Source organism: Python bivittatus, unplaced genomic scaffold, assembly GCF_059951505.1.
Source record: "Python bivittatus isolate LINGU-HERP-01145 unplaced genomic scaffold, Pbiv_v1 ctg000220_np1212, whole genome shotgun sequence".
NCBI lineage: Eukaryota > Metazoa > Chordata > Lepidosauria > Squamata > Pythonidae > Python > Python bivittatus.
Window position 1 is genome coordinate 6,779,439 of NW_028277048.1, and position 285,661 is coordinate 7,065,099.

Consider the following 285,661-nt stretch of genomic DNA (forward strand, 5'->3'; position numbering starts at 1 on the left):
GGCCTTTAGAAGGGGAATAACCCTATTGACGCTAATAAAATTAATTTTTGATAGGAATGTATACATCACATTTCTTTCACAGCTAACTCTTTTTCAACATTGAAAATTGTTCATGCACACTAGCATATAAATCTCCTTTTTCTCTAGAAAGTTCTTCCCTCAGAATCCCAAACAGCTTTTTTGAACTCTGGATACGTTGGAATTCTGTGAGGCTTTTTCTGAGAACTAAACATAGTTTAGTGGATCCACATAGTGGATCGTGCACATATTATAATAATTTAGTAAAACTATAATATTTTAAAAAAGGATATACCATCCCTGGTGATACTGTGAAAAGTTGTTCTTTCAAGTCAAAGAATAACATTAGGTAATTGTGTATTATATGGTTGCAGCTTCTAGAATCTATAATACAAAATATTAGAAGACCACAAACATACCCAGTATAGAACAAGCTATCAAAATTGTGGAATTATGCCATTTGTGAAGTGCCTACTGTTACATCTTTGATGTGCTTGTTAAAGACCCTTCTCTTTACACAAACCTTCCCTGTGTGAATATCAGCTGAATATTACTGCTTTGTTCTACTTCTCCCCTTTCCTTTTAAAAACTATAGTTTTTTTACATTTTTAATTTATTCTTCTTACAACAAATTTGATCTTTTATAAACTGCTCTGAAATGCTTTTTTATAGGAAATGATAGAAAATATATTAAGTGATAGAGATGGCAAAGTTATCATATTATAGACGTGTGTGAGAAAAAGTGGCAACCACTGAATAATTTGTACTGTTAATTGATCGCCACTGTTTTATACTATATTTTCCTTTGCTTTGAAAGATTATAGAATTCTTGTTGTTTTTCAAGTTTTCATTTCATAAATTTTGTAAACATTCTTTCATTTTCATTATTTATATATTAATATTGTATTTAATTGATGGGTGTTATTCTTTTTTAACCTGTTACATAGTAAAAATGCAATTGTAGTTCCTTATGTTAATAGAACCTCTATATTCTTATTGTGTTAGGCATATATATTGTCTTCCAGTTTAGATTTCAACTCTGTCTTCTAGTCAGTATAGGCTGAAGAAGCAGCTTTCTATTATTCCAGGTATGGATTGTCCCTTCCTTATATATGGGTGCCAGGGAATGGTAAGCAAGCTTGGACATTTTGTAAGCAAAGCACTTTCTTCCTTCCAGGAGTAGGGGCCTTCTATATTAAGCAATATAGACAGCTACATTCTGTCGTACAAAATAAAGAAAATCAGATATTACTTTTTAATTAAAAGAATATTTAAAGATCTTTTTACATATGACTGTGCATTTAAATCCCTTTTATCTGCATGTATCTTTAATTTTTTTTAGAGCTGAATATGATCTAAAAATATAAGTAACTTTTGCTAATGCAGAAGAGGAAATTAAAAGATGAGACCAAGTGTGAATATAGGCAATTTTACAATAGATTATGGCAGTTCTTCCCAGCCATTTCCTTTATATTGATCATGACATCATAATCAAAATATTTTAAGAGCTACCTAATAAATTAAGGTTTGGCAATGTGCACTGGTACTGTGGAACATGTTATTTCCCAGTTTTTGTTGCCAAGACGTAAAACACAGAATGGAATTGCATGATTTTGCCAGGTTTCATGAGATTTTAGTATTCCCCCTGAAATCTTGCAAGATTTTGGATGAAAAAACTCAAATCCTGAGAAAACTGATTATCCAAAATTTTAAGCATTAAATTTTTTTTTTTTTTTACTGTGGCCTTGTGTCACAAGTGATCTCTTGTACTCATATGGAGCACCAGTGGTCCCTGGGGAAGAGACAGAACCATTACATTACAGATATGGGGGAAAAAAGCAAAATGCCATTGTCCCAATACTCCTAGCTTTCCTAAATATATCTACACAAAAATAAAAGATGCTGATTTTATTACTATATGGGGAGATTACTTTAAGAGAGATAGATGGACGTTGAAACAAACACAATAAAAAGTCTTGTGGCACCTTAAAGATTAATACATTTATTACCATCATCATAGAAATTTACACAAAAACATTTTAAAATTCTTTTTTAATGGGGATTCAGTGTACACATATTCATGTTGTACTTAGGAGAAAGACCCTCTGAACTCAGTGAAACATCTATTAAAATCTGAATAAAATCATATTACAGGTAGTCTTCAACGTACGATCACGATTGGGACCAGAATTTCCATAGCTAAGCGATGCAGATTTTTAAATGAGTTGGCCTGATTTTACAACCTTTTGTTAAGCAAATCATCACATCATTAAGCAAATCACTTGGTTGTTAAGTGAATCTGACTTCCCTCATTGAATTTGCTTGTCAGAAGCTCCCTGGGAAAGTCGCAAATGGCGATCATGTGTCCCTGGGATGTTGCAACTGTTGTAAATACATGCCAGTTGCCAAGTGCTTGAAATCTGATCAGATGTCCTCAGGGAAGCTGCAATGGTTGTAAGTGTGAGGACCGGTTGTAAGTAACTTTTTTCAGGACTGTAGTAACTTCAAATGGTTGCTAAATGAATGTTTGTAAGTCGAGGACTACCTGTATTAACATATTGGATTGTGTAAAGACCTTTGAATTAAGATTGCATGTTCATATAAAGCACTTATTCAAATTAAAGCCAGTTATTTAAAACAATATTTCTAATTAAATATTAGCAATTATGTTGTGTGTGAAGGCCTACATATATACCTACATATAAAGAATATAAATGCAGACAGCTGTTACAACACTTTCTTGAATAACACTTGCTTGGACTGGACTAGAAATGGGGCTTCCAAAAAATGTTGCAGCATGGAATATTCCTTTTGAGTTCCAACCATTCACATTTCTCCCTTTTTAGCACATTGTATGACTGGATATTATGAGGGAGGACATTAGTGACAAATATATTTAAAAAAAAACCTTAATCCACAGGGTTAGGGTTAGGGTTAGAAAGCAAAAGAATAAATCAGCCCAGAAGAAGAATCTGAGAAATATGTATACATTAAAAAAAATGAAATACTTAAAAAAAACAGTTTTCCAAATCTATGGGGAGACAGTAAAATATAGATGCAATTATGTATAAAACTTTGAGGTATATGTAAGAGGTATTACTCATGTGATTGTATCAACATATTAGAATTCACAGAGCGTGAATCATATGAGTTTATGTAAAAATAGTGGTTTAGGGAATATGACTCCAGTTTGGGAGAGAAAAATCTATTTATCTGGCCACATTGGATTTGTAAATATATGACACTGCACTAATGTATGTGAGATTAGGGCATCTTTGCTATGATTGTGAAAAGAGGTTGTACCTTTTTTCTAGCAACACTTGTATGATAGGCTGCAATGTATCCAGCGTTTCTGTGAGGCATATATATTGATGAAAAAGTTTCTCCTGCTGGAGAAACATTTGTCCATACACCTATTGCTTTGTCATACACCTATTAGTTATAAAACCTTGTAAAAAGAATCTCTGGTGGTGTTGGACACAAGAGAACCAGCAAGCAAAGAAAATTATTAATGACAAATGATGAATAGAATGGGAAAAAAATAAAATAAAAAATAATACAGTATTTACATTTGTGTAAACTAGTAGTGGAAAATCTATTGTAAACCCCAGTAATTTTTTGTTATTGATTTATTTACAATTTTTATACACTTCTAGATACTGGACTGCATGCAATTCAGCACTGACGTAAAAGTAGATCCCACAAAAATAACCATATCCCATACAGAAAATTATCATTAAAAATTGGTCACCAAATATTCATCAACCAGGTGTCAAATGCCCATCTAAAAAGAAAGGAGCTTTCCTGAACACCAAAAGTGACATTACTGCAATATTCAAATTGCTACAGCATCGTATGTGAGATTCAGTAGCTGTTAAAACTTGACTTAGTAGTAATACTACTAATATTAATAATAATAAGATGAAATGAGCAGCTTTATGTGTTTGTCTCTCTGAAGAGGATGAGAAGAAGGCCTTTGAAGAAAAGATGGGATAGGCTTTATGTAAATATGTTTAAGAGTTTTGCATAAGATATATAGAATTCTCCCATATGGTTCCAAATCATTTCTTTTTTTTGTGGTATTTCTGTCTACAAGGTGATTTACTCAAAAGTCCCAGTTTCTCTCTAATTGGACTTGCCAGTCTAAAAACTTGCATTGCTTAGCAAGAAGCTGTAAAACAAGCTGATAAGAATCAAACTTTTAATTTTTTGTGCACTTTTGCATTAGCATCACTAGGGGGCTGATGCAACTGTAATTAATGCGCATGGCAAGTCAAGGATGTGGGAGTTATAACTTCCTGCTGTTTTCTGCACCTTTTTCTTTTTTTCCTTTTGGCAAGCTGTTATTTCCTGACATGCCTTATCAAAGTGAGGCTCAGATAACTTTCATAATATAATGCTAAACCTATCTACAGGGCCAGACAATCCTGCTATATTGGAAGAAGGTAGTAGCATTCAGCACAGCTGATAGCAACAGCAGCTCCTGCAACCTGGAGGAAGGTCAGAAACCATGCTTTTCAGGCTTTGTATCGATGGTGAAGAGCACAGTCTGGATAATTTATAATCCATGTTTCTGTTCTGAAAATAATACTTGATTGGATGTTAATTATAGCACACATGCATGTTTAAAAAAGCTGGCTGGGTGACTTTGGGCCAGTCACTCTCTCTCAGCCAAACTTACTTCACAGGGTTGTTGTTGTGGGGAAAATAGGAGGAAGGAGTATTAGGTATGTTTGCTGCCTCAAGTTATTTATAAAAACAATAAAGGCAGGCTAAAAAAATCTAAAAAAAAAATCCATTTCCCATAATTAGAAGTGTTTGCTGTAACAATAACATGAGTTCATTCAGAAATAAGCCTTACTGAGTGCAACAGGACATATGGCTAGAAAACAGTGTACAGGACTTCCGCCTGGATTACATTTTAAAATCTGAGATCCTATGCCTGTTTATTTGGGATTAAGCTCCATTGAACTTGGAACTTGAACCACCTTCTGAGATGCCATGAATGTATAGGACTCTGTTCTACAAACATAGGCTCAGTGCCTGATTGTACTGATTATAAAGCTTGTGACAGCGGGCATTCTTCTGTAGCTGCTGAATAGAATAATTTGATTCACGCAACTAGACTAAGTTGTATGGTTTAATTTAGTGTGCTGTGTCAACCCAGCCCTAGTGGCTGGTAAACTCTATTTTTTTAATTTATTGTGCAAATCCAGTCAATTGTGGTTTAAATAAACCATCGTTTAGCATGATGTTAGATTCTAGTCAATCACTGGAATCACACAACACACCAAGTCCAAATGTGGTTTGCTTGTGGTTTAATGTGTTCATGAACCTAGCCAATGGGTTTGTAAACAATGGTATATGGTTAGTGTGTTTTTAAACCTGGCCCTTTTGGTTTATTCAGTAAGCTATGTTTAAGAAAGCCAGGATTGGTGTTTTCTGTTCACTACCCATGTTTGATATCACATGATGAATGGTTGAAACATTTTAGTTATAAAATCAAAATTTGAAATGTGTATGTTCACATTTTTTATTATATGAATAGCTTAAATATTTTTAATAGTACAGAGAAGTGACAAGGAAAGCTGCAATAAATCTAAGTTTTTAAAGCTATAATACAACTTTTTTGTCTTCACCTCTCAAATGTTGCTAGATATCCATAAATAGTCTTTTCCTCATCTACAACTATAGTAGTTATTTTGTACAGTATAGCACCCAAACATGAGAAGGCCCAACTGAAACCAACATTTGGGTTCAGCATATGAGAATTTGAAACTCTTCAGCTGTTTCCCCCATTTATCAGACTTGCAAGCTGGAACATAACAGGCAGGGCAGATGAAGCTTGTGTAGACCTACATGCTACCCTTTACTATTTAATACAAGGGGTTTTAAGGTAACCTTTATGTGACAGGATGAGATATTGTGGGGCTGCACAGTGTGGAATTGACACTCTTGTACTGCATTGTAAGGTGTTAGGTAGCCCAGCTTGGGTGAAATGTCAAAAAAATAAATAAATCCCAGAACGAAATGAAAAACCCCTTCTGTATTATACTAAGAAAGCTGCTTGGACCCATTCATGTAAATCGTCTGGAGTCACGCTGCATCGAAAGGCAACTTTACTTTTTTTTGTGGTCAGGACCAATTGTGTAGTGATTGGAAAATCATGACCTTGGTATCACTTGGGTACACTGCACTGGACATGAATGATAGGACTGCCTTCTCGGTATAAATTGAAACATTTTATTTTTACGCTAAAAAACATAGAACCTTGGGAGCCCACAGCGGAGGAACTACTAAGGCAGTTTAAAAAAACGTTAGATCCTTTACATTTCAAAATCCTTAAGCCCGCGATTCCGCACCACCTTTTTGTCCAGTGACTGATAAGCCAACGGGCCTATCGTCAGGCAAACAACCTTCATAGTCCAATCAGAAACAGAGTGGGCATTTGTCCCCTGCCCACTTCGTATCGTCGTAACTGACAGCGCTTCCCGCCAATTCTAACGGACGCCAAGAGCAGGGCAGCCTCGCCCGTGTAGAGGAACACCGGCCAATAGTTTTGTGGTGGTGACCTGAGTGATGGGCTCCAGCATCCAATTGCAGCGAGGTGGGCGGGGCCTGGGTGTCCGGGTTTCCTCTCCGGCTCGGTTTTCCCCCTCCCCCCGCGCGGGTTCTTCGCTGCGAAGAAAATGGCGGCGGCGCCGAGCGGAGATGAAGAGAGACTGTGAGTGACCCGAGGAGAGGGGGTGGGGAAGACCTGGGCCGGACCATGAAATTCCTTGCGTGGGGGCCCTAGACGGGACCATTTGAAGCAGTTCAGAGGGTGGAGAGGATGCGCGACCGTGATGCGGCCGTTGGTTTCTTTCCGCTCGTGGGTTCCCCTCCCCTTTTCTCCTGCGCGCCCAGGGCCCCTGAGTGCGTCACAGCAATCCCCTCTGCCCAGCAATGGGAGGGGCTGCTCCTCCTGCCTAAGAGGGGAGGAGGAGTGGGTGAGGAAGACATGGGCGTGCCCCCTGAAGAGAGGGGGGTGGGCTTAAGGTCAGAGGTGACTTGATGCTCCTTGATGCTCTCTCGCTGATGTCAGCTCCCCGGGATTACCTCTTATTGCTGCTCCCTTACTGACCATCTTCTCCAGGTTCTAGCCCCCAAGCTATATGTGGTCCATATGCCTTTACCTTCATGCAGCTGATCACACCAACTTCCTTGGGCTTCCTTTTATCAGGATTTGGTCCTGACTATTGGGAACATTTGGTAATATGCTTTTGGGGGAAGGATCTTTCTCCTTCCAGTCAGTCCAGTCATACCGAATGCACCCAAGGGAGAGACATGGCAAGGAACTGGACAAAGTTACTACGGTATTCTCCATGGGCTGCACTGCGGGGAGGATTGGGTTCCATTGTGCTCCCCTGTGAGTGGAAGCGGCTGTCTTTGCCCTCCTTTTTCTAAATAATGCAGCAGGAAAAATTGGGCCTCGTTCCTACTACTGTGGCATCTAATGGGTATGAGGAGTCAGGCAAATGAGCCAAGGTGGCTGTTTGTGCATGGACAGCATCCTTTTGCCTGCTCATTTGATACAGAGCTGTTATGGGACTGAAGTTCGCTATTGCAAATATCAGAAGGTGGGGCAAACAGGCAGAGATGGAAACTCACTTGTTTTGGGTCTCTGGGCCCAGGAAGAAAAGTTGAGCGTGCTGACCGTTCAACCAGATAGACAACTAACTGGGACTAGCAAACTTCATTTTTTGCAACTGTCACTTGTCCAAACCTGATAGATAAATAAAAGGGTAGGGGCAGTAGCTTCCCTGTCTTCTTAAACAGAGGCCCAGACTTTCCATCCTAAGAAAAAAGAGAGGCAAGAAAGAGAAGATGGCAGTGCATCTTGGAGGAGCAGTCTTTGTATTTGTGCATTCACTTCCTTTCCAGTCACTTCTTTGCTTGGCAAGAAGAATTGAATATATGATGGTTAGAAGTAGCAATCACTACTGCTGACTAGTATCTTGTGTGCACTTTGAGGAACCTTTGTTTCTTACTCTTCTACCACTGTTTGATTACTTCAATGTGGAGGATTTGGTGGAGGGTGGTTGCTCAGAGTGAATCAGTGAACAAAAACTAGTACTGCTCTTAGAGTCACCATCAGCTTTTCTTTGCTTCCTTTTTCTGTCTGGAGTGGTACAAGTGAATGGATCAGATATCTTCAGTTTTAGGATGATCTGATACTCAATTACATACCTTTGCTCTCATCTATTTTGTGCCAATTTTTCTGCACTACTCCATTGATGCTCACTTTCCTCTTTCATTTGAGCTTTGTTGTTATTAATCCTCTAATGCACTTTCTCCAATCTGGTATTTTCAAGACTACAGTAGGGATCAGCAACCTTGTTGAGTAGTGGTTATCATCGTGAAATTTTGTGCATTGCTTCAACTGCCAAATAAATGTGTCTGTGTGTGTTTTTAAGTTTTAATTAAAAATATCCCAAATCATGCAAGATCTTATTTTAGCCATTTCTATTATTTATATAATTTTAAGGTATCTGAGTGCCATCTAGTGATGTTGTAGAAGTTATGCCCATGAGCCCTGTGTTGATGATCTTTGGACTAAATTGCCACAAATTCAGCATAGGCAGTACTGGCAAAATATGAGAATTGTAATTGGAAATATCTAAAGAGTGCTGTGCTGGGAAAAGATGCTTTAAAGTTGTGGCATTTTGGCCAATTATTTAATTTTCTGCTACCAACTATTTTTTGTAATCCTAGTACTATTCTAGCATTTACGATAGTTGTTTACTATATTGTTGTAACTCTTCTGCCCTAAGTAGCCTATAACCCTAAATATGTGATCTTGTTTATTTGATAGTCTTCTGTGATTCTTATGCACGTATGATCTATTCCTACTTATTCTGCCACCAAAACTAGGATTTAATTTCAGAATCCTAGTCATCAGCACACAGGAATCAAGTATCCTCCCATAGTAGACATCAGCTCTGCCAATACTGTAGTATCACCACTTATCACCAATATGGGTTTCCAGTGGTTATTGTATTCTTGTTTTACAGTTTTTTGTTCCTTCAGCAAAAAGATGTTTTTGACCATATTATGCCAATGTGGGTGTGTTTATGTGAGTTGCTGGAATGGTATCGTAATGTTTGTCACCTTTAGTTTGTGGTCATAAGTAGCATTGTGGACTATTTGTGTAGCATTCCAAAAATTGTAGTGCATCTGCTATGTGCTTTGGTTATGTATCAAACATACATTAACTATAGATTTATGCTCCATCTGCATCCGTTTCCCTATGGTTCTGCCACTGTTTGTCCTGGGATCGTAATTTATTGTATAGATAAACTTCTGGCATGAAATTGCAAATGTGACTTCTATAATGATTTTTGTTTAATTCATCTGATTTTTAAGACTCTCAATATTTCTACCCGAGTGTTGCAGAAATAATGTTGTAAAGATGAAAATACTGGGTACTTTTAATAGTGAGACAGGGATGGTATGTTTTAGTTGAAGACTCCAGTGTTTTAAAAAATAGTTTTCTTTTGGAAATAATTATAATTTAGCATGAAATCTGTTCAGGTTATGATTTTAATGTCTTTTAGACCAGTGGTTCTATATGTTTCATGTCTTAAGTTCCAAAAGTCACTCTGTCAGAGAATTGAATTTGACCACAGTAGGACAAAAATGCTACTTTTTCAAGCATCTGTTGTAATTTCATAATCTACACTCTATGTGTCTTGAACAGTAAAATTTTGTTTAGATTTTGGCTTTTATTTGAAATAAACTTAAACTGTTATTTTAGAAAGTTGCTACATAATTTTCAGCATGTGGCAGTGGAAAAATCTTAAGGAGGTATACAGAAAATTATTAAAATCTAAATACAGTATAGTAAAATTAGAATTATAACTCAAGAGCTGTAGAAACTATGCAGCTAGGAAACAAGCAAATTGATAACATTAAATAAATAAAATATTTAAAATGTCTTGGGAAACAATATTTCGGTTTGGCCCAAAAAGAAAGGAACCATGGTGAAATAAAATGTCATTTGTAAGGGCATTCTAAAGTTTGGATGCCACCACACAGACAACTATTATGTCAGGTGTCTGATATTAGTATATTTATTTAATAAACTTATAGGCTGCCCATCTCATATAAGTGACTCTGGGTAACTAACAATTAAAACAGATTTTATTGTTTTATTGTAAAAACAATAAAAATATATAGTATAGTTTGAAGAAAGTGGTAATTCATACTTATTTTAGAGTGATATTAGTCTGTTTCAGCAAGAATAATGTGTATTTTCATTGACTAAAGTTTGCTATAGTTGCTGTTCAAAGTCTTGCATTTAAAACTGAAGTGCTAATCATGCTAAATTTTTATTTCAGTTCTGATTGTTTAAATAATTATATCTGCAAATATGTCTTTTTTTAATATCCTGTTCCTTGGAAAAGTAGGCTATTAGTTCAATGATGCAGTTGTTAATCATTTGTCTGAAATATGGCCAAGTTATTGCATGTTTATGGTCTATAGCATAGTCCACGGAGTGCTCAGAAATCATGCTGTTGAATTTAGACATTAAATTGTTAAGAAACAAGGGAGTGATTCCCCTGTCATTTTTCAACAGGGAAATGCTAAAAAATGGGGTTTAACCTCCATAGTTTCTTCCAAAGCAAGCCCCTGAAAATCCTGGCCTGGTTTACTTAAGTGACATCACTGCAGCCCTCCGCTGCCTCCAAAAATTAACCCCGCAACAATTCCTCTGTGAGTTAGATTGGGCTGTGAGATAGTGTCAGCCAGTGAGCTTCTGTATCTTTTATTTTCTTTGTCCTAGTCCGAGGTCTAGGGCCACTGTTCTATATGGTTACTAATCCTTAGAAGTCTTATACATAGCTGTACTCCAGATATTGGTGTAAAATTTCCTGTGATGGCACGCTGTAAGAATTATTTTGTTGCTCACTTAGCCATAGTTATGAACGCTATGTATATATCTTTTATAGGAAGAGCTGCTTATTTACAGCAATTTACAAGAGCAATTTGACTATGATGTTAGAGAGTACTGGATCTTCTTATGAGTTAGCGTGAATTAGGAGACCAGTTTTCTCTCATGATACGGTAGTTCTTTCCCTAACTCCTTGTTTCATAATGAGATACGTTCTTTTATGGTTGTTACATCTTTTCATAGGTTGAAGTTCAATTGCTATACAAATAATCTTTTCTGCCATTCCGCTACAGCAGATTTAGGGATAATGAATAGAACACAGAATAATACATAGATATGGATTTGAAATATAGCAAGGATGATTTGCATTCCTTTCAAAATGGTCCATATAAATATTCATCATTGGCATAGAAATATTTTTCTGATTTTAATAAAAACTGTGTCTGAGCAAAGCCAGGGTAAAACATAAACTAGGTTGAGCAAAGCTAAGATAGAACATAACCTAAGTTATGGTTGGATTTATACATCACACTAAGTGTATCTTTTAAACTTTGCTATTATGATTTGTTTAGTCAATTATAGTTAAGTAATTCATGGCTTAATGTTACATTGAAATCAGTTTAGTATAATTTTATTTTGGACATAGTTAGACTATACCCATCTGAAAGGATAAATGTATTTCCTGAAAAGTCAAACCAGCTGTTTCAGTATTTATATTTTGATATTTTTTAATAAGATAATCATAATCACTAGAAATATTGAAGCTTTAATAATGTAGTTATAGTTGTGGTCACTAAGATGAGAATTATTTAGGATAATATTGAGTGCTTGATAGATTTATGCTTTTTGCTAGGAACAGCAGTGCCCTAAACTATGCATTATGGGTGTTACCAAAACAGTGCTTGTACAGTATCTCCTCCAATGCTCTGTCCTTCAGAACATTTAGAAAATTTGGGTTTGACTTATTTTTATAAGCCGTGATATTTCTTTCGGTATACATGGACACACACTTCTCTGTCTTTGTTTATATCACTCAGCTGTGTCAAGAATCTGAAACACCCAGCATGTTAAACAGAATGTATTGCTTAATTCATCTTCTGATGTAGTTCAAACCTAGTAATCTGCTCTTTTGCTAAGTGACCTACCTGTTAATGCATGTTACTAATAAGCATGTACATTTTTCCTAATGGAAGTGTCACCAAGTGTTATTTATATATTCATTTATTGGGTTTTATATGCTTCTCCAATCCAGCAGGGCTCTTACATTCCATTCTTATGGTAACAGAGTTGAAATACAAGGATAGTATAATAAAAAACAAACTACAGCACTAGAATGTTCACCTTAAGCAAACCATATGACTAAGACCACTAAAGAGGGGGAAAAAAAAACACATCCAGACACAACCCATGGTGGGGTTTTAACTTACACCAGATACTGCTCTGTTGCTTTCTTTGAAAGCTAGGTTTCAGTGGCTCTTTTAAAACACAACAGTGTGAAAGCTACTCTGATCTTGGGTGAGAAGCCATTCCAAAGAAGTGGGGCTGTAATACAGAAGGCTCAACTGCTTGGTCTCTATAGATGATTACCCTAAGTAAAAGGACATGGAGCGAACCTATCTTACTCAATCTTATTGGATAGGCAGAATCCATTGGAAGTAGATAGCTCTGTAGATATCTGGGCCCTTAGCCATGTGGTTTTTGGCAGCCTAGCTGATATTTCAGTAGAATCCACTGTGGATTAACTACCTACAATCTCAGAATGCATGTGATTAGGCAAAATGCAAACATCCAGATTGTGAGCCTCAGGCATGAACTTGCTGGATAGTTGTAAGCAAACTATCCTCTCTGTTCTAGTTCATTGACTGGCAGGGTTGGTGAACTGATGCTGGATATACTGAAAAGAAGCATTAAGTAAAATAATGTGGCCCAATCCGCATGTAATGCTAAATTGTATAATTAGCCATGGTATATTGTTTTAAACTGTTAAGATCCTGAACATGAGTAATGGCTTAATTTGGCAAACTAAACTCTGCTTTTGGATAATAAAGGTGAGATACATCTGGAAGCCTGCAGGTTGTCTGTTCCCGATATATAGTGTTGTAGCCTTCAGTATTCATTCACTGTTGATCATGATTATATTTGCTAAGGACTAAAGTGTCAAAATTGTGATTAACATGTCAGAAAACTTTTGTACACAAAAGTGGTAGAAAAATGATGATGATGCCTTCAATGCATGGAATAATCCGGGCTTTCTTTTAGTATTCCTGGTGTACCTCAGTTTTTAAATTGAATATAAATATTGTATTTTTAATACTTCTGCCCTTTAGGTATGAGTGGATTTTAATACAGTAGGTGACTTGTCTTCCAGGAGTGATTTACTGTTAAAGGAGACCTATTAGCATGGTGATTTTTTTTTTTTTATGTTGATAGATGAATATGCATGTGATCCATTTTTTTTTTCCAATGATAATGAAGTGATCTGCAAGAAACGGACTGGCTGACCAAGTTCACTGTTCTTGCATAGGTCAGATTACAAATGATATTTTGATTCATTTAAATTGTTAAATCTTAAAAATTCCTTTTTAATTTTTTATGCAAAAAAAGGATAAGAAAGAAAAATATAGATGAAAAAATATTTCATTACATACAAAACTGTGTCAGTTAATTCTTAAATCATTAAATCTTATCTACACAAAATAATATTCATCAGTCTTTCCATTGAGTTGGTAGAATGCCAGTTCATAAAAGGAAAATGAAAATATATCTATAATCCAAAATTGTAAGCTGAAGTAAGTCTGTCCTTCCAGCATTAAATAATTCCTTGCTACCTCTCATGTACAATAAATCCATAATTCATATAAAAATATTGGTATATACTTGAAGAGCACATTCGCATCCTTAAACAATGATCTTTGTAATACTATATTAATAGTTTTGTGATTTTGAAATGGAGCATTAATTGAGCAAGGCTATATCATATGGGTAAGTGTTCCCTTATCCATAGATAGATAGAGTACTGTAGTTGGTAACCAATCTTTTTTGAACATTTTCTGAAGAGTCTAATATACATAGAAAAAACTTTTGTTGAATTTGTGCTTCTTAAAATCATATGGGATATAATTAATATTTTTTCAAATGCTTTGTCATTGATAGTATAGGCTATTTTAGTTCCCTTATTCCATTGCTCTTAAAGATAACATCCATTTTAATAATAAACGTTACAAGTTTATAAAAATTTGATGAAGGTTGGATGTAAGTGAAATATATTTAAGTTGTGATACTAGTTCAGGAATTTTAAATGTAGCCAGTGCATCACACCAAACTGAATTTAAGAGGTATTTTAGTTTAATATATGACTATTTTCTGTTTTACATAGTTTAAATTCCTCCGGTAATAATTCAAATGGCTTGATTTGTGTAATAAATTGATTTAGAGTATTGCTACTGTTAGCAGCCCATAACTTCCTCCCCGACTGAAGCTTACTAGTTTCAAGCTGGGATTATTCCATAGTGTAAATTTGTTGTATGAATGGGGGTTGAAATTATACTTCCATTCCAGCATTTTCTAAATATGCCTTCAGGTTTTAATTCAGGAAATACAATACCACTATACTTAAAATTGGAGTTGAGCTCCTGTTATGACATCATGGGGATCACTTAATTACTTTCTTATTATGCATGTAATGGATTTTGTATTTGATCACCTGCATTCCAAAGGAAAATCAAGATGAGATTCAGCCCAGTGATAAAACTGGAAATCTGAAAAATTAAATCCCCCACTGCTTTATGATAACTAGTTTAGTCTTAAAAAATCTAGGAGGCTTATTATTGCCATAAATAAATTCTTAATATTTTATTAATCTGTTAAAAATAAGTTTAGAACTATTGACATAGGAAGTACCTCTACAGTAAATACAGTATATCAGTCTGGAAGTGATATTCATTTTAATTAAATTCATCTTTTTCTATAAGTTCATAGGGAGTCTTAATCTGTTTATATTGATAACCATTTGTGATTTTAAAAAAGTTTAGATAAATTTAACCGGTGAATGAAGAAAGTTTCTTTGAAATGATTATTTGCCAAAATTTAAAGGAATTCAAACAATAAAAACCATATTTATTACATGTTTCAACAAACCTGTAGTAGTTCATGGGATTTAGTCCAATTAACTATGTAATCTGAGACATTTCTGAACTGCTGAATAATATCAATACGTTTTGATGTAGCATTATCAATAAAATATTATCTTACCTTGCATATATTTTATGCTCAATTCCAGCCACAATTATACACCAAATGTTTGTTTAATAAGTTAAATGGTTCCAATACAAATTAAAGATAAATATTGAGAATTCTTACTAGGCATTATTTATATGAAAGGCTATTTATCACTGTTTCCTAAGATACTTTATGTCTACTCCATTTGATATTGGAGTATAAGACTGCTTATAAAAATCGCTTACTGGAGGAGAGGAAGTTTTACTTGTCTCAAATTCATAATTGAGTTTCGTGGATGAAAAGGAATTCAAGTCTTACCTATCCAGTTCCAATATTTTCAATACCATACCTATGCAACTTTTTAAAAAATGGTATGGTACAATCGTGTTCAGCAGTTAGAAAGTTAAGTAAGTCCACAAATAAGTGCCATAGCTTAACCAATGTCTGAAAGAAGTTTTACACCTGCTGATTAAAATTAAGTGGATATTTTTAGAATGGAAGTTTCTAAGTTTGTTTCATTCTAAAAATGGTCCTATTTCATGTTTCCCAATATTTTATTCAATGCACAAATAACCATGCCTATCCCACTACTTTTAGGAGGAATATAGGAAAGCTTGTTTCATAGAGTTCAAAGGGCTTTAAAGCTAAAAAGGGGATATTTAGGATTTTAGTTTAATAATCCTTATTGTTAACATGGCCCAGAAGTAAAATGAAGTGTGAATAGGTGTAACTTAAGTTGCTTTCATATGGGACCATTTTATCAAAAAGGCAGTCATTTATTTAGTTTTTAGGATGTCTTTATCATCAGTCTGTTGCATTGCTATGTTTGTCATATTACCCCTTTGAATGGAGGGGAGGAGGTTTACATCTGAGTACACTTTTCTGACTTTAAATGCAGCACCAGCTTATCCAATTTGGAGGGTAAAAAATTGAGGCACCTGCTGAATGTTGTACCCTGGTGCTTTTATTTCCCCCCCGCCTTCCATAAACATGCAGTTGCGCTCAAAAAAGAGAAGACACCTAATGAATAATGAAATGGTGGGATTTCTTTTGACTTCAAAGAGGAAATTGGTAATGAAAGGGTTAGCAGTTAATAAGTGAGAGGAAATAATTAATTAAAGGGCATATTTCAAACTAGTGACCTTTACTAATTTAAAAATGAATGGGGCTGGCTGGATAATAGTATTTAAGATTTAAGATCACCAAGGAAAAGTGTATATAATGCTCTGCTTAGTAATATGCGTTGATTTACAGGTTTATTTCTTGATGAAAAACATTTTAGCATTTGTGGGTTCCTTGTGTGGAATGTTATCCGTAGGTTGTCCTTCTTTAAAGGTGGTGTACAAAATTTTGTGTTGTTTTTCAGGATAGCTCCATCTAAAACGTTATGGTAGTTCAATTAGAATTGACTAAAATAATGACAGTGTTACTCTAGTGTTCTGTTGAAGGCACATGTGTGCATAATTCAACTGAGACTTTACATTATTGATCTTACTTCAGGGGTCTGTTCTAAACATACTCATTATGTTTGTTTGCCTATTGCTTTATCTACTTGTTTAGACTATGGTGCTCTAAATGCTTTTTAGACCAAGAAAAACTGCAAGGCTTAACAGTAACAATAAAATCCCCTAAATATTGGGGGTGGCAAAATACATGTTTTCTTTGGGAAACAGTTTGTTAGTAGTGTAACTTGTGGCTAATATGGCTGGCTGATATACATATTGTGATCATTCTTTCTGAAAGTTCCAGTTGCCTCTTTTTTCTGTTGTTTCTTTTCCTTACCTCATCATTTCCTCATTGCCTTTGGACTTGGAATGTATTTAAAATAATAATTTGTAGCAGCCGTCTGTCTTTGTACTGGACAGCTTAAATGTGATGTGAAGAGAAGGTCATTTAAATGTTACTGCTTGTCCCTGAAAGGTTCAAATGGAAAGAGGTGGTGGATTTGACTTCTAATTTAGAACATTCCTACTGGGTTGTTTTGACACCTTTGTCTACATGTGTGACGCATGTTTCTTGTGTTCACTTCTATAGCCAGAAGCTCAAGAAGGGCATGCTAACATTTAGGAGCTTGCTCTTTTGAAACCTGGGACTTTAAGAGGCTGCAACTGAGAAAATGGCTTTAGAATATTGCTGGGAAAATTTCCATGTACCTAAAATTTTGATCTTGGCACATAAGAATAAGAAAATAGGGACTTTCTCTATTGCCAGCATGGGCAGGTGTGAAATGTAAACACTGATTCTGGTGCCTAGTGAGAATTAGTGTAGTGTCATTGTAATGGCCAAATTAGATATGAGATGGTAAATCATAATATTTAACCGCAGTATTCTCTATCAAAGAAGTTAGATGAAATTTCCTTAAAAAGAAAGGAGCACATGAGGTAAAAGCACTGAATATTTTTACTTTCATTTAATCCTTACATCAAGTATTTTTCTCTTGGCCAAGATTGCTTCTGATACTAGAATTCTTTTGGTTGGGAGAAGAATTCAAATGTAAAATCTACTATAAGGGAGTTGCATTCTCAACATACTCTCTCTTTTTAAAATTATAACATTTTCTATGGGATTTGGATTACAAGTAGTCCTCACTTACCAAATGCAACTGAGATTGGCAACTCCGGCACTAAGTGATACAGTCATAAAGTGAAATGTCATGTGGCCATGCCAAGTTACATCAGTTCTAGCTGTGGTTCTTAAGGGAATCACCATAGGTTGTTAAGCATGACATCATATGACTGCGACTTGCAACTTCCTGCTGGCTTCCCCATTGACTTTGCTTGTCAGAAGCCGGCTGTGAAGGTTGCAAATGGCGATCATGTGACTGCAGGACACTGCAACTATCGTAAATGCATGCCAAATGCCAAGCGCCTGAATTGCGAACACGTGACCGCGGGGACACTGCAATGGCTGCAACTTCAAGGACTGGTAGTAAGTCTCTTTTTTCAGTGCCGTCATAACTTCAAACAGTTGCTGAACAAGCGGTTGGTAAGCTAGGACTCCCTGTATTTTGTGCTTAAATGTGAGGGTTTGCATCTATTTTTATTTTATTTTTAAAATGCAACCCTCCCCCCTAAATAACTGAATTAACCGTTTCTTAAAACAACAACAACAACCTGTAATTCAGTTGTGCTCTCTGGGAAGGTATTCAAAGGTGTGGATGCACATAGGCCCCCCTCCCTTTTGTAAATAGATACCAATATTTTGAACTGAGAATGGCTGTAAGTACAAGGGTGTATATTTCAGGACTCTAATACAGCTTTGTATAGACAGACTGACCAGAATTGGAGCAACTGAATACTGTGGTGGTTGAAGCTTCTGAATTGTTTTAAAGGACAACCCTGTGTATAACACATAATTCAACATGAGCAGAGCATGGATCATTGTAGTCAGAATGTTCATGTCCAGGAAAGCCTGAAGCTAAAAAGCCATCTGAAGCTGATAAAAAGTGCTCTCAAGCTACTTTGGGCCCATAGTAAGGATTTGAGAAATGTGAGTTCTGGGAGCTACTTACATCAGTCACAAATTTACTAGGTAACCATTAGCATTTTTCTTTCAGCCTTGGTCCAAAATTGTATTGTTAGGATAATATTGACCAGGATAATTCTACTGGAAGGATTGTTCAAATAACAGATGCTGTACTCAAGTGAGCCTGTGATACTCAGCTTATATAATATCACTTATCGCATACATTTGCAAAAAAAAGCATTACCATTGGAATGCTTGGATAGAGATTAGTTTCCTGTCTGAGGCCAATGACTATGTTCACAACAAACTCATACTTGCAAAAATGAGTAGTGGGGATGCAATGCTGTGTTAGTGAGTAATTTTAAGAAACTGTAGGGATGAAAGTTCAAACAGAAGGAAGAAAGGAAGAAAACAAAGCCAGCTTGGAACAGAGATGAAGCAAGGCCTAGATTTACCTGTTATGATGTATAGCTTATCTTTATATTTACATCCATCTTTCTAGCCACAATGACTCATGCTTTTATTACTATGGATTTGGATTAATACATGTACTGTACATAGGGCTGCCTCTGAAGTCTGTTGGCAACTGATACAAAATGTGGTGACTCATATATTAGCAAACAGTCATTCATATAACTTTTTTTTTAGGCTCTGCACTGTTGATCAGATTTCTAGGTGCAATTTAAAGTGGTGGCTTTAACCTATAAAGACCTATATGGCTCAGCACTGAGGTACTTACAGGGACACTTTTTCTGCATAGAAGCAGCCCACTTGAATGACCCAGTGCACACATGTTGCCAACATCTCTTAATGGTCTCCCAAGTACATGAGGTGAAAGGGTGAGGGCTCATAGACAGCGTTTTCAGTTGCAACCCCAATATTATAGAATACAGGTCCTTCACTTATGACCACAATAGGGACTGGAAAGTTTGTCGTTAAATGGTGTGGTCATTAAGTGAGGCATCATGTGATCGCACCCGATTTTGTGACCTTTTTGCTGTGGTTGTTAAGCAAATTACCATGGTTGTTAAGCAAGATATCCCATGATCGTGACTTGCAATCTTCTCTGCCAGCTTCTGCATTGACTTTGCTTGTCAGAAGCCAACTGGGATGGTCACAAATGGTGATCACATGACTGCAGGATGCTGCAACTGTTGTAAATGCGCTACAGTTGCCAAGTGCCCAAATCACGATCACGTGACCATGGGGATGCTGTGATGGCCATAAGTGCAAGGACCGGTCATTGCCATCGTAACTTTCAGTGGTTGCTAAACAAACAGTTGTAAGGCAAAGACTACCTATCTCCTTCTCGAAATTAACAGCCTCATTGTTGGTTTTCTGGAAGCTATTAAAGACAAAGCTGTTCGAGAAGGCCTTTGGGGAGTGAATAGTCACCATTGTGCCTATTGTATTATTGCAAATTTGTGTTTTGAGTCTGGCAGTATAAAACTATAATAAATATATATAAAAATACGATGAGCATCCTGTGGTAGAGGCATTTGCTCAGCCCTGCAGTGAGCTTTTCTCTGCTTGATAAGGGCAGTTTCCAAAGCTGTACTAAGAACTTGGATCCACAGAAATGTTAACTTGGATGGATCACAGAGAAATGTGTATAATACAGAGCATTGTAACTTAAAGATCATACAGGTGCTTATTTTACTCAACATTTGCTTATTTGAAGTCCACAGTGTTGTAGAGATTACAGTGGCATGCTTCTTTCACATGTGATCATTTTCTTAGACTCATATTTGCAAACATCTGCACAAAAGGCTCTACAGGAAGTTCATTTGAAAGGGGTGGTGTGTTTTGAAGTGGATAATGATGTAAGCTTTCAGTGTTTGTGATATGATTTGCTTAAGGTGAACATTCTAGTGCTGTTCTCTTGAGTGTGGTTGGTCAGAAGAAACGTTTATCAGTGGTTTCTGTCATAGCTTTTATATTTTGTAAAGGCATCCTTTGAACCACTAGAATAGAAGCTAATAGTTGTTACTGAAGTTGGGAGAGAAGGAAGAAATGCTTAAAAGGAAATTGTAAAGCTGGCTGTGCAAGAGTGCTTGATAAATCAGGCTTTCAGTTGGTTTTGGCAGCGTAGTGCGGATTGTATTTTTGCAGGCTGACTAGATTCTTAACAATTTCTCCTCTGTACTGTGCACCAAGCTTCCAGTCTCGGTGTCTGTTTACTGAAAGGATCATATTGTTGTGCCATCTTTATCCCGCTGTTTCCCCACCTTCCTTTGCATCCTTTCTTTCTGAATACCCACAATTATAAATGGGGGTGTAATTGACCCATTCATTACAATAATACCCTGTAAAAGGTGCATGTTGGAATCTTAAGTTTCCACATGTGGAATTATTAAGATATTAACAAAATCTCTATAATTGCAATAAGAAAAGCAACTATTACCATTTTGGGGATTCTCTGCGAGAAAGTAGCACTATTTTGTGAAAGCTGCAAATTCTCTAGCTTCAGTTAATAAGTTGCTGTAAAACTCTTATGTCAATTCAATATGCCATATTTTGAATTTAGTCAGTTATATAGTGTTGAGCTGGTCCAGGCTTCCTATCTTAAATCTGCCTTTTTTATGAGTAGACACATTATAGTTTGAACTATTGGAGTGATTTACAGAACAGCTTAGCTTTCCTCAGTGGAACAAAATTATACATCAAATTAAACTCTATTGACTCTGGAAATGGAACTGTAAAATAGTTTCATCCCCATTAGAAGGGTTTGAGATATTCAGGGTAGAGATTTCTGTTGTGTGACTTAGGAATAGGGACTTTATCTTCAGCTTTTGAAGCAGCAGCTATCTTCTGAAGACACTCGTCGTACAGTAATAGTTCCTGATTTTTCAAAGTGATTTGGAATCAACCCTATACTTAAGTTCCATTGGCTGAGGAATTATAGGATTTGACAGATCCCTGGTATGCTAATAAATCTACCACAATACTTTACCAACAAAGATATGCTGGTAAAGGTAAGTCTACTACTGTCCTGATTTTAAATTCTTTGCTATATGAAGGTTAAAGTTTATTGGTTGTAAAGTAATGGTGTTATCCTTCTGCGTGTGTCACAATTACTTTTCAGACAGGTTGCCTGATTTTGAAACTATGAACAAGGCATGTGCATTACAGATAGGTTTATTGTGCTAAGGATGTTTCAGATTCCTAAATGCAAAAACTATATTGCTTTGTTTAATTTTGCAGACAGATGCTTAAATGTTAAAGCGCACATTGTGCATATGGGAACATATAAAATCCTCAAGCCAGTATAGCTGAAAAAGTGTATTTTTGCTTTTGTTACAGTGTTCATGAGCTGAATTGAAGTGAATCTATTGTTTCTTTGCTGGGCTTACTTCTGTGGCTGCAAATGCAGGTAGAAGCTGCAGAAAGCATTATTTCAAATTCCCATTATTCTCTGTGACAGAACACACAGAATAATTGGGTTTTGTTCTGGTGGAATACAATCCACTCAGTTCTGATGGAAAGATCCAAGGATGTTATTCTGTACCAGATTCAAAAGAAAACTTTTTTGTTTATTTGTTTCATATACTTTCTTATGGCATAGTGGTGGAGCACACTCAACAGCATATTCTGTTTTCCTCTGCATTATGCTTGTGCTTTTCCTGAGACCACAGTCTTACACCTGCTTTGGGTCTAGTACAGGAAATTTCTCTCCCATTGGCTTAAATTAAAGGGATTTAAAAAAAAATTTAACCCACTGCAGACAACTCCACTTCCATCAAGATGATGGGAAATGGTAAAATTATAATTCAGTAACCAGTCATGTCATGATTTTGTTTAGTCGTTAAGTCGTGTCCGACTCTTCGTGACCCCATGAACCATATTGCGCCAGGCCTTCCTGTCCTTCACTGCCTCCCTGAGTTTGCTCAGTTTCATGCTCAAGTCATGTCATACCATGATCATTATATAACCCACACATGGGGAGACTGACAGAGCCTGTGGCATGAGGCTGCATCTTTTGCCCTATATTTTGCCCAGTCGCAGCTCACAAAAGGGAGCTTTGGTAATGATAATAGGGTTAAAGGACAATTGGTACATAAGTTATTTTGGAATCAAAAAGCCTGTCCAAAGATTCATAACTTCCTTGGAATGTGAGCACTTTGCTAACAGATAACTAGTAATACCTTGGATTTTAATTTATCTATTTGTGCCTTTGAGTCAGCTTTTTGACTCCTGGCGACTGCCTGGACTAGTCCCTGCAGTTTTCTTGGCAAAGTTTTTCAGAAGTGGTTTGCCATTGCCTCCTTCCTAGATTGACAGATAGTGGCTGGCCTAGGGTCACCCACCTGGCTTTGTGCGTAAGGTGGGACTAGAACTCATGGTCCCCCAATTTCTAGCCTGATGCCTTAACCAATACACCAGACTGACTCTAAAACCTTGGGATTACAGACACAAATGGACAGCATCTCCAAATTCTGTTCATCTCCAACAATAGAGACATGTTTGAACCGAACATCCAGGAAGATAAAGGGAAAGGAAATATAGGAATCATCAGTACTCTGCCTATATAAACCAGAACCTATTGGCCCTCTAAAAGCCCTTCCTTGTTCTTTCAAATAAGATTTTAAAGTTGCTGAAGTTAGGGATGTACAAAATTCTTCAAATTTGAAATCATCTATTTGAGTGTGAAACTGAGTCTTTCAAAATGAAAGATTTTGATTCTGGAGATCTTGCAAGATTTTGGCTTTTATGGGAAAAGAATAATAAATGATGTTTGACTCTTGGGGAAATATATACTATATAATATGATATTGCTGTCACAACTTTCTCTGTCCCCCAGTCCCCCACTTGTTTTGGTCAGAAGTGAATATTGTCTTTTATTTGAACTCTATTGACCTAACATTCTGTTCCGGCAGACCACACAGAGTGAAGAACAGGTGGATGAGCTAACTGCTTGCAGAGACCAGACGCTGCTGGCTGAACGTTCAGGAGTCCTTTTATCTTCCAAGGTCTCAACCATAGCACCCACACAGCACTCATACTCTTCCATTACAACTCCAGTCAGGGTAGTCTTCCCTACTCCAGTGAATGATGAGGTTGAAACATGAGGACTGGCTGAGTTCTCAGGTCACATCATTTCCTCTTTTCTTTGCAAAGTTTTCTGAATATTCAGGCCCAAATGCTGCTGCTTGTGACAAAAGCTCATTGCTGTCTCTTTGCATCTCCCCACAGCATAGACAAGGGATTAATCTTACATCCTATTCTGTGCTGACCAGGAAGGAAGCCCTCTTCATAACCAGTAACAATGGCCACCAAAAGAGTGGTCTACCTGAGTGTGCCAGGCTTCAGGGAGTTAGGTTAGAAGGTGGGTGGGAGGAGATGATGTGTAGAATGGGCAATGAATCTTGTGGAATTGCAAGGCTAGCTGTCAAGTGATACAGAAGGTGGTGGGATTGATAACATGCCAGGAAAAACATTAAATCACAATGGTTGATTGGCCCATGAAAATGTCCAGAATATCAGACTTTGAAGACTCATGGGGAGTCCTCATTCCACTTTTTGGAGAGGATGACTGATGCCCCTTTCTGTTCCGTTCTGGGTTTATTTTCTTTGCCATTGTTGTTCTTCTGTCTTGTGCTGTTTTTGTGTTTTGTGTTTTGTTTTTGTTCTTTGTTTTTAAACGTTTTAATGATTGTAAGCCACCAGAGTCCCTGGGAGTCGAGTGGCATATAAATTTAATAAATTATTATTATTATTATTTTCCTATGGAATTATTTGCTGAATTTGAATTTTGTGAGGAAAAGGAACAACCATAAGAAGACATTTGAATTTGAATTTCAAGCTCCATATATGTGAGTGGTTCCCACCTGCTTGAACTCCTCTTACAGCACTTTTAGTTTGTCTTTTATCACTGGACTTTGGGGATGATTTCATATGCCATGATGAGTTTCTTCTATTGTAGCTAGAGAGTTGCTTTCAAGACTCAGGAAGTTTTACTCTGATATGCTTGTCTATTTTGATCATACTAAAAGTGATCAAGGATATTACCTTTTCATGGATAGCAGGAGGAGACAGCCTTCCAATTCTTAATTTTCAGTAATTATTTTAAATACAAAGGTTAAATAGGAAGCTGGCATGCTCTAAAGCAGGAGTTTTCAAACTTTTTCAGGCTGTGAAACCTGTTAAAAAATTCCCAGAACCCCTGATCAAGAGGCAAAGCTACTACTAGAAAAGTAGTGAACTTTTTCCCTCCCCTTTGGTCTCTCATGGAGAGACGTTAGGGTTCTGCAAAATACAGTTTGAAAAACCCTGTTTTAAAGAAAGACATCAGCCTCTTAACATCTTATTTATTTGCATAAATGTCTGTGTGTCCCACTTAGGGATTAGCTTGCCTTCTGATAAATTGCTGTTTTCTGACTGGCTGTGCCCACCCTGGCAGCCATTTTGTGATTAGGGAAAATCTATATTGCAACTATTTGGCAAAAGTGCTCACATTATGCAGTACTCTCAACATTTCAAATGTACTCTCAGCATAAAAAGAAAGCCACCACTACACACTGACAGTTGCCTGCTCCTGTTCCAGGAGGGTGCTACTGTCAGCGTGCAGTGGTGGCTTTCTTCATTGGAAGTTTATCAAGGGAGGGTTCTGTTGCCCATTGGAAGTCTATTGTTCAGGGAGTTCTGCTGTGTTCTGTTATGAAACTTTTTCTTTTTGGGTGTGTGTGTGTCTGTTGCGTATAACATGATATTTATAAGGTGGATGAGGGGATCCAAACTTTTGCCTGTATAGATGTCTAGGGAGTGGCTATAGCAGAGTTGTTGCTTGGCTGAGTCAGTGAGGCTGATGAAGTCGGAACATTCATTCTGTTGAGTTTATGGATGAATGTCCTGGAAATTTGGCGTCATTGTCGTGAAAACTTTGTTTCTTCCATAGGTAGTCTATTTATTTAGGAAACTGTTGGAAGGACATATTTCTCTTTACATTTCAATGCTTATCTGCCTCTCTCCCAGTTTAGAAGCTCTTGTTCTGAAAGAGAATTGCAAAGCTCACTTTTCTGTAGAATAAATAATAAAAATGCAGAATATATAAAGAATATTGGCACTAAATGACTTAAGTAGCATTACATTGTCAAAAATGAGGAAGAAAAAGAATGATGTAGAATTTCTTTAGGAAAAAGAATGATGCAGATTTGCAAGAATTTCTTACCACAGAAGCACTGGAAGAATTCTATAGCTTGAGATTAATTTATTCTCTTTCTCTTACCTGCATCAGTAACAGAGATCTGCTAGTCACTGAAGCTTGGTCTGCTGCACTGTTAATATGATGACATAGCTTCTAAAACTGCACCTTGTACTCAGGAAAGCCAAAGCGTTTCTCCAGGTAGCTCTTGAAGCCATTTACAGTATGTTAAGTTGATGGGGTAAAGAAAAGGATTGCAGTGGCACCACTGAGAAGTGCCACAACTTGTTTGCTATATAATAAACTTGTTTAGATTTTTCAAGAAAAGTAAATGTTTCTAATGGTAGTATACTTTGGTGTAGAATATTGTTGGCAATATATATTAATTGTTTTATTGTTATTTTTTCTTATTAGATTGTAATCTGATTTATATTCAATCAACTCAAGGCTGCGAGCATACCTAATGCTCCTGGCTCCTATTTTACCCACAGTAACAACCCTGTGAGGTGGGTTGGGCTGAGAGAGAGGTGCTGGCCCAAAGTCCCAGCCAGCTTTCATTTCTAGAGGAGGCTTACACCTCACAGTCTCCTAGTTTCTAGGCTAGGACCTTAACCACCACACCAAACGGGCTCTCAGGACTGTGTGTGTACACGCATAGACATATAGACAGTCAGTCAGTCAGTCAGTCAGGGCTGTATATATTGTTTTTAAAGGGGAACTGAATTTTTGAACCTTTAAAATATGCATAACTTTTTACATCCAATTTGTATAAGTTACTCTACTTTGATAGCTGTTTAAAAAGAGAATGGGTGATTCAGGATATTGCAGTCTTATTTTCAGGCCATTGGAAATCATACTGAGCCCACTTCTGGTTTTGGAGATTTTAGCAAGCAATATACTGTGAAACCTGTCTTCACAGTTATACATGAAAGCTTGATTTTTAAGAAAAGTAATAATGGAAATCTGAGGTTCATATGAAAATATTCAATGCCTGGGCTTTTCTACATATACACAGAATATACATACGCTGTACTTAGTGTATTACTTTTACCTTTTTATATGAATCAGTCTCTGAAGTTGCCTTCCTTCTTAGTCATGGTGTTACTTTGATTTCTGGGTGAAAATATTTTAAAATGACAGCAGTCACATTTTCCCTTCCTGAATTACAGGATTTCATTTTGTCAAATAAATCAGTTCCATTTTCCTGCAGTTGATAGCCATAAAAGAAACCAATTAATTGTGTCAGAAGTATCATATCTAAAAATTAGAGTGGGATATGTACAGTTTATGAATACATTGGCAATATTTCCCTGTTAAATAAAACATTACTATTCAGTCACTTTAAAAAGAAGAGTTTTTTTAAAGAATCCAGCAATATTTCAGACAATTTCAGAGTCAAGGAGAATCCAGTTACTAATTGAAAAACATTTTTTTAATGGCTAATGAAACAGAAATGTAAACGTTTAGAAACAATATGCTGCATTGCCTATATATCCTTTTTAGAACAGGTGAAGAAAACAGAAGCTGAAACCTTTAGCTTTAAAATTGTTATGTTTCTGTTTAATTCTGGTACATGCTGAAATACTGTATGTATGTATAATACATTTTCTACATTACATTTTCTCACCTCTCTTTGACATTTTTAAAGGTAGATTCTGTGAATCAAATCACATAGCCACCAAATGAACAAGTATTTCTGTGACTGATTTTTGTGAGTGATCATTCCTGTAATTTACATCATCTTAATTTCAAACCAAAATAAAATGTGTCATTAACAAAATACTATTTATTTTGCACTTCACACACTGTTATATCAACAACAGGAAACATTATGAGGAAGTTTATAGATTCCCAAGCCTTCTAATTATAAACCTTAGGATGCTAAGAGTACTGAAGCATATACTATTGAAGAATGGTAAGAGATCACAGGCCTCAGTCAAATGACAAGGCACATAAAGGAGGAAGGGAAGTAAAATTTTGAATGGAGGGGATGAAGATTAATTTGATATTCTAGGATAAAATAGTGAGCTGTAAATAAGCACTTATACCTGGATTTTGATCAGGTTGATCTTTCTGACAGTTTTGTGTGATCTTTGCTGTAGTCCTTTGTGCTCATTGGCTGGTCATTGGAAAATCAGAACAAATGTATTGCTTACTGAGCAATTATATGAAATACTGTGTGCATATCTTTTTCTCTATCTCTACATTTTGAAATGAGAATTGGAAAAATCAAGGCACAAGGCTGCTTTTAACTTCAACCTACTGTACATCTCAATCTGCAGTAGCTATATCTCATTATCCCAGTATGAAATAATGGGTCTTAACACTTGTAGATTTAATCAGACCCAGAATAAATCTTCCTAAAAAGGAATGCAAAGCATGTATGAGAATAGCATTGATTTTTGCATATGAGTAACCAAACTATTTTTAAATTAAATAATACATAATCCTTTTTTATTCAAGGATAAAGAAGAACAGTATTTAGTTAAGCATAGTAATTTGTGTGGAATAAAAATGAATTTGTTTAGAAAGCACTGAATATTATGATCTTCAGCTCATAAGGCATAGCTTCAGAGAACATTATAAACTTGAAAACAAAATGTGACCCTAGTCAGGAAACTATAGCTTGAGATTTAAGGCCAATTGATTTGCTGAAAGAAAAAAGTTTTAAACATGAATTAAATGGAAAAATTTAGCTACTTTAAAAAATAGCTGCTTTAAGAATAATGCACAGTAATATTTGGGTTCTATAGAAATGTAAAAGTGAAGAAAAATAAAAATAGACCAAGTTTTGTTTTCCAAAAAAGTTAACTTGAATAAATTTCCTAAATATTTTCTTTTTCCAGGATACAGAAAATGATTACGAAAATGGTTGCCCACCAAAAAGATTTCTAAAAGTATGTAGTAGGAAGATTGTTCTATTTATAGAAACAGCTTGTTGCAATTCCCATACTGCAGAAGGCAAGCTATAAGTACAATTCATGTTTGCAAGGACAATAGTACATTTTTTCTTCCAAGAGATACTGAGATTGGGTTTCAAATAGAAGGAAAGACTTGGACCTTCTTTGCTCATGGAGTTGCTTCCTCTGGTTTTATCTCAAAATTAGTAGAGCTCTTCTTGTTCTCCCTTATACTTCAGGGCATTGGGATTGAGTGAATGGGATGTACATTGGAAGCAGCATCCTTTCATTCATATCTATAAAGAGTGCTTTAAAAAAAAAACTCTTACGTGTTTCATTTTTTCCCTCTGATTTCCCCTATATTCCTCTTTCCCAATGCTTCAGCATTTGCAAATGATTTACATTTGTTCAGTGCTATAATTTTTCTTCCTCTTCCTTCTGGATTTAAGCTGTTTACTTCTGTTCCTAAAATCAAAGCACAAAATGAAAAGAGAAGCTAAAGTACAGAAGGAAGAGGTTTTCCTACAGATTTGGAACTGATATTTTCAGCTGTCATTTCCAGAGGTGTTCATACTGTATTTAGTTTTGGTATTTTGCCATAAGCTCTCATTAAAATTTTATACTTTAAACTGTACTTTGAAATATCCAGGCTAGTCTCCATAAGGAGACTAGTATTGTAGCAATATGACTCTGACACCAACACCTCTTGCCCATGAATGGGTACTTAGGTAAATCCATGCATATCCACATTTTGTCACCGGTAAGTAGACTAGGTTTTAGTTGCAGTCAGAAATGGAAGTGGAGGGTGGGCAAATCAGCTTTATTTCCCCCCTTACTCTTTACCACCTCTCACAATTTCAGGCCCCCATTTCCTTCTCTCTGTATGTATACAGTAATTGTACATTGCTGGTTCTGGTTTTCTTGCCATAGGTTTGAAAGTTTTAAACAAGTCAGATAAGACCTAAAATCTACAAATAAGATGTGTATGATTTTCTACTGTACCAGAATTCAGTTAAATCAAAGGTGATGTGGAATTAATTATACCCTGCCTCACATTTTTTGCCAATGTAAATAGCTTGCCCTGCATTGACTTTGCTTGTGGGAAGCCATCAGGGAAAGTCGCAAATTGTGATCATGTGATGATGGGATACTCCGACAGTCAGAACTTTGAGGAGGTTGTAAGTACCACTCAGTGCCATCGCAAGTTTCAACAGTCACTGAACAAGTGGTTGTTGACCAAGGACCACCTGTACTAGCCTGCCGGATGAATCTGAATCCATTCTCTTGGCTTAATCAAGGTATAAAAAATAAAAAATGACTTGTTAATATAATTTTGAAATCAAATATTAGGTGATTTTTGCTAGGAATTGGCATAACATAAAATTTAAATTTAATATAAATATTTTAAATCTGATTTCTCTCTTAAAACTCAGTCCATTAACTCTTTATCAAATACAGTGAAATAAAGTTTGTTTGAAGTAATAGAAGTCTCCTTGGAGAAAATCTTGATTCTGAGTCAAACTTTTTGCTACAATAGGAGGTACATTCTATTTCTTATCACAGCAAATTGTAAATATGACTACAGATAGTCCTTGTTTAGTGACTGCCTTTTTTAGTGACTGTTCGCAGTTACGATGGTAATGAAAAAGTAACTTTATGACCAATCCTCGCATTTACAACTTTCGCAGGTCTGTAAAGCAAAGGGAAGCTGAAATAAGATAATCAGCACAGTTGTGGTTTCACTTAATGACTGCTTCGCTTAATGACTGAATTCTGGTCCCAATTGTGGTTGCTAAACAAGGACTACCTGTAATAATGACAGCATGGACATAATTGGGGGCTTTGAATTCTTATGTTTAAAGGATTTATTTAGTGCCAAAAAAGATTGTTACTTACTGAAAGCAGTTCATAAGCATTCTTGTTCAGGACATGGAAGAATTACAAAAATGGGAACTTATTTTAAACCTATTTTGAAATCAGTTTTTTTCATGTAATTTAATCCATTATTTAAATGAATTCACTTTGTAGTCAATTATTAGAAATGCTAGTTACTTCCCAGCTTTAGTTCTATTGTGAATATGTCTCTACATCTCCAGTTGCAGTAGATGACTTGGTGCAAATAAGGAAATGATGAATGATGATATCGCAGAATGTGTGTGTAGGTTTGTTTGTTTTGTTTTTAAGGCTTTAATTGTTCTTGAAATGCATCAGTTGGGTAAATATTCATCCTGAAAGATTAAAGAAGAAAGAGAGAGGCTTTGCTTGGAATACACACACATACACACACTCACTTTAGTAATGTCTGTAGATGCGTTTGTGTACAGACTTGTGCTGACTTGAACCATGAGCTGAGCATCTATTAATTTTGAAGCACAAAGGTAGGTTGGTCGTCTTTGCTCCTTGCTTGGGTACAGGTAGTCCTTACTTAATAACCACAATTGGGACCGGAATCTCAATCATTAAGTGAGATGCCCATGTGACTGCTTTGCTCAACAACCACAATCTGGTTGCGGTCATTAAGCGATCTCCTGGGTTGTTAAGCGGATGGAGTGAAAGAGCTGCCTGCTAAAGGATTTCAGTTCCACAAGGAGCTGAAATCCTCCCAGCAAGCAGCTCTTTCGCTCCTCATCTGCAGCCCACTGAAGGGTTTCCCTCCCCTCCATGCATGGAGGGGAAATCCTTTATGAAGCTGGAGGAACGGAGCTCAAATCTTCAGGATTTGAGCTCTGTTCCCGCAGATCTCAGAAGGATTTCAGCTCTCTCCGTCCTCTCCGTTTGCAACCTTTCCTGCCAGCTTCGCCATTGACTTTCCAGGGAAGCCAGCAGAGAAGATTGCAAATGGCAATCCCATGATCATAGGGCACTTGACATCCTGTTGTAAATGCAAACCAGTTGCCAAACGCCTGAAATGCGGCCATGTGACTGCGGGGGGGGGGGCAGCAGAATGTTTTACAATGGCTGGAAGTGCTTTACGTGTCGTAAAGCATCCTTTTTGAGGCCTTCCTAACTTCGAACTGTCATTAAATGAACAGTCATTAAGCAAGGACTACCTGTATTTGTTCAAGACCAGGTCAGGTGGTCTTAACTATGTTCACTTTCAAAACTGAATTGAATGTTTGTCCCCTTCAATTTTAATTTCAATGTTTTTTCTGTTTTGACTAATGTTGAGGGTAATGTGACAGGTGGAGTACTTTATGTTTAAAAAGCAAAAATAGCATTCAATATATGCTGTAGTGCTTCTCCCTGTAAAGATTTACATTGTTCCAGCTGAAGTTTGGCTGAGGATATTTAGTTAGCACTGTGTTTATATCTTTGTTTTGTTAAAACAAATGTGATTACATATAGGCCATAACTCAGGTTGGAGATCTCCTAATTACTAAAGTATGTGCTTGCTCTAATTTTGAAATTCTCCACCTCTCACAGCAGTGAAACAAAACTGCTGCTTTCTTTACACTCTCAGTCTTGAATTTTAAAAGAAAGGACACAAAAAGTAGAGTGTATTTTTCTCCTTTGTTTTGTAGGATGAATTCAATAGTGTGTGCGCGCGTGTTTGAGTGTGAATTGCACTTGAGCAGCTAATTGGGCTCCCACTCTCTCTCTCTGCCTATACAGTAATGCTATCAAAGCATTCAGCAGTTTCAAAGAACTAGCAGGGCCTCTGTTGCACTAATCACCCCAGGCATTCAGCAATCATGAATTCAGCTTATAAATCACGAGTCAAACAGTACATTCTGTCATCTTGTTGGGTTTCTGAGTTTTAATAATAATATCTGCTGATATTAAGCAGGCATTTTGCAGTGTTTAGAACTAGAACTTTAGTTGTAATATCTTTCCTGTTAATAATAGCTGAAAAATATGCAAATATATTTGCTTCATAAACAATGTAATATATTGTTATATTGTTCATTATTGTTTATTGATTATTGTTACATATATTATTTATAAACAAAATGCACATATTGCATTAACAAATATTAAAAAGTTTTGGTGATGAAATAGAAATTCTAAATGACTTGTGATTAGGCTAGTATTCCTGATTTGGTCATTATAATTATCATAAAAAATGATTTTTTAGAAACTTGCTGTTTTCTGGCTGGAGGAGAGTTAAACCCAGTTTGAATGGAATGCTGCATTTCCAGTACATTTCTTGCAGACTTGTTTACAAGCTGCAGTAATTTTTCAAAACAAATAATCAAGATAATTCATGGTGTGTATTCTGTAACAAGTATCAAAACTCAGCATCTTCTGCTGGTGGCTGTCAGTCTGTTTTCTAAACAACAGAAAAAGTCAGTCCTGCTAAGAGAACTAATTTCCAATAGTATTTTCAGCTGATTTCAATTTGGTAGCCTTGGAATCTGCAGTTGTAAAATATTCCTGTGTAAAAGACTTCTTTCGGTCTTATACTTAGCAGTAATGATATTGAGTAAGGTTTTTTGGAAATGACATGAAACTAGAAAGGAGGGGTACGTATGGAATAAGAAATGTTTTAAGTGGACTTTGTGCTGATGGAAAAGGTTGATGCATGCTTTTAACTTGGAACGTGAAAAGTTCCAGACATATTTCATCTATTACCGGTGTAACCAGTCAGCCAGTGCAGATGTTTTTGTTTGTTTATTCTAATTATACACACATATGTTAAGTTGTTAGTTGTTGTGAAGTTTGGCCCTTTACAATTTGTGTGGGCCCACCAAGTTTCCTATAAATCCCTTGCAGGCCTGCATACAAAAAACTATGTTCGGCATACTTTGGTGACAGTGAACTGTAGTGACGTTAAGCGCTATAGACTAAATTTCATTATGATCATGTTGTTTTTTTAAAGCAAAAGACATTTTGTAGAGCCCAGAGTTTTTTCAACAATCATTTGAATATTTACATAAATTCCCGAGTTGGGAACAAGCCTATCTGTGGAATTTCTTATTTCTTAGGCAGTTTTATGCACAAGAATAGTTGTTGGAAGGTATTAATTTCATAACTAGTTGAGTGTGCCCACAGGGGCTTTAAATTTGTGTTTCATGAACAGTAGTCTGCGTATTATAAGTAGAGTAGTTTAAAAAGTAGTCTGTAATATGGCTTGTTATTTGGGGGTGGGGGGAATTAAACACTTCTATGATCATAATTGCATTTTTGGGATGCCTTAATATTTTGGATTCTAGACATTAACTTAACCATTGGTATATGCAGTACATTGCAGAAGTTTGTCTCAATACAAAATGAATCTGGCTGTAAAATATGTTGGGATAGGAAGTTTAGATAACATTATCTTGTATTTGCTTAGGCTTTTTTGTGCCGATTCCTTTACTTACAAAGTATTTTTGCTACTTTTTAAAGATTATGATTGTATATCCAGATGTGCGTATCATCTTCCCTCTCCCCCAGCCTCTAGTGCCAAAATACTTTGGGTTATGCAAGGTCAGATTGGCTTGCCTTTACTATGTTTGTGTGGAGCTGCCCCTTTACAGCTCTATTGAAAGACCGACTTCCTCAGAATTTATGTTGGCAATGTGGATACAAATTTCCACAAATATATAAATGGAGAAAGCAAAAATAACATTTCTATTCAAAGAGAAAAAAGGAAAGAAAATCTGCAGCTGACCAGGTGGAATACAGTTAGACTGCCTTTGGCAGGTTGGAACAGAAAAAGAACAAAATTATAGAGATAGCATATGTGGACATCCTTCCAGGGTAGCCTTGGTGGAGTCACAGAATTATTAAATTAGCCACTAGATGCAATGTATCTAAACAGCATTCTGTATTTTTGCCCCCTTATTTATTCAGGATAGAAATGTTTTTGAATATATATGGTGTGCGTGTGCGTGTATGTTGTGATTATTTCAAATGGAATTCGAATGTAAATCCATGGTACAAAATACTGCTCCAAGCAAATCTCAGATCTGTGAATGGACACAGGTAATATGTTAAAATTCTTAATCTTCATATTTATTAATAGTTTCAGTTTTTAGTAGTTTGTTATATCTGTGGCAATGACTGGAAGCCAATCTCATTTTAAACCAAAATGTATTAAATCAGAATATGACTCAGCAACAACAGCCATCTTAGGTAGTCATTACTCTTTTTTCTTCATCATCGTTTCAAATTGAGTGAGCTCACTTTTTAAGGACAAAGGTACTCTTTCCCAAACTCATGATATGATTTTCCTGGCAGCAGCTTTTTTTCTCTCTGTATTATGTAGTACAGTAGTGATTTTCAAAATGATGCAACTGGTCTTCACTTGACAGAGAAATGGCTTGAATTCAGATTGTCAAAATGGAAACATAGTTATGTTGGTAGTTGGAGTGGATCTTGAAAATTGGATTAGATCTGACGCAAAAGATACCCAGGAAGTAAGAGAACACTGTTTCTACTGAGTGAATGTACTGTTTGCAGCTGTCCATTAAAGTTATTTGCAAGGAGGAAATATTTTCTTTTACATACAGAAGGAAAACTGCTCTAATATAGGGGAATGTTGCTACAAATATGGGAGAAATGTTAAGGTGAAACAAACAGATGGCTGCTTACTGCTATAACATAATCACAGATTTATAGTGAATAGTGTATTACCTTAGTTTTTCATTAAACATCAGATGTTAGGAAGAGGTAGAATTCTGTGATTCCCAGCTGGTATTAACAGTGCTTATGAATAAGGATGCACTGTTCTGTGTTGGAGAGGTCTGGCTCTAGAACATCCAGTTTTTCCTCTGAAATAAATGTATGGAGGATTTAGGGATGGTTTTGTACTGGGCTGTGAGAATAATCTTGGGAGACAGGAAGAGCCGTAGTCTAGACAGCGGTCTGATAAGAGAAACCTGAATCCAAAGGAGGGAAGGGGGTGGAGAAGCCTCTCAGAAAGGACCCTCCCTAGTTCTCTGGAAAGTAAAGGCAGGGGAGGGGGGAAGTGCTTTCAGACTTCCAAGATTCTGTTACTGTAACTTTACAATAAAGGTAGTACAGTAGGTTTTGGTTTCCTGTCTGTTCTACCTTGAAGGGCTGAGAGGTCTATATATTTCCCAAAGTGGATTATATGCATCGAAAAGTAGCTGTGGTGTTTGACACATCCCTGCATATGAGAAGTAAAATGCTCAAAACTTTTAAGATTATTTGTAGTCTATGAAAGATAAATATTTTTCATTTAAGTTGTTGAAGTGTAGGCCTGAGCGCTTTTTATTTTTTAAAAGAACTGGCCTGCTTCCAAACAATATCTTAACATATTCCATGAACAGAGGGTGTTCAGCTACATATAAAAAACAGAAAAAAATATTGCCTATATGAGGGCATCAAGAAGAGAAGGGATTGATTATTTATTTATTTTCTAATATTTATATCCAACCCTAATCTTGACAAACTCTGGGTGGGTAACAATTGTATAAAATGTATTGATGATACCTTACCCCATGTTGACAGATGACCTCATCCAACAGCTTCAGGTAGATGTTAAATAGGAGGAGGGAGAAAGTAGAGCCTTGAGGCCCCATGCAAAGCAGGGGTCTTGGGCTTGATCTCTCCCCCTACCAATGCCAACTGTAACTAGCCCTGGGAAAAGTAGGAGAGCTATTTCAATATTGTGCCTCCCACTCCAAATTTCCTGAGCCAGCCCAAAAGGATACCATGATTGATGATATCAAAAGCTGCTGAGAGATCAAGGAGGGCCAGGATGGATTCACTACCCCATCCTGAGCCCACCAGAGGTTTGGGTGTTGCAGTGAGCCATACCCCAGGAACTTCATGGAGTCTCCAACAGGCCCTGACTAGGTGACTTTAGCAAATAGGCAGATTCTGTGTTGGGGAGAGTGAGGACAAACATGTTTAGATTACTGAATGTAGAATACCCACTCCAAAAATAAAAATAAAAATCACCCTATGCATAGGGAATGTTTAAGAAGACAGCAGAAGGGGAGAGAGGCAACCTGAAGCCCCCGTCCCCTTTTTTGTAACCCTTGAATCCCCTACATTTGTTAATTGTGGTCCTTGGCCAACTGGTTGGCAATTTTTTTCTGTAAATGGCTGAATCCCACCCCTCCCCTCCATCTGACAGGTCTGCAAGCCAAGGAGTGCAGCAAGGAGGCCAAGGAACTACTAGCAAGGAGGCTGTTGATAGGCCGCCACTGCTGCCCAGGATGCTCTGGCCCTTGGCCCCACCCTTCACCCTGGGAGCTTGGCTGAGGCTTGGGACTGGCAATTTGCCCCCCATCCATTCTTAATTCACAGACCATGCAAAAACAGGCAATGGGCTGGATTTGGCCCCCCAGGCATAGTATGTCAATACCTGCTGTAAGGCAACCTCAGTATAGGATTATTGATAATATAATTGTCTGTTTAACTCATTCCTTTCTCTAGATTTCCTTCCATGATGACCCATTTTAAGATCCATCCAATTGTTCCAGGAGCAGATGGTTGATGGAATCTTAGTCTCCTTCTCTCTGTTACAATCTGTGCTTTGGCCTTCCAGCTGTAATTACAGCAAGTTATTAGCTGGGAACTCTTTCCAACACATGCTATTCTCCAAATATAATTTTCTGTGCCAGTGGAGAAAAATACAGCTAGCTATTTACATTATCTGTTTTAGCCCCACCTATCAGTAGCAAAAAGCCAAGATGGTTAAATAAGTGCTGGGGAGTTCCAAGGTGAAGTCTTCTTTGGACCGTGAAGCTCACTAGGTGACTTTATCTATTACAATCACTCAGCCTAGCCTACTTTACAAGATGATTGTGAGAAAAAAACAAGTGTTAGTGTGTGTGTGTGTACGTATAGGATATAAATGCAATAAATTAATGAATACATAAGGTTACTTTTCCACTAGTCATCTTTTATTTGGAGTGATAGGAAACCGCATTCTGTATGGTGCACTAGAAGCACCACATTTTGAAATGTTGTGGCAAAGTAGTTTCAAGGGAATTCATCCATCTTAGTTATATTGATTTACCAAACTGCTTTGAAGGAATCTTTTTATTTATTAGGTTTTATATACCATTGACTGTTGAAGTCTCTCACTTGTTTACAGTGTGCTCTTGCAATTTGCATAAGAGGCTTGATAAAATTTAATCATATTTGGATAGACCTGCTGTCACTGAGTCATTGAGTTTGTAATCCTACTTGACTAATTTAATACATATCCAACTTAGTTTGTTAAGTAATTCCTGTAATTGGTGAAAGCCTATTCAAATTAGAAAATTAAAACCTTTAACTGTTGGTGAAAATAGTGAATGATATTAGACATAAAATTAACATTTTAAAAGGTTTTGTTAAGTCAGATATGATTTTTAGGGCACTGAAGCTTTTTAGTAAAATTTCGAAAAGAAAAGAAAAAATTCTACCTGGAAGACCTCTAGTCTCCGGTAAGCACTCTTAGCTGGAGAAGAATTTTACAGCCACAGTAGATGAAATCATCACTGCCCAATCAGCATGTTTCTCAAAGTTGCTTACCTATAGATCTCACAAAGAGCCCCCAGAGGTTTGTATAGTCTAATTTGCATGTTCCTTTTTGGGGTGATAACAGAGCAAGCACAACATGTTTTCAGGAATTTTGAGTTTTAAATGTATGCAAATACTCTATCTTTTCAACATTAACATTGACAGTTGTTGCAACATTTGATACAGTTTTCTTTCCCAGTGTAGTGTAAAGAATCAAAAATAGTCACTGGATTTCTTACAGGTTTTTTCATAATACTGTACAACTTTCTTTTTTTATTTTACAGCAGAATCTCTTTTAATCAAACAGGGATCTACAGGGACAAACATGTGGAAAGATGTTGCTTATTGCGCTCATTCACTTTTTACAAGGCATTCTAATTCATTATTTCTAATGAAATAATATCTTTGTTTTTCCTTATGCTACTTTTACCATATTTTTAGATAATAAGTTAGATCACCATAGCAGAGATAATTTTTTTAGTACTATGTATCTTTTTAAGAAGATATTATTTTGATTTGTACAATGATCTGTTGACCCTTTCTCTTACTGCAGTACATCTGCATTATTGCCTTTTTCAGAACAAACTCCATTGTGCATGTATGTTTTAATGTATTCTTTAATTTGCATTCAAAACCTGTCTGTATCTGCTTCTTGTCATTTCAGCACTTCAACATTTTCCACTCCCCCCGAGAAATAAATGTTGGAAAATGTTTTTAGTCTACCTTTAAAAGAAAAAAAGAGTAATTACACAATAGCACTTCAAAATGCTTTTAACCAATTTACATATTGAATTAAAAACAACATGTTTAAATGAATTATCCCTTCTTTATTCATCTCTGTAATATATGTATGTGGGCTTTGCCTCTGTGCAGTGTCCCATTTGGAACCTCCCAGGGTTCGGAAGTTTTTGGTGGAAGTTCCACCCTCCCTGCCTATTGTTCATTATCCTATGTGCGGCTTTCTTCAAGTGCTCTGCTCATTTGTCATATCTGTATTTTCCTATTCTCCAGTCTGTTCCCCCCCCTTTTTTTCCCCTTACTGTTACTGTGTGGTTAAGAAAAAGTCATTGTTTTGGCTTTGAAAGCTCATTACTAAACTGAAGTAGTAAACTTCTCTCTTTGGAGAAACAGCAACATTATAGCTAAGCAAAAACTAAACAAGGCCTGTCATAAGATTGGTGTGAAAAGTTTCAGAAGGCTTCAGTTCCACCTTCCCATCTTGCTCAAGTGGTGAAAGTATCTGACCCAGTATTTCTGGGACAGTAAATTGGAGCAAGTATTAGCAGTACCAGTGGCGTAGACATATGTGCTACAGTGGCACTGCAGGTATGATATCTCCACTGTATTCCACCCAGATAGATACTAGGTATCTCTGCTCTCTGCTCTAATGCCAAGGAATGTCTGCAGTAGTGTCTGGCAACAGAGAACCTGGCCAAGGGAATAATTTGTATAATCCTCCCCCCCCTTTTTTGTTTCTGATAGGTACTTGCTACTGATGCATCTGTGTTGAGGTGGGAACACACCTCTTCTCCTTTTGCATTCAGGTTATCCTGTCAGTGATCAGGGTGTTCTGGCACATCAACAGACTGGAGATATTTGTGATTCCTAAGGTATTTTGAATACTTAAACATTTCCTTTGGTGTCAGATAACATTAGGGTGTCATATTGGCAAGAAATGTGCTTTGGGTATGAACCTTTGGTTGGCAGCCATGCATCATGTTACAGTGGTTCTTCAACCAGATATTTACTTATTTTACTGAAGCTCAAGTTGCACCTAGCATTGTTCTTCTAGTTTTTTCCCCTATCCTTCAATATAGATAGAATCTTACATAGTCCTAATATTTGGATGGCACTGATTTTTTATTTTTAAAGAACTGCCACATTTTTATGACCTGGACAAAATTCAGAACTGTCATCTCAACTGGTCTCTAAACAGATAATTTAATTCTGTTATGAGTTATCTAAGCAGTATTGCCCATTGTATATTTAAAGTCATCCAAAAGAGTGGAGGTAACCTCTGGAGTCTTTCTTCTAAACATCCCTGTGCAGTTGATCTATCAAAGAATTACCTGGACCCTGTCTTTCACATTTATTAATCACTACTATCCATTCTCAGAGAGAATGCAGCTTTGATAAAACAGTTTTCTGTTGCCTTATGAAAATCAACACACCTCCAAACCAACTTGACTACACATCCATATGTGAGAACAACACAGATTATGATGAAGACCATAATTCATAGAATCCATCCATATTTTATTAAGTGATATCCGTTCTTCTCTGATTCCTGGAAGCTCACTGTGTCAGAAACTGAGCGGATTAGTGGGAATTATGTCTAGAAACATCTGTAAGGAGCATGGAACTTGCACCAGAAATCTCTAAGCTGTAGCAGATATTGCATAGGTTCAAAACTTCTATAGTTGGCTTCACAGATGACCAAACAGCCTCTTTGCCACCCCTGAGTACAGACAGAACATATTTTTTGTGTGTATGTACATGTGTGTGTGTATGTGTACACGAGTCATGTAAATTCAATGTTATCTGTCACTTGCAACTGAGAGTCTATACAATTCCTTTTTGTTGAATTCTATTAGAACTAGTTGCTTCTTAGCCCAGCTCTCTGAGCACTATTTTGTACTTATCGTAGCAGGCTCCCAACTCAAACTACACCCACGCCTCGTTTAGTGACCAAGTTCTGTTCCGGTGACCAGGTCATTAAGTGAAATGTTCACTAAGTGAACACGTGACACAGAGAGACTGCGGAGATCACTGGTTGCTGCCATCTCATTTAGATAAAGTTTTCTCATACAGCTATGCCAGTATTATTCTCACTCCAGCGTGCATTATTGTCAGGCACACAAAATTTGATTGTAAATGCATGCATTGGTCAAAAAATGATTTTTTTATTATGTTGTATTTGCAAATGGTTGCTAACCAAGGTAGTTGCTAAGCAAGGAATGGGTGTAATACAGGTTGTCCTTGCTTAATGACTGCCTTGTTTAGCAACAGTTCAAAGTTACAACAGCGCTGAAAATGTAACTTTATGACTAGTTCTTGCGCTTACAACCGTTGCAGTATCCCTGTGGTCACATGATTGACATTCGGGGGCTTCACAACAGGTGGGCGTTTATGACTGTTGCAGCGTCCCTTGGTCACGTGATTGCCACTTCCACACTTCACAGCTGGCTTCTGACAAGCAGAGTCAATGGAGAAGCTGGCAGTAAAATTGCAAATCATGGTCATGTGATGTCTTGCTTAACGACTGTGGGTAATTTGTTTAATGACTGTGGAGGAAGTAGATTGTAAGACTGTCATGGTCACATGATGTCTCACAAAATGACCGTGTTGCTTAGTGATGGAGTTGGCAGTCCCAGTTGTGCTCATTAAGTGAGAACTACCTGTGCGTACTGAGCAGAGGTTGTCAATCCACCAGCCACATACCTCCCATCTGAAACTCTCAGAATCCCACCAGTGCTGGTACACTGTTTGGAGGGAAGGAATTTTAGGTGGCACAATGGGTGCTGTAAGCCTCATACTTGTAGCATCTCTGATATCCACCCCCCTGGTTAGGCCGATTTTTCCTATGGGGAGTTTAGTGGCAAATACAAGGCTTAAAGTAAGAATTTTGTCCCTTAAATCTGCAGAAAATGACACCCCCACCCCCCCACCCTCCCAAAATTCAAGTATCTTCCTCCAGTATCATCATAAGGTTAATGTCCATATTCCTTTCAGACTTCAGGCAGAACAGAAGAAAAGTGCTATTAGGCTAAAAAAGCCTGTTCTATAGTCACAGCTGCTGTTTTTGAGTCTTGAATCCACTATTCCTTGCCACCATCGTATTTCAATGGGGCACCTTATGAAGATTTACTGTTCTACAATAAAAGTTATTCTGTTCATGTTTACATTTCCTAAGTGAAAATTATGTTAGTATTTGATTCTTTTGGGATCTTTTTTTTAAAGTACTGCTTCTGTTTTATTTGAGGGGGTGCAATTTTACTTTGTTTTCCCATATTTGTATCTCCTTAGCTTTTAAAAAGACATTTAAAACACAACTTGCAAACTACCTGACCGCTCTGACCACCACCTCTAGGGAAAGAATTCTTCAGAGCTAGGGATGATTTATTTATATTTATTTATATTTCAGATTTAGACACCACCCATCTCACAAGGAAGTGATCTGGGCAGTTTACAATAAAATCATGATGCCTTACTTCTGCCCATATAACTGGTAGATATAACAAAATCCCTTTATACATGAACATTTATGCTCATGTGACTCTGGAAAAATAAAGTCCTGTGAAAAAGTAAGTACACCCCATTGAAATATTTGGTTTTTTTCAACATATTTCAATATATAGATATTTGATCTTCATTTCAACAATATTGATAAAGGGATATAATATAATAAATATCATGCACCATTTACATTTTGTAAATAAACATCAGTGCAAATTTTGCATGTGGAGAAAGTAACTACAGCCACTCTTCGCATAGCAGCTAATGACTATTTGCAAATACCACTGTAATAAAAAGAAATCATTTTCCAACCAATGCACTCATTGACAACCAAATTTCATGCACCTAACAACAACACACGCTGGAGTGAGACAACAACAAATTTCTCTGACTAATTTTAATTTCATTTTATAATTCATATTTCAAATTTTCCTCTTAGTAAACTGTATCTTATTAACTGAAATTTATTACCTCAGTGTTTTTCTTTTTTTCATGTTGTGAATAACTTCTGATCTTCTATCGTAATAAAGATTTGATTATTATAATATTTAAGCTTATTGTCAGAGCTATTTTGTCATTCTTTATTGATTGTGCCACACCTTAATGCTTAAATGCTTAATAAACAATGTATTGAATTCATCAACATAGCTGACAGATTATATGGGGAAAAGTTATGTGTGTAAGTACAAGATGAAGATAATTGTGTATGCAAAAGGCCTTCAATCAAGATTTGGGGGTTATAATAGGTAATGAGTATAATATCTAACAGTTTGATGCTATAACACAAACAGTGCTATTGGAAGCTATATTGATGTGTTCTCTGCAAATCTTGGGAAGTTGATTAATATTTTGAGCCTAAAGGTAGTCCTCGCATACTGACCCTAATTGGGACTGGAATTTCCATCACTAAGCAAAGCCGTTATTAGGTGAAACATCATGTGACCACACTGCTCAGAGATGGCAGTTCTGGTAGTCCCAGTTGCGGTCATTAGGCCAGGACCATGCTGTCAATAGGTCAGGACCTCACAGTTCTCCTGTCCTGCTGCGCTCACCTCTGCTTCAACTCCCCCCACCCACCTATCTCCCCACCAATCTCTGCCTTTTAGTCATCCTGCATTCTACTACCACCTACCCCTGTTGCCCCCCACTGGCCCTAGCTGACCTTCATTGTCTTGGCGAAGTCCTCGTGAAGGGCCAGCAGCTGCCTTGGCCAGGCATGCCTAATCAGCAGTGGGAGGAAGAACACAAGTTGAAACACACGCTGTGGTCATAAATGTGGGCAGGCTGCCAAACTCCCAATTTTTGGTCACGTGACAATGGGGGTGCTGCAATGCCTGTAGCTTTGAGGACCAGCCATAACTACCATTTGTTCAGTGCTGTCATAACTTCAAATGGTTGCTGAACAAATGGTCATTAAGCAAGGACTACCTAGTAGAACATCATCTAGATCACAATGTAACTGTGAACTGATGGTACTTCTGCGCTATCTCGGTATAGAACAGTAACGGCTACACCAATGTATATGAGTTATAAGGATTTTGAATTTTAGCAGCAGCATCCATAAAACTACCAGTGTTGATACTTCAGATGCTGTAATACCAGATGTAGCTATTTAAGCTTTTTACACTTCGTTAACTGGTATTTGCATAATTTTCTAAATTTACTTAAATTTGTTTGCCATAGGATGACCAGTAGACCAGATAAAAAGGATATATATATATATATATAAAACTGGTTATGATGATGACTTGCAGAATCCAAATAAACCTCAGTGGTTTGCTGGGCTGCAGGTAGAATAAGATAACTGGAAGCTACAAACTTATGCAGTTCTGTATGTGATAAAGACTGAGGGGAAGCAGCCCTTTAGGTACAGATGGGATATCTTCAATAATCTTTAGGGTATTCAAGGGTATTTTCATGGCTGAAAATAAGGAAATGTAGGAATACGTGATTTGGTGGAATATTGAATGAACAGGAATTAGTAAAGTGTATGTAGAACTGATCACCAAGAATATAGAGGTAGTCCTCACTTACCTATCACAGTTGGGACTGGCAAATCACGTGACTGAGCTGGATTTATGACATCACTTCTGCTTCTTTTAAACGAATCACATGACCACAGGACGCTGCAACAGCCCTAAATGCGAGGATTGGTCGCAAAGCTGTTTTTTTTAACCGTTGTAATTTTGAATGCTAAACAAAGCAGTTGCTAACTGAGGACTCCCTGTAGTGTAGTAGAAATATTCTAGAAAAATCCTTTTCCTTCATGCTTGTTATGCTGCAGTTTTCCCTCTGTATTTTACTATAAATCCTAATCTTCCTTTTATACAGTGTTTTTACTCAAGCAGCAAAGCTCTCTTAGTACCATACATACCACTTCTGAACCTCAAGTCTTTTATTTCCCAAAGTCCTCTTCCACATTTTAGCAACTGCTGCAGTAACACAGGAAGTAGCTGACTTGCTTTTGAGTCAAGCTAAGCAGGTCAACAAAGCCCTTGGCTCAGAATCTGTACATTATACAGCAGCGGCTAGGAAGCTTGCAACCAAGCAGTAGAGCCTTACTTTGAATGTTTTGATGCTGTGTCATGAAGAGACGTGGTGGATGCCCTACAGAAAGGCACCCACGTTCTGTTTCTCTGTGTTGCTTTTGCTATGCTCCAAGTTGCATAGGCAGCTTAAGGCAAAACAAAGAGTAACAAAACTCTGATAAGCGCCTCATATCTTCTAACTGTCTCTTATTTCCTCATGGTAGCCAGCTGCATTGTCCCAAAAGATGGTCTGAAGGGGCCATGTGTTCCTTACATGAGGTGGCCTGAAGTCTGAGGTCTTCTGTTGTCCCTTTAGTGCCATGGTCTTTTGGGGTGTTGCTGTTAATCACCAATGAATTCTGAGAATTATTCTTACATCTTGGGGGCAGCCAGGTTGGGGAAACATGTATTAGAGAATGCCTATGTTTACCATATTATCTATAATATGGTTTGATTGTGACTTCTTAGTATTTGTGTGAACCATCTATTCAGCTGTGGGAACTATGAGTTATAAATTTGTGTTATATGCAAAGTCAATTAGTTTTGGTTTATTCGTCAAACTGTGATTAAAGTATACCTTTGTATGATACGTAAATCAAGGCAATTTGTATATTTGTTTCAAATTATAGCTAATGTCCTGGTTTTAACTCTTAGATTTGTATATCTCTGTGGCATAATATGGAAATATTAGGCCATACATTTGCAACAGAGCATGAAGCCAGTTAGTCTCTGGTTCAGTGAATTTAGAAATTCAGACCATTATTATTAAATGTTCTTGAAATCCAGTGTAGATGTTTGAATATGCAGCTTTTTCTACTTTAGAAGACTTCTAATACCTGCAAGGAGATTTGCTTATAGAGAATGAAGTTCTGTGTCAAGTTGCAGAGGTATGTTTATTATTCCTTCACCACCCCAAGGATGCACAACCTGTAGCTGTCTAAGAATCCAACCTTACCACTCAGGTAATCTTTTTTCTTGCAAAAGGAAAATGGGAGCTATTATATTAACTGTATTTGTTATTTTAAATTTAAAGTACTTTTAGTCTTGGCCATACACATTGTTTGTCCTTGTTCTACTTTTAAGGGGAATATGCCCCTGGCAACTGTGACCTTGACTCCTCACCCCGCCCCAAAAATGCTGCAATTACAGCAGTTATACCTTGTAAAGGATTTAATATGTTTATTGCCTTAATACCATTGTGCATGAGGCTGTATGTTTCAGTTTTGGGCCTTGATCTTTTGGTGTACACACATGAACAGAGGCAGTTTTTGAACAAAATCCAAGTCCAAGTTGCTAGATAATTAAAATTATGCAGTTATATTGAACTTCTTTTTATTTGAAGAAGCAACTTTCTTTTTCAGTACAGAGAAGCTATTGTCATACGTAATTGAAACCCGCATGGCCTTGTGAACAGCACCTACTTTAATTACTGCTTTTCAGCAAATTGGTTCCTTTGATGAAGGAGGATTATGTGTGATGTTTCTTGCTTGAATGGGCCAGGCCATGGTTGTCTTGAATTTCAGCATGCACAAATTATAGAGTGCTTATACTGCCTTTGAGGTTTCTCTCTTCCTGTTGTCCAGTGATTTCAAATTGATTGATGTACTAAATCTGTAGCACTATATGATGGGGTGCTGAATTAAACATTGCAACCATCTTTGTTTTTGGACAAAGCCAGGAATGCCCTTTTGCTCCATTTTTGTATACTAAATCACATATTTGATTCTTCTGCACATCACTTGCTGGAAACAAAGCTGCTAAAGTTGTAATTAAAGAACTGGTTAACCTTAATTTGCGTCTCACTTTCTGAACTGGGAAGCCATTTGGACCAAATTAGTTGGCTTATTTATCTAACTGTATAAAATGAACTTGGTTTGCTTGACTTCTAGTCATGTATTGACTGGATTTTAGTATAGCAGCAGGGTAGAGGCTGTTACAACCAAGCTGCCAGTGAAGCAAAGCAATGTGATGGTGTATAGATTTCTGCACAAGTTTGTCTGTGTAGGGATGAAAAAGGAGTATGAAGAAAGTTAACCCTGTGTTGTGGTTTATAAAAACAGCAGCAAAACCTGACTAATTTTTTTTTTAATGTCGGGAGTCAGAAATCTCAATTAGGCCAAATCATTGTTTTGAGCAACACAAGGAAAATATTATTTTCTCTAGCAATCTGTTGATAAGCAAATGGTCTGAGCAGGACCAAGGACCCTCACTTTTCTTATACTGTGTATTGGCTGGGGGTGTATACTCAGTGATTTTATGGATATATGTGGACTAAAACTGCCTTCAAATTGAGTTTAACTCTTGATGACTTACGTGGATGCATGCACTCAGTTTCTTTGGCACAATACAGAAGTGATTTGCCATTGCCTTCTTCAGAGATGCTTTTTTCAAAGTATTTACCACAGCCAGCTGCATGGACTTGTCCAAGTAGTTATCAGGAATCAAGAATGACTCAAAAGCAGCCCAAAACCCCCACAACTACTTAGCTTTCTTTTTTTAATAACAACTTTATTATTTTTTTAAAAAAAGAACAGTAAAAACTAAGAAAAACTAATATAAGAAAGAGAATAAGAAAAAGGAATTGGAAAAAGAAAAAATAGTAAAGATCAAAAGTGCAGAAAAGAAAAAAAAAGAAAAAAAAGCATTGACTTCCGACTCTCCCCACAGATATAAGTAACAATATACATCAAATTCTTGCTTTAAATTTACAACATAATGTCTATTATTTCTATTAACCTGTATTATTTCTAATCATCAAGCCCATCCAACATTATTTCACTTTTTCTGTATTCTGCAAAAAGTCCAAAAAGGGTTTCCAGTTACGCAATGTCTTATCTTGAATCAAATCCGTCAATTTCACCATCTCAGCCAATTCCATCTACTTCACCAGCCATTCTTCCACTGCAGATAATGTCTTCTCTTTCCACCTCTGTGCATTTAAAAGCCTTGCTGCTGTTATCATATATAAAAATAAAGTTATAGATAACATAATATCCTTCCACCTTTATACATATAAAAACCTTACTACTGTTATCTATAAGGACAAAAATTCCATAAATTTAATAAGAAATATATTTTAACTCTGTTGAACTTTATACACAGATCCTTAAAGGATAGTCATTCAGTCCTGGTCACAAAAAATCCCATTAATAACTACCAGAAGTCTCAGCATAATCAAACAGCCTTACTTTGTAAACCTGTTTATTTTTAAAAAGCTTGAACTTTAGTCCTTTAATCCTTAAATAATGTCCCACAAATTGATTCCCCATCGTCTCCTTGTCTGCTCCCATCCCCAGTAATTTATCTTAGTCTCTTCCCAGGGACAGCCTTACTGATTCAACACATTCCTTTTGCAAATCCAAGATAAAAAATCTTTCCAAGTCACTCTTCTCCATTATTTGTATGTCCCCTTTCTACATTGTAACATCAGTTTCCATTTGTGAATCCCTTTTGGCATTTTTTTTCCATATCATTCTTATCCTTTGGCCATTTTAAATCCATGTTTGAATCCATAACTTCTTTGTTCATATCACCTTCATAGTCCAACATTTTTTTGGACTCCAACTCCACACTCAAGTCCACCTTTTTTTCGAAGTTAACCAACTTATCCACTCTTTGCTCTATCTTTTTTTCAAAAGACTTGAATTAATGCTCTATTTCTTCTTTTGAAAGTATAGTCCCAAAAATAAGGATAAGCCCCAAGAGAATTACTTATCTGTTGCTAAGGAAGGTCTCTCTTGTTGCAAAATAATTATATTCCACAGTGCTTAGAAATGAGGGTCAGTCAGCTCTAGTCCATAAAAAGGCTGCACCGCAGCTTTGAACAAAGATGGATCCCCCACCTACTGGCCACTCAACTCAAAAGCAGTTTGGAGAAGCTTCTGTCTCCACAATTAGCTTTCGAGGAACAGCTGTCCGGAGACTGTATGGGTCGATTTCCTTGCTTCCTCCTTGATCTGGATTAAGTCGGGTGGCCAGCACTTGCTGCCAGCCACTGATCCAGCTGTGGTGTCTTCCCTCTCACGGAGAGATGATTAAGCAGTCATTGTCCCCATCGGAAGTCCCACAACTGCTTAACTTTCTAGATCAGTTAAGGTGCGTTAAGTGCTGTCACCTGCTTATGGTTGTGTGTGTGTGCACACACACATCTAGAATGCTCAAAGCTAAAAATTTCACTGGTGTCATGAACATACCTATGCATTATTACATGTCCAAATATCTAAAGATTTCTGTATATTAGTCCATAAGTGTGTACATTTCTTTTATAAAACTGTTCAGGATGTTTCTTTTAGTGACAGTTGACTATTGAAAGAAAATTGTTTTTTAAAGAGTTGTGTAAATTTTTGCTAGAACTTCTGTCTTCTTCTTCCTAACGATGGGATTGAGGTGGTGGAATTGATCATTCTGACTTGAAGATTATTGATGATGATTACATGCTGTTAAGTTGTTGTTGACCCTTAGTGACCATATAGATAGATTTTCTCCATGATGATCTGTCCCTAACCTGGTCCTTCACTTCTTCCTTTATATATATATATATATATATATATATATATATATATATATATATAATTTATAATTTTATAATATTTTATAATAATTTTATATATATAATTATAATTTTGATTATAATAGTAAAATCTAATATAAGCTAAACTTAAAGAAAAGAGAATAGAGTGAAGGAATAAAAAACTGCAAGGAAAAAGAAAGTCCCTGGGTTAAGAATGCCTGGGTTACAGCCAACCCATAGTTGAGAACAGAGCCTATTATAGCAAAATTTGAGTTAAATACACAATGGTTCAAGTTCACTACACAATACTACTTATACAGTATTATACAATAATACTGTTCTGGCTTACATACAAATTTGGCTTAAGGACAGATCTTGGGAATGGAACTGGGGACTACCTGTACATAAAGAAGTAACTTCCCACCTTCATCACAAGTATAAACAAATGTAGTGACTGTTTACCCCCTCTAAGGTTACAAACATTTATCTCTTCATCCCATATCCCATCTCTTATCTGTAAACAAATTCATAAAATATCTTTTCAGTCCTGGTGTCAGCAGAAAGTCCATAAAGGTTGCCAGAAGTACAACATACAGTGGGGCAAAAAAGTATTTAGTCAGCCACCAATTGTGCAAGTTCTCCCACTTAAAAAGATGAGAGAGGCCTATAATTTTCATCATAGGTATACCTCAACTATGAGAGACAAAATGGGGAAAAAAATCCAGAAAATCACATTGTCTGATTTTTAAAAAATTTATTTGCAAATCATGGTGGAAAATAAGTATTTGGTCAATATCAAAAGTTCATCTCAATACTTTGTTATATATCCTTTGTTGGCAATGACAGAGGTCAAACGTTTTCTGTAAGTCTTCACAAGGTTTTCACACACGGTTGCTGGTATTTTGGCCCATTCCTCCATGCAGATCTCCTCTAGAGCAGTGATGTTTTGGGGCTGTCGCTGGGCAACACGGACTTTCAACTCCCTCCAAAGTTTTTCCATGGGGTTGAGATCTGGAGACTGGCTAGGCCACTCCAGGACCTTGAAATGCTTCTTACGAAGCCACTCCTTCGTTGCCCGGGCGGTGTGTTTGGAATCATTGTCATGCTGAAAGACCCAGCCACGTTTCATCTTCAGTGCCCTTGCTGATGGAAGGAGGTGTTCACTCAAAATCTCACGATACATGGCCCCATTCATTCTTTCCTTTACACGGATCAGTCGTCCTGGTCCCTTTGCAGAAAAACAGCCCCAAAGCATGATGTTTCCAGCCCCATGCTTCACAGTAGGTATGGTGTTCTTTGGATGCAACTCAGCATTCTCTCTCCTCCAAACACGACGAGTTGAGTTTAGACCAAAACGTTCTACTTTGGTTTCATCTGACCATATGACATTCTCCCAATCCTCTTCTGGATCATCCAAATGCTCTCTAGCAAACTTCAGACGGGCCCGGACATGTACTGGCTTAAGCAGGGGGACACGCCTGGCACTGCAGGATTTGAGTCCCTGGTGGCGTAGTGTGTTACTGATGGTAGCCTTTGTTACTTTGGTCCCAGCTCTCTGCAGGTCATTCACTAGGTCCCCCCATGTGGTTCTGGGATTTTTGCTCACCGTTCTTGTGATCATTTTGACCCCCCGGGGTGAGATCTTGCGTGGAGCCCCAGATCGAGGGAGATTATCAGTGGTCTTGTATGTCTTCCATTTTCTAATTATTGCTCCCACAGTTGATTTCTTCACACCAAGCTGCTTGCCTATTGCAGATTCAGTCTTCCCAACCTGGTGCAGGTCTACAATTTTGTTTCTGGTGTCCTTCGACAGCTCTTTGGTCTTGGCCATAGTGGAGTTTGGAGTGTGACTGTTTGAGGTTGTGGACAGGGGTCTTTTATACTGATAACAAGGTCAAACAGGTGCCATTACTACAGATAACGAGTGGAGGACAGAGGAGCCTCTTAAAGAAGTAGTTACAGGTCTGTGAGAGCCAGACATCTTGCTTGTTTGTAGGTGACCAAATACTTATTTTCCACCATGATTTGCAAATAAATTCTTTACAAATCAGACAATGTGATTTTCTGGATTTCCCCCCCCCCCATTTTGTGTCTCATAGTTGAGGTATACCTATGATGAAAATTACAGGCCTCTCTCATCTTTTTAAGTGGGAGAACTTGCACAATTGGTGGCTGACTAAATACTTTTTTGACCCACTGTATCTTGTTTTAACCTTGATCAAATAGACCAACTTAATATTCCTTCCTTTTACTTCTAGCAGTCTTAATCTTTTGTTCATTCAAATATCATCATAGGATTTGATTTCTCTTCATTGTCCCGTCGCACAGAGTTCTTCAAGGCTTTAGCAAGCTTCTTTTGTAAATTCAATAGGAAAAAATTATCCAGGTCACTCTCTTCGTTTGTCATTTGTATTTCCCATTTAAATTTTAAAACTTTAGCCAGTTTCTTTTGTAGTTCCAGTAAAACATCCTTTTCTAAGTCATTCTCTTGTAAATCCACTTTCAATATCATCTTTATCTTGTCAGATAAAATTTGTTCTACATCTGTCATTTCTCCAATAGCATCTTTTGGACAGTCTGTCCACAGAACCAAACATCATTACTGATATTGTTGATATTGTGGCTACTATTTTCTTATTCCAATTTTTCAAAAGTCTCCTTCAGTATTTTTATTGTTACAATGTTTTGCATCATTTTACAAACCTGTATATCTTTCCTCTACCTGAAATCTTTAGTCCCCTCTAGTGTCCAATTTTTGAAATCATGAAGTTACTTATCTTTGTTATGTCTTGTAAAAACCAAAACAGGATCTATTTCCCATGAGAAACTGTTTGTTCGTTATAATTAATTCCAAAACCTTATTGTAAAAGTTTCAATATTCCAATTTTATATGGACCCTTAGTCCGTTTATAACTTTCTCAGATCAAAATCTTATTTAGCTTTTTGCTGTTATTTCAGATTCTTTAAATTCTTAAACGTATGATTAAAATTTTCTTTCAGGATTGAAGGCAGACTCACTTGACATTTTCAAAAAGGTCTCTAATAGCTTAGAAGTAGTTAATGATCAATTTCTGAAAATAATTAGAAAGTGAGGTTTCTGAAATTAGTATCTTTTAAAAGTTTCTGCTGCAGTTGCAAACAAGATGGCTAATCTGATCATTTCCCAGTACTCAAACCCATGGAAAACCACTGTTCTGTAGTGTCCTCATGAGGAGTAGCCATCTGGAGCACATGTGGACGATCTCCCATCCTCTCCTTATCCAAAGAGGTTCCTTGGTCTTTGCCACACTCATTGGCTCTGCTTTTGTAGAGGCATCTTCAGTTCACCATACCTCCCCCGGAAGCCTTGGTCCTTCACCTTTTCCAATGGTGCATGCATCTCTACTGTAACTGAGTATATCCACTTGCCGCTGGTCATCCTCTTTTTCTCTTTTCTTCCACCTTCCCCAGTATTAGAACCTTCTCCAGAGAGCTAGGTCTTTGCATACTATGTCTGAAGTAAGATAATTCTATATTATTCTAGTCTTCTATTTTTGAAGGAGTACTTTACTTCTGGAAATCCTTCTTTGAGGACAATTTAAAAATGTGCACTGCGTATATTGGGTTTTATGTTTAGCTTCTCTCGTTTTCTATCATATGAATTGACTTAAATGTTAATAATCAAGTGTAAGATAGAGAGATGTAAGAATTGCCTACATATAAGAGCTATGCTTTTGTGAACTTCTTTAGTTTTTCATACAATAAAAATTAAAATAGTAATTAAAATACCCAGTATGCAACTTGCCAAGAAAGATAAATTCCACAGGTGGAATCATTAGGAAAAGAATTGAAAAGAAAATTGCCAGTACAATAATTCCTTTATATATCTCAATGGTGAGATTGCCCTTGGAATACTGTGTGTAGTTCTGATCACTATATCACAAAAAGTCTATTGTATTACTAAAAATATTGTCAAAAAGGGGACCAAATACTTTAGGGATTAAAGCAGTTGACCTTTGAAGGAAAAATACTATTGCTGGAATTCTTCCATGTAGAGTGAAGGTGGATAAAGGAAAACATGGTGCATTAAAGGTGCATTAAGTCATGCATGATATGGTAATTATGGGAAGATAAAAGTTATTTTCTCGCAAAGTTAGAACTCAGGGTTATTCATTAAAATTAAATGTGGAAATAAAGATATAAAAAACTCTTTTCATAATGCATAATTAAATTGCAGAATTTGCTGTGATCAGATGAGATAGGGAGCAATTTACTGCTTTTAAAACATTGAATGGACAGAGTAATAGAGGATTGTACTAATTGTTTACAACTTCCTCAATCATAGGATACATACCAGCTGCTAGAAAGCAACAGTGGAGAAGGTGATCACCCTTCTCCGTGATGAACCAGATGGTTGTCACAGAAGGTTGGAATAGACGATATTTTGGCCTAATCCAGCAGGGCTTTTGTAGAGGTGTGCAATGTTCAGATCCAAAGTGGAAAATATGCTTTGGATCCAGCATACTTGTCATACATGTCAGTATACTTTAAAGAAGCTGCTGCTTTTCTTGGTCTCAAATAGTTAATTTGCAGTCCCAGAAAAATTCATGTTTGAATTTAGGAGACGGTGGCAGAGTGCTATCTCTATGAAGCAAGAATGTAGATTTCCTGTTCATACATATGCAGTACATTTAAAATATCAGGAATTCACCAAAATATATATTGAATGGATTTGTCTTTTAATGTGGAAATAAATTGGACAGTGTAGAAGAAATTGTAAGAACCAGGATTACATCAATATGATTGCTAGATACCCAGTGGTGAATGATTTAACTGAATTGTGGTGGCAACTAAATGACACAAATCTGTGGCTATTATACCAAATATGAAATCAATTGTTCAGGCTAGGCAGGATAGAAAATATGCTGCCAATATATAATTACATCTTCTTTGCTCCTCCTCTCTAAAAACTATACCTTCCCAAATATTTGGTCACAGTTGTTTAGTAATTACCTTTGTGAAGCAAAACCCAAAATGGATGGGTTGTAGATTTCCCTGTTTGTGATAAATACATCTAAAATGATGGGAAATCACTAAAATATACTTTGAATAGATTTGTATATTATTATTCTCTGCTTTACTGAGATAATTTAGAGTTAATGTGGTTTTTCTTTCCTTCTTTCTCAGAAGATGAATATGGATTGTTCCACCCATTTCTAATTTGTGAACAGCAAGATTCTTTTCAGCAAAATTTGGAAAAGAGAGGTTGGGGCTGTAGTTTGGTGCTAATCAGGCTTTGGGCCTCAAATGGCTTCCTTTCAATTGGCCATTATCTCTTGTTTAAGATTAAGATTTATTAACAGTGCCTCTACTTTGGAGATGGATAATTTTAGAATTACCTCTTCTTTTTAGTTGTGCTGCATTCCTTCTGTTGTGATGCTCAATTTTGTAATGATTTAAAAGGTTCTGTTTCCCTTAAAACATTTATTTTTCGCATGTGCTTTTCAGAAATTTTGACTTTTGCTTTGATGTGGCAGACTCCTGTACCATAGTGTTTATATGTCTATGTGAATTGCAATCAGATCTTTGTGCCTTATCCTTTCCTTGAGGTTTTATTATTTTGTCTTTATACAATTATACAATTTCTATTTCATTTTGGTCTAAACAGACTCATCAGTTAACAATATCCATCTAAATTTGGTGCCGTAACATAAGCGCTCTCTCCAAGCCTTCCAAAACAGCCGTATCTTTAGGACCGTGAGAATGGGAACCCAGTGTGTCTCAGTGGGCAAGCTATCCCAAAGGGGCTCCCACTTCCATCGCCCTCAGCTCTGTTACACTTCACAGTAGGTCACCCTAACAGGCATTTTCTCTTCACTCTGATGGGGGGGGGGGAAGAATCAAATTAAAAAAGCCTCAGCATTTAACAAGAAAAGTGTTCATTTGCTGTGTTTTTTCTTCTTTGACTATATAACTGTGTGAAAAGCAAACTATAATTGTTGCTATTTCATTTTTAAATTAAAACCAAATATAACAGTCCATAATATTGAGCAGAGGGGGAGCTGAGGGAATGGGATATTTAAGTCCTCCCCTGTCAGCTCTTTTTTAACAGAAAAAGACATTTTTAAAATCTCCCTCTCTGTTTACATTCCCTTCCAGCTTCCAGGTATGTTTGAAAATAACTTGGAGGATCATACTGTTGCTGAAATTTGATCTGCTTTTTTATCTTTTGGAGGCCCTTGTTCCTTTTTTGCCCACCATTAGTGTTAAAATCTCATGTCCAAAAAGGTTTTGCCCACTCTAGACATAATCAGTTGGTGCGATATTCTTGTGATTATGATGTGGGTGGATAAATTTGCAGAAGTAACTCTCAACCATTGTTCAATATCCATATGCCTTACTCTAACCCATTTGGTGGGGGAAAAAGCATGAGACACCCAAAATAAATGGACATAATAGATTGGTGCATGGAACTCATTGGTGGGCAAAAACCTTTTGGTGGGCAAAGGAACAAGAGCCATTTTGGATTGTATGGTTGGAATTGTTCATATTTAATATTGGATAGAAATAACAAATCTGCAAAAAATAAAATTTTAAGTAGTTTTAAGTATTTTTTTCTGACCAGAGTGCAAGGATGCTGAATGAAATACAGTGAGTTGGTCACTTATTATGTAGCTGTAAGTTTAAAGAAATGAGGCAAACATGAATAGAGATTATAAACACTGATTCCAATACAATGCAGATTCTCTTTAGCTTCCAATTTGGCTTTAAACAATTATTAAGAATAAAACATTAATAATTTAAGTATCTTTTGTGAGAAGCTTAGATCCTGCCTATATGGTAATTGTACTTACAGGCAATTATTAAGTGGTGAGAGATGTCACTATGGCTTGATGTATGGATAGGGTGAAAGGTGGAGAGCCCATATTTATCTAAACTTTGGCTAACTGAATCAGGATTGGAGTAGCCATAAACTCTTTCAAGCGTTCTCCATTGACACTTAAACCATTTGTGCATCTTCCTTCCTTATTGTAAGGATTCCAGGTGTGTTGCAGACAGGTGCACAACAATAGAATCTCTGTTTAGAAAAACAGGTGGGAGAAACTAGGCCTACCTTGTCTCTCATTTCAGCAGCAAATTTAAATAGAGAATTATCAGGTTGCAAAGCTAGATGATTTACCAAATATTTGGGGGATATATATTACTCATAGATGTAATTCAGATTACAGAATATGACAAATATGCCCAAAATACAGTACGTTTCATCTCATAATTCTGAATTCTGTCCAATATAGTTAAAACTGAAGCAGAACCAAAAAATTGGAGAGATTGTATCTGATTGTTTTCCTAGTGAAATTGAGAAAGAAAGGGAGTTGAATTTGTATACAGGTTTAGGATCCTGGTATCAAAATGGAAATCTGATTTAAAAGAATAACTTTTGGTATTTGGAGGCATAGAAAAAACAGTTTAGAGCCAAATAAGGGATTAATTAATTCAAACGATTGAGAGATGTGTGTACTTAACTGCTGAGGAAGTTAGCAGATATTCAGTGGGAGGAAAAGTAGATCCAGGCTGACTCTTCTCTACGTTCTTCTTTTTAATATTTTTATAGGTAGACCTTGCTTAACGACTGCCCTATTTAGCAACTATTCAGTTACAGTGGCATTGAAAAAGTAACTTTATGACTGGTCCTCACACTTATGACCATTGCAGTGTTCCTGGAGTCACATAATCAATATTTGGGTGCTTCGCAGCTGGTGGGCAATTATGATCATTGCAGCATTCTGCAGTCACATGATCACCATTTGCATGCTTCACAGCTGGCTTCCAACAAGCAGAGTCAATGGAGAAGCCGGCAGTAAAATTGCAAGTCATGGTCACATGATGTCTTGCTTAACGACCCAGGATGATTTGCTTAATGACTGCAGTGGAAGTGAAGTTGTAAGTCTGTCATGCTCATGTGATGTCTCGCTTAATGGCTGCTTAGCGATGGAGTTGCTGGTCCCAGTTGTGGTCATTAAGCAAGGATTACCTGTATTTATTAATCATTTTAAAGGAAAAACAAAAAGGGAACAAACAAGCAAAAAGAGAAAAGAAAAAAATAATTGGTAAAAAACAACATTTATTTATTTATTTATTTATTTATTTGATTTCTCTCCCGCCCATCTCCCCTACAATAGGGGACTCTGGGTTATAGATATATATAATATCTATATATTTGGGTTATAGATATATATATAATATAATATCTATAAGTGGACAAAGGAATTACCAAGATTGTACAGTTAGTGTTCAATGTATCTTTGGTTACAGATTAATCATAGAAAACATTAAGTTGTATTTAAGTATATTAAATTGTTTTAACAATGCAAGTAAGAATTTAACTCTGATCTAAGTGCCAAAATATCCAATATTTGTTGTTTAAAAATACAAAAAAGGGGGGGGGAACCACTAAAACATTATAAATATTAGTTTCTAATTTCTCCTTTATCAAACTTCGAATGATGTGCAATATATATAGACACTGGGGGGGAAATTGTATGTGTGTGTGGTATGTATGTGTGTATTTAATTTCAATTCTTTAGTCAGTTCTTTTTCCCTTTAAAAACTATATTCTAGATACTTATATTTATCTTGCTGCATAACATGTAGTATGTATGGAAGCCAATCTTGCTTAAATTTGGTTAGACTTCTGTTGTAAATATATGCTCTTAATTTTGGCATTACTGTATATTCTCCAAGTTTAAGTTCCCAGTCTGATATCTTTGGTAACACACCTCTTTCCCAATGTTGTGCTAAATTTATCCTTACTGCCATAAACATGTATCTTAGTAGATGGTGATGCTTTTTCTTGATATTTTTTGGAATTATGCCTAGTAAAAAGAATTATGGTTTCATTTCAACTTTGATTTCTAAAATTCTCTGAACAATGCTGTGTATTTCTTTCTAGTACTTTTGAGGTTTTTTACATGTCCACCACATGTGGCAAAATGTTCCTTTTATCTCATGGCACTTCTAACATTTATTGCTATATGATTTGTCTATCTTTGCAATTATTGATGGAGTTGTATACCATCTATAAAACATTTTATACTAATTTTCTCTTAAGTTATAACTTGGAGTAAATTTTATATTTTGGTTCTCTTCAGATTGTATAAATCTGCCTTCTTGCCTGTTTTTTCACCTTTACTCCATTCCTTTCCCTCAATGAACTTTATTCTGAGCTGGAAAAGGTTCAGCAGAGAGCAACCAAAATGACCAGGGACTTGGGAAAAAAGGCAACTGAGCAGGGGGCTCACATATGGCATGGAGAAAGTGGACTTCTTTCTTTCTTTCTTTCTTTCTTTCTTTCTTTCTTTCTTTCTTTCTTTCTTTCTTTCTTTCTCTCTCTCTCTCTCTCTCTCTCTCTCTCTCCCTCCCTCCCTCCCCCCCTCCCCCCCTCCCTTAAAATACTAGTACCAGGGGCTTCCATTGAAGCTGACTGGAAAATATTTAAGAGATGAAAGCAGGCACTTCTTCATGCAGAATATAATTAACCTGTAAAATTAATTACTACAAGATGTGTTGATGGCCAATAATTTAGAGGGCTCTAAAAAAGAGAATGGGTAAACTAATGGAGGGCAGGTCCATGAAGAATTGTTGATCTTGAAGACTTTAAGTTCTCTCTGGTTGGAGACAGTGTGCTTCCAAATACCAGTTGAGGGCAACAACACTGGGAGTGAGGCTTAACTCTGTCTCCTACTTGTGATCACACCGGAGGCATTTGGTTGGCTACAGTGGGGAAGTACAACTTGCATAGATGAGTGGAACCTCAAATTAGGGAGTGGAGATAACAATTGGATTATATTAGCAAGTGAGCAGAGTCTGTATCTTCAATAGAGATATAAGCTTTGAGTAAGGTGGCTCTAATAGAAAAAGTTACTCATAATGTGCAAAGACTACTTGAAAACTAGTCAGTTATTGAGGAATGCTCAAATATCAGCCTTTGTATCATTATCAGCAATTTAGTTTAAACATGGCATTTATTGTTTTCACTTAGAAATTAGTGTTCAAAATTCCCTCTCTGCCATCAGTAGAAGAGACATCAGAAACACCTTCAAATCGTGCAGAATGAAAGAGATCCTTGTTGCCCTCAGATTATTCCAATTAGTAAACACTTAATTGTTCTAGATATACTCCTGTTTCAGTCAGGGACAATTTGTCTGTACTATAAGTATGTTTAAAATAATTAAGAGAAGAACAGAATTTTAAAAGGCAAGCTTTCTCAAAACTGCTGCGCTGTATTGTTTGGTCACATACATTTCTGACTGCTAACAGTTTTTTCTCTTTGGTAGCAAATAGGGATGAGGTACATTAGCAATCTTACTGAAGGCCACAGAAAACAGCAAATAATACATTTATGTATGTCTATATATGTTTACCCTAAGGTTGACAAACCAGAAAAAGATGCAAAAAGTGTACCAATAAAGGGCAAAATGTCTGTGAATTAGACTACAGATTTGTTTACTGTGCTAGGACTCAGTTTACAAGCCTTTCACACAAAAACCTTGTTATCCTAAGCCATGCCTTGTTATCCTAAGCCTTTTTTTCCTTATCAGCAGAGGTTAGGTGGAAAAGTCAAGATTATGATTTTAATATTCCCATATTAAAAAATGGGAAACGAATATACTGCAGATCGAACAGAGAGATCTACAATTAAATCCTGATTTACTCTGTAACCACCCTGTGGCTAAATCTCCTGTTTCAGCCATTAAGATATAGCTGTGAGGTAAGAAAGAAACTTCCTCTACTGTTTTGTACTAACCACACTATAGCAAATTGTCTGAACTTTAATGTGTCTAAACTCTAATTTTAGCTATGGTTTGGTAAGATAAACCACAGTTTGTCAAGTTCATACCGCACAACTAGCCGTAGAAACTCCAGACTCTTCTTTGTAGCTGTACTGCCAGGAGAAAATGGGAACATATGAGCATGGGGCTGCTATGGCTTATTCTTGTAATTTTATTTTATTTTTTTTGTCTGCGCTCAGTCATTGCTGACCCTGCAGTGACTGCTTGGACGAGTCCTTGCAGTTTTCAAGGCAATTGTTTTTCGGAAGTGGTTTGCCAGAGCCTCCTTCCTAGAGCAGAGCCCAGCTGGCGAGTGCAGGAGGCGGGGTTTCCGTTGCTTCCCGCCGTTTTCAGGCGCGCGCGGTTTTTTGCGCTTACCAGCAACTGCTCCCAACTCCTTTTTGCAAGGCGCCGCCAGCATTTTTCCTCCCACTGGAGTGAGAGTACCCATTTATCTACTCATGTGAGTTTTCGACCTGTTGGGTTGACAGGAACTGGGGAGGAAACAGGAGCTCACCCTGTTTAACGCGAAGGCTGGACTCAAACCGGTGAAGCGTCGACCATTTCTGGCCGGCAACTTTCAGCGTCATTAAGCCGCTGCGCCACCGCGTCCCCCATTCTTGTAATACTGAACTATATTTTAGTCTTAGAAACTTCTCTCTCATAAGTTCACACACTGTACTTTTCTTTTAACTTATCTGTGAATCCTGGTATGGTTTATGAATTAGCTTCTGATTTGAAAAAATAATAGCTAAGACAAATAATAATTTAGTGTGAAGTGTATTTTCTGAAGCTCAGAGTGATGCCCCACTGAGAAGTCATTTACAATATGGATACTTGGGAGCATGTTTCTTTACTTGACATTCTCCTTTCCTCCTTAAGAAATAATGGATAGGTTAGGAATTTCCATTTTACAACTAGGAGCAATTATATATAACAGTGCTTCCCAATGGTGTCTCAACATGAGATGCAGAGAATGGTAGGTGAACTTGGATTATAGACCATAACAATAATCAAAGCAGTGACTTTCAACTATATTGTAAGGTCACAGCTTCAGTGACAGTTTTCCTTGCTTGAACATTTTTTGAATGAAGACATGAAATGAAAAAAAATCAGAAGTGTTCACACAGCTAAAAGATAACATGTGAATTAGGCGCTATTTTTCTGTTTTTTTTTAAACCTCTGTAGGTGGGAAGGATTTCTGCCTCTAATGTAGAGACACCCACTTCTTTTAACCCAGTTGCTAAATTTTATAAGCCTCAGTTTGTTTGTTTTTTTAATAATAGAAACTTGTCTGTCCTTTATAGTTATTTACTTATGGAGCTGCTAATGCACTTAAAAATGAATGGGAGGAGAAGATACAATCCTCCAATCTTGTCATTCTACTTTGGGCCTGAATTCTTGAATGCTGTAATGTTGCCTAGGAAAAAGACAGAACTGTTTCTTTATGACTTCAGTACCATCGTGTGGTATAAAATGTGAAGTGCAACTGTTTAGGGAAAAAAGGACATTATTTACAGAGTAAGATTCTTCCCATTCAGTAGCCTGGTTGTCCAATATTTATTTACTGCTATATCATTTTTTATGACTGCTTGAATGTTGTTGTGTCTCTTCAAAAATGTAAATAAAGCTATTGGGACACTGAACTATCTAGGAGAATATATGTATTTGTTCATTTACGCTGGAATTCTAGGTCTTGGAGAAGATGAGTGTTAACAGTGCCATAAAAGTATCTGGTAAAAGACAAATGTGCTGTTGTGATAGTGGTAGAGCCAGTCTCAGGGTCTATTCAACATCTGCTTCCAAAATAGCATTTTGCCAGAGTTTAACATGGTAGAATTGGATGCTGATTGCTTGGTGTCTATGATGTCCTTAATCTCTGCATCTCTCTCCCCCCAGGGCACAGTGCAATCTAACATAAATGGGACTCAAATTGAAGAAGTGTGCACCTATAAATATCTTGGAGTGCAGTTCCATGCTTCTCTGTCCTGGAATGCTCTTTTTTTTTTTTTTTTTTACTAGGCAAGTGTCACCCAGCATACCTCTACAACTATCATAAGATTTTTACCACTCAAAAAGAGCCCATTACATCCTTGCAGCTTGCAAGGTTTTCCAAGCTAAGGTAGTCCCTCAGTTTCTTTATGGCTCCCAAATTTGCTCTTTTGCAAAGCTTAACATTCTTGAAACTATTCAAAATAAGTTTATTCAAGCCATCCTGATGGTTCCAAAAAGTATCCAAAATGCGATCTTGCATGTAGAGACAGATATAGTCTCGTTGGACACTAGAGGATGGTTTATTCTTATTATCTTTTGGCTAAAGTTAATCCTACTTCCTATAGGTTTGGCCCCATTAGTACTTAGAGATTGTTTTAAATCATCATGGCTTAAAAAAGCCCTAGATAAAATTCATTTACTGGGCTTCTCTATGGAAAGTTTGTGCTTATTAGGTTTTGATAATGCTAGAACTGCCCTCAAACAATGAATTTGGGATATAGATCTCCAAACACATTTAAGCAAGGTATCACACCCAAATATTTATCATCTTCCAAAAGGGTTTACTCCAGCCTCCTATTTATCATCCATTATGATTCTGAAATTTCATAAGGCCTTCACTTTAGCTAGGATAGATGCATTGCCCTCAGCAGTCATTTTTGGACATTTTAAGGGTACTCCTGTGTATCTTCAGTTATGTCCATGTGGTGATGGCTCAATAGAAACTCTAAGCCACATGCTTCTATGCTGCTCCCTATATAAGGACCTTCATTTATCTGATCTTGAAGAAATTTCTGGGTAGGGAGTGTGATTTCTACTTAATGTTACTTTCAGACAAGGACTCAAAAATATATTTTCAAATCTCCCAGTTTTATGCTATCATCTGTACAATATGCTCCACCATTAATTAAGTTTGGAACTTCTTATAATACTGTACTATTTTTATTGTTTTATTTAACAATGACTTGCATTAGAAATTCTTAAAAAGAAAAATGAAGAGGAGTTTGTTGGTTTATTTGCTTTACTTGTATTCCTCCTTTCTGTTCAAACTGAACACTAAGTTGATAGTTCCTTCAGAAGTTCAACTTTCAAAGTTGGTAATAAATTCAGCTACTTATATCACAACTGTCTCAAATGTTCCTCCTTCAAGGAAAACTGCTTGCGAAAGCTAGTCAGGAAAACTTTCATCAGTGATTCACTGATGGAGAGCAATAATATACTAGAATTACGACTGCTGAATTATATATAAACTTACTGCAATTATATGCTATGCTTCTTTCTATTAATAAATTAGTAAATTTCTATATGTGTTGTTAGTTTAATATTTTACTTATGTATTGTTTTAGGAATCAATGTTTAATTTGTTTACGCTATTAAAAACAACTTGGATAAATGTGTGTTGCCAAGGTATAAAAGAGAATCAAGTTTACATGGGTGCCTCTAACTGAGGATTATGCTAGACCATAAGCAAGAGCCAAGAGGTTTTATTTTTATGTAAAGAACAAAAGGGTAATGGAGGATGGCCTTTAGAGAAGATACAGTACTCCTCAATTTTACGACACATCCTGTTGGTATATGAATATAGGATTTCATAACATTCATAACTCCATGTACTGTGTACAGCAGGCCTGGCATTTGTCCCCACCAATGCCTAAGAGTTAACTCTGTTCTCCATTGCCTGAAACCAGAATGACAAGACACTTCTCAAAGAAGGCTGTAAGAACTATTCTTCCTTTGTTTACTCCACTTACCCTGTAAAAGACTACTGCATTGGTCTTTGATACATTAATTTTTAGATCCATATTCTTCATTGCTTCATATTGTCTAACATTTGCTGCAAAATATTTGGATTCTGAACCAACAATATGACATTTTATGCATAAAAAGGTATTCACAGGTTCAGCCAACACTTCTCTAAAATCTCCCCAAGCATTTCTTATACATTTATTCATATGAAACATCATTTATCCTTGTCTTACTCTTGACTCAGTATTGAGCTACTCACTCTGCATTCCATTTTTTCTTAACATGTTCTTCCATTGTATACTGCTCTCATCACATTTGGCAATCGAAGTCCAACTCCAGATTCATACAAATAGTTTCCTAATTCAAGTGTATCCACTCTGTCATATACTACAGCCAGTCCTTGTTTAGTGACTACCTCAGCTAGTGACTGCTCACAAATATAACAGTAGTAAATGGTAGTAAATAAATCATTCTCCAACCAATGTGCACACTTATGACCAAATTTATGTGCCTGACAGCGCACACCAGAGTGAGAGTAATGGTGGTGTTGCTGCATGAGAGAACTTTATCTAAATGAGATGGTGGCAACCAGCAATCTTCACAGCATCTCAGTCATGTGGTTCGTTTAGCAACCATTTCCCCGGAATGGATTGCAGTCACTAAATGAGAGACTGTATCTCTAAATCAACAAAGGTGCAGTAAACTCTCAAATTCAAGCATTTTGCTGAAAAGCAAAATCTGCCGAAGACCAAAAATAATTTCTCATTTTTCTTTTCTGAAGAACAAAAATCCTCTGTACAGCATAAAGCCACACTGCGCTTTCCAAATGTTGCTCATGGCCACCCCTTTCAATCTGAATTCTGCCAAACACTTTAGCAAATAACTAATCCTTCAGTAGTTGTTGCATGGCTCTTGTTTCTAACATTGGCTGTTGATCCTGAAACAATTTCCAACATAATCAGATTTTCCCATCAGCTTTCCTTAAGAATTTGGAAACATGGACCTGAAATTTTTGATGTAACTAAACAAAAATGACCTTTACATCTGATGGAACCTGAAAAATAAGACTGTTAACGTAGCAACAAAAAGCTGCTAACTGTTAGGAGTTGTGTATGTGAGAGAAAGGCAAAGCATACATGAATAAATAAACAGATACCACATCAAGGAGTTGAACAGTACCTCCAAATAAAGTTTATATGCTTGATCTCATAAGGGTTTTTTTTACTGTTCTTGCATTATTTCTTATCACTCATCAAAGCCAATCCTTTGCTAATACTGTAAGTACTTGCCACACTCCACACCTGATGCACAGATTTTCCTCTAAGAAAGTGAAAAAGTTAAATGCTTTGGGAGATGCCACTGCCCTAACTCAGGCAGAAATTCATGGAGGGTTGATAGTTAATCTGAAATCCTCCAGTTGTGTGACTAGCCAAATTCCTTTAAAGCACCCATGCATGATGAAGGAATGAGGTGGAGGAGAAAAGCCTGTATTTCAATTGGTGTTGGGATGCCAGGATAAACATTGGTTTGGGATAGCAAGTGTTGCAATGTATGCTTTGTTTTACGTTTATTTTATTTTTATGTTTCATTTCTTCTAAGACACCTGCCAGCAAATAGGTCAGTGGTTTCTAATCTAAATTGTGCTTTATGTCAAATAATTGTCACAAACCTCTTCAAATTATTTGAAAAGCCACGGTTAATTACGGTGTTTGTCCCATTAACAGTAAGTGGGTTTAATTACCATTCATCTTCACTTAAGGTAAATTTTTAAAGCTTGGTAAAATGTTGCTTCATATATAATATATTAATTCAGGATATTTGAGTGTGAGTTATTTGACAATCTACGAAGACACTGATGGAAGTCAGGTGAAAAGCCTGAATCTGAAATATAACATTGTGCCAAACCTGGGCTCAGAAGGAAAACTTGTATACAAGCCCAGCTTTCTTTTCCTGCAAAGCACAAGGAACTCATATGTATTTTCACCAGCATGTATTTTGATAAAGTTGTACGTTGCTAATGCTGAAATCCCCAATTGCAGAGATAAAGACTTGGAATGGTAAAAAAACATACCTGGGCTTGGAAGCCAAATGAAATTGGGTCTGATTTTGAGAGTTTTTAGCACCTTTGCAATTGTGGCAAGTTATTGGTACTAATTACAATAGGAACATATTTTTCCAGCATTGAAAGTTATTAGATATATTTGGGTCTAATTGGGCAGAAAATTTAAATCTGATTTTCCCTCTCATGAGAATTGACACTTTGGAGCAATTCTTTGTTAAAAATGATTGGTAATAGTTTTTTTTTAATGGGAACGCCATGAAATTATTATTCGTAGTTATTAAATAACAATGCAATACCTTTAAAACTTTTGAGATTCTATCAAAGGAATGCAGTTTACCTAAACAAGCTGAATGGCAATAACATACAGTTAAAACACTTAATATATACGCTGTTTGGCCCAGTTCCCTTGTGGCCTCTGAAATTCCAGGGGTGATGATTGTGTTGAGGAAAATCTTTACTGAAATTAAACTGATAATTTATTACCAATTTTTTTAAAAAATCAAAAATGAATTTGGACAATATACCAAAAAAAATTACAATAGAGAATTGGAGTATTTTATATTACCCAAGCAATGGTTTCAGGTTTTTTAAAAGAAGTTTGATATGTTTCTTACAACCTAAAAATTTTCAGCAAAAAAAAAAATCTCTTTACCATCTATTGGACCCATTAAAGAATGTTTAGAAAAGGTTGGCTCTCATCCTTTCTGTGCTGCAGAAACTAATAAATTTGAAGGAACTTGGTATATATGTTAATGGCTGTGTCTGCTTGTAATAGGAATTAGGAAATTGGATGGATATCATTATGGTGAATCAGGTTCTTGGAAGGCAGTTAAGGATGAAAGATGCTAATATTTTGTTCAGCTGTATTCTAACACTCTGGAATTTTTGAATTTGTGTAGAACATTGGGTATATCAAGCTTCAACTGTTGCAAAAAGGGTCAAAGAATTATAGAACTGGAAGGGACCACAAGGATCATTTAGTCCAACCTTCTGCAATGAGCTGGAAAACCATTTAAACCATATATGAGAGGTGGCAATCCAATCTCTTCTTAAAAACCTCTAGACATGGAGAACCCTTCATAGTACTCCATAAGTACTCATGGAAGAATGCTTGTTAAGGATGCTTATTAGGTTGGCTTAATAAAATCTGTCAACTTACAGCCTTTGAGTTAGCTTTGTATTGAAGGAGAAGCAAGACAACATGATTCTGTATAATATAGTTATATTGCTATTTATATACATTACAAGCTAATAACACAGTCATTTAAAAATGTTAATTGTAAAGTTTTTATGTTTAATATATTTGTGTGTGCAACGTCAGGCTCGGGCGACAAGCCAGTTGGTCAATTCCTGTTGCAACCAATGGATCAACATTCATTGTGCGTGTGTGCGTATTTATTTTAAAAAGGACCAGGTCTAGTTAGTAGTCGGGTGGGAGAATATCAAGGAATATCAGCACTATAGGCTACTCTGCAAAGTTGAAAAAACATCCTGAAAGAAGGCAGTGGCTGCATAGTTTTGTCCATGTAGTCATCAGGAATTGAAGTCAGCTTCATCTTTACCAGACTTGGAACATAACTGCTTTTCAGAGTTATATGACAATTCCTAACATCCTCCAGTTTGGGAAACCTGACATAATGCATTATTTTGCTTTTCATTAGGAACTGTCATCATCATCTTTATTACGGTCACAGACTAGAATTACAAATAAAAATACATTGAAACAGATTAAAAATGCATTAAATGAAGTGAACAGAACATTATAATATATTTACAGATTGGTGGGATCATCAGTCAAAATCTGCCTAATTTTGCAGACAGTATAACAAAATTTAGCTACATTCAGGGAAACTCAATCATTCTGATCAGATAGCAACAACTGGATGTAAAAAAGATCAGAATTCCCTGGATATTTTATCAGATGAGGAGTTATTAAATGGGTTCGTGAGTCCTTATAGAAAATACAGTATAACAGGACATGTGCTATAGTTTCAATAGCCCCTTGTCCACAGGGGCACAATCTCAGCTTATATGGGACTTTTTTGTATCGGCCCTCCAAAACTGCTACATTGGGAACTGTAATGGCAATAAATAGTGTCTATGCCACAGATGAAAGACAGAATATTGAGAAATACCATGAATCTACATTCAATAAAAACTGGGTAAAGTATGCTCTTACATAGAATCTAACAACTGACTGATATTGTGATATTGTGATATTGCTGTGTATGAAATTAGCAAGAACTCCTGCTCTTTCTCAAACCAGAAAAAACAGTAATTTCTGGCTTCCTCTGGTTAATTAAACCAGTGTAGAATTATAATCCTGTCTGTGAGTTGGAATTCTTCAGGGAAGATATTTCTGGAATGCATACGTAGAAAAATATAGTTATGTTAGTATGTGACCTCTTAGTGCTGTTTAACTAACAAAAAGAGCACAGCAGATCATTGTAGTCCTACAGAGATATACCTATGGCAGCACTGAACCAAATGTATACCTCTGCTATTGCGAGAAGTATGCAGCTCTCTTTTGTGTACCTCCACTATCATTTGATATATGTACTGTCCCACTTATTAAAAAAAACAACCTCCCCTGTTTTTTCAGTCTTTAGTGTTGTACTGTTTCTGTTAAAAGCGAATAATTTCTGTCAAAATTCTGTCAAATTTGCTTCCCTAATCTATTCACAAACAATTTGAATTTCTGTACTAGTAATTATAGCGTGGAGGATCTAGACATGCAGGGGCGGGGGAGAGGAATTCCGAACGTATTTATCATCAAATGGTATATTAGCTGAATATATTATAAGGTCTGTAAGGTCATGTATATTTTGTCTTCCAGCGACTGGTTTCCTGTGTTATCTCATTAACAAATATTGAAAAGAAATATATTCCTAAACATTGGCTATGGGATCTTAAAATCGATTGCTGTGTAGATTTTCCCTTTGTATAGAGGGAAACATAGATTCCTAAAGCACTCATGTGCCCAACTGGGATATTTCCAGCCTTTTGTCTTAGATCCCTGGACATTTTTTCTCTTTGAACTGCTGCCTGTGCTTTCATCCTCTGTGCCAGAAAAATTGAATAAAACAATTGAGATCCTAATCAACCATGCAGGCTCCAGTAATTATCCTGTTCCTTTATATAGAATATACCTATTGTGCCTTGTGTATTTCCAAATTTCTGTCACATACCTGGTATTTCCAAATAGAGTGTATGGAGTATCAGCTATAGGATCAAGCGTTGCTGTAGGATTAATATTCTTTGTTATTTGATCTTTCCTATGCACAGAAGGTTGTAAAAGTAATAATTGAGAGCTAATGCTTTAAACATTTATCATATCTGCTAAAAAATAATCATTATAACTGATACCAAAGCATCCTGTATTCTAAATAAGGCTTTACTGGTACCATATACAATGGCTTCATATTGTTGTTACAGAAAACAAATAGTCTGTTTTAGAAGTGAATATCACTGCTTTATAGGTCTCCTGTAACATCTGTTTATATACCAAAGTTCCCCTATCTTTTTTCTACTGAACCTTATTTCATATATTTGTATTTGTACACCGAAGTTTTGATGTCTCTTTTTGTACACCACTTCTTGTTTCTTTTATTCTGTCCAGTCCAATGAAATATGGAAAAGAAGTATGTACCTATGGATAGATAGATAGTTCCCCAGAAACTGAATGGAATGGGACCAAATGTAGTATGTGGGGAGAAGCCTGCAAAATAAAGCTCAGGTTTGAAAATGGGCCATCTGAGGCCAGAGACTGTAGACAGAAAATCCAGAAAAATTCTCCCGTTGCATCCTTGTGTCAAAGGCAATGGGCAGTGGCTTGGAATGTTGGCAGCTGCTCCATCAAACCCCCTTCCCTCCGCCTTTCTCCGTCACATGACTCAGAAGAGAGCTATTATTTAAGGGGTTGGAAAGAATTTCAAAAGTCACACTCTGCTTTCCCTTCTTTCTCTTGATCCTCCCAAGATAGTGTTCCAAAAGGTATATATGTATGCGAAAGACAGTTTATCAACGTGGCTTTGGCTGTAGGTGATTTCTTATCTCACCGACCAGTCCTGCTCATATTTTGTTGTATGACGTGCTAAACATTCAAGACTTTTTTTCTCTTTCACAGGGAAGAAAAATCTGAGGACCAAGATTTACAGGGTCTAAAGGACAAATCCCCCAAATCTAAAAAAGTCAAGAAAGAGCGGAAAGAAGAAAAGCAACATGAGCATGCCCAGCCCTCTGCGGAGCCAGCTGAAGCAGGCAAGGCAGAGATGTCTGAAGGAGCTGGGACTGCTCCAGCTGTACCTGAAGCCTCTGCATCTCCAAAACAGCGCCGCTCTGTCATCCGAGATCGTGGTCCCATGTATGATGACCCCACTTTGCCTGAGGGCTGGACTCGTAAACTCAAGCAGAGAAAATCTGGTCGCTCTGCGGGGAAGTATGATGTCTATCTTATCAAGTGAGTGACAATGGCCCTTCTGTGTGTCGTGCATTGCTCTCATCATGTGCTGTTCATGTGCCTACTACATTCTGATCCAAGAGCTTGCTTTGGTCAGGGTTCAGCAATGGAGTATGTGAGGAGAAACATATTGAGCATGTGCTACATTCTTTTATCACTATGTAGTCATAGCCAGCCCTTGTATTTTTCTGGGCTTTAGGAGAGAGTGAAATTATAAGTTCATGGCTCTCACTTTCTGCATGTTATGGTCTAATCAGTTGTATCTGGTACTCTTATTTTTATTTCATTATTCTATTTATTATTTATCCTATTTATTTTAATTGATACACTGTATGTCTTTCTGTGCACAATTTCACTCTAATTTTAACACCTCTCTTTGATTTTGGACAGCAGGCATTATGCTATTTTCTGAAAATAGAACTGCAATACACCAGGCTGAAAATGTTCTGTCCAGTGTGCTATTTGCTTATTTTGAGTGTAAATGTGGGAAATGGATATAAAGTGAAATATGGGTGTTTCTACACCCCTACTTTCTGGAATTGTTAGTCTTTGTTCTTTGTGAGATTTCCATATTACATAATTTCTAAATTATTGATAACTATTTTCTGCAATCCTACCTTTTTTTCTCCTAAGCTGAATAGTACTGTTATCTGTGAATTGGTCCATTTTTCTTTCGTTCCTCATAGACTGGATAATTCTTTACTTAGTAACATCTCTTCCTTTACATTTTTTACTGAACAACAAGTAACATGACATAGTTGATAATGAAAAGTCTTCCATACTAGGACCAGGCAGTATTTCAGATGTGAAAGCAAAATCATACTTTAGGGCATAAGGGAGTGCATATATAGCAATTCCTTAAGCCAAACAACCAGGCACATTTTCCCACGATTGTATGGCAACTGCACAGGGGATTACTCTCAGGAAAAGAGTAATTAGTGTAATTAGTAATTAATGTAGCCCCCACCCTTTGGAATATCTTGCCCCTGGCGGTGAGATTGGCCCCTTCACTCCTGGCCTTCCGGAGGGATCTGAAGACCTGGCTCTGCCCCTTGGCCTGGGTGGGGAGGGAAGACAACAAATGTGGGATGGCTAGCCCCTTAGAGGCCTGTCATCTGCAGCTCTGGAAACCATCAGCCTCTTGAACTTTTTCTTTCCTTTTGGTAATGCTTGCATAGTTTTCATGTTTTATGTGGTTTAATATATATTTATTGTTTTAACAGATCTTGTGAGCTGCCCAGAGTCCCCCATTAGGGGGAAATGGGTGGAGATAAATCAGATAGATAGATAGATAGATAGATAGATAGATAGATAGATAGATAGATAGATAGATAGATAGATAGATAGATAGATGACATGCTGCTTTAAAAAAATTCTGACAAGTGCTCTGTAACTGTCCCCATGTGCTCTTTGAATCTGAAGCATTGTGCAGCTCTGTTCCCTGCATGTAGGCATACACGTATGGAAAGAAACTAACAAAGAGTAATTTCACAGGCTGTTCAATTTCAAGAAATTACCCATTAATCTTCTAATTGGGACTTTCAAGAAGCAATAAAATAGCTGAATATGAAATCAACAAACGTTTAATTGAAGATGTCAGGGATTTCTTAAAAGTTACATATGAGTAAATGTAACACAAAGAAGAAAAGGCATTAACAATTAATATAGTTATCTTAAATGCTATGTAGAACCCCCCATTTTAATTGTGCTTCCAGAGTGGAAAAATGCCTCCGCAGCTCTAAATATTTATATTTCACCCCTAGTCAGGAAGGGGTTAATGTATTATTCTGCTTCTTCCTCTCTTTTGCTACACGGACATAGGGCTTAGTCTCCCCAACTAGAGGCTAAGCTATTACTAGCTTTTTAAAAAACTTACTTTTAATAATGAAATTAAAACGGAAACACTACAGAAATGCCATATAACTTGGATATGAACAAGTTAATTAGTAAGATTTAACTGTTCTAATGATTTTCATACTCGTTCTCATATTAATATTGCAATTCTCAAATATTTTTAAAAATGGCTTCTATATAAACTTTTTCCATTTTTTAATTGTTTTTAAAGTGGCCTTTGAGGGTAAAGCCTTTCCTCTTTAAGTTGCAAATGGTGTGTTCATTTGAAAATTTTTACATTTCTATGATTTAGAAATTATCCTTTATTAGTAGGGAGTACAAAAATGTAAAGGCTCATTCAAGTCGAGCTAAACTCCTGGTGACTTCATGGACATGAGCATGTAATTTTTTTTGCAGAAGTACAGAAGTGGTTTGGCATTGTCATCTTCTGGGATGTTTTTTCAACTTTGCAGTCTAGCTTGTGGTCCTGGTATTCCTAGAGAACTCCTTGTAATTAGCTATTTTTTGCTGCCATAAATAAATAAAATCACTGTTGAAGAAATTTCTTCATACAGAACAAGAATCTTGACAAAATGTTGAGTTATTTAGCAGGTGGTCTATCATCCCCATCCTATGTGAATTTTCATACAGGGTGGTGGTGGTGGAGGGAACTTACCTGTGTCTGACATACGTGTCTTGTATACAGGGAGTCCCTAGGTTAAGAATGCCTGGTTTATGGATGACCCATAGTCAAGAATGAAGCCTATTGTAGCAAAATTCAAGTTAAATACACAATGATTGAGTTCATTATACAATACTACTTATAAAGTATTATATAATAATACTGTTCCAGCTTACATACAAATTCGACTTAAGGACAGACCTTGGAGATAGAACTCGTTCTTAAACTGGGGACTACCTGTATTTTAACACATTACAAATTCAGGCACTAGGTAATACTGTTTTTGACCAAGATCATATGACAGGAACCTGCTTCTTTTCCCCATCTTTTTCTGAAAACATTAGATTTTCTGCATCATTTTCTTTGTAACATCTCTGATCAGTCCCTCAGGAAAATGGTGCTATTTTAGATACTGGACTAGGAACCGGGAGTACTTCCAGACAAAGCTTTGATAGTGGGGTTCACCCTATTTTATTCACAGAATTTTATAGGGGAGCTCAGATGTTATGCTGCCCTCCATTTGGTATTTCTGACTCATTTTTCTGATTAAAGAAGAAAAGGCAGAACCATGGTGTAATATCTTCTGATTGGTACCTCTAGGAGCCATCTTTCGAAGCTCCCGTGTTTAAAAGTGTGAGGCGATTGGTGGGATCTGAAGTAGTAATGTATTAATTACTCTCCCTTATATTTCCATTAGCTTTCACGTCAGAGCTACACATGATACAAGAGTGGGGGAAAATAAGGCTCAACACAAAGCCAAGTAATCTCAAAACTTCCCCTTATCGATGGTTATTTGCAATCTGATGTTTGATGTACAAAGTGTAGACTACAGAGTCATGCACACAGAACTCTGGCAACTTCCTCCAAGATAAAGGTTTTTTAATTCATGTGATAATTTAGCTTGTGTATCTCTGGTGAACCACCATTAATTTTCTCTCCCCCCTCCCCTTCCTTGTTCTTTCTTGTATTTCTGGTTCTGTAACTGCAGCCCCCAAGGCAAGGCCTTCCGCTCTAAAGTTGAGCTCATTGCCTACTTTGAGAAGGTGGGAGACACTTCTCTGGATCCTAATGATTTTGATTTCACGGTGACTGGACGTGGGAGCCCCTCACGACGAGAACAGAAGCCTCCTAAGAAAGCTAAAACTCCTAAAACTCCTGGCACAGGCCGTGGACGGGGTCGACCTAAAGGTAGTGGTTCTGCCAAACCCAGAGGAACTGCCTCGGAAGGTGTACAGGTGAAAAGGGTAATTGAGAAGAGTTCGGGAAAGCTGCTAGTCAAGATGCCTTTGCAGTCGTCTTCAGTGGGAGCAAAGGCAGAAGGCACAGGCGGGGCTACCACCTCAGCACAGGTCATGGTTATCAAGCGTCCTGGACGTAAACGGAAACCTGAATCAGATCCCCAGGCTGTACCTAAGAAACGGGGACGAAAGCCAGGCAGCGGTGCAGCAGCAGCTGTTGCTGAAGCTAAAAAGAAAACAGTCAAGGAGCCAGTCATCCAGGCAGTCCGGGAGACAGTATTGCCCATCAAGAAGCGCAAGACACGTGAGGCTGTCAGTATAGAGATCACCAAGCCAACTCCTCCTCCTCCAAGCAACACAGGGGAGTGGAGTTCCAAAGGACAGCGAATGGCTGCCAAGAGCCCAGGGCGCCGCAGCAAAGAAAGCAGCCCTAAAGGGCGGGGTGGCAATGCTGTGTCAACCCCTGCCCCTTCCTCTTCTCCCGGCAAGAAGGATCAGCTCCTCCCTCCCCATCATCCATCTTCGGAGCTCCAGGGCACTTCCCCTGCTCAGTCCCCTGAAAGCCCTAAGGACAGCAAGAGCCTTCCAGCTGAGCCCCAGGACTTGAGCAGCAAGAGCTATAAAGAGGAGAGGGCTCCAGAAAGTGATGGCTGCCCTAAGGAGCCACCTAAGACTCAATCTGGTGGCACGGCAGTGTCCTACAAACACGAGCGCAAAGATACTGTGTCGTCCTCCACGGCCTTGTCCCGGCCCACAAACAGGGACGAGGCCGTGGACACCAGGACGCCTGTGTCAGAGCGGGTCAGCTGACTTTGCGGGGAGTGAGTGAGCAAGTGAGCGCCAGAGGTAACAAAGAGAGGGACAGGCACTCTCAGCCCCACACACCCAAATGAGACTCCAGGCAGCTGCCGGGTAGAATTCCCCTTTCCCACAATGCCCCGGCTTTCAACCAATCAGCTTACCCCCAAACTATCCTTTCTCTGTGTCCCTCATCTCCCCCCCCCAATTTTTAATACAGACAAGCACAGTGTGGGGTACAGAAACATGCCTCCCAGGGCTGGAAGCCACTTTGCACTTTTTCTACAGAATGGGGGCACCCTCTTCCCTCCTTCCCTTTCCCCATCTGTCTGGCCCCTTCTGCCATGCTTTGCTGAGAATACTACTGACAAGGCAAGCTGTTTGGCAGGGGAGAAATAGCTTCAAACTCTGGCTTGTTGCCCGGATCCTGTTTGCCCTCCACATTATAGAGGCCCCATCAACAGATCAGGTGGAGAGGGGCCCACGTGTGTATTCCACTCCACCTCCCTAGTGCCATGTAATGTAGTCGTCCAGTCTTAGTTGGAGTTCTGTAGTTTTCAGTAGGGTGTGTGCGCATGTGTACACATGAGAGAGAGAGAAATAGGGTTGTGGTGTGTTGGGGAATTAATATCCCTCATCTGCCACTTAGGCCAGCAATTAGGAAGAATATCCTCTCCCCACAAGTACAGCTCTGCTGCTAAGAGACCACTGGGATACTAGGTGCAGCTGTGTATTAATGTCCTCCTTTCCTATGTCAGTCCTGAAAGGAGAGGCCGTTGATTTCATTGAAACAATCTGAGTGTGCTGAACAGCATGTGTGTGTATGCTTGTCACAGGCTAAGAGTTAAAATGAGAAGTTCTTCCAGTTACTGTCAATGATGTTAGCTTAGGAAACTGTTTGCACTAATGGAGGCCTTTGTCCACCTGTTGGGGGGCAGTGGTGTGAAAGATGTACGAAGTGTGCCTGTGTGTATTAGATGGAGCATTTGGACTGAACACTGGCTCACCTCTCCACCTTACTTCTGGGACAGGAAAGTAGCCCAATGTGTGTAAAACTACCTGTAATTCTTTGTGGGATTGGTACATGGCAATGGCTGAATTGAGAAGCCCAGTTGCTTCAAATAATTTCCCTATGGTTGGCAGCGAAGCTCTTCCAAGGCTGTTGAGCACATACAGTATCTCCTCACTCCCCAGGAAAGCAGGGCTCAGCAGAAGTGTAGCGTTTTATTGTGTATGAGACTCTGTCTGCAATTAAGGTCTATTTTTTTTTCTTCCCAAAAGCAGAAAACTGCAGCATTCAGTGGGGGAAGGGGAAGGGCACTGGCCATTCTAGCCTGCTTGTTTTTGTTTAAGTGAATATGTAGCACAGAGGTAATCTAATGTCTCCCCCCACCTTTTCTGGACTGTAGCAAATAATTCAATACGAAGAAGGGAAGCCTGGGTCCAAGTCAGAACTCTAGGGAGGAAGTAGCTATCTTGAATAGCTTTCATTTTTTTGCAGTGGTGTGAAATGATAAAACAAGCCCCATCTTGTTTCATGGGTCCTTGAGGACCCTAATAGACATACATCCTGCTATCTGTGGTAACATTTTTTATATATAAAAAAGTTAGTATACTAAAAGGAGTCACAGAAGGTACTATTGTTCATAGCAGTAGCATTTCTCAGTCTAAATATGCCCCCTCTTCCGCTTCACAAGCTGTTACTGGGAGAAAAATAGAGATTCCTGTAATGGCTTTTTTCCCTCTCTTTCTGGTATAGCAGTTTGCCTGGGAGAGGACAAAATTTAGAACAGGAAAATTATTTTGAGGGGGAGGAATATTAAATTATTTGTTTCCAAAGCATCATTCTTCTAAGCAAAATTTGGAGTTCCTGCAATTATTCTCTCTCTCTCTCTCTCTCTCTCACACACACACACTCTCACACACACAGACACACACGGAGATTGGCTCTCAGGAGTCACCTTGGAGAGCCACATTGGCATAGAGGGTGACTTTTCTCCTCCACTCTTGTCTATCTACCAGACGTTGGAATAAAAATCCTTCTCTGTGTATAAGCAGCTGTAGTGACGTTATTAACCTTAGCATATGTTCTGTTCATAAGAGAGATTTAATTTTCTCTGCAGGAAGACAGATGAGGATTAGCCCTGCAGCAACACAGGGATTTGTTTTTTTCTGAGCTGCTTACACTGTAATCAGAGCCAAAAGTTTGATGTTTTCTTCTCCTTCTCCTTGATTTGCAGTAAGGTTGGAGCTGCCTTCTCATTTTTCTTTACCAAGAGTAAAAGCAAAGCCTCCTACTGAACCGCTAGAATTTGGGCTACAATCTGTGGCTAAATGGTGGATTCTGAAATATACTCTCTCTACCTGAAAGCATAACCAATCTGAAAACTAGCTTATTATTTATTAGAATGGTGTCTCTGTGCTGAGAAGTACATACGGAAACCTGATAGAAAATGTAAAGAAGCACGCACAAGGAAAAAAATGAAGGAAATTACTTTGCAACAACTTAAACTCTTAAGGGCTTTTCCTCAGTATTAAAAAAAAAAAAGGCACAACTTTATTTTGGCAGGGGAGGGGGTCTCCTATCCACAGTTTTCCAAACCACAGTGAATATCCTAGTCTGTGGGAAACTAGAAATGGGAAAAATACAGTATACTTTGATAATCAGCTGCATTTTTGGATTTTTAATATAAGGCTTTGTGCTTGACTGAGAGATCTAGAGTGAATTACTGTCCCTCTTGCTCCAACTTCTAAGTCTGCAAAGACAACCTTCCATCGTTTATTAATTCTTCTAAGTTACAAGATGGTTTTAGTAAATGGGATAGAGCCTTACATTTCATTCCACTTTGGGGTCACTTCTGATGTGACTTTTTTTTTTAACAGTAAACATATACAGACATCCGTCAAAATTGAAAGTGTGACAGATACAATTTGATGTGGCTGAGATTTGCAGAGCACTGTCTTGGAACTCAGAGTTTAATTGTATAGATATCACATCATGAAAGTTTCCACAGAGGAATATCATGGTAAAGCAGCACCTTAGTGTGTCCAGCTTGAAACACAGAGCCACATCAAGAATAAAAAATGGTGGTAGCAGTCTTTGCCATTGGAAAATTGATTTTCTTTGAAATTTCAATTAGCCTGGCTTATAACTGAAGGCCAAGCTGGATGTAATGGTAGCAAATCAGTTTATAGTTTTAAAAAATCATGTAAAGAGGACAGATTAAAAATGATTTCCTGTAGTTTACTCCTACAGCCTGAAAAATACAAGTATTTGCAGGATGAGAAGCATTCTGAAACACGGCTTAGAGTGCCATTGTTGCAATGCAAGCTCCACCCCTTTCATGTATGTGAGCAATATCACAACACCTGTACATAAGGAATGGAACTGGTGTCACAAAGGTGTGACAATGCCTTCATCTTTTGTTCCCCCAATCTCCGCTGTGGATACCTGCTGACACAAATATTTTCACTCGTACACACATTATTCTTGGAAGAACTCTAATAACAGGAATTAGATTGGATAGAAAAATGTGCCTGGGGAGAGGATGATGGAGGAATTAGCAGACATGGAGAATGTTGCTTTCTATAGCTGCCTGCAGCTTATGCTCTAAAACATGGACCCACTCTTCCAGTTCAGACATAATAGAACACGCTTATGGCTAAGCAAACAAGTGTGTTGTGTCAGTTTAGTCCTATTCCCTATAGTACATTGCTGCATTCCAGTATCTTTTTAGGATTCATAATACTGTAGTATATAGCTGAGACTACAAATGGGGCTGTATTCTGCAGGAAATATACTTAGCATTTGAAGTTTTTAGCATTTGAACCTTCTGAACTTAACATACCCATAGGCAGATCTCCTCTAGTTTACTATTTGGAGTACTGAAAGCCTTATGCTTTCCCGGTTATTTGGCAAAAGATCATTTAGAAAACACAGCTTTTGCTATCATAAGAGGAGCTCTGGCACTTTCCCAGCCATGTACCTTCAAAAAGGTATAGGTGGCTGCTTTATGTAAAAAGTTGGCAACCCTTTGCCATGTCCTTTCCCAGCTGTCTCTCGATGGCCATTGTTGAGGCAGACAGTTGCCCTCAAAATTGAAATACCTCTCCCTCCCTTTTTTAAAAAAATGTTTTCATGGGGGAGAATAATGCACTTTAAAGCCAAGAGAGAATATTCTTTCTTGCTTTCTTCCTATTTGGGTGGACAATAGAGCCACAAGCCCATTGAGACCACATGATTTTGACAGTGTCTTGCAAATAGTGTGAGAAGAATGGGTTAAATTTAATATGGAGTCAGATAGGGACATTAAAAGGAGCTTCAAAAATTGAGATTTTTGTCAATTGAAGTTGGATATCTTTAATTTTAAAGTATACCTATGAACGTGTATGGAATTTGAAACATAAATCCTAATTAGAATATCAGTACCCATATATCAGCTAAAACCATTCTCATATTGTAATTATTCTAATCTACCATTACCTGGATTTGAAAAGCTTGTAAGACCACAGGTTTTTTTTTAATCTCATGTGTCTCTACATTCCAAACAAGTCAAAAGGTGGCACCTTTATACCATTTCCCTTCCTTGGGTTGTGATGTAAGGTGGGAAGTTGAAGGTGCATTTTGTCAGGAAGAGCCAAACTAGATGCTTGTGGGCAGACCAGGATTGCTGCTAGACTGCTACAAAGTGATCATGAGAGGGGCAGTTTTGCACCAGAGTAGCAGCAGGCAAGCAAAAAGTTTTAATTCTGCTTGCTTTTTTTCTAGTTCCCCCTGCCTTCCTCCCAGCACATGAACATTTCTTTGCTGCATCTGGCATCCATCTTGCTCCACTTTGCAGTTGGTTACAGACCTGGGTCTTCCACCAAAATCTAGTTCAACCCAAAGAAAGGATTGAGAAAGTAGAGCAGGAGTATGGACAAGAGGGAGTAATAGAAGTCTGGCCTCTTCCCACCATTCCTTCTAAAGATGCTATTGGAACTAACTGCTTTTCCAGAGTGAATTACATCAGTAGTAGCTTGGCTGGCAATCTGATTGCTTATTTACAGGGATACAAAGTTTTGTCTCTGAAGTGAATATCTTTGCTCCTAGCTCTGCCCACTTCCACCCAGCTCATCCTCAAGACACATGTGGATAGTGCCTGGAGTTTGAGAGACTGTGCAAGAGGGATTTACCTTGTTAGCATTGTGAACCACCTGATGTTTCTGTGTCAAGTGAAAATAAACTTCTTGTCAGTTTCAATTATTATCCAATAATGTGTAGAGTTTAACGTTAGACCTAAATCTTTTTTGTTTGGGGATTTAATTTCTGTTTTGTGTGTGTGTGTGGTGTTTTTTTTTTAAGGCACCAAGTAGACACAGAAAAAATTGTCTAATTTTATATATCTGTATATTGCATTATAAATGAGGGGTAGCTTTTTTTTTCTGCTTATTGCACCACTACCAAATAAGGATAACAGACTGACAAGCAAGGAATGGTATGGTCTGTTGAGAATTATTACATGTTATTTTCTTCACTACTATTCCTAATGTTCAGTATCATAGGACGAGGGAAAAGAAAAGACCCTTCACAATTGCCTGCCAGTAAATTTTTGTCTATGCCAGAGCAGAAGATACATTTAGCTGGGCTGTGTTCTTACACTTTTGGAAGGGGATTTCCTTTTTTGCCTCAATGAGTTGGAAAAATAACAGGATGGTTGCATATACAGTAGCCAACATTTTGATTTTATTTTTTTGCACTCAAATCAACTTGTGGGGAAGGGCAGTTACTTGGGTTTGGGACGATAAAAGTGGGGAAAACATGGAGTATTTGGTCTGTATTGTGACTAAACTCCATTAAAAAATATTTTCAGTTGAACTTGAGCCTAACTAATGTTATTGGCATGATTTAGCTCTGTCAACTATGGCTACTTCAGTGGTGAAACAGCTTAGTCTGGTAGTGTAATTTTGGGAAAACTACTATTGGTCCTAAACTGAACTTCTTAGTGCTCTTCCTCTTTTTCTTCATAACAAAGTTCTTACCTGGTTTCTCCTTCCCCCCACTTTCACTCTTTTCAGAGCTAGTATTTCTCCTACCACTCCTTTTAATTTTGTGCATTGCATGCCATCTGGCATAAATTGGAAGCACTCCACAATAACATGTTCCTTCCATTAGCTGAATACCTGCCCTTTGCTTCTCTTCTCTCCCCTCTCTTCCCTGCATGTTTAGCAAAAGTCTAGGTCTGATTTCCAAAGACATCATGTCTGGTTTTGATGTTGTACCTTCATGGGTCAGTATCAACTGCATTCAGATGTCGCTCCAGGAAAGAAAAGGGTGTGAACAAAGAAGGGACATGGCAAATTCTTGGGTGGGGGACGTGAAGTATTGAATTTGGCTTTCACTACTTTTTCTACTAATCAGACATGTTTCACAGTCAGTATTTTTAATTCAGAGAGAATGAATTATCTGTTTTTCAGATTGGACTTTGCCCTTTCTCCTCCTCCTAGTGCTGCTTATGCTTGCATGAGTGATAGCTGAGATGTTCAGTTTGTGTCACACTTAATAATTTTGTATTAAAGCTTTCAAGTTTTGTTGGCATCTATGACATTAGGGCCCAGCTAGCATTCATCAAATCAAAGGCTGATGTGTTTGGAAGCAGATCATAAAAAAAAAGCTTGCTAGCACTTTACTGATACAGTTCTCATCATATCCCAAAAGGAACCATTAGAAAGAGGACCAAATATGACAGTTTCCTGTCTGCCAGTTTTCACTTGCAAGTTATGGAAATCAGCAATATCCGCTCACAGTAGCAGCTTAAATTTGCCGTTCTTCCAAAAGCAAAGACCGAGCACAGATTACACTTCTCTGGGGACAGTGTAACTATATTCTTCCTAACTGAGGTTGGGAGAGAGAATTTCCCAGTCCATAAATTGACATGCATAGAGTTTTCTTCCAATTATGGTTTTCCTTCTCCAAGCCATGTAGATGGGCAGTATTTACTGCGGTTGTGTATTATCTCTGCATTAAGTGGTGGATGAGTTGGAAATTGATCAATTGATTTTCTTTGTGAGTGCAAAAAAAAAAAAAAAAAAAAAAAGCAAAGTCTTTCCTCCTTTATTGTACAGGGGGAGGGATGAGGGGGGAATTCCCTTCTCCCGCTTCCATAAATCAACATGCCGCTAATAACAAACCAACTTCCTTCTGCTTCACAATTCAGTAGTGATCACTATATGACCAAATATTACAAGGACTGTTATTAAATGTATGCTGAGTGCTTACTACCGTGTACAGCTCTTAATCCTCACATAGCCAACTAACTCTCTAGCCAGTGGCATTTTTTTTCTTAAAAAAAAAAAAATTCCAGAGACACAGAATTTGGGGGTGGGGGGTGGGAGTTCTCTTCATTTTCTTTCAAATAGTGTTTTTTTTTTTCTGGGAGGGGGGATGGGACAGAAAAGAACTGTGGTGTTTGAGACTCTCATTGTGTGTAGGGTTTTATCTCCCCACCCTGAAAAAAAGGAATGTCAATGAAAACCTTTTGTGTGTGTGTGTGTGTGTGTGTTTATTTTAATGGTCCACGAGTATGTATCGTGAACATTTCTATAAAGTAATTGTTCCAGGCCCAAATGCTTCAAATGTGAGTGTGTCAAATATATGTATATATTTTAAAAGGGAGGAAAGGTATATACTTTTATTTTTGTCTTACTATTGGCAGTAGGGAGAAAAGGGTAGTTTAGGTAAATTTTTTTTAACAACTTCCCAGGGTATTTTGTATGCTTCAATTTCTAATAATCTACTACCAGAAGTCAGTGTAGCAAAGAAATTAGAATATGCTTAGATTCCTTCATTGAAACATTCATTTGGCTGGAATGCAATGGTAAAAACAAACGAAATCCAGGAGGAACTTGCATCATAAAACTTATATTTTTAATAATCTACCACCAGAAAGCAATATAGGAAAAAAAACGAGGTGGTGCTGTAGATTCCTTCATTGAACACTTATTAGGGGAGGAGGAATAAAATAGCAAATCAGGAGGATCTAGCATCATAAGTGTATTAAAGAATGCATTGAATCTCTCCAAAATCCATAGTTAGCACTCTCTTAGTTGGGCTGTATGTGTTCTAAGGATCACCCCACTAATATTTTTAATGCCAAGAAATTACTATTGATCCATAAGAATGATCCCTCCACACTAAATCTCTAATTTTAGGAAAATAAATATCAAGGAACTTTCCACTGAGATTAAAGAGAGCTTTCTTGGCTCTTTTGAAGAATTTGAAAAAAATATACTTCATTGTATACCCTCACCCATATTTCCTGACCACACTTTGCATTTGTTTGATGGGTTTTTGGGACAATTACTTTTAAGAATTCTGAGTAGATTGTTTAATAAAACTTAAAAATTGATTGCTCTTTTTGTAGGTTTTGTCTACAGCCAAAAAATAAATAAATAAATAAAAGACTGAAAGCACTGACTATATTTAAAAAAAAGAAAAAAAGAAATTTAATAAAGGAAAATTTGTATAATTTCAGTAAGAAAATAACAAAATCCGTCTGAATGTACATGTATATGTTTAAAAGAAATCCACCAAAACCCCTCCCTACCCTTGTATCCTATTTATTATATAAAACGTTTGCCTTATAAATTTACAAGAAAAAGTCCTTTCTTTATGAGTGTCTCTATTTTGTTGTTGTTGTTAAAACAAGCATTTTCCTCTTCCTTTTGGGGAAAAAATACTGTGGAAACTGCATATATATATGCATTCATATAAAAGAATAATTTATATTTTTATGTTAAAAAAATACATGCAGGCCCAATTTTAGCACTCAGCATGCATTCTACACAGTAATCTAGTTGCATCTCATGTTGGTAAGTACTGTATTCTGTGCTAGAATTGGATTATAAACCTATGTAAATGTTACAGATCTGTTTGAGCCTTTTATTACCAAGGTAGAAATGTTCTGCCCTGCCATTAAAATATAGTATTTTTTTCTCCGTTGTGGCCGAGGATGTCTTTTAGCTTTTGAGTTGATTGAAAGGTGGCCATCTTGTTGACTGGCCAGGTTTCACTGATGCAAGAATATTTCTTTTAAGAAATTAAATCCTGCCCTCTCCCCCCAAAAATTCCCAGGATGCAGTGGAAGCTTTTGAGTTTCATAAAACTCTAGGCTGAGAGAATGGAGAAGACTGTTTTCATCTACACTGTTTCACATTATTTATTAATACAAATGATTGTCACTTTTTAGATTCCTGTCACATGGCATAAAACACTTTATATGTCAACACAGACAGACTACATATAATATCTTTTGTATTTCATTTTTTAGTAATAGCATGGTAATGAATGCTTACGTTACAGGAAGTGTTTTTTCAACATCTGTTCTAGGTCAATATTTCTGAAACTACAGTCTGTTATAAGATAGGTTAAAGAACAAATATAGTGATTAGCTGTATCATATCTGATGTCCATTCACAAAATATGCCAAGTTATACTGTAGCTGGCTTAGGATAATGTTGGAACCTGGCCTACAGTTGATACTCTGATTAAGACTAAGCATATTAATCATAATCTGTGGCCACTGCTTGTTTTTGGCTCACCTGGTCAAATGTGGCTCCATATATCATGTGAATCTAGCATAAAGGTTTAGCTTATCATTAATCAACCATTTGCCTATCCCAAAAATGAGGTGAAGACTAGGAGCAGACATAAATGGAGATGCCCCTAAAGCAGTATCTCCATTACTAAAGCTGATTTTTCTCATCTCACAAATACGAAGGAGTTACATTGAAAAATAGGCTGGCGAAGTCTCCCATACTTCTGTTGGTAGCGCTGGTCCCAATTAGTATGCAAGCTCTTTAGGATCAAAGTTAACAATAATGGTATAGAGGATGGAGACCAGGAAACTGCTGCCAGTAGAGGTTTCCCATGCTGGGTGGGCCTCATATATTAAGTCTCTTATCTGCAGTGAATGCAAAGTAAACTAAATGAATGCAAATAAGCCCACCTATTCAATAAAAGAGAAAATACTTTTCCTTATGGGAACACGATACAAGCTCACCACTATTACTTCATACTGAACATTTTTCATTAGGACCAAAAAGGAATTCAGATATGTATGGTACCTTAAATGTCTGCACAATTCTGAGACATTAGCGGTTTCTTTTCTAAACTCTTCCAAAATGCCAATCCATTGAAAATGTCATAAAATTTGAAATGTTATCCTTTCTCTTAATGTTAGCATCTAGCTACACTTGTCTTTACAGAGATTCAGTGCAAATGCATTACTAAAGTTCTTCAGCTTGGTCTTTGTGATTATGCACATGCAGCCACCCCCACAACCTGAGATTATACTGCCAGAATTCAATGACAAAAATGACAGAATTTTACTGGCACAAATTCAGCTGTTTGAGGACTTGGGGGAAGTTTTAGGGTGGAAATGATAGCAGTATGCTTTCCAGAATCATCCTGCTCCCATTCCTATCCTAACACCCTCCCTCCCAAAAAAGGGTCTAAAATTTAATCCAGTCTTGGGGGATCTCACTGGAAGGTCGGTGGATCTTCAGAAGATCAGGAGGCTGAGTTGCAGCTTTCAATTCCAGGAGTTGCACACTGCTAGGTATAGCTCTGGCTAATTCTCTCAATTTCTTCTAAGCTTCACATTTCAAATGCTATCTGCATTTCTTGTAAGTATTGAGTTTTTTCCTGTATTTGTTTTCTTCCCTCTTTCTATTTGGTATTCAGTTTCTTTCTTTTTTAAGAATGAACAGAATATTGTTTTGGCAATTAATATGTCATCTTCATGGACCTGCATGGCTTTGAAAGCCAGAATTTCCCAGTTCTGGAAATACTGGAATTATGAGAGAAAAATCCTCACTTGATGACCCAGCCTCTTCCTGTACCTGAGAAAGGAACTTATAAAATCTTACCCATATGTCAAGCTTTCATGACACAGGCTCAAGGGGATCAAGCTTTGGACTCATGAGCTCTAGGAGCAGACCTGAAAGCAGCTAACTGCAAGAACACTGACATGCACATACAGTTGGTTTCATTTCCTTCTTGGTTCTGAGTAATGAGCATGTCACAAATGAAAGAAGGCGCAACACTACCTGAGATTAGCCTTAGCCTTGAATGGCTTCCCTGGAACTGCCATGTGACATGAGTCAAATGATGATGTTCATCTGATCACTGGGCAGATGGATTGGAAAACCAAGATGGATGTCAAAGTGGAACTCAGCTTCTCCTGCAGGTGCACCCAAGGAAAAAAAATGACAAAGTGCAGCTAGCTCAAGTCTGAGGCCAGCCTATTCCTTAATGATATCTGAAGTTCATCTTCAAGATTCCATCATGGGAATGCAGACTTTGACACCAATGAAGTTGCTCCCACTACCACCTCTCAGCTTCTGAATCTAGATGACAGAGATGATCTGATAGGGAGAGATTCCATATCTAAAGTAGAAATTCAGAATTGGTCTCCACTGGCTACTTTTAAATAGACAGGACTTCTGTCTCAAAAATCTAGTAGGCTGCCTAGGTATCAAGCTTCACCTAGCTACTTCATAGCAAACTTGATCTGCTTCTTTTCAGTTGGCATCTTCATGTATTTTCAGAGCATCAGAAACTCCATATCAAACTCATCAACATTGCTTGAACAATATCCTTTTGCAAGATCTGATAGTTATCAGGACCAACAACAGTACTGTGGCTTGTGCCGACAGGAATACTGACCTTATCTGCCATACACTCTCTCCATTGCATATGCATTCTTGGCCACATTCCCCACAATAATCTGGACAGATATAAGCAACATTTTTATCATAGGCCATCCTGATCACAAAAGCCAGTGATAATTTCCCATCTACTGGATCAATCACTGCACCAAGACCATTCCCCTGCAAATCATTACAAAAAACCCTCTGGTTCGTAGGAGGCAGCATTGTATCATTTTTCACTCTTCCATACAGTACTGAAATCCAGGATTGGTGGGTAGGGAAAGGCTGCACCTGGATCACTTCCAGATTAAAGAACCTGGAAACACCTCCATTGTCCAGACACTCAGCAGAACTGCCCTTGAGATCACCACAACACACTTTCATTGTTTGGAACTTTCAAACTTCATGCCCCAAAGATGCTATAGTAGGGAAGATCATACTTCCTTTTCTCATGTTATAAACACAGATACCCTCAGATACATGGTTTGCTATTCATATTATACAGGAATAAGTATGGTTCTTTGGGTGAACATCTATACATTCCCAGAACTGACCTTCCTTCCCCATTGAAAACTGGCCCAAAACTTGGTGGGGTGGGGGACCCTGGCCTTTCTACCATTTCAGTTTCTTCCAAGCCAAATGTGAATGTGTCCCTAGGTCACCTAAAGGTTGCACACTTTTTTACTCTATATATTGGAAGTCCAGTTGTAAAATTGTTCAATGCCCCTGACAAAGGATGCTAAATACCTCCATTTTATTGGCTTTTTACTCTAATTCTGCCTCACCAGAAATCCTGAATTTCTGCTACAGTGTAACTTGTTTTACCCTTTTATTTCTTGTCCTGAATACTGCATGATTCTGTTTAGGATTGTAGGATATTGTCATCTGGGAGAAGGTAAGATAAGGTGTGTGAATGCCTGCTGCTAAACAGCTATATATGTGATCCTTGGTGTGAGAAGAAATTATGATCTAATAAAAAGGTAAGCTATCACATAGCTGTTTTTGACATTCTGCAGTATTTCAGCTAACAAGTGTCCCAGTCTTAGTTAGGTATCATATATTTCTTCAGATCTCATATGTCATTGGAAAAGTAAGTTCCTCTCAGAAATGATATGAACTCTGATATATTAATGCTGGCTTTAAAAAATGAGAGATTAGTAAAGTTGTCACCTGTACCAAGCAGTGAGAAAATGCTGTTAGTACCCACCTTATAGAAAGTCGGCAGATACCTATTCTTGCCATGTATATTCATTGATATTCAGGCAGCTGGTGCAGTGAGGTAGAGTGAGAGTCAGATTTCAGACCCTCAAAGTCCTTGGCATGCACTAACAAGCTAGATTTAGAAGTACTGTACAAATCAAATAATACTTATGTTTTCCACAGAATCAGTATTTCTATTAAAATAAAAAATGTGTTATCACAATCTGTATTTATCAGGGAACATCCAAATGGCATCTTTTTCTTCAAACAGTGAACAACCGTGAACCGCCCAGAGTCACTTTTTGTGAGATGGGCGCTATCTAAATTTAATATATAAATAAATAAATAACAATCAGAATTTAATACCTAGAGCAGCAGCCTCTGCCTAATAGCTTAAGTAGAGCTACTCTAACTGAGCTGCCAAATTCCAATCATTAAATGGCAGCAAAGAAATACAGAAAAAATATCTCAGCCATCATTGGATTTGTTCAAGACAGATATAGTAATCCTAATCTTAGGCCTGCCATGAATTGGGCAGGAATAATTTATACCAGAGTTCATAAATCAGTGTATTTTCTATCAAAATAAACTAAAACAGAAACATTCGGTGCATGTTTGTTCAAAAGACCAGTTGAGTTCTTGTGGGTATGTATTTTCCCTGACATTTTCTTCCAACTATGCAGTTCTACTTTTTAGAACTGTTCTGCTCCATGGAATGGAAAGAGGGCACCTGAATAATGACATAGGCTGTAAAGCAGATTTCACAAGAGTATGAATCCCACTGACAGCTATGAAATTTGCACCCAAGCACATGTAGGATTAGAAAGGAGAGAATAGTGCTTTAGCATACTTGAATGGAGTGACAAGTTTCCTGGGTGGCATTCTGTTGTCTGGGCTTCAGCTTATTTCGTCCTGCTTCCATCAGCTATCTGGTCTTCTCTTTCCCTATTTTTTGACAGTCCTTCCCAATCTAAGTACTGCGAATGTGAAATTAGTCTGAATTGTCATCTTGACAAACTGCCCCCAGCTTAACTGCCCTCATCAGACCTCGATTTTTCACTTATTCTGCCATCAACCTGGGTAAATTTCAGGCCTATATGCTTTGCTGCAGCAGAAAACAAAGATGAAGGCATTCTTTCGTGTAACTCCATGCTACCCAAGTTTAGCGGGAAACGGTGCCGCCAAGTCGAATGGAGTTTACTCCCAAATAAGGGCAGCAGAACATCGTCTTGCATGCTTAGATTCGTAAGCCTCACCTCTAGGAAGGACCTGCAACGTCTGGGCAGTCTATACAGCGTCGTTTCGTGGTGTCCCCAGTGTGTGATAACGCAGCGATTGGGTGTGGGTGTGTGTGTGGCATGACATCATTAACCCTGCCGTCGAAAGCTGTGATCCCGCCATTCAGCATCTTTCCTAGACTATACAGTAAGTAAAACCGGGGAGACCGATGACTCCTTAAACTACAGCCTTAAATGACCTCTCTTACTCGGAGCAGGTGGGAGGGGGGCCAGTACATAAAAAGCCGGAGAGGAACACCCAGTCCTGTCGTCCAAAGACGCCCGCCACATCCAAGATGGCTCCTCTGCGTAGGACGGCGGCGCGCACACGGGGAGCCCGCGTGAGGAGAGAAGGCGCAGGTTGCCGTTGGCACATGCGCAGGAGGATGAACGGGAGCCTGCCGAAAGGACCCTTTCCTTCCTCATCCTGAGTGCTATTTAAAGGGGAAGTAGCCCCTTTTCTTTTCTCACCCCCCTCTTTCTTCTTTTTTTCCCTCCCCTTGTCCAGCCTCTCCTATGGCCCGGCCTGGGCGGTGGAGGGCGGTAGTCATAGCGAGGACCAGGGGGTTATGGCCGGTTCCGGATCGACCCGGCTCCTTTACGATTTGCCGCCCGCGATCATGTGTAAGTTCTACGAAATCATGGACGCGCTGGACCGGGCCGAGTGGGAGCGTTTCGGTAAGTGGCGGGAGAGGGGCTGAGCTTGCTGGCCGGCCGTGGGGGGAAGAGGGTCCCTTGGATAAAGCGGAAGGGCAGCGCGTATGATAGGCGTAGGCAGAATCTAGGCTTGGCCTCTGCTGCCCCGTCTCGTGGTGTCTTACGGGGCCTCTGGCTTTATCTTTTTAGCCACGGGTACCCCCTACCTGTCTTTAAATCTAGGTTTATGGGTGGACTGTTGTGCCAGCGCTTGGTTCGAGTTGGTGGATATCTAGGGTAAGGCACCCACCTGAACACGCTTCTTCTGCCCCGATCCTCTGGATCCCTTCAGGTGGATTCGTCCTCTCTCAAATGCTGGGTGTGTGTTGTTATTGTGGCCAGGATTTTTTTTTTTATTCCTTCAGTTTATTTATTTGTTAAACATATTTCTTTGCCGCTGTAAGCAAAACGAATGTCTCTCTCTCAGCGGTTTACGTAGAAAATGACCTATTTTTTCCCCTTACCAAATCTCAAACATCAAATTGGCTTTTTTGGTTTCTTTCTTTCAGTGAATATCTATGGGTAAAATGGAGTAACAGCAGTATTGTGTTTAGTGTTGCAAATAAGGAAAGTGCTGCCGAGAAAATATTTTTAAATATATACGGTAATTCCCTGGCAGGAGCAAAAATCTGAGTGGCTGAAGAAAGAGTTAAAACCAAAAGGTTTAGCATTTATGTAAAATTGGATATAGGAAATGTGCGACATATAACTGTAAAATGGGAAAAGGATAAAAGTATTTTTTGTTCACCAGCAGAACTAAAATTTCTCTCCAAATGTAGTGGAGCTAGAACAGACTAAAAAGAAATACTTGTTCAAACAGTAAATAGGAAATTTATGGAGTTTGCTATCCCAAGATATAAAATGTCTTTAAAAGAGGATTGTTATGCCTCAGTGGAGAAGGGTTCTAGTGCCTGATATTTTCCATTGGAGCTAAATGGAACTAGCATGTTCTGTTACCTTCCCATTCTATTTGGGGGCTTTTGAGAGCAACTGGCTGGCCATGTTGGAAGTAAGATGCTAAATGGAGTGGCCATGTAGTTTGATCCAGTGGCACTCTAATATTCTTAGGAGCATGATCTCAGCAAATGAACAATGGTGTAATATTTTTCCAATGACTGTAACTTCCGTGATTATGAGGCTCTGAGGTACAGCTCTAAATGGGCTCCCATCTAGCCAGAAGTCGTATTGGCTTGCTTCCTTTGGCAGCCCTGAAACAAAAATAATATATAATATGGGGGGGAGATGGGACTTTCCAAAATTTAGTTTGAGGATTTAAAATGTGCACCAAAAATCAGAATGGGGGAAGACCATGGACAGAAGGGAAGCTTATTCCCATCCAACCTCCAGAAAAAAGGAGAAGCAACTGCTTGAGAAGCAAAGGGTGGCTGAAATGATCCAAGGATAAAGAATGCTTTAAACTAGATAACAGAAGAGCAAGCAGTAAACCATCAAGCATGTGCTCCTAACTTGTCCTCCGCTCCAAGGTAGATTTTATCTTTCTTTCCCTTCTATGCATACTCAAATTTTGCATAAAAACACCATATGGTTTAGACAGGAAACCCTGCTTGATTTCATACGTTAAAAGAAAAAAAGGAAACCCAACCAGATATGGTCACCTCTGGAAACCCAGTGGCAATTGGGCTGAGATAGCAGTTGAATAAGTCAGTGCTTCCATAGGTAGGATGTACAAATTGTCTTCCCAGTTGGTACAAAGATAATTGTACTTTGGGCAAATGGCAGCTATGCTCCAGGCTTTAAAAGTAAAATTTGATCGGCAAAGGAGTTTTTAATCTTAAATGTAGCTGAAACAAAATTATACAAATAAATGTGGGGCTGAGAGAGTGCCCACAATAATAGCAGTATAGATTCCAATTCCAGAATGAAATCATCTAGGAAGTAAGACAATCTTCTTAGGCCCCTGGGTACTTTTGAAATGTTGAGAGTGTCAAGTTTTTATTTTTTCTATAGTTTATTAAAGTTTACAAATACAAAGATAAGAGAAATACAAACTAAGAGAAATATAAAAAGTGAAGAAAAGGAAAAAAAGTGCAAAGAGAGGAAAGAAGAAATATAAAAGTAACTCCCCCCTGTCAAGTGTGAACAACTCCTGTAACTTAACACATTCTCTAGTATTTCAATCATAAAAAAACTCTTCTTCCCATAACTCATTTCTTATCAAAAAAGAAATTATAAAAACTCATCATTCAGTTCTATTTAGCAAAAGTCCATTAAGAGCCACCAGAAATAATGCTCTGTGTGTGTGTGTGTGTGTGTGTGTGTGTGTATATATATATATATATATATATATATATATATACACACAGCATTATTTCATTAAGGTTTATATATATATATATATATATATATATATATATATATATATATATATTAACCTTAATGAAATAAATCCATTTTATGCTCTAAGTTATCACTTTCTCTAAGAGATAAAGCAAAAGAAATCTCTCCCCAGTTGTAAACAAATCTTTAAAGCATTGTCACTCAGTCCTCGTCATAAAGAAGTTCCATTAACAGCTACCAGAAACACCCCCCTCTCACCCCCCTCCCTCCCCCTCCCTCTCTCTTAACCCTGATCGAATAAGTTCACTTTGTAGTCTTTCTGTTTTCTTGGTCTTTAATCCCGACAAATAGTGTCCCACAAGTTGATTTCATATCTTTTTCTCTTTGTTTCTTCTCAGAAACAGCTTCAGTAGTTTAACGGATCCCTTCTGTAAGTCCAAAATGAAAAAGCTATGCAAGTCACTCTTCTGATTTATTATTTGTATGTCCCCTTTAGTTATTAAAACATCAGCCAGTTTGAGTTGTAAATCCACTGTGGCATCTTTTTCCGTGTCACTCTTATAGTCTATCATTTTTAAATCAGTTTTAAATCCACATCATCTTCTGTATCACTCTTATAGTCTGGCAATTTTTAAAAATCTGTTTTCAAATCCACATTCAAATCAACCTCAGTCTCTATTTTATTCCATAAAAATCTTTTCCTCTTCTATAACCTCTGTTATCTATCCTATGGTGGCAGACAATCTTAAAAGTAATTTCTGAGTACATTGTTGAGAGTGTCAAGTTGATGATCTCACAGGTGCTATCAAAATGAGTATGGTGACTCACAAAATGCTATCTTACCAAAAGTCAAACGAGAGAGGTTGTTCTCCACTATTTCCCCCATCTTGTATGATGTTCTCTGTCACAGCTTACATCTGACATTTTTCTGGATGCACTTTCCAACAGCACCGGACTACTGCTACTCTCTTTTTCCCACCAGGAATGCCAATGGGATCAGAAAAAAATTGAAAGATGCTGTGCTTTGCAATATGTCAGCTTCCCATTTAAAGCCAGTGGGGGAAAACAGCCTATTGGGTGCTATTTGAGGAGTCCATGGGCACACTGAGATACATATACACCATTATTCTTATTCTATCCCAGGAATAAGTATATTTCTTAGTGATGTTACTTGATAAGATGGGAATGGGAACAGTAAATAGCAATGGAGAATAGAACCATAAAAACGTCTGGTTTGGTGGTTCATCCTTATCTAGTATCAATTTTAGCTCCTGTATGTTAGTTAATGTTTTTGGCCTTTAAGCAGCAATACCAGGCGCATCCTGGCTATACATATTCAAGATAGGAATAAACTGAATAGTGTTTGTTAAATTTCTTACACAGGTAGGTGTTTAGCAACCAAAGGCGAATGCAAGTCTGATGTTGAAATGAACCAAGGGCTGAATGCCAGCTGCATTAATTTACTCCAATTTAGTCAGAGGCAAAGGATTCTTTCACTTTTCTTTCTCATTTCTTATTTTCCACAGCTGCTGATTAACAGTTGCTTATGTCCTTGTTTTATTAGCAATAATATTATTAAATTAATATATATCAAATAAATAGATAATAATTAAAATTAATATGTATAAAATATTAGCATACATAGAGCAGTAAAATTGAGCATCTTTTGCTATAAGGGAGGAACTTAGTTTAATCTACGCCTAAATTGAATTCTTAACATCTCCATTAAAAAAAAGTTAACAAATAGCAAGAAAGAGGGCAGCTTGAGACTCTAGAAGCTAGCATGAATCAGAATAGGTAAGGCAAAAATAAATGGATAAATAATTTGGTGTTATATAAGATAGCTTCCTATATTTATATTCAGATCCTACAGCACAGAAACATTTTGCTTATGTCAACCTTCCCCAATCTGGTGACTTCCAGATGTGTAGTAATAAAACTTCCAGAATTCCCAGCCAGTGTGAATTGGGAAGTATGTTACTGACCAGATATTTGAGGTTCCTGAAACATTAATTGACTCTTTGATTTGGATCAAAAATCATAATCATGCTATAGATATGCAGCAGTTATAAACATCACTTAGAACTGGAAAGAGAGCTTAAAGAGAAGATGTGAAATATAGATGGATAGTGTTTTGTTGACCTGTTAACTGAATATACTTCTAATAATGTATCAGCATTCAGTCTAACACAATAGTCAAGCCTGTTATGTATCCAAATTATGGGATTACACCCCTGACAGTAAATGCCTGGGTGGTAACTGGCCTTTCTGTCTTACACTCTAGCCTCCAGGATTGTACGAAATCAGGTCGAGTTGCGACTATATGAGAAGATGGATGGGCGGACACACAACCTCATGTGGACCTGGATGAATCGCAATGCCTACGTTGATGATTTAATTCGGATACTTGATGACTTGCAGCTATACCGGGCACGTGATGTCATTGTTTCAGGTGATTCCCTCCTGCCTCTTTCTTTAGCTCAGCATAGAGGCTGATTGGTAGCTCTGGACGGATTAAAGTGATCTGCCCATGCATTTATTTGAATCAGGTTTCATAAACAACATTTTCACAAATCTTCCCTTTTCCCACCTGTCCTAGTCCCAAGAGGTATGATCTTAATCCCAGAATCTCCCTGCCTGCAGTGGCAATCATAGTTTCTTTGTTCATCATGACATTTGGTAATTAGCCTATGTGGCTGGATATTTTTCACTTATCATCTTCAAGGAGCTTAAAAATGCGTGTAAGTAGAGGCACTGGACTGTATGTCTTATTTCTTATACTGCACTAAATGATAAATTGCAGATCTGCATTTCATGATTTTATTATACTCTACTTGCAGTTCATGATGTGTAACATTTTAAATTAAAAAATTATGAGTTGTTTTTCTACCAGAAGACCTATACATAAAAGCAACTTTAAAACTGCAAAATAAGTAAAGGCAAGCCCAGCAATAAAAATATGTGAAATGTCAGAAAATCCTGATTCAGAATTAAAAATTGTATTAGTCAATAAAGTTTTAAAGAAATGATCATTTTTCAGCTATTGTTAAGAAGAAATACATTGTAAACCCCTGCAGATCCCTTTAGATATTCCATAGATGGATGTCCCACAAAAAAATCCCTGCTTTGTGTTCCTAGTGATGTCAGCTTAATTGTTATCTGGTCTTTTAACTCTTGCCTCAGTATATCTGTATAAACAGGCGTGGATAAGACTCACGTAGCTGAGTCTGGATGGCTTTTCAGTGGTGGTTAGTGTTGTATTGTCACCTTCAGTTGACAACGTATATTCACTGTAAGTGCTGTATGTGTGTATAAACTTAGGAGTGCATCTATTACTCTCTTCATAAATACACAATACCACAGAATGTTTACATGAATGATGATAGACATCAGCCTGTTCTGAAACAACTGGCTTATATTTTATGAACACCAAACAGCTGCATTGTTTGAATTGTTAATCGTATCTTATGCTACATTCACATAATGGATTGTTTTCCAGAGCTTTTGGTGCTGTAATTCTAAGTTGGTCTGACAATATAAACTACTGTGTGCAGCATTTTTAGGCTATGGTGCCAGGTTGTTGAAGTGAACAGGTCAGTAGAGAAAAGGAAACCACTTAACATTTCTGTACATAACATCTCCTGCTTTCCAGACAGCAGAAATACAGTTCCTTCGTCAAAGGTGACAGGAGGCAGGACCTAATGCTGCAAATATCCACAGCCTCTTGTGCTGCTTTCCCCTACTGGTCCATGTAACTCTGCAGTACTGTCCATCCTGACTGCTGCCAATCCTCTAGTATAGAAACTTCTAACTGGCTATAATAGGGATTCAGCTTTCTGTAGGCAAGTGGATCTTCAGGAGCTATAGCTTCTCCGGTCTGTTAGACTTAACGTGCTTGAGCAAGTTATTTGTTGCAAGCATCATTATAAAAAGAAGAGCAGCTGATTTGTGCGGTTGCCAAACCATGGTTTAATTAATTGTTGGTTAAGCAACAATTAATTGGGCTTGCCTAATATGCTAAGATATAACCCATAGTTTATCATTCCTAATAGTTGGGTTCACAAACCATACTAAACCAAAGTGTGTATGAAGCAATCTTTAATTCTTTTTTCTCCATTCTTCTTTTTATAGGACATCTGTTATCATGTTCCCCGAAGTCCAGTGCACTGCCTTCTCAAATGCCGTCTATTTCTCCTAAGCCCCCACCTGCCCCAGACCCAGGTGGCAGTGGCAGCTGCAAGATCATTACAACAATGTGGGAGCCCCACCAGAAACCTTCCCCACCTGAACCAGGTACAAGCTGCATGTTTGCCATGGCTCCTGGAATGTGCATTCATGTATGACTAAAATATAACTTGTTTTCCTCTCCTTTGGGGTTGTTCAGGGACAACTTTCCCCAGATATCTGAAGCATGAAATGCTTTCCACTCCATGAAATCCTCTCATTGCATAAAACTCAAAAGCATTGGGCTTTGGGACAATGGAATGGGTTGGGGCCACAAGTTTCACCTACTAAGAGTCTCCTCAGCAAGACTGCAGATATTCTAAACACTGATTATGCAATGCAGAAATTGGCACTGGCTACAGAATTCAAGTTCCTAAGAATTGCTCTATGTTACTTACCTTTAAATTATGAAGATGTGCCTGTTAAAATTTCAGAGTACATGAGAAGAAAGTGAAACAAAAATCTAGCATATAGAAATCTAATTGGATTCTAATTTGCTTTCACAGTTTATAGATGGTGACAGGTCTAATCTCCACAAATTAGTCAGATGCTTTTTAGAAAGTTATCTAAACCAATTTCCTTACACATTGGTGGGACAGGAAGTTCCCCTGTTATTTCTGAACATGTCAATTTCACGAGATGATTCCAAATTCTTATACTAGAGAGAAATTGTCTGTACTTTTAAAATATGCTCCCCTCCCCCACACCAAGGATCTTGAGGAGGATCTATTCCTCCTAAAGAAGTTATTTCAGTCCTTTTGATCATTCTGCTTGTCCTTTTCTGCGATTTTTCTTATAGATTTTTCTGTGATGCTTCTTCAGCAATGTTCTCTTTCTGCAGTAATTAAAAGTAACTGAAAGGAGGTTGCATGGATATATTGAGGTTTTATGACTAAGGGTTTGATAATTCAAGTATCGATCTAAAAGATTTCATATGGCCATCAGTTCTCATTCCCCTCCCCGTACAACCCTTGCCTCAGAGACAACTGTAGCAATGCAGTTTTCATCTGTAGTAGGGCCTCGGAAAGGATGATGAGGCCAAGCTTGCATTTTTACCTTCTACTTTAAACTCTAGCACAAGTGAAGATGTAAATTTTTCCTCACTTTTTCAGCTCTATTTCTTTTGGCATTGTAACTAGCTGTGGCTTGACCCATTCAGCATTTTTATTGGAAAAGCAAGGTAAAACTATTTTCATAGAGTGTCTTTAGCAGCAGGGACGGTGGTAGAATAGCAACGGCCCCAACTGGCCCTAAGAGCACAATCTAAATAAGTCTTGCAACCAGGTATCTGTAGAATAACGCCTCTGGACACCATCAGAGTATCTCAGATGACCCTAGCCACCTCCCTGCTCTTGCCACACATCTCTGAGAGAACTCCCCCATCTGGGCCCAACCAGATTTTATATGAAGTTTTATTGTTGTGGCTCAGGCTAAAGCTGCATAAATGTTTAATAGCTTCCGTTCTTGAGTGAATCTGAATTGTTGTTTTAAGTATATTTACTTTTAATTATATTTGCTTAGGTTGGATGAGGCTATTTAAAATTTGTGTTACATTGTTGTTGTTTTTTAATTTTCAATATTTGCTCTTCTGAATTGCCTTGAGTGATTTGTTTTAGAATAATATTATGTAAACTCTAAAAAGCTTAATAGGGTTTTATTCTTTCCAACCCATCAGAATGTTGGAAAGAAATTATGTAAAGGTTGCTTGGGACTCTATCTGTCAGCATAATAACCCAAAACAGAAGAGAACGGGACCAGGTTTGGTGTGGTGGTAGAGACTGGCTAAGAACAAGAGAGTTTAAGAAATGGGCCAGATGAGTCCAGGGGCTCCCTCCTGGAAAATCCAGGGGGAAAAAAATCCTAAAGTATTCCTTCAGGAGAAACAAATGAGAAAAGGCTGCTCCATTCTTAATCCCCCCTCCCCTCTTCTGATTTTTTGATCCAGAGTGGAGTACTCGATAACCACATGTAGTTTGTGGCTTGGTCCTTTGATAGCTTCTCCCAACTTGGTACCATTTGTGCTGTCTGGGAAATCTGAACCTTGTAGTCTGAATACCAATGGAAGGTCTTTGGTTAGGAAAAGCTGTCCTCAGATGTGTCCGTGTGGGAGAATTCTCTGGCTGAGGAAATGATCTGGGTTTCCCACAAGATGGAGTAAGATGAACTTCAGTTTGTCCAGTGGGATATGTATCTGGTCCATAAGTAGGAAGTATAGCCCCTTCTTGCTGGAGGTGAAAACCCTGAACAGTTTCCTTTGCAAACTTTATTTGGCTTGGTATTAATATGATCAGTGGGGAGAAAGAGAGAGAAACACTCTGATGGTATTTGAGATGGTTAATTAATAGCAAGAGGAAATTCTTTTGCTGGCATCATCATTAGAAGACATACAGAGCTGACTCTGAAATAGGATCAGTAATTCTAATGAGCTGCTAGGTATAGCAGGCTACTAATGACCAAAACTGTGCTCTGCAGTGTAGAATATTAAAGCTGTGGCCAAAAGCAACCAAAATGTATCACCAGGAAAATCAGCTTGGCACCTTGAATAAACATTGCATGCTTGTCTCCCTCCTCTCCCAGATTTTATTCCTGTAAGTCCTGGAAAACGATAAAGAATTAGTCAAGGGAGCCACTGAGGTCCCTGAAAGTTTTCATATGCACACCCTAGTGCAAACGTTCTTAAGAAGTTTCATCTACTTTGAAAGCCAGTTTGGCAGCCTTGAGGGCTACTAACTGGCTTTCTCCTTTCAAATGAAAGTGAGAACTTCATGTGAATGCTTTTTAAATTGCCTTGAACTTCCTTCTAGAACATCTCTCTTAGGATAGGTAAAACCATTTTCAAAGGGATGCCTGATACAACACTCAGTCACTAGAACTAAATGCTCATGAGTTTCTTGGAATACTGTATACCATTTCCTGTATATAATTCATAATGCCACACTAATGTGGTGTCTCTCTTTCCTCTTTCGTGTGTGACTTTTCAGTTCATTTCTATGCATATTGTTGTTTCACCAGCCAGTGCTCAAAGAGGTGGGTGGGCTACAAATACTAGGGCTGTTTTGAATCTCAACTATAACAGTATTCCCACTTCTTTCCTTGGGCAAACAGATCACTCCAATCCTCTGCTCTCTTTGAGAGGCTCTATTCCAAGCAGCCATTTCAGCAGTGTAGCCCCCAGCAGCCTACCATCGCCCCCTACACGCACTGATGCACAGGTATGGACTGCATTCTGCTTGATTGTTACAATATTCAGTGGGATGTAGTCAGAAGAGGTAAAGGAAAATACAAGAGAAACTACTGTGTTGGCAAAATTTGGGGGAACTTTAATATGTATGCATTTATGGCAATAACAGGCATCTAGGACTTCTTGTGAGCCACAATGATTTATTCTGTGCTTGTTTTATAACTTTTCCAACCCTGTGGTTTTTGTCTAATTGTGCATAGCAGTCATAATCTGTATCTTTCAAAGATATGCAGGACGTTATGTGACTACCATTTCTTCAGTCATATGTTTTTCAGTTTCTTTTAAGTAGTGATTCTTCCTTTTTCATTGTTTTTTGAGGTTGCTCACAGGTCTGCTTTAGATTCCCCCCCGCCTTCTCTTGTCCTTGTTTTCCACTTTGCAGGGACGCTAGCCCTTCAGTTCTCTTTAACAGAGCTTTGCTGCCGTAGCTTTGCCATTATTCCTGTGAATGGTTTTAACTATCTGAAGATACACGTTCATTTTATTAAAGTTCTTCTCACATTGATAAATCAATATTTTCTCCCTTCTTCAGGCTAAGACCCCTAATATGCTGCTTTCCTCCTGTACAGTTAGTCCTTGGTTAACAATGGTAATTGGGCCCAAAATTTCCATCACTAAGCAATGCAGTCATAAAGTGCAATGTCATGTGACCGCATCACTTAGCAATGGCAATCCTGGCACTCCCCATTGCCATCATTAAGCAAGGATTGTGGGTTGTTAAGCGAGTCCCAAGTGGCTGTAATGGTGTATGGGAAAGACCTTGAGACTGGGCCCAGAGTCACTGCCTAGGGGATGGTCAGATAAGAGACAGCATAGCCCGCAACTGGATAGTGGGTGGAGCAAGAGGCTCAAAAGAGACCCTCCCTAATTTCTCGGGCTGTAAAGGAGATGGGGGAGAATTGTACTTTTAGACTTGCAAGATTCTGTTAAGGTAGTCCTACAGTAAAGTACACTTAGCTCATCTGGTCATGTTTCCTGTCTGGTCTACCTAGTAAGGCTGACATCAGTCTTGCAAGTTTGAAAGTACAATTCTCCTCCCATCTCCTTTACGGCCTGAGAAATTAGGGAGGGTCTCTTCTGAGCCTCTTGCCCCACCCACTATCCAGCTGCGGGCTGTGCTGTCTCTTATCTGACCGTTTCCTAGGCAGCATCTCTGGGCCCAGTCTCCCAAGGTCTTTCCCACATACCATTACATTGGCTCATAAGCAGGCCAGCAAGCACATAAGTGGTGCCGGGTGGGGGAGGGTGCACTTGTGGCCTGTAAGGCGCAGCAGGTCAGGGGTGGCAGCTGCTGGGCAGGAGAGGATGCATGGGTGGCCCATGTAGCATGAGCACAACAGGACCGGGAGTGGCTGCTGCCGGGTGGAGGAGAGTGTGAGCGACTTACTGGAACAACTTGCGACCTTCCCTGCTGGCTTCTCCATTTGCTTATGGGAAGCCAGCAGGGAAGGTCACAAATGGTGATCATGTGATCACGAGATGCTGCAAATGTTGTAAGTGTGTGCTGGTTGCCAAGCACCCAGATCGCAGTCACCTGACCATGGGGGTGCTGGGATAGCTAGAACTTTGAGGACCGGTCGTAAGTACCACTCGTTCAGTGCCATTGTAACTTCAAATGGTTGCTGAACAAGTAGTTGTTAAATGAGGACTACCTGTACCTAATCTTTCAATCCTATTCGTTTCTAATTCTCTAATTTTTCCAAAATGTATATCCTTCACTTTGAACAGGTGTCTTAAAAGTGTGACCCCCAAATAAAGGTTCCTAGTTTAGATCAGACTTCTGTCATAAACATTTTGTGGTCTCTGGCATACTTATTCCCCTTTCGTAGCCTAATGTATATGAATATAACACAAATCTACCTTGGAAGGATGTTGGAAGAAATACTAAATGAATGTGAATAAGTTTAAATACAAGATATTTTGCTGTATAAAAAGTGTGCTTTTACCTTTCAGTGTTTTGCTTTTCTCTTTTCTATTCATTCTCTATCTTTTCCTTATTCACTTAAAGCTTCAGTTTACCTTTTTAAGTATCTCGATTTTTAAATCTTCTCTTTCACTTTGTTCATCAGAAAACAGAATTAAACTTTCTCTGAGGCCACTCTCTACTACTCTCACTTACTTCCAACTGATCTTAAGCAGACCTGGCTTTTTGATCATTGAAAACTTGCTGCTTTTTGTTTCTCCATTTGAAGGGGAGAAGCAATCAGCAGCCAGAGAACAAGGAGCTGCTGGCTAAAAGGCTTCTGCTTCAGAATTACTGTAATAAAACACACCTATATTGAGAAAGGTATTTTGAAGAGAAAGGATGCCCTTTCAGTCTGTTTATGGTCTGTCTGCCCACCCTATTCCAGGCCCTTGAATCTTTGCCTTCCACGTGTCCTTTTGAGTGGCAGTTGGAAGAGTTGCGCCAAGCTACAGATGACTTCTCAGAACATCTCAAGATTGGTGAAGGAGGTTTTGGCTGTGTCTACCAGGCCCGATTGCGCAACACTGTCTATGCTGTGAAACGGCTCAAGGAGGTATTTCTGTTGGGATAGCAGGAGTGGAGTTACAGCTTATAATGTTCACACCTTTTTATTTTATGTTCATTTCCATTGGCTTCCTATCTTCTTTGGAACTAGTCCATGGAACGATGAATCCCTGGCATGAGAACAGAATCTCAATTTTACCATAAAGGTTCTTAGGCTTGGTTTCTGCACCTCTGATAGACCATCTCCTAAAAATAAAATTGGACAGGAGCTCCTTGCAGTCCAGGAGTGTGATAGCAGTGGAGATGAGCCATATCAGACCTAGTGACCCTTCAATGTGACATAGTTGTGTTTTTCATATATAATTGGTGCTTAGTTGCTGAGAAACAATCCTGTTCCTTTGTACCACCCAGAATGCTTTTTCACTTGGTCCAGTTAATGATGACTTACATATCCTCTTCCTTCCTTTTTTTTAATCTCTCAATCTGACTGACAGGAAGCAGAGTTGGATTGGACTGTAATAAAGAACAGTTTTGTCACAGAGGTGGAAAAACTTTCCCGGTAAGAACCAAAGTCTATGTTGGATGTACGGTGGGATCTCTGAAATGGGATAGTAGGTTGGGGGGTTGTTCTGGTGTCCTTCAGATGTGTTGGAATTCAGCTCCCCAAATCCAGCTCATCAGGAGGGCACCAGGTTTGGGAAGGCAGTGCTAGAGCATCACGGGGATGGGGGTGAGTTGAGTTGGAGCTGCTGTTGTTTAATACTGTCTCTCTTGTAGGTTCCGCCATCCTAACATTGTAGAGTTTGCTGGTTACTGTGCTGAACAGGGATGCTTCTGTCTTGTCTATGTCTTCCTGCCCAAGGGGTCCTTGGAAGATCATTTACGTGGCCAGGTACCTAGCTGAATTTGTCCTCTCCATTTTTTTAAAATTTAAAAGTAGTCTGTTCTTGCAAACAAGACCTTCAGTGTCACTCCTGTCCTTGTATCTATTTTGAATTTCTTAGGTTGGTGCTTGCCTCTCCTGGACACAGCGGCTCCATGTGGCTCTAGGCACTGCCAGAGCTATTCAGTTTCTACATAGTGACTCACCTAGCCTTATCCACGGAGATGTCAAGAGGTGAGAGAATGGAAGGGAACTCATCTCCTAGGGTGAGATGTGAAAATAACTAATATGTTGTTTTTGTTTAAATGTGAGGATATCTGCTTTTTGAATGAGGAGAGAAATGTTTAACAGCTCTTCACATTCTCTGCTTCAGTATGGGGAGGAGAGAATTGTTGCAAGAGAGAATGAAAATAGACAGTGAGCATTGTGATTGCACAAGGCAATAACTGTAGTTGGACTGAGGAACCTATGGCATGCGGACAGTCCCTATAATCATTATATTAGCCAGAAGGGTCTGTATTAGGGTTCTTAATGGCATGATTTCTGTCTCATTCTTCATGAGAAACAAAACCAGAATAAACAATGCAAAATGACATATTGTATATATTTCCTCTGTTTGCATGATTTATGCAAGTTTTGCAGAATGTGGAATGCCTGAATATACAAACCTAAATTTTTGAGGATTATACAGGATAGGCAAAGCTTTGGACATAAGCTTATAAGTAGCATATAAATGCTGTAAAGGGGAAGGCAATAAAGGGAATTATTCCATAAATGAAAAACATAGACAACTTTTTTGGCCTGAGAATTTATTCTTGCTTTGTGCCCTGGCAAGGGGCTAAAAGGGGCATGGACACTGATATTATGACATCGACAAATGGGATAGGGCCAGCATTCTTGTATCCATTTTTAGAATGTAATCGGCTTTTTAAAGGAATGAAATGGATATCTTAAGTCATGTCTTTTGCCCTTTAAATCTCCCTGCAGAATAGAAGCATTCATTTTGACAGATAGTATGGGTACCTTAAACCCTTGCAAATCTTAAAGCATACATTTTACCCTTAACCACTTCCTTCCTCCAAAAAAACAAAACCAAAAAGGACTAAATATATCATCCGCACCCACCTTGGAGAGGCTCTGGGTCAGCATATGGGATATTGGGAGACTGCTGTTGTTCTTGGTGTACTCTCACATACTTTATGTGGTTTTCTTCTGGATCTGTCTGCAATAGTGTCTTAAAGGAGCTAGTCCAGTGTTCACTGTATTGGGAAGAGTAAAGCAAATTGTAGCAAAGCTGAAATTAGTGGTTTCCTGGGCAACATGACTTTTTTTTATTCAGAAGGATTTTCTGTTCATCATCCATTAAGTTGTGTGCATCTTTTAATGTCTTGATTCCTCGTGTTTTCATAATAACATAAGATTACCCTATTGGGTAATCTCCTCCAATCCAGGGTTTTGTTTCTCAGCATGGTCAACTGTGATGCTCACAGATAGGAGGGATATTCCTTTTCCCTGTAACTGGTATTTGGAGGTAACACTGCGCTTCAAGATTTATAGCACTTGACAGACCTGTCCTCCATTAACTTACCCAATCCCTTTTCATTACCACATCTTGTTGTAATGAATTTCGTAGGTTAATTATGTGCTGTGTAAAGAAGGACCTTTATCTGTTCTAAATCTCCTGCCAAACAGCATCACTGAATGTCCCTTGGCACATTTAAAGATACTTTGGAATTCTGATGCCTTTTAGAACACTCTTGGCAATAAGCAAACCAGTACTGCTAAATACCATGAATTGCCCACATCACCATAAAATGAAAGTTGGGGTTTTTTTTATTCTGTGATTCTAGAACAGTGCAAGCTTTTGTATATCAGTTGACCTGATCAGATATATGGAATATAGTCTTGAGAAAGCCTTATTATATTGCTGTTCTTGAAATATGGGGGACAGAGAGGGAGGGGAGAAATGGTGAGACAGATTTACAAATAGACAGTGCTCATTAACAAAACAATAGGTGTGATACAGACATTCCGATAAGCGGATGTATTGTATAATAAGAAGCCTTAGTAAAGTTTCTGATATCCCACAAATGTTAATCAGTACATCAATCAAACATCAAGAAGATGTTTTATACATAATTAATAATTACTGGTTTAATTATCAGTATTCTGTCCTTCACCTCTCCTTTTATCATTCCTGCCTCCCTGCTCCCCACATTCATAGAAAATACTTCTTTTCCTTTCTCTCCATGCAATTGATGAAGTGGATGTGATTCACAAAGCTTATGCAATATAATATACCTGTTTGTCTTTCTGTATCATAAGATTGTTCCTTGGTTTTGCTGCAAAAAATTATCAGGGGACTCCTCTGGAAACTTTTGCAAAAGCACAAAATGTTTATTACATACAGAGTTCAATTCCAGGGGCTCTTGATGTTCATCAGAGTTCTAACTTTTTTCATTTTCTTATACATACTTGAAGGAGTGTTGGTAACATCTCTATTTTAGAAGTGTCACTGACCAGAAAGCAGGATGTTGCTACCTGGTATCAGCTGCTTGCCTCTCATGTTGCCTTCTAAGAGCAGTTGAATACGATTGAATTGTACAGAATTTTGCTTTTTTGATTGCAGAATTGTAAATGAGTGGGTGCTGAGTTCCAAACAACAGGATGAAAAGAATTTGGAGGAGACCTTTTTCCCGGTCATGCTTATTGTAGATGGGAGCTTGAGAAGGAACTGGCAGATGGTGAATAGATGAAACCTTCTTTTCCTGTCCTCTACAGCTCTAACATCCTTTTGGATGCGGCACTCAACCCACGGCTGGCTGATTTTGGATTGGCACGATTCAGCCGCCGGCCAAAGCAGGGAGGAATGAGCAGTTCGCTGGGCCGGACCCAGACTGTGCGGGGTACATTGGCCTATTTACCTCCTGAATATGTCCGGACTGGGATGCTTTCTACTGCTATTGATATATTCAGTTTTGGTGTGGTGAGTAATGTGGGAATGGGAATGTTATTGCAAATTGTACGATGAGGACAGGATGTGTCATAGAAGTGGAAGGCACGTCTTTCATTTGTTCAACAGCCTGCCTTCACTTCAATGGCATCGCCAGCAGGGGTATCCTGCTTCTGCTTAGAACGTGTAGTAGCGACAGAGTCCGCCATCTTCCCAGGCAGTCCGTTGAACAGTTGCTGGTTCCAGGGAATAGATCGAGTTCAACTTCTCCTTCTGAGGGGATTTCCCCTTTAGACAATTCAAAGGGTTATTCTCTTAGGATAACTCTTGTACCCACATACTGTAATAGGGTGTCTCTGTACACCTATTCAGAAGCTGAAAATATAAAATGCAGTGGTACCTCGGTTCACGAACTTAATTCGTTCCGCGACTCTGGTCGCGACCCGAATCAAATTTTCCCATAAGGTTCAATGTAAATACGGTTAATCTGTTCTGACCCCTCCGAATTTGGTCGCAACCCGATTTTGGTCTCGTCCTGAATCAAATTTCCCCATAAGGTTCAATGTAATTATGGTTAATCTGTTCTGAACCATATGTATTTTTTTTTTAAACTGCAAAAATATGAAACAAAATACAGTACGAAGAGAGAGAACGCTAACCTTGCTCGAGGCAACTTCCGGCGTGGAGGACAGGAAGGCAGGTGGGGAGGCGGTTATTGCTTGGAGGGAGAGTCCCCCTCCCTACAGGAAGCTGCAACCACGTGTCATGGGAGGGAAAATGGCTGCGGATCCTGTTCGTCACCCGATCCGGCGTTCGCGAACAGAGGCAAAATTTTGCGAACGGAGCTGTTCGTGACCCAAATTGGTTGTGAACAGAAGCGTCCGTGACCCGAGGTACCACTGTAATGGCCAGAGAGCCCCTTCTAGTTTTGGTAGAGCATCTTCTTTCCCTGAGCAGCTTGTGATGGTTTGGGCACAACTAAAAGGAAGTTGTAATTTTACTTCGTCCATTATACTATACTAAGTAAGTATCACATTATACATTCTGACTCAGTATGTGAGGGGAAAAAAACACAAGTTGTGGGATTGTTTAATTGATGGATAACTTTTTTCACTTCAGCTATGTGATGCATGGTTTGTCATGGCCAAAATATTTATGTAATTATATTTTATAACTGTTACCGATTTTAATTTACAAGATTTGGGGCATTTTGTACATCATTAAGGGATTCATAGATGGCATGGTAAATAATAGTAATAGCAACAATAAGCTGACCAGATGTATTGCATGAACTCTGATACTCATTTACAATTATGGTGTTTTAATGTTGATTTTTATTGCTAGCGGTTAATATATACTATACATTTTGAATTAACATGAGGATTGAGGGGCTTCAAAGGCTTCAGGCTGTACACAATAAAGCCACATTTCATTAAGAGACAGGAGGGAAAATCCTGCCAGAACCTTGGCTGTTTGCTTTCAGTTCTGGGGAAAATGGAGCCTGACTTTCAGAGCAGTTGAATCAAGGGCTGGCTGGAGATAATTCTGCTAATCCTTGAGCTCTTATGAAAAAGGACTAGTTGGGAAACTTGATACAAAAAGGTCCTTTGTAATAAATCTGATAGGGTTTATCCAGGATAACCTAATTCTGTAATGCAGTTCTGAGTTCTGGTCACCTGGCTGTCTGTGCTGAAGTATGAGGAAAGAACAAAGTGCCTATTTTAGCAGTCTTCTTTTATTTGTTCCTCCCACAGTTCAAAATAATCTCTCTTCATCTCTGGCAGGTTCTTCTAGAACTCTTGACTGGAAGACGACCCATGGAAGTAGATTCTCGAGGACACAGCAAGTACTTGGTGAGCAACTCTCTCATCTTATCCTGATTCATTCTATAACATGCAGCTTGGTTTTTTTATGATTGCTTGTCCATCTTTGTGCTTTCAGAAGGATCTGGTAAGTGATGAAGAGGAGCAAGAAGCCCATCTGTCGACTGCTGTAACTACTCCTAGTCATACCAAAGCAGTTCAGCTTGGCAATCATCTCTACCAGAAGCACGTAGACCTTCGGCCTGGCCCCTGTCCAGAGCAACTGGGCAAAACGCTAGGCAAGTTGGCTTGTTGCTGTCTCCACCAGCGAGCCAAACACCGCCCTCCAATGGCTGAAGTAAGAGAACAAACATTAGATTTGGAATACTGAATCTTCTTTCTTCGGTGAAGAAATCTGGAATTTTGCTTGGGTTGGAGTTCTGTGACAGAGCTTTTAACCTTAAACCTTTGTTTCATGGAATCAGGAAAAATTTTTGAACGTCCATGAAAATCTGGCGGGATCATGCATGTTTTATGCATGTTATTCTCTGAATCTGTTGTCTTTTCACATATACTGACTTTGCTTTATTCTATGGTTTCATCAGCTTCATAATGAAAGTGTGTGTGTATAAATATTTACACAATAGTGCTTCCTACCCCCTTCTCTTTTAAATCCCTTTCTTTGAATGTCTTATAGCCCTATTTGTATCTGTGCCTAGTGTGCCTTTCTGTGCACTTAAAGAAAGGGTGGAAAATTTAGAAATATTCCACACCAAGCTTATACTCAGGGAGGGTTCACATCAGTTGTTGACATCAGAAAAGTCTGCTTTTATCCCTCAAATTGATCTGATTTGTGTGTGCAAGTGCAAACTATCTTTTGTCTTAAAATTTAAGGAGAGGATTATAATTCATTTGACTCACCCAGATCATAGTAAGCACTGTAAAACATTATCCAAAGTTGGTCCTGACTTGTGAATGAGTCAATGAGAAATAATTATCTGTTTTTTAATGTCTAGAAACCATTTAGAGATATAAGAATGCTTCTGTGCACCCACAGAAGTAGAGCTAAGAGCTGAGCTGAAAAAAAATTGTAGGTTTTCAGATACTTTCCAACTGATTTGATTTCATTATATGTGAATAGAAACATCTGTCTCTCTTCTTTATCTGCTGAAGTCTCTGAGATGGCTTTACAGTGTAAATGAGGGATGGCATATTCATGATGGAGCAAGGAGAGAAAGGAGATACACACACACACACACACACACACACATACACGTATGAATACACACACATCCATCCATCTGTACTCATTCCATGGGACCTGCAACTAGAAGGATCCAGGAATGGGGAACCAGTGGTCTTCCAGATGTTGCTAAGTTTCAGTCTTAGCCAACATGACCAGTGGTTAAGGGTGCTGGGTTAAAATGAAGCAACATCTGGAGTCCAGTCCAGAAATATCCTACCTCTGTTGATAATGCTACTGTCACAGTGGAGTGCTGTTTTCACTTGCAGCTGTCCCTGTCAGTTCTATGGAACTGACCAGTGCATGAACCCTAGGTGGAAGGAAGGAATGATGGCAAATGGAGGAGAGACAATGAATAAATGCCAAGCTGTATTGAGGCTCTGTTGTTTCTGCTGCTTCCTATTGGCACCATAGTGTCTGCTGATGGCCATATGTGCCATGTTTATCATAAAGATAAGAGAAGGAATGGTCAGCTTAGAACATTCACTATACCGTTTGCAGTTTTTCAGCTATATCATAAGGCTGTCTATATCATAAAGACAATAAATGAACTCAGGAGGGAATGGGACTTCCTGTTCAAAGGAGCTTGCCCATTTGACCACAGTGGCTTTTGCTGGGACGTGGGGGAAAGGCTAAATTATTTTATTTGCCAGACTGTGTTCTTAAGAAGCACTAGTACATAACTACTCTTCCTATCCTGCAGGTGTATCAAGAGCTAGAGAGGCTACAGTCTCTCCTATATGGGAAATCTTCAGCCTCTTTACTACTGCTGCCACATCAACCGCACACACCGGAGGAAGACTACTACTCATCGAAGTCTCTTAATCAACCTGAGGAGAGTGATGAAAGCCTAGAGGCCGACTCCAGATTGTTGAGCTACAGAAGTGGGACTGGAGGGAGTGTGTCTGTAGGCCGGTTAGGTATGGTATTCTGCAGACATCTCTTTCTCCTACCCCGTTCAAAGGCTTTGCCAGACAGAATGATCAGCCAACCAAACAGGGCTGATTAACAGATAACATAAAGCCATAAAGAGTGTGGTTCACACAACCCCACCCATTTACACAAGATGCCAAGCCAAATATAAGCAAATCACATTATATATCAACGAGGCCATGTTCTGGCAAATAGTAGTCATATATTTAAAGCAGTGTTTCCAGATGTTTGGCAACTACCAGATGTATGGACTTCAGTTCAGAATTTTCAGCAATGGCTGGGCTGGCTGGAGAATCCAGTGAGCTGAACACCACAGAACTGGAAGTTGCTCAGGTTGGAAAGCTTGATTTAATGCATTTATTAAATACAATGAAACATTTGCTAATTGGAAAAAGAACAACAATGAGTGAATTAATGGAAGCAAATATGTGTAGCTCAGGATTGAACTGTGGAGTCCTTGGGGTTCTCTGAGCTTGGTTGTTTTCTTGCTAGCACTGAAGATGATACCTAGCTGGGTAATGAAGCGTTTGCAAGGAAACAATCAAGCTCAGAGAACCCCAAGGACTCCACAATGAGTGAATTGTTGGAAAACAACATTTATTGGATCAGCTAACTTCAATAATTAAGGCATTTGTTTGGAATACTTTAATGTGTCCCTGTTCTAACAAGTACAGATGTCCAACGAATACCTATAATGCAGACAGAAATTGTAAATGTTTATTTTTAAGTAACACTGACTTGTGGGCTGAGGGCACTTATCAAGTGTGTGCATCTAAATGTAATAGACTGAAATATTTTCCCTCCTGTGCTTTGCTGTCAGATGGAAGGAATGATACAATTAAAAAGGTAGGTCTCCACTAACATTAAATCAGTTAATGATTTTGTGGAATGTATTTTGCAATCAGATACAATATGACACAAAACTTGATTTGTTAAGTTCCCAGTTTCAGTCTCTGGAATCTCCAGCTGTGTAAGGAAAGGCCTTATCTCAAACCCTGGCAAGATGTGGCCTCCTGGTGTGCCAACAATACTGAGCAAGGTGGAGCTATGGCCTAATTTGGCTTTAGAGACCATCCTGCATCCATAATAATTACCTGACTTGTCCATCTGATGAATTACAGCTTGTTTGGTTAAATTTGTTTTAATCACTAGCTGCTATGCTTTGCTGCAGCTTTTTAAAAATGCTTTTCTTCCTTGCTTGTTCTGTGTCATCTCTACCCAGCCCTGCATCTGATAACTTTCATGCACCCCATTTTAACATTTTACTATCTGTCACTATTTTTATTTTATTTCAATGTAAGTTCTCAGTAAGTCTTACAGCTTTAATAGGCCAACAATAAAAATGCATTAAAGTAGGAGTAAAGGTACCTAACAACTTTAAAGCAACTAAAACTAAGGAGCCTTTTGAGAAGCTCAGAATGTAAAGCTTGCTTCATCTGGCACCAAAAGTACCTGGGGTGGCACCTGGAGAGCAGCTGAAAGGCAGTATTGACAATCTAGCTCCTCTCTTAAGGGCCTTGGTTTGACGATCCAGGCAGGCTGTCGCTTGGTGATGGTCTCCTTTCTTTCTGCAGGTGACTCTGCCCCTCAGATTGTCATCAACCCAGCACGGAGGCGCATGATGGAACGGCTGGCACTCTATCATGAGGGGGCGCTTGACAGCCTGGGTGTGCTTGCCTCTGCACCTTCGGGGGAAGGTAACAGCCCCACCTCTCTGCTGCTGGGCAGGTGGAGGTGGCACTACTCAGTCTCCAAAATGGTTTGGTTAAATTAGGGAGTGAAATTTTAAGAAGGGCAGCTCAGTTCCAGCCATTGTTGTTCAGTTCCACCTGATCAGTCAGTGTGCTCCATAGAGGAGTATTGAAAACCACCCTCCCTTATTTTCATGTCAGAATCAAAAGTCTTAATTGGGCTTTAAGATCAACAGGAGAAATCCTGTGTGTGGTAACAAGAGCAGAATTACTTTTGCCTGAAGGTTGTATAGACAAATCTGCATAGAACATGTCATGCTGGCTTAAGTGATTTAAATGCTGTGAACTTGTGCATTGCAGATTAAGTTTGGACAAATAAGCCTTCTTCATGTGGAATATCTAGTGCACGAAAGCCATACAATAGGAGCAGCAGGTGTAACATCCCTGTCTTGCTGTGCATAAGCTGTTTACATCAAATCAAATCAAATATTTTATTACGGTCAAAGAGCGCCATAAAGAGAGTGGGGTACAGTCAATTTAAAAAGCATAGAAAATACTTCAGAAAAATAATAAGCTAAAAGATATAAAATAGAAAATATATATCTAAAAGAAAAATTATGAAAAGTTAGAAGATATTAAAAATGTACATATTAAAACAAAGTATATATAAAAATGAGTCTAAAAAATCTAAAAAAAGGAGTAGGAGCATTAGATGGGTGTAGGGGAGCATAAAGGTTAGCATATGGCAGACGATATCAAATTAGAGAGCACACTAATATGACAAACTAGATGCTCATTTAGATTAATTTATGGCACAGGTCATCATCTGACAAATTTTAATTGCTGCTGCGCAGAACCTGGCAACATTATATGTTGTAGCGGGGTTGGTATCTGAAAGCAGCAGGGAGGTGTAGAATTGTCCTGTGCGCCCCGTGTATTTATGCAGTAATGGTGAGATGAGCCTAGTACGAATGTCTCTGTAATACGGGCACTGGAGAAGCACATGCTCTGTTGTTTCCATGTGTCCAGAGTCACAGGGGCATTGTCTCTCCGGGCAAGGGGTCTTCCTGTATCGGCCTTCAAGGACAGCTGAGGGGAGGGACTGTTTACTTCAAATATAAAGTCTCTAGAAGCAATGGCTACATTTTAATCTCTGCCCTGACTTATGTATTTTCTTGTTGAATATATATCTGGAAAAGAATTCGTGAGGATCTGTTAAACAGTGCAAATTTATAGCCCTCATTAGAATTGAGAGTTTAAAGCCTCGTTTAACAGTTAGGATCCATTCAGTTGTTCCTCCTGACATCCCTCTGAATTCCTGCCTGTTAATGGACTGTGCCTTGTCAGAAATTTCTGAACTCAAACCTCAAGTTTCTAAAAGTGATCAAATAGCAAAACAGCAAGAAAATGCACCTGCAGTCAAATTTGTTTCATTACCTAATTTGCAGAATCTGGTTTTACAGCAAACATCAAAGCTATCTAGTGTTTCCAAACAGGCCACGATGGGTCAGAAACAAGGCATTTGGGATAGGAGCAGGAGCTAGAACAGAGATTCTTAGGTTGTGTGGGAGAGATCCTGAATGGCTGGGCTATTTGAAAATGATTGTGATGATAACATGAAGTTTGAAAATGGTGCTAGAGAAGGAAAATAAAAAAGCTTCCTATAGACCTGATTTCACTCCAAAGCTGTCTTTGTGTGTTGGAATGGAATTATGAAGGCCAAGCTCAGGGAGATAAACATTTTCTTAGCTCATCAGAACCTCGTGGGAGGAACAAGAGGATGAGACTGGCACCTCCCTGAGGAATTCACACTTGTGGCTGGAGGACTTTGGGAACTGGGATTTTAGTCTGCAAAGATTCTTGCTAGAGGTTGTAGCTAATAAACATAGCTGGACTGAATTGGCATTGTCTCTTGGAGTTCCTTGGGCTAGCCATGATGTCAGGCCTAGCCCAAGGAACTCCAAGAGACAATGCCAATTCAGTCCAGCTATGTTTATTAGCTACAACCTCTAGCAAGAATCTTTGCAGACTAAAACCCCAGTTCCCAAAGTCCTCCAGCCACAACAGTGTGAATTCCTCAGGGAGGTGCCATTCTCTTATTCCTCCCATGCAGTTCTGGTGAGCTAAGAAAATGTTTATCTCCCTGAGCTTGGCCTTCATAATTCCATTCCATCACACTTTGGCCTCTTTCTGCCAACAGAGAAACTGGTTCAGAACCCTACTAAAACAGATGTAATTGCTTCCAGGGCCTCTACAGTTTTTCCCAGACTATTGTTAGAGGGCTTCCGAGCCTACGCTGTGAAATACAGTGTTTGGGCTCTTCAGATTTTACCAAGTATACCTGCCAGAACATCCATGGACAGAAAGGCCACACTCTCTGCTGTCCAGCTGGGATTCTTTTCTTCTGGTGTTTTTTGCCCTCGTTCTTGTAAACAGGCAATGTAGCAAACCTTTGCATTCTCCAAAATCCACATGACAGAATGCTCTAGCTCCCTGAAAAAATCCCTCTATGTAAAAAATTGGCATAGTGGGGTGGAAGCTAATTGTCCCCCTCTTTTTTCCTCAAACACAGAGAGTAGTCATGGAATATGAAAGAGCGTTTAATCATGTGCATTCTGACCACATAGTCCATAGTAGTACAATACAGATGATTTACTACCTGAACTTCTGTTTCTGCAAAGTATGTCATTAGGTCAATTCTTGTCACATTTTTTTTTTGGTATATCCACTCAAGCTTGCCATTTTGCCAGTGCCCACAGTGCAGCCACAGTAGTTGTGATCAGAGAAGTTTGGTGTCTCACTACTCTCTTTTTTGAGGTGCTAATTTTCCCTAATCCAAATGAAGGGAGGAAAAAAATATTTTCTCTTGAAAAAAATACAGATCTACCAACAGGTTGCCCAGGTTGAAACACTGCCTTCACTTCTGCTGTTGCTGATCCGTGAAATGTAGGCTATGTAAGTGGTGCAGATGTGAGGCATTCCAGGAGGAGGAGGAAAGGGAGAAGCAGCAGGCCTGCCATTTTACTTTGACCTCTACTAGTTGGCTTATGCGTTGTATTATGTGTTGCTGTATCTCCTTACCTCCTGAGCATAAACAAGGATCTCACTCAAGATGTGTTTGTTAACCAGCTTACCCTGTGGGGTTTGCTGATGTCCAGTAAGTTTTCTATCAGAAAATGCTGAAGCATATTTGTCGCATTTGCTGACATTCTTCCTTCTTACTCTTGCCTGACCTTTCCTTCTACAGCTCTCCTTTCTCAAAAGGCAAACGTGGGAAAAAATACATAGAAGAAATTGCTCTGCAAATACCTGTATCAGCAGCAGCAATGTGTACTGTACTTTTTTAACATTTAAGCTTCTGCCCCTGTGAGGTCTAGAAATGTGGGCCCATTTTATGAAAGACTGTATTTAGGTCTGCCTTCAGTATTTTTTAAAGCTAAATTAAAATGGGCTCTGTTGAGATAAACCAGAGTTGCATCTTGCCTAGTAAGATGTTTCCTATAGTGGCCAAACAGATGTCTCTGGGAAGCCCCCAAGCTGGAGATATTAATGGCACATCCTATTCCCAGCCCCCTGTATTAACTGACATTCTGTGGCATACTACTTCTAAACATTTACTCCTACTTAACATCTAACATGGAACTGCTAAGTGAGGTAATCTGTTGCCACAGGGTTTACTATTGTCAGTATGTTGATGATATTCAGTTATACATCTGCCCCAGGACATCCAAGTAAGGCTGTTGAAGTCCTGTCTCAGTCCCTGGAGGCTGTGCAGGTCAGAATGGGGCAGAACCCTTTTTGGCTCAGCCCTGGCAAGACTAGCTGTGGTTTTAGGCTCCCCCATATTTAGTGATTTTCTACCATTAATAGTTCTGGATGGGGTCACGCTCCCCCAGGCACAGTTTATGCAAGATCTGGGAGTTCTGGACTCGTTGGTCCTGCTCAAATAGGGTCTTTACACAAGTACATCTTGTGCATCAGTTGCACCCATTTCTAGATTGGTAAGCACTATCCCCGTCACTCACGCCTTAGTCACCTCCTGATTGGACTATTGCAACACACTCTCTCTGGAGCTGCCCTTAAAGAGCATTTGAAAATTCAGCTGGTTCAAAATGTGCAATGCTGGATGTGTCAAGATATGCTCATGTAACACCACTGCACTGGCTCCCAGTGGGCTTCCACATGCTATTGAAGATTTGTCACTCTTAAAGCCGTAGGTGGCATGGGACCAGGTTACTTGTGGGACTGCCCATCCCACTAGATCTGGCACAGTGGGCATGCTCCGGGTCTCACCAGTGAAGCAGCGTAACCTGGTGGGACTCAGGAACTTCACTGTCGTGGCAGCTGTCCTGTTGTACAGCCTCCTCCCTGAGGTATGGACAGCCCCAACCCTTTTGGCTTTTAGAAGGCTGTTGGAGACTTGGCTCTTCATCCAGCACCGAGGCTGGGATGCTGATGGGGTTCTGGCATGGGTGTGGTTTTCTTTGATATGCTCTTAATGGAATTTTTAGGGGGCCTGAGCCAGTTTCTTTTGAATTGGATTTATATAGTTTGGTTATGTTTTGTTTCTGTTTATTGCCCAGAGCTCCTTGGGTAGATGAGAGGCTATATGAATGTTTTAAGTAAATAAATAAAGCATGGGAAGGCATGATTTTCAGAGGGTGTGTGCCCTTTTTCCAGTATAGCACAAAATCATCCAAAAAACTAAACCCAAGCTCTTTCACACATAGCAGCAGCAGCAGCAGTAATCTGGCCTTTAGGCCACCTTTCCCTAATGTGGTATTTTCCAGATGTGTCAGACTTTAACTCTCAGTCACAGAGGGTACCAGGCTTGAAGTGGCTTTGTGAAAGATGAGTTGAAGACAACCCAGGCAGATTTGTGGTCCTACTGTGCTATTTCTGTGTTCCAGTTTTGGGACAGATGAGAAACTTTGTTAGTTGAGATCAGTACCCTAAAGAGCAGTTGGAAATATTTAATTTTTTTTATCCTGCCTTTATTATTTTTATAAATGACTCAAGGTGGTGAACATACCAAATGCTCCTTTCTCCTCCTATTTTCCCCACAACAACCACCCTGTGAGGTAGGTTGAGCTGAAAGAAAGTGACTGGCCCAATGTCACCCAGCCAGCTTTCAGGCCTAAGGCAGGACTAGAACTCAGTCTCCTGGTTTCTAGGCCAGGGCCTTAACCACTAGACCAAACTGGCTCTCATTTTATTGTATGATAGGTTGAAACCTGGATTTTCTTTTCTTTTTCCCCTTCAGACCGCATTGCAGAGCCACCTCGTGAACCTGAAGAGAGTGATGAATTTGAGTGACAAATTCAACAAACACAGGATCAAAGTTCTCACAGCGCTGACAGCACTTTGCAGATTACAGGGTCTTGCTATCCTCCTTTGGATAGTATGCCTGGTCCTTAGTTGGTATCATTGATCCTCTGTGGCACGTGTTTCTGGTAGAACTTGGCTTCAGGCCAGCAACCTGCCATAAATGGAAGTCGCCATTGGAGTCTATCTGAGTGGAGATCAAGCCCGTACCTCAAAACTGGAGGGGTGGGAGTGGTGATGATGTGGGTTTTCACAGTTACGATCTGTCCCATACAAGCTCCTCACTACACACTCCTTTTTATTGAATTGATAAAACATTTTATATATTTGTAAGTTGTCAGTATCATTTAGTCTACAGATTACATTTAGTTATTGGCAGGGTGTGTGTGTTTGCTGTAGTTATAAAGAAGACTGCCTCTCCTTGCTGTGGAAGAGGAAACCTGGAGAGCAGAAACTTTGTCCTATCGGGGGGGGGACATGCAAGCAGAGTCCAGTTAGGCATTTTCCGAATTTTTGACACACCGAGCCCAGAAGGTTTGCCATCACTGTTCTAGAGAGACATATATAAACCAATATTTTTTTTCTTGTCCTATGTGGTTTTATAAAACGTTATCTTCAACAGGAAATAAACCAAATGACACTGTGTAGACTTCACCAACTATCCTCACTCAATGGCTTTTTGGAGGAACCAGCATATTTTTAGCAGACTTTTTTTATTCTTTCAAACCACATTATGTTCCTGTCTGTTACAGTAAGATTATCCTTTGATTAAGACTGTTCATTAAGATCATAGATTAATTCACTGAGAGCTTAGCTGATGTCTGCTCAGTAGGGTAAGGAAGAGAAAAGCACAATGGAACTGCAACACATCGCATATCTTGGACCAAAAATGACCAGTGAGCCGAGAGAAAAGTGCCCACTGGGCCAGTTCCTGATCCCACACCTTGAGGCTTACAAAGCCCAAGCAAGAGATCGTCCCCAGTACTATAATCCAGGTGGAACTAGCATTACCCAAATGTGTCTGCACTTTTAGTACTGTCCAAAAAACAACAAATATATGTCCACCCAGTGCCAACTCAAAACCTTGCGGGTGAAGCAGTGCCAGAACATAGCTAGTCAGTGAAGTTGCTTCAATGGCTAGAAAAACATGTGGTTGCCACCCATATTCAAGAAAGAGGCACCAAACAATAACCCAAGCAAAAATCGGTAGTGTTAACAACTGATCTAACACAGCTGCCCAATGATGCTGGGTCCATAACCGGACCCATTGTGTAGGCCCATATACAAGCGCCATGAGGGCAAAGACCTCCTGAAAGTAGCAGGTCTGCCTGTTCTTGTCACCTGGTGGCCACCAATACCAACCCAGAAGTACGTAGGCCAAGTTGATTAAGCAATTTGCTGGCATAGCTAGGAAAGCTGGCATTCCAGCCACAGTTGGTTCAGCGTAATGCTCATAGCCAATATCTGTGTGAGCACCATCAAAAATTCCTGAAGCCACTGCTACTATGCAAAGCAGCAGGCCTCCAGTCACATGCAGGAATGGCTTGTTGTCTTCTGACTTCATAGCTGTCCTTTTCACGTCTTGAGCCTTCCTCTGCACCACTGCCAAGCTACTGCCACTGCTGCAAGTGCTCTGTTTCCCATCAGTCATTCGCTTGGTTTTGCAGAACCGGTGACCAGGTCAAGTCCCATTCCTCCTAGAAGAGCTCACAGAAGGCAAGAAGAGAGCATGAAACGGATGACACAGCTGATTAGTTTCTCAGGATGAGTTTACTGTTCAGGGTGGACTTTGATGCTTTCCCCACTAATGGTGCACAGGAAGTGAGTGGGTGAATATTCATGTCAAGGAGAACAGTTAAACTCTTCTCTTAGAAACCTGAAAGCTTGCTGACATTTTCCATTGCCCAAAACATTCATCTGCCCTCTCCTGCCCAAACAGCCAACAGCTTGAGACTCTTCAAGCGAAGGCCCAGCGTGTATTCTTGCCAGCTCCCATGCTCACACAGATTCTAGTGTTTACTGTTAATGAAACAGCTGTAGTGGCAGGATTGGCTATTGGTGACATCACTGCGTAGTGGGGGGAAATGTGGGCGGTAGGGTTGTTTCCTTCCCATGATCTTGTGTTTTGTAGCCATGGAGACAGCAAGTGTTAGATAGTAAGCCTAGAGAACTCCTTGAGCTCAGGCCTGCAAAACTTTCTGTTCTCCAGTCTTTCTTGTAAACAAGTTGCTTTCATACATGTCGGCTTTGCAGGCACATTTACTGCACCCTGTTAGAACAGAAACCTGTGGCATTATTTGAAAAAGGTATTTCAGAAGTAATTTAGTACTGGGAAGAGATTCAGGTGGGAAAAAAGTTTGATGATGATGATGATTTAGGTAGGGGAAGAAAGATCATCTCCAGACCAAGCTTGGCTCCTGGTGACCACATGGACCCAGACCTGAGATTTTCCTGGCAACAGCATGCAAGTTGCTTGCCACGGCCTTGTAACCTGACTCCCCGCTCTGACATACAGCTCTGCTATCCCCTGGAGATGCCCCAACCAAATATGAAGCAAGCCCTGCTGAGCTTCCAAGTTCCACAAAGTCAGCAAGGTGCTGCAGCCCTGGGATTCCTCCATCCAAGTCCTAGACCTGTCCAAACCTGCCTGTTTTTTTGAGATCACTCCAGGGCAGCTAGATGCTGCCACCTAGCTGGGATTCAGGAAAAGGCTCCCAATTAGGGCGTGCAAAAAGATAAAGGGAAAAAAAAAAAGAAAATACTGTACATTGTGCATTTGGTTCAACAGGAAAAACAACAACACTCCCCTGAAATTCTGATAATACCATTTTGGATGGTCCATCCAATACAAAATCTGCATGGAGCCTGGAGAGTCTACAGGGAAGACAAGGCAATACAGGGGTACATCGCCACCTTTCCCCATACACCAAACCCCAGGGTGAGGGTCCAGCTGCCCCCTCTGATGTCTCTAACGTTTTCCCTCTGCTGCCTCCCTTCCCTTCCCCTCCCCTCTCCCCCCACCAACGTCTTTGGCTTTTCCCTGCTTTTCTGCTTTCAGTCCATAATGCAGGACAAAACAGCCCATTTTGGTATCTAGGCCAAACACAAATGTTTTAGGCCAGCACAAACCACCCAAACTCAGTTGCTGTGTGTAAAGAGTGGTTCATGCACCAATGGCTTTACAGAACCCTATTCCCAATTAACACTATCTTCAGATCTAGGGGATTTTTATTCAGGAAACATCTAGTTGTAGAAGTCCTCTTCATGTATAATCTACTTTTCCTCTAAGCTGAAGGGAGTGTATATTTGTATGCTTGCAACCACTCTGTGAGGCTTATTCAAAGAGGGGAGACAGAGTCACCCAGGGAATTTCATGGCTCAGGGACATTAATTTTCCTTGGTCTTTGTCTGAACCCTATAGACGTCCCAGTATTGCTCAGCTACAGCCTCCAGCTTCTTCATTATTAACTATATTGTAGTTCAATATCATTGCATAATCCAAGGTTCCCTGTCCCTACACCTTAAAAGTGTGTTTCCAAACATATACTTGCCCAAGGTAATGACTCTTAGAGAAAGGAGACATTTTGTGGTAGAAACCGATAGGCGAGAGTGTCAATTTTTGTCTAAAATATTCATCAATAACAAAAATATAATTCGTTTAAAAATAAAGCAAAATTCACACCAGAGTGGATGAACTGCTAAGGAGCAAGTAGAAGCACCCACTTAGAGCACTGAGACATAAGGGACAAGTTTTCCATTAGAAGCTGAATCAACCCTGATGATCAATGGAGTGACAAATATCACAGCAAGATTGCCCTCACATTATTAGACAATTTTACTCAACTTGAAAATGACATTGGAAGCAAAATTATAAAATAATGGCCCATCTACAACAGCCCTGTATTCTTTGGGTTTCCCAAAGCTAAAAAAGTTGCCAAACAGCAAATAACATATTGATTTGCAGAGGGAGAATGCTAGGTGCTTCCTTTCTTTGGGGAATGTGAACCTGAGCGCAATGTCCCTCCTAAATAAACTTGCCACTGCAAAAAGTCCAGCATGTTTACACCAGCATATTTTAACATTACTTTCAGCCTCACTGGAAGGAAGATACCAACAGATTCACTTCAAAGAGCGGCTTTGTCCCTGCCATTCCGGAGCAGTTGAAACCGCAGCTCACATGTTCCTGTACCGCCAATGTTATGATGAAATTCATCACCTGTATTTAACTTCACTTCTAAGTAAGTTCCCTGGTAGACCAGGCAACCTGACATTTCATTTCTTCTCACAATTTTTACATGACATCATTTACCAAGATATAAAAGAAAACTACACTCCATTTTAAAAGAATAACTGAGTATATTTTTAGTTTTATCTTTATCTTAGTAAAGTAGTAGTATAATTCAGTAATGATAACATTTAACCTTTCAGCATTTTAGTACTTGCATTCTATTCCCACATTTTAGTTTCTCCTCATTTAATCAGAAGTTTTAAAACATTTCTATTTGAGCTCTGCAAACCCTATTACAAAACTATGTACTATTCTGGTCAGTAAACAAAATAAAAATATTCTGTTCTCTTCCATCAAATGTTATTTTTGAAGAGTCATGGATGTCTCCTCGGAACGAACCTTCCTTTCCCATTCTAACCCCAAATAAACAGAAACAACACTTAACAGCCACAGAATGATTGAACAAAGGTTCACAACATTTAGGAAGGGAGGGAGAATGCAAGATACAATTGGTAGAAGAAGGTACAGGAAAAAGAGAATAAGTCATAGACTTCTAAGAAGAGTCCATCCTTGCACAATCTTGGTTTGAATGAATAACACTGAGGCTGTGTTTGCATAACACTCTTACTCATAATTAACTGAACAATGATTTACTGATTAACCCAAAGTCCAGGTTTGTACACCACACTGAAGCATAAATGAATCACACGAGTTTGTTTCATGTAACACCATGATCCGCAAGCGTGACAAATATATATTAGCCGTGCGTATTGCACAAATCCACCCTGTGACAATCAATCATGCTATCCTTAGAAAAAGAGGGACCAAGCAACACATTTAGTAGAGTTATCACAGGAGAAACTGGTGAGAAAGACAAACTTAGTGTTGTATATATCTACAGGAACCAATGTCTCCACAAGGACAGCTACATAATACATAGGGATGTCCAGGATCAGATCATGAATGTTACACATTTCCTAAATTGCAATCCAAAGAATGTATATTTCAAATGTAGCTTTTACATGAACCTTGCGCATTCTTATGGAAAATTAAAGAATGAGTGGGGGGAAAAAACAGAAATGCTTTGAGGAGTCAGTTTAAGTTTAAAAATGCATTAATAAAAGAATTCCAAAGTGTTTTGCAAAATTTATTACATGTTTTAATTTTTTTAACATTTCACTATTTATTACTTATTTATAAACCAACCAAGAGCTGAAACTCTCTGGGAAATGTACAATAAAACACACTAAAAATGCAATTTGAATAAAAATGTATAAAATAAAATACAATAAAAATATTACATAAATTAGGCAGCTGTTATTCAAAAACTAAAACAGTATGGACTAAAATACAATTAAAAGCCAGTTAAAAAGCCCAGGAAAATACAAAGATCTTCACCTGGAACCAAAATGGTGCTAATATAGGCACCAATGAAGACCCTCTGGGGAGGGAACTCCATAAATGGGGTGCCACCACAGAAAAATCTCTCCCCCTTGTAGAGGTCTGGTTCACCTCCCTTGGTGAGGGGACCTGGTGGACCAGGGCCTCAACTGATAATCTTAAGGTCCTTGTAGGCACATACAGGAGAAGGCACTCCTTCAACTAAACCTGGTCCTATGCAGTTTAGGGCCTTAAAGGTCAAAACCGGCACTCTGACTTGAGTTCAGAAATGGACTGGCAGACAATGTAGATGACAAAGAACTGGCATCATTAAGTTCACATCAGCCAGTCCCAGTAAGCAGTTTAGCTGCTCTATTTTGAACTAACTGAAGTTTGCAGACCATTTTCAAAGGCAGCCCTATGTACAGCACATTGCAATAATCCAACTGGGAAGTTACCAGTGTGTGAATAACTGTTATGAAGCTGTTTCTGTCCAGTAAAGTCACAGTTGGTAAATCAGCCAAAGCTGGTAAAAGGCACTCCATGCCATCAAGGCCTCAAGTGGCAGGGATTAATCTAGGAGCACTCCCAAACTCTGAACTTGCTTCTTTAGGGCAAGTTCAGACCCCTCCAGGACAGGCAGGGCACCACTCAGCTTGACAGATGCATCACCCACAATCAGCATCTCCGTCTTGTCTGGACTGAGTCTGTTTATTGGCCCTCATCCAATCCATTACCCTGCCCAAGCACTGGTTCAAAATGCCAACTGCCCCACCTGTGTTAGATGAAAAGGAGATAAATTGGAGTGTCATCTGCATATTGATCAGCCCACAGTCTCTCCCAGTGACCTCTCCCAGTGGTTTTGTGTAGATGTTAAAAAGCATGAGGGATAAAGAGGAGCCCTGGGAGACTCCATTATCCAACCACCATGAGGCAGAAGAGTAGTTGCCCAGCATCACCTTCTGGAAACAGCTAAGTAAGAGTGGACCTACCATAATACAGTGCCCCCACATCCCAACTCTGACAGCCTATCTAGGAGGATACCATGGCCAATGATATCAAAAGCTGTTGGGAGGTCCAAGAGGACCAATGGGGTTGCACTCCCCGTCTTTTTCACAGTGCGGTTCATCCCACAGGATGACCAAGGCAGTTTCTGTTCCATAGCTAGGTCTGAAATTGGATTGAAAGGGATTTGGAAAATCAGCTTCATGCAAGAAAGCCTGGAGTTGATTTGCCATAACCTGCTCAAGCTCCTTGCACTACCGTAAGAACTTCCACTTAGTGGTTTCTTTCAAACCTCCATTTTACCTTTCTGATGTCAGTTAATGCTTTGTTTTGTCTTTTTCCTACCTGTGATTTCAGGCCTGCTGGTGCTCTACTTTACACAATTATAACCGTTATCTTTTAATTTCTGTCCATGGCTTTTTCTAGCCTGTAAGATAACCAGTATCTCAAAAAAGAATGGTTGCCATTTATTTTAATACTTCAATATCTGACTCGTATTAGTCCTATATTTAAGAAAAAACAATTACAATTATTCTCCCACTAATGCTATACTGTACGTTATATCTTCAATAGATTCGTGTTTTGCAAAACAGATCTCTGTTGCCAGCTTTGTAAAATCTTGTTGCTCATGGGATATAAACATTAAAAACTTGCTCTGGTTGAGGAAATAAAGCCTTGTACAGTGAAATTATTTTCAAAATATCCTCAGGTAAAATGCATACTTGGACAGAAAGTGATTGGACAGAACTATAAGGAAATTTGGCATAGCACAAGGCAAAAGTACAATCAGTTCATACCTACTAAACTATGTATATCTATGTACCCTTTTGCAGTGGCATCATGGAGCCACTTTATTTTTCTGTTAACCTGTAGATAGCAAATGAGTGTGTATTTTAAAAAAGAGAAATAGACCTATTTTCTTCTAGGAAAAATGCAACTTAACAGGGGTCAAGCCCATGATACTTGAGACCTAAGAAGAAAATGATAGTCATTCCTCTGATTCCACTAAAATATATCACATATCCATAGAAGAATTCTCAACAAAACTCCTGTGCAGGTAGAGCACTGCAGAAAGCAGGCTTCCTGGCACTCTGTATGCCAAGGGTCAGATCTGTAATAATCTGCTTTCTCTGATCCAGTGCCTCACCTTGTCTTACAGCACTGCCCTCCAGTGTTCTGCATTTCTATTGCATTTCAATAACTGCATTTTTTACACTGTCAATACCAAGATGTTAAGCAGCACTACTTTTTTAATGTAATCATTTTCTAAACGTTAATATTACAGTATTGGCATTTCTTGCATTTTATTTCCTTATGTTTTCTCTATGTTCCATTATAAACACATCTTTGCCAGTTAAGTGAGACATCTCTGATAAAACTGATTCTAATCTACACAAACGTATGCCCTAACAAATTTGTAAATCTTCAAAATGCCACAAAACTGTCTATTGCTTTTTCCTATTGCACAAGCAATTCAAAGTTACTCTTAGTAGAACTATACAAAGAAACCCAGCATTTCATTTCATTGATTTGCTAAAGCCACTCAACTAAAAAAAAAGACTCTGGGGGATTTACCAAATATACACAAGCACCCTAACTCCAGGCCTGGGAGCATAGCCAGGTCTTAAGGGAGTTCCAGAACATTTTTATTGATGGATTATATTTATATGCCACATGATTCCCAGTGACTAGGAGAGATATTTGGAGAGTGGAAGCCATAGGTACCTCCAGGGGATGCGGTTCCAGAGGGCAGGGGCTGTGACAGAGAAGGCATGCTTTCTCAGTCCCGCAAGATGACATTTCATTGAAGAGACCTGGAGTGCGCCCACCCTGCTTGAGCATACCAGGTGGGCAGAAACAACTGGAGACAGGTGGTCCCTCAGATAGCCATGAAGGGCTCTCTGGGTGATGACCAGCACTTTGAATTGCACCCAGAACCAATTACCCTTGTTATATGGTATTTTTCCTAGAAGAAATGGACAACTAATGCAGCTCACATAACAGTAATGACACATGGCATAACTTGAAACTGCATGGTGAAAACAGAAATAGATTCAGCCTACAGTTATGGATGAGTGCCTATAGCAATCTGCAATAGTTTCTCCCTTTACCTTTTATGCTAGATATTCCAACCACTATGTACTTAGCAGTCATCCACACCTTGAGATGGATGTCTTTCAAATCAGGAGATGAAACCCAAAATTGTTGTCTAATATTTAAAAGCGGAAAACAAATATTTCAGTATGGAGAAACAAAGAATGGCAAACTATCTGAGAAATACTTATAGTGGCATTAAGATTTTATTTAGACAGTAGATACATAACCATAATAAATCAAAATACTAGTACAGGCATAAAGCAGGAAAACAAAATACTGTATGCCCAACCAGGTTAAGGGGAATTGCGTTAATCAAAAAATGCTTAATGTAGTTGTACTGGGCCATCTGAGTTGGTTTCCTAATCTCTTCAAAGGTACAGTTTACAGCCTTCTGTCACAATCTCATTATGAAACAGACACCCGCTTCCAACTGTGCAGACTATACAGAAAGAAACAAATGTGACAATAACAGCAACCAAAGGTAGAAAAAAAGCTTTTGTATGATGATGATGTTGAAATCCTTAAAATTTAGCCCACTCCTTGTTCCCATCTGCTTTTTCTGTTGTTTAAAATTATTTTTTTAGGTATATATTACGTTCCGACCTGAATCTTAGTGGTGACCTTTAGTTTTAGATAAATATACTCCATGGATGAGGGAAAAAAGCGAGTATAGATTAAGCAGAAAAACAAGCAAAAAGACTTATTCTTACTATAGAAGAAAAACTCCTGAATACAAATTATTTATTTTGAACTCATCAGATATTCCGTTTCTCTCCAGGCTTCGTACCTTCTGATCATAAGTATGCATTGAATTGGTATTTATACCTTCAGCAAGAAAAATTAGCAAAGATTCATGATCTTGCTTCATCCCTTTACAATACATAAATAATTTATTTCCAATTTTAGACACTTTACCCCATCCTCCCTTCCCTGGGATGCCAGTCAGGAATTTAACATACATACTTAAAATAAAAATAGAACTGCTCTAATTTATTATTGCTATACAGAACAGGAAAACAAATTTGGGATCAATGGGCTACTGATAAATAATAACACAGGAGACACAGTGTGATCAGCAAATTCTTGTAACAGATCATCTACAAAAGTATATGAATTCTTTCTAACAGGATGGCTACTCTCTGCTTCAAACACAAAACACTTTCATATCATTTGTGAAATCATCCCGTATGTATTGCATTTGATATAAAAGGTTTTCTTATTTCTAAGCATAATTAAATATATTCCCACTTCTGGTTCTGATTTCTAAGTCATTTTCAATCATTATAGCTAAAAAATTCTCTCCTCAGTCACGCTTATTTCAACAGTTATTCAGTTATCGGCATTATTTACCAAACTACATTGTTAGATACTGTTTTACATGGTAATATAACCAAAAAAGACAAGCCCCTAGCTTTGGGAATCTTAGTACTGGGTGATGAGAAATAATAGAAAAAAGTAAAACAGGAGACTATTCAAAATACAGGTATAGCTAATTTTCCTCGATGTACAGCAGTACATCTAAATTACTGTTCCAAGCCAAAGTCCCTACAGTATTATATTATCTCATAATTACTCGTAGTACGTAAAGCTTGCAACTCTGATTGACTTAGACATAAGCCCCATTCACTTACTTCCGAGTAACCATGCAGAGGACTAGGCTGATACCTAGTGGACAGGTTTAACAGATTTCAGCGCAGCGTAATCCTCTGCAGGTGGGCTCCAAAATGAATCCTTCGGGATTCACGGGGGCTTATTGTTAGGCCACTGCGCCCAGGGCGGAAGACAATTGGAAGGTCAGGAAGGGAGCGAAACGGACAAACAAGAAGCGCTTCCTTATCGCGGGCGGGTAGCCCGCCAGCCCAACATAGCCGGGAAGGGCCTATCTGGGAGAGGTTTCTGCGCCTGCGCCTTGAGACCAGCGGGCCCGGGGAAAAAAACTCGAGTAGTTGATAAGATCGTGTTATTATTTTTATGTCCATATGTTCTAGTAATATAATCTTTCTCTGTTCAAGAGAAACTCGATAACGATAAGTAAATAAGTCTCCTAAAGATCCGTATCGTAGTAACCGAACGTCTGAATCGCCATCTTGAGTAAACCAATTCGTACAGCCCCTTCGAGCAACGGCTTTGGTCATGCTGGAAAACCAGCGTCACGACAGCGCTCTTATTCATTATTCCTAACGCGTCACGTTAGTTCCTGTCTTCAACATCCGGGAACTCAGCCCGTTAGCGCCATCTTGTTGATTTCCGATCCGTATAGCGCTCGCCATCTTGGTTCCTTTTTGGGTCACGCCACCCGCTAGAGATTTCAGCTAGCGCCATTTTGGGGCTCTAAAGCAATTCGCATGGGGCAAGCGATCGTACATTTCGATTACCCGAGGATTTAAGAATCCGTGTTTAATCGGGAAAGTATACCCAGGAATATAGCACGGGGGTTTATTGATTCCAAGGAAGCCATTTTTGCCGAGCATTCAGCCCATCCGGGTATTTAAGAAGCAGCCATCTTGAATGCGTATTTGTCCGCAGAATCCGGGAATATGAGAACCGCCATATTGAATCGCACATAACACAGGGCGGCTACATACGGGCATTGGAAAAAGTCGCCATTTTAATGCTCGAAAGGGAGTAGATACATCCGGGAACTTTGTGGGGCCGTTTGTATTTTTTTTTTTTATTTTGGGATAGTGATGGCAAAGGGGTGGATCCAAAATGGCAGCTTCCAGGAAAGCATGAAACCTGGAATTTTATCATCATTCCCTGAATTATATAAGCCTGGCTGAATTCCGAATCGTCTCATTCAATTCCTTGAGATTCGGGATAAGATTCAGGACCAGGAACATGTATAGAAATCAAAATAGCTTTTGCGGAAAAGAGAAGTTGGTGCAGTACTGAGCATGAGTAGGTCACGGGTGCTATCCTAACAGCTGGATGACATGCGAAAATCCAATGCAGGATTATTCACGTGTGTCCGCGAAGCAAACGCTGCGTTAATTTTTATCCCCAAAGATGGCGGCGCCCATAGCGTTGCTATGCAGTAAAGCACTTGCTGAGAGGTGGAGGCTTATCGCGCCTCCCCAAAGCATTCGTGGCCGGTACTAGTGGGAAACCCGATTATTGGAGGAGCAGATTTTTTTAAAATGCAACAGGGCGGAGTTTCGTATTCAAAATGGCGACACACACATAACATTTGGAGAGTTTACATAGTTTACAGCAGAAAAGACGCCGACAATCGTCTTGAGCTTCGAATAATAATAAAAAAATACGGCGAAGCCGGGCCAGAATTTCCCTTCCACCCGCGCTTCACAAAAGAAAGAGGGGGAACACGGCGGTTCCCCCAACATGGCGGTGCCCAAGCAGCCCTGCCCACCGAAAATGGCGGCGCCCTGGTGGGAGGGGTTCCGTACAGAGGCCTCGTTTTGGCTCCGCCTCCAGGCGCTGCCGAGGAAGAGAGACTCCTCACAGGCGCAAGATGGCGGCTCCCAGGGCGGCGTGAAGGCGCCTGGAGCCCGCAGCTTGCCCATCGGTGCCGTACAGCGGGGCTGGATCGAGCTGCCCGTTGCGCTTGGAAGCCGGAGGGAGAGCGCCCTGGCTTAGAACTCCGGGCTAGGGAGTAGGCAGGATCAGCGGGGAAGACGCGCCGGGTGGGGGGACGAGGGGGAGGCGGCTTCTCCCTCTCTGCGGCCGCCATTTTCCGTCCGGGCAACACAAGATGGCGGCTCCCAGGGCCGGGCTCTGAGCGGGGGCCGGAGGGGGGCGGCAGAGGGGCCCTGCTACGAGGGGGGAGGAGTAACTGCCCCACGCGGGGTAGTTCCCTCGCAAGGGGAATTGGTGTTGGTTTTGAAAAGGCAGGAGGCAATTGGGGTAATTTTGTATGAGCCCCCCTCTTATTGCAAGGGAGGGTGTCTGCTCCATAGAGATTTCTGTATTCCGGTCGTGGGGGGAGAGATACGGTCATCGAAACTCATTGTCGGAAAGGGAGCCGTAGGAGTTTTTCAGTAACGGGGTATGACTCTAAGCTGTGACTGCCCCACGAAATAAAAAAGGCAGCTACTTGTCCCGCCAAGAGTTTTTTTGGGGGGGGGGGTAGGATTTTTTTTTTTTTTACTTTTCCTTTTCACAACTACTCCGAATTAGTTTGTTTGCAGCAAAGGAGGTGACTGTGACCCGGTGCCCACGGTGACGGGGTGTCTTAGTAGTTAGAAGAGTTGCGGGCGTCCTGCCCCACTGGGGAGGACCGCTTTGCTCTGTCCTCTAAAAAAGTGAAGCTGGTGTTGCTTCGACGAACAGCCTTACCTCGAGAGAGGTAGAGTGCATGTGGCTTAGGGGGGTCTTTTTTGAGCCATCACTTGGAAAGCAAAACTGATAGGAAGTCCTTTCACTCTGTTGTTTTAGAGGACTGATTGCTAGAAAGGATACTTATTGAGAGTTAGGAGGTGCTTTCTATGGCCTCTCCTGTTGTCCCTAGTGGGGGCTCCCCAACAGGTGGTGGGGCCACTGCAGGGCTGCTGCAGCCCCGCTGGAAGCGAGTGATTGGGTGGTCAGGCCCTGTGCCTCGGCCCCGACATGGACACAGAGCTGTGGCAATCAAAGAGCTGATTGTGGTCTTCGGAGGGGGCAATGAGGGCATCGTGGATGAGTTGCATGTCTATAATACAGGTAAGGGGGGGGCTGAATGGGCAACAGTATTTAGGGTATTCATAGGACCAGGGAATTACCCCATTTGTGTCCAGTGGGCAAAAGATTGTCTATGATTGGTCCCAGAGTGATTTAATTCTCTGTGAACATATGATCTCCAATATCTTGTGTATAGAAAAAAAAGTGTCTGCAACTACTGCTGTATATTAGCAACTATCTATAAGACCCATTAAATTTGTTGAATGCTTTCACTCTCTCAAAGGTTCATATTGGTATATGAAAATATAAATGATAGAGGAGAGAACTGTAAAGATGAAACAATGGTAAAGTCCTGTTTCTCTTGAATTTTCTTCAGCCTTTTCAGTGTGATAACTGGCATATGCCTTGGAACAGCTCTTCTCCATTAGATGGAATCCTAGCACCTTCACACTGGATACTTTTTCCTTTTAGATGTTCGTGCTTGGCTTGCAGTGTAGGAATTAATTTACCTTTGGGAAAGGGACATAAAGCTATGTTTTTTGTGGAATGCCCATCAGACTATAGCAGAATACCTTAGGATTATTTTGTGGAAACAGAGCTCAAATCATCAGTCCCATAGCAATGTGGGAAGTGGAGGAATGAATAGCTGGCAAAAAGAGAAAGATCTCTGCCAGCTTGATTGAAAGAGAAAAATTCTAGAGAACTGTCCATGAAGCCCATGAACCAGTTTAGAACATGGCACGGGGTGCCTTGAGGACACAAAGTTCTTGTCCTTTCATATTAACCTGGTGCTTTGTGAGTAGCCATGCAACTTTGCTTGGCATGGTAATTTTCTCTCTCCTCCCAATGTTAATACAGTATTTTCCCCCATGGACTCTCAAATGCACTCATGTGATGAGATGGCGGGGCACTAGTTGAAGGAGCTTTTCCTCCCCAAAGACTTGGCGCGTAAAATTCAACTTTCGAATTCTGCAGCTTTTAACTCCTTGTTGCCTGTTTTTTTTCCCTCTTGGCTTGAATGCGTAAAACAGAACTGAGCTGACAAATAGTGCTGTGGTGTAGGGAGCAAGTGCCGGAACATTTCACCTTATAGCTATATGAGAGGGGTCAAGAGACCCTTATCTCCAGTATCAAGCTATTACTTCCTGGAGTCTCAATTCTGGTTTGAAATTGCCTAAAATAATTCAGCACCCTGGGTTTAAATTCTTCCTAATGCCTATTGGAAAAGTTACTTTCTGTCCCTGCAGATATATGCCACCCATAGTCTTTGTCTATATTTTTTATTAAAGGTTGGGGGCTTGTAAAGTTGAGGCTTTACAAACTGGAGAGGGGTGGTCGAGATAGATGGTCTCAAGATCAATGGTGCTTATCTAGACTTTTGAATAAATTCTAGGAGACTACAGTTAGTGACAATAGAGTTAGCAGTTTTTCTAGAGAAAGAGGGCTGGTTGGTAAAGACAAGACTTGGTTTACCAGTCTCATTCTGTCTGCCTTTCAGCCTCGGTAACATGGCACAGTAAGGTTAAGACATCTACTCTGCCAGTAGCTGGAATGGTAAAAGTAGCCTTGCCAGTGTAAGGTTGCAGAGGATAACTACAAATGAAGATATTAGTTTTGAGAATTAAATGGAAGAATTCAGATTTTCACACTGTTAATGATCTCATTAACCCTCATATGAAATAGAGACCTAATCATATTTTAAAACTATGGAACTTTTAAGACAGATATATGTGAGCAAAGGCATAATAAATTCAGGAACATTGTGTATTCTGAAAAAAAGAATTTTCAAACTCAACAAAAAGTTTAATAAACTCAAAGCAGAAAAATCCTCTCTAGCAAAGTATTCAGATAATTTTTAACTTTTGTTTGAAATTGGCTTTTCCTTTTCTTGCATGAATAAAGCATAGAATCTGTTTTCCCCTTAGAAGTTGCAGTCTTGAATTTAGTACTGTACTGTACAGGTTTTTTGCTTTCTGCTTTTTGCATCTTTAGTGCTTTCATGCCACTGTTATGTTGCTGCGAATGCAGCCATTGAGTCAAACAACATGAAAGTATCTTTTAGGTAACTAACTACGTACTTGCCAAAAGTTTGTGGTAGAAGTGCTAGATTGGGAGGCCTGTCAGAATCCCAGTAAATGCCAGTGAGATGTTCTAGTCAGCAATGCTGGCTAAAGGGAAGGGACTATAACTAGCTGAGTCCAAGAATAAGTATGTGGGATGAAGCAGTGTTGGGCTGGCAAGCGCATGCAGAAGGGAGTATGCCTCCCTCCCCCACTTTCAGTGTCAGCCACAGCATCTAGATATCCTATGGTGGGGAGTCTTCTTACTATGTAACCAGAGCTGGACAGAAGTGGGTGGGTCTCAGCTTCCTGATTGGCAGCTGCCTCATCTCTCATCTTGCTGATAGGTTGCTTCCTCTTGCCTGCTCATTGTAAACAGTTCTGCGGCCATGCCTCTTATTGCTATCTGCTGCATTCATCCAGAACGTTGTCCCAGAGCAGGAAGGAAGATTTCCTTTTCTCTGACACCCTTTACTATTGTGGGCTGCTTCCTTTATTTTATGCTCCCTCAACTTAGATTATAGCTATCCTGAAAGACTGTCATGTTTTTGAAGCATCCAGTGTAAAGTGAATTGTTGGTTGAGGGAGCAAAGAAGAATACTATTGAAATTATGGCAATCTCATTTTGACCATAAGAAAAATAACCTTTGCAGTGAGTGTGTAGTTCCAATCTTTTGTGGAACTTTGCTTGATAAAGCATCAGTTAAGAGAGAATGAGTGAAATCCCAACTGTCCAGCTGAGTTGCTTCAGGCATATTGTCACATGAAGCCCTATTGTATTTGAATTTAGGAAGTCCTTTCTTGATATTTTTTTGTTCTTCTTTTCCAGCTACAAACCAGTGGTTCATCCCAGCTGTGCGTGGAGACATTCCACCTGGTTGTGCCGCATATGGTTTTGTTTGTGATGGGACTCGTCTACTGGTATTTGGTGGAATGGTTGAATATGGCAAGTACAGCAATGACCTATATGAATTGCAGGTGAGTGATTGTCTATCTTAGTTCCTTCCTTTCCCTTATTTGCATTGCTTGATAATAACTTGATCCTTTGTAATTCTAGGCCAGCCGTTGGGAGTGGAAGAGACTGAAGGCCAAGATGCCCAAGAATGGGTCCACGCCATGTCCACGCCTTGGCCATAGTTTCTCATTGGTGGGCAACAAATGTTACCTCTTTGGGGGATTAGCCAATGACAGTGAAGACCCCAAGAATAACATTCCCAGGTATATTGACATTAGTTTTGACTTGGCTTGTATGGCTTCTGCAGTCCAGGTGCAAGGTAATTTTGCCAATTTAGATCAGAAGAAACTGATTTTGTGTACTGTTGTAATGGACCATATTCCCTTTTTGTTTTACTTTTTCTCCAGTTTTTCAGAAAATATCCCAAGTGGTATCAAAAACAAACAGCAAAGAAACAGGACAGCTACAGTTTCTTACCTGGCTTTCACACAGGTTCTGTTTTTCCTCATAGGTACCTGAATGACCTCTATATCTTGGAGCTGCGGCCAGGCTCTGGTGTGGGGTCCTGGGACATTCCCATCACCTATGGTGTACTGCCTCCACCACGAGAATCCCATACTGCTGTGGTGTACACAGAAAAAGACAACAAAAAATCCAAACTGGTCATATACGGTGGCATGAGTGGTTGTCGTCTTGGTGATCTTTGGACACTTGATATCGGTAAACGCAACAGGGTTGAGCGGGGACAGATTTTAAATAGGCTTTCAAGATAGAGCAGGCCCTAGGGCACAACAGTAATTTTAGTTCCATCCAGGCATTGGCCAATTTGTATGTGTGCTGTGTCTTGGAAGAGGTAGGGAAATGATGACTTCTGGTATGTTTTCTTCCTCTAGATTCTCTGACGTGGAACAAGCCCAACCTGAGTGGGGTTGCGCCACTCCCTCGTAGTCTGCATTCGGCCACAACCATTGGGAACAAGTAAGCTCTGTGCCTAACATGCTTCAGCCTGACTTTGTCACCCCAGTTTTTCTTTCTTTCTTTCTTTCTTTCTTTCTTTCTTTCTTTCTTTCTTTCTTTCTTTCTTTCATTCACTCATTCACTCATTCACTCATTCACTCATTCACTCATTCTCTCTTTGACAGGATGTATGTATTTGGTGGCTGGGTGCCCCTTGTTATGGATGATGTCAAAGTGGCTACACACGAAAAGGAATGGAAATGCACAAATACTCTGGCCTGCCTCAACTTAGGTATGTGAGGGTATAAAGGAGGTGCCTTCTTTGCTCTGCATTCTACTACCATGTCTGACCTTTTGTGCATGTATCTGTTAATGCAGACTCCATGGCTTGGGAGCCCATTCTGATGGACACACTGGAAGATAATACTCCACGGGCACGTGCAGGGCATTGTGCCGTGGCCATTAATACCCGCTTGTACATCTGGAGTGGCCGTGATGGCTACCGTAAAGCCTGGAACAACCAGGTTTGCTGCAAGGATCTCTGGTATCTTGAGACTGGTAAGAGGGCTAGGCAGAAGTACTGCAGTGGGGTTACTATCTACTTATTTATATATTACACAGGCTTCTGTGCTGTTCTGATCTGTTGAGGCTCATGATGGGCTCATTCTGTTTGTTTGGATTCTCCTTAATCAGAAATTACTTAAGATGTTGAGAGCCAGCATCCATCATGGGAACATGAGCAGTGTTAATATTTGAACAAGCTAGTTCTCTATGTGGGGAAGGTCCATAAATATGATAGAATAATGAAACCTTTCGCTTCCCCACTTACATCCTAAAGTACACATTTCAGAAAGGTCTGTACTTGTGACTTTTTTGAACATGTGGATGTAGCCTTCATAGTGGAATTTCTGATGAGAATAGAGTATACAGTGGAATGCTCTGGATGCATTTTCCGCAATCCTTTAAAAAGAATTGTGTTGCTATAAGCCAGGAGTGCAAAGCTTTGGATCTGTAGTCTCACACTGACTAAGAGTGCACTGTGCATAACACCAGTGTCACATTGATTGCTCTCCTTGCCCCACAAAGAGTAAATTAAAACAGGATCCAGCAGTAGAACTAAATGAGACCCCACTGAGATTGTATGAGTTTTATGTTTTCCACAAGTAACTTTTAAATTAAATATTTTTGGTAGTGGTTGTAGAAGATTCCATAAGTATTCCTGTCTTGATTCCATGTTTTTTTGTCCTATGGAACAGTATGGCTGCATATGTACTTTCTATCTGTGCTGGCCTGGTTTTTGTCTGCTGCCCTGATTGCTCCAGGGTCATCTTCTACAGCCATGAGTTGATAACTTCCCCAGTCTCAAGCTTCTTAGAAAGGAGAAGGAAAGGTTATCTTTCCTCTTTTTAAAAATGTTTATCCAAAGGCATTTCATGGAAGTTAAGATGCTAGGCAGTTAGAACCTCAAATGGTACTTTACCACCCTATCAAAAGAAGTTTAAAGAAAGATGCCTGGGGAGGGGAGAGCATTTTGCTGGTACTGTAGTATGTGACACTACCCTCAGAAAAAAAAACACTTTTCAATCAGTTTCCTTTCAAGTGTATGTTTAAAATGGTATGGAAAACTTATTGTCTCAGGAATGTGAGAGTCTGTGCTCTTGTGACAGGTAACAGTGGGGCAATCTTCCTAATACCATCTACCCTTCTTGTTCTCTCCCACCCACAGAGAAACCTCCACCCCCTTCACGGGTTCAGCTGGTCCGTGCCAACACCAATTCCTTGGAAGTGAGCTGGGGTTCCGTCCCAACTGCGGACACGTACTTGCTCCAACTGCAGAAATACGACATCCCAGCTGCCTCCTCGCCGGCTGCTAATCCTGTGCCCTCAGTGCCTGTCAATCCCCCCAAGAGCCCTGCTCCTGCTGCTGCTGCCCCGGTCCCTGCCGTGCAGCCTCTGGCACAAATGGGTATCACCCTGCTGCCGCAGACCACAGCTGTCGCGGCGGCCACGGCTGCCACTGCTGCTGCTTCTGCTCCTGCCCCACCAACCACAACAACCATCCAGGTGCTTCCTACCGTGCCTAGCAGCCCAATGCCAGGGCCGCCTCCAGCAGCTGCTGCTGCTGCCACTCCTCGTCCACAAAGTAAGGGAGAAGGTTTTTTATTTTTCCAGTCAGAATTTTCTTCTTTTAAAAGCTAGCTTTTTCAAGGATTTTGTACAGTCCTTGAAACGTGAGCTTTCTTCTTAGTAGGAGCTCCGCTTAGTAAGAGCACCACTTTCAGTTTTCCAAAAGGGGGAAAAGGACATCTCTTACATGGTGTCTTTTCCTTAATGAGAATCTTCTGAAGAATTATCTTAAGAGAATTGACTTGCTTAGCAGGGAACAAGGGAAATAGAGTGAAATTGAACTCCACTGAACACAGTGTGCATTCAGATTCATATTTTGAAAGGTATTTTCACAATGCTTTATTTTTCTACGCATGTGTTACAAAGTTCAATTCCAGGCAGCTGAGTGCTTTTCACATTTTTCCCTAAGAAGAAAGAGATGGGCTATCCTGGTGATGCATTGTATAATGTGCAAAATGTTTCAAAGGGGGAAGATTTTAAGGTTGAAATGGGATGTTCCAACTATTCCAGAAGTGTTTTGTGCTTGTGGTGATACTATTCAAACAGCTGTTCAGAATTCAAAACATTTTGCTTACCGCTAATGTTATATACTGCCAAAGACATGGGTCAATAAAAAAATGTACAGTTTCAAGATTTTGCAGACAGCAAAACTGTCTGCATTTTGCTAGGATGGCCAGCTTTGCATTTTGGGAACCATGTAATTGCAATATGTAGGAATTTGTATTAGGGCTGCACATGCATCAAAAATAATTCAGAAGTGTTGCTTTAGACATGTGCCATTTTTGAGGCTTCTCTGTCAACTCATAATGTGACTCTTAAAGCACCTGCAACTATAGAAGGCTGGAAAAAAGACGGACTACTTGAATGTTTAACAAACGCTCTGCTTACATGAAGCACTTCTGAAACATTTCAGTACACACAGCCCTTATGTGTATCTAGTCTAAAGTTTCTCCTTATTCTCTCTTTGCAGCTGTCCCAGCTGTGCTAAAGGTCACTGGCCCACAGGCTACTACAGGAGCACCCCTGGTGACAGTGCGTTCAGCAGGACAAGCTGGGAAAGGCCCAGTGACAGTGACTTCTCTGCCAGCTGGGGTACGCATGGTGGTACCCACACAGAGCACTCAAGGGACGGTGAGTGAAGGCAGGATTGGTGGGGACCTGGGCGGGAACAAGGAATTTATCACATCTCGCCTTGTCTGTTTGTGTCATCTACATATTGCCATAGTTATCTGCATAGATTTATTTATTTATTTATTAAATTTCTCGCCCGCCCATCTCCCCCCAATGGGGGAACTCTGGGCGACTCACACCGAACATTAAAAACATAAATATATATAAATACATAAAACATCAGATTCCTGGTGGTATTAACTTACTGACTTTTTTTTTTAACTTCAGGTGATCGGTAGCAGCTCCCAAATGAGTGGCATGGCAGCTCTGGCAGCTGCTGCTGCAGCCACTCAGAAAATTCCACCGTCCTCGGCCCCCACTATGCTAAGCGTGCCTGCTGGCACTACCATAGTTAAGACTGTCGCAGTTTCCCCGGGCACCACCACATTACCCACCACAGTTAAAGTAGCCTCTTCTCCAGTCATGGTGAGTATCTAGGGTATATTCCCATAGAATGAGTGGTTTAGCAGTTTTGCTGGAATCAGTGCATGACAAAAGGCATAGGCAAACACTCTGGAACCAAGATTTCAATTTGTTAGACTACTTTCTATCTGTAATAAAAAGGTGTGGGAACTAATATTGCAAAAAAAAAAAAAAAAAAGACTTATAAGATGCTCTTGCTTTTTTTTTTTTTTTTTTTAACATTCACCTTGTTTAACAAGCAGGTGAGCAACCCAGCCACCCGCATGCTGAAGACAGCAGCTGCCCAGGTGGGCACCTCAGTCTCTTCATCCACCACTAATACACCTACCCGGCCCATCATCACCGTGCACAAATCAGGCACTGTCACTGTAGCACAGCAGGCCCAGGTGATGACGACTGTGGTGGGTGGGGTGACGAAGACCATCACATTGGTGAAAAGCCCTATCTCCGTGCCTGGAGGCAGTGCATTGGTAAGTATAATTGCCTTTGAATAGGGGTTTAAGAGAGGATGCTGGAAATGTAGTTTTTTTTCTGTCCACTAGATCCCTTGCTCTTGACATGAGTGAGCATTTTTACAGGATTCTGTTTTCAGTGAGCCCTGAGCTTGCTGTGGCTGGATTTAACAGGCTCCTTATAAATGATTGCTGGATATTTTACTGGTCAAATAACTCCTGAACGAGTTCAGAGGAAGGGGATTGTGTCTCTTCATGTTAGAAGATGTAAAGAAAGTTGATACAGGCTTTCTCTCTTTCTTTTGGGGGGGAGCAGATTTCCAACTTGGGAAAAGTGATGTCTGTTGTGCAGACCAAACCAGTCCAGACATCAGCTGTGACAGGTCAAGCATCAACTGGTCCTGTGACTCAGATAATCCAGGTAAGAACATACAACAGAGGAGTGATGGCCAAATGTAATTCCATTCCTAGGGTACTTGTCAGAGTGTGTGCCGTTCTGATCCAAACTCCCTACATGCCTCTTCTAGACCTGCCCTTTTTTTCTCTAGCATACATTCTGTTTGTGGAATGCAAGAATATTGAGACTTCCTGCATGATGCTGATTCTTGGTGTTCTCTTTTTTTCTTTTAAGACCAAAGGGCCTCTGCCTGCTGGCACTATTCTAAAGCTAGTGACTTCAGCAGATGGCAAGCCCACCACAATCATCACCAGCTCCCAGGCAGGTGGCACAGGTACTAAGCCCACCATCCTGGGCATCAGCAGTGTGTCTCCCAACACAACAAAGCCTGGTACCACCACTATTATCAAGACCATCCCCATGTCAGCTATTATTACACAATCAGGTGCCACAGGTAAGAAATGGAATTTGATTTACTGTGGCAGGTATCCTCCTCCTGCTCCAGCCTGTGGACCATTGGGCTGCCAGTGAGATCACAGCGTGGATGCAGAGGCTCTTCAGGGTGTGTGTGTGTGTGTGTGTGTGTGTGTGTGTGTGTGTATATAGTTCTGCTTTTTATTTTCAGGGGTTACTAGTAGTCCTGGGATTAAGTCTCCCATCACCATCATCACCACAAAAGTGATGACCTCTGGCACTGGTACACCCGCCAAGATCATCACAGCAGTACCCAAGCTAGCCACAGGTCATGGACAGCAAAGTGTAACACAGGTGAGCTAGCTGACAGGCTGGGAGATGCTAGAAGCCCCCTTCTGACTTCAGCAGGTTAATATGGAAAATGTGTGTTTTCATAGGTAGTGCTCAAGGGGGCACCAGGACAACCTGGCACAATCTTGCGAACTGTCCCTATGGGTGGAGTACGGCTCGTTACCCCTGTCACTGTATCTGCAGTCAAGCCCACTGTCACCACTTTGGTAGTGAAAGGAACAACAGGTAAATGCATTGACCTGGAGGCAGGATTAATGGGTTAAGTGCTTATGTGAGTGCCTTTGCTTTCCACAGAGCAGCAGTGGCTAGAGGGTGGTTGGCTGTTGGATAGGCCTTTGGGCCTGTGCACATCTTCACAACTCACAGGGTCCCCTGTGTGCCACAAAACTGGCTGCTAACCATGTCTGTTTACCAATCTACAGATATATGGCCTAGAAACATGGCCAGGCACTTCAGAGCCCATGTTTCTATGCTTTAAGGCTACTGGAATTAATGCACTTGGCAGGATACCTTTTACAGAGTTCTTTCCATCAACATTTTTTCTTTCTTTCTATCTTTTAAGGGGTTACAACATTAGGCACTGTAACAGGCACAGTCTCAACAAGCCTAGCTGGAACTGGGGGACACAATACTAATGCTTCCTTGGCTACGCCTATTACCACCTTGGGCACCATCGCCACACTTTCCAGCCAGGTCATCAACCCTGCTGCCATCACTGTTTCAGCAGCACAGACAACCTTGACAGCAGCAGGAGGGCTCACCACTCCCACCATCACTATGCAGGTATGGTTTGGGTGTAGCTGAAAATTGCAGGCAGTATTTCCCAACAAAATTGATGCACATTACATTCAAGACAAAGTATTTATTTGCATAGCCCATGATAAACTTGCAGCAGTATAGCCATGAGATATAGTGGTAATTGTTGATATAGGTGGTTTCAGAGGAGGACTATTTCAGTTTTATAAAATATTGATGTCTTATTGGTTATTAGCTGTGACTTTTCATTGAATCTTCTATGTTTAGCAGTGGTGTAATTTTATCTGGCAGTAGTTGGGAAAAGGTGATGTATTTAGAAGCTTCCTAGAGGAATAGAGCTGCTAGCTACTAGAAACAATATACGAAAACCAGATTATTAATGTCTGCAAATGACTGGAGTTTGTGTGAAGGAAATGTACTGTAAAAAGGATGTTGATGGAGGAGACCTCATGCATGTTACCTGAGCACTTGGATTTTCCCTCTCTGAGGCTTGTTGCTGGCTTTGAACTGTTTCTGGGACTTGATGATCTTGATAATTCTGTGGGCTGTTTGGAAAGGATAGTTAGCTAGCATCCTCCAGATGCCTTGGACTTCAGATACCATCATCCTAGCAAACATGGCCAATGGCCAGTGGAATTGCAGTCCAAAATATCTACAGAGCCAGGCTGCCTATCCTTGTCTTGCAATGCAAGGTAGCAGTTCTGTTGCAATTCATAGGCGTCATGAGAATTGTGGTTGTGAAAAAAACCTAGTCATTACCCTAGACATCAGCATGTATTGATTTGAAACAGGCAGTGTGCATGTCATGAGCAGCTTCATTGCTAATGTTTGAAGCAATGGAAGGTGAGAGCTTTCGTCCTGGGATCAGACAACTTTCTGTGTCCAATTTTTATTTATCATGGGTCATAGTCTTTTCTTTACAAGATCTTTGTCATCTAAGATATGTGTCTCCAATTACTTTGTATCAAAGTACAGTGGTACCTCGAGTTACGAATTTAATCCATTCCGTGAGTCTGGTTGCAACTCGAATTGGTCGCAACACGAGGCAAATTTTCCCATAAGGTTCAATGTAATTACCGTTAATCCGTTCCGGCGTCCGCGGACCACGCGTCAGGGGCGGAAAAATGGCCGCGGACCACGTGGAACGGGTGGAAAATGGCTGCGGATCCGGTTCGTAAGTCGAGGCAAGTTCGCAAGTCGAGGTAAATTTTTGGGGCCGGAGCTGGTCGTATCTTGAAAAATTCGTAAGTAGGGGCGTTCGTAACTAGAGGTACCACTGTATGTATTTTAATCTGCTTCTTTAATCTTGTTGCAGACTTCAACAATCCTAGAATATAAAATACTGCCTCAAAAGGCAGATGTGAAGCTCTGTAGTTCTTTGCAGCGCAACTAAGTTTGTTTCCGTGGTCTACAGTCAGTCCTCATCTTACGACCATTCGTTCAGCTACCGTTCAGAGTTACGGCTACACTGAACGAAGGGACTTATGACTGGTCCCCAAAGTTACAGCTGTCGCAGCACCCCCACAGTCATATGATCAAAATTCAGGTGCAGCCCATCTGCACTTACAACTTCAATTTCCCCCACCTGCCTATTTCCCCCCCATCTATACCCCTTTGGCCGCCCTGTACTCGCTGGCCTTGCAGGCCTTGCCGCCCCCAACTGACCTTCGCCATCTTCTTTCTGCCACTGCTGATGAGGTATGCCTGGTCTTTTGTGAAGCAGCTGCTGGCCACGCCAGGCCTTCTTCCCAAAGCTGCACTCACCCCTTGTCCAAATCACAAGTGGCCTTGTCTAAATTGTGTGCAGCCTTCGCGTGAGGTTTTGGAAGGCAGGTGGATGAAAGAAGGCCCCAGCTGTGCTGGCGTGAAAGAAGGACCCGACCAGAAGAGCTCCTTTTCAAGGCACGTGCGTGAAAGATGGCCCTAGCTGTGACTAGCCTCACATGGCCAGCAGCTGCCTTGTGAAGAGCCAGGCCAGGCATGCCTTGTCAGCAGCGGGAGCAACAACACGGCAAAGGTCAGCTGGGGTGGTAGAGCACAGGGTGGCAAAGACCTTGGAGTGCAGGGCAGCAAGGGCAGCTAGGGCTTTGTGCTGTGGTGGTAGGTTGCAGCTTTGCACCACACTGCTGGGATGGCTAGGGCTGGGCTTTGCTCTGCAAAGGGCTTTACACTGTGCTTTGGCTCAGGGGCTTCTTGCAGCCCCAGAGCTGCAGTGCACCAAGAAGCCCCTGAGCAACAGCATATTCTTTCCCCAACCTTCTGAGCTCATGCTGCACCACAGTGCCCCCTCCCCCAAGTTGTGCACAGCCTGTGCCAGCCCTCCCCTCACCCCCTCGTGGCACCCTCGTGCTCCTTATCTGGGCCTCCTGCCTCTTCCCACTTAACGACCCGCGTGCCTTGGGGTTATGACAGCAACCAGAACTGCCCAGGATTGCCATCGCTAAGCAATGCGGTCACATGACAAAGCACTTTACGACCGCATCGCTTAGCGACAGAAATTCCCATCCCAATTGTGGTTGTAAGTCGAAAACTACATGTAGTCACATCCTTTGTTATCTAATCAGCTCTGTAATACTCCTCATGCCCACTTTTTTTCTTTTGGCCTACTTGGAGGCGTTCGCCATAAATACATGTGTATATACATCATACTGTAGTCCCTTTCAGGATAAGCAATATTGTACAAAGCTCAGAAAAAGAATGAGAAGTAATGGGAAAAGGAATTAACAACAGGAGATTAAAAAAAAATGAGATGACAGAATTCTGCATTAGACTGCATCAGAATGAAGGTAATTGGGAGAGAGATTTTTTTAAATAATCCCCAGAATAAATCTCTTGCGTGTATGAATGCATTGCATGAATATATTGGAGAGGGTTATTAAAGTCATATTTCTCCATGATATGGCTGTATTTTTTATACTTGCAAGGACTACTTTCTTTATAATATGAAGGACATTTTGTAATGTTGTCTGCAGCATGAAATATAGTTAGTCATATTGTTCTGCATAACTTATAGAGTGGTTGTAAATCTTTTATCTGGTTTGGAAGGTGTGTCCCTGACTGGAGGTCTCTACTAACCTGTGTGTATTTGTTTCATTCCCTCTAGCCTGTCTCTCAGCCTACTCAAGTCACCCTGATTACAACCCCCAGCGGTGTAGAGGCCCAGCCAGTGCATGATTTGCCTGTTTCTATCTTGGCCTCTCCTACCACAGAGCAGCCCACAGCCACAGTCACTATTGCTGAGTCGGGGCAAGGAGACTCACAGCCGGGCACTGTTACACTGGTGTGCTCTAATCCGCCCTGTGAAACACATGACACTGGCACGACCAACACAGCTACGACTACAGTTGTGGGCACTTTGGGTGGGCCAGCTCAGTTACAGTTTGTGTGTGATGGGCAGGAGGGTGGTGGCCTCCAGCCCAATGGCCGAGTGGTGCGGGTATGCTCCAATCCTCCTTGTGAGATGCACGAGACTGGCACCACCAACACAGCAACCACTGTTCTGAGTGCTGGGCAGAAGATATGCTCCAATCCACCCTGTGAAACTCACGAGACTGGCACCACCAACACAGCCACCATCTCCAAAACAGAGAGGGCACCTGCAGAGCCACCATGCCAAACTTTCCAGACCAATGCCACTAGCACCACTATGACAGTGAAGCCCATTGTAGGCACAGGTCAGCTAGTGTGCTCCAATCCTCCCTGTGAAACCCATGAGACCGGCACAACAAATACTGCTACCACCGCCACCTCCAACATGGGCCAAGGGCAGCCAGGTGATGGGCAGAGGGAACTGACTCACACTTCATGCCAAACAAAGCAGACAGGTAGCACCGGCACCACTATGACAGCAAAAACAGACGTTCCCACAGAGCATCCATGTGCAGCTCAAATGGTAAGCTTTGTGCCAGCTGCTGGCTTGCCTAGTGTTGCTTCTGGCACCGTCACAGTGCAAGACAGTGAAAGACTACTAGCCCTGAAAACTGTCCAGACTGAATGCCATCATACCCATACCACCAATACTGCCACTACAGCTCGGTCCCTCATGGGCCAAGGGCAGCCAGATGGTGAATGGGTAGGATCTGCCAACCCTCCGTGCCAAACACAGCAGACCAACTCCACCAGCACCACCATGTCTGTCAAAGCTGATGTGCCAGTCCAGCCAAGTGCACCTTGCAAGACCTGTAGCATGGATGCCAAGGATACAAATCTTCAAGTGTGCTCTAATCCACCTTGTGAAACTCATGAAACAGGTACCACAAATACAACTACTGTAGCTGCGTCAAACATGGGTGCTACCCAACGGGTGTGCTCTAATCCACCTTGTGAGACTCATGAAACGAGCACCACCAACACAGCTACCACGGCCACTTCCAACATAGGCGTGGGACAGCAAGTGTGCTCCAATCCACCTTGTGAGACTCATGAGACTGGTACTACCAACACAGCCACCACCACCACATCAAACCTGGGAGCTGGACAGAGTGAAGGTGCCCAGCAACCCCCTGTTACTCCACCCTGTGAAACACAGCAAACAAACTCCACCAGCACCACCATGACACCCAGCATAGGAGGTGATGGCGCCCAGTCTTCCAGCTTAGCCCCAGCACCATGTGGCAACTCTGAATTGAGAAAAACTCCTGAAACAGAGACTCCAGGCACTGATGGGTCTTTGCCTCAGAGCTCAACACCCAGAATATGTTCAAACCCTCCCTGTGAGACCCATGAGACAGGAACAACCCACACTGCCACCACAGTTACTTCTTCCATGGGCTCCAACCAAGGTAAAACAACAAGGGAAGGGTATTAAAAACATCTGCTCTGTTCTTATATAGGGATTTTCAGACTTCTCTGGGTAACCGCAGGGATTTCTCAGTGCCCTTAATAGTACAGGACAAGATTCTTTGAATTAGCATTGTTACCTTACAATGTGCTCTTGGAAGTGAACTCTGAGCATGATTTAGGGTACACTATTCACAAAAGAGATAATTGTGAGGCCTGATTTGTAATCAGTGCCCTGCCTGGGCTTTGTGTACATTGGAGAATTCTGCAGAATCCTTTGCAGTGTATTTGGGTTTGTCTTAGACACACTGTGGTTCCTCAGCAAGCAAACTGTCATAGAAAGGTTTGCCATGATCTAAATCAAAACCTCATCTTTGAAGTTCTGCAGTCAAAGTGGAAATTCATAACAGCATCTTATAATACTGTATCACAATAATAGACTGACTTCATTAAGTTGTATTAGGGTTAATTTTTCTTCATCTATGTTTTAGGATTTTTATTTTTATTCATCCTTCCTTTGGAATCCCTATAATCAAGCAGTGCTTGTATTCAGATGTCTTGTGGCTCTATAGTAGCTGTTTTGAAATTGTAATTCCATGGGGAGGTACATAGAGATAAATTCATTGTCTCCGGAAAACATTTTGCTCACTGGTGTCCATCATCCCCTACAAAGCACAATTGCAGAAAAATGGGTTTGTCTGGATTGCATTCTTTGCTCCACTCAGAGAGCCGCATGCCTTGAGTGAAGAACACACATGCTTCAAGCTATAGCCCAGAATCTTCTGTAGCATATATGTTCCTAACTTAGAAGTGTGTGAAGGGTATTTTTTTTCAGATTTAAGTGTGTGAGATTTTGCTCTGGAAAGATTCTGTCCTCTCATGAACAACTTGCTGCCTTAAAGGTTCTCCTTTTTTTTTTCAGATTGCTAATTACAGTATAGCTGTTATGTGAAGAATGAGATGGGCAAACAGTAAGAATTTGTATCAAACAAAGAAGTATTTTATTTTAAACTTAGAACAAACACCCTGACTCAGAATGTTGGTTTAAACATTGTGGAGGCAGGTTTCAAAAACATTACTTGCTTACCTGACATTTCCATGTTTGCTATAGAACTTTTTTTTTTTTTAGATATCTACTTGGTCATATTTCTTTCAGTCAGGAGATAGATAACTCTCAAAATGGACTACCACACTCTTCCTACTTCATAACTTTAGGATGAAAAATTAGGGAGCAAGAGATTTCAAGTTGTCTCTTTTTCCATATGGCGAAGCACTCACTATGGAATGAAGCAGCAGGATTCCAAAACATGGAGTGTTTTGTTTTAAGCTTTGAACCTTTGAAACAACTGTTCCAAATCCCAAATATTGAGCACATCTTCACACAGCTGGCATCCCTCCAGGACCCCTTCCCCTGCATCCTTGTCTTCACTGTGTAACCTGTTTTCTTTCTGCAGATCAGCCACCTGCTACCAACGGGCAACAGGGGGAACCTGAGATGCCTGTGACTGAGAGTCCAGCTGCCAGCAGCCCCAATGCTGCTGTGGTGACCACAGTTGCCTCCACTCAAATCAGAGCTGTCACTACTGTCACCCAGTCCACACCACCACCAGGGCCATCTGTACCGGTGAGAATCGGAGGAACTGGGCCTTGCGCTGTGTTAAGAATTGAGATCCCTATGTGACTCTATACCTGGCTTTGAGGCGATGGAGTTATCACTGGCAACTTTATTTTAATTTTAAATCTACTGAATCTCTGGGGAAACAAAATGTTGGCAGCTTACTGCTGATTCAGTAGAAGCAGAAGTATCACATTAATCTTAATATTTCTCCTTTCTTCCTATTGCTTATACTGGTCACCTGCTCAAATTCCGGAATAGAAAGAAGGATTTCTGCTTCAAAATTCATTTGTCCTTTGCCTCCCAGTTCATTTTTCTAATCCTGGGTTTGCCTACATGCCTGGTCAGCAGTGTTATGTCTTCCAGTTCCTACTTTTTGACTTGTTTTAATCCAAATATGTTACATAGATACATTCCTGGGTATAAACATTGCTGTTTCCACAAATATGCATGCACAGATCCATCCCCAAAATTCAGTTTAACTTGGCTTATCATAATCTCTCTCCCCAAAATATCTCTCTAAGAATCCTCAAAGAAGTAATAGCGTTCCTTGGGGGAAAAAAGGAATATAATGACAAAGAAGAAGAGTGGGATGAGGTAGAAGAGGTATTAACTGTAAAAATGAAAGGATTTGTGGGAGAGTAATACTTGGTGGCTTCTCAGTGGTAAGAGAGCTGGTTTAGATGGGCCTTTAACCTGATCCTGTGGAGATACTCCTATGCCTTATTGTTAAACGTTTGTAGAAAAAGCTTGCAAGGGAGACTCAGCGCTGCCTGGTCTGGCGTTCACACACTCCGCCTTTCTATCCATCCTTCCTGTTGTAGAACATCTCCTCGCTGGCTGATGTCCCTGCAGATGAGGCAGCTCCACCGGCTGAAACTCCTGATGCCACCAGCACAGATGCCCTTCCAGCGCCCCCTGAGCCTCTGCAGCCCTCTGTAGAGATGCAGGCAGCAGTTGCAATCTCTGAGCCTCAGGGGCAAGCCCAGGTTGCCCCAGCTGGCACTCCGCCAACAGAAGGCCCACTGGGTGAAACTGCTCCCCACCCAGAACTTGCCCCTCCTGCTGAAGAGACACCGCCAACACCAGCAACCCCCACCCAAGAGTCTGTGGCTATGGTGGTGCTGCCCCAGGCCACTCCTGCGGCACCGCCATCCTCAGAGGTGGAACAGCTAGCATTGCCTCAGGAGCTGATGGCGGAGAGCCAGGCGGGCACCACCACCCTAATGGTGACTGGATTGACTCCTGAGGAGCTAGCCGTAACAGCTGCCGCAGAGGCGGCTGCCCAGGCAGCTGCCACTGAAGAGGCACAAGCCCTGGCCATCCAGGCAGTCTTGCAAGCAGCCCAGCAGGCTGTAATGGGTGAGTACCTATAACTCTCCATTTTCCTCTCTGGACTCTCCTCCGCTCACCACTTGAGCCAGCCAGGTCTCTCTGTGGTGAAATGTCTTGCTACTTTCTTGGGTCTTAAGTAAACGTTTAGCCCCTTTCTTTTTGTGTTTTAACAGGTCCTGGAGAAGCCATGGATACCTCGGAGGCGGCGGCAGCAGCAGCACAGGCTGAACTAGGCCACCTGAGTTCAGAGGGCCCTGAAAGCCAGGCCACTGCCATCCCCATTGTGCTCACTCAGCAAGACTTGGCAGCCCTGGTGCAGCAGCAGCAGCAGCAGCTTCAGGAGGCTCAGGCGGCGGCAGCAGCAGCCGTTCAGCAGCAGCACCACCAACAGCAGCAGCAGCAGCAGCAGCAGCAGCAGCAGCCCCCTCAGCATCCACTGCCTGCCCACTTGCCTACGGAAGCCCTGGCTCCTGCTGATAGCCTCAATGATCCTGCCAGCGAGAGCAATGGCCTCAATGAGTTGGCTAGTGCAGTGACCAGCACAGTTGGGCTGTTACCTCCCACTCCCACAGAGAGTAAGTGAGGCAAAGATGACTGCAGTTACTTTGGCAGATTGCCTTTGAAAGCTTGTTTCCGCTTATAAGCAGGTGACACAGCTCATTGGTAAGACAGAAGCGTTGCTTCTTAGGAAAGTGTATACAGTGATGCTTTTCACCCAGTAGTGAAAGGGGTGGATCCCTGCTTGGTTGCTTGAGGCGAGTGTCTGAGCAAAGCTGTAGTGGGTCCTCCTGGTAGATAAGCACAAGTCTTTGATCGTGGGCATAGTTTCATGTTCCAGCCCTCTCAAGGCACCTTTTACCCTTGGGAATTCAGTGTAAGGTGGGCCTTTTAGTTAAATCAGGACTTTGTCTCTTGCCTGTATTTCCTCTCCAGCGTTAGGTATGGACTAATGTCTTTGGGGGATTGAGGGTCTCATGAAAGTTATTGAAATTATTTTCCTCATCCAGGCCTTGCTCCTTCAAATACTTTTGTGGCCCCACAGCCTGTGGTAGTAGCCAGCCCGGCAAAATTGCAGGCAGCAGCTGCCCTGACAGAGGTCGCTAATGGGATTGAACCAGCTCCAGTGGTAAGAAGATATATTGGTAGGAGTTTAAGGAATGAGTTTACAGTTTTCCAAAGTTCACCTTGAATTGTCCATTCTTTGCTAGAAACCAGAGCCTCCCACACAGCCTCCAAAAGTGGTTGTGAAGAAGGAAAATCAATGGTTTGATGTGGGTATTGTCAAGGCAACCAACATGGTGGTGACACACTACTTCCTGCCTCCTGATGATGCACCTGCTACAGATGTGAGTGGCATGGATATACTTTAATCACATTTCCCCTTAAAGATCCAAATTTCTGCTGCCATGTATCTTCTTATCACCGATTCCCATAATATCAGTTGTGGTGTCTCATTCCCACTCTCTCCTGTCCTCTGCAGGATGACTCAGGCACCACCCCTGATTACTCTCAGTTCAAGAAGCAGGAGCTGCAGCCTGGTACTGCTTATAAGTTCCGAGTGGCAGGAATCAATGCTTGCGGACGAGGCCCTTTTAGTGAAATCTCAGCATTCAAGACCTGTCTGCCTGGTTTTCCTGGAGCACCTTGTGCCATTAAAATCAGTAAAGTGAGAGCTTTTTTGTTTTAGAGTCCTGTTAATTCAGCTCTCTGGGGTAGTTGAATGATCTTTGTTGCATTTGTTGTCTAATGCCTTACTGCAATGCCTGTTGGGTGATACCTGTCCTGGTTTTCAAGCTCTTGTTGCGTGTTTCTATTGCAGAGTCCAGACGGGGCCCACCTGACCTGGGAGCCACCTTCAGTCACCTCTGGGAAAATAACAGAATACTCGGTGTACCTGGCCATCCAGAGTCCCCAGGCGGGTGAACCTAAGAGTGCAGCTCCAGCCCAGCTGGCCTTCATGCGGGTTTACTGTGGACCCAGCCCTTCGTGCCTGGTGCAGTCAGCTAGTCTCTCCAATGCCCATATAGACTACACCACGAAGCCTGCCATTATTTTCCGCATTGCTGCCCGCAATGAGAAGGGCTATGGTCCTGCCACACAGGTTCGGTGGCTTCAAGGTGAGTGGCTGCTGTGATGGGAGTTGGAGGGAGGGATGCAGTTTCAGGCCGCATGTGTGAGTGGCAGGACAGGTTCTTTAAAGGGAACCTATCAGCAAGATGAGGAACTGCTACCAGGTCTCAGACTCTTGTAAATATCTGCACCATTCACTTTCCCATCTTGGGCCTTTGTTTGCAAAAGAAGAAAATCTGCCATGCTGCCTCTGAGATCCCGGTTGGATATTTCTGTTGATGTGTCTTTTAGTTGGGGCAGGAGGAGGGGTGGTAAGTGAATAGGAAGGGCTCATTCAGAGTTCTAGATTATTGTTTTATTGAATTTAGTCAGTAAGAACTGATGGATTTGTCATATATTTCCACTAAGTTCCTAGTCAGGAATATACAGTGGGGCAAAAAAAAATTTAGTCAGACACCAATTGTGCAAGTTCTCCCACTTAAAAAGATGAGAGAGGCCTGTAATTTTCATCATAGATATACCTCAACTGTGAGAGACAAAATGGGGAAAAAAATCCAGAAAATCACATTGTCTGATTTTTAAAGAATTTATTTGCAAATCATGGTGGAAAATAAGTATTTGGTCAATATCAAAAGTTCATCTCAATACTTTGTTATATATCCTTTGTTGGCAATGACAGAGGTCAAACGTTTTCTGTAAGTCTTCACAAGATTTTCACACACTGTTGCTGGTATTTTGGCCCATTCCTCCATGCAGATCTCCTCTAGAGCAGTGATGTTTTGGGGCTGTCGCTGGGCAGCACGGACTTTCAACTCCCTCCAAAGGTTTTCCATGGGGTTGAGATCTGGAGACTGGCTAGGCCACTCCAGGACCTTGAAATGCTTCTTACGAAGCCACTCCTTCGTTGCCCGGGTGGTGTGTTTGGGATCATTGTCATGCTGAAAGACCCAGCCACGTTTCATCTTCAATGCCCTTGCTGATGGAAGGAGGTGTTCACTCAAAATCTCATGATACATGGCCCCATTCATTCTTTCCTTTACACGGATCAGTCGTCCTGGTCCCTTTGCAGAAAAACAGCCCCAAAGCATGATGTTTCCACCCCCATGCTTCACAGTAGGTATGGTGTTCTTTGGATGCAACTCAGCATTCTCTCTCCTCCAAACACAACGAGTTGAGTTTAGACCAAAACGTTCTACTTTGATTTCATCTGACCATATGACATTCTCCCAATCCTCTTCTGGATCATCCAAATGCTCTCTAGCAAACTTCAGACGGGCCCGGACATGTACTGGCTTAAGCAGGGGGACACGTCTGGCACTGCAGGATTTGAGTCCCTGGCAGTGTAGTGTGTTACTGATGGTAGCCTTTGTTACTTTGGTCCCAGCTCTCTGCAGGTCATTCACTAGGTCCCCCCATGTGGTTCTGGGATTTTTGCTCACCATTCTTGTGATCATTTTGACCCCACGGGGTGAGATCTTGCATGGAGCCCCAGATCGAGGGAGATTATCAGTGGTCTTGTATGTCTTCCATTTTCTAATTATTGCTCCCACAGTTGATTTCTTCACACCAAGCTGCTTGCCTATTGCAGATTCAGTCTTCCCAGCCTGGTGCAGGTCTACAGTTTTGTTTCTGGTGTCCTTCAACAGCTCTTTGGTCTTGGCCATAGTGGAGTTTGGAGTGTGACTGTTTGAGGTTGTGGACAGGTGTCTTTTATACTGATAACAAGGTCAAACAGGTGCCATTACTACAGGTAACGAGTGGAGGACAGAGGAGCCTCTTAAAGAAGTAGTTACAGGTCTGTGAGAGCCAGACATCTTGCTTGTTTGTAGGTGACCAAATACTTATTTTCCACCATGATTTGCAAATAAATTCTTTAAAAATCAGACAATGTGATTTTCTGGATTTTTTTTCTCATTTTGTCTCTCATAGTTGAGGTATACCTATGATGAAAATTACAGGCCTCTCTCATCTTTTTAAGTGGGAGAACTTGCATAATTGGTGACTGACTAAATACTTTTTTGCCCCACTGTATCATGTATCTGGATTTTCTAATATGTGAAATTCACATCCAGAGTGAAAATGTTTTTTCAGCAGCAACTGCAATGTGAATTGCTTGGGATGGGATTACTGAGTTCAGTAGCTCAGTGGTAGAGACATGCTCAGCAAGCCAAAGTTCTGACTTAGTATTACTAGTTTAAAGGATTGAGTGTTAGAAGAAATCGATTAAAAAAAAAAATTATTTCCCATGTTAGCATTTCATTGTACTTTATTCCTAGTTTTATTTTATATATTTCATTGTATTATTTCATTGTATTTTATTCCTCCACCCTAACCATGGAGCTCATGGTTTATAAATGAATAAGCTCACCCTTGTATAATGGTGCAATTTGATTCAGGCACATGAGGAGCAGAGGAAAGGTTAACTGAGGGCATGTCAAGCTCTGGTAAGGCAACCAGCTGGAATGTTTTATCTTTGCCTTCAATATGTGTAATGCACTTTCATCTTTGCAGAATCCAGTAAAGATGGATCCATGACAAAACCAACCAACAAGCGGCCGCTTTCATCTTCTGATCTGTGAGTATTGATTGCTGGAGCAAACAGTTATTTCAGCCTTCATGTTTCCTTTGTGGAGTAACAGAGGGTTATGGAAGGAAGCCTGTATGCCCAGTCATTACTGCCTTTTTCTGAGTTGGCCCTAATTTCTCTGGGAAGTGAATAAACCCAAACTCTCTCAGGACGTGGGATTGCTCCTTTTATTCTCCAAAACATCTCTCTTTTTGGAACTCTTCTGCATAAGCAGATCTGTGAGATTTATTATTCTAGAGAAATTGTATATCTTTCTGCATCTGATCCAAGCCAGTATTATCACCAACCAAGTAAGATCTGGCTCATGGGGATAATGCACCAGACGATTGTGCATTATGAGTCTTATTGGCTGTTTCAGTATGGATTTTGCCTGCTTTGGGAGAAAAGATGCCTCAAGGATTTTCCTTTACATTCATCAGAATATCTTGGGTCAGGCTTAGATTGGGTGAAGGGCTAAATTACTAGTTCTCTGTGCAGGGACAGAGGAGCAGGGGGACCTCTACCAAGAATGCAAATTTCTCCTATAAGCAGCCTGCAGGTCAGTGAATCAAGGATGCTGCAGCAAATTATCTACACTAAGAGGTCTCCCCCCCTCAAAAGGAAGATTCCTAAAGCTACAGCTGTGGAACTGCCTGAAGCTGAGAGCCAGTTTGGTTAAGGTGCTAGCCTAGAAACCAGAAGACTATGAGTTCTAGGCCTCCCTTAGGCATAAAAGCTGGTTGGGTGACTTTGGGCTAGTCACCCTCTTTCAGCCCAGCCCACCTCACAGGATCATTGCTGTGGGGAAAATAGGAGGCAGGAGTATTAGGTATGTTCACCATTTTGAGTTATATATAAAAATGGTGGGATGATGATGATGATGATGATGATGATGATGATGATGATGATGATGATGATGATGATGATTGCTAGAACTGATGGGAGTGGACAGTTCCAGGGAATAAAAATGTGGATGTGCTCAGTATTCTGGGCAAGAAGAGCATCACATTCCTAGTCCAGCAGGAAGTTGGACCTTACTATTCTTTTTCATCTTTCAGGAAAACTGCTCCAAAGAAGCCCAAAGCAGATGGGCAGTGAAGGGAGTCCCCAGCCATCCCCTCTTCCTGCCTGCTCCACAACCTCTGCCTGAACTCCCCCAGCCAGTCAGCCACCCCGTGTATGGAGGAAGATGGAACCGCCGAAAGCACATTTCATACACCGTGGGGCTGAACTGTTGGGGTGGGGGGGTGGGGAGAAGAGACGCTGAGGCTCACGTGAGAGAGCCCCAAGCAGGGGCCATCACTGTGCCATACCCCAGCCTGGGAAGGGGGAAGAAGGAATGGAATTCCTCCCTCACCCTCTGCTTACTGCCCCAATGACATGGACATTGATGTTTGGGGTGGGCTTGAGGGGAAACTTGTTATGGGGGGAGGGGGGCTGTTGGGTTTTTTTACAAGTTGCAGTTACAGGAATGAAGTTCTTTTGTATTCCCCTGAATCCTGTGTGTTGGGGGTGGGAGACTTGATCTCCCTGCCTCCAGTTCTTGCCTCTGTACAGACCCTCTTCCTCAGTTTAGTTTTTAGTGTCTGCGTTTGGTAATGGAGAGAAGTCCCTGCTAGTGGGGATTGAGGAGATGTGACATGGTTGGCCACAGATGCAGCTACTTTGAACATTGGTGGGAAGGGGCTCATGCTACAGCAGCTGTTCTAATGCTCAGCGCAGGGTGTTTGTGGCTTGAATCCACCCCTTCTTTTTTTTCCTTGTACATGAAACAGCCTCTCCTTAGCAGCACAAGCTGGGTTTGTTTTCTCTCTGCTCTTCCTGCCTCCAGGCCACAAGGTGGCATGCTATAGGCAGATGTCTTGCCATTCCTCTCCATTGTTTTGTATAAAACTTTTTTTAGGAAAAAAAAATGATTTGGGAGGGGGAATGTAGCTGATCCACCAGGCTATTGGGTCAGAGCAAGGCTGCCGGACAACATTTTTGATGGTTGAAATACAACTCCTCTATTTGGGATAGGAGTATAGGTTTTTCTCTCCAGAGAAATATGTGCCCCCCTCTTTCCTCCACTGGCTGTCTTGGGACATTCCACAGAGGGGAGGTGGGGAAGGCAACAGGGCTTACTCTGTAGAGATGGGGGGCTCTGTGAAACACAGAAGCCCCCACACCCACACACTGTTTGCTGTGTTGAGATTGGTAGACAAACTAGCCCTCAGAAGATAACCCCATGAGCAGACCTCTCTCCCTCCCTTGCTCTGTACCCTGGTCTTTTGTATTATAGTGTATTTCGCTGTGTCCCACTTTCCTGTTCAGTCCTTAAGATTCCTTCTGTCCTTCCTATATTTGACCTGATTTATTTTCCACTGAGACAGGAACAGCCCTCATAGGAGTTTACCCTGGCTATCCACCCTGACCCCCCTCCCCCCTAGTGCTGCGTATCTGTCGTTTTTGTGCTATTTTGAACAATTAAAGACTTCTTTTTTTTTTTTTTTTTGAAACACGACTTGGTGTTTGGAAAACTAGCTCCTTCCCTCATCTCCCTTCAAAGTGTTTGTGGCCAATTTTTCTATAGCCTTTTCTCCTTATGAAAGGACTAGATAATGGTTACTTTCTGTCATTGAAATGTATCGGATTGAGTTTTATTTCCATGTGTTTGGATAAGAACTATCCAACTTCCAATCTGGGTCCCTCAATTCTGAGGCTGCCTCTTCCAGAAGGCCGCAGATCTTATCATGGGGTCCAGCTACCAAAGTGACATGCTGCAGGGTTAGCAGAATCCTTGTTACTGTACTGTGGGGTAACTTCCTCTTCTTGCTCATTGCATCATGACAAAGATCTGCAGTGAAAAAAAAAAAATCTTCCCATCTGCATTTGGGCTCATCAGCAGCCACACCTTTCCCGGTGTATCCCTTCCGGTGGCCTGGTTTCTAGGTGAACAGAGTTGAGTTGTGGCTCTTCAGGTACCCTGCGCTGAAATGAAACAAGAGAAGGTGATCAGTGCTAGTGAGAAAAGGGGTCTCACATGGAGCAACTTCCTGGGAAGCACTGCCCTAATGTAGGAATTGCTTCCTATCACAAAGGGTGTAGTCTTAAAAGCACAGGTGACGCCTGTTGCAGCTGGAGGTAGCATCTTATTTAATATTTTTTTCAGCCTAGAGGGATGGAAGCTTTCCTTCTCTTTCTTTTCTTCCTTGAGGTTTGGAGAGTTAAAAGTAGAATGAGTATGTTATCCTTACTGGAGGCTTAATACATTCTTATTGCCTTTTTTAAAAATGACAAAGCTGTGTCACTTATTAAATTTGCCAGCATATTTTGATGGCACACTTTTGGGGTATCCTGGAGTTGTAAAAAGGAATAGCCATGCTTTAAGGCTTTTAAAATTGAAAGTGGGGGGAATGCATTCCTTACATTCTTCAGTACAGCTCGTATGGCCCACTCAAACACCACCTGAACATTGGCAGCTGTCTTGGCACTGGTTTCAAAGTAGGTGGCATCATGAAGCCTGCTCCACAATTCAGCTTCCTCTGAAGAGACCTGCTTAAAGACAGGATACCTTCATACTTTGCTCTCTTCCCAGTCTTGCGTGCAGCCCTGTTAACTAAAAATAGAACCTACAAATGTAAGACCTCTCCCTTTGGTTCCGCATCTGCATTCTCTACGTTTATCAAGACCTTTCCAGAGTCTTCATTCAAGGTCTGTAGAACCACCATATGAAGTTCCTGTTCCCAATTTTTAAATTGCCCCTCCATACTTAGATTGGGTGCTACATGAACTCATGCACAGTAGCTCCAATCTATCATTCTCCCACTCATGCTCAGTGTGTACCTCACGGTTCTCCAGGTCAGTCTTGTTTCCAATGATGGCAATGGGAAAAGTGGGTTCTTCCTCTGGCTCAATCTGCAACAAGAGCTGCTTGTGCCACTTCTCGAGGGCTTGAAAAGAATAGACAGATGTGACATCAAAGACGAGCAGGCAGCAGTCGGATCCCCGATAAAGGGCTGTCCCCAGGGCGTGGAACCTTTCTGTACCAGCTGTATCCCAGATCTTGAGGCAGGAAGAGAGAGAAAAGATCTGACTCCTCAAGGGCTGAGAAATTTAAGTGAGCAAATTAGAAAGTACATAATTACAGATTGAGTTAAATTTTCCTTGCCTTAGACTGGAGAACTTTAGTGCAGAATGAATAAGTTTTTAAATTGCAGAATGCCCATACGTTTAGACTGGTCAAGTTAGACATTTCTGCTTAAGCAAGATTAGTTGTTAACGGGGGAAAGCTACAGGTGTGTATATATTTAGTTTGGAAGTGCATATGCCTTTTTCTGTAGTGTTCTAGCTTTCTCTATATTGTATTTTTTTTTAATGTGAGAAAGGAATTTTAGTTTATGGTGCTGTCTTGATATTTTGTGATAAAACTGGTATGGGGCAACCGTAACATTAGTTCAGAAAATGGTCAAGACACATGGAATGGGTGTAAACTATAAGCACTTTTAAGTATGTGGAACTTACTTAAGGAAGTTATGGAAGACACATACATCCAGAGATGTTGTATCATAGCTTCCGTGTGCCACAGCCCACATGGCCAGCCAAGCTATATTAGATACTACAGCTGAAGTAAGCTCCTAAGAATTGGGCTATTGCTTATTTGATATTGCTATATATCTGTAGAAAAAAGAAAATGAAGCAGGTAGCAACTACGCTTGCTATTATTTTTATACCTACATCTAGAAGCTGAAGAGTAGTCCTCATGGCAAAACAATGTGCTATAGGGAGGAAGCTTTTGTGTATGAGAGGTATCTGTGATAGTAAGTAAACCCTGTTCTGATGGAAGTCACAGTGGGCCACAGTCATACATATACAGCACATTGTTTTGTCTTTCAAGTTGAGACTAGTAGAACGTTTCCACAAAAGTTTTGAACATGGAGTTTCCCAATTCACAAAAAAAAAAGTTGAACTTTTTTTACTTTTTAATGTTCTGCCATCCACACCCCAACAGTCACCATTGCGTGCACCCTGAACACATGATTAATTATTGAGCTGTTGTGGGCTCTTTCCCCCTCCCCCCAAACTATTGTTTGCATTTTTTGTTGCCCCTTAGTATCTTTATGATTTCTGATACTTAGTCTGGCTTGCTGACACCATTTTGTGTGTGTGTGTGTGTGTGTGAGAGAGAGAGGGGGGGGTTATAGACAGGATCCTCTTTTGGCTATATGCAAAGGATAGGCTTGGTAGCACTGAAGTTAGCTTATTCAATGGTTAGAAGATTAACACTGATGTTGGTTCAAGGTATGTCAAAGGGGAGTCAGTATTCAGCCTCCTGTCAGGCCTACCTGCACTGTCAGGGTGCGGCCATCAATGTGCACTTCTTTGCTAAGAAAGTCCGCCCCGATGGTGGCTCTGAAGCGGCTACTGAAGCGGTTGTTAACATACTGGTTCATCAAGGCAGACTTGCCCACCCTGTGGAGAAGGGAGCAACACTGGCATCAGATCCCGAGAGCAGGCCGGTTACCCATCCTCCCGTTAACCAACAGAGGACTGGTTTGTCACAAGGAAGAGTATCATTTCCCACACTTCCAAACTGCATTGCATGAAGATTCAAGAGTGCTATATTCATGGGAGCTATGGCCAGTGAGGTAGGTCCAGTGGGGAGAAAGGGCTGAATATCCTGCTGAATTTACTGAAACTCCCAGTCAACCTTGGCGCTCACTGAGCAACATTAAGCCAATCATTCTCAAACCAACCTACCTCATAGAACTGTTGGGACAAAACTGAGAGGTACGGACCATTTTGGATTCCAAGTGCAGTGAATAAATATAAACAGGCTTGAAAAGAAAGGGGGAGCCTTCCCAACCCACTCATGATTTCTCATAATCCCAGCCAGCATGACTTTGTAGCCCCAAAGGCTTGAGGGTATGATTGGGGAAGACTTGCAGAAGGAATGCCTGATAAAATGTAGGCAATGATATCATGTTAAATCAGGTGGTCAAAATAGCATTTCTTAAACCAAAATACTCCAAAGGATAAGCTCCTACCTGTAAAAAAGCAAAGGATCCCCTTTTAGTTTATCAAGAAAGATTTATATAATGCCATAATAGCTGAATTACAGTAACAAAATCAGATGCAGAAGGAAATCCTATTCAAAGAGCTTAGTTGAGATGCAGTTTTTGAATTTACAAATTATTTGAAATGTACTTTGCCTGAAACAATCTCAATATTAAAAAAGAAAACATGTACTACTGCTTTCTCTGAGGATGAAACATTAAACATAATTTTAACTATGTTTCTTCCTGTCCCACCAAAACAAAAAGTTCTTACAGTACTGTACATCCATGTTTTCTTGTTACATTGTGATACCTTCATGATGAATTATATCAAATGCATACCAACACTCCTTTTAGCAATAAACTTCCTGCTAAAAAGGGAATATGGTCCAGCCAAATTTAAATTTTCTGAAATCCTATTTATTTCAATAGGAGAAGCAACTGTATCTTAGTGCAAGAAATGCTCTTGGATATGATTTTTCTGAAATTAACCCATTTTTAAATGTCAGCTTAAGTACTTTGGAAGGACTGATTAGGATTTCAAGGAATTTTAGCATCCAAGCTAGTTCTTTGCCTCTATGATTAGTAAAAGTACATTTTAAAGGGAATTCTGAATGTTTTTTGTTAGAAGTAAATTGAATTAAAACCAATCTCTTAGTCACAGATAAGTAGTTACAGAATTGCATTTTCAATATACTATTACACTCTAGTACTATAGTAGAGGGCCATATTACACATGTTCTGCTTTAAAGTGTGCTAGGATTTCCAGCATGACTATTGGTAATTCTGAATATTATAGTCTCAGCATACATACATCAGATTGGGGGGGTTTCATTGTGGTGATGAATTTTGCATGTTTAAAACAATCCACATCTTGCACTGGGCTGTCTACACTCTCCAAACCATTACCATAGCTATTTGAGCTGGCCTTCAGATATGTTATTTGGCATTCTTCAAAATAACTTTCTGCTACTGCTAGAAACAAACAGCTAATTTAACTCAACCCTCCCAAAATAAAATCATCCGAACATTAGCAGGCTTAAACACAGCACACACAGGTTTGTATAAAGAACTGTGCACCTAACATAAGCTGAGCACAAAGCTTTAAGGAAGCATGTTGACTAAATTCCTAAGAGGAAAACCAAAAACATTGCTTTGAAGGATACCTGGCAACTGATTGTAGGGGAGGGAAGAATCCTTTCAATTCCTAAATGGGAGAAGATATCAGAAGCATGGAGCTGAAGGTTATACAGCAAAGTTAATAGGTTTGTATTAACTTTGAGCCAGTCTGGAATAGTGGTTAAAGGTGCTGGACTAGGAACCAGGAGGCTGTGAGTTCTAGTCCTGCCTTAGGCATGAAAGCCAGCTGGGTGACTTTGGGCCGGTCACACTCTCAGCCCAGCTCACCTCACCTCACAGGGTGGTGGTTGTGGGGAAAATAGGAGGAAGGAGTATTAGGTATGTTTGAGGCCTTGAGCTATTTATAAAATAATAAAGGGATTAAAAAGTGGTCACAGTACACTGTAGCAGTTACAAGAGAAATTTATGCACAATTCTGCCAACCAGTGTAACAGATGAGAGGGCTTCATGGAATATCTTAAACCATTTGTCAGCAGTGATAGACAAACAGGCTAGCATTCCTGAAAATTATTCCTTTTCAGTGCCATAGTTGTTAGGAAAAACTGAAATCCCTCTGCTTTCACCAATGCCATACCCTCTAGATGTTTTTAACTATACTCTTGTCACCCCTGGTCATTAGCCGTATGATCTGGGGCTGATAAGAGTTCCCAAGCATATTGTCTATTCGTGTGATTCCCCCTCCCTTTAGACAGTTGGAAATTCCACATTTCCAATAGCATGTAGGGCAAACTTTGTGCAAAAGAATGAATGAATACAAGTTTGAGTCCTGATGTCAGCTTCTATGCATTAATTCTTCTGATGGACAAAGTAATATCAAGAGGAATATTTCAGCCTCCCAGGAAACTCACTGCAGATCTCAGTGCAACCATTCTGGAAAAAAGAGACCTTAACAGCACAATTGAGCAAGAGATTGCTAAAATCACATTAAAAGATATCAGGCTATCTCCAAAAGTCTGAATAAACACAATGAGTTTTTAACACAATATAAATTGTTAATTGATATTTATAATTTGTCTCACCTGCATCTGCATAATCTGTCTTCCCACTCCCTTCCTCACTCCAGTTTAAATCCCACACCTCTCTATGAATCTGAAGAAGTGAGCCGTAGCTCACAAAAGTTTATGCCTTTTAATAAAATTTGTTAGCTGGAAAAGGTGCTACTAGACTCCTCATGAACACTGTGGGTGAGGTCATTTTAGTTGGTTTGTGTTCTGAATCCTCCTCCTCTTCCTCCTCCTCCTCATCCAGAGAGGACTCCAAGGGCAAGTAATGCCAGGTTGGGTGGCCCTGCTCCCCTCTTCCCCTGCAGGGTGTGTGTACAGTGGCCCACCAATCTTCCCATCCCCTTCCTTTCTTCTCTCATGAACTCCTGCTGCTGGCCTTGCCTTTTTCTTGCTCTTCTGCCTGGAGCAGACCCGGCTTTGGGGGCTGTGCCATAACTAAATCCATGGACAGAATGGTTGGTGAGCCGATATTTTGCACAATCTTAGGAAAGGCTATTTTAATCTGCCTCAGCTAGGGTCGGGAATGAGAAGAAGACAGCGATACGAGCACATGGAAGAAAAGTTTGCCGGGCATATTCACGCTGTGCTCCGAGCCAGGAAGAAATAGCCCTCAGCCTTCAAATCGCCTTCCCCGGGATAGGGAGGTGACCTCAGTCTCGCTCTTTCCTCTCCAGCTTCCAGCGCCGCCACGTCCCTGAGAGGCAGCAGGTGCCTGTATTTCATCCTTAACACCCACTCAGCAAACAGAGGCTGGGCTCCCCGTTCCTGTGCGCTCTCTGGGCTTTGCCTTTCCCGGGGGGGGGGGAGTCCACACGGCGCACCCTCCCGCCAAAAGCGATCGTGGTGCTGGTGGCTTACCCTGAATTCCCAATAAGCAGGATTTTGAGGTGTGAACGTCGGAACATGGGGCGCCTCCGCCAGAACCTGGAAAGAGAGAAGTTGAGGGCTCAGGCAGGACTCAGAGTCCTTCCTTCCCCAGAATCCAGTCGCCCCTCTCACAACGGCAGTGGGAGATCAGTAGCCTAAAGAAAAATGTGGTGGCGTCTCATCTCTGCCTGATTCCTTCCCGCCCTCTCCCCTGTGGTGACTACCTTACTCCGAGGGAACCAGGCTGCCCTTTCGCTCCTGAAACTCCGAGGAAGGGAAGGTGCTGCCCAGAGGAGGGAGTTCCTCACAATTTCCTCCCAGGAGCAAGAGAAGGTGTTTGCGAACGCACAAAAGCAGCCACACCTGCTGCTGCTGGGACTCCAGGGCTGGGCAGGGGTTTCCTGCTGAAATCCCCAGGCTTTTTCCTTCGGTGGGAAAAGGGCATCCCTGTTTCTCCCAGCAGCAGCAGGCCAAAGGAGGAGAACTGCTTCCTTTCAGCTACAGATGCAATATTCCGGAATGGCCAAAGCTTTGTACCAGGCCTCAGCATCAGGACTTATTCCTGGGAAGGTGGTGAGAGCTGGGAAGAAAGTTTAAATAACTCCTGAGCCAGTGCAGAGTACTTTCTCTCATCACTTGGCAGAATGCAACCTGTGTTCCAAGAGGCATGTGCCATTTGGCCAACTGAGGCAATCACCAGATTTTGAGGGCCAGGAATGGCGGGCTCCTGGTCATTTATTTGAAAATCCCCTCCCTTGGAGGACAGAACACCACACTCCTAAATCAGGGTGCAGTGGAGGATGGTATCAAGCTGTTTGAGCTGAAGGAAGATTCACAGGTGCTAATCCATGTTGGCTCCTACTGTGCATAAAATGGAGTGGGCCACCTTTCCCTTTGCCTTAAGCAGCAAAATCTTGGGCTGCCCTTGGCTTCCCATTGGGCAGACAGAGGCAGTTGCCTTGGGCCACTCACTTGGGTTATCAAGAAAAAGTGATGAACCATAATTGACTGCCAGGAAAGGGGCAAGGACAGGGAGAGGAATGTATGCAATTCTTCCCCAGGAGCCAAAATAATTTGGCTGAACTGGGGTGCTAGGTGTTCTGCTGTGAAGGCTGTTACACAGGAAGGTGTCAATATGAGGTGCCCTTAACAGATTCCTGTCATAGGCTTGCCCCTCCCTCACTGTTTTTCAGCCTTGCCCTTCCCAATCTGCCTGCCCCCCCCCCCAGTATGATCTTAGTCATAATAACATGAGCTTATCTTAGAAGCATTATAATAAAATCATGCTTGTAAAAAGTTTTTGAACAACTTAGAATGCTAAAACTGATGATTGTGGTGGTGATGGTGCCTAAGATTTAATTAAGGTCTTGGGCTCAATTCTGGATAAACTTTAGGATGCAGTAAGCCAAGATGGTATACTTTTTACTTTCTATTATAGAAATACCTATGCATACCCTTGAAATATATGGGACAACATTTCTGAAACAGTGGAACAACCCTTCTGACATTACAGTACATGGCATTTGTGTAATAGAAGAATGAACCAGGGATCCATCTCTTTCCCAAAGAGCTTACAGATTATATTTAGATAATAGTGGAGCTAATGGATAGTCTTGCCCCCATTGATTTCCATAGGCTTTATAAATTAAAATGTTGTAAAACATTTCACTATGTGTTAAGTAGTGAGAAAATAAAAGGGATGTCTGTTGATGGGGCTTGAACTATATAGATTGGGCATGGAAATGTCTTGCATGTACTATCCTGAGTCAGAAAAGCATGCACGTCTTTCCAAAAAGGCAGAATATGAGATATCCTGGCTCTCCATGCCACATACCCATAACAAAATGCGACCCATAAATGAATCTATCATGCGCTGTGGTGCATGTGCAAACCTGCATTTGACTTCTTATATAGAAGTTCTCCCTGCGCCGGAATTCTCTTGTACAGGGTGCCTATATGCAAAGGAAGACACGGGTCTTTTGCATTTTTAACGCTGGGAGGAATTCTCTCCTGCTCAGTCAGTATTAGCTACAGCCAGGGGTGCCCCCCCCCCCGCCCCGAATGTATCTTAAAAATGGGAAAGCTCGTCGTCTTAGATTCAGTGACAATGCAGTCATGGAAAGAGATCCCCACCCCCAATCTGTCTTCTTGGGAGTGGTGGAGTCGGTTTAAATCTAGGATCTCCATCTTTTTAGATGAATGTGATACATTGTTTTTCACAGAGTCAAGCCCAACAGCGGAAGACAGCTGCGTAAAGGTTCAGGAAGCCAGAAAGGGGGGGGGGAGGAGGGAGAGAAGGGAGATCTCCGCGCAGATACTCTCGCGCAAATCTGCCCCTGTTTCTCGACCATCTTTCTTGTTTTCTCCAGCCTAATTTTAGACTGGAGGGGGGGAAAAAAAACACCGCCGGCTGTCACCATTACTAAATCATTAGAAGTGGAAAGCGCCTTATTCATTTACACACGAAGAATCACGAGGACAATCTGTCAGTGGAAGAAAGCTTCGTTGCCCGCCCCTGCCTTAAATAAATCGCTGTTTCTCAGATTAGTCTCCACCCCCAGTATGAATAATGAGTTGCCCTGTACGGATTCCAGAAGCGCTTTAAACTGCTATACGCAAAGAATCGACTTCTGGGGCCTGAACAGTTGTGTAGATTGTAGAAGGGGAAGTTTTATGTACACCAACAGGCGCGGTAATTAAAGATAGCAGCTATCTTGTTTGTTGCTATTATTCTGCCAGGCTCGGAAGCAATTCACAGCAATTTTAGGGTTAAAAAGATTCTAAAATCTGGAGAAAACCTCCACAGATCAACTCGCCCCCCCACCACGCTGGACTAGTTATCAGGTGACTCGGGCAAATCATGTGATCAGCAACTCACTAATTGGTTGCAAAACTTTTGGTAGATTTAAAAAAAAGGCTGGCTCACGTACGAGAATGTGCTGATACATCGATTTTTTCCACCAGCGGCAACAGCGGTTAGATCTCTGGATTTGTCAGAGCCGAGTGTGACCAAGCAGCAGATATGGATTGGCAGAAAACGCTGCACAGCTGGCACGAACGGATCTCTCAAGAACTGGACTCGGTGGTGGATTTTTGGCTACGGCATTCCCATGATGAGGAATATGGGTGAGCTTCGATCTGTGAAAAGCAACTCTTAGGTTTCGTGTGCGGTGCAAGCCAAGGAGATGTGGTTGGGTTATAGTCCAGAGTGTCGTGTGAATTCGGAAACTTGAGTAAATGGAAATTCAGATAGCCACGCGCGAGAGAGTGATCTGAATAGAACCTATCTTAAAATGAATTTTCCGAAAGCGTACTTGAATTGAATAGGAGCTGTATGCGTGCTACTCTTGCTTTTTAAGCAAACTCTATTAAAATGGGATGCAGTAAGCGACCTTAGGACAAGGGGGGGGGGGGATCCTGTTTCCATATAGCCCAGCCACTGTGGATTTGTAGCTCTTAGCAGTCTCAGTCAGCACGACTGGTAATCAGGAATAATGGGAGTTAATGTCCAGCAACCTCTGGATTTGTCGTGTTCCATATATTAGATCTGGCGGTGGTTAGATTCACACACCATGCTAAGCTTAATTTATACTTTGCTTGTGGTTAGTGAACATCACTAAAGGTGGTTTCTTCAGCAAACCATGGATAAGCAAACAGTGACTTAGTATAATGCATGGATCAGCTCTCTCTGTCCTCTTTAACAGTATCCAAAATTTGCAAAGATAAATGATTTCCCTTGAAGAAGCCAGCTATAGGTGCCTTTGTTTGAAAAATTATTGCTAACAGTTAGTGTTCCTTCTGTGAATCATTCTTTAGTTCCTCATTTCTTTCTCAGAGAAGTTTAATTTGCTGGCTAGGAATTCTGGGAGTTGTAGTATAGTATTATACTTCTGGAAACCAAGCTAAGGAAATGTCAGACCCTTTGTGGTTCTAACTGCTGTCCCCCTTTTTTTCTCCAGAGGGTTCTTTACATGTCTGGACCAGACTGGAAAAGTTTATGATGATCTGAAATATGTCTGGCTGCAAGGTCGACAGGTAATCTTCAGATTTTCTGTTTTTATTCCTATTGAAAGTTGGGAAGGTAAACTGAGGGAACAGATCAGTCAGACAAACTTCCTTAGTACAAGTCAAGAAAATTCAAGCCTTGGGAATTTGTGTCAAATCCTGGCTTCAGTGATTCACTTGGAAGGGATGAAGTAAAAAAAAAAAAAAAAAAGATAAAAGATTCAAGTACATATGAAAAATGTGGAATGCCTTGCTTTTAATACTAGAGAGATCCTGCTCATCCTTTCCCATTGCTGTTTTGCTCACTTGGTAGATTAAGCCAAAAAGGAGGAACGTCTGCTACTTCTTCTAATTGTGTGTGGCTCTTTAATCAAAGTTATAGACATACCACATTCTTTCAACCTGGAGCAGTCATAATTTTGGGTTTAAAGAGATTAGAATTTGAAATAAGGCTTATTGTAAATTACACTTTTTAATTTCCATAAACCCAGGTTGATGGCTCCTGTGAGCTTGGATGGCATGGATAAGACTGAGATTTTGGGTAACAGATGCATACAAAACAGAGTAAAAAGTTTAGCAGATTGGGAAACTGAGGGAAACATTTTCCAGTGTAGTATTCCCAAGCAAGTCTTGAGCTCTCACATATTTCTTTAGACTTTCGTTCTCAGTTGGACATTGGCTTTACTGCAGGTCCAGAGGAGATGCTTGGAGAGGAGTCTTGCCCTGTTATCTGGGAAGGGTTTGAACCTGTTGGAGCTGAGGAAGTGGACAGGGTCCTTGGAGCTGTGAGCTCAGCCACCTGTTCTTTAGGTCCATGCCCCTGCTGGCTTGTGAAAGCAGCCTGGGTGTGTGTGTGTCGTGTGAGTGGGTTCTAGCGATGGTTAATGCATCTTTGAGGGGAGGGGGTTGTTCCTTTATCTCTTAAGGAGGCCTTGGTTCACCCACTCCTCAAGGGGCCATCACTAGACCCCACTATACTGGGCAGTTTTTGTCCAATATCTAACCTCCCCTTTTTGGGGAAGGTGACTGAGAAGGTGGTTACGGAACAGCTTCAGAGGGCCTTGGATGAAGTGGATTATCTGGATCCCTTTCAGTCGGGATTCAGGCCTGGGTATGGGATAGAAACAGCATTGGTTGTGCTTTTGGATGATCTCTGGCGAGGGCAGGATAGGGATTGTGCATTCATCCTTGCCCTACTTGACCTCTCTGTGGCTTTCGATACCATCGACTATGGTATCCTTCTGGATCAGCTCAGAGGATTTGGGGGGGGGGGGCACTGTGTTGTGCTGGTTCACCTCCTTCCCCCGGGGCCGATTCCAGTCGGTGGTGGTTGGGGAGGAGAGATCCTGCCCTCAGCCCCTGTTATGTGGGGTGCCGCAGGGTTCAGTGCTCTCCCCCCTCCTATTTAACATCTGCATGAGGCCTCTGGGCGAGCTCATCCATCGCCATGGGGTGAGGCATCATCAGTATTATACATCTCTGCCCTGGGGAATTAAGTGATGCTGTGAATGTCTTATCCTGGTGCCCGGAGCCTGTGAGGGTCTGGATGGGGAACAACAGGCTTCAACTGAACCCTGGCAAGACTGAGTGGCTGTGGGATTTGGGGCCTTTTGGTGCTAGAGCTATGCCTTCTTTGGTACTAAATGGGGTTGCACTGCCCCCACAGACCCTGTGCGCAATTTGGGGGTCCTCCTGGACTCACGACTCCTGCTTGAACAGGTGGCAGTCGTGGCTAGGAGGGCCTTTGCACAGCTTTGTGTTGTGTGCCAGTTGCACCCATTCCTAGATCAGAGGAACCTAATCACTGCCACTCATGCCCTGGTCACCTCCTGTTTGGATTTCTGTAATGTGCTCTACACAGGGCTGCCCTGGAAGAGTATCCAGAAGCTTCAGCTGGTGCAAAATGCAGTGGTGCTGGCAGTTATATGTGCCCCTAGGGTGGTACATATTATACCTCTGCTCCGTGAGCAGCACTGGTTGCCAGTTTGCTTCTGGGTCCAATTCAAGGTGCTGGTTTTGACCTTTAAAGCCCTTCATGGCATGGGGCCTGGTTACCTGAGGGACTGCCTCTCCCCGATTACATCTGCCCGTCCCATCAGGTCTGGCAGAGAAGGCATGCTGCGGATCCCGTCTGCCAGAGAATTACATTTGGCGGGTCCCAGGAGGCGGGCCTTCTCTGCCGTGGCGCCAGCCTCATGGAATCTTCTCCCTACAAAAGTGAGATTAGCCCCATCCCTCTGATCATTCTGCAAGTCCCTCAAGACCTGGCTATGAGATTTTGCAGTGGCTCCCTTTTTAATTTTATCCCCTCTGAATTTGTGTGTTTTTACAGTTTTTTTTATTTGTAACTGTTTTTATGTATTTATTCTTTTTAATTGTTGTACGCCCCCAGAGTCACCTTGTGTGAGATGGGCGGCTATATAAATATGATAAATAAATAACCAGGGGGGAGGCATTGACCCTGGAAGGGGAAAAATGTAGGGTATATGAGAGAGAGAGAGTGCAGAGCAATCCTATAGACTTTGTTCATGTTGGGCTGCAGGCCCAGTTGTTTTCTCGTTCATCCAAAGGAACAGCTCTTGGCAAGAAAAAGATTTACCACATTTGGTTAGGCAATGGGTGATGATCCATACCAGAGAACTCAGTTGCGTTTCTGCAATCCTTTCCTTCCAAGGTATGGATGTATAGTCGGTTATATCGAAAAGTACCAAGATTCCAGCGTCCTGAACTCCTACAGGCAGCAAAAGCAGGTAACTTTCCTTGCTGTGTTTATGCTTATGTTATCAGTGTGAAGCCCAAGGGCTCCAAGTGAACCTACAGCTAATCTCCCTTGACCCACCAATTTTAATTTATTTTAATGAAACTAAAGTGAGAAGGTAGCATTTTCCAAAGCAAAGGGCCACCCTCAGACTTAACTCTTATTGATGAGAAAGTCTGTGGGCTCAACATACAGCCCCAAAACATTCTTAGAAAATAAACAATTATAGAAGGCTGCAACCAAAAATTATAGAAGTCCTTTGTTTGGAAGTGTCTTCACAATCCAGGAAAGAAAGAGAGTTTAGATGGTTCAGCATATCCTAAAATAACTAAGGGATTGTGATGAAATGAGAAACTCTCTAATTTGCTTGTTGGTAAATAGGTGTTCTGAAGCTGACTATGGCACTCACTTTGAGAAAGTGTCCACGACAAACTTTGAAAATTAAAGAAATTATTCACTGGCCTTAAACAAATTGGAAAGCCTTGATGTTCAGGCCAAGTTTTCAAAATTTATGATGGGTTGAAGTCTTTGATAGGTGGATAAGTTAGGGAGGAGGAGATAACCTGAAAAGGTCTAATGCTTTGGAATAGCAGTGGATGTTGGGAATAAACATACGAAATGGGGGGTTTATGGATTGGAAACACTTCATCTGAAGAAGACTTGGGTGTGGTCATTGACAATAATCTGAACATTAGCCAGTAGTGTGAGATAGCTGCTAGAAGGATTAATGCAATTCTGGGCTGCATTAAAAGGATGTAGCAAAGATGCATGAAGTCATTATTCTTTTCTTCCTGACACTGGTGAAACCTGACCTGGAGTACTCTATATGATTCTCTATAGGATTCAGAGGAGAACAACAAAGATGACTTGAGGATCATATCCTGAGGATAGGCTAAAGGACCTAGGGATGTTCAGTCTGGAGAAAAGACAACTGAGGGAAGACATTATAGGCACATAAGGGAAACTGTAGGGAGGATGATCAAGAACTATTTTCCATAGGCACAGAAACTAGGACCAGAAATATTGTATATAAATTGAAACTATCTAGATTTCATTTAAATGTAGAGAAAAAAAACTTTCTGACAGTAGGTTGTGGGTTCATCATCTTTGAAGGTTTTAAAGAAGAGGTGGGACACCCACCTCTTGAGGTTGGTGTACTTGGTTTTCCTGCATGTTTCAGAGGGTTGAACTAGATGATCCAGGTGGTCCCTTTCAATCTACCATTCTAGGATTCTATGAAACTCATAAACTGGATAGTAGTAATACTTGGCATTTACAGTAATTTAGTAATCCACAGAACAACCCTGAAGGTAAATCTTTAAATTTGAACTGCAGAGCTGCAACAGGACACTTTTAGTTAAGGCTGCCTGATGTTTTTCAGTGTAGAGTTGATTCCAGCTTGGTCTCTTGGCCCCCATGCTTTCTATGAAGCTTTCTATGAAGAGCTTCATAGGGGATGCATTTATAAAAAGGTGAGGGGATGAGTTGAGCTCATTTTCTGGGCACAAGGTAGCAAGAGTAATGGTGAGATACCACGATCCAAACCCATTTCTTTTTCCAAGGTGGGGAATTCCTGCTGAGGCATGCACGAGTGGCCCCACCTTCCCAGAAATGTGCCTTTGTCCTGACCCGTGATGGCCGGCCTGTGAAAATCCAGCGTACCATTTTCAGCGAGTGCTTCTATGTTCTTGGGTTGGATGAGCTTGGTCGAGCTACAGGGGAATCTCATTATCAGGTGAGACTGGGAGAGCTAATATCAACATTCCTGTTACTCTCTTACTACTATTCCCCATCTGGCACCTTCCAGATCTCTTGGGCTGTTTTTAACTGCCAAGTCTCTAGTTGGATCAGCTGAAAATTATGTCAATTATAATCTAATACATCTGGAGGGAGCCAGGTTAGGAGAGGCTGCTGGAGAAGAACCATGGTCTTCAAACCTGTTTATTTTCCTTCCTTCTGATTAGCATCCTTTCCTGAAATCAGGCACAACTTCTGATGCACATAGTTAAAACAACATAAGTTGGGTAGGCCCGCTTTACCTCATGATGCTGCAGTTAGAGATGGGCTTCCTGTCTCTATGGATACATGGGTTCTATTGATAGAACCTGGGAAAGAATATCTGCAATGACTTCTATGGGAAATGGCCCGTCAGAAATAATGTCTTGCAGGAATGATGCTTGGTTCTACAAGTAGTGGCCTGCAAGAAGAGCTATGGGCCCTACTTATTTCTCCCATAGATGAAGAGCTAGGCAGTTGCAGATGTGTCCCACCCCATCCTGGTATAAACAAAAAGATCCTGAAGTGAGTAAAGTGTGATAAGCCTATATAAGCTGTTCTGAGCTCAGACAGATTCAAACCACTTGCTGCTCAACAGCTTCTGTGCTGTAAGGTCCCATCCTGTGCCTCCATAGTTAAGCCCTTGTTTACTGTGGGGACAGAAGGGAACCTAGGAATGGAAACTCTATACCTGAAGGGTGAAACTGTGGTTGTATTGGCAGAGGGAGGCCCTTGCAATGATGGAAGCCATTGTGCGCTGGGTGAGAGAGGATCCCTCTGAGCTGGGTCGTCCACAACTGGCAGGCGCTCTCCCACATGACTCTATGGCTGTTCCCATGATGCTCCTCAACCTGGTGGATCAGGTGTCAGAAGGCGATGCGGAGGTTGCAAGCCGCTTCAAGGAACTGGACAGCTGGTCTGCTCAGAGAATACTTAGTCACGTTCAGGTAAAGTGGTGGGTATGGCCAGCTTCCCCCTCCATAAATATGTTTGCCTTACCTGTGATACATTGCTATCTCTCGTTTTCTCGTAGAGGAATGGTGCCGCAGTTCTGGAGAACGTTTCTGAAGATGGCAAGGAATTGCCAGGGTGTTTGGGAAGGCAGCAGAATCCTGGTAAAAAGTGACTCAAAGGCCAATATCTCTAATTTGATATACAGCATGTATATTGTATGTATATATGATTGTATTAAACTGTGTGTGTGTGCCTGTGTGTGTGTGTATATATATTCTGTTATGAATCTGTTTTAATTTAGATCACCTATTTATTTGTTTAATTAAACATAAAAAACAAAATAGGAAAAGAAGAAAACAAATTACACATATGAGAGCCTCTCAAACGTGTACATCTAAATAAAATTTTACACAATAAAGGATGACCATATTTCATTATAGTCATCCATATGTAATTATATCCGTAAGCAACTTGCTCATAAACTGCCAGTAACTTCAGGATTTTTAGGTTCATATTTTGGACTGTAACTCCTTCAAACCCTTATGGTTTCCTTGTTCCCTGGGGCTATGAATATTGGTCTAAAACATCTGAAAGGTCCTTGCTTCCAGCTCATTCCTCTATAGAGACAAATTCAAAGGCATATTTGTGGATTATATTAACATACGATATGAGAGCTAGTTTGGTGTAGTGGTTAAAAATACCAGATTAGAAACTGGGAGACAGTCTTAGGTCCTGCCTTAGGCGCAAAGCCAGCTGGGTGACCTTGTGTCAGTCACCCTCTCTCAACCCTAGGAAGGAGGCCATGGCAAACCACTTCTGAAAATCTTGCCAAGAAAACTGCAGGGACTGGTCCAGGCACCAGGAGTCAAGAATGACTCAAAGGCGGCATTTTTTTTAATGTATAAGTTGAAGAAGTAGGAATTAGATTTTTGTATTTTTTGTTATATAACTACCAAACACATCAGAGCTATGCTTAACTTGCTGTTACTATACGTAGGGATTCTTTTGAATGGAGAACAAGTAAAAACTATTTCTCCAATCTAAAGTAGGGCTGCCTAAAATAGTCTCGCTTCTTGGCCAGATCTTTTTCTCTGTGCTGAGATCTTTACACAGCTGTTTTTCTCTGCTTGCATTGTTTTTTATCCTTACTCTATCATTACCATCATCAAATCACAAGGGTTTTTGCTTCATATATACACAATTTGAACAAATGATCCATATTCTTTGAAAACATGACTTTAGGGAGTATAATAAGTATTGGTATGACTGTATTTTTGCTATTGGAGATGTTAAGAATTCTAGAGCACAACCAGGATTCTGAACTCTGCAGGTTATGTGCAGCATTAAGTTTTACTTATGAATTGGCTGAAATTAGGAGCTAGATTTTCTGAATGATTTGGGTTGTTCCTTCCTGTTTATTCTGAGGTCATGCAATTGAAGCAGGCTGGTTCTTGCTCCGTTGCGCCCTGCGCCAGCACAACTCAGACCTCCAGTCCCAGGCAGTGGACAAATTCATGAAACAGCCATTCCAGTCAGGCTGGGATCCTGAACATGGGGGACTCTTTGCCTTCCAAGATGTTGATGGTCTCTGCCCCACACAGGTATGGACCATAAAGTCTTACCTTCACCACAAAGCTGAAGATGCCCCCCACCAACCATTAGGGTCTCCTTTTTCTATTTTCCTTTCACCCCTTTCTGCAGCTAGAGTGGAAAATGAAACTTTGGTGGCCACACACAGAGGCCATGGTTGCGTTCCTGATGGGTTTTGCTGAGACTCAAGACAAAGAGCTTCTGGAGTTATTCCACCAGGTGGCCAATTACACCTTTGCTAAGGTACATTTGAAGACTGAGTGCTGGGAATCATGGGATCTGTTTAGCCTTGAGAAATAGGTGGATTTCAGTTAATTAGAAAAGAGGTGGGGAGACAGGAATAGAAAATGCTCTGTAGTAAAGACACTGTATGAATCCTTGGAGAATTGCTGTTACTCAGAACAAACAATGTTAGGCTTGATGGACCAAATATGGTTTCATATGAGCATACGTTGTTTTCCTAGTATCTGGAAGAACTTCAGCACCCTAATGTGTTTGGTAAAGTGTGCAATTATTTCTTTATTTTTTAGCTGTATAGCCTACCTTTCCTTTCAGAGCTCTTTGGCAACATACAAAGCACTTCCTCCTCCCATTTTTCCCTACAACGACTCCTCTCTCAGGTGGATTGAGCTGAAAGAGAGTAGATGGCCCATAATCACTCAGTGAGGTCCATGGCTGGTGGGGATTTGAACCTAGGTGTCTTCTGTGCCAGTCAAGCACTTTCACAGCTTCATAATCAAAGCAGAAATCGAGTGCTTTGACTTTCCTTTAAATATAGCCTGTTTTTCACCCCCATTATTTTTGTAGCTATGAGCCCTAAATGTGTCTAGAAGAGGCCTCGAAGTTATTAGCAGCTTTTCCCCAAGTGGGCATTCTTCTCTAGACAATTCCTATCATAATTTCTTCCATTATCTCAAGCCTTCAGACACAGACAATGCTGTTCATGCTTTTCCACATCCTTCCTGCTCATAGCAGAGAGCACCGTGAAGGGTTAGTATTCATAAATTCTGGAAGGATTCCTAAATGGATACTAGGGAGAACAACAGGATGCTGGTTCATTATCCTCTTACTGCTTGTAACAGAACAAACCCCTTTGCAACACAGCAGTATTATTACTTGATCACAGATGTCTGCTATCTACCAGATTTGCACGCTTGTTTTATTAGCCTCCTCGTTAGACTTGCAGTGCTAAACAAAGACAACAAACATTTCTGTATATGCAAAAGAATAAAAATTATATTTATTTATTTATCAATCATATTTATATAGCTGCCCATCTCATATAAAAGTGACGCTGATACACAGACAGGAGTTGAGAAACAGTCATTTTTGGGAATGTGGCTCCTATTTATGGGCCCTTTTAACATATCTTGAACTTGATAACCTGTATGGAATAACTGTATCTTATCTTTGCAGTGTTACTGGATAATATATTAGCTGTCCACTGAACTGTAGTTCCCCCTTATCCTAGTCCAGCATCCTGTCTTCCACATCAGTCCAGCTCTTTGGTTGTTCCATGTTAGCATAATCACTATCATGTTTCTTTATTCCTTAGTTCCGTGATCCAGTGGCAGGAGAATGGTTTGGGTATCTGACCCAGGAAGGCAAGATGGCTCTCACAATCAAAGGAGGGCCATTTAAAGGTAAAATAATAAATAATATTGGGGGGGAGGGCTTTATCCTGAAGCTAGGTGGGTGAATGGAAAATCAGTAGAAATAAAATAATAATAAAGCAAGAGCGCTTCTCAGCTCCCTGCAACGCATGTGAAACACAGTCCATCTGCATAGAAATATAAGCTTCTAGGGAGAGAGAGAAAGAGACTGAGACTTGCATCGAGACTCGCACTGATGATGTTACCTAGTCGGGTAATGAAATGTCTGCAAGCAAACAACCAAACTCAGCACCAAGAACTCCACAGTTCATCCCTGAGCTACATACATTATCTTCTATTGAAACTCATTTCCTTATCCCTGTCTGAGCTTCCTTTATTGAGGTCTCCTGCTGTTGTAGGCTGTCCATCATCAAGACATAATACAAGCCTGCCAGGTCTCCTTCTGGGATTCTACCCACCCACCCACTCCCTCCCTCCATGGTGTTCCCTTTGGCAAAAGTTCCACCAAGGGTAGTTAGTTAAAGAACCATCACTTGTTCTTGAATAGGAAGATACCACTTTTCTTTCCATGTTTAATCTTTAAACAGGATGACTGGGGCCAAGCAGTTTTGGAAAGCATGCCCTCAGTAAAAACCCAGCACTGGTGTTAACCATGGTTACAGAACTTATATTTTAATATAGCTAAATGAGTACTTGAAGAATAGAATTGTTAAACCAAGTTACAGGAAGCCAATAGGAAAGCTAGTAATCATCAACAGAGAGACAGAAAATGCAAGTATAAGAGGAATAACATAATTGAGCAAAGCAATACCAAAAACAGATAAATGACCCTGATGCTTCTACCTAGTTGCCCTGCTAACTTTACCCTCCTGGTTACGGTTCTTCCAAAGTATTTTGGTCCAAGCTTGTTCCTACAGCTCTCTCTACTCTGATGACTTGCAGAAAATACTAATGAGGAAAAAGAAAGTTCTAGCTGCCCCCCCAGGAAGGAAAATGGAAAAAGGTGTGTAAGAACAGAGCAGTTGGCATCTGCCTCTCACATATGGATTCACTGGAGAAATGTTCTCAGACTTTTTTGTCTCATCAGCCCCTGTTGGATTTCTGTTAGTTGGCTTCTCTGCCAGACAAAACTTGATCCCATTCTGTTTTCAGAAAGTTATCCTGCTGATAAATAGAATCCTGAGCTCCTTTATGTATTTTTTTCTCAAAATTCTGTTGGATCGGAAGGTATAAAATAAAAAACCAACTCATCCTATTCTCTCTCTCTCTCTCACACACACACTCACACACATGCCAAAAAGTGCTATGAAAAGTGCTACTGAAATAAAAAACACTGATCCACTGTATCCAAACTTCCTGTCTGAAAGGACTGCCTCAGTTTGCCATATTGCATTGTATCTGCCACTGAGACCTGCTAGATTGCTATATTGGAAAAAGAAAAGATTGACTGGGTTAGCCATAACAGTTCCAAAAATCTTACAGGGGCAAATGCCTTCATTTAGGACAGAAGTAGGCAACAAGTTTATAAACTCTTTAAATCTAAACTCTTGCCCACTTCTGTAGGCAACACAATTTTAGGGCTTTGTAGAGGGCATAGAGAATGGCCTTGAAGGACAGAGGAAGAGCTGCTACCAAGGCAATGGTCAGATAAGAGGGGCTTGAGCCTGGGCCAAGAAAATAACGTGAGAAAACATCTCAGACAAGCCCCTCCCTGGATCACACAAAGTGAGGGAGAGGGAAGCACATTCAGACTTGCAAGATGCTGTTACTATGGCTGTTAACAATAACAGTACTCCTGACCTGTATGGCATTGGTTTCTTGGCATGGTCTACCTGTTTGTGGTTTCAGGCTTACATTATAGTTTTCTGGATTTCATGCCTCCCATAAGAGGAAACTGTGTTGTTGTTTTTGGCAATATTGTAGTGGTGAAAAAGGGCTCTGGAGGACATAGAAAAATCAGATTGGGGGCCAGGTATATAAGCTTTTGAGTATTTCAGAAGATCAGGCAAGATGAGAAAGATGAACCCTTTCCTTTTTCTCTTTGCAGGTTGTTTTCATGTCCCTCGTGCTCTCTATATGTGTGAAGAAATTCTGAAATCCTTAGTGGAGAGAAAATTTGCCATTCAGAAATGAAATGTTCTTTTGACTTTTGTAAAAGGCTATATTTTCTGCATCTTCTGCTCCCAAGAGAGTCTAATTATAAACACACTCCTTTCTGATTATTTTGAAACTCCCCCTTCAAAACCACTCACTTCTCATTTTAGAACCCAAACAGCCATTTTTACTTGTGATTTTTTTTTTTTTGCTTTTAGTTATTTTAGAAAAAGAAAGTCCCAATCATTTCTCAGTTCAGATTAAAAAATTTGGTTATTTTTTACCTGTGATCTGGCAACACCATTATGAATAAGTCTGCCAGATGTTACAGAGCCATACTTCTGCCACTTTTGTAGGCAGCTTGCAAGAGCAGATAATGATTAAATGTTGTTACAATGATTTGCAGTTTCTATTGTGATGGGAAAATATTTTGATGCCTACTTTCTCTCCTTGATCATGGACTATTTGCTGGTCATTGCCAAACATGTGCCCTTTCACGTGGATCTGTGCAATAAAGACATAAAACATTCTCAAAAACAAATATCCCACTTTTATTTTGGTGAACTCAAAGTGGCATACGTACATAGTGCTTCCTGCTCCCACTTTCCCCACAACAACAACCCTGCAAGGTGGATTTGGCTGAGAGGACTCACCCAGCCAGCCTCCATGCCTAAGGGGAGATTAGAATTCAGTCTCCCAGTTTCTAGTCCAGTGCCTTGACCACTTCACCTTTTCCTATATGAAATATATAAAAAAAAAAAAAGACAGCATTTTGATCCACTTGTCTCCAACTTTCATTCTGAGGTGATTTGGCACTTTACATCCAGAAAGAAGTTCCCAAAAGGCAAGCAGAGGAGAGTAAGCCTGTGTACCAGGTTTTGTAATGCACCTGGGGCTGAAATAGAGGAAATTCAGTGCTGCGATAGAAGAAATATCCAGTGGGATTTTTACTCTGGGTTTCATTAGGAGTTGTTCCTCTTCCAGTAAAGCCGAGAATGATGACTGACTTTGTAGTCAGACTAAGATAAGAGATTTGAGGCAGCTGACATCAGAAGGCATGGTACATAGTCCATGTTTAGACTAAATAATTTCAAATTTGTCCATAAACCTACTTTACCCATCTGCCAGATTTGCCTGTTTGTAACCCCCTTGCCTATCCAATCCAGTTTCTCCTCTTTTGGGGAGGACACAGATTCCCTTTAGGGGATACTTACTACCATTTGTAAAATCTACTTATTGGATATGCAAGAAGAGGCTTCCTCTTGTATCAATTCCAAACTCAGCACTGCAAACTTTTCAGAGCTACTTTTGGCCTTCAGTCCAATTTTTAAAAAGGTTTTAGATATATTCTTTTAACTTGGCATTAGGGATCTTCTTATTCATTTGACTCTTTGAATGTTTTAGTGTGTGTATATATGGGTATGGATGTGTGTGTGTATATACATAAATGTTACATATTGATCTATGTAAGACTTAACTAATCTAATGACTTGTTTCCAGTAATGGCCAACTGGATGCCAGGGAGAAGCCCACAAACAGGACATGATTCCATAAAATTCCTTGGTTAAATAGAAGGAAAATATAGAGATACTAGTAATAAAATCCTGGACTACCTAATAGCCTAGGTTTTATCTTTAGTCATCTCATTTTGAGGAATGACACATAAGGTTGGAAAGCAAAAAGTAAGATCTGTTTTTCTGTATTTGCATTGCCATATTTTCTTTTTTACTTAAAATCTGCGTAGGCTGTTCCTTGATGCACTTTGCTTGTCTAATATCTTTATAAACAAGATAATTTCTCATTTATTTGGTGCATTTGGGTTTTCAGAGTACTTCAGACATCCTTTCTTGCTGTATTATTGGTCTTGATACTGCAAATTGGGGAGAAAGGAAGAAGTTCTAAGTCTGAGAGCGGCTTGCTAAAAATCATAGCCTAAATGTATGACAGTGGCATGATACGAATAATTGGGAGATTTCTTCCTTTCTATCTTAACTTCCTAATATGTAATATTTAAGATTAGGGCTTCAGTCCCATTAAACAGCAATTTATTCCTTTTTAAAACCTGTATAGGATTGCAGTTTGTGACTTATTTCTAATAATAAAAATGAAACTTTGAAAAACAAGGTCATGGAGGTTGCTCTATTATCCACTGATTCCCAAAATAAAGGAATTACAGATGCAATGAATTTTAAACATTCAGGGAATCTTCCCGCTTGGAAACCAAATTAAGCAGGCTTTTTTTTTTTTTTTGTAAGAAACTTGTCTACATCCATCTTGATCTGAATAAGAGGACATGTGCCCTGCTTGTATTTGAATTTGGATGACTGATATTTTGCAGGTACTTTCAGTGCACACAAAGATGATGATTCAGGTAAACTACAAATAGCAACCTGACACATTGAGGGTCATTCAGATGTCACACCATTAAGCAAGGCTCATTTGCAGTCCTTACCAAACACTCACTGAGTTCAGAAGCCAGCAACTAATCTAACTGCAGTGCGTTCTGCTACTGTGGTTTCAGCTGTGGTAGAATGGCCTCTATTCACTGTGGTAGAAAAGGCTCCACATGATTGCCATCTTCTGGAAACAGAAGGAACTACTGTTGTTGATCAAACTTACACTCTCATTCAATAAGCGTTCTCTAAACAAGCCCATAAAATCTGTTCTAACCCTGTAGGAACATAACACATTTTTTTTAAATGTATTTGTTCCTTTCAAACCTAAAGAAAACAGATAACTGTTCAATAGCCAAAAAAACTTCCAGATGAGGCTTCTATTATACAGTCATCCTGCTTCACTCATTATAGAGAGTTGGGAAAAAAATGCCTCCCCTTCCAACTCATGTTTTCACACAATGGCTGCTTCCAAATCATTAACATTATCAGTCCAAAGATCCAAAAACCTCCCTTGGGTGCACTTTTCAGTCTTCCACAAAAATTGGTTAAGAAGGAAGACTCAGAATACTTATGTGTCTGGTGACAGCTAATACTAGAACCCTCCATTTGTAGCATCCAAAGTCTTAGTTTGCCAAATTAGCCCTTTCCTAAATGAGGCAACTGCTTCAGCTGAGTTGTCGTCAGACTGAATTATCTAATTTATTTTAGTATATGTATATGAGAATAAAGTGTAACTTTGTTTAAGCCTTCCAGATAACATCCTTCTTGCCAGCTCCCAGATTAAATACAGTCCTGAAACTGGCCAGATGTTCTGTTATGCAGAAAGAATGGAAGGTAGAACCAAATGCTGTCATTGACCAACAGAGCTGGCTGGGGGTGGTGAAAATTGTATTCCGACATATTGAGAAGATGCCAGACTGGGGGAGTCTGTGCTAGAGGTACTAGTTTGACTGACTTATTTATTGGTTACTGTTATACTTTTTCCTCACCTTGCACAAATACTTAATATTTCTATGTGCCTTCATATAGATTGTGATGTGAGGTTTACATCAGCCTTGGAGGAGACTCACTATAATCTTTTTAATAGATGGATCTGAGGCTCAAGATTGTGATCTTTAGAGAATGCAAATTGTGAAATTAATTTATTTCAGTTCTATCCTGCCTTTCATTCAGGAGCTCAACCTGGTGCGCATGGTACAGTCCCTCCACCTCCTATTTCCCCCCACAACAACCCTGTGAGGCAGGTTGGACTGAGAGAGTGTGTCTGCCCAGTCACCCAATGAGCTTCTACTCCTAATTTTTCCACTTGTAGTCCAACACTTTAACCAATACACCACACCGGTTCATAACTTAGTTGCTACGATAAGCAAGCGATTTATCAAAAAAAAAAGCGGTAATTTTGTAGATTTGTTATTTGCTTAGATTACGTATCCACTTACCCTTTTCTTTGGTCTATTGAGTGATTCTCTAAATTGATTTCTGAATTTGACCACTCACCAATCCATATCCCCATTTCTTAATCGCTACTGTTTCCCTATATATCATTCAATTTCTGCTTGCGAAGGATTGGTTTAACTGGCAATCAATTAAAGCAATTTTGCGCGGCATGAATTTGTCCCCCCAAATGATTTGTTCTCTTGACTCCAAAGGGGCGGGGACAATGCAAGGCTTCCCTAATCTGGACACGGGAGGAAGAACCAATCGAATGGAATTATAGATGAATTAAAAAAAAAAAACACGAACGTGGGAGAAGAGTAAGCCGCGTACCCATTGGTCAGAATGACCAGTCCTAGGCAAGCTCTGATTGGATACTGAGGATACCATCCTTAGACAGGGTTTTTTTAACTGGAGAAGAGGATGGAACAATTATGAGAATTTGTGTCGGGATTGGCTATCGGCCCTTCCTTCTCTGCCCGGGCATTGGCTGCGTAGTGGAGAGGAACACGTTTTTTTCCCCCCCACCTACTCACGTCTTTTTCCCGGAGCAACGTAGTTTGATGGTGGTAGCTATCCCGCGAGCCGAGGAAGGGTCCCTGCCGTCACCATGAATATCCGGAACGCGCGGGTTCGAGGCTGGGGCTGGTGGGGGGGAGGGGTACAGGAGGTGGGCTGGGGCGAGAGCGGGAAAAGGCGTTAGCCTTTTGTTTTGAGGTAAAGGCTAAGTAGGGAAGGCCGTTGTTCAATCCTTCTCCCTCCCTAGTTCATTAAGGTGACAGTGTGGAAGCTTCCCTCTCGTTTTCTCCTAATTCTCATTGCACATTTCTTGTTGAAGGACTTCAGTCCATCAGTTTCAGATTTTTTGTGGGATATTAATTGAACATTTTAAAGTTGGCCCCTCAGGTAGCTAGGCCAACCCAGGTTCTCCGCTGGTAGCCAACACCGCTGTCCCAGGGAAGGAGTCTTATACAGAACTACGCTTTTGGATCCAGGGTGTGCCTCGCGGAGGTTGATAGCTGTGAGGATCAGAGTGGAAACTTCCTTGTGAGGAGCAGTATATCTTTGTTTAGAACTTGCCTGGAATCTGTGTGTGTCATCTGGCACCTGGATATCTCCTGACCAAAACTAAATGCTGGATAAAATAGGCAGAGTTTGGTATATGGCATGTAAATGTCTCTTTCATTTAAATGACTGTCACAGTTCAGAGCTTTGCGATCAGTTTGATCCAAAAAGATGATTTTAATCAATGGGTGAGTTTCTGTTTCTGAAGTCAGCACTTTGGTGTGTTTAGAAAAACAGGACCTGAAGGAGACAGGCACACCTTACTGAGTGGCCCAGTGGCTGGTGCAGTGCTATATTGTCTTTGATTGCAGAAATTCCAGTCATTTCAGCATCGGCAGGCTCATCTTGTGGGAATGAATTGCTGCCTCTTTTTTCTCTGACTTAATTTTCTTCCATTTCTTCACTATCAGCCTGAGGACCTGATGAACATGCAACATTGCAACCTCCTTTGCTTGCCAGAGAATTATCAGATGAAATACTATTTCTATCATGGACTCTCCTGGCCACAGGTGATTCCTTTTACATTTTTATTCCTGCTCAGCAACAATGTTTGTGAAGGATGTGAAAGCTGAGGGCTGAGCTTGATCTCAAAGGGGCCTGATGCAGGTTTCTTCTACACAACATTTTCCTTTGTCCTATCTTTTTTGACTTGGCATTGGGAATTGATATAGTAGCAAGGTGACGCCTCTTCAGAAAACTAGCTCTGATCCAGACTTTCCACATTTTCTAAGTATATAGGTATGCTCCCTCAGTCTCAGTCTGCTCTGTTCCAACTTTCAGATGGCCATTGTTTCCCGTAAGCTATTCAGGTTTTGATAGTAATACTTTACTGGCTCCTCAGAGTTGTTCTTGGCTCTTTGGTCGTAAGTCTAGGCTCAGAGCTGTGAATTAAAACTCATCCATTGTTTTGGCAAATTTCTAGTTCAAATTTCATTTCAACCATAAAGTAGCATAATTGTTCCTCAACAAATAGCAGGTAGCTGTAAATTTTCAAAGGCAGCGATGGTTTTCTGTAGCTATTCTCCCCTTTCACTACTTCTCATGTATCCCTGTGTCCTAGCATATGCTCCCTATTTTGGAACATATTTGACAAGTGGCCTGTTTTAGCACAGGAGTGGCAACTTCTAAGGGTCAGGCCACAACTAACTTTCTTACCTTCTGGAGGATGTAGGAAGCCCCCAGTTGTGTACTTATAAAATGGTATGGCTGATGATTTGTGGGCATTAAGCATAGGAACAGGAGCCGGAGGCCTCCATTCCCCACTGTCATCTCCTGAACTGTCCCCCAATCCTGAAAAATGATCTGAAATTACTCCACCAAAATTCAGGTCACAGGTTTCCCTTATCAGTTTTAGCAGGAAAAGGACAATTGATCCTATGTTGGGGAATAACCTATACAAGTTCTTAGTGTTTCAACCTAGTAAATTTTTTTTCCAGCTAATTATACCCTTAGTGATATGGGAACAACAGTTAACAGGAAGGAATTTCAAGTGAACTAATTTAATGAAAGACTATGAATGTAATAATATATATGCTTAGAATACTTAGATTATGCAAGTATATCAGGTTAACTGATAAAAAAGTCAAATGTTGAGCTGGCTAGATTGACTTTCTCTATGAAAAAGAAGCAATTTGGATGATTCCCTTTAGTTTCCGGGTTTTTTTCCAAGGCCTGTGTGTCTAATCTCCTTGCTCTCTCCAGCTCTCCTACATTGCTGAAGATGAGAATGGCAAGATTGTGGGCTATGTGCTAGCTAAAATGTGAGTATGTGCCCTGATTGGATGATTTTAATAAGTGTGTACATATAGATAAAAAACATGTTTGCAATCTCTTATGCTGCAGCAGTGAGAAGTTCCAATCTGTTTTTTTATCATACATCGTGTATGTGTGTGTATATTCAAATTCTAAAGGTGCATAACCTCGTTTTTGCCTTATTGATGATTAGTCATGATCCTGAAGATAAAGTGTATTCTAAGAATGAATGAAATAATGCAGGATTGGGAGGGCAGATTACAGGGAGATCACAAAACAGTTAAACTGTTTTTTAAGGATCCCCAGGTCTTCTAGAACACTTGGTACAATAATCTCTTGGATTCGCAGTGTTATTTAGGCTTGGTTGTTTTCCTGCAGATGTTTCATTACCAGGTTAGATAATATCAGTGCATGAGGGAGAGGGAGCCAACATATGGAAGGAGCCATGACTGGAATTTGTAGCCTTTTGTTGAATTTTGTGGATTGGTTTTGTTTTTTAAATAATAAAATCAGTGGATTAAGTGTATTGGAATATTTGGCTTGTCCACTCTGAGATTTCATTCTCTTATTAGTCTGTGGCATTTTCACATATGGAATTCCAAAGAACAATGTGAAGGCTGTGTTCTTTCTTTTCCACCTTATAGTTTTCTCAGGTATGGAAAGTGGTCACGACAGACCCTTTTCTGAAGGAGCTGTGCTGCTGAAAAAACATAGGAAGGGGTTAATGAACAACAAGGGGTAGCTGAGGCAGAGGAGCAAGCAAGGAACAGTTGAATGTTGGCTTCTAATGATAAAAAATGTATTCATTTAACTGTAAACCTTCTTTCCATTATCAAAGGATGAATTGGTAGTTCAGAAACGAAGTTTCTCAACCTGAGCTGATTTAGCACTTGAAGGGCCAATAGAGCAATTGCTTGTACTGTAGCTATTAGGCATTGCAAGCAGCAGAAGCAAATGATTTTTGTTGTTGTTTCAGAATGAATAAACTTAATAACTTCAAACATAAGATTTGAATTGATACGCTGGAGCTTCTGCTATTACAACATTTTGACAAAGGGTTGGAAGAAGCTACAGGGAAATACTTCCTCATTTCACAAGCAAACTGTCATAGGATATAATTAAAATTATATAATTTGGCAGATGAAAGGATGAAAGAACCTGCTGTTAGCTGTTTAAAAAGTCCTAAGTCCATCAGCTCCCTTTCAGAAGAAATAGCTGAAATCCAGTTATTGCCCTTGTAATGTGAAAGTCCTGAGAAGGAAAATGGTCCAGAGTAAGATCTCAGATTCTGTTTTAGATACAGCTCTGCTTTACCAAGATGTTTTTTAGATTTTTTTTTATCCCGCCTTTATTGCTTTTATAAATAACTCAAGGTGGCAAACATACCTAATACTCCTTCCTCCTATTTTTCTCACAACAACAACCCCTGTGAGGTGAGTTGGGCTGAGAGAGTGCCTGGCCCAAAGTCACCCAGGTGGCTTTCATGCCTAAGGCTGGACTAGAACTCAGAGTCTCCTGCTTTCTAGCCTGGTGCCTTAACCGCTAGACCAAACTGGTTTTCCCACAGTCTTGTGGAATTCATCCTTGTATCTTGCATCCAGGAAATTGCTGTTAGCTTCATCTGAACCTATGCTTTTGATAAACTATGTATGTATGTTTGACTCTTTCTTGGCTTTATGCATTCTGTGAGGAGAGGATGCAGTCTCTGTGTGGTCTTTGAACTGAAAGATACAGATGAGTACAAAAAGAGAATAGTATGGTATTTCAGGCAATGAATCTTGCTCCTTCAAGGTACTGGCATGGGATTTGATTCATTGAGGGTAAGATTTTCAAGGATTAGTAGTCATCCTGGCTGTATAAGACCTCCAGTATTAGAGGCAGGGTACCTATCAGTACCAGTTGCTGGGGACCACAAATGGAAGGGTGCTGGCGGCCTCATAGACTGCTTGTGCACTTCCCATTGGCAGTGGTTTGGCCACAGTGGAAGCAGAATGCTGAAATAAGTCTTTGGCATTGCTGCTGTTATGTTCTGAGGGGCCAAGCTCTCACAGGACACTTAAACCACATGGGGGGTTGTTTGGTTTTTGATTTAGCATATTGTCTAAAGCAGCCTCCCCAATTTGGAATCCTCTAGTTGTGTAGGGCTACAAGCTCTATCATAATGATGGGAGTTACAATCCCACACATATAGAGACCACCAGACTGGGAAATACTTCCTTTTACAAATACATGCAAACATACACATGGTTATCTTTGTCTGTGACTTGTGTGTGGTTAGAACTAAACTAATTTTTACTGTTGTCTCTAGGGAGGAAGACCCCGATGATGTCCCCCATGGACACATCACATCTCTGGTAATATTTCTTTGCCCCCCCCCCCCGGTTATGACCCTGAGATAGGCCAGGTATTTGAACTAAGGCAAGTAGAGAGCATTGGATTGGAGAGAGGGCACTTTCCTACCCTCTACTAGGATTAAACTCAAATTATGAGATGGGATCCTTCAAAAGCAATTCTGAAATACTGTAGTTGCAGAGATGGTCTTGAGAGCTGGAACTCGAGGCTTGATCCGCTGTTGAGTAATAACTGAGGGTCTTTTTTTCTGTGAGATTCTGAGAGTAATACCGCACACAGCAGTTGGAGAAAGAAATTGTTTAATTGCTGACAATCATGTTAGTAGCCATATGGACCTCCTTGATAGGTAATGGAGGTTAGGGGAAGCCATTTGTATCTTTGCTAAAATGTTGTTTGGAGTCAGATCACTATGATCTGCAGCCATATTTGTACATCAGTGTGATGCCGGCAAATGCCTCCCAAAAATTAGGATAAGCTTAGACATGAGTGGCAGCAGTATACTGAGTTAGATCAATTTGTAAAATCTTCCCCTGGCTCTCTTTTTTGATGAAATAAGGCACTTACATCATCCTCATTGCTCTTCCTCTTTGGTAGGCAGTCAAGCGTTCCCACCGTCGCTTGGGGCTGGCTCAAAAGCTGATGGACCAGGCTTCCCGAGCCATGATTGAGAACTTCAATGCTAAATATGTCTCACTGCATGTTCGCAAGAGGTGAGTTTTCCTATCCCCTGCTCAGATTTATTTGCAGTACCCTTCTAAAAAAGGCAAGCCTAAACTTACCATTGTTACTATATAATTATAAGCTTGGGTGTATTCAGAAAGGTAGACCTGCCATTTTTCATCCCCTCTACCAACATCTGAAGATTTTAGGATGAGTGACTCATACAACATCCCCACACTCTGTTCATTTGTGCATTGTCAAATTGGATAATGTGAGAAAGGGCTATTTACATAGATTCAGTATTTATGGAGAGACATGTCTGAACCAAACTGCAGGTATGGTTGTGGCATAACTTTGTAAGTAGCATTAGTCTGTAGTCTCTCTTCCATGGTCTTCAGGGGGGCCATCTGCCTTTTACTGATACGTTGTTTTCAACCCAGTGCTCTTTCTATTTCCAGTGGGAATTTGAATGATTTGGATTCAGTCCTTGTTCTTGGCATATTCTGACCATACTGGCTTCACACTGAATTTCCATTTGTGAGCTCTTGAAACTTAAGTTGAATATAAATGTAATGTCCACCAGGGTCCACCAAGAGGTTGATACAGATTGAAGAGCTCTATTCTGCTTAGGTGTAGCTGTAAAAGAGGAAAAAGAGATGAGGGTATGTGGAAAACTTTGCCTGTATTACTTAAGCAAAGCTCTGCTGGATTATGCCAGGACCCATCTAGCCCAGCATTCTGGGTTACACACTGTCCAAGCAGGTGAAGTTGGGAAGCTTAAAAGCAAAGATAGGAAGGCACCAGTTAGCTCTCTCCACTGTTGCTTCCAAGCAGCTTACATTTAAGATACGTTCCCTGTGATTGAGGTAGTAAACAACCATCAAGACTAGTAGCTACTAATAGACCAATTCTGTATGAATTTTAGTCCCCTTTTAAAACCATCTACATTTGTCAGTATTGTCTCAACAGAGAACAGCAAATTCCAATTTTAACAATAGCTGTAAAAAGAAATGTATAAGGCCCATTCTTTTTATGGGTCTTGAATCTCCCTGCCTTTAGTTTCTGTGGATGATTTTGCATTTTCTCTCTCTCATCTTTCAGTAATCGAGCTGCATTACACCTTTATTCCAACACGCTCAATTTCCAGTGAGTACCACAAGGGTGGGGGGGAGGCATGGTGGAAGAGTTGTTTGGTGTTAGAACATTGTTGGAAATTGAGCTTTGGACTTTCTATCTGGATTACAAAGGACACTGAATGGTTTTCAAGGGGTAAGAGTCTCTCAGACTAATTACTTTGCAAGCTTGTGAGTTCCTTGATGGTTTCACAGGAATGGGAGTACATGGGATGGGAATTACAGGAGATGTAATCCAGTACATACGGAGATAGGAGATATCTTGTGTTGGTTGATCCTATGCAAAGGCCTTGCCTAGTTGAAGGCTATTCGGGCAAGGTGCTAGCAACTGATCCTCCTGTATGTGAACCTGAGTACACAGCTTTGCTTGTTTTGTAGTACTATATTAACTAGAATTGTATGGATTAAGATATCTGGATTTCTAAAATACGGGTTTTTTTAGCATTGAGAAAACATAAAACTAACAAGGAGCAACTTTTAAAATAAGCATCATCTTAAAACCTGCCAGATATTTTTTCTGACTGCCTGAAAACACTTGCTTTCCAAACATCTGTAAATCTTCTCAGAGTATGACTGTCTAGTCATTCACCTTTTGAATATTCCAAGCATGTAAATACTTTATCTCAGTAATACTTATAACAACCCTGTAGTGTAGGCCAGAATTTTCTATTATAGGAAGGAGTCTGAGCTTGTAAGAGTATCACATTGCATATTAGTACATGGGTATAAACCTAGGATGTTCCAGCTTACATTTCTCTGTATTTTGTTGTCCCAGCTGTGAGGAAAGGAGATTTTGGAGACTTGATTTTGTTTTTTCAAAAGAGGAAACATGCTTGTTCTTTCCCATAGGATCAGTGAAGTGGAGCCTAAATACTATGCTGATGGGGAGGATGCATATGCTATGAAGCGTGATTTGACACAGATGGCAGAGGAGGTGAGCACAGATTCTATTGGTGGACTTGTGCTGGAGAACACGGCCTTGTTATCCTAAGTCTGCTGTTTGTTAGCTGCAGTGGCCCTACCAAGCAGGTCAGAATCATCAATGTGCAGACATGGATGGACAGCCAGCCTGCCTTCTGGCAGGAACAAAAGCTTAGCTCCATTTGCCTTCATGACAGCACAAATAACTCTGAATAAGCTATGTCTTGATAGTCAAATTCTCAATCTGAAGGTGGGCTGAGCAGCCTAGAAAGGGGACATTTGCATGAAAGCTGTAGCATCTAGCTGTCTTTCTTTCATCTTGGGCTATATTTGATATATTCTGGAAATGTCTTACCAGTTTGTAAAAATGGGTAAAGACTCCCTTGAGTTGATTTTGACTCTTGTTGACTATAAGGAAGCATTCATGCAGATTATTTGCTAATATGGAAGTGGATCTTTTTCAGGCCTTTTTTTTTTTCAACTTTGAAAGTCTTAGGATTCCTTAGTCATGTGATAACCAAGACCAACCTTGCTTTGCTTTTTTCAAGACCAGCCAAAGTCAGCTAGGTCTTGACTTTGAACCTAAAGCAACAGAGAGACATGTGGCACCTTGAAGACTAGCAAAACTTTCATGGCATAAACATTTGTGGTCAATAGTACCCTACATTAAACAAGCAGAGTCATATGCAGAGTTTCTTCTTAGTTTTTGGTTCTGTTGTTAGAAGAGGAAAAAACAAACCATGTCCTGTTCTGTTTTGCCTCTCTTGCTGGCAAGGAGAGCTAAGGCCAAATGATTGATAAGTGTAGACCAGCACATCTGTTCATTCTTCATCAAATTCTTTAGAACCCTGGCATGTCTTTGTCTGAAAATGCTGCCTGGCTGCAGAATTGTGAACAGGAACATGTAATATTGAAAGTAGTCCCCATGGCTGCTTCTCTGATTTTGGCATTCTGTTTGTCCTGAAGTATACCATAACAGGACTACCCTTGGAGGCAACATAAGGTTAATAACGTGGATGCATATTTTTTTGCTGATTCTGTGTGTTTGAGAACTGTGTAATCATACCTCTCTAATACCACCCTTGGACAGAATACTGTATTCTAAGCAAGCATCTCTTCTTCACAGCTGCGGAGGCAGGTGGAACTGAAAGAGAAGGGAAAGCATTCTGTGCTGGGCTCCATTGAGAACAAGGGCGGTGATCTCAAGACTAACCATGTGGGCGAGTGTTGCCGGGATGACAGATGCCCAGGAACCCTTGTGGGCACTGGACCTGGGGCTGAAGACAGTGGGGACAGCAAGGACGTCAGTGAGGTCAGTGAGGCTACAGAGAGCACAGATGTCAAGGACAGCTCAGAGGCCTCTGACTCTGCCTCCTAGCGAGGCCTTTGGCTGTGCTCTTCGCTTTCCAGTGATTGGACTTATGTCCTGCAGGACATCGTTGTCCTGTCCTTGGCCAGGGGTTAGACCCCTACAGATGGATGGAAATAAAACTTTTGGAACCAGGTGTCTGTGTTGTGACTTGTGGAGAAGTCCCCTTGAAAGGTGTGGGTGTATACATGTGTCTGTCTTGGCTCATTCCCTATCCCCTGTCTTCTTCTTCTCTAGTTAATTGATCCTTCTAGTCAGGGGTTACCAACTTTTATAGAAGTTATTGCCATTTAAAAACTCCTGCGGAGGACTTCTGCAAATTCTTCTGCTGTCTTAGTGCCTGTACCTTTTCACCACCTTTTCAGTGTGCATGGTGGGCAGAGGAAGTACAGTGGGGAAAAAAGTACAGTTGCAGGAAATGGATGAAAGGTGCTGTGTCTGCTTCATCCTATATTGTAACTAGAAATCTAAAGGACAGGGGCCAGTGCTTAGTGTAAGTGGGGGTTGGGGGTGGTCACTTTGTCTACATCCCACAGATGGGATTCAGAAGTAGTCTAGCTGGGTCAAAGGGTAAATTTTTAAAACTTGTTCATTTTAAAACTTATTATAAACAATAACTATAATAGGATGTTTGTAAAGTTAAATGTGTTTCTTGACACAAAAGAGAGCTTTTGTTTGTGTCTTGGTGTGGCCCAGGATAATTGGACACACAAAATAGGGAAGCACTCAGCTGGAACTGTCCTATTTGCATTATTTGGGAGCTGAAGCTAAGGTGGCTTCCCCACCATCATTCATCAGTGAGCAAAACATGCACTCAGTTTAGAGGAAAAGAATGTAGAATCAGAAAATACAAATGTGCTGTTTTTTAAACAAAATAGAGCAAACTTTAGTGCCATCAAACTGGAGACGGGGTTGGGCCAGTCACATACCATCAAGCACATGATGAGGGTATACCCCAACTCATACTGCGTTCCCACTACATACCAGTGTCCCCATTCTTACCAATCCAAGTAACTGTAATGACCCTGCTATTGTCACTCCTTAAGTGCCTCACATTCTTTGTTACAACAGTTTTGGAGCATCTAAAAGAGGAAGAAAGAATATAAATAATACACCACTAAACCAGTTTGAGCGCTAGGTTGGTCTAGAGGTGAGGCACCAGGTTAAAAAGCAGGAGACTCTGAGTTCTAGTCCCGCCTTAGGCATGAAAGCCAGCTGGGTGACTTTGGACCAGTCATCCTCTCTCAGCCCAACCCACTTCACAGGGTTGTTGTTGGGAAAATAGGAGGACAAAGGAGTATTAGGTATGTTCACCACCTTGAGTTGTAAAAATAATAAATAAGGATAAATCTGAAAAAAACCCAACACTCAAGGCATCAAACTAGAAACCGGGAGTTTAGGCATGAAGCCAGCTGGGTGACCTTGTGCCAGTCATTCTTTCTCAGCCCTAGGAAGCAGGGAAGGGCAAACCACTTCCAAAATCTTGCCAAGAGAACTCCAGGGACTTGTCCAGGCAGTCACCAGGAGTCAAGACTGACAAAGACACCATCACCACCACCAGAAAAAAAAACCCAAAAAACCAAACCCACTCAAAGCAGAGAGGGGTTTCAACCAAGCCTGTCTCATATGAGCACAAAGGGAGGGGCGGCTCCACTGCGGCCTAGCTTTGCTGCGTTGTGTGGGAGGGGGTTGGATCCCGCCTTTTTTCCCGTTTCCCTCATTTTCTTCTCATGGCTCTCCACGTGGGGGGGATGAATCCTCTCTCCTCATGGTTTTTGTACTAACATTTCACAACCCCAACCACTACCACCAACCCCCCCCCAAACCCATTCAAAGCAGGGAGGGGCTGCAGACAGGCTTTTTACAGCAAGTACTCAAAATTTGTCAATGCTTGAGAAGGACCCTAGAGATTAGCCTCCAGTCCTGGGAAGAGAGAGATGAAGATTTGGGGGAAGGAGCAACATTAACCATTTAATTTGGGAAAGCAGTGATGTCATAGGTAAAGTGGGAGGAGAGAGAAGTAGCTGGAATTGAACCCACCTGTTCAGAACTCCATTTGATCACAGCAACAGATACAGGTAAGGCAGCACATAAAACATTTGTATCTTCTCACACCCCCAAATACTGTATAGGTCTTGAGAGAGCAGATTCTGCCTATTGGATGTCCTGGAGTGAATTCTATGAAATGGAAGAAAAATAGGAGTGCTAGGGATGCTGCCTTGAGCTCCTAGAGCAGTGAACCTATGATGTGTGTCAAAGGTGACAGGCCACGACATTTTGGGTGGCACCAGCGTTCACCAACACCTGACAACTATTTTCCCTGTTTGAGTTATCAAAGAAACTGAGTTTGTTTCATATTTCATTTTTGTAATTATTTGATGTTTCTTATATAATACACATGATTGGACTGATTTTTTTTTAAATAAATGAATATGTAAAAAACTGTTTCTCTTTTGTTCAGGGGTGTGTGTGTATAACACACCAGCAGAGTCAAGTTAGGCATTTTCCAAAGTTTTGACACGCCAAGCCCAAAAGGTTTGCCATCACTGTCCTAGAGGAACAAAAATAGCCTGTGGAGAGGAGTCTTGATTGATGGCTGTTGTAATCTTTGCCTGGAGATCTGAACAAATCCTTTTTGATAATGCTGATTAACTATGTGCTGAAAATCCTTTACACAGGGAAGTTTTCACAGCTACCTACAGGCCACAGTGGTACTTTTCAGATGTATTCCAACTCATTCTTCCCACAGAATCCTATCCTGATTATTCCTTAAAAATGCTAGTTTGCAAGTGTTCTTACTTTCAGTGATATGTTTCCACATGAAACGTTAGCGTGTGTTTGCTACTCATTTATATTATAAATAATCCCAGGTTGTCTTCTGAAGACAGGTGGTTGTTTACAGATGAAACTAGTGTGGTTTCATCTGAATGGGCTTGCCTTGAAGGACATCCGTCTTCTGTGTCTGGAAATATGTAATGATAGCTGCTTAAATTCCAACTCAAGAAACCTATTTACTGTATATTCTAACCGTGAGAACTCAGGAGCACAGACTCTTAGTGGGTCTACGTTTTCATGGAGCACGTTGCTGAGCGTGGGGATTCTTGGAAAGAAGGCGGAAATAGGCCTGGAATTGATACAGAAAAGAAATGCCTCTTCTGATGTCAAGCAACAGCATATCCTATAAACAATGCAACATTGCTTAGTTATGCCTCTGCCTGAAATATCCAGGGTGCATTTCGGTTTTACACCTTCAAGGCAAAATGGTGGACCACCGAGAGAGAGGAAAATAAAACCGCGGGATTCTCGTCACCCTGCAGCCACATCAAAGGTTGGCTCGACGCGCCCTCTTTTGACCAACAATGTAAAACGGCCGGAAAGGCTACCGAACGTAGCTCAACGTTCCAAGGGTTCTTCCTTCTCGATATCTGATTGGCTGCAGGGGGAATTCACTGTTGAGAGCTACCTGCAGCGGCGTTCGCCGGGGTGTTTTTTCCTCCTCCGACGGAGGAAGGTGGATCTTCACGAGGGTGCGACGTCGAGGCTTATAGCCCAGGGCGCTGAGGCCGGGAGCGATGAGCGAACCTCGGGCTCTGGCTAAGGCTGAAGCGCTGAGCCTCGGGCCACCCGGCTGGAAGCACGCTTGTCATGCCCTCTTATACGCACCCAACCCCGGCCGGCTTTTTGGCAAGATCCCGTTGCGTTTCGCAGTGTTGGTGAGAATTGGTTTTAGCCGAAGTTGGGGGGAGCCTCCTGAGTAGGGAAAGAAAGGGGGGAGGGCATACTAAATTTAAAACATCAGGAATGGGTGCTTACTTCTAATGGCCCACTTGCTCCAGGCATAGATCCTTTTTAAAAAGTCAGTACTGTACTTGGTAAACTAGAGATAAGATTTGTTCCCGTAGTATTTACCACCGAGTGCTCTGCAGATAGATTTGACTGAAGGTTGATTTATGTATACGTGTATTCCCCAGTACACCCTGATCTCCTCGCAATATCAGTTTTTATTGTGGAAGGATATCCCCCTCTGATGAGGGTTAGACAGCCAAACGCAAGTTTATCACCTTTTAAGAATTAGACTTGGATTTACTGGGATTGGGGTGCGGGTGGATGGTGGAATCTGAAGTCTCTGGCAGTAAATACTTGGTCTGAATAAGGTGTGAGAAAATATAGAAAATCTGGGTTGGGATGAACTTTACTGATTAGGGTGTGTTGTAGAGCTAACAGATCTGGGCTGTGGGAATCCAGCTGATCATGAGATGGCAGCAACCAGTTGGGATTTTCTGTATTTCTTTGTTTCCATCTAGTGGTTGTTCAGATTTTTGTAGTTATAGTGCTGAGAAGAAGGTAGATGGTGTGAAATCTTTACAAATTGGAACAAAAATACCCTGGGCCTTATTTCTTCTCATTCTGTCCTGCCTGGTCTACTCAGTTATATTAATTAGCATTTATGTTGTCTATTTTAATGTCTAGAGCATTTCACAAACTATTTAATGTCTAGAGCATTGTTTGGCTGTAATCATCACCTCAAGTGTGTAAGGTAAAGTGAGGATAATCCCCATGTTGCTGAGAGGAGGCACAGAGAGGCTTACCTTAATGCAAAGGGGTAGAGCCCAGAGCCATATTTGCCTTGTAGAGGTTTCTGAATTGTGCGTTGATTGAAAGTGAATATTATCAAATATAGGGAAAGTATGTTAACAATAAATTCTGTAATTTATTTATGTTACTGTTTATTAAAATTAAGTTCAATTTAGTTTTGTCTTAATTTGGCCCAGTTCTTGGAGTACAGTCCCCAGCATGCTTTTCAGCAGTCAAGCATTGCCTGGACCAGAAAAAGGTTGCACATTCCTGACCCAGGAAATTCCTGCAAAAGTGGTGTTGTAGTGTTAAGACTTCTGGCATAGCCTATTCCCGACTCACCTTAATTCTTAGTTAAGGAACAGCAGTGCAGTTTAACAGTTTGGGGTTACGGAAAGAGGAGAACCATATTAATCCATGGCAACCAAAAATCGCAAGAAGTCTGATAGCATCTTTTTGGACTAAGACATTTTATTTTAAAAAAAGAATAAAACTTCTGAAGTATGGAGTTAGTGACTCTCTGGACCTCCTGTGCATGTTTGTTGTATAATGTTGTCCTTTGGAGAGGGTTTATAATATTTATCCCTGTTTATCCCTCTTTATAGTCAGTAATGCCCAAAACCTTAGAAAAGGTTTGAAGATAAACATGCTGATTCAGCTCCAGAAATTTGTGTGTGTGTATGCGGTTTTAAATGTATCTAATGTAAAATTTTCAGAAGTGGTTTGCCCTTGCCTTCTTCCTAGGACTGACAAAGAACGACTGGTCCAAAGTCACCCCTCTGGCTTTGTGCCTAAAACAGGACTAGAACTCACAGTCTTCTGGTTTCTAGCCTGGTGCCTTTAATCTCTGCACCAAACTGGCAATATTTTCTTTGTGCAGATTGTTATGGTGGCTGGGGGAGAAATGGGAAGGGGGGGAGGGAGGTTTGGCCACCCAGTTTAAAGCTTGATGAGCAACCTGAGACCCCAGAACATTATGCAGACCCAAATTTATTTTTATGGACCCTGACCACCCTCTGACCACATCTGAGGTGTAGAGGTTCCTCTGTTTTTGACATAGGAAATGTACTGAATTTAGTTTTTTTTTCTTTTTTCTTTTTTGGTGCTTTCAAGTCAGTATTGACTCCTGGCAACTGCTGGACAAGTCCCTGCAGCTTTCCTGGCAGAATTTTCAGAAATGATTTGCCCTTGCCTTCTTCCCAGGGCTGAGAGAGAGTGACTGGCTCAAGGTCACCCAGTTGGCTTCGTGCCTAAGGCGGGACTAGAACTCACAGTCTCATGGTTTTTAGCCTGGTGCCTTATCCACTACACCAAACTGGCTCTCTTAGCCAAATTAGTCCTCTAATAATAATAAAAAGGACAGGAAAGACCTTATCCTGTCCTAAATATCTTATTGAAAATAGTCCAAGGTCATCCAGTCTATCTTACTTTGCATCTTTGGCCTAGCCATTATTGCCTTCACCCCTTACCCCCCTCCCCGACCAAAAAAATTAAGGGAGGCTCAGTATTGATTGAGTGGTGTAACTGCTGATCAATGCAGGCTGCCTCCTCCCAGTTTATATCCTGGAGGGAGGGGGAACTGTAGGAGAGGGGTTTGGGAGGGGTGGACAGAAGGATGATTTTCCAGTCTAGAAAAGTCTGAATTTGTCACAGTGACAAGTTTATGAGTATGTATTTAGCGAAGAAGAAGAAGAGGAGGAGGAAGAAGGAGGAGGAAGAAGAAGGAGGAGGAGGAGGAGAAGGAGAGGAAGAAGACGACTTGTATGCCACCCATCGTGCAACAACTCTTGTTTGGCAACCTGTAGATATGTTGTAATATTGTGAGCTTGTTTATAACCTGTTTAAAGTTATTTAATACAAGTCAATTTGATTCTTGGTTTAAAATTTAACAAATTGATTGTATTGCTCTTTGTCTTCTTCACATTCCACCTAGACTCATTCCCTCAGAGATGGAATGAAATAGATGAGAAAAACAAAAGTATTTCTAATCCAGGAAAGTCTTTAGTAGTGGTAACAAGACAAATGGATCCTTTAGGGCAGGGATTCTTAAACTTAACCATGGGCCTCTTTGAGAATCTAGTGAAATCTGTGGACCCCTTCTCAGAAAAATGTATTTAAATGCATAAAATAAAATACATAGATATAAATTATATTACAAAGAAAACCAATTATGCTCAAGTACAGTAATCAAGATGTTAGAAATCATATGTACTATTATATGTGTTTATTAATCCATTAAATTAATAACAGAAGCAGCTAAATTTCAATTAGAGATTAATGAAAATAAAGTTGGGATTTTTTTTTCATCCACGTTCACAGAGCCCCAGAATTCCCCAAGATTAAAGACCCCTGAGCTCTCCCAGAGTTAGGGAGATTTTACTTTATAAGGTAACAAGGAAAAGATGCGATGAGGAGGGCAGGCCAGAGGCTCCTAAGCCAAACCAAAAAGATTCCCATACCTGGAGTCGAAGGGTGACGTAGAGAGTATATGAACTATCAGTCTGAATCTCTTCTCTTCCAGATGCAGATGAGGTTTGATGGTCGGCTGGGATTTCCAGGCGGGTTTGTGGATCCCCGGGATATTTCCTTGGAAGAAGGACTAAATCGAGAACTGTGTGAAGAGTTAGGCCCTGCGGCTGCCTCCTTCCGCCTGGCTGAGGAGGACTACGTGAGCTCCCATGTTTCTGAGCAGCCACAGAGAGTAGTGATGCATTTTTACGCCAAGCAGATTAGCTTGGAAGAGCTCCGAGTGGTAGAGGAAGGGGCTACTCAGGCAAAAGACCATGGATTTGAGGTGCATAAGGGGCAAGACGGGCAGTGGGAAGTTAAGAGAGTTGTTGGGGGCCAGTATAAAAAAAACTGTTCCCAGGCACTGCTATGTTTTCTCTGGGGAAAGTTGGTAAATTACAGTGGTACCTCAGTTCACGAACTTAATTCGTTCCGCGACTCTGGTCGTGACCCAAATTGGTCGCGACCTGAATCAAATTTTCCCATAAGGTTCAATGTAAATATGGTTAATCCGTTCTGACCCCTCCGAATTTGGTCGTGACCCAATTTTGGTCGCGTCCCGAATCAAATTTTCCCATAAGGTTCAGTGTAATTACGGTTAATCCGTTCTGAACCATATGTATTTTTTTTTTAAAACCACAAAAATATGAAACAAAATACAGTACGAAGAGAGAGAACGCTAACCTTGCTCAACGCGACTTCTGGCATGGAGGACAGGAAGGCGGGTGGGGAGGCGGTTATTGCTTGGAGGGAGAGTCCCCCTCCCTACAGGAAGCCACGACCACGTGTCACAGGAGGGAAGATGGCCGCGGATCCTGTTCGTCACCTGATCTGGCGTTCGCGAACGGAAGCAAAATTTTGCGAACGGTGCTGTTCGTGACCCGAATTGGTCGTGAACAGAAGCGTTCGTGACCCGAGGTACCACTGTATTCCTTTTTTTCTTAGCTTTAATAATCATCCTACCTATTTTTTAGTTTTTTTTTACATAATATTCTGGTGTTACTAATTGGGTGTGTATGTATGAGAGGAGGAAGCTGAAGAGTATCCTGCAAGCCGACCCTAGCATTGTGACCCTTGCTAAGAATTTATCAAGCTTTGCTCAAATGCCTGTGAACATATTTTGGTAGCTGTAATGGCTACAACATTTAAAACAAAAAATGAAGTGGAAATTGAACATCAGTATAAGACATTCAGCGTTTTCAGAGCTTTTGGTAAACTCATGCATTGTGAAGTTGGTTGTCTTGAGTGAAGTGGTGGTACTGACAGCAGGAAGAGGACAGGTTTCCCCAAGAGTACATTTTAACTTGATTTTCTCCCCTCTGTTGGTTCAGGTGATGGGTCTCATCCGTGTTCCTCTCTATATTTTGCGTGATGGTATTGGGGGCCTCCCAGCATTCCTTAGCAATGCTTTTATTGGCAACGCCCGGGAGCAGCTTATTCATGCCTTGGACACTCTCCAACTCATGCCAACGGAACAACTTCGAAAGGCTGTCAAGATCGCTCAGAAGAGACCTTGAGCCTCATTGACTCTGGCTGCTTTGTTTTCACCCTGATGGCTCTTGGGATGGGATCCTGCAAGAATTTTAGACTTTAGGAATGGGCAGCTGCAAGGAGAAGAAACTTAGAAATGGTCCTTGCTCCAGTCTTCTACCCACCCATTGCTGCTGGTGCTGCTGAACAGCTTGGTGCAAGGGTTGGGGGTCTGAACTTGGATTCCAATGACCAGATTGTTGTGTGTTTAAAATACATTGATTGTGTCTCTCTTGCTTGGAGGTAGATAGCAAGAACTGAAAGACTGGAGCCATGTTGACTACTCTTCGGGAATGTGTTTGTGATTCACCTCCCTACATCCTGCTTGTGGGTATAAGGTTTCTTGCAGAGATTGCCCTGACCTACCTCATCTTCTGTTTTCCAACATTTACTCTAAACATGTCTTGTTATTAAAAGCATTTTGAACTTCCTGGAAGCTACGCTTGCCTTCTCTGCAAAAGCCAATTGCACATATCTGTTGATTGATCATTATTTTATTATTTCATGGTCAGATTGTCCTTCCTTATTTTTTTTAATCAGTGCTTAAAGAATGTTTATGACACTTTTGTGTGGCTCTTGACTCATAATTTTTTATTAGCTCATAAGGAAGTAGCAACTCACCACTGGAGGCAGGTTTTCTGTCTCATTCATGTTCTCTTTTTTCCAGTTCTAGTGATATGCTGATATAGGTGTGGAAATTAGGAAAAGTAGAAGTGTGCTGTCATTCAAATTATTATACTAACCATTTTGTTACATCCAGGCTAGGAATGCAGTGTTTGTTGCTTGGAAACGATGCTACAACTTTCATGGCATGGGCATGAACAAGTGGGATTTTTTTTGTCACTCTGGTAGAGTTCAGAGTTTCCTTAAGGACCAGAGTGGCAAAGGAACCTGGGAAGTGGAGGTGATGTTGATACCTTGCATGTACCTTCTAGTTGGTGGAACATAGACAATTGTATCTTGGTTTTCAAGGTAGTCTCCAGATTAGAGACCCTACCTCACATAGAATAGTATGAGGTGCTTGGGGTAAAACTGGACTTTGATTGTGCTTGAGAGCTGAGGTGGCTTTAGTGGTTAAGGTACTGGACTAGGAGCAAAGAAAACCAGGTTCTGGTCCACCTTCAACCACTGAGTGATTTAGGGCCAATCACTCTCTCCCAGCTTGACCTACTTCACAAGGTGGTTGTGGGGAAACATGAGAGTAGAGTGCTGTTAATGTCACCAAACTCCAGACTGAAAGATGGGATATATGTCAAATAAATAAATACAGTTCAAAATTGCTAAATCTTAAAGATCAAAGGGCAGTGTACGAAGCAGAGTACAGAGATGGTTGAAGCAATGATAGTTTGCAGATATAGTGAGGAATAGTGAATGATGTTAGTAGACACCAGATGTTACTGCATCTCCTCCTAGCTGAAGCTTTCAATCTCTTTTCTTACCATTTCTTAGTCCTTTTCTGTGCTTTGCATAACATTACTGAACCTCAACAGGGAATGGTGTGATGCATAGATATGTACAGTCAGGTCCAGAAATATTGGGACATCGACACAATTCTAACATCATTGGCTCTATACACCACCACAATGGATTTGGAATGAAACAAACACAATGTGCCTTAACTGCAGACTGTCAGCTTTAATTTGAGGGTATGTACATCCAACTCAGGTGAATGGTGTAGGAATTACAACAGTTTGCATATGTGCCTCCCGCTTGGTAAGGGACCAAAAGTAATGGGACAATTGGCTTCTCAGCTGTTCCATGGCCAGGTGTGTAATATCCCCTCAGTACCCCAATTACAATGTGCAGATAAAAGGCCCAGAGTTCATTTCAAGTGTGCTATTTGCATGTGGAATCTGTTGCTGTCAACTCTCAAGATGAGATCCAAAGAGCTGTCACTATCAGTGAAGCAAGCCATCATTAGGCTGAAGAAACAAAACAAACCCATCAGAGAGATAGCAAGAACATTAGGTGTGGCCAAAACAACTGTTTGGAACATTCTCAAAAAGAAGGAACACACCGGTGAGCTCAGCAACACGAAAAGACCCGGGAGACAACGGACAACAACTGTGGTGGATGACCGAAGAATCCTTTCCCTGGTGAAGAAAACACCCTTCACAACAGTTGGCCAGATCAAGAACACTCTCCAGGAGGTAGGTGTATGTGTGTCAAAGTCAACAATCAAAAGAAGACTTCACCAGAGTGAATACAGAGGGTTCACCACAAGATGTAAACCATTGGTGAGCCTCAAAAACAGGAAGGCCAGATTAGAGTTTGCCAAACGACATCTAAAAAAGCCTTCACAGTTCTGGAACAACATCCTATGGACAGATGAGACCAAGATCAACTTGTACCAGAGTGATGGGAAGAGAAGAGTATGGAGAAGGAAAGGAACGGCTCATGATCCTAAGCATACCACCTCATCAGTGAAGCATGGTGGTGGTAGTGTCATGGCATGGGCATGTATGGCTGCTAATGGAACTGGTTCTCTTGTATTTATTGATGATGTGACTGCTGACAAAAGTAGCAGGATGAATTCTGCAGTGTTTCAGGCAATATTATCTGCTCACATTCAGCCAAATGCTACAGAACTCATTGGACGGCGCTTCACAGTACAGATGGACAATGACCCAAAGCATACTGCAAAAGCAACCAAAGAGTTTTTGAAGGGACAGAAGTGGAATGTTATGCAATGGCCAAGTCAATCACCTGACCTGAATCCCATTGAGCATGCATTTCACTTGCTGAAGACAAAACTGAAGGGAAAATGCCCCAAGAACAAGCAGGAACTGAAGACAGTTGCAGTAGAGGCCTGGCAGAGCATCACCAGGGATGAAACCCAGCATCTGATGATGTCTATGCGTTCCAGACTTCAGGCTGTGATTGACTGCAACGGATTTGCAACCAAGTATTAAAAAGGGAAAGTTTGATGTATGATTATTATTCTGTCCCATTACTTTTGGTCCCTTAACAAGTGGGAGGCACATATGCAAACTGTTGTAATTCCTACACCGTTCACCTGAGTTGGATGTACATACCCTCAAATTAAAGCTGACAGTCTGCAGTTAACGCACATTGTGTTTGTTTCATCCCAAATCCATTGTGGTGGTGTATAGAGCCAAAGATGTTAGAATTGTGTCGATGTCCCAATATTTCTGGACCTGACTGTACGTATGTATTTGGAGAAATCTTCAGTCTAGAAAGGATAGAAGTATATGCAAGAAGATACTCTGTTGTCCAGAGGCCAGCATTTTTATCTGCTTATATGATGAGTGGAAAGAGAGTAAATGAAATAGAATTTATGACACAGTATTGCATAAATGCTGTGACTTCTTTACAAGGTTTTTCTTTAAAAAAATTATAGACTGGACAGCTTCAAAAGGTCTCATTCCATTTGCAGCTTAAAGAGTCGTGTAAGTGAGAAGATGGGTGGCTGCGTAAATTGAATGAATGAATGAATAAATAAAGAAGTCTTCAATTACCCCAGCCTTGCAGACATGTATGATCTTGAAGATGAATCTCTTTTCTTTGTTGCAGCATGCAGGCTGTACCTCCAGTGGCAATGAAGTGGATCTTTTCTACAGTGGCTTCTGTCCTGTGCAATGATGTCATAGGAATGTTAGATCAGGCCATTAACCCATCTAGTCCAGCATTCGGTGTTACATGGTGGCCAGCTGAATGCATTAGGGAGGCTCACAAGCTTGGGCCGGAGAGCAAAGGTCCCTTCCACTGTTGATTCCAGCAACCAGCGTTGATGGTATGGTGGCTATGGTTTAGGATTTGGCAAACAGCCTTCAGTATTAGTAACCATTAATTCTCTATGAACCTGTCTGTCCCCTTTTAGAACCATCCAAATTGACTGCCAGTACCACAATTGCCAGCAGTCAGTTCAGTGGTTTCACTGTGCGATAAAGTATTTCCTTTGGCCAATCTTGAACCCCTCTGCGTCTAGTTCCAGTGGATGACCTGACACTGTCAGAGGAGAAGAACTACTTCCTCTCCACATTATGCACGTCAGGCATGATTTTCTGTCTCTCGTGTCTCTGTTTAACCTCCTCCATTTCATGCTAAAAACCTAGTTTTCCTTGAAGGGGACTGCTCTAGCCCTCTAATTCTCATATGCTGTTTTTTGCACCTTTTCTAGCTCTATAATGTCATTTTTAAAGTGGAGTAATCAAAACTGTCCACAGTATTCCCAAGTATGGTCTCACTATAGAGTCATATAACAGAATTGTTATATCGGCAGTTCTGATTAATGCTGATTATTGCAAGTGTGGAATTAGTCTTTTTAGCAGCAACTACAGACTGGATTGGCATTTCTTCGAGCTGCCCACCATACCAAAGTCCTCTTCTTTTTCAACTCCGGCTTAGATCTCATCCACATGTAAGTGAAGCTTAGAATTTTGGTGTTTATGAAAAGATGTGGTCTAAAGGATTAAAATTTACTTTATGTTATAATTTGAAAGAAAAATTTTATAAAATGTTGTATCGATGGTACACCCCAAAGACGATCAAAGATGTATGGGACAATTTCCAACGTTTGTTGGAAATGTAACCAACAAGAAGGGTCGTTTTACCACATGTGGTGGACATGTAAAACTGCAAAGAAATTCTGGACTCAAATACAAACCTTGATGCAGAGCATACTACAAATACAGATTCCATTTAAACCAGAATTATTTCTGTTGGGGATAATGGATTTCCAAATAGGAAAACATCTTATTAGAATTATTCAATACATGATTATCGCAGCAAGACTTCTTTATGCACAATTTTGGAAAACCCAGACACTACCAACAATACAAGAATGGTTGTTAAAACTGATGGAAATGGCAGAAAATGATAAACTGACTTGTTTATTAAAAGAAAATTCAAATAATTATTACCTGAAAGAATGGAAACCATTGATGGACTATTTGCAAAATGCAGGTGGGGCAAAGCTTACATGGGGACTTGAAGATTAGATTATAAATGTAATGGGATATGCTTTGACAAAGAATTATTCCTACTTAAAGCATTAAAAACTAGCACTTATGACACTTATATTATTCTTAAGACCAGAGATAGATTGGAAGATATCTATTTTTCATGTCTTTTTTCTTTTTCTTTTACTTTATCTCACCTTTTCTTTTCCTTTTCTTTATAATTTGTATTTTCAATTTTCTTCTTCATTTCTAACTTTTAACTTTGTAATCTTAAAAATTTCAATAAAATACTATTAAAAAAAAAAGAATTTTGGTGTTTACATGCCTTACTTTACGCTTGTTACATCGTTTCTTTTTAAAAAGGAGTGCTTTTTAAAAATAAGTTTTTCTTACATTGTGCTTCTCAGCCACTTCTCCCCTAAGATTGGGGTTTGTAATGGATGCCTTATTTCACCACATTGTTTTACAATATTTGTGAAGATATAAATGAGATGAATATAAATGAGAAGAAATATGTAAGTATTTTATAATAAACATACCATCTCTGGACATTTTGTGGACTAGAAAAACGCTATGTAATAATCTAAGCTAAGCCTTGGGATATCATCCTTTGAAGGTTAATTTGCATCTGTCCTCCATTTGAAATAGGGTGGGCAAATTTTTACCAGATCCTTAAGTGGATAATTTATGCTGAATATAGAGTTGGTGCCTGCAAGCTTTGATTCTGGACCTACAATGTCTCCAGCAGCAAAATTCTGCTATTGCTGAAAATGAATGGCTCTTCCATAGTCCTGACTATGGTATTATTGAAAGGGAGCAGTTACTAAAACTAAAACTTCTATGCGATGGGTCCTTTTTGCCCTGGTTACACTAGTTTTTATTCTGCTTTCCAGCTTGTGGGGAGCCAGCAGCTAATGGTGGTTTTAAGTGCATTACCCCGGGTGTTCTGTTCAGTGACCGTCTCACTTTCAGGACGTTTAATGCAACCTGTATAGCAGGAACCAGTATGTGTAAATGCTGCTGGATTTCAGTAGCTACTCAGTTTTTTAACAAATTGTGTGTTCTAGAAACATTTTCCAGAATTAAAAGACTAGTACTTGAGTTCCATTTATAAGGTGAATTTCTTCTGAATGCTTAAGGCAGTGAATATAATACCCACCCAACCCCCACTTTTAACCCACTGTAACCTTGTGAGGTAAGTTAGGCTGTGAAATGACACTGTCATGATTAAGTGGGGATTTGATCCTGCATCTCCTCTATCCAGCTTGTCTCAAAATATACATGCATTAATCACAGTGGCAATAAGAACAGTGATATGAAAACTAAGGAAGATTGTTTCCAAGTTCCCCTCCTGTTGACTCCTTTCTCTGAAGTTCTCCCATGTTTCCAATCTGTAGGAAAAGAAGTGGATTGGTCCTGGACAAAATAAACCTGATTATTTGGTGATAAACATTTCAGTATCGGGTACTGCTGGATTGAGTGTGGTGGCAAGAAGTCTGTCAATGAGCTACTGAGTCAAGGAAGGCACTTGTGACCCTCCTGATGAGACAAGTGACAACTCACGACATCCCTCATGCCAGCTGGACCACTGGGCATTCAGCAATATCTGGCGGGTCACAGGTTCCTCACCTGTACAGCAGTAGCTCTGCCTCCATCCCTTGTGGTCCAGGGTTCAAGAGAGCGTCTTCCCCCCATTCTACATGGAGCTTCAAGTGCCACTTTTTTTGAAGAAAGTCTCATGTCATGATTATAAGAACAGTTCCTCAATGGCTCTTAAGCAACCTCCCTTGTGCCTGATGCCAGGGAAAAGGGACAAGAAATGTCTTCCAGCCTGAAAAGTGAAACTCATCTCAAAGCTTGACTTGTGTTTTTCTCTCTCTCTTCAACTTCCTCATTTTTCTCAAGCGTTGGCTCGGCCTCATCAATCTTGCAGTGCCTCTTAGTTCCTGAACTCAAGGCCTGCTGACACGGCTCAGCCACAGCACATCTTTCTCCTCTCCTTCCTGCCCCTTGGCCGGTTGAGGAGTGTGAAAGCTCTGAATGGTCCTTCTGTCCATCTTTACATATCAAGAACCACCAGCACCACCCCCTACCCTGTGTTATTTAGGAGTGTGGTTTTGCAGTCAGAGGCCAAATAATCCCAGCTTTGAAAGTGCCTGTTCAACTTCCTCCAAGAGGGCGGGGGTGTTTGCAATGGACCAGCACAGGGTGTAGAATTCAAAGCAGCTCTCTGTGCTGGGAAATCCCTTTTTTGCAGTGAAGGCTCCAGCTTCAAGCTTGTTCATGCTAGCTCTGGATGGTCCTAACAGAAGAGAGCAAGGGGGGCAAAGAAGACAAGGCAGGAAATGGGGAACTTTTTACTGGCACAGCTCTTATTTTAATGTTCTTCTGTATTCTTGGTTTAAATTCAGGCAAAGCTGTGCATTTCTTGTTTTGCTGAAGTAAGGAAACATTTGCTTGTTGATTTAAAAAAAAAAAAGAGGACCTTGCTTTTAAGATGGGTAAGACAAGTTATGTTTCAGTTATAATTTGCCTTAAATATTTGGCCTGATTACTTACTTGGTGACTGAGTTAAGCAGATTTGGATCATGTGGGAATTCAAATAGTGCAGGATGGCTCCAAGCACCAAACTCCATGTATAAATAGCAATGGCCTCTGAGTGCAAGTCTCCTAAGTTTTATGCCGTGTTTCTTGCATAGAGCATTTAACGTGAGGATTACTTGCACCAATACTGCATAAATAAATGTTCTTTCTGATCAGTCTGGTCTTGCTCATTCCACTGAGGCACAACAGGTTTTGAATGAGAGAGTTGCCTGTTTTTGACTAGCCTAGCTACTAACTACTGAAAGTTGGTTACTAGTTTTGCCAATAGCAAAAACGGCTGTGCTTCTCTTTACTGTACAGGTAGTCCCCAGCTTAAGAACGAGTTCTGTCCCCAAGGCCTGTCCTTAAGTTGAATTTGTATGTAAGCCAGAACAGTATTATTGTATAATACTGTATAAGTAATATTGTATAATGAACTTGAACCATTGTGTATTTAACTCAAATCATTGTGTTTGAATTTTGCTACAATAGGCTCTGTTCATAAATATGGGTCGTCTGTAACTCCAGCGTTCTTAACCTGGAGACTACCTGTATTTAGTTATGACTTCTATTTTCTATTTTTAACAGAACGTTAAAGGCAGTAAGTACAGTAATGATTTGAATTTTTTGGTTTCACAGATAGGAAATCAGCCCCTGACCTTTCTTGCTCTGTCCCATCTTCCTTAGGAGTAATGTGAAATATGCATTTGATGGGAAGAACAGGCAATCTTGGGGGCCAGTGGGATACATTTGGAATTAGGAGAGCCTCTCATGATTGTTTTCACAAAATCCTGAGGGAGCATGACCTCTTCTCAAAATGGCTGATGTGGTGCACATGACCAGTCAAAGAAAACCGAAGTACCAGAAAGCAAACTTCCTGGCTCCAGGTGCCCTGGGCATACTGGCAAATTTCGAAATGGCTGCAGCCATGACTCATTTTAACCGATTGCCTTTGAGGCCCATGTGGGTCCCAGAGGTGCTCTTGGAAATGAAAATGAATTTGAAGACTGGCACTCTGTCATTTCATATATTTTTAATTCAAGGAATCTAAAAAAAATGAGGTGAGTGAGATGCTGGATTGTCCGTCTCTGGCCTAATGATAATGCACTTTGGTCAAATACTTCTGGCTTCGGGTGGCTGAAGAAATTTTGTCGCCTGAGGCAAAAGGCGTCATGTCCTTCCGCCATTCCTTTCATCTTCCTTCAGTGCAGGAGAGAAAACAATGTCTTCCAATATGGTGAGGGAATTCATTTAGAGGAGGGCGGGCGTGAAGAATACTGCTTTCCGGCCCCAGCCCTATTCTCCACTCTAGTCTATGCCACAAAAGGCCCTCTGTGATGGGGCTCCTGGAAATATTTAATCATTTATGCAGCTTGAATCAAAGGAAGGAGACTTGGGACAAAGGTGTGCATGGAAAAGGAATCTTATTCTATCTCTGGCTTTAAGGTAGTTGGTTCCCCCTTTCCTTAGAGTGGCAGATTTAACCCAGTGCAATAACTTTGAGCCTCAGTTCCGAGCCAAGATTTGTACACTAAGATTTATGGAACAAGCCATGGGGGCCAGGTTCACAAACAGTGCTGAGCCATAACAGATGGTTCTCATACCATGCTAAGCTAGAAATCAAATACCTAGTCTTGGCATGATGTTCTAATTAGTACACTTAATTATATTTAAGGGCAGCAGAAGATTTCCTGGATAGGTTTCTCTTGCTTTTTCTGTTCCTCCTCCCCTTTGGCAGGGGCACTGATACAACGCACAAGAACAGTTTGCTCACTCTTGTATGTACAACCCTCTGTGGCTGTACACTTGCAACGTGAAGCACCAGAGATCTTCCACTGAATGGCTTTATCCCAAGTTGCAGCCCTCTGGGGCAACTCCATGCGAGTACTGCTCTGATTTCTTTGAAAAAGGGGCGATGGAGGAAGAGGTGTAATTTCTGAGCGGCAACTCCCGATGATCCTCGTATTTCCTTGGAAATGGGCGATGGAGGAGGCGGCGGCGTACTGTAGTTACTCCAACGCAATTCGCAGAGGAGGGTGCAATCTGGTGGTGCAACAGTCGCCGCTGCCGTTTCTCCGGTTGCTGTTGGCAGCGCTTCTGTGCAGTCCGAGCGCTGGAGCGGGTGACACAAAGCCTTTGGCTCCAGCCCTGGACGAGAGCGCCTGGCACGGGGGGCCGATTGTGGCTGGCACCGAGAGGAGGGGAAGCCGGAAGGCAGCGGGTTAATCCCGCCGCTCCAGCCCCAGCTTCTCCTGTGGGGAAGGGAACCAGAAGGGAAGGGGGCGGTGCCTCGCCCAGGAGCGCGGCACACCGCGCCGCATCCCCCGTGCGCATCTTGCGGGCGGACGGCGGTGGCCCTGCTGCGCCCCGCCGCAACCCGCCGAAATGAACGCGCCGGGGAAGGCGCGCCGCGAGCGGGGCAGCCTGGCCGAGTACGAGACCCAAGTGAAAGGTGAGCTCGGGGTTGGGGGGCGGCGGCGGCGGCGGCGCCCGGTGGGGGTCGCGGTGGGGCGGCTGCTGGTGTGGGTGGGGCTGCACGAGCTGGAGAGTAAAAAAATGGGGGCCGGAGGGCGAAATGGGGGCTCCTCCAGTTGCCTGCAGCGGGCGAAAGGGGCGGGGCTGCGCATGGAGGGGGACAGGGGTGCACCGTGTGCGCGGGGACGGGGGGGCGTGCGTCGGGAGCGCCACTGCGCTAACGCAGCCCGGAGTGGGGAGCGGGGGAGGGGGCAGAAGCGGCCCTTCGGAGCAGGACGTCTCCCTGTTTGCGCAGGTGGTGGCAGCGGTGACAACGGCGTTGTGGCGCTCTCACTTCCCCTCTGCCTGTGAGCTTGTAGGCCTGGGTGATCCAGGGCTCCGCCAGCCTGAGCCGTCTGCTGGAGCCAGGGGCCCCCTTCCCGCTGGGGTGACTGCCTTGCCGAGGACCATCCTCGGTGCGCGGATCCATTGCGGCTGCGTTTATATTGCTGGCAGACGAATGTGTTGTCCCACCACCCCTCCCCGCCCCTGAAATCTAGAAAAATGTGACCCAGATTTTTCAGCCCAGATGTTATTGCTAGAGGTGGTAAAAACGGAGCAAAAGCTACGATTGTTTTTTCTGCTCCAGGAGCAGGAACAAGCTCTCTCTGATAAAGGGTGTGGGGTTATTGGTTTAGGACACAATATGAGGTTCCTTAGCGGGGGGGGGGGGAGAAAGAAATATGCCAGATTGACAGGAAAAGACAAGAACTCAGGAGTCCTGATTCCCAGCAGCCTCTCTCTTCTGTGTGAAACGTTCATTTCCACTTCCCATCTGAAGACACCCTTGTACAGCGAAGCTGTTGATTATAATGCAACATCCCTTCTTCAAGGTTCCGGTTGTTCAACTTCCTCTCTGTTGTGAGTGATCAGCCAGCAATAATTGTGCCTCTGCCCCGTGCATCAGCTGCTTCTCTCCCTTTCCCCCCAGTGCACAGCACCTTTCTGGACATGCCTTGACTTGCTGCGTATATCACAGACGCCTCCACTGAATACCAGAAGGCTTTGGTCCAGCAACGTGGGTTCACAGTCTTCACTGTCATTTAATCAATTGCCACATAAAATGATCTAAGGCATTTTGGTGTCTGAGGAGAAAACAAGAGTGGTTCAACCATAGAACTTGGGTGGCACCATCAACTGAGACAATTGGGTGTGCGCATGGGAGTGTAAGGTCGGTTTCATTAAGGAACAGCTGGACAAGGGGACAGTGCTTCATTTTATAATGCAATTTGCACAGGAAATTAATCAATGGATATTATGTTGTGGAGCAGACCTCTCTCTCCCATCAGTGGCAAAACACCAGGGTTATTGGTGGCATTGAAGCAGGGCTTTGGGGCAGACACCTGGGGTCCCACTGAACAGAATAAGTAGGAGAGCCCCTAAATGCAACAGGGCTAGCCTAAGGTATTTTGATGTGAGTAAGTAATATGTATTTCAAGCTGGGGGAGCAGGCTATAAGACTGTTACATCCACTGAACTACCTTACTGCATCCCTGATGACTTGGCACCTGAAAACCGCAGGGTTGCTTTATTGTTCGGGTACATCCACCCGCTGCTAGGTTTAATTTTCTCTTTCAGAAATCCTACCGTCCTGCTCACTATTACTTCTCCTAAACCTTACAAGGCTGGAAACAAGCCACTATGCATAAAGAAGTAGAACATAAATATATTTAGATAGAAATAAATTTAAGCTTGCTTTCCTTTCCTGGGTTCCTGCTAGCAGAAGCCGTGCCACTCTGAAGCAGAAGGTGAGGCACCTCGTTCGGAGGCACTTTGGAGGATCTGTTAAGGCACTTTTGAGGGTGGAAAGTAGCCCCTGAGGAGGGATTGGGGATGCTTTCACCATGGGACTTGGTTCACTGGAATTTGCTGATGTACCCATGTTGGAGAAGATGGCATGCCCCTGGAGCAGGATTAGCCACAATGGTGCCCATGGGCTCCAACATGCTAAGGAGCATCTCCATTGGGTTCCTTCAGGCTCACTACCCCACCTGACATTTTCAAATGTTCTTTTAATTGGGAGACTGGGCTGACAAAGCAAAATGCTCATCACATCATCTTTATCTCCAAGAATGGCATTCTTTACAAATAAAAAGTGGATGTTTGCTGCCCACTGCTTGATCTGAAAATGTGACAACTTTGCCAGGCAAAAAGAAAAAAGAGAAGCAGGGGTGGTAGAAGGGACCCTGACTAATTTACATTCCTGGAAACTAGAGGGGGTGGCTGAGTACATGTTAGCTAATTTAAATTCTGGGTGTGTTGCTTTGGGCCTGATTGTGCATCTCCTTATCAGCCATTTTAGAAGAGTGGCCACAGCATTACAAATCCATCCAGTGGCCCACTGAATGCAGACCCTGTGCACCCAAGTAGCCTAGCCTTAGACGAAGTCAGACACATCCAGATGTAGAGTATGGTTGGCTTTCCCATGAGGTAGGATGAGGCTGTTGTCTCAGGCCATTCATTCAATGTGCTATGGAAGGAAGCAGAAGGGATATTTAATTTATTATTACAAATGTACTCCTACCAGAGGGAGAAGCACTTGTGGAATGTTCTGCTTTAATAACTTCTCCACTACTGGAGGCTCTGTGCTTTCATTAAGGATAGGAGGCCATATTTGCTCTTCTGCCTCTGGCAATACTGTAAAATGCTTGGGGCCTGCAGCAAGTTAACTCTTTGGCTTCAAGGTAAAGATGAAGTAGCTAAGCTGTAATGGTAGAGCAAACTGCCCCTTGAGTTTGCTGGATTACATCTCCCATAGTTCTCAGTCAGGACATTGTTTGGCCATGTTGGCTGGGAATTATGGAAAATGTAGTGCAACACATCTGGAAGGCACCGGGTTGAGCAGAGGAGGGAGAAACTTGTTGGTGAACTGTAACAAGAACTTGCCCTGAGAGACATGAGCTTTGGATCCCAGATCATCCGGAGAGTCAGTAGGGGTGGCCTCCTGGCTAAGCCACCATAGAAATATGAAGGCAGGTAAATCTTAATAAATAAGATCTTTGCAATTGCATCACTAATGTATTCTTTCTTAAGCAAATTACTTTCTAAAGAACAGCACAGTTTGCAGGAGAAGCATAATACGTTATTAGCTGCGTTCAGGCTAAGATTTGAGCCATGTTATAAATCAGATTACTTGCAGACTCTTGAATACCTGACTCCTGAATTTGTTGTGCAATTAATATGGATTATTTTCACTGTCTCCTCCGTGGCCCGCTGGAGTGGAGCAAATGCTTCCTAGAGGGGACTCTGAGGCTTTCTTATTTCATGCCCCTTGCCCATATCCTTGCCTTTGCTCCTATCCTGTTGCTGAATCACGATTTTGCATGGGAAGGGTTGGAGAATGGCCTGATATCTCTGCCTTCCTTTTTCTCTCCAGTCAACTAGTTCTCCCTTCTCCATGTTCCCAGCTGAGTTTTCTTTCCCCACTGAGTACAGCTTCCGAGTTGTCAGTTCTTATTTTTCAGAGGCTTTTGTGCAGAGGGGTGGGGGAAGGGCTTTATCCATTTCTGTGTCTCTTGCTAAAGCTGGTAGATGAAGCAGATGCGGTCCCCCTCCTCAATTGTTGGCTCCTTTCTTAATTATCCAATGGACTTCCAGCACCCTGTTATCTGACATGGATCATGGTTTTGAATTCTAGGCTGGTTGGTGGAAAGAATTCAGTTAACGTCTCCCTTTTTGTTAATTTGTGCATTCTTACTTCTTCTGCTATACTGAAGCCTGATCATACTGGGCCAGAGCATATTGATGTTTTCTTCCAAAACATACAGTATATTGTTCTTTTCTCATTATTTTGGATTCTAGCATTTTTAATGCTGTACACCACCCAGAGTTGGGCAGCCTTCCAAATTTAATAAATAAATAAATAAATAAATAAATAAAACTAATTACGCACACGCACACACACATACACACACATACTTTGTGATATCAAGAGCGGAGACAAGATACCTTGCTCAGAAATGTAATTCCCTAATTGCTTGATAGTATCTAGCTCCTCAACTGGCTTCTGCAGTTTCAGCAGGCATTGCCTACTCGCACACTTTCAAGTGTAATCTCTCACTTACAAAGGACTAGAAGCTGAATTTTGTACTCAGTTCCACTTTCTGCATTGTTCCTACACTTTTCTAGAGTATTTGCAGCATATGACCAGGTCTTGCAGAGCAACCCCCACTCCGCCTGCTGATGCTCCTCTATGTATGTTTTGTAGGTCATACTTCGCAAGTGAAAAATTTTTTATGCAGTGTTTTTATGCAGGAACTGTAGTATGTATAATTATTATATATATATATATATATATATATATATATATATATATATAATCACCTGTTCCTCTGAAGTGTTCCTCTAGCTTGCCAGGTGAATGATTATTTACAAGCCTGTTTCTGTGTAAAGATACATGAGATAAGTGTTAGCTCCATTTAGCAGGGCTTGTGGTGTGCCACTGCGTGTAACTTGGATGATGGACTCCCCGTGTCCATCAGCCAGCAGAGCTGTCAAAGAGACTATGACAAGATATGGGACTCTTAATGCCTCTCTCTGTAAGTGGGAGAGTGAATCCCCACAGAAGTGGAAGAACTGTAGCTATTTGGAATGTTTAAGGTAGGTTTTCTTACATATGATAGTTCAGTATATGCAGGACATCTGAATACAAAATACTAACATTTACACTAGAATGTCCATGCCAGTGACAAACTATGAGCATGACATGAAAAGGGCACACACATTCTTTTCCTTTTCTAGTTTAAATGAATGATTGTTGAGAGAGGATGGGTTTCCGTTTTGCATATGTTTTGAAGCCATGGTTTCTCTTTGTTTAGGCCTAGGCTACATAATTATATATTCATGCTTGCTTGAATCATTGAGAAACAGTGTTCAGCAGTCAGTGGTGTTATGCACATTTATGCAATTTAATAAGTACATATGCAATTTCACTCCAAGGTGTGGCTTTTGGATGGCTTGATTGCAGTAGTGATGCTGTTTTTGTATCTCTTACTTAAGTGTGATTTCATGCAATTTGTGTCTCTCTGCATCAAATACAACTTGATTCTGCTTATGGTTCTACCTTTGTATGTGTCATATTTTGTATTCATAGCTGTTATTAAGTGAATGACTAGACTTGTTTTCTAGAGTATAGGCCTATGGTCTCTTACCTGACACTGTTGTGCCAAATTGGGGGGTGCTACTATAGATAGAAAGCAATATGCAGAAATGTGATAGTATTCTTTAAAACTTCTGTTTCCTAAGAAAGTTAGCTTATTGATAATTTATGAGAAACAATCTTGACATGAGATTAAGAGGGGTTCTAGATCAGCTTCTTCTAACCTTATATCCTCCAGATGTGTTAAGTCTATATAATCCCAGATTCTCCAGCTTTTTGTAGCATCAATACCTCTGGTGAGCACCTATTGACAGAGATGCCCCAAATGACATTTTGATTTCCTTAAAAACACACATAAAACACACACACACACACGCACACCAGTACCCAAATTCTGTTGCTTTGCTTGGCAAGTGACAGGAATCAACTGATATTAGCTGGCCTCCAACAGCAATTCCATGTTTAAAGAGGAGTGGTTGTACATATATATATAGAATTTTGTGTTGGAAAAATTAGTTGCCTGTTGACCTGGGAGGAAGAGATCATAGATCATGTTGTTAATTTGTGAAAAGAGATATATTGGTTGTATAGAACTAAAGAGGCTACTGATTTACTAAGTAGTAGTTGCATACATATTGATAGTATTTATTGCTGTTTTAGAATAATGGTGCTCTGACAAGAATTCATTGAACTGATTCAACATTCGTTTATTTCTTCATTTTGGAAGCAGATGAAATGTTCGTAAAACATCATGGATTTTGACTTAAAGGAAAAATTCCTAGATGTGTGCTGCAGTAAATGAAGGACAAAAGGCATTTATTTTGAGAGCCTTAATTGTTGCTATGATGAGAAAAGGGAAGGCAACCAATTAAGTCTGTCATTCCAGCTTGGTTGATTGCAGGAAACTGAAGGGTTTTTTTTTTTTTGCAAATAAATTGCTCATCATTCACAAGAAAGAAAGATTCAACATGTTCACTTCTATGTTTGGAATACTTTTAGCGTGTAATGCCATGAAGCAATTTACGTCTTTCATTTAAGAGGTTTGTCTATACTGTATGAGATTATGGATTTTTTTTTTTTAAAGCAAGTTGGTACCAGTATCAGGTATAAAAATATGGACTCCAACATTTTGTCACTCTCAGACAGAGACATTCTCCCCAGGACACACCTCTGCATTGCCACACTCATACCACATTCAGAGTGATGCCACTGGACTCCCCTCCACTGGAGGGCTGCCTTTAAGCTAAGTAGGCACTGCCCTAGGGTACCAAACTTAAGGGTACCAACAGTACCCCTCCTTCCAAATCATTCTAAACATGGAGATCTTCACATTGTTGGGAGATGGTTCCATCAGTCAATGTTGGCTAGGGGTACTGTATACCCTTGAGCCAGCCCTGCCCTCCAGCAACCCTGCTGTCCCAATTAGTTAACTCTCTTGCTACTGCCAGTCCCCAGTTTGGGATCCTTCAGGGCAGAGGTCTGCTTCCTTACAGAGCAACAAGGAGAGCCAGCAGCAGCATTCGTTCCTTCAGATACGGAGTACAAAGCATGCGTAGCTCTCCTGGGATGAGGAATCAGGACCCACCTAGGAAAATACTTTTTTGACAAGCAACCAGCGGGAGGGTCCAGAAGAAGTAAAAAAGAAAGCACAGTAGAGTCTCGCTTATCCAACATAAATGGGCCGGCAGAATGTCGGATAAGCGAAAATGTTGGATAACACACAGTAACGATTGAGTGTGGTTAAAAAAAAAAAAAAAACCAATCCGCTGCGCCTGTTACAATCAATTTTTGCGTTGCAGCGCCGCACTGTCAGGAGCAACAAGAAAGAGTACACTCACGCTCGCAAACAAGCGGCACACTTTTCTCATTGCCAATTTATGCGTGTTGTGTTTTTTTTAGGGGCGTCGGATAGGACAGAATGTCAGATAAGCGAAGGTTGGTTAAACGAGACTCTACTGTATTCTCATACAAACATGAATACCAGCTGGGACAAGGGGATTAGGAATGGAGGTTTGAGTCTACCCAGTGGGAAGAAGGAAAATACCCTCACTCACCCTTTGTGTGATTGGCTTAAGCACTCTTCCACAATAGAAGATAGGAAACTTACTCATGATGGCCAGGCTGAAGGCCAGGAACAGTTCACATGTTACAGGTCCAGCATATGGCCCCACACTAGGAAAGATAGAGGATTCTCCTCCAGGTAACATGGATTAGTATCCTGGGTTTTTGCATGATGAAATAGCCCTTACCCTGTCTGTAACCTGTCCTGCGGTTTAATGGATCCTTTGCCATGTGCTGCTTGACCTTAAAAGCTGGGCAGTTCTTGGTTGCTGACATAACTGCAATCTTTGCCCTAAAAAACTCTGGCTCTCAACTGCTTCCCAGCCCAAGTGATTACTTCATGCGGACTGTTAGTGGTGTCTATCCCACCTGTGTACCATCCATGTGAGCAGGGAATGGATGGATGTCCTACTCTCATCCTAATTCTTCCTCTACTCAGAATCCCATTCCTGAGGCAACTGAAGCCCGATCATAGTAGTGTATGAGACGAGATCTCAGTCTCTCTCTCTCTTAAAGCAACTAAGGGACAACCCCTGTGGCTCCATGAAAGGCACAGTACAGTTTTTTGGGTAGTTGCTTATCCCACAGCATGCAAGGGGAGAGGAGCCTCCATAGTCCAGTGGATTGCCTGCTGATGGTGAAGGATCTAGGAGTGTTCTGGTGGTCATTGCTACTGGAGACAAAGAGGGTGTGAGATGGATTCCTTGCCTGTGGAAATGCAGCTATGGGGAGATGCAAAGAGACAGCAATGAGCTTTTGCCACCAACAGCAGAATTTGGGCCTGAATATTCAGAAAACTTTGCAAAGAAAAGAGGAAGTGATGTGACCTGAGAACTCAGTCCTCATGTCTCAACCTCACCAGTCACTGGAAGTAGAGAAGACTGCCTTGATTGGGGTTATAATGAAAGAGTGTGGGTGCTGTGTGGGCACTATGGAAAGTAAAAGGACCTCTGAACATTGCCTGGTCTTTGCAAGCAGTTATCTCATCCACCTGTTCTTTGCTCTGCGTGGTCTGGCGGAACAGAATGTTAGAGCAATACAGTTCAGACCAAAGACCCCAAAACAGTCAGGACTGGGTGATAGAGAAAGCTGTGAGAGCTGTTTGCCATAGTTGTACTATCTAATTGTGCCACTCTCAAATAAGTGGCGTTTTTCAGCCACAGGGCAAGTACATTCCTCTTCCCATCCTTGAGTTGGCCACTGTTCCCTTCCGTTTGCCAATAGGGGAAGCGCTAAACATGGCAGCCAGCTAGCTAGCACCCCATCCCTTTCTTGTTCTTCACTTGCCACTGTCTCTTTTTGCAGCGAACAAAAAGAAGGAAGTTAAAACTCTCAACCAGCCACTGTGTGAGAGAAGCAGCAAAGCTTTCCCTCAGAGCATTGAGGATGGGGGACAATGGCAGGGCATAAAACGTCTTGCCCGCTGTGGGAGGGGGAAATAGCAGAATCCAAGAAGTGGTGGGAGTTCTTATCATAGGTCCAGAGGAAACATGCTGACATTTCTACAGCATTTCTTTCTCTAGCAGGAACTGAGCCTAGAGTTCGTTGGCTCAGCTTGGCTTCGAAAGCCCCATGTCTTGGAAGATGCCAATATAGGTTTCCTCAGGGATCAAATGCTTGTCTGGCCCAAAAAAACCCTATGATCTTTCATGAGAACTGATGAGTTGCAAAAGAGGTGGGAGGTTTTGGCTGTCTGTGACATTGCTGATCTCTGGATTTGCTCTTCCCCTCCTTATTTGTGTGTTTGCTGTGTCTAGACACCTCTTGACTCCTGAAGTCAGCCAGAATTTGGTGTTGGATACCTGTGTCTGTAGTCTCAAGATATTGTTAGGTACTTGTCTGCTCTGTGTAGTTTCCAATGAGAGTTCTGAAGATAGCTGTTTGTGGAGAAGCACTCTCTTTGTGTATAAAACTTTTCTCTCTCATTACCAGACCTTCCATTTATGAATTCTGATCATGGGGGCAGAGAATCCTGTTACCTAAGTCCTAAACTCTGTGGAATTTATGGATGCCAGAAGAGCATCTGAAATTCTGCTTTAAGGTGTCTGCTGTTTCCTTAACCCCTTAAGCCAACAGATATGAAGTGTGGATTGTTTCCATAATGGATCAAATTTACTATACTTCTTTACCATCTTTCTGGAAAGAATATGTGCCAGGACTTATTTCTCAAGTATATACAAGAAAATAATAGTAAAGGATCCCTAAGCATGTTTCACGCTACTAAGAATATATCCCAATCCCTAATATAAATCCCTTCATATGAACTAGAATTGGGAAATCAGGGCCCCCTCATCAAGAAGGGGGGATTTGTCTGTTCAAAATTATTCACTGATCTCTTTTTCTTCTCCAGCTGGAATGTGTTGCTTCCTTCTGAATCCTCCTGTGGATGGGAGTTGTGAAACTAACAGCATTTTTTAAAAAGCCTCAGTGCTGTCTCTAAAAAGATGCTATCTTAAGACTCTTACAGCATGTTTTTGAAGATGTTAATTATAGAGGGCTTGTCAGGAGATAACTGGGTTTGCATACTAATGTGGAGTGGAAATGTTTGATTTATGTTTAGCTTATATTTCCTAACAGACCTGGAGGTGTTAGAGAACTTTCCTATCTGGGCTGTTTCATTATTTAACTTTCCAGTGAATAGTAGGGCTGAAAACTGTATGAATATGTGCCTGTTTCTTTTGTCCTGTCTTTGCTTCTGGCCAAATAGATATTACATAGGTGTGAAGCTGAGGGGAATGGAGTTACTGCAGAAGCACACAGTATTGTATGCAGATGTCCTTATCCCTTTCCATAAGTGGCCTTTGAAGTTGTAAAAGCTGACGCTCTCAGCTGGTCGCAGAAGCTGACTGAAAACAATACTGGTTAGCCTGTTCCCTCAGTGCTACAACCCCATTCCCCCACTCCCATTTGACACTGTCTTTCCTTTTTAAGGAACAAAATTAAGTGATGAACAGATCTTTTATATTTTAAAAGTTCACACCATGACTTTAAGGTACTGAGCGGTTCATTTACTAAATCATTGTTTGAGATTGATAATTTGGCATCTATGTAGTGTGACCACAAGATAAGATTGGGCTCAGTCTGAGAGCAAGACCGTAAATGCGTCCTTTGCTTTTGAAACAATATAATCACTTCTTTGATAAAGAGAAAAGCTAGTTGAGTGGAACACCACGTTGCAATGATCTTCCTTTCAGCTTTTCCTAAAACCATTATTTATTCAGCAGTGCTCATATCCAGCCTATATCCTGGTGAATGCTGGGTGGCAAAAAACTGTTGTGAAAATAATAACAAAGCAAAGCAAAGAAAATAAGGTGGCTGCGGCAACAATGATGATAATGATGATGATACAATAATATAATGATCTAATAAAATGATCAAGTCGTAATCACATTATTCTGATCCAACAATCAGTTTGGAATATTGGCTTGCAGAAATAGATTTTATCTGACTGTGAAATGCAAAAATCACAAGAGCCACACATAACTCTGTGGGAAGAAGGTTCCAAAGAATGGGGGTGCCACAGAGAAGGCCTGCTTTCTTGTATCTCTTGCTTTTCTTATACTTCTTGTTTTTCATGTATCTCTTGAGGGAGGAATCCTTAACAGGTCTTTCCTATGTGTCTGGACCAGGAGGGCAGATTCTGTTCTAGCAAGGCATTGCCTGAAGTATCCTGATGCTGTGCCAGATAGCACTTTGATTTAGGCCTGGAAACCCACCAGTAATGAATGTAACAACAATAGAATTGGTGTTACTTGGCACTGGTGGGGTTATCACACCAATAGTTTAGCCACCATATTTTGTACCAGTTGCAGCATCCAAGTCATCTTGAAAGAGAGTTATAGCAGGCAACTGAATGGTGATCAAGGTGGGATTTACGTTTGGTGGGCATCCAGATCCACGTAAGGTTGTAACTGGTACATCAGCCAAAGATGGCTGAAGGCTCCCTGGTCATGGCTTCTACCTGCTATTGAAGCAGGTGCCATGAGTTCAGGAGGATCCACAACTCACAAACCAACACTTTCAGGGGGAATGCCAGAGCAATGTTTTAAGAAAATGCCTCCAACCTAAGATGACTTACAGAAACTCTTGTTCTCCAAACCTTTCCCTCTGCTATAATCTGTCCTTCTCTCTCAGAAATGCGCTGGCAGATGGGGGAGCAAGTCCGAGGTCTTGACTCTCAGGCAGAGAGTCGGCAACAATTGCTCCAAGATGTGGCTGACTTCCTGCGCCGGAAGGCTGAGGTGGAACAAGAATATTCCCGAGGACTGGAGAAATTGTCTGAACGCTTCTCGGCTAAGATACGTGGCTCCAAGGAGCATCAGAATTTCAGGTAGAATCTTTGGATTCTTCAGAGGGTAAGAAGGAAATTCCAGAGAGACAACTTGAGGGTGGTAATTAGAGGGGTAGGAGCTGAAAAAAAAAGTTAGAGACATTACTGAATAGTAAGTTTCAAGAGTTTAACTCTTGGGGATTTCCTGCAGGATCTTTACTGGGATCCATTTTGTGTGTAAGGTAGTGCAGTGGTGATTGTTTCCCAAACCACAATTGCTGCTCCAATGGCAGATGAGAGACAGTATGGCAAATAACTATACAGGGAGGAATAGAAAGTCATGAGCTGGCGACTTGTAATCCTGCACTTGAAGGCAACTGTTGTTGGAATGTTTCTAATTAGCCCAGTTTCCTGCCAATGTGCTTAGGTTCAAGCCATCATTCCTCATCCCTGTCCCCCCCCCCTTTTTTTTTGGTTAGAAAACTGACTAAACTTTCCCAGCCTTCCAATCTCTTGGGGGAGCTAGAGGTATGAGGGGCATTCCCTCCCATAATCCTTTTGACATTTCACTCACTCTCCAGTCAATACCCCAATTAGTTTTAGTGGAATACATTCCATAATCCATTAATCAGTTTCATAATACCGATAGAAAACTCCTGGGCTTTGATTGTTCCTGTCAAGTAATGTGGACCTTCCTCTTAGCAACATCTCACAAGAAAAATTGAAAGTACCACAACACTGAAATATGTTTTATGTAACAGCACAAGCCATGATTGCCTCAAAAAAATCTTACCCAAAAAAAGCCACTTACAAAAAAATATTTGAAGGTAAATATTTAGGAAAACAGGTTGAAGCAGATGTGATGTTTGACATGAATGAGGTGCTTATCCTACAGACAGTATATAGCACCCATGCAGGAGAGGTAATTTTATTTGCCGTGAGCTTATAACTAAGTGCAGTACAAACAGAGAATAAAACAACGATTAATACTGTAATATACTATAATTGATTAGAATATCATAATATAAAAGAAGGATCGCCAAATTAAAAGGCCCAGGGTATATAATAATATCAATCTATATTCAGATCTGAATACATGAGATGCCTTTATTTATTTTATTATTTATTTATTTATTAGATTTATCTCCGCCCATCTCCCCCTAATGGGGGACTCTGGGCAGCTCACAAAATTTGTTAAAACAATAAATATATCCAAAATTACATAAAGCATGAAAACTGTACAAAGCGTTACCAAAAAAGAAAAAGTCCAAGAGGCTGAGACGGCAGGCCTCTAAGGAGCTAGCTATCCCCACACTTGGTGTCTTCTTTCCCCACCCCAGGCCAAGTGGCAGAGTAAAAAGCAGTTTTGATATTGCTAAGGAAAGCCAGATTTTGCTTATTTTATTTTTAAGAAATTACTTCTGGAGGTGGCCAGCAGAGGAGAAAATGACTGATGGGATGGCGGATGGAGGAGAGATGAGTTGCTGATGGAAGGGCTGATGGCAAGGGTTAAGGCTGACTTTATCAGGATGGCTGAAGACATCATCTGTAACTAAGCTTCTGTGATCCCCTGTTATATTCAACAAATTCATCTCAGAGGATACAAATGCTTCGTGTTATGACTAGGTTACCTCATCAGCAATACTGGGTTAGTGCACCAGTGCAAAGTCAGCACAGCAACAACAGCTCTCCTTCTTATGAGAAAGAACATGGAGATGCAGAGTTCTGACCATAGATTTGAAAACGGAAGTTGAGCAGCAGGAAGAGTGAAAGATGGCCAAATCTTGTTGCTGGAGTCTAGAAGATGGGACCATAGGACAGACAATGATTTGCTCTGTTTGATTTTTTTTGTGTACAGCAGTACTTTAATCTTAAGCTGTGTGTGGTACAAATCGGTGAAACGCACTGTAGCAGTCACGCTGGGTGTAATCAAGATGTGATAACTGCTGCCAGGTCCAAATGGCTTAGGAATGGTCATGGTTGGTACACTAAATGTGGTTGTGCAAATACACTCCTTGCCATGTTATAACCATAGAGAGGCAGTTCTGGAGCTCCCCCAGACTGCAGACCTCCTCTTTCAGAGGGAGTGCATCTGATAGAACAGGCTAACCACAGAACAAGCCAACCACAATTCCAGAGCTCAGCTACCTCTTGACCAAGATTTTTCCACCTTTTGGGTGGTAGTAGTTAATTTTAGACTGTTGATCTTCATCCAGCACATTGCCAGACTTAGCCAAGACCAATTTCAAGCACCGATTACTTCCTTGGAGTTAAATGGCGGGAAGCAATAGAAAAAACAAATCATAAATAAGGAAGAGAGATAAAGGGAAGATAAAAGCCAAGGATACAGATACTCTAAGTGAATTGTTCCTCCAGTTAAAGATGAAAAGGCTCCCTTCTTTCCATGCAGGAAGGACCAGAATCTTCCTTCTCCTTTGAATTGCTGGTATACGATCCTCAACCAGACGCGGCAGGCAAGCCGGGATCATGGAGCACTGAGTGAGATCTACACAGGCCATTTGGCGCTTCGATTGGTGCACATCAGCGAGGATGTGGGGCGATTGGCCCGGAAAGTAGGTGCTTTGGAGGGGAGAAGGGTGGGTTCCATCCTCAGCAGGCCACCTTGATATGTCTATCAAAGATTGACTTTGTCCAGAGTCCTAGGCATAAACAACAATCTCTTCCTTATGGCCCATGCTCTTGCTCTTGCAACCTTGCTCTTGCTCTTGCTAGAGTCTCCCTTTGCCCTCAGCCAGTTATTATGCCTGATTGAAAAGGGAAAGCGGACAGAAAGAAGACTTTTCATGACTCTCTAGCATCTGTGTCAGAATGTTCTCCTCAGTCTTCTCCTGATCAGTTCAGAGGCTGGGAACTATTTCTGTGACTGTTATGTAATCATGGGAAATGTTTTCCCATATCCAGTTTCTTACCTGGCAGACCAGTGCCTGGTGGCCTGGAACATAGTTGTGAAGTACCAGCACCAAATGTGATGGTGGTTGTGTGTGGGAGAGGTGTGCCACTATGGAGGATGGGCTCAAATATTATACTTTGAACGTGGTGTGCTGTTTGTATTCAGCATCTTCTTGTGATCACTGCGTGCAGCCCCATTCTACTTGTCAGTTCCTCTGAGTTTTGTGTCTTGCTCACCAAAGGTTCAAAGTCACAACAGTAATTTCCATGTTTGTATTTGGAGCTCTTACATTAAGCCACCTTCTAGATCTTGATCTGGAACCAAGGTGCTCACAAATTCAGCAGTTTGCAAGCCTTCTCTTTGTCAATGGATTACAACTCTTGATTATTTAAGTCTTACCTACAGGCAGACAGAAGCTGAGAAGGACAGCCATGTTCAGTAGATGGACATTTGCCATTTTAAGATGTGTAAGATGACTCAGCGCTCCCTGCCTTCAGCCAAGCATTTGTCTCCCTATAAATTAGTTGCAGGAGAAAATTATAATTGAAAACTCTTAAAAAGCAGAAAATTGAGTGGGCAGGCCATGAAGTATTAAATGTGGCACAAAAGAGACAGACCCATCAGGCAATTTGTCCTCTTACAGGGTTCAGGTATTCTCTAGCCTAGATAGATCCAGAGGGATTGTTAAGGTGTTTGCCCTTCGAGGTAGACCAGGTCAGGAAACAGACACTGCAAGAGATACCAAAATTCTATTTTATATAGGCTATGAAAAGCCTGGAGAGCCAGTCTGGTGTCATGGTTAAGGCATCAGTCTAGAAACCAGGAGACCATGAGTTCTAGTCCTGCCTTAGGCACGAAGCCAGCTGGGCGACCTTTGGCCAGTCACACTCTCTCAGCCCTGGGAAGGAGGCAAGGGCAAACCACTTCTGAAATCTTGCCAAGAAAACTGCAGGGACTAGTCCAGGCAGTCACCAGGAGTCAACACTGACTCGAAGGCACATATACATACAGTGTTTTTCTAAGTAATGAATGAACTGGTTGGAGCACCAGGCCAGTATGTTTCCATCTCTCCTTTCTCTTCCTTTTTTGCACCTGTAAGGAGGACATTGGACATTTTCCCTTCTGATGTCGACAAATCAGAGTTCCCTGAGTTTAGGCAGCATGCAGAATGATGGTTTGGTTTTTTGGGGATAAGTTATGGTTATCTTTGAGATTAGACATATAGCATCATAAAGCAGGAAATCGTGTTTTCCTGTTACATCTGAACTGGGCTTGTATTCAACCATTTCTTGTCAGGATAGTCTAGTTTTATGCAGTGAGAGTCTGAATGGTCTGGCCTTCATATTTTTTTAAAGTATGTGTAGGCTGCTTATGCAAATCCTTTGTGTCATGGGAGGGAAGCCAAGAACTGCCTGAGCACTGAAGCCTACCCCTTGGTCACTGGAAATCCTTGTTAATCACTGCCATGTTTATGATTATCCCCAAGCATTGCTCACAGGCTTGCAATTATATTTCTGTAACTATAGGGATTAAACACTTGTTTTCTTAAAAATGAAAGCTGAGATTCTCAGACTGCTGTGATAACAATGTCTCTGTTTTTTCCTATGGCTGAGTAGACTCGGCACAGCCAAGGATGCCCTAGCTTAACATTTCCTCCTTTTTCCTCCCTGGCCAGAGCAAAGAGATGGAACAGCAGATGCAGGATGAGCTGCTGAAGGCAATTTCAGAGTTGCAGATGGTAAGTGGGGAAAAAAGGCTCCCTATCCTGCAATTGCCACCTGATTTAGGCTGTCACAGGATAGGGCAGGTGGCAGTGATAGAATGACTCGGTCCTTTTTGCAGCAGTAGACACAGAAGAGCCTTTGTGCTTACTCTCGGGCTGTGCTGCCCCTTTCCCAGATTAGGCATTTAGGATGGAAGCAGCCACTGAGGCTATCAAGTCCCACCCTCTGCTTGGTGCGTCCAGATTAAAGCCTTCCTAACAGATGGTGGTCTAGCATTGGCTCAAACAATACCAGTGGTGGGGAGCCCACCATCTCTCTAGGCCACTGAGGCTGCTGTCCAAGTGCTCAGGAAGGATTTTCTGATATTTAGTTGGAATCAGTCTTCCTGTAATTTAAACTCATAACTTCATATCTTGCTTTCTGGAATGAGAGAGAACAAGCACAGCCTTCTTCTTTGTGGCGTTCTTTCATACATTTGGAAAGTGTTGTCATACCTACCCTCTGTTGTCTTTTCTCAAGACTAAAATACCCAGCTCCTTAAATCTTTCTTCATGGGGCCTAGTGTCTAGTCCCCAGTCATCTTAATTGCCTTTCTTTGCACCAGTTTCAACTTTTCTGAATCTTCCTTGAATTGTGGTGCCCAGAACTGGACACAGTACTTCAGATGGGGTCTGACCAAAGCAGAAAGCAGTAGAGTTGAACAGTTACTTCCCATGATTTGAAAATTATACTTCTGAAGTGGCAATCTAAAACAGCCTCTACCTTTTTTGTAATCACATTTATTGTTGGCTCAAATTCGGTTTGCATTCAAATACTTGGCCAAGTTTTTCTTCTCAAGTACTATTACCAGGCCATGTATCCCCCATCCTATAATTGTGCACCTCGTTTTTGTTTCTTTGCATTTCCTCTGTTAAATTTAATTCTGTTACTTTCAGCCCATTTCTCTAATCTTTTAAGATGTTTTCTAGGGTATTAGCAACTATCCCACCCAATACTGTATCGCCTGCAAATTTGATTAGTGCCTCCTAATCCATGGAAATCATTCAAAAAATTTTGGACATCAGTCCAGTACAGAAGACTTTTGCAGCAGTAGACACAGAAGAGCCTTTGTGCTTACTCTCGGGCTGTGCTGCCCCTTTCCCAGATTAGGCATTTAGGATGGAAGCAGCCACTGAGGCTATCAAGTCCCACCCTCTGCTTGGTGCGTCCAGATTAAACTGGACTGATCCTTGAGATATCCCACTTCATATCTTTCTCCAGTTTCATGAAGAACTGTTGATAAACTCTTTTTAAGTACAGTTTTTGATTCTCTTAATTGTCCTGCACCCACTCCACACTGAATTAATTTGCTAATTAATCAGTATGTTATAGAGTACTTTGCTTTGCTAAAGTCAAGAAATACTTGTCTACAGCATTCCCAAAAGTAAGATAAGCCTGGAAAGATTTCTTCTTGACAATTGCTGAATTGCTTTCAAGGTGTTTTTTTATAATTTATTATAAAATCATCCCAGCAGGTATCAGTGTTCAGCTGACTGGTCTGTAATTTGCTGGATCTTCCTTTCTCCTATTTTTAAAAGTAGAGGCAACATTTGCTGTCCTTCAGTCATCTGGCATTTCACCAGTTGCCCAGAATTTCTAAAAAAAATACATAAAGGTTCAGCCAGACTATTAGCTAGATCCTTCAGTACCCTTGGATGAAATTAATTTGGTCCTGGAGGTTTAAATTTGTTCACAATAAAGATGTATCCCTGACCATGTTTGGATCAGTCATAAGCTTCAGTCCAGCCCCTTCATCTTATTCTTTGCAATTTCCTGTTGGAACACATGGTTTTTTTTGCTGGAGAAGACTGAATGAAAGTAGGACTTGATTTTCCTCATTACCTGTTAGCATTTTGCTTTTTTTCACTGAACAGCAAATATACTGATTATTTCCCTTTTCTTTTATTTTGAACATATCTAAAGAAGCCCATTTTGTTATTCTTAGCATCATTCACTAACTTCACTGTATCTGATCTTTTGGTTTTTCTGACATCAGCTTGGGTTACGGGTTTATACTCTTCTGTTGTGACCTGGCCCTCTTTTCATTTTCTGTATTGTCCTTTTTTGTTTTCAGATCTTCACTGTGCTTTTTGGGTAGCCATGTTGGCTTCTTCTGCTGGCCTCTATTTTTCCTCCCACACTAGAATTGTTTACAGTTGTGTTTGTATTATCTCTTCCTTTAAGAACTCCCACCCATTTTGAGCTCCTTTCCTTTTAGCTTCTTCCCTGGGATCCTACTTATCACTGTTCTGTTAATTAAAATGTGCTTTTTGGAAGTCCAAGTTCTATTAAAATCAAGAATGCCAACATTATATGATCATTTCCCCCCCTCTGTTCCTCCATTTCCACATCTTCCTAAACTAGGTCTATCCTCCAGTTTCTCCTTAAAGGCTACCTCATGCCACAGATTTGAAGCAGGGGTTGCTAATAAGGTCAACAGGTAAGAAACAGACCACTTTGATCCAAGAGGCAACGTCTATAGCAATGTTCTCCTATGTAGGCCATGTTTGGAATGGACAGGAGTCCCACAAAAAGAATATTAATGGATACAGGACATTGTAATTTAATAAATACATTAAACTGGTTAAATATCTTTATTCATGCTTGCTAGACATGTACAGGTAGTTCTTGACTTATGACCATTCATTTAACAACCATTTGATGTTACAACAGCACTGAAAAAAGTGACTTACGAACAGTCCTAGCACTTACAACCATCCCAGCATCCCTACAGTCATGTGATCAAAATTTGGGCGCTTGGCAACTGGCATGTATTTACAACGGTTCCAGCATCCCAGGGTCACGTGATTGCCATTTGCGACCTTCCCAGGGGGCTTCCGATAAGCAAAGTCAATGGGGGAAGCCAGATTCATTTAACGACTGCATGATTCGTTTAATGACTGTGGCAGAAAAGGTCATAAAATCAGATGCAACTCACTTAACAACTGTATTGCTTAGCGATGGAAGTTCCGTTCCCAACTGTGATTATAAGTCAAGGACTACTTGTATTTAGGGTTTACTTATTCCTCTAAATTTATAATTAAGATTTGTCTTTCCTTCTTAACAAAGCTCACTGAGTTTGAGCTGGTCAGCTTTTGTCTATTTGTAGGCTATGAAGTCCTACCAGACATACCGCATTGATTGCCTGAATGCTGAGGCAAAGCTGCGTGAGGCTGAGCGGCAGGAGGAGAAGCGCAGTGGTGGAAAGCATTCAGATCCTAGTGGATCCCCAGGTGGGGCAGGACTTGACAAAACCCCCCGTCGCACTTCACTCCGGAAGGTTGAGCGCCTGCTAGAAAAGGTAGCAAGAAGATGGGGATGAGAGGGTTGAAAATTGTGATCATAGAGAGTGGGTCTTTCTGTAAGGATGCTAGGAAGATGTAGTGGCTGGCTTTTAGAATTGCAGGACTGTTCACTGAATGTACCAGGATTTATGTTGGAGTAAATAAGTTTAGAGCTGTGGGGTTATCAAAATGTTCACACAACATGCTTAATTGGATCAAGACTTAAAAGAGGCATTTGCATAACATATTAAACTGTAATATGTAATAATTAGTATTAACTGTTAGGTTTTTTGTGGATTAGTGTGTTCTAGTAAACACATTGGCTAGTTTGTGGCTCAGTTTATTGGGTGAGAAATACAGAACATGGGTTAATTCAATAATTAGGTTAAATGTGTTGTGTTAGTGCAGCCCATAAATCTCAACCTTCCCTTCCAGTTCTGAGCTGGAGAGTTTTGGGGAGGAGGGAATCTGCAATTTATTGTTCCTTGAAAGAGGCAACTCATGGAACTTTCCATTCCAGCTCCAGGTTTGGAGCAGGGATAGGGAGCAAGAGATGACCAGAAGCTCCTTTTCAAAGGTCCCTCAGAGAACCTCTCTGCATAAGGGAGAAAGTTTTGGGGGACCACAGATTGGCTGACAATTGAGGCCAACCAAAACCTGTGACCATCTACTACCACCTTGCAATACTTTCAGCCAGTAAGTCCAGACCACAAGCCACTTCCTTTTCCTTTGGTTCTTTTTTCTGCTCCTGGTGGGCTGATACGAAACTTCTGTGACCTTGGTGGAGGCGGATTGGTTTCATCTGGCAAGGCTATTTTTAAACAAGAAAACTAACTGATAGCTATTATCTTTAAGGAACAGTAGCATTGGTTACAAGTCTCCCTTACTAAACACACTGTTGTTCTAACATTCACATAAACCCATGAATCATTCTAGGATGTCAATGCAACACTGAACTCACCCAGACACCAGCCTATTGAGTTTGCTAGAATTTCCTTTATGCCCCTTGGAAATGTGGAACATAATCTGTTTAAGTCCTAAGGATTTGGCTTTCTTGTGGTCTTGGAGAATATTTCAGTTTTAACATCTTGCATCCAAATGAAGCTCATGCTGTAGCCCTGTAGCTTTCATTCTTGAGGTGATGACAGGATTGGACTAGATTATATAGCATCAGTCCATTTGGATAGTGCTTACTGCCTTTAGCTCCTAAATGTTTGTTACACATTGTGAAACTGGAATTGTGTGATGTAAGCTATGGCTCTAGGATCCAGCCGAGAGGAGGTTTTCTTTTCCTTCTGACTTAGGAGTTGGTATTTTCTATGATGTGTTTTATTAGAAGTCTCATAACTGCACGTATTTAGGGTTCCCATATTGCTTCTTGTTCAGATGGAGATTTCTGACTAAGAGTTCATTACCTTCAGGCATTTGTGAAACTTCGTTGGTGGCACTGTGTTGTATGGTTTTCTTTTTTCTTCGATGACCTCTGATGTTTCTGGATCCTTCTTTATCAAGTCATGAACAATCTCAGCTTTCTTCTCATACCTGTATATGCATTAGGGACATCCATATTAGATGTTAGCATCTGAAGAAGGTTCAGAAATTAACTGCTGCATCCTGTTGCTAACTGCATGTGGGTGGGGCCTCATTTGGACCACGTGACAACAAACTTGCATCAATTGCATTCCTTGCTGCTGCATCCCATGATCTGATTCAAATGCTAAAGTGGACTTTTGAAGCCCTAGATGATTTGAAAACCCATCTCTCCCTGTATGAATTTGCTATCCCGTAAGAGGCCCTGAGAGAATCATGAGACCCATCAGGCCTTCCAATCAGTTTGTAAAGCTCCATTTTCTTCAAGGCAGTTTCTCAGATAGGAATACAGGTAGTCCTTGTTTAGAGACCATAATTGGGACTGGGAACTTGGTTGTTAAGTGATGCAGACGCTAAGTGAAATGGCTTATGATCTTACTTCAGCTTTCCTTTGCTTTACAGCCCTTTGAAGGTTGTAAATGTAAGGATTGGTCACAAAGTTACTTTTCATCACTGTCGTAACTGTGAACAGTCACTGAATGAGGCATCCCACTAAACGAGGACTACCTGTACTATTTGGCTTGTAAGGTGGCTGTGTAAAGCTGTTGCTCTTACAAATACTTTTAATTCTGGTAGATTTCATTATGTTGTGATTCAAGATATTTTGATATGTTTTGTTTTTGGAAATGTACTTCACTTTTTATATTGGAGGCCAACTTAAGAGGACATGATGGCTCAAAACACAACATGTTAATATTCTTTAAATAATTAAATGATGAGGTCAGTCCAAGTTCCAGGCTGAAAGTACGATAATTTATTATTATTATGTATTGAAATACATAGGTTAGATAGGGTATCTAAGTCTTCTTAAATACTATAACTGCACACCTCCATAGAGGAAGTTCCATAAGGATGGACTGCTCCTTTGGAGAGGATTTTATTCCTGATGGCTATCATACAGCTGATGAGGAGGGTTCTCCAGTGCTAATTGCAAATCACAAGAAGTTCATATGGAAACTGTTTTTATTTCAGATAACCTGGCTCCTAAACTGTAAGGTGTTAATAAATAATATTTCAGATTCAGTTCAGAAGAATTGCTTTGGAATATGAGGGAGTGCAAACACAGCACTGTAAATAATTTAAATAGTTTAAAAATAAGAACACGATGAAATGATTAACCATTAATTAAAATTGCCCACTGGTCAATTCAGTTGATTGACTTGCTGATTAAAGGCTGCATCCCTGAAAATATCAGTGATGTTCTCCCTTGCAGAATGATCTGTACAATGAAACTGGTACTTAAACTCAGTAGCCCACGATAGAGTGATGACTACATACTTGGATGACTTGAGAAAGGGATTGAGCAGATTCACGGAGGGTAAGCCTGCCAGTGGCAGCTACTTAGAATGGCCACACATTGCCTCTAGCATGAGAGGCAATGGATCTCTTGGTACCAGTTGCTGGGGTAGCACAAGGCAGAGGGAGGGTTTGCACTTTTCCTACTCATGGAGGAGCCTTATACTGGAAGAAATAGGCATGATACTTAGGGACACCCCTCTGCCCACCTTTCTGTCAACCATTTTAAGAAAATGGAATCTCCTTACCAAATGACAACTACAGTGCCTGCGGTGTGTCATCAACATTTCAAATGCACCTACCAGTTAAAAAAAAAGGGTTAGGGAAGATTCCCTGCAATAGATCTTTGCTCTGATCCCACCAAATTCTTCTTGTGTGGCTTAGGTACACATTTATTTGGAAATAGTTATGGGATAGTAGAATGCTGGGGGAGAAAAGTATGATCAAGGGGGTTAATTGGAAGGAAGAAAGAGTTGGCTCTCACTCCCCAACTGCCTACCCAAGAAAGTTACTACAAAGCTGCTTCTTCTCTTGCTCAGTGATTTATCACACAATGCCTGCTAGAATCAGGCTAGGAAGGAAGTTGTTCCCTTTCTGAGAAATTGCTGCCATTATTTGTCAGGAAAAAAATGCTTGCAAAAGAACTAAGTGGAGCAAAGTGGAGAGAAGAAGGAAGGACAGCATGGAATTTTAACCTAATGATTTCTTGATCCCTACAGAGGCAGTCTAAATTTCTGGAGAGCAAGCTGAAATGTGCCAAGGCCCGGAATGACTACTTGTTGAATCTACACGCTGCCAACTCTGCCATCAGCAACTACTATGTACGCGATGTGGCCGACCTCCTAGATGTGAGTCAGTTCTCCCCTTGCCCATCCCGTATCGGCAAGGTAGGGGTTGGAGAGCACTAAAATGTCAAGGGCCGAGTCTTTGGCTGCCTATGGGTTCCTTTTGTCACTCTTTATGTAAGGGTACAGGCACGTGTGTATGTCGGATGTATACTGGTCTTCCTCCAGGGTAACTTCATGGCTTGTCTAAAGTATCCTGGGATCTACTGTATGGTGGGAATGTTGAAATTGCTGATAGGTTTCATGCACTCTCTTCACAGAGCTATAGTTCCAAAAATTCCTGGAGAGAGAGAATATGCATTAGTATTAAACTAGATCAAGGCTGTTGGACATAGATACTTTAAAAGATACAGAGAAGTTAATTCCTTTCCTGTAACCTTTGAATGGGGGTTTTGGAAAAGGCACTGCCTACTGTATTTTAACAGCTGTTTTAATGGGGGCATCCTCTATTTAAAAATGCCATAAGTCTAGCCCTCGCAGATGAAAATAGAAATCTTGAAAAACATACTGGGGTAATTTCTGCTAACCAGTTGAAATAGAGTTACCATATCTCAGCTACAACATTTCAAATGGCCATTAGGTGGCATCAAAGAGTTGGAGTGAGTTTTCAGTAGCTCTTTGTTGCCGTCGAATGGTTGTCCCAATTTTTGTAGCTGGGATATAATTGTCCTAGATGAAAATGTAAACTTCTGGTATGAAGTTTCAAGGGCATTCTACTCCGCTGTCTTTTGTCCTGTGATCCTAAACCATCAGATGTTATAGGATTTCTAATCTTCCAATCACAGGGTTCCAGATCCTGCAAAATTTATTTCCTTTCTTGCAGAATCTACTGCATGCTTTACCATGGTTTTGCTTTTACTGTATTATCAATTTCATAATCTGCATTTATAGCAGATAGTCAGTTCCTAACAGATGTATTTGCAGTATGTCTTAAACCCCTGCACGTCACAGAGAAGATGCATGGAAATGCACTGACAACAAAAGTTGTGCCTGTTATGTTAAATCTCTACTTACTGCGCAGCCATTGGAAAAGATATGGGGATCGGTCAACAGTAGAGCCTAATGACCATCAGGTTGGTCTGATAACTTAAGAACTAAGGATATCTTTGTCTCATGATTCCAGTGTTTTGACCTCGGTTTCCACCTTTCGCTGGGCAAGGTACTGAGGACTTATCTAGCAGCAGAGTCACGGGCCCAAGCATCTTGGCAACAGGGCCTGTGCACCATTGAAGGGGCAGTTGATGCCTTGGATCCACTGGGGGATAAGTCCAGGATGATGGAGGCCAACCCTGCAGCGTATTGCCCTCCTCTGTCCTTTGACTACCAGCCTCATGAAGGTGATGAGGTGAGGATTCCTGGCTGCTTGTTCTAGACCTTTTGCCTTCTGCTTAGGCTGGCCCTTATCCTCCCTCTTCTGTAATTTTTCTGTCTTCAGGTGTCTGAAGTCCGGGCTGAAGGTCCCCTGAGAAACGAACTCGTTTCCCGTTTCCAGCACATCCAGTCCCGCCTCAATGCCATCACCCTGGAGACAGATGAAGTAGGTGCCGTAGAGAGCCAAGTCCAGTTGGGCTGGGGAGGGGGGAATTAATCATCAGGTGGGACTGCAAAGGAGAACTGCTGGGGTGGGGGAAATTCCAGCCCTTCCTCCTGCCACTGACTGTCCTGGAGATGCCTTTCCCATTCCCTGAGTCAGTGCTAGGGATCCATCAGCATGTTTGTAGCTGGGCTCTTATGAAGACCTTCCTGCTGAAGAAGGCTCTCAGCATGGAGATTTCTGTTTTCTTTCACAGGTCAACAAGACTCTGAAGGCTACCCTGCAAAGTCTGATAGATCTGCTGACTGCAGAGGAGCCAGAGGCACTCGATGCCTTTCAAGGCTGTCAGTCTACTGAGTCACTCAAGTCCACAGGTTCTGATGCTGGTGGGAAGCAGGCACTGGCAAAACGCCGGGCCAATCAGCAGGATACGGAGAGCTTCTATATCATGGTAGAATCCTAGATACCTAGAAGAATTAAACTTGATGTGCCCTTAATAGGCAGTTGTAAAGAGGAGGCCACCGTAACCTAACACATTTAGCTGATCATGCTGCCTCAGTGATTTTTATTTAAACTAATCTAGATTTCACTAGAACTTGCTTTATGATAGCCCACCTTCCTCCTATTCATACAAGGCAACATGTTTTGCACTTTTACTATGGATAGGTCTCTTCTTTACAATGATTTCTCTATGAAATCACTGATGGGATGTTACCCCGGGCTAATTCCTGCCTCAGCACCTATCCAGCATCTTTGGAGATGTTCTGAGGAAGACCTATTGCCAGAGACCCTTCCTTCAGCCCCATTCTAGAAAAAACAAATAAAAAGAAGGAAGCTTTGGATTTTCTCTCCCAAAGTGGAGAAGCACAAAATGTAAATCTGCTGTAGAATGAGAATCTCTGACCTCCAGGTTAGGTATTGTAGAGGCTCAGAGTGAAAGTAAAGTGATAGAAGATTGATATGAGTGAAAGCCAGTCTCTGGCTCTTTTGTTCCATTTCTGCAATCAGTGATTTAGCCCTGTCTAATAATCTAAGTAATCTAAAAAAGTGACCGGGCCACTTTCTTGCATCCTAGACAGCTGGCTAGATCCAACCAGACTTGAAATGTTTATAAAGATAAGTTTTGTCCCATTCGGTCTTCCTGGTATGGTTCCAATTTATGAAAGCTTCAGGAAGACTTCTTGAATTTGATCAGTATGTAGAGGTATTTGTTCCACTCAGTCCAATCTCCTACTGCATTCTTCAATAACAGATTTCTTGATATCTCCTGCACAGAAATTCAAAGAATATCTCTCTGGACGAAGTATTCAAACAAAATTGCAAGCAAAGCATGACCAGATGAAGGAAGCGATAGAGAAAGGTGAGGTGTGAAGGAATAAATAGATAATACCTGTGCTCTTGGATTAGAAGCCCAGCATTGGTATTTGGGATGCTTGTTTGTTTGTTCATTCAGCTTCTAAGAGTTTGAGAAATACATGATAATAGCTAAAAGCATAGATCCACTTAGCTGTCATGCTTTCTCCCAGAGTATCCTCAAAATTACAGGTTTCTGAAAAAAATTTGCCTTGGTACTTTTTTCAGAGAACTTCTGATCCCAAGATTCCCTGTAGAAAAGGCAGTGAGGATTGGGTTCGCTTATGGAAGAGACAGCAGTCCATGGGGGAGTTGTGTTCCATTCTGTACAAAATATACACACACACATACATATATGCGTTGCCTGTGCTTTGAATTGTGATTGCTGATAGCCCCTTGAGTCCTCTGCATTTCGGGCAAAATCTGTGATTCATTCCTGCACTTTTTTCCTTTGACATGTTTACCTGATCAAGTATCAGTTCGGTGCTTCATTGAAAGCATTATTTTTAAAATCCACCCATCCTTGCATCTGTCCTCGCTCCACTTGACCTCTCGGCAGTTTTCGATACCATCGGCCGTGGTATCCTTCTGGACTGACTCAGAGGATTGGGGGCGGGTGGCATAGTATGTGCTGGTTCACCTCCTTCCTCCGGAGTCCATTCCAGTCAGTGATGATTGTGGGGGAGAGATCCCACCTTTGGCCCCTACCGTGTGGGGTGCCGCAAGGGTCAGTGCTCTCTCTGCTCCTGTTCAACATCTACATGAGGCCGCTGGGTGAGCTCATCCATCGCCATGGGTATCCTCAAGTACACTGATGATACCCAATTACACACCTGGTGAATTAAGCAGTGCTGTGGACGTCTTATCCTGGTGTCTGGAGGCTGTGAAGATCTGGATGGGGAACAACTGAACATGGCAAGGCTGAATGGCTTTGGGTTTGGGGGCCTGTCACTTCTAGGACTATACCATCTTTGGTGCTGGATGGGGTTGCACTGCCCCAAACACACCCCGTGTGCAATCTGGGGGTTCTCCTAGACTCACAACTCCTCCTCGAGGAGCAGGTAGCAGTTGTGGCTAGGAGGGTCTTTGCTCAACTTTGTATTGTATGTCAGTTGCACCCGTCTCTACATCAAGGGTCACTCGTGCCCTAGTCACTGCCTGGTTGGATTACTGTAATGCGCTCTATATGGGGCTGCCCTTGAAGAGTATCCGGAAGCATCAGCTGGCGCAGAATGCAGCAGTGCGGGCAGTTATGTGTGTTTCTAGAAGAACACACGTTACACCTCTGCTCTGTGAGCTGCATTGGATACCAGTCTGTTTCAGGGTCCAATTCAAGGTGCTTGTTTTGATCTTTAAAGCCCTTCATAGCATGGGGCTGGGTTATTTATTGCGTCTCCCCAGTGACATCTGCCCATCCCACTAGATCCAGTAGAGAGGGCATCCTGCAGGTCCCGTTGGCTAGGGAACATCACTTGGCAGGTCCTAGGCGGCCGGCCTTTTCTGCTGTGGCCCCTGCTTAACGGAACATTCTTCCCCCTGAAGTGGGGCTGGCTTCATCCCTTTTAACTTTCCAGAAGTCCCTCAAGACCTGTTTGTGTCATCAGGCCTGGGGACCCCAGGGGACTGGTGAAATATTGAGATGGCTCCAGTGTAATTAACGGCTGCTCTTTGCCTAATATTTTTTAGTTTTTAGTTTTGTGCCTTTTATATTTTGAAGTTTTTAATAATAATATTAATACTTGTTTGTATATTATTTTTAGCTTTGTTGTACGCTGCCCTGAGTCAATTGTTTGTGAGATGGGCAGCCATATAAATATGACAAACAAACAGACAAATAAATAACATATTTTGACAGTGATGAAGTTGGTTTGGTGAGTTGGACAAGAGCTCGCCAGTTGGCAGCTCTTCTTGGAAAGCAGTGAAAGAAATTTCACAAGGCGATTGGCTGGGCTTTATGTCAATTTGTGCCACTCTGGTTTCTGACCAAAACCAGACTCTCGCTAAGCCTGGTCCAGATGAGAAAGCAATCTACCTCAGTGGGTTCATTCCGATGAGATGCTTGCTGCAGAAGCAAAGTGTACCTGATGTTACTCTAAATCGGAGGCGGCCACTGAGACTCCAAATTTAACTTCTCTTGTCTTCTTTTCTCCCAGGCGCTGCAGTGGATAGAGAATTAGCCAGGTAAAAAGGAATCCCGGGGTTAATGAAAATGGCAGAGACTCAGGTGGGGGTGGGAGTGGGGGTGGTGGGGCTGGTGAGCCTTCCCTTGCAAGAATTCCTCAGGCCTACTCTGCGATTGAGAAGCCAAGCAGAACTCTGGGGAGGAGACCGTTCCAGTTTGGGGGGATGCTCTGACCTCTGCCTTCCTCCCCACACCACAAAAATGTTGGTTCCAGGCCACAGTCCCAGCGCATCCGGCGGTCCCGCCCTCCCTCGCGCTCTCATCACCAGCTCTTCGAGGGTGACCTGCAGGCCTTCTTGGAGGTACCGGCTGCTGCCCTCAGCTGCTCCCCTCCTGCCCAGCTCCTAGTCTTGCTTTCTTGCCCTTTGCCTAGCGCGAGTGCTCTGCGCTGCCCCGGCCCAGCTTTTGCCTCTGGCTCTCCCCAACGGCTTCTGCTGCTCCCTCTGCCTGTAACATGTCTGCTCACTCTGTCTCTCCTGTCCCTGCTGCCCAAGGAGGCGGAGGCTGCAGGCACGGAAGCAGGTACAGGACTGGCGGTGGGAAACGGTAGCCTGACTCGGTGGGCCTGCCACCCTCAGGGGCATGGGGAGGGTGCTTAGGTTGCTTGCGTGATGGACAGTACTTTTGCATAAAAAAACCCACAGTGGCTCTGTGTGTTTGTGCACGCACTCTCTTATATATATTTATACGCGAGTGTGTCTGCAAGTGTTTGTGGGACTATAAAGTGCTAACCGTGCATGAGGCATGCTTTGCACATCAAAATATGCGATGCTGCCTTTCTGTATGTGCGTGTTTGCATGCGATGCTACCTTGTTTGTGTTTTTGCACATGCACCATTCAAACTTTTTTTTTTATGCTTACTTGTAATTGGGAGATCTTGATGTGTTCTCAAGATAAGACATGAATGCATGTTTTAGCCATATGTTATCCATTGTCTGATGGTCTCTTTCAATCCATGAAAAGGCTATTAAAAAAAATTCAGATCCATATAGGAAAGCTTTGAATGGGCGTTCCTGCTATTTTCTGGGAAGCGTTCCCTGCTTTTGCTGTTACGGTTGCAACGTTATTCTCCAAGATATAGTGCGCTGGCATGAGCATCCATGGGGGCAAGGGGGCAGATAAGGTCACAGGCACGATGACGTAATCACACAGACACTGCAACAAATGTGCTTGTTGACAACAAATGTCATTGCAGCATTTGCCATGTGTGTGTCATCATTTTGGGGTCATCGTGGCTTGCTGTGGACTCACAGCCTGGAGTCTTTTGCTCCTTTTGAATTTAAAGCTGATAATTTAGGGATGCTTAGGGACCTGAGCCATGTATGTTGAGCCAAAATTTTCTGCCTAGCCAGCCAAGTGACCAGAAGCTATGCACATAAATTAACACTAAAATAAAATATCCATTCCATTTGAAATGAAACCATTCTTTTCCAGGTAAACAATGTAAGTGTGAAAAAAATGGTTCTGCAGCTTTTCTTCAGAACTTATTTTACAGCATCAGAATAATGATATTAAAATATCAACATTTAGTTAATGAGATTGGACTAAAAGCTTTTGATTGCTTCAAATTTGTCCATAATTAATCAAGCAAATTCATTCGTTCATTCTGTACAAGAATTTACTTAATAACTGCAGGTAATAGATCCTAGCTAAGAAAAACCCTTTTCCTGTAGGCAATACCTGTTCTGACAGTTTGCCTGCTGTGATCTTTAATCTACAAATCTTTTTTCTTCACACCACTAATAGCTTATGCAGATTTGGTTGATTTGATGGTTTAGAAATCATACCATTATTTTAGTTTTCATAAACAGATGAAAGAGAAAAAGGTTTGATCTAGACATACATCATGCTTAACTCTATTGAATTCATAGGGATTTAAATTCTTCTCAGTTGACTTAATTCTCTTTGGTTTCAATGGATCCACTCCCAGCATGATACATTTGGATTCCACCCACAATTTATCCACATGCTGGAACTGTGGCAAATGTCTGACAACTTGAACTCAAAACCCAGGCATGCCTATGGGAAATCAGTGTGGTTTACCAGGTCTTTCTGCAGTCATATGTCACAGAGAGAGAGGGTATATATGTGGGTGAATGGGCAGTTTTCATTGCCGAAATGACAGAGTGGAGCAGTTTTTGATGCTCATTGTAAACGTGCACCCTGTTTCTGTCTTTGGACTACATGTGACATCGTGTTTTCTTCTTTTATTGTTGCGTATCATTAAAACTGCAAAATAGAAAGACTTTGCCTATTACTCCACATGGCCCCTCCCTCTGCCCAACTTAGGACCGAAAAAAGCAGGGAATGGGCCGTAACATGTAACACGCTGAGTCCTTTGGTTCTTAGAGGTAGACTGCTGTCTTCACTATATACACAGTAAGGTAGGGCTGAGCATTTTAATGGCCTGCAAGCTGCATGTGAATCCCCACCCCCACCCCTGTCCTCCCCAGCCCTTCATTTTTGTTTCCAAAGTGCCTGGGCCCAACATCTTCAAACGTGACTCCCCAGTTTGAGGAAGTTGGAGGACTTTCAGGGTTCAGATAGGTGCTTTAAAGCCTCCCTGTGATAAAGGCAGCCCGTTTTTAAAATTCCATCTACAAAGATGGGGACACCCCCCCCCCCCCCGTTTCCAGATGCCAAGTTGCTGAAAGGCTCTGTAGCAATTTTGCTGCTGAAAACCTCTCCAGTAACTAAAAAAAGTGGGGGAAGAGAATGCTAAGTGAGACATCACAAGGGCCAGAAAGTTGCTACCTTGATATGTCATGTTGTGTCTCCTTCCTTCCTTCCTTCCTTCCTTCCTTCCTTCCTTCCTTCCTTCCTTCCTTCCTTCCTTCCTTCCTTCCTTCCTTCCTTCCTTCCTTCCTTCCTTCCTTCCTTCCTTCCTTCCTCCCTTCCCTTCCCTTCCCTTCCCTTCCCTTCCCTTCCCTTCCCTTCCCTTCCCTTCCCTTCCCTTCCCTTCCCTTCCCTTCCCTTCCCTTCCCTTCCCTTCCCTTCCCTTCCCTTCCCTTCCCTTCCCTTCCTTCCTAAAGGCTACCTTAAATGGAAGCATTTAAAGCCTTAGAATTTGTCTCCACGTTAGAGAAGTTGCAGCTCTCCACCGCTACTTGTTTCTCTGCCAGCCTTCCTTCCCCGCCACGCCCACTTCTCCCAAGCATATTACTTCTATCTCCTTGTCCTTACTTTGAACCAATGATGGTTTTTTGGAAGAACTGTGTATACCAAGGAAGCAGGGAAGAAGAAAACTCCATTGCTTCCTCTTCCCGTACCCCCTGCCTCTGTGCTCTTTGCCATCTCAACTTCAAGGTGAAAAACAGGAATTGGGGAAAATGCTTTGGGGAAGGTGCAAATGCACACTGAGTGATGATCTCTTGTGACGTAGATATGATCAAGAGGAAGAGCTTGGAAGACATGGAATAAACAAAAAATAGGGCATAATTCTACAGCTGACAATGGTCTGTATGGGTGCTGCGACCCGGAGCTGAGTATTTCCCTTCCTTTCTCCCCACCACTCTAACCTTTGGACAGTCTTGATAAGGTGCAGATGGCAGTCTATAGAGCCAATCTTGGCTAAACTCAGAAGCTATGCAAGTTTAGTACTGGAATGGGAGGTCCAAGGCTGATGGCCACGCTGGGAAATCAAAACAGCATCCCAGAAAGAAATGGTAACAAACTGCTTTCATAATACTACCGTACCATTTTTCTTTCATGCAAGAAAAATCCATGAATGTAGGCAGTGGAAGTGGGGTGGGGTGGGGTGGGGTTGGGTGAGCTGTCCTAGGGGTGCCTTTACTTTATGATGTACAATGTCATGGTTTTCACTCTAATTTCTTTGTGCCGCCCCTGCCCCCGCTGCAATTCATTGCCAAATTGGTGCAAAAAGTGAAACTGTGAGGAAGTTGATTCTTTCTTTTGACTTTACCATTCTGGACAATGTGTAGCAATTTTCTTAGCTGGGGCATGGTCAGGACTGCTCTAAACATAATATAGAATTCTGTACTAAGTAAAATTGAATTACGTGGGCCTGAGAAATCATGAAGATAAGGGAAAAGCATGCCCCATTTGGACAGTTTGTTCTGTGGTTTTTAAAGGAGAAATTATTATCTAAAGCAGGGTTCCTCAACCTTGGCAACTTTAAGATGGGTGGACTTCAACTCCCAGAATTCCCCAGCCCCAGCAAGGCTGGCTGGGGAATTCTGGGAGTTGAAGTCCACCCGTCTTAAAGTTGCCAAGGTTGAGGAATCCTAATCTAAAACATTGAAGCTCTCTCCAGAAGAGTGGAAATTTGATTGGTTAATTATGCAATTACTTGCATAGAACCCATTCTTTTTCCAAGAATGGCCAGAGTAGGGTATCTGGAGATTTTTTCCTCTCCCTTTCCCACTGCAGTTTATCTTTACAATTTTTTTTCTGTGCTTTCGAGTCAGTCTTGATCCCTGGAAAGTGCCTGGACAAGTCCCTGCAGTTTTCTTGGCAAGATTTTGGAAGTGATTTGCCTTTGCCTGCTTCCTGGGGCTGAGAGAGAGTGACTGGCCCAAGGTCACCCAGCTGGCTTTGTGCTCACGGTCTCCCGGTTTCTAGCCTGCTGCCTTAACCGCTACACCAAACTGGCTCTCGTCTTCACAATAGTCCTGTAAAATTGATACTGCTGACCAAAAAAAGAAAAGACATAATTTTTAAAAGTTCCTTAGCTACATATTATTTGCCTAAGACATTTTGGACTTTTCATCCTTTGTCAGGGGCTCAGACACACTCTTCTCATCAAATGAGAGACTTGGCTAATGTACTTTGGAACGTCCTCATTTCTTTGCCAAATAGTGGCCACTGAGCTAGACAGCAGTTGCCCCATGATTGCCCACAAAGCATTACGCTAACTGGGAATTTAAATCCAAGTTTCCTCATCCCTCCAATGCGCATGGTGCACCAAATGTAGAAAGATGTTATTTAGACAATTGAAGATGACAGTAAGAGGGATCATTGCTAATGATGGTCACACTCATTCCGTTTCTCCTTCTGGTAACAAAAGCTTTTTGTTTTGTTTCCAAAACCTTCTATGTCTGCAGAGCAGCAACAGTGTGGAGAAGAGACACATACAAAATAATCTACTGATACTGCTCTCAGCAGCAGCAACCATTTTTATTTACGTATCTTTTTTCACATATATCACCTATTACAGCAATTCACTTATTACAGCAATTAGTTACTGTAGATTACACTAGATCACTTATTACAGCAATTCTTACAACTGTTCTAAGATATTTTTCTTCCCCATCTTGCAGAAAAAAGATTGAACCTGAAGGAGTGATTTGTCCAACAAGAAGTAACCAGTTTAGAGCTAAGATGAGCAGGCAACTTCCTAATCACAGTTTGTTTTCTTAGCTATGCCTGCTGTAGCATTTTGTCTTGCTATATCTGCTGAGTCAGAATAGAGATGTCATTAACAAACATGCCCAGTCATGACATCTAGGGACCTATAGCCCCCAGCAGTCTTGGGGGCGTGGTGAGAATGATGTCTTGTGACTCTCTGCTTTCCTTCCTGTAACTCCAGGCCTCAGGCCAGGTGGTGCCCCTCGTGGTGGAAAGTTGCATCCGCTTCATCAACCTCCATGGTAAGGCTGCCCTGTGCTAACCCCTTTTCCTTCCTTCCTCTTTCCTTGTGCCCTTACTTGGTGACCTTGCTGGGAGTTGAGCTGTGAAGACCATGAGTTCCTCACTGAAAATACGCCTGGGTTGGTATTTTTTCTCTTCCTTGTTCAGGTCTGCAGCATGAAGGTATTTTTCGTGTGCCTGGGTCTCAAGCACAGGTCGCAGAGATCCGGAACGCCTTTGAGAAAGGTGAGTGGGGAGGGGGAGGCTTAAAGAATGTTCTTAAACTTGCCATGGAATTTCTAGAATGCCGTAGAAGCAGGAGATACATAAAATACCTCTTATGCATTTATTCTTTCCATGGCATTCCAGAAGTTATAACCAAAACAGATTATGGTGTTCATGGTGATAATTGCTGAGATGGGATAGGCTGCCATGTTCAAAGTCATGCAGACGTTTTCAAAGCTAACGTGGGATTAGGCCCCACCTTTTACCTGTGGTTACAAGTTTTGTTTTTCTATTGATTTGCACATTCTAAGACCGCCCATATCATGAAAGAAATCTACGTAGTGGGGGAAGACATTGCTCTAATGATTGGTCTCCACAGGTGAGGACCCCCTAGCAGACAGCTATATGCAGCATGACTTGGATTCAGTGGCTGGAGTGCTGAAATTGTATTTTCGGGGACTGGAAAAACCTCTCTTTCCTTATGATATTGTTCCTGACCTGCTAGCCACAGCCCGTAAGTGTTTTTGCCTCTTCCTCGGTGGTGATGTTGCAGCAAATGTGAATGTTCATGCATTGTATTGGGGTGACCGTAGGGAGCATGCATATTTGGGGGTATACAAGATATTTCTTACAAAATCAAAGCAGAGTTAACATTTTGCATGTGAGCTTTCTCTCTCTCTCTCTCACCCCCCCCTTTTTGAAACACATTTATTTTCTTTACAAGAAAATTAAGTTGACCATAGATGAGACAAAATGAGATACATTGAGTTCACTGGACACATCTCCACTATCTTCAATATAAATACAGGTACTCCTAACTTACCAACTGTCTCATTCAGCAACTGTTCAAAGTTATAATGGCACTAAAAAATTAGGCTTACGACTGGTCCTCAAACTTGTGGCTGTTGCAGCATCCCCACAGTCATGCAATTGCGATTTGGGTATTTTGCAACTGGCACAAATTTATGATGGTTGCAGCATTCCTAGTGATTGCCATTTGTGACTTTCACAACTGGCTTCCGACAAGCAAAGTCAGTGGGGAAGCCAGCAGGAAGTCACAAGTCATGGTCACATGACATTGTGCTTAGCAACTGTGGGTGAATTCACTTAATGACCACAGCGGAACTGACATCGTAAGTCTGGCACAGTCATGTGATGTTTCACTTAACGACTGCATCGCTTTGCGATGGAGTTGCTGGTCCCAATTGCGGTTGGTAAGCGAGGACTACCTGTAACTCATTTATTAAGCCTGTAATAAAGCAGGAATCTCACGCTAATTAGAGACAAGTGAAACATTTCTAAATAATTATAGTAATGCATTTATAATTTGTTTTTGTTCAGCGAATAAAAACCTATTTGTGTAGTATTTAAGTAATTGAATGAATTGTAGACTGGAGTAAAGATCTCAGGAATGGCCAGATTTTTATACAACAACTTTATAATCACCTTATTGAATTTTAATGGGGTGTACGTGCATGTGTGTTTGTATTTATGCAGCTAGCTGTGTAGAGGACTCTTATAAATTGAAAGATGGGATAAGAAGGAAATATAAAAAATAAAAATAAGTTTATAGGAATTTACAATTTGGGCATGAGAAGCCCCTCCTAAGTGCCTTTTCAGAGGGGTGGGATTAGGGTTAGAGAAGAGATACCCTGTGGTATGTAGGTATTTTTGTGATCCTATCTTTTCTGCAGCAAAGAGGCATCACTGTTAAAATGATCTGGGAGGGGAAAGACATTAGGAATCAGGTCCAAAGACATGTTTCATTCATCACATTTCCTCAGCTCAGTTGCTTCTCCCTGTCCTTAGCTGGAAAGGAGTCAAGGAGTCATGTCCCTTGGGAGTGGAGCAAGGCTGATGTTTTCATCCCTTCCCCTATTTTTCTGGAAGCTTAGAGGGTCTCCTCACCACTTCCCTCTCAGCTCCCAGACTGTTTGCATCTGGTTTTCTGGTCTTCCAAACAGAGGGAGGGGCCAGGTAGCTTAATGGGGCTGATTTCTGTTGGTGCAGTTCTCAGAACAGGAAACATAAGCCAAAAAAGAGATCCTTGACCCTAGTGCAGCTTAGAGTTTATTTTGGGGCAGCACAAGGGTGTATTTAGGAGATGCTCAGACTCTTGTTGGGCAACATGGAGAAATAGCAATTCTCAATTGCTGAATGGCGTCTGCTGATTTCGTAACTGAAAAATTTGAGGAACTTCCAAATAATTGTGATGGCTTAACGTTGAATGCTTCATGCACCAGTAACGTGCCAACTGTATGAATCAGAGCTTCTGCTGCTCCTTTTGAGCTCCAAGAGGTTATGAATGCTAACACCCAAAGATGAGAATTAACCAAGTCTGTGGGTGTGCAAGTGCATGTGCAGAAGTGCTAATCCAACACACTGCCATACATAGTTCTCAGTCCCATGCTGCTGTTCCATTGCTTCCCAGATCTGGAGTCTTTAGCTGAACGCATCTCACACCTCCGGACTCTCATTTCCCAGCTTCCACCTGCGGTACTGGTGGTTCTGCGGTACCTCTTTGCATTCCTCAACCAGTGAGTATTCAGGCTCTGGGTGGCAAGTAACCCACTCCTTAGGGCTTCCATGGAGAGAGCTTTCTTTGGCTAAGGGGACTCTGCTCTTCTCCCTTCAGTTTATCTCAGTACAGCGATGAGAATATGATGGATCCCCACAACCTAGCTGTCTGCTTCGGCCCCACCCTGGTGATGGTACCTGCGGGCCAGGACGCCGTGTCAGTGCAGCCCCACATCAATGAGGTGGTAAAGTGCCTGATCGTCCATCATGAAGCCATCTTTCCTGGAGCTGGTCAGCTGCCTGGGCCCCAGTATGAGAAAGTCATGGCTCTGGCTGAAGAGGAATACTGGTACGAGAAGGGGTGGAGGAGGGTGGTTCTGTAAGCAGGGGAGCAACCAGCGGAGGGTGTGCAGAGGTGTGTTTGTGCATGCTGGTTCTGCATATCATGCTGTGTCCCTTAGAGTGCTGACTCTTCCACACCCATGCTTAGCCAAGTCAGTTAAAGGTCTACATCTGCATGCATGCAGTATGTTAAGCTTGGTTCGTTTAACTTTGGTCCAAAGCTCTCTCTGCCCCACAAAGAAGGGTGTTTGCTCTGGCAAGATTTAATGCTCTGTGTTCAAAGATACTGGAGGAAAGAGTCAACAGTATTCCTGTTCAGGAATGCCTTTGCATCTCTTTGGATGCAATGCACCTGTCCTGCTGAGTTGCCCCCCCACCCCCCATGGTACACCTGACACTTTCAGGTGCTTGGGCTGGCCTCACTCTGAAAATGTGCTCTTTCTACCTAGAGATCAGTTGAGTGCAATCACTGCAAAAGATGAAATTCTGTGCTCTTGTGATTGCAGTTGGAAGACAGTGGGTTTGACATGAATGGCTTAGACCCCCAACTCTAGCCAATTCACTCTGTTTGACTTCCCCATCACATACATAGATACACCCACACCCACCTTTCTTTTTTCTCCTTTTTCTAATCCAGTGTCAAACAAACAAAATTTTATTACTGCCCAAGACAAGCATAAAGCAATACAATATAAAAAGGGTATAGAGAAGTATAAACTGATAATATGAAAGGCAAAGGAAAATACTATGAGGGGGGGAACAAGCACACAGGACCCATCGTTGGGAATTCAGGCTTAAGTAAGAATAAAATTAAAATATGGTTAAAATGTATATTTATACAAAAATGCCCTATATAAATAAACAAGTAGTACATTACCCAAGTAAATATAAATAGAAATACATAAAACACGAACAGTAAATATAAAAGCACTTGCTGAGGGTGAAAGGAAGCATAAGGAAATGAAGCAATAAAAACTGAGGAGAAAATATTTTGCTGACTTGATGTGGGCTTTGGTAAGAGTCTTATCAGACAGTAGAAGCAATATATAGAAATGCCTGGGACAACCTGGAAAATCTAGCACAGGTGTAATGTTTTAAATTAAGGTTTTATGTGTTTATATATTTTATGTTCTAATATTTGTTGTGAATCACCCAGAGTTCCTTCATTGGGGGGAGATGGGCGGTCGAAAAATTGAATGAATGAATGAATGAATGAATGTGCTGCATATATGGCCATAATACTGACAAACCAGTAGTATGTGCTCAGTTCTCCCCATCCCCACAAGGGCACAATAGTTCTGAATAGGGCACTTTTTTATATCTACCCTCTAGCATCATTGAGTGCCAATAACCTTTATGTGACCTATGCTAACATTGTTCCTTCTTTTATTCTCTTTTATGGTGTTTGTTGGCCTACAATTGTATAGCAAATAAATGCATAAGAAATAATACCGTCTTGGCAGGTGTGTTGCTTGTATGTGTGTGTGTTTTGGTTTGTTGTGCAGACCCAGCTCACTTGGTGTAGTGTGTAAACCCAGAAAATGAGTTAATCCAATAACTGGGTTAAGTGTGTCATGTGAAAACAACCCTTGGCTCTCCTTCTTTGTCTCTCCTCTCCCTTCGGACAGTGATGTCTTGCCCCTGGAGACTACAGCAGAAGAGCCCGAGACTGAGGGGACCCCAGAAACTCCAGCAAGTGAGGATGGTGAGTGAGTATGTGTGTGTGTATGGAGGAGGAAATTCTGTGGCCTGTTTTGCCTAGGCCAGGGCCCCGCCTGGTACCCTCCAGATGGGCGGGACTGCAAGAATTCCCAGTTAGAAGACAGGGAGCATGGCGTTGTTTTTTTCAGTGCTAAAGGAAGTAGTGAATCAGTGGCGGGGAGTCTGTAGCTGAGCTTCTTTGAGGAAGATGGCGTAGGAAGCATATGGATTAAAGCAGAGTACGTGAGCCTGTGCCCTGAATCAGGGCCTGCACCTCAGCCCTGTTGGTGGTTGGAGCTGTAATGTCCCTCAGCTCCAGCCGACATGGCAAATGGTGAAGGATGCTGGAGCTGCAGGTCAGCAACACTGAATGTTCTCCTTTAAATCTGCTTTAAATGTGACTCGGAGGGGACATGCTATAGATTTCTGATACATACAGTAAATATTTTGTTTCTGGGCTCTGTCTCTTTACTGGAGTATCATCTGGCCACACAGTAGAATTCAAGGCAGTCTGTGCAAGAGAAAGGATGAGGAAATATACACAGAGGGGACCTTCACATGGTCACCACCTTCAGTGGTTCACATCCATTTCCTTTTATGGAACAAGCGGTCACATTTCAGGGGACAAAGGTTGCTCCACCTCTGCCACTATCCTAGTGAACTTTGCAGATGCCCCCATCCCTCAGATCCTGCAAAATATGTATCATGGCCCAACCATCCCCTGGTTGCATTAATAATGTTGCATTGGTGTTCCTAAAACGTAATGACTTTCTTGTGAATTCCATTCCCTGCTTATTATAATGATGGCCATCTTACAAACTTTTCCAATAAGCTTCAATCTCCCATTTAACAATATGTTAATGTCCATCTTCTGCACATATAAGCATCTTCTATTTGCTAGATCCACTTCTTCCAACAAGAATCAGGTGGGGCCACCCTTAAGGCAACCTACAACTACTCTTAGGTGGGCAATGCTACTGAGAATATATCTTCATCACCTATTCCCCTGTGGAGCTGCAGAAATGTGTTGTCTCATTGGCTTTTGAGAAGTTCTTCTGCACTGGAAGGGCCTGTTGACCCTCCAGTCGTGCATTTTCTTGCCCTTCCAGAAGGTGATTCCCAATCAGAGGCTTTGCCCCGCTCTGGTCCCATAGCTCAGCCTGAGGAGCGGTTTGTGCGAGGAATCCCAGTTGGCTGGCGGCGAGGTGAGCGTGGTGGCAGCCGAGGATTAGTACCGCCCATTGTCCTGCCAGACAGGTGAGTGACCCATTGGGATGCCAGTCACTGGGGAAAGTAGTAGTCACGAATGCAAGCAGAATGATTGGAAAGATGCAAGATTGGTGGTGAAATCTTCAGTGCTTAACAAATGAAAGGGGGGCTTTGCTGCATGTTAAGTGCTTCAGTCGAAGCCATACCAGGATTAAAATAAAATAATATCCAAGCAGCCCTGTTCCCAGACTGGGTTGAGAGGAGGGGATAGAAACAACACAACAAACAGTGTCAGTTAAACAAAAACCAAATATTTCCATAGATGTCCACGGGAACATTGGTCAGGGATTGTGTGTTTGTGTGGGTGTGGGCATGTTTAGGATTGCCTTGGAGTCTGAAGGAAAGATTGCTAAAAACAATTCTAGTGGAAGTGGTAGTGGGAATGCATTTGTGTTATAAACTGTGCATGATACTCCCTTTCTGGGCAAGCAACATCTTGCAAAGCACAGATAGAGAAAGAAATTAAAGGCTGAGAGAAAAGAGAAAAGGGAAGGAAATTGAATTAAATATAGTTTACATGAACACCATTCATATTATACCACCTCATACCTTTTTATTCTTGCAAACCGTTCTTGACCCATGTTGATTCATCACTTCATACATCTTGATTGCCTTTTGTTCTTTAAACTTCTCATCTCTCTTTTCTGAAGATCTCATCACTTCAATTACCATAAATTTCTTCCACATCTTCTCAAACCATTCATGGTTTTTCACATATGTCTTGTGATTTGATTTTTATTTATTTATTTATTTATTTTTATTTTTATTTTTATTTTCTATATGCCCCAACCATTTCAGTGTTCTTTTATACGGTACTGGTAACACACTTATGTACTTAATCCAAATTTACTTACCATGCATTAATTTTTGTTTTATCCCCATTTCTTAAGTATTGCCTTCCTATTACATTGAACTTGTTTATACTGTATGTTTCTCCTGCCATCCCAATTCTCTTCCATGTACCGAAGTATTGAGGAATCACGTTCTTAGAGACAGATATATTTGCTTTTTTTTTTTTGACAAACATTCATGTGAATGTGCATGCACATGTTGTAGGCTCAGAATTCAAATGATTTGCAGTAAATGTTAAATAGACTGTATAATACAGTAAGGAGAATGGACCTGAACATTATTGCATCAAAGAACTATGATAATTGCTTTTGACAGGGCAGTGGAGTTAACAATCATGCGTAAATGGCAAACATCTAGAGCAAGTAGATGAATTTGTGTATGTTCACAGAATATTTACTGAAGATGGGAAAATGGACAGAGAAATTTTAAGATGTGCAAGTGTTGGCAGAAAGGTAATGGGTAGGAATGAATGTGTGTTGAAAAAGTGAAACTGTGTTAGGGGATGCTTCTGCCCAGTTTGTTATATGAAAACAAGAAGTGATAGAGTCAAGAATGAATAGGTGCTTAAAGAATCTAGACTGAATACAAGAGTCATCAGCATGAAAGAAGTTTGTAAAGGGGCTTGGAATTGGAACCCAAATGTATGAAGGATGAGTGAATGGATCAAGAGGAAGGTGGAAACTGAGAAAGTTATGGTTGGATGGAATTGATGAGACCCTCAAAAAGAGAGTGTGACAACAAGCTTGAAGCGTAAAAGGCAGCGTGTGAAGTGATGTGTGGGCCTGGTGAAAGCAAGAATAGTTTGCAGGGATAGAAAGGTATGGAGAGGTATAGTGATTAATTATCTTGGTGTAAACTGGATTTAGCTATATTTCATTATCTCTTTGCTTATTATTTCTTATTCCATTTCTGTGATCTGCATCAAGTTGGTTACCTTGGACGGGAATAGTGTGGTGGGTATAAATATATGATGCATGTTTAAATCTCATATTCCAAAGAGATGTACTTTTTTTCTAAGCAGAAACTCAGCAAGCAATCACCATTATCATTCTCCAAATGGCCCAATTGCTTTTCTTGTACTTTTCCATCATATCGCCACCCATCTGCTCATATCACCTAAACAGAATAATATTTTCCTCTGGATCACAATTATCCAGAATGTTGTTTGTTGTTTCCCAAAACTCACCCCTTCCTATGAATTTCTACTTTTTACTATAGAGACACCAGTTCATTCTTTCTGACATATATTTTGGCCTTTTTGTTCATAATGAAATCAATACCTTTCATATGTGTATTTATCAACTCTACAACATCAGACAACTTTCATATTCAGGCCTATGACATCCTTTCCCTTTCTCTTACTTTCACATGGACACAATTATCTAATTTTCATTCTTTAACTCATGCTTTTTACCATTTATTCGTCTCACATTCCAAGTTGTAGTCTTCCATTTGCCATCAGCATCACCAGGTGGGCCCATAAATGTTGACTTCCACCAGCCATCATGGCTTTGCTCAATCAAGGTTTTCACATAAGACTTCTTACAAAGAGAAGGAAAGAGTGGAGTAGGTTACTAGCCTTAGTTGTATTCATGCCCCTTGCAGCATTCCCTGCTAACCATAAGGATAATGCTGGTCCATCTGGCACATTTTGGCCCATAGACTACAAGTAGAACTAAAGCCCAAGTATGTTTACACTGTTCTACACAAGCTAGGATCTCTAATATAGAGACTGCTTTGCATATATTGTTGCCTCTGTCTTACCAAGTAGAAGGTATGTGCAGTTTATTGACACACTTCGAGTACTTTTTAAAAAACTGGGGAAATAAAGAGAGGTACTGTAGTTCTCTTTCTCAAAGAGGTAACTTTGAGAAAGAGAACTATCAGTGAGGTATTATGTTCACTTCAGAGGGTAGGGGACAGATGTTAACAAGCACGCTGGAAGGTTGATGGCTTCCTTCATATTCAGATCCAAAGCTCTGAAATGCTTTGAAAAGTACAGGCCACTACTCTCCCGTGTATATAAGCCAGACGTTAGGAGAAAAGTTTGTAATATTTTGAATTGTTCCAGCAGGGACACAACTGTGCAGTGGTTTCCAGAAAAAGACACAGCACTTTTCATAATTGTGGCATTTTATTTTTAGATTTTATCTACTAACCTGAGGACTAGGATCTTAGGGTTGTTTTTTTTTTTGGTTTTCCTTGAGGGTTGTTTGGCTTGTTTTATTTTCAAAGAAAAACAGATGTGCAATATGAAATCAGGAGATGTGGGGAGCCGCCTTTCTATCTCAAATGGTTAATTTAGGTCTCTAAGACCTCCTTGAAAGAGGATGGTGGAAGAAAGTGTGAGCTAGCTAGGGAGGAGACATCAGCCCCTCTTTCTAACAACTTTCTCTGTTCCTTGGTTGCTTCTCTTGGCAGTGAAAAACAACCTAGCACCCGCAGTTCCAGGTTAGAGATTGACACAGGACCATCTCTGGAGGAACTGGTCACTGAACCCACCAGCAGGTAGGAGGAGGTGTGGCCGGTGGACCTCATCCAGCTTCTCAGTGCTGTGTGATGGTGACTGACAGTACCTCTATGACCTGTTGCCTGCTGCCCCAAAGAGGGCTTTGTCTTGGGGCTGGATCTGTCTCTTAAGCAGATGTTTTCTCTTTCTCCCTCTCCTTTTAGACTGCGTGTCAATTCCGATGTGGGTGGTGGGGGCCGCCAGCGTGGTGGGAGCAGCCCCATTCGCAAGCTGGCATCACCGTTCATGGATGGGGGCCGCCTGCCCTTTCCCATCCTTCAGCCAACCCAGTCCAAGACCTTTCACCCTATTGATCGGTGAGAGCATTGAAGGGGAGGATACAAATGTGCACTGGCATGTGCTGGATTAATGAGATGGGAGGGACATTTGGAGATGGCTCTTACATTACTTAGACAATGCTGAAGATTATTGGGGATATATTTCATTACTGCTCTGGTAGAGGGCAAAAGAAGCAACTGCATTAAATGGGACAGGAGAGAAATGGACAATATCTGAGTGGCCTGGGATGTAGCAAAGGGGCCAAATTAAAATGAATTTGCACTACTTCAGTCTAAATGGGAAGATTCTAATTTTGAATGCTCTCTTATAAATAAACAAGCAAGCAAGCAGAGCATCCAATTTTGAATGCTCTCTTATAATAAGTAAGCAAGCAGGCAGGCAGGCGGGCGGGCGGGCGGGCGGGCGGGTGGGCAGGCAGAGCATTCTGTAAAGCAGAGGCAGATCAAGCATTCTTGTTGATGAGGCAGTTTCCTTCTCAGCCTTGTGTGTTGCTGTTTTTAATCCAGGAGAGCATTCAAAAAATGATGTCCCTCCGTTTACACTTTGAAGTGGTCTCAACCTCGTAAGCCATTAGTCTGCTAGTAGGAAGGCTAAACAGTTGTCAATGCTTGGTAAAATCTGGCTAGGAACAGTCAGAAGAAACTTAGCTGAAGTGGCATTTCAAGAGAATGTTGTCACTGCAGGCATAATAAGGTTGACTGAGGAATGGAGACAAGCAACTGGGTACAGAGAGAGATGTCTGGGGTTGATCACTTGTGCTGGTCCATTACCGAATCGTGTGCTTTCCATAGGCTTTTGCACCTGGTACTTGATAGGCAGCAGTAACTGTGTCATTAGAATAACTATTCCCAGTTGCAGGGTTTGATAAGTTGCATCCATGAGGGCCTTCTCCTCCCAATCAAATGCCCTTCACAACCAGCACTTGGAAAGGGGTGAAGGGAAGCATAATCCCAGATCATTGAGAGAGGTGGAAAACTTAAAAAATGAGGGCTAGAACATGGATAAGGCACTTAGGAAGTCCATGTGCAGTCTTACATCTCGTGCACTCTTTGGTGCTCTTTGTTTTTCCCCAGACCAGACCGCTGGAATGACGTTTCCCCACGGACCTGGGCTGGCAATAACTTTGAGAGACAGGGACCAGTGGAGAAACGGGTAGAGGTAGACCGGGTAAGAGCCTGCCCATTTTTTCTCCCCTTTCTAGTTCTCCCCCACCTCTTGCTTTCTTCAGCACGTTTTCTCTTTTTCCACTGATAGGAGGTTGCCAGGAATATGGATTCTGTGTTCAAAGAACTTCTTGGGAAAACTACCTTGAAGCACACAGGGATTGGCGACCCTCCCAATCATTCTGAACCCCCAAAGAGCAATTCTTTGGCTAAGAAGGGAATCACCCCTGCCAAACCTGCCTCTTCGAACAGGGCACTTCTGCGGGGCAAAGGGGTCTTCAAGTCCTCGGGAAATGGAGAGTGAGTCAAACGTGACATGGGGAAAATCACCCCCAGTGTGACTTGCCCAATATTGTGGCCATCCTCTTCCTTCTCCTCCTCCTTTCTGTTCCAGATACCAACTCAGGGCAGATGTGTCTTGCTCTCTCCTGGCGGGGGGTGGGAAAGGGGGTGATCTGAGTTTATCAGAGTTTGTGTTCCGACTTCCAAGCCAAATGTTGAAGATGCATTTGCTGTTGGGTGTCTTCCTGCACTGGAGGTGCATCTGAAGGTTTTCATGTTGTGGATGTGGCTGGGACTAAAACATACAGCTGCCTTCAGGTTGGTCCTGGACCCAACACCCATCCAGTTGTTCCTTTGCCACAAACAGTTTGCACTTGGATCTGCATGTGGAAGGGATGCAGGGGGGAGGGAGTGTGCCAAGATTCCTGGAGTCTCTTCTTGGCCCTGGGAAGGGAATCATGAGTTATGATGCCAGGGGTTGAAAGGGAGGGCATTCTTTTGTATGTGTGTTATTCTCTTCCTGACATGCTTCACACTAGCCCTCACCAGCTGTGCTCCGTTCCTTCCTTCCTCGACTCTCCACTCCTGCAATGTATCCCTTAATGCTTTATACATTTGTCTGAATTTTAGAACTCTTCCCACACATGCTACTTGGTACAGCCTCATCCATCCCTGCACGCATCACCCTCCTACATTGGGGCAATAAGTAAGGGGACATATTTGGGGTGGGGACCTGTGTGCCAATTTTTCCCTCTTCATCCAAGGTCCAGTTTGTTTCCCCTCCTCCTCTTCCTCCTGCTCCATCATCTTCTTCTGTCTTTACTGCTCAGTATTAATCAGGGCTGCATGTACTCTGTGCTTTAAAATGCTGTGCAAAGACAAGCTGAATTCTGCAATCTGTGTAAATTATGCAACTTAAACTTGCAGAGATTCTCTTCCATAATTTATGTTACTAGTTTGACAACTGGAAAGCTGACCAAGGAATCCTTGTTCCAAAATTTCAGCAGGAAACTAAACCCACACTTTTGAGCATTGCTTTGTAGACATAAGGGCTAGAAACTTGCTCTTTTATATATATATAATTTTTTTATATATATATAACTTTTTTCACATTCTCAGGAAGCAGAATTCTGTGCCCAATACCGCATCCTGTGAGTTTCTTGTGAATTACAGCATATGTACAGCCCTGGTATTAGCTCTTCATTAACAAAAACGACTGTACTGTGATCTTTCTATACAGTCTGTTTATTTCTGTCTCTTGCAATAAACTGGATTTATAAACTCTCCACAGAAAATACCAGTCAGGATTTTATAAAGAATAAACAAGACACTGAAGGATTTGCTTGGGCTTTATTGTCATAAAATGCAGAACATTTATTGTTTTTTAATTTTAGAAAATGGTCAGTGTCTGGTTCAAAGCAGGAATTAGCATTAAGGCTTAGGAAAAAGCAGCACTGATTGACTAATTTTATGTCTACAGGCTGATTTCAAAGAAAAGGTACCACAGTGGTGATGTGAGATGAGTTGGCTAAAACTATAATATAGTAAATGCCAGAGAGAGAGGAATAAAATTGTGAGATGTAAGGCTTTAGTGCTGTACTCAGAGCTTCTCTGAAATGGCTTCCTAGAAGAATAGATCAACTTTTTCCAATTTAGGGCAATATTGGAATTGTGTATCCCAGATATGATAGCTTTACTCCAACTGGCCCCCTCCACATCCCTTGGAACAGCAACTTACAGAATTCTGCAGCCAGGCTGCTGGAAAATTCTGGGTACTGTCATCGTGGCACATCTGGAAGGTGCCAGGACGGGGAAGCTAAGGTGCTGAAATGACCCCCAGGCCAAGTGCTTGTTGTGGCTTCCCTGCAGAACTCTTATAGCTATTCTCCTGCACAGGTACTTATTTCAATAGGGCTTCTGTAGAAGAACTTGCCACTAAGTTGTGACACGTGTGTGTGTGTGTGTGTCTATGAGTGAGGGAGAGAATAAGAGAGAGATGTTTAGAGTGTAGTGTGTATGTTTTTTTCCACCTTAACAACTGGCTAATCCAAAAGAGGGAGTAATTTGTTGGGGGCAGGGAATTAAAGTTCCATCAGCCAGGTTGCTTCCACCTCGGTCGGTAGATTGAGAGACTCAGGATTCCAGCTGAGCTACTATCCCACCTGAGTGGGTCAAGTGAAGGAAGATGAAGCCAGAATCCTGTCCTGATCCAAAGGAGAGGACTCAGTCCTTCGCGCGTTCCTTGCGCAGGGCCACTCGGACGTCGCTGCAAACTTTTCCCACCGCTTCAAAGAGGGGGTCGCAGAAGGTACGAATGCACAAGGCATAGCAGCGCCCACAGCACTGCACCTCTATGAAGTAGCTCTTGATGCAAGGCACGGCCCCCCAGATGTGGCAGAAAGAAACACAGGCAAAGAGGAAGCCCCAGAGCAAGGCGAGGGGCACCCCCAGCACCCCCGACAGAATCCGGTAGCACCAGTACTTGCTGACGGTAAAGGTGGTATTGCTGGCTTTCCACACTCCATCAAAGCTGTGGGTGCCCTCCGGCTCAGCAATCACATCTTCAAAGTCTACCTAAGCGACATAGGAAGAGAGATTGTGAGTTGGCCAAAGCTTTGTTTCAGTCAGGAGTGTGTGTGTGTGAGAGAGAGAGAGAGTAATTGTTATGGTGTTAAGCAGCCTTCCCAAACTGGAGATTCTCCAGATGGTTTGAGCTAGAACCATTGAATCCTAGGACTGGAAGGGAGGACTTCTAATCTAATCCCGTGTGCAAGACAGCAGTCCTCACACCATTCCAGACTCCTGGTCTCCAAACCCTTCCGTAATGGGTAGCAGTTTCTTTCTGCTGCTAGGTAACCACAATCCATCTTGGACATCTGGAATGCTGAAAGTTTTTCCCTGGTTCTATTGGGGGACTTGAAAGTAGGGCTGATGACTTCACACAAATGTTATGCAAGTCTGAAGGCTATTAACCTCAGAACAGATCTAGTGTGTATGATTTGGAACAAAGACGATTTTCCTCATTTGGGGGGACTGTTCTCTTCCCTGAATCTGAGTTCCTAAACATATACAGAATTTACTTTTTGTAAAAACCTGAATTAAACTCTGTGGGGAAGAGTTGCTGTAAATGGGGAAAAATTAAGCCACCTCCTCTGCTTTTCTCTATCCCCCAGCATGCTGGCTGGGGAATTCTGGAAGTTGAAGTCCACACATCTTACGGCTGCCAAGGTTGAGAAACACTGCTCTATAGTGAGCTGTGCTTTAAAAGAGTTATTTTCCGTATGAAAAAAGTCTGCTTGAGTCTGCTGTTTACTTGCAGTCTGCAATTCTAGAGTGGACGGAGTATCACCTGCTACTTAGGTTGCAATCATGCATTTAAAAGGGGGTTGGGGTAGATGACTGCTAGGAGCCCACCCGCTTCCATAACTCTACTGGGCAGACAGGAAAACCTACCAGGAAGAGAGCAGGTACTTGCCTATCTTTTCTGCCTGCTACTTTGAGTCATATTTTAGCCATTTCCAGCCTCTGTTTCACCTCCAGTCTTCAGAGAGGCTTCCTTGTCTTTTGGAGCTGCCACTGTTTAAACATGAATTTTGGAGACGCCCCTCGTGGAGTAAAGAGCAGGTGGGTGACGGCCTCAGCCGGGGGTGAGATTTGACCTACCAGGAGCACAGTCTACCAGAAAGTTCTCCAGGACAGGCCTCGCTGAAACACTTGCAAAATCAGGGCACAGACAGATTTGCTGGTGAGTTGACCTTCCGTGGACATTAGCAGGTAGGGGATAGATCTGCCATCAGTATCAGGAACCTAATGTTTAATTCTTTGGAAATTAAGCATGATCAAAGACAAATTGGAGTCATTGTGATGGTTTAAATGTGCATTGTTTTTAACTGTTGGCAGATGTCCTGGTTTTATCAAGAAGGGTAGAAGTATTTTTTCATAATAAGCAAAAGTCAAATTTAAAAGCCCCTAGGAATAGAGTTCAGTCCTTCTCCCATTGTGCAAAGGATTAGAACAGTGTTTCTCAGCCTCAGCAACTTTCAGCTGTGTGGATTTCAACTCCCAGAATTCCCTGGCCAGCATGGGGAGCTGAAATCCACATAGCTGAAAGTTGCTGAGGCTGAGAAACACTGAATTAGGACAGTACTGTATGATTAGCCTTAGGTTGACTCAGCAGTAGGACTATCCTTCCTGAATGCCATTTTCTTTATCCTTACTCCATAATCCTTTTTAGAACTTTGTTAGTTTTCTAAATCAGCACTACATTGAGTTAGAATCGCATCCCTTTCCTTTGGCCCTGATTAGCTTTAGGGAGTAAAAACCGCCATTAGGTACCCAGAAAAAAAGTGAGTGAGGGTATGGGAAGAAGAGGTCTTCTTTTGCTTCTTTTTTTCTCCTTTCCTGCTATTGAGGTGGATAATGTGCTTGTAAAACACTGATCATTAAAAAGGCAACTGTTACATACAACGTCCACAAGAATTCCTTGTTTAAGCTTTTATTTACAGTGGGTGTTAATTTGACAGGCTCCTTAGAAAATTGCAAGGAGGGAATGGTCTGGGGGAAAGCAAGCAGCCTGTTTGGACATATTTGGTATTTTGAGAGCGTGTTGTAGATCATCTCACAAAATGGCTGCCACAGGGTTGTTGCCTATTCACAAAATGGCTATTTTGTAGGTGTGGTGAATTATAACATTTCCTCTTTACAAGAAGCAAAGATGCTGGCATTGCTATTCACCTCTCTCTAGACCCCCACAAAGCTTCCCATTGCCACTCTTAGCTGATCATAGGGGTTGGTGTTTTTTTTGGAGAAAAAAAAGCAGTAAGTTACAGAAACCTGCCATTTCTATTTTCTAAAAATGCCTATGTGAGCCCAAAGGCATTCATAGTGATGAAACTACCAACTGGCTCTTTACTTTGCAGCATTGTGGATTCTGCTTTAATCTTTTTAATGAAAAACATAAGTGGTTCTGGAAGGTTATCGGACACCGAGACTTTAGCCTCTGGAGACATTAACGCATACCCTTGACCTGAAGACCCATATTGGAGTTAAGTAGGCCTGCTGGTCAATGTCAGGATAGGAGACTGGCTGGAAACTCCAAGTAGTATTCCGTAGGGGAAAAGGAGAACAGGAAATGTAATACATGCAATTCATTTTCAGATGTTTATGCCCAACTGAGTGTCTTTTAAATCCTTTATCTGAATAGCTGGGACTGTAGCCCAACAAAAGAGATATCTGACACAAGGTGCAGGACAGAACAAGTGCTATGCTGGCTGGGGATAATAAAGCCATAGTCCAGCTCCTCTAAAAGAGGCTAATTTGGGGATCCATTTAGGCCAAGTCACACACTCTCAGCCTAATGAGCAATGCACAGAAATGCTAGGGTAAACGTCACCTGAATAAAGAGAGGAAACGAGCTCTTTTTAGTGTAATGGCAAAGTGAAGGCATGATATAAAGAGGAAGAAGAGGACTTGGACTCAGTTTTTCCTTAAAGCCTTTGTTGGTAATTACGTTAGTGGAGGAATGGAGTGGTGACCCTCCATTCCACTGCCCCGTATCATCCTAAGCATAGTGGAGAGATGAGGTCATAAGCCGGTTCCCTGCCCTCCATTCTTGCTTCTCCAATGGCACTGAGCTGCTACCAATTGCCAATTCTTACTCTAAAGAAGTCCTCTCCTGTGATGCTTGGAAGAAATGCTGAGGAAAATGGAGCTGGGTGTGAATTTCCAAAAAAGTTGCCCTTCTTGTGACTTTATTCATTGTCTGTTAATTATTTTAGGCCTGTATTAATTAATTAATAAAGCCTTTTATTAAGGATTGCAGGAAAGATGACAGTCATTCTACTCAGACACTACATATAAATGCAATGTTCCTGTTTCCACCAGACTCTCATCTGCCACTAGAGGGGGCTATTGTGCTACTGTCTTGTTTCTGGGCTTCCTAGAAGCATCTCATTGACCACTGGATGAAGGGAGCTGGACCTCTGAGTTGATCTGAAACAGCCAGGGCTCTTCAGAAGTTCTTGAGAGAGGCCTAGAAATGCAAGATGCCAGTCACGCCTTTTTTGCTTGGCCATCTCACCCACCTTGCTCTCTCTCTCGCTCTTCCTCTTCAAACACCACCTTTTCTACTTTCTCCTTCCCAGTCTGTCCAAACATTTCCAAAATCAGTCACTGCCTAGCATGTAACTGATGTCTTAGCTTTCAGGAAAGTGACTCCATTAAAAAAGGGAGACTTTGGAACCCACGTAGGAAGCCCTGAGGGCTGCTCCTGGTTACCTTTCATCCCCTGCTACCTTCATCTTCACTACTTTTCCAGTTCCTCCATCTCACTGTGACCAGCTTGATTTTACTGGATGTGATTATAATATAGTTTAATACCCAGAGTTCACACAATGTGCTAAATTCTAAAAGCAATGACCTAAACTGTGAAGCTATACAAGCTGGCTTTTAAAAATAATACATTCCTTGGGAAGCAGTCACTCTCTTTTGGGAAGGGGGAGAGCATAGATTTATACAGTACATTGTGTGAAGAACTATAAAATAAGATTTGGTTTGGAGGAGTAGAAGCACCCCTCTGCTTTATATCCTCTAGAGCAATACGTGTAGCCCAAACAACCCTTTGCAGGAACATTCTCTCTGTACAAGGCATTCTCTTTTTAGTTCGTTTATTTTTGGAAACTGCCCACCTTAGCGTAGAGCAGTGTTTCTTAACCTTGGCAACTTAAAGATGTGTGGGCTTCAACTCCCAGAACTCCCCAGCCAGCATGCTGGTTGGGGAGTTCTGGGAGTTGAAGTCCACACAACTTCAAGCTGCCAAGGTTGAGAAACACTGGTGTAGAGAGTAAGGATGATGACTTTGGGGAAAATATGCAGGAACCATTACCTAGGCAAAAGGGGCCAAAGCATTTTTAAAGTCCAGAGCCACGAGATAACATTTAGGAAGCAACTCAAGCAGACCGGTCTCTGATTCACTGAAGTATAAGGAGGAGGAGGAGGAGGAGGGACAGCACAATCAGACTTGCAAGATTCTGTTATTATAGCCAATCTCAATAAAAGTACCTTCCTGTGGAGTTGATTGATTTCCTGCTCTGGTCTACCTAGTGGGGTTGACCCCTTGCTTCATCCTCTCAGTCTAAAGGGAACTTCTTTAAAAAATCCCTCTCTGCTGCTGCCACCTTTCTGTCCCATGCCCTGGGAAATTTGCTCACCTTGACCACCTCTTGGTTGATCTGCCTGGGGTCTCTTTCCACCAAATCAATCTCTTTGGTGAGAGGGTCCCGGGAGTCGATCTTCTCCAGAGTCACCGATTCTTCTTCTTCTTCTTGTTGGGCCATAGCTCTGGGCCTGTTTCCTGTTCAGGGTCTGTCTATCTATCTCTCTGAAAAGCAGCCACCAGTTGTCTCTGACTGTCAGAGAAGAACTGCCTCTCCCTTGCTGCTCCCCCCCGTCTTTTTCCCACTTGATAACTCTTGACAGCAGTTCACAGATAGAAATAGTCCCCATTGGAGCCAGAATACACCTCCCTTTCAACCACGGCTCAGCTGTTTATAGCAAGCCTGAGTGTAGTTTGCAGTCTGGAGTGTAGTCTTTTCACACACACACCCTTTATTTATTAAAAAAAAATCAAAGTCACTACACATGATTATAGAACTTTATTAGAAAAATCTGTTGCAACAATCAGCTTTTTAAAATGAAATTTAAATGTATTGGTAATCTGACTTTCAGTTTGGATTACTTTTTTTTTTATCCATTCAATCATGTCTGATTCTTGGAGACTGCGTGCCAGTCCCTGCAGTTTTCTTGGTAAGATTTTTCAGAAGTGGCTTGCCATTGCCTGCTTCCTAGGGCTGAGACAGAGTGACTGGCCCAAAGTCCCCCAGCTGGCTTTGTGCCTCAGGTGGAATTAGAACTCATGGTCTCCCGGTTTCTAGCCTGATGCCTTAGCCACTACACCAAATTGGCTCTGAGATCTGACATTTTACTAAAAGATTTTAACTAGTTGAAGGAAAAAAAATTAGTTTCCTTGAAAGGACAAAGAATAGATGTTCAGAGAGATGAAACCGGGAATATAAATGCATTTTTTTAAAGGACACGAAATTATTTGTTTTGCATTGCTATTATCACTACTCAAAAGTGTTTCTGAGGCCCTGCACAAATCTGAAACAAACAAAAATCAATGACTTGAGATAATGGCAAGATGAGCATATGCACCCCAAGCAGTACATTCAGCAATACATATCTTATTATCCAAGAAAGGCTTTTGTTTTCCTCCAGCCCTAAGGCAGATTCTGCTTGGAGGTCAAAATGACTTTCATTGATTAGACCAACCAAAGATAACAATAGCTGAAGATGGAATATCCGTATCCAGAGGCACAATGAAAGTATCTTCCAGTTCTACAGGCTGGAAATAAATAGCAAAAGCTGTGGAGTCCTTGGGGTTCTCTGAGCTTGGTTTTCTTGCAAACGTTTCGTTACCTGGCTAGGTAACATCTTCAGAGCTGGGTAATGAAATGTTTGCAAGAAAACCACCAAGCTCAGAGAACCCCAAGGACTCCACAGTTCAACCCTGAACTACACATATTCTCTTCTATTGATAGCAAAAGCATTTGGGCCTTCTCAATGAATTTCTAGAAGCCTTTCCCAGTCTTAGAAAATTCTCTGGCTGTAGTGATGGGGGAAAACGTACTCCGCAAGCTTAGTTGCACTGTCCTTCATAAATGGATTTGGTTCAAGTTGAAGAGACAATGCCTAGCTAAAAGAGAGCCCTGCGTTTACTTGCATGCAAGTGAGTAAAGAAAAATGGAAGGATGTGCAGAACTATATTCAGCCCAGCTATTGCTTTAAGGTTTTCATAAGAACTGTTGTCATAGAGAAGAAAGATAGAAAAGCTTTAAGTACATCTTGAAGAGGGAGAATGTAGAAGAGAGAGGGGAGGGGAAGGAAGTTCTCAAACAGAGCATGATTAACTAACAATAGGTACAGTGAGAAACAAACCCAGAGACAATTGTGAAGACCTTTCCCCTCACCTAGCCCTGCCATTTGGTTAAAAGGTCTCTTAGGTGTGAAGAGGACCCACACAAACAACGGGTTTTCACCCAGCACCAAACAAAGCAACGACACTTTAAAAATGTACAGATGTGACTCACGTAGCTGTATACTGTAGTTAAGTTTAGCAGCCACAGGTCATTTCTAGAGATAGTACAGGACTCCCCTGCCAGTGAGGCAGGAGAAAGACCACAGGGTGGGTGTCCCCCGCACGCAGCTGACTCTGGCATCAGTACCGCTGTGGCCTCCTGCCACCCCAGAGCCATGGTTGAGAAAGGGAAATATGTGCCTGTAATATTACCCTGGCTGCATGAGTGCACACCACTACCTTGCTGCCAGCGAAAGATTTAGGGGACAACTTCATGATAGGCACCAGCAGCTGCAGCCTGTAGCATTCCCAGTGGCAGTGACCAGAGGAAGTGTGGCATTTTAAGGTGTGGTCTTATCATGGAGATGGGTGTGTATGTGCATGTCTGATTGGTTGGTATTAGGGAGTAGAGGCAGTCGCTACACTCTTAGGCACATGTAGATGGGCAAGTACCATCCTGCATTTTGTACAAATAATTCTTCTGCTGTGAAATCAGAAAAGAAGCCACACTGGATGTAAGTCCCAGCTCTTAGAATTTCCATCCACTCACCAATCCCCAAGAACCTATCTGGGAGGCAATTTAATTCACACAGGACTCAACTTATGACTGGTTTGCCAGAAAAGATGAACAGAACTTCCTCACAGGTTGGGTTAATGCAGATTTCCCCAGTCCTTGAGTCCACAGGAGAAAAGTGTCTCAGCATCATTTGGTCAAATCCAATGGCCAAGTTCTAATCTGCCTCAGTAACTAAGCTTGCAAGTCAAGTTAACTTCTTGCAGCTTTATTGCAGGACCATTTAAAGGTAGAAATTGGGGGATTGCCCTGGCTTCATTTCCTCTTGCTCCCATTGTTGTCAACCTGTGGGATAAACCAGCCCTAATTGCTTTACTTAATGTGTGATGGAGTGGGCTTGGTGAGGAGGGGGATGGGTGCCTGGCCTGGAGGATTTAGCACCTTTCAAGTTGCCTTAATGATCGGTTGCTGGTGTGAAGGTGCCCTGCACTGGGTCACCTTAGCTGTATCTCAACATGCATACAGGTTGTCTTGGAAGTCCAGTAAACCTGGGTCCCAACTGTCTGGCTGACAAATTGGGGTGTGTGGAGGTGGGGTTTGGACTGAAGGAGGAGTTGATCACATGGTGCATCAAGAAAACTCCCTCCACCCTTCCTGACTTGTCAGCCAGACTATTTTTGGATATAGATTTGGTAGATCTGCATTCAGAAAGAACCCTAGTGACAGGCGCAGCACAGGGGCTGTGAGGAGCACTGAGGGTGGTCTCACCCAGACCTCGCTCCTTCACTGCACCTGTGACTTGTCACTTAGGCTAGAACAGGAAATTGGCAGAATTCTGGTCAGTTTCACCCCAGATCCCAAATAAGTACATTTTATAAGGGAATGGCAGCACTAGCAGCATGCAACTGCTTCGGAAAGTATCCTGGGGAATGCACAAAATGCTGCTGGTGCAGGCAAAATGGTGTCCCACCAAGTAATAAAAGCAGTACAAGTAGTCATTTACTGATCGCAATAGGGACTGGCAACTCTGTCACTAAGCGGTGCGGTTGTTAAGTGTGATGTCATGTGACCACACCAAATTATGACATAAGTTCTCTCAGTTCTGGCTGCGGTCGTTAAGCGAATTACTGTGGGTCATTAAGCACAATGTCACATGACCACAACTTGCGACTTCCTGCTGGCTTCCCCATTGACTTTGCTTGTCAGAAGCCATCTGTGAAGGTTTCAATGGTGATCATGTGACCACAGGATGCTGTGACCATCATAAATGTGAGCTGCTTGCCAAGTGCCTAAATTGCAATTACATGACTGTGGGGACAACTGCAACAGCCGCAACTTCAAGGACCAGTCGTAAGTTTTGTTTTTCAGCACTGTTGTAATTTCGAAAGGTCACTGAATGAATGGTTGGTAAGTGAGGACTACCTGTAGAAAGCATTCACCTTGCACAGCTGGCACAACCCAGCTCTTTCCCAGTACATTGACCTTCCATGAAGAAAGTGCTAGTTCTGTGTTTTAAGCACAGGTCTACTGTTATTTGAAAGATCACTAAATGTATGTGTATATAAACAGGTCAAACAAACACTGCTCCAGAAGAACGCTAGGCTCATGTACATCTGGAGAGTGCATAATGCCTGAAAGGGCCTGTCAGATGTCCCACTGGAACTGGGTACCTGATTTCTCCAGCAGCTCAAGGCAAATGGCCATGAAGGGCAATGCCCAGGGACCGGAGGGGAGGGGGTGTTCCCGCAGTAGCCAAAGAGGAGGAGAAAAACCCTACTTTGAAACCCAAACAACGAGAGATGAATGTAAGCTGTCCCTGTGGTAGGCTGGGGATGAAACGTGGGCTGCATCGTGGAAATGGTTGATGGGGTGTCTTTGTGCCGTGGTTAGTGGAATGCGAGTGTAAGCCCCCCAGACAAAGCCAGTCGGAAGGGAAGAAAAGCAATAGTTTATTGTAATTCAGTCTGCAGGGTGAGGATTTAACATAATATCAATTCCAGTTATTTCTAATAGGGGAGGGGCTGGAGTGAAGCATCTCCTCCATGGCAATCTGTTCTCTCAGAGGCATCCTGGATTTGGAGGCATCCCCTTTGCCAACTCCACTCCTGCAGTAGGTCTAATTAGTGGTCCTTACCCCACCTGATGGCCTCCCGAAGTGGTGGAATGGCAGCTCCTAAGAGGACATTAGATTGGGAATGGCTGAGTTGGAGGCCTATTGCCAGTCTTTTATCCTGATATGGACGTGTGTGACGTGGATTGGAGAGTCCCTGAGAGATAAGAATTGAAGACTGGATAGAGGTGAGCTCTTGGGAGAATTTGGAAAGGATCTTGTGGACACTCTGAGAAATGGCGGACCTTGGCGAGGAGAAGGCGTTGGCTAGGCCCAAAATGGCTGCCATTGTTGGCCTGGTAGCCACCAAACCATGGTAGTCCCCATTTTATCAGAGAGTAAGCTGGGGAAGCTATTTCCTATCACCTTCTCTAGTTTCACAGAATATTGTTTACCATCCCTGTTGCTTTTGTCTTTTTGGGGGGAAGGATGGGCAGAAAGCTGTGGCCTGAAAGCACTCGCTCTTTGCACCTTCTCAGAATGCCTGTGGGAGTCCTGGAGGAGTAAAGATGATGCTTTGCTTTGCCCAAGGCCAACTTTCCCTTTGACTTTTTTGAATTAGAAGAACTGGGGGGGGGGGGGAGGCAGGAGACAAAATCAGGTGATCACAAAGGGAGGACTCTCCAGGTATAAGAGGAGTTTTTATGCCACATGGTCTACCCCTGCCTTACAAAATGGAGATGCATGGGCTTGGGAGAAGGACTCACCTATTTTAGTTTCCAAATGGAAAAAATAAAGGAAGCATCATTCTGAAGTCCTGTTTGCAAATCTGGGCAAAGGGAAGGGGTTTGGGAAAAAAGAGGGGGGGGGGGAAAGCATGTTGCAGTCTAATTTACCCTATCATTCATTCCCCAAAGGGCTCCCTTTCCCTTTCTTTTAGCCTGTCCCCCCACTCCAGTCCCATATTTCCAGGCCTTGGTTAAAAAGTCCCTCGGTCAATCCTTCGGGAAATTGAACACATTCAGTGGGTTGTATAATGAGAAGGGAAGAAGGGAAGTCTGTGCAGCATGGACCTTGATGGGAGAGTATCCCTGTATCACTTCTGAGTCACTGTAAGGTAGATGGCACTGCAGCAGCGCCCCAGGCTAGTGAAAAGAGGGGCTACCACAACATCCAGGATGCTAGCCCAGAGGGTACGAACTGGAGGCATGGCCATTGTACACAGCTGAATGCTAGGCATCACACACCTGTTGTGGGAAGAAAAAAAGGAGGGAGAATTTTAAAAGATTGGCCTTCCAAATGAGCCTTCCCCATTCTTCCTTAATTTAGGCTTCAGTAAGACAGCCAGCTGATCGAATGTATATCCTGCCTTTCTGCAGGGTATCAGAAAGCTAACAGTAATTATAATGAAAATGAAAAGAAAAAGACAACACAAAAATAAGACGTATGCTCAAAATAGTGGAAATTTTATTAAAGCACCATTAAAGATACATTGATAATTCAGACAAGTAATAAATGAGCTCATAAAATTAACATCCAACTGAGCAAAAAATTCAGTTGCAGAATACAGGCCTGCCTGCACAAAAATGTCAATGGATATAAGGAAGGAGCTGGCCCTGACGTCCTTTGACAGGGATGTCCAAGCTTGTACGTAACCACTGAGAAGGCCCATCTTGTGTTCCCATCAAATCTGCCTCTTAGATTAACCAAATGGACCAATTAAGCCTACTATCTAAATTGTTTTGGACATCATTTTCCACTATATACTATAGTGGTATATATAGTGGAATAGTATATTTAGTATTAGTACTTCACACAATCATAACATTTTTATTTTGGATTGTATCATTTTAATTTTCACTTTCTTCCAATTCGAAGAAACCCTTATGTTGTTATAAGGAAGGTTGGTTTATAACTTTCCTTCTAACATTCTTGTTTTTTGCATACAAGGAGGTTTTCTGTCCACAACAAACAGATACGTTTTCTTCTGCATAATTACTTAATTTATATTACTAAAGTCCTCATTTGTTTCAGGATTGTGATTCTTTTTGTGACTAACTTTGGTAACAGCTGTGGAGTTGCTGTTTTCCCTGAATACTCTGAATGTTTGCATTGTTCTGGGAAAGCAACAGTAGGTACCATAAGAGGCTGAGATTGTAAAACATTCTGGGAAAATGCAAAGCAACCATCAAAGTCAGCCATGATGATGATTCATCTTTTCTTTTGTAATAGCCTAATTCCTCACAATGCCTTAATTATACACCAGCTACTCCTTGTCTGCCCTCCAGTGACACAACCCTCTGCTTAAGGGAAATGGTGAAATGGTGACAGCAGGATAAACATCTCAAGTATATCCCAAGTGCACTTACAATCCAGTTCAAGATAATTTTATACACATATTTGTATGTGTGCATGCACATGCTAGTGTGGTGTAGTGGTTAAGGTCCTGGACTAGGAGTGGGGAAACCCAGGTTCAAGTCTTCTCTTAGATACAGCAACCCTGCTGGGTGACTTTGGGCCAGTCATATGCTTTCAACCTTAGATTGAGAAGTTAAAAAACACCTATTGATCAACTTGCATAGGACCAACATGGCAAATTATGGTCCATAACCTTCAGTAAAGAGGTCTTTATCTTACTGTGGATTCCTTTTTAATAATGCACACACACACTTTAAGAACAAATGGACAGAATGCAGAATTGCTTGCCCATTATTCAGTCTACTCAGTCTGTTCTGCAAGAGGGCAGTTGTGTTTCCTGCACTCACTCGGTACCTTTGGGTGACCATCTCCATGCCTTGGGGATCTTCCATGACTTCAGTTCCATTCCCCCAGCTCACATGCAGGAACATAGGGTTTCTCAACATGGAGCTTGAGAACTGTGGAAATTTGCATGGAGCTGATCTTTCTGAGCTAGTAAGAGACTAAGGGAACTGAGACGTAGGCAAGGTTTTTTTCAGGGGTAGTGAGTATCTTGGGCCTAATGTCAATATTTGCTTAACACTCTTGAGTGGCTTCCTTTCTTTCTCACCAACGTCCTTGGCTAAATTTACAAAGCCTTCTAGCCTATGGTTAACTGAACTATGGTTTGCCGAGTTAAAGTAGATGTTTAGGTTCACACAATGCACTGAGCCACAAACTAGCCAACTGATTTTTTTTCCTAGTGTGTGGTGCAAACTTAACCCCTACTGCTATTTTCTGTTGTCCCTAGTTGCATACCTCCCAGCTGTTCCAGTGGCCTGCTTATGTCCTACTGCTTACATGCTTGGAGACAACAGGTGAGTAGGCAGGGACAGCTAGAAGAGGGAACAAGAAACCCCAGGAATCTTCCACGGGCCTCCTGAATTGGTGGTGGCCACTGATGTCAGCCCACATTTGTGATGTGATGTGGCTTTTTCAATTAAAGCATACAGGTAGTCCTTGTTTAGCAGCTGCCTCGTTTAGCAACCGTTTGCAGTCACAACAGTGATAAAAAAGTAATTTGGTGACCAATCCTTGCATTTATGACCTTCACAGGTCTGTAAAGCAAAGGAAAACTGAAGTAAGATCATGAGCACAGTCCTGGTTTCACTTAGTGACTACTTCACTCAACGACTGAGTTGCTGGTCCCAATTGTGGTCACTAAACGAGGTCTACCTGTAATTGTCTTACCAGATTGCACCTCATCTCTCAAGTTTGCACAGTAGCATCCCTGGCATATTTCCTCTCTCATGTCCCTCTCCTGTCCAGCAGAGGGCACTGTAGTCAATAGTTGGGTCTTGCTGTTGCTTTCCATGGGATCTATGGCTACCAAAGAGAGACATGGGAACTCCACTGTAAAGTCTGCTTATGAGTGGGCAGTTTTGGAGCCCCATACACAGTCTGCAACTGCTCTGCTGTGGAGATTTCTATGGCTGGTTTGAGTCCTACAAAGCTTCCATCTGTTCTACCCAATAAGTTTGAAATTATTTTCTTTAAAAAAATCAACACGTGTACTTTCCACTTTGCTGCAGAACCCTTACAAAAAAGGGGGGAAAAGGCTCAGATGGTGCCATGGGGAAAAGATGGTCTAGGAGATGCTGGTGGAAGGGGCCACGGTCAAAGGGGCTGAGAATCTATATGGGGTGTTGGTTGGTCACCTCTGTCTGGCATATAGATCAGTCTTCCACAATCTGCTCTTGACTGGCTGGGTTAGGGAAAGATGATGTAGATGAAAAACTTTCCTCTTCATGATTGTGACATGTCATTTATGATGCACCTAATTTCTTCTAAGGTAGCATGTGGTAGAAGGAAGATGGGTAGTAGCTAGGAATTGGTCTTTCCAAGGCCCTTTTTTGCATTGGGTTCACACGGCGCAGGATGCCAAAATGTGGCTGGCTAGCTGGTGGCTTGGTGTGTTGTACAAATAGAGCTAATGAGGTTGTTTTATGGTTCAGTGTGTTATGTGAACCAAGGCAAGGTAAAGAAAGAAAAAGGAAGCTTAATTCCTCATCATCATATCAACATATCCAGGTTGGATTTTTTTTTTTTTAAATACCAGAAGTGGTTTCCTATTGCTTTCTTCAGGGATTTTTTTTTTTTTTACTTCCCAGTTGAATCCCCAGCCTTGGGATTCCTAGGGGTCTCCTATCCAAATTGTTACCAGATCAGTCCCTTCTTATCTTATTTAGAGGTCAGCCAAAGTCAGCTAGTGCTGCTATTCGCTTGTAGATGTACAAACCAAGGTGATTAGATTAGTTTAGTAAACCATTGTCAAGTTAATCATGGATCGGAAAATCATACAGAGATACAGTAACTATCAGTAAACATGCAAGTAACCTGAGAACCACCATTTGAAAACCACCATGGCCTATTGCAGCAGTTGATAGTTCTCCTACTGATGGTTAAGAGGTTGCTTTGTTACTAAGTAATGGGCAAATAGCAGGGAACACAGCTTGGCAGGGAACACTAGAGATCCAAGAGATGTTAGGAGACAAAGCCAAAAGAAGATTCTCACCAGATATGGAGGCAGCCTAGGCAGGCAAAGAGAAAGCCTGAACATAAGGAGACTGGCACAGCACAGAGCAGTGAGATAATACGGTAGCACCAGAGGCGGGAGCTCTCAAAGATGATGCCACTCCAGGTCCAAACCCGGTCAAAGGTACGGAATGAGGAAGGTTCTGCAAGGATGTCGGAGAATTCCAGCTACCAAGAAGAACGGGAATCAAGTTACTAACGCCTCCCCACTGGACAGATTAAATTAGATTAGGCAGAGCAAAGGAACTTGGACTCTGGTTCTTTGTGTGTGTATGTGTGGTGCTGTTGAGCTCTGTTCTGCAGGACACAACCCAAGAAGCAAGAATCACACAGACATTAAGGAATTTTAATGCAAGAATAAGCACAGAATTTTGGAAACTGCAATACGAAACTCCAGCCCTAATTTATTAGGGAGTTCATTATGGTGGAATCTCTTTGGAGATTTTGAACCTCTTCTTCCCAGGGCCATTAGCAGCCTGGACTGAGCTGCCATTTATGAGATAAATTACTAATAAACTCTGTTCCTTTCTCTGTTGGTTATGTCTAATATTCCTCCTGTTACTTTCCCAGGTTCCCCACAAATACAGGAGTGTGTGTGTGTGTGTGTGTGTGTGTGTGTATGAGAAAGAGAGAGACTGACTGACTACTGATGGACTTTGGGACACATTATGAGAAACAGCAATCAGGAAAGACAGAACATTTGGGGCTGAAGCAGGGAAACATAAGTAAGCCTGCATGTCAAAAGTGGGAGGAGATTGAGTTTTAATGAGGACACAGCTCCCACGTTGGATGGAAGGGCTGTTAGAGCTGTGCTCTTAGATCTTGGACAGCCTGAACGTGGTTGTTCCTTGGTTCCCCTTCTTACCTTAAGGTGTTGGTTGATCCCTCGTGGATCTCGTGGATCTGCTTTGGGTGGTATGTCGACAGTGGATTGCAGGAGCATAGTGGTTCCTGGTTCCTGCAGATGAGGATCTTCTGGGTCTAATTTATACTCCGTCAAGTATTTATCACTGATCATCTTGAGAGCAGCTCAAGGGTTCTTTGAACGGGGGATCCAGGGATGCTGTCAAGTACCTCCTAATACCCAAATCTATGACACTTTCCCTTTTTACAAAGGCTACCTCTTATTTTGAAATTATCCCATATGTCTGTCGTGCCTCTTCTCAGTGTCTTTATTGGCGTACAGGAATCTGACTCCAGTTCTATTCTCAGCTTCGGCCAACATAGACTGGAGGGAAAGGGCAGTCAAGGAGGGTGGATCTTGGCAATTGAATACCCCCACCTGGTATTTTCAGCTATGGGGCAAGCCACATGGATAGGGACAAGGGTTATAAATATGCCACTGTCCCAGTGATCCTTTGCTGGGAGACGGAAATGGGAGGAGGAAGGAAGGGCAGCTAAATATACACGGAGCCAAGCTATTCTTACACCTGGATTAGAATGGGGTTCCATGGACTACAGCAGAAGAATTCCCAGGCAGAAAAATTATGCTGATGCAGCCAAGTGGGTTTCATCAATGTGGGGCACCATCTAGCGGTCACTGAACTCCTTCCCATAGACTTACAGAACAGTGCAGAAGTGAAAAAAGATGTTTTTATGCAGAAACTGCACAAATCCCAGATAGAAATAATTAGGAATAGTTCACACTTCACCTGGATTCATGTACTGTGCAAAGCCATAGTTTATTAAATAAACTACAGTTGGCCAGGTTACAGAATGTGATAAGCCATTAATTATGGCTTAAAGCTAGAATACTTAGGCTCACACAATATGCTAAGCTACAAGGATACAGATATACTACTATGATGTGTAAACTATGTTGTCATGTGCAAGGGAACTGTGGCCAGTTATGGCTCGTTAGTGTATGTATGTATGTATGTGTGTGTGTGTGTGTGTATATATGTGTGTGTGTGTGTGTGTGTAACACATGCATATATTGCAATAAATGTATATATACATATATGATTCCCCACATCGGCCATTCACTATTTTTCACTCCTCTTACAGATGGGGATTCAGGAAGAAGATAAACATTTAGACAATAAGACAATAAATGTGAAGTCAGACAATAAGCATCAGAGTCATTCAAAAGAGCAAAGCTTAATAAAGCTAAATCTTCAGTTTCAAAAATTGATCCATTGCATTTACAGCATTCTGAGATTCTCAGTATTAGCTTTCCAAAGCCATTGGTTGGTTATGAATCTCAATCTCTCTTTCTCTCTGTGCATATGTATGTGCACGCAAATATACTCCATATACTCTCTTTCATTAATAAATATTGAAACAGTCATAATTCACCCATGATTTTGTAGGGCTGCGTGTCTCATATGCTCTTGCTGCACCTATCTGGAAAACCCAGGTCGAGAGCAAGGGGACCTGTGAGATCTGCATGCCTCAACAGGCTGTGTGTGACCATAAGCCGAACCCAGAAGCGCATGTAATGCTGTATCAGAGTTTTTGTCCAACTTGTTGAAGTTGCAAGCTGAGCAAATAATGCAGCCTTAAGAACCAGCTGATGGGCAGAGCAAGGATGCTCTTTGGAGTTTTCCTTCATAGGCAGAAGACTGGCTATTACAGATATCATGCTACTTTAATAGTTCTCACACCCCCTTTGTTTTAATGTATTCCTTGCATTCCCAATCAGTGTAAAGCGGGGGGGGGAAGCCCCCCTTAGATCCCCCACAAAGACAGTATGCAGAGAGGTGAGTATTAGGACCCATAGGATGTTGGCCAATGCTACCTGCAACATTAGAGCAGGAACTGACAGGTATGGCTTCAGAAAATGGGAAAGCATATAAGGAGGGTTATGGCTGGTGATGATGGGAGCCCTAGCTTAAATTACTTCCCAGAATGCAGTTGTGTGGTAAATCCCAGCCACCCCTTCTCTGTCATTCCATTCTCCTCTCCCTCTGTTCTGTCTTGTGGCTTCAGAGAGCAGGAATATAAGGCAAACAGAGATTGGGCAAGGAAGCCCTGTGAGTGCAGCAAAAGCCAGGGCGGAACTAGAGCAGCATTACTCCTAGCTGATGCTTTAATGCAGTGTTGTCCAAACTTGGCCACTTTAAGATGAGTGGACTTCAACTCCCAGAATTTCCCAGCCAGCCATCTTAAAGTGGCCAAGTTTGGACAACACTGCTTTAATGATTCCCACTATGTGCTGCCACACAATTGCACAATGCACACGTACATGAAATTATGCCCTAAGGCCAGCATGAGGGGAATTGGATATTTAATGGATTCTGCAGAATCCCTCAACTCTTTAGGAAAGGAGGACATTTTAAAATCATCTACTCAGGTTTCTGGAGACCTAAAGGGATCCCAAGATGGAGAAACACATACTTTTTTCTACGGTTCTAAGCCTTTCTGTAGGGAATCTAGTTTGAAAGACCTAGAGCTGTAGTCCAGGCACCCCGGTGAGCACTAGGTTCAACCTGATGCCTACATTGCCTGCAGTAAGACACGTGATTTCTCACGGGACCTGGGAAGTTTTTCTTGCATATTCCTCATATACAATTTTATGAAACTTCCGGTTGGGCAAATCTTACCTTATTTTCTCTCCCAGTGAGAGATCAAGGCTGTTTATGGAAAATGTTCCATAGTTTACACTTGCCACTATGTTACGATTTTAAAGAGAAACAGCTGCAAAAGCCGCTTGCCTTTATGATACATTTGGCTCTATGACATTTCCAAAGTATCTTCATGACCTAATTTCAGTGGAGAACTTCAAGAATCCATCTATTTTTTAACCCCTACATTTTCCAGCTCACATATTAGTTGTCATGTCACATCCCATCCCATCAGTTGGGTGACTCCAAATCCGTTCTATTGTTTTAGAATCCAAATCCTCTTACTTTACCTTGTGGGGTGTTCAAATTCTATTTCACACAGCAACACTGTGGAAGAGTGCCAGCATGGTGTCGTGGTGTTTGGATCAAAGAGATCCAGGTTTTAGATGTCTTTTAGGCATGGAAGTAGCCCTAGGTGGCCTTGTGCCAGGCATTCCCTCTCAGCCCTAATCACCAGCAGGCTTTGCAACAAGCTGATGGATTAAAAAAAACCTCTTTGCTTTACCATGTGAAGTAGGTGAGTGCAGTGGAAAAATAAGTGGGCCCCTCTGCCATTGTGTAAAAGAAATGCAAAGAACAACAACAGCAGTGACACTGTAGTTTTTGATCTTACTTACTCACTGGTCAGTACTGAGTTACATCAAGAGCAGATACATTCCCAGTGGCATCTTCTAGCTCCAGTTAACACAAAGGATAGGCCAGTGGGACAGTCTTCTCACAAGCCACATTGAAGCCAAGGCAGTCTGTACAAAACCATGTGGCTTATGGGCTGTCTGCCCTCTTCAACAGAGCTCTGAGGCTGGAACAACCACCTTAATTTGCTTCATGGTGGGCAGTCTCCATCTTTTTAATTTGAATCCCTAAGGCTGGTGAGGAACACATCAAACAAAATACTAGCTGGTTTCACACATTACGCTATTCTTTTTTAAACTCTGATTTGTTAATTAAATAGCAATAGCCAGATTTGCACATCATGCTAAACCATAAACCTTAAACTTTCTGCTAACTCAAAGCCAAGCAAAAACATCATAGAGGAAATACGATATTGGGAAAAGAAATGGCTTTCCCAGTGCTTTTTGGAACCTGCCCCAGTGTTGCCCCTGCAGCAGATTAGCACTGAGGGAATTCAGCCCTTGGCAGACCTCCCCCCACCCCCATCTGCTCAGGAGCTTCCTCCTGCTGGTACTGCAAACCTGAATGACACAGGTTCCGTTTCCTTAGCATGGTTGAACAGACGTGTATCTCTGCTGAACTGAGAGGCGGCCTTCTGCCTGCTGGGCTGGTTGCTGAGAGAGTCATTCTGCAGGAGTGCCCTTCACACCTGTCTTTCTGCCTGCAAGCTGCTGTCTCAGGAAAGAGGATCTCGACCCAGGGAGAAGCTGGCTGTGACAGTGGAGTCTTCATATAGGGACCTGGCTTGCCGATGGGCCCACCTGGGGCAGAAGATTCGGCGCAGTTCACTTGAGATGCTGTTGCTGAATGTGGCATAGACCCAGGGATTTGTACAGCTGTTGAGGCTGGCAACGAGCATCAGGAGGGTGAAAGCTGGGCCTGAAGTAAATAACAGGAATGAGCAACCATCAGAGTCATCAACAGAGGCTAAGACTCGCCAAAGCTTATCTTGCAACTTATTCAGTAAACGCAGGTCCATCATCACTGAGGAACTAAAAACTGTGCTTGGGATTAAAATAAGAGCTTTGCATGACAATTTTTCTCTAGTCAAAAACTGGCCACCCAACTGAACCCTTGCTTAACTTCCAATTCATTCTGCATGGATCTGCAATATTTATATTCAAAATAGACAATAGAAGGCATGCAACAGATTCATTGCATTTATTTATTGCATGTATTGATTGGTGCTTAATCTCATGATCTGTTGAATTAATTCAGATGTTTTTGCATGAATATTTGCTTGTCCTGGATCACAGAATAAGAAGAGAAGAACTTTAGCCCAGGATCAGGGAAGTGGCAGGAAGACAAACTATGAAAGGAGGGCTGGGCAACTGGATCAACATTTCAGAATCCTGGACTCTCCAGTAGGTAGTCAAAGCAGAAGGCAAAGTCTCAGAGGAATCACAAAAATATCAGGGGAGAAAACAACATCATAGATAGATGATAGATGATAGACAGACTGATAGACTCAACATTCCAGCAGAGCCTTCTATGGAGTGGTTCTGAGTATATTAGCTCTACACATTATGGTAAGCCTAAATGTTAAAAATATGTTTGAGAGTTAGTGGGGTGTAGTGGTTAAAGCATTGGACTAGGACTGGGGAGACTCAGGTTCAGACTGACTGGATGACTCTAGGCCAGCCTTTCTCTCTCAGTGCAGTCTATCTTACAGGGTTGTTATTGCTGAAGGAATAAAATGAAGGGAGCATCAAAGTAAAGGAGGATGCAAATCAGGAAGGAAGGAAGGAAGGAAGGAAGGAAGGAAGGAAGGAAGGAAGGAAGGAAGGAAGGAAGGAAGGAAGGAAGGAGCCCACCTCCTGTTCATAAAAGCTGCCATGGGAATTAGCAGAAAGAGAGGGAAACCCCTCTTTTCCTATGCTGTTTTATTGGATAAAACAGCCTTCCTTAATCCAATATCCTGCAAATGAGTTGGACATGGTTTTGTCATTCCTCCTGGTCAACATGGCCAAAGCCACTAGGCTGGGGAAGGCTGGGATAGAATTTGGTTAAAGGGCAGTTTCTGAATGCTGGATAACTTACCCTCAGTGGGTGCCTGAGGATCCCAAACTGCCCACAGTTGTACTAGGAAGAAGGGAGCCCAGCAGAATACGTAGGTGAGCACAATGACCAGTGTCATCTTGAGTGTCTTAGCTACTGCACCAGAAATAGGGGAGGCCCCTCGTTGGCTCCCCCTGTGAGCCAGGGCTGCTTCTGGCCCCAAACGCAGGCTGCGGTGGACCTCGCAGAAGATCATGCCTTGGCAGGTGGCAATGAAGAAGGTGGGCAGGAGAAAGACCATCAGAGTCACCCAGGTAACGTAGGCCCGGGCTCCCCAGGGTTCCGCAAAGGCTGCCCAGCACTCATGGGCTCCACTGGGCAGTTCAGTTTTGGAGAAGATGAAAAGCTGTGGGAGGCTGAGAAGGAAGGATGCTGTCCATGCCAATAGCACAGGTCGATGCCGTGAGGTTGGGCCTCTCTGAAAAGCCAGCATGGGCCGGCAAATGGCACGGTGGCGGTCATAGGTCATGGCTACAATAACATAGGATGAGGCAAACATGCCGACAACCTGCAAGTAAGTGATGGCACGGCATAAGATGTCTGGGCCTTGGAAGCGATCAGTGATGTCCCAGATGAGCTGAGGGAGCACCTGGAAGAGGGCCACTGTCATATCGGCCAGGCAGAGGTGTTGGATGAATCGATGCATAGGGCTGGCCCTGCGACCCTGGCGGAACAGAGCTCCAAGCACCAGGGCATTGCTCAGAGTGGCCAGCAGGAAGATGGAAGCTAGAATGGCAATTTCAGCCTGGGCCAAAGCACCATCACGGTCATCAGATGGAGGGAGGGAAGCATTGGAGGTAGATTCCAAAAGCACAGAGGAAGCGTTTGGCATTTGGTTCTGTGAAAGGTACAGGAAAAAAAAGAGCAGGTCAATATGTGCCCATTTTCCCAACTTCTCCAACCCCTCCAGATATTGGCTGGGAATTCTGAGACTTGTAGTCCCATGCATCAGGTAGAAGAAGGTGATTTTAAAAAGAACGTTGCACCCTCCTGCTTCCATTCTTCTTTCACTCTTTGTTGCTTATATATTGTTACAACAGATATACAGTACTATTCTCTACTTTTAAAAAGTCTGTGTATGGTAATATAGTACAGAAGGACTTTGCATAGGAAGCCCTTTGTCTTAGAGTTAGCATTATGGTTATTTATTGGTGGCATCTTGACTGTAGGTGCCTGGCATCTTCCTGGGCATCTTTTCAGATAGACTTAAACCCTTAGATTTAATTGCCTTTAAAATAAATGTGATTTTAAGATTTTGGGCCAACTTCTGTAATTAATCGTATTTTGGTGCTGGTATACTGGTTTCACTCCTCCACGGCAAAGAGCTAAAGGTTTGGCAGTTTGGTTTATATTGGCCACTTATATCGCTATAGTAAGTAAGTAGGTACACAGTATGTAACAGATGAATTGTTGGGGGGGGTTTCAAACTTTTTCAAGCCATGGAACCTACTATTTAAGGAATAAAATTCTCAGAACCCTTGATCAAGAGGCAAGACTGCCGTGATAGAAAATTGGTGGTGTTCAAGTGAACATCTTCTTTTTCTTCTTGCCTTTAATCTCACGAAACCCCATCAAGTTTTTACAGAACTGTAGCGTTCCACAGAACACAGTTTGAAAAACCCTGAATTAAGCTACTTCCTTGAAATCTCACTGCTCTTCTTTCAAAACTTCGTATCTCAGAAGTTGGCAGAGCATAGACTGGAATCTACTACAGTATTTGGTACATTTCTAACTGTCAAATGTTTTAACAACAACAACATGATCTTTCTACCCATCCTGAATAAATCTGCCAAAATGAAGAAAACGGCATAGAGCAGGGCTGGATAAGTCGGAGTATGTTTTGGGTTGAAAGTCGATGAACCCCATTCAGTTTTGGTCCTCAGCCCACAGTAATTTTGGGTTGCTTTGTGAAGGATTGAAAAAGAGTGGAAGGAAAGTCAGCAGTTGGGGAAGGGGGCAGGAGGGGGGCAGACAGGCAGAGGGCTACATTAAAAGTCCAGGTTTAAGCCTGCTGCCTTGATGTTAGGTTCCCCTTACTCAAACCCTTACCTTCTCATTCATAATCAGAGCATCAGCCAACAAGTGGCTTCAATCAATAAACCTTGCTGGCTGGTAGTTTGCTTGCAGATCGCACTCAGGGGAAACAAAAGAATCTGGCCTGCTCAGAGAGGTGAGGAATAAATAAATCTGAAGGAAGCCAGGAGATCCTGAATTCTGTGCTCTCTCCAGGGTCTTTGTGAAGAAGTTGCTTCACCTTCTTCTCAATGAGATGCAGTGAAAAAGATAGTGCAGAGCTTTGAGTAACCACAATCAAGGAGGAGGGAGCCCAGAAAGAAGGGGGTGGAGGGAAGAGAATTAATTAGACTGGTAGAAGTTAACTTGCTGACTTGACTTGATGCCAAACACACTTTGGACAGACTTTCCCAAGACAGAATGAAACCTTGCTGGAAAGAGAAGCAGGGTAGGTATTAATAGCTCTCCTCTCCTCCAGTGCATCCCCCCAGTTCTTGGTCTGGCAGCTTTCAAATTAAGAATGCATGAACCTGGGCATCATGATTCATAGATAACACTCCAGTTCTTGAAGTCAAGGTATTCGTTCTTCCTGGGCGCCTTAATTGGTAGACTCCACTCCTTCCCATGGCAAGGCCTGCACAATTTGTTGACCTACAAGTCGCATGGGCATGGATTAGGTCATCACCTCTGATGGGATGTTTGCTCAGCATAGGGAATTTTATAGGTAAGGCCCCCATTGTCAGCCTCAGTATCTGCCATGCAGATATTAAAAACATAGGAGCAAAAGAAGAGAAAATCAAACCAGCCAGGCAATGTTAGAGCTCCAAAGCCTTGAGTTATTAAAGCATTTCTTTCTCTCAACATTTAGCTGCACATTATCAGACAAAGGGATATAGGGCAGAGAGATCTTAACGTTACACCTGGCCTAAAAATCTCACCTCCCATTATATTTGCCAAATGCCAATTCCTGTATTCCTGCCCATTTGCTTTTTTAGTTGGAAATACAAAGCAAAGTGATGTGGGCACTTTCATTGCTAGTTTAGGGTTGTATTTGTGATGGTGAACCCCAAATCATGATGTACAGCACATCAAAGTCCTTCTGCACAGCCCCAAACCTGTAAAACGTATAACATTGCAAAGAGTTTGAATGCATCAAGGCTCTATATAGACCAGTCTTGTCCAATTTGGTACTGTCATATCTGTTGGAGGGCACTCTGAAATTAGCAGCCCCAATCTATCTGATCCAGATAGCGGCTTTATTATTATTAGTATTGTTGGTCATTTACATTGTAAGAAATTGTGTCTGGAGGCTGGAAGACCAAGTCTTCTATCAAGTCAGAGGAAATTTCAAACGATGACCTTCTACAGCTTAATAGATTCTGGAACCCCTCCAGCTATTCTCAGAATGCCTCTCCATTAATTAAAAACTGATTGAGGCTGCCTGGATTTTGGGTCCAACAATAGATAGAGGGCCAGAGATTCTATACCTCATAGACATTATATATATATATATATATATATATATATATATATATATATAAATTCCCCTCTCACCCCTATGGGTGGCACGTGTTTTCCTCAATCTCAGGTCCTATACCAGAGGCCTGGGAGTTTGAGGGTTCTGCGCAGTACACACATACACACACACATACACACACAATATATTCTCACAGGAGAAGTTTATTTTCTCAGAAAAATGGAAGACAAGCTACTTGAAATACAATTTGCCCAACGTAATAATCTTTTCCTGTATTGTCTGGCTGTTTTCTTAGCATGTTATACAAACAAAGCTATTGTGTTTTTTTAAATCTAGATTGAGGGTTAATTGTATTGTGTGAACCTAGCTAAAGTTTATCTTCTAGAATACATCTTTTACATGTGTTCTGTAGAAAGAATTCTTTGACACTGATAAGGAGAAACATCATTTTTTTCATCCCCTACTTGAGCTTGTCCCTTTTTAAAAAAAATCAAGATCCATGTACTTGTAAAGCTCATGTAACAGGTAGAAATTCTACCCAGGAAGCTTTTCCGATTATTTCATTCTGTTCTAGACTGGTAGAATTCCTTATTCATCGCACATGCACCAGGTAGTAAAAATTCTGCCAGGAAAGAAAAAGTATTTTTATCTGCATCTAATGTTTCCATCAGTTTTTTTCCTGGCAGAATTCCCATCAAAGCAGACAGAACACGTTTTCCTATCACCACATCTTTAATGGGAGAAATGTCATTGTTGAATGTAAAAGATGCAGGAACCTAGCCAGAAAAAATGCAGGATAGTCTAAATATTTCTGGAACTTCTATCACGCCCGGTCCTGCCCCCCAGGTTCTCTGCAGGTTCACCCTGAGTTCTCGATTGCAACTGGGTGGATACTGGGGCAGGAGTGGAGAGGGCAGACAGCCAGCTAGTGTGCATGTTCCCACTTTATCTGAAGAACATAAATGCTGCAACTCACAATTCTGGCCAACTGGCAAAAGGAGCCCATTCAGGAAATTGGACAGCCAGCCAACCAGCTCTTAACTCCTGATATGCCAAAGTTCCTTCTGCCTTATCTACTTTACATGACTGCATAGGAACCCAGGCTTGGTGGGGTTTTTCCCCCCCTCAATCTTCAGAAATTCCTTTGGCTTACTTTTCTATATTTGAGGCAGCAGGAAACTCAAAAATTGCTAGTGTTAACCCTAAAATAGGCTTATAGGGTTTTATAACAAAGAAAAAGCCACCCAGATCTTCCAAATCCACGTTTCTAGTTTTGCCCACTTTGCATAGCTGCCCCCCATCTGCTAGGTGTATCAAAAGGTTGCCTACTCGTTTGCTGAGTGCAGTAAAACAGAATCCATTCCTTGCCAATCTTCCTTTTCCAAAAGTACCAAATGATATTGCAAAAAACAGGAACAAGGAAATCTGCTTCTCCAGATTCCATCTGGGTTAATCTAGTTTTGCTTGCCCAAAAGCTCAACAGATTTAACTGTTGCTTTGGAAGTGGGGGAACTAGCCTGGATTCTACTCTAATAGATGGGTATGACTGAGGAAGTGGACTATAGCCTATGAAGGCCTGTGCAGGAATAAATAAGTTGGTCCTCCTTCTTTATAGCATCATAGATCTTTTGATGATGTCCCCCACTAGGGGGACCCAGATGCTTCAGATCAGTGTTTCTCAAACTTGGGAACATGAAGGTGTGCGGACTTCAACTCCCAGAATTCCACAGCAAGCTTTAAAGTTTTCAGGTTTGAGAAACACTGCTTTAGATGCTCTTTGTATCTATATGCAGGATGTGTCTCTATATGTCAGAGAGAGATTGTAGCTGAGGGGTAGAGTGCTAGCTTTGCAGTTCTGACAATCTCAGGTTCAATTCCATTTCTACCTCATATTCTAGCTGAAAAGTATATGGACAATATCCCTTTCTCTGCCTATGAGGAGAGGAGGGCAGCAGCTGCCAAGCAGACCTGCTCAGTCTTCCCTCACCTATATCTAATTGAAAAACAAACATGTCCTAAGAGCCTTTTTTTCTCCTGTGTCCTCATGAGGTTGCCTTCACCTGAACTCTAGCCCATACCTGTGTCAGACTTAAATCATCCTTAGTTGTGCTAGTGTAAAGTAGTGTTTTCCCCATTATCCTGATGGGTTTTGCTATGGCTATAATTTGATGGACTATACCTACCTTAAGGAATGGGATCAGCCTAACATCCACTGGCCACTTCAGGTTGCTTCAGCCAGGCCATTTTCTCTGGTCCCTGGGCACTGTCTTTCAGCACCATTCTGCTCTGCGAAGCAGGAAAATCCAATCTTTTCAAAACTATATCTGCCAGGTCTTTGAGCGATAAGTCAGTAACTGACCAACGGGCACTGGAGGGGGAGGGAGGGCTGTGCTGTGAACTGGGAAAGCAAGATCTCTCTCTCTCTCTCTCTCCTGCTTCATAGTGCAACCCTCCTCAGGCCTGTCAGTTGTTCAGGCTGCTTCTGAGCACAGCTTTGGTGTTCTTCTGTCATGTCCAGATAGTTAGACTTCCTTTGAACATACCCACGTAAAATACTTGCACAAAACCAGAACGCGTTTTGACAGATGGCTAAACCTCTACAGTCCCATCCCACATTAAGGAGAATGACTGGAGGTATTTTCCCACTGGCTGCTGATGTTTGATGAGAGGGGAGGAAAACAAGTCCAGGGGTCTCCACCAATCCCTGTCCTTAATGTGCCTTGCGCATTGTAAATAAGGAGAGCGCGTTTGCCATCACAGGACTTGGATTGCCAGTGAAGGCAGCAAGTTCTGCAGCAGCATCTGAGACTCAACTGTATTTATGAAAATGCTTTGAAGACCCACAGGAAAGGAATATACATATATATTGTACATCTTACTATTACGACTACCTGCAAGAGATTTTTTTCCTCCTTATAGCACATGGAAACCATCTCTCTTTCCAGATCCACTGGCACTTCTGGGTAGGAGCTTGAAGATTACAGGAGATGGGGTTTGGACAGGATATGAGAGTTTTTTCATAAGACCTTCATAGTGAGCACAACTTGGGCTTCCACAAGGTAGCCTTCCACATTCTTGCTTGTTAATGATAATAACCTCCTCTTTTCCCACCTGGACTAACTTCCAGATTATCTGCTTATGGAAGAAAAGAGTGGAAGAAAAAGAATCAGGGATATTAGGGTTGTGGAGGAAAAATTGTAAACAGAATAATATTTAAAAGGTACCATCTTGCCTTACCCTCCAAATGTACCATCTCTGACATTATTGAGTAATGGGACAAACATGTGGTTGGGCCAAAAGCATGTGCCTCACACCCTCTAGTTTTACTCTTGGTTGCAATGCAGAAATGTTCCCAGAAGTTAAAAGAGACTTTTAGCCTTCAGACAAGATCTGTAGATTGCAGGAGTCTGCCTAGGTCTTGGAGGCCTGGCCACTGACTGTTCCCAGCTTCACTGATCACCTGGAATCTCCATTAAAACTGTTTCCTCATTTTTCACCCCTTTTAATCTTTCATTCATCTCATTTGCTGCATGCTGGTTGCCCTGGGAGGTTACTCATTTCCCATATTGTCTGCCCAGGACAATCTGAAAGACTTTTAGTGATTTAGTGAAAGACATTTAGCAAGAGAGAGCTGTAACTAGAACTACAACACCCCAGGTCATTAATGATGATGACAGGCATGGTCGTTCCAGCTCATCTGGAGGGCATTTGATTGGGCTTAGTTGATTCTTATCTTGTTCATGGAGAATGAACATTGTCTGCTATCTTGTCCTCACAAGGCATGGCTTCAGGGAAGGGAGCCTCCAGCCAGACTCCATTGACTCAATTCAGACATTTTGTGGTCATTTTCCCCAACCCTGTGGTAGCACTTCCCCTGCTTCAAGCACAATACTGATCCTTATGCCTGGATTTGAGTATACAGTACTTTTAAACACCACAGTGACCTTACTGTAGATGAGAGCTTGGAAGTGGGTTGATTCCCCTTGAGTTAGTAAATAGAAAAGATATTTCCCAGGTTGTTCATTTTAATTAGATAATTGTGACAACGTACTGCCAGACTCAGAAGACTCCGAGCACTTTACACCATAAAATAGAAAAGCATAAAAAGCAATAAAAGCACAAAACTGCCATAAAACAATAGGCACAATGATGACCATTCACTCCCCCAAGGCCCTCTGGAGCAGTCATGTCTGGAAGGCCAGCAGTGAAGTTGCTAATCTAATCTCTAGAGGGCCTGTTCTGTAAAATGGGACTGCAACCGGAGAACGGTGACTGTGAGCCCCAGTCCCCTTCCTTTCCCTTCCCTTCCCTGACATGGAGGACCATTGAAAGATACTGGTGGCAGGTCTGCACGGGGCAAACTGCCTCTCTGCAGAGAAGGCAGTCTGCAAGTATCTCCCTGGGGCCAAGTTATCCTATAACTCTTAAGAGGCATAGCATTTCTCAGCAAAAGACATGAGATTATCCCACAGAGGGATCTAAATATCAGAGAGACGGGAGGAAAACTGCAAAACAGTTTTGCCAATAGCTTCAGCTCTTTAAAATTGTGATTTCATACATGGAGGGTAAGCACTAATGGACAGGAAGCTTTCTTCAATATTTGGCCATGCTGGCTGAGAATGCTGGGAATTGCAATTCAGTACACCCAGCTGGTACCAGGCTGGGGGGAAGACGGGTATAAGTCTTTCTCTGGAGTCTGTTATGGGCACATGATGCATTTAGCAGGGAAAGGATATTGTAGGGGGGATATTATGGCTAAAGAGTGTCGACTAGGCATGAAGTGGCCCCTTAAATACGAGAAACTCTTGTTAAGCTCACTAGGAAATAAAGCATTGTGAGATTAGAAGTTGGACATGGGACGGTTCATGGATCCAAGAGTAGTGTGGGTGACTGCCTCAGTGCCCTGGCAAACTTACCCCTTTTCTCCTTATTAGGCTAATTGCGATCAGAAATACTAGAGGGAAGAAGCAAATACTTCTCAGCTGCCAACAAGCTATCTCTCCTGATACACTGGGCAGCTCCCCCAGCTCCCCAGCAGACTTGCTGGGACATTGGTTTGAGAATTCCTCTAAAGCAGTGTTTCTCAACCTTGGCAACTTGAAGCTGTGTGGACTTCAGCTCCCAGAATTCCCCAGCCACCCATGCTGTCTGGAGAATTCTGGAAGTTGAAGTCCACCCATCTTCAAGTGGACAAGGTTGAGAAACACTGCTCTAAAGGAAGCTCACGCTGCTGGGTTTTGCAAAGCAATCCCAGCTGCCAATCAGTTCTCCAGTGAGCTGCAGGACAGGGTCAGATTCAGCAGCATTGGTAGCTGTGTCCAGTAATTTGTAAGAGAGAAACCCGCAGGAACGGCAGCGGAGGAGAGGGCCCAGACCCATGGGGAGGCAGAGTGCTTGCCTGAAGTAACCAAGAGGTGCTGGGCTATCCCTGACCGCAAGGGGTCGTCTGGCTGCACATCTGAAAAACAAAAAGGTTGTCAAAGAGCATCAGATTTTAGATGTCTTGAAACTGCCATGGGCTGCTGCTAGCTGCAGCGGAAAACCCTACTCTTCAACCAGACCATCTAAGGGCAAAGTAAGGCTGTCTCACTCATGGACTGAGGATGAGATGAAGACATCACGAGGGGCACAGCAGAATAAGGAGGTTGCTGGGTGTGCTTGTACTGTGTTTGGAGGCATGGGGAGAAAGGCCTTTTCTCAGCGCTGACTTAACGTGTTCTCTCCCTATCCTTGAATCAGCAGAGGCTGCCTCCATAGCGCTAACAAAATCCCCCCATTTCTCCTTGTTAGGCTGCTTGCTATTAAAAACTGGGCAGCCAGGAGACACCTGGATGAAGGAGGAAAAGCCTCTGCCTCCCCCTTGCCAGGTGCATGTAACGTGGGGATCTGCCTGGCTGGAGAGAAGCTGATCCAAAGAATCCGTCCTTTTCTCCACTGCTGAATTCATGTGCTCCTCATTAGAACCAGCAGGGAACTATATGGGCTTGAAACGCATGGGCCCCACTCCCAGTATCCATCCAGCCTTTCTTTCCAGTCACTGCCAATGACCT

The 285,661-nt window shown here is 41.3% G+C and overlaps 12 protein-coding genes and 1 long non-coding RNA gene across 22 annotated transcripts; 7 read left to right on the forward strand and 6 right to left on the reverse strand.

The window, feature by feature from the left end:
• Positions 1 to 6,665: 6,665 nt before the first annotated feature.
• On the forward strand, positions 6,666 to 82,053 carry MECP2 (methyl-CpG binding protein 2). Of its 2 annotated transcripts, XM_025165793.2 has the most exons (4): positions 6,710 to 6,742; positions 39,563 to 39,690; positions 70,089 to 70,421; positions 73,925 to 82,053. In XM_025165793.2, exons 3-4 carry the CDS (start codon positions 70,234 to 70,236, stop codon positions 74,982 to 74,984), a joined length of 1,248 nt encoding a protein of 415 aa, XP_025021561.1. In that variant the 5' UTR covers positions 6,710 to 6,742; positions 39,563 to 39,690; positions 70,089 to 70,233; the 3' UTR covers positions 74,985 to 82,053. The 2 variants fall into 2 exon arrangements, with proteins under 2 accessions (XP_087993866.1, XP_025021561.1); XM_088137740.1 differs by lacking the exon at positions 39,563 to 39,690 and having other exon boundaries at positions 6,666 to 6,742.
• Positions 82,054 to 89,475: 7,422 nt separating this feature from the next.
• On the forward strand, positions 89,476 to 117,228 carry IRAK1 (interleukin 1 receptor associated kinase 1). Of its 2 annotated transcripts, none has more exons than XM_007420516.4 (14): positions 89,476 to 89,764; positions 94,419 to 94,586; positions 96,266 to 96,427; positions 99,464 to 99,570; positions 101,951 to 102,118; positions 102,564 to 102,628; positions 102,847 to 102,961; positions 103,074 to 103,186; positions 105,734 to 105,938; positions 107,690 to 107,758; positions 107,847 to 108,065; positions 109,654 to 109,870; positions 111,458 to 111,580; positions 116,838 to 117,228. In XM_007420516.4, exons 1-14 carry the CDS (start codon positions 89,710 to 89,712, stop codon positions 116,888 to 116,890), a joined length of 1,839 nt encoding a protein of 612 aa, XP_007420578.1. In that variant the 5' UTR covers positions 89,476 to 89,709; the 3' UTR covers positions 116,891 to 117,228. The 2 variants fall into 2 exon arrangements, with proteins under 2 accessions (XP_007420578.1, XP_007420577.1); XM_007420515.4 differs by having other exon boundaries at positions 89,479 to 89,818.
• Positions 117,229 to 117,593: 365 nt separating this feature from the next.
• TMEM187 (transmembrane protein 187) lies at positions 117,594 to 127,463 on the reverse strand. 2 transcript variants are annotated; one of them, XM_007420514.4, is made up of 2 exons: positions 127,241 to 127,463; positions 117,594 to 118,596 (listed from the first exon to the last, which is right to left on the reverse strand). In XM_007420514.4, exon 2 carries the CDS (start codon positions 118,548 to 118,550, stop codon positions 117,699 to 117,701), a length of 852 nt encoding a protein of 283 aa, XP_007420576.2. In that variant the 5' UTR covers positions 118,551 to 118,596; positions 127,241 to 127,463; the 3' UTR covers positions 117,594 to 117,698. The 2 variants fall into 2 exon arrangements, with proteins under 2 accessions (XP_007420576.2, XP_007420575.2); XM_007420513.4 differs by having other exon boundaries at positions 117,594 to 118,605.
• A 1,598-nt stretch (positions 127,464 to 129,061) lies between these two features.
• On the forward strand, positions 129,062 to 155,271 carry HCFC1 (host cell factor C1). Of its 3 annotated transcripts, none has more exons than XM_007420511.4 (26): positions 129,062 to 130,265; positions 133,113 to 133,261; positions 133,341 to 133,501; positions 133,750 to 133,958; positions 134,132 to 134,216; positions 134,381 to 134,487; positions 134,574 to 134,753; positions 135,922 to 136,338; positions 137,293 to 137,453; positions 137,721 to 137,918; positions 138,155 to 138,385; positions 138,684 to 138,788; positions 138,999 to 139,218; positions 139,390 to 139,532; positions 139,616 to 139,754; positions 140,092 to 140,312; positions 143,389 to 145,066; positions 146,519 to 146,688; positions 147,504 to 148,041; positions 148,188 to 148,589; positions 149,022 to 149,140; positions 149,223 to 149,360; positions 149,495 to 149,680; positions 149,834 to 150,131; positions 152,596 to 152,659; positions 153,709 to 155,271. In XM_007420511.4, exons 1-26 carry the CDS (start codon positions 130,052 to 130,054, stop codon positions 153,746 to 153,748), a joined length of 6,573 nt encoding a protein of 2,190 aa, XP_007420573.2. In that variant the 5' UTR covers positions 129,062 to 130,051; the 3' UTR covers positions 153,749 to 155,271. The 3 variants fall into 3 exon arrangements, with proteins under 3 accessions (XP_007420573.2, XP_007420574.2, XP_087993867.1); XM_007420512.4 differs by having other exon boundaries at positions 138,158 to 138,385; XM_088137741.1 differs by lacking the exon at positions 138,155 to 138,385.
• Positions 155,268 to 164,706, reverse strand: LOC103067281 (ras-related protein Rab-7a-like). 3 transcript variants are annotated; one of them, XM_088137742.1, is made up of 6 exons: positions 164,627 to 164,706; positions 161,688 to 161,753; positions 157,975 to 158,101; positions 156,476 to 156,694; positions 156,059 to 156,184; positions 155,268 to 155,620 (listed from the first exon to the last, which is right to left on the reverse strand). In XM_088137742.1, exons 2-6 carry the CDS (start codon positions 161,732 to 161,734, stop codon positions 155,531 to 155,533), a joined length of 609 nt encoding a protein of 202 aa, XP_087993868.1. In that variant the 5' UTR covers positions 161,735 to 161,753; positions 164,627 to 164,706; the 3' UTR covers positions 155,268 to 155,530. The 3 variants fall into 3 exon arrangements, with proteins under 3 accessions (XP_087993868.1, XP_025021524.1, XP_007420572.1); XM_025165756.2 differs by lacking the exon at positions 164,627 to 164,706 and adding an exon at positions 161,921 to 161,995 and having other exon boundaries at positions 155,268 to 155,615; XM_007420510.4 differs by lacking the exon at positions 164,627 to 164,706 and adding an exon at positions 161,921 to 161,995.
• Positions 164,299 to 177,027, forward strand: RENBP (renin binding protein). The gene is made up of 11 exons (XM_025165739.2): positions 164,299 to 164,540; positions 164,661 to 164,822; positions 165,656 to 165,731; positions 168,376 to 168,451; positions 170,022 to 170,194; positions 170,958 to 171,182; positions 171,269 to 171,350; positions 172,615 to 172,790; positions 172,891 to 173,022; positions 174,335 to 174,422; positions 176,440 to 177,027. Exons 2-11 carry the CDS (start codon positions 164,719 to 164,721, stop codon positions 176,523 to 176,525), a joined length of 1,218 nt encoding a protein of 405 aa, XP_025021507.1. The 5' UTR covers positions 164,299 to 164,540; positions 164,661 to 164,718; the 3' UTR covers positions 176,526 to 177,027.
• Positions 177,028 to 177,041: 14 nt separating this feature from the next.
• LOC148216252 (uncharacterized) lies at positions 177,042 to 180,489 on the reverse strand. Its single transcript, XR_015795638.1, has 3 exons — positions 180,322 to 180,489; positions 178,939 to 179,066; positions 177,042 to 178,356 (listed from the first exon to the last, which is right to left on the reverse strand). It is a non-coding gene; the product is annotated as an uncharacterized LOC148216252 (long non-coding RNA).
• A 300-nt stretch (positions 180,490 to 180,789) lies between these two features.
• NAA10 (N-alpha-acetyltransferase 10, NatA catalytic subunit) lies at positions 180,790 to 189,704 on the forward strand. The gene is made up of 8 exons (XM_007420507.4): positions 180,790 to 180,947; positions 181,792 to 181,890; positions 183,083 to 183,141; positions 185,442 to 185,487; positions 186,080 to 186,195; positions 187,247 to 187,291; positions 188,128 to 188,212; positions 189,326 to 189,704. The coding sequence occupies exons 1-8, from the start codon at positions 180,927 to 180,929 to the stop codon at positions 189,575 to 189,577; spliced, it is 723 nt and encodes a 240-aa protein (XP_007420569.1). The 5' UTR covers positions 180,790 to 180,926; the 3' UTR covers positions 189,578 to 189,704.
• A 3,113-nt stretch (positions 189,705 to 192,817) lies between these two features.
• LOC103066411 (U8 snoRNA-decapping enzyme) lies at positions 192,818 to 198,747 on the forward strand. The gene is made up of 3 exons (XM_007420506.4): positions 192,818 to 193,281; positions 196,665 to 196,937; positions 197,983 to 198,747. The coding sequence occupies exons 1-3, from the start codon at positions 193,141 to 193,143 to the stop codon at positions 198,166 to 198,168; spliced, it is 600 nt and encodes a 199-aa protein (XP_007420568.1). The 5' UTR covers positions 192,818 to 193,140; the 3' UTR covers positions 198,169 to 198,747.
• Positions 198,748 to 207,955: 9,208 nt separating this feature from the next.
• ARHGAP4 (Rho GTPase activating protein 4) lies at positions 207,956 to 258,591 on the forward strand. 3 transcript variants are annotated; one of them, XM_088137743.1, is made up of 23 exons: positions 207,956 to 208,138; positions 219,494 to 219,689; positions 222,040 to 222,202; positions 224,216 to 224,278; positions 227,413 to 227,604; positions 231,193 to 231,321; positions 232,442 to 232,663; positions 232,754 to 232,855; positions 233,109 to 233,303; positions 234,128 to 234,212; positions 236,359 to 236,386; positions 236,602 to 236,689; positions 241,936 to 241,996; positions 242,145 to 242,222; positions 242,581 to 242,715; positions 244,633 to 244,738; positions 244,837 to 245,067; positions 246,689 to 246,765; positions 247,871 to 248,018; positions 251,304 to 251,390; positions 251,556 to 251,708; positions 252,765 to 252,858; positions 252,946 to 258,591. In XM_088137743.1, exons 1-23 carry the CDS (start codon positions 208,072 to 208,074, stop codon positions 253,156 to 253,158), a joined length of 2,913 nt encoding a protein of 970 aa, XP_087993869.1. In that variant the 5' UTR covers positions 207,956 to 208,071; the 3' UTR covers positions 253,159 to 258,591. The 3 variants fall into 3 exon arrangements, with proteins under 3 accessions (XP_087993869.1, XP_087993871.1, XP_087993870.1); XM_088137745.1 differs by lacking the exons at positions 207,956 to 208,138; positions 222,040 to 222,202 and having other exon boundaries at positions 219,618 to 219,689; XM_088137744.1 differs by lacking the exons at positions 207,956 to 208,138; positions 219,494 to 219,689 and having other exon boundaries at positions 222,089 to 222,206.
• On the reverse strand, positions 255,360 to 260,474 carry LOC103065936 (caveolin-3-like). Its single transcript, XM_088137746.1, has 2 exons — positions 260,345 to 260,474; positions 255,360 to 255,710 (listed from the first exon to the last, which is right to left on the reverse strand). The coding sequence occupies exons 1-2, from the start codon at positions 260,468 to 260,470 to the stop codon at positions 255,360 to 255,362; spliced, it is 477 nt and encodes a 158-aa protein (XP_087993872.1). The 5' UTR covers positions 260,471 to 260,474.
• A 5,244-nt stretch (positions 260,475 to 265,718) lies between these two features.
• Positions 265,719 to 270,843, reverse strand: LOC103065527 (caveolin-2-like). Its single transcript, XM_007420503.3, has 3 exons — positions 270,691 to 270,843; positions 269,806 to 269,993; positions 265,719 to 266,080 (listed from the first exon to the last, which is right to left on the reverse strand). The coding sequence occupies exons 1-3, from the start codon at positions 270,841 to 270,843 to the stop codon at positions 265,930 to 265,932; spliced, it is 492 nt and encodes a 163-aa protein (XP_007420565.1). The 3' UTR covers positions 265,719 to 265,929.
• Positions 270,844 to 274,415: 3,572 nt separating this feature from the next.
• Positions 274,416 to 276,995, reverse strand: AVPR2 (arginine vasopressin receptor 2). Its single transcript, XM_007420530.2, has 2 exons — positions 276,104 to 276,995; positions 274,416 to 274,942 (listed from the first exon to the last, which is right to left on the reverse strand). Exons 1-2 carry the CDS (start codon positions 276,951 to 276,953, stop codon positions 274,740 to 274,742), a joined length of 1,053 nt encoding a protein of 350 aa, XP_007420592.2. The 5' UTR covers positions 276,954 to 276,995; the 3' UTR covers positions 274,416 to 274,739.
• Between the last annotated feature and the right edge of the window lie 8,666 nt (positions 276,996 to 285,661).

Bases quoted from the DNA above. Each gene is read 5' to 3' on its own strand.
- LOC103066411 (XM_007420506.4), top strand. From the start codon at position 193,141: ATGAGCGAACCTCGGGCTCTGGCTAAGGCTGAAGCGCTGAGCCTCGGG. The intron at 193,282-196,664 runs GTGAGAATTGGT...CTTCTCTTCCAG, and splicing joins CGTTGCGTTTCGCAGTGTTG to ATGCAGATGAGGTTTGATGG. The intron at 196,938-197,982 runs GTGCATAAGGGG...CTGTTGGTTCAG, and splicing joins CAAAAGACCATGGATTTGAG to GTGATGGGTCTCATCCGTGT.
- TMEM187 (XM_007420514.4), bottom strand. From the start codon at position 118,550: ATGACTGATGGGAAACAGAGCACTTGCAGCAGTGGCAGTAGCTTGGCA.
- LOC103065527 (XM_007420503.3), bottom strand. From the start codon at position 270,843: ATGATCAGTGATAAATACTTGACGGAGTATAAATTAGACCCAGAAGAT. The intron at 269,994-270,690 runs GTAAGAAGGGGA...TCTTCTTGGTAG, and splicing joins GGATCAACCAACACCTTAAG to CTGGAATTCTCCGACATCCT. The intron at 266,081-269,805 runs GTGAGAATCTTC...TTCCCACAACAG, and splicing joins CTAGGCTGCCTCCATATCTG to GTGTGTGATGCCTAGCATTC.
- AVPR2 (XM_007420530.2), bottom strand. From the start codon at position 276,953: ATGCCAAACGCTTCCTCTGTGCTTTTGGAATCTACCTCCAATGCTTCC. The intron at 274,943-276,103 runs GTAAGTTATCCA...TATTTACTTCAG, and splicing joins TCCTCAGGCACCCACTGAGG to GCCCAGCTTTCACCCTCCTG.
- ARHGAP4 (XM_088137743.1), top strand. From the start codon at position 208,072: ATGAACGCGCCGGGGAAGGCGCGCCGCGAGCGGGGCAGCCTGGCCGAG. The intron at 227,605-231,192 runs GTAGCAAGAAGA...TGATCCCTACAG, and splicing joins TTGAGCGCCTGCTAGAAAAG to AGGCAGTCTAAATTTCTGGA. The intron at 234,213-236,358 runs GTGAGGTGTGAA...CTTTTCTCCCAG, and splicing joins GAAGGAAGCGATAGAGAAAG to GCGCTGCAGTGGATAGAGAA.
- MECP2 (XM_088137740.1), top strand. From the start codon at position 6,708: ATGGCGGCGGCGCCGAGCGGAGATGAAGAGAGACT. The intron at 6,743-70,088 runs GTGAGTGACCCG...TCTCTTTCACAG, and splicing joins AGCGGAGATGAAGAGAGACT to GGAAGAAAAATCTGAGGACC. The intron at 70,422-73,924 runs GTGAGTGACAAT...CTGTAACTGCAG, and splicing joins TATGATGTCTATCTTATCAA to CCCCCAAGGCAAGGCCTTCC.
- RENBP (XM_025165739.2), top strand. From the start codon at position 164,719: ATGGATTGGCAGAAAACGCTGCACAGCTGGCACGAACGGATCTCTCAA. The intron at 170,195-170,957 runs GTGAGACTGGGA...TTGTATTGGCAG, and splicing joins CAGGGGAATCTCATTATCAG to AGGGAGGCCCTTGCAATGAT. The intron at 174,423-176,439 runs GTAAAATAATAA...TTCTCTTTGCAG, and splicing joins CAAAGGAGGGCCATTTAAAG to GTTGTTTTCATGTCCCTCGT.
- LOC103065936 (XM_088137746.1), bottom strand. From the start codon at position 260,470: ATGGCCCAACAAGAAGAAGAAGAAGAATCGGTGACTCTGGAGAAGATC. The intron at 255,711-260,344 runs GTGAGCAAATTT...TATGTCGCTTAG, and splicing joins TCAACCAAGAGGTGGTCAAG to GTAGACTTTGAAGATGTGAT.
- IRAK1 (XM_007420515.4), top strand. From the start codon at position 89,710: ATGGCCGGTTCCGGATCGACCCGGCTCCTTTACGATTTGCCGCCCGCG. The intron at 105,939-107,689 runs GTGAGTAATGTG...CATCTCTGGCAG, and splicing joins ATATATTCAGTTTTGGTGTG to GTTCTTCTAGAACTCTTGAC. The intron at 109,871-111,457 runs GTATGGTATTCT...TTCTTTCTGCAG, and splicing joins TGTGTCTGTAGGCCGGTTAG to GTGACTCTGCCCCTCAGATT.
- LOC103067281 (XM_088137742.1), bottom strand. From the start codon at position 161,734: ATGTTCCGACGTTCACACCTCAAAATCCTGCTTATTGGGAATTCAGG. The intron at 158,102-161,687 runs GTAAGCCACCAG...CCTTCTCCACAG, and splicing joins CTGCTTATTGGGAATTCAGG to GGTGGGCAAGTCTGCCTTGA. The intron at 155,621-156,058 runs GTAAGGAATGCA...GTTTCATTTCAG, and splicing joins TACGAGCTGTACTGAAGAAT to CGCAGGGTACCTGAAGAGCC.
- HCFC1 (XM_007420511.4), top strand. From the start codon at position 130,052: ATGGCCTCTCCTGTTGTCCCTAGTGGGGGCTCCCCAACAGGTGGTGGG. The intron at 145,067-146,518 runs GTAAAACAACAA...TTCTTTCTGCAG, and splicing joins TTCCATGGGCTCCAACCAAG to ATCAGCCACCTGCTACCAAC. The intron at 152,660-153,708 runs GTGAGTATTGAT...TTCATCTTTCAG, and splicing joins CCGCTTTCATCTTCTGATCT to GAAAACTGCTCCAAAGAAGC.
- NAA10 (XM_007420507.4), top strand. From the start codon at position 180,927: ATGAATATCCGGAACGCGCGG. The intron at 180,948-181,791 runs GTTCGAGGCTGG...CTTCACTATCAG, and splicing joins TGAATATCCGGAACGCGCGG to CCTGAGGACCTGATGAACAT. The intron at 187,292-188,127 runs GTGAGTACCACA...TCTTTCCCATAG, and splicing joins TCCAACACGCTCAATTTCCA to GATCAGTGAAGTGGAGCCTA.